Source organism: Chlamydotis macqueenii, chromosome 3 (genome assembly GCF_036417535.1).
Source record: "Chlamydotis macqueenii isolate bChlMac1 chromosome 3, bChlMac1.mat, whole genome shotgun sequence".
Lineage (NCBI taxonomy): Eukaryota > Metazoa > Chordata > Aves > Otidiformes > Otididae > Chlamydotis > Chlamydotis macqueenii.
The window spans coordinates 77,816,548-78,104,905 of record NC_141558.1 but is presented as its reverse complement, the minus strand read 5'-3'; the positions used below and the strand labels follow the sequence as shown (position 1 = coordinate 78,104,905).

The following is a 288,358-nucleotide window of genomic DNA, read 5'->3' as shown; positions in this document are numbered from 1 at the left end:
GGTCAACGGCTTGATGTCCAAGTGGAGACCGGTCATGAGTGGCGTCCCTCAGGGGTCCGTGTTGGGCCCGGCCCTGTTCAACATCTTTGTTGGCAACATGGACAGTGGGATAGAGTGCACCCTCAGCAAGTTCGCCGATGACACGCTGGAAGGGAGGGATGCCATCCAGAGGGACCTTGACAGGCTGGAGAGGTGGGCTTGTGAGAACCTCATGAAGTCCAACCAGGCCAAGTGTAAGGTCCTGCACCTGGGTCATGGCAATTCCAGGCACAAATACAGGCTGGGCAGGGAATGGATCGAGAGCAATCCTGAGGAGAAGGACTTGGGAGTGCTGGTGGATGAGAAGCTCAACACAAGCCAGCAGTGTGCTCTTGTGGCCCAGGAAGCCAACCACATCCTGGGCTACATCAAGAGGAGCGTGGCCAGCAGGTCGAGAGAGGTGATTCCCCCCTCTACTCTGCCCTGGTGAGATCCCACCTGGAGTACTGCGTCCGGTTCTGGAGCTCCCAACATAAGAAGGACATGGACCAGTTGGAGAAGGTCCAGAGGAGGGCCACAAAGATGATGAGAGGGCTGGAGCACTTCTCTTATGAGGACAGGCTGAGAGAGTTGGGGCTGTTCAGCCTGGACAAGAGGAGGCTCCAGGGAGACCTGATAGCAGTCTTCCAGTACCTCAAGGGGGCCTACAAGAAAGATGGGGAGAGGCTGTTCAGTAGGGCCTGTTGTGATAGGACAAGGGGTAATGGTTTTAAAATAGAGGGGGGTAGATTTAGGTTGGATATTAGGAAAACATTTTTTACAATGCGAGTTGTAGAACACTGGCACAGGTTGGCCAGAAAGGTGGTGGATGCCCCCCCTGGAAACGTTCAAGGCCAGGCTGGATGAGGCTCTGAGCAACCTGATCTAGTTGGGGATGTCCCTGCTCCTTGCAGGGGTGTTGGACCTTTGAAGGTCCCTTCCAACTCTAACTAATCTATGATTCTATGATTACTTCGTGTTTGAAAATGTGGTATTGTAAAAATAGCCATGGAAAACTTGTTGAGGTTAAGACCAAAGTGTTGGAAATCAGCTTGGGAAAAATGTTACCATCCAACTGTTCCTCTGTGAGAGCTCAAACAGACACTTAGCGCCACGGGCTGTCCCAGCTCCATAAATACGGCATGTAGGGTGGAGGTGACGGACAGCCTGAGCACTGTGCTGCTGCAGGCAGCGCCAGAGCAGCCTTCACACTGCAAGAGGGACTGGAGGACTCAAGCTCTCTTGGCTGGTTTACAGCCAGCTCTGCTTGACGCACATCCGTGTGTATCCAGATACAGACGTGCAGGACCGTGTCCCCGTACTGGAGCACAGCAACAGGTTTCTGGGGGAAGCTTGGGCTGCTGGGGGTCTCTCTTGCAGCAGCCACAGCTGGACATGGCTCACCCAGAGCTGGTCCCTGGGAGCTGTGGGAAGTCCGTGCGCCGGGCCAGAGACCACTGGGGCTAAGTGCTGAGCTGCACAGCAGGGCGGCTCCAAGCCAAGGCGATGGCCGGGGCTGCCCGGACAGGGTGGGCGGCGTGGTGGGAAACGTGGGCATGGGCGGGTGCCCTGCGGAACGTGGGGGGCACGCACAAACCTTGCCTGTGGCAGGAGCTGTTAGTTTTCTGAATGGGTACATGGAATAAGTAACATTTGCTTCAGTTGCAGGCGAGGTTCAGCAAAGGCTTCGAAAGACCCATCCAGGCTCAGCGCACAGGTGAGGCAGGTGAATTTGGGGCTGGCGCGCCCTCCCTCGCAGGAGGCGCCCGGCCAAGCTGGCAGCACGGTGCGGCAGCCCCGGGCTCGGGGTGGCGGGGGCAGGCTGGCCGGGCCCCTCGGGGACGGGACGCCCTCGCCCGAGGCGCCCACCTAAGCGCGGGGAAGGCCGAGAGCAGAGCTGGGAGCCCTCAGCCCCAAGGAGAAGAGCTGCCGCGGCCCAGGCCGCCCGAGCAGCAGCTGAACGCCCCCCCGCCGCCGCTGGCTCCCCGGGCAGGAAGCGGCCAGCAGTTCCGGGTCGCCAGCCGTACGCGGCGGCGCCCCAGCCTCCCCTTGGTAAGAGCGGGTGGCAGGGATGCGGCTGGAGCTGGGGTGGGTCGGGCAGGGGGTCAGACGAGCCGCCGCGTCGGGCCCGGCCGTGGGGAGGGGGCAGGAACCGGTCTTCCCCCGGGAAGTGGCGGCGCGGCCCGTACGCGCCCGTGTGCTGGCCAGCGGCTGGGCCTGGCCCGGCCCGGCCTGTCCGGCGGGGGAGCCGCTCCTGGTCCTCGGGCTGCCGGCGGGGCGGGGCGGGCGGTGCAGGGGTGAGCGAGTCGGGGTTGCCGGTCCCCGGCCCTTAGGCTGGGGCCACTCCCGGCGGCTGCCGACGGTGCACGGCCCCGAGGGCCGGCTTCCTCCTCGGCCGCGCTGTAGGTAATCCGGGTGGTGCAGGCTGATAGGGGTGGCAGTGGCGCAGCCCCTCATTAGCACTGGCTGGTTTCCTCTGTCTCTGCACTGCTCTTATTTTTGCCCCAAAGTCTTTTGGAAATGATGTTATTGAGTGTATTTTTGACTCCCACTAGATATGGATAACGTGAAGGATGAAAAAAGCAGGCTGCTCAGTGCGACTTCACAAGAAGAGCTGAAAGTTCGAGGTAGGTATTGCTACTCTGTTTCAGTGCTGTGGTATTGTGCATTGTCCTTTATGTCCATTACCACATTTGACCCTGATGTTGAGCATTGTCACCTCCTAACGGTAATAGACCATGGCTCACTGGACAATGGCATAAAATCCCACCAACTCCTCAAAATAGGGTTCATTGTGCTTAAGTTCTGTGAAGAGTCACTTTGGTAGACCATAGTTACCAGCACGCTTATCACTGTTGCCTTGTTTATCCTAAGGGAAAGAAGAAAGGAAACGAAAACGCAGTAGAAGCAGATCATCATCCATTTCATCCACATCGTCTTCTAGCACTACATCCTCTTCTTCCTCCTCATCACGCTCATCATCGAGGTCCTCTTCTTCAAGTAGCAGAGGTAAGCTACCTCCATGCATATACATGATGTTTACCAGTTTTGGCAGCACTCCTGGAAACATTTTAAACCTATTTTTAATCTAGCTAAACCACCACAAAGTGACAGTGTAGAATACCAATCCTGCATGTTCAGAGTGTTTCTCTTGTAACCCTTTCCTATTGCTGTGTTAAGGTACCTCTTTACGCACAGTATGCAATGTTCTTGCATTAATTTAAATAACTTCAGAATAGAAACTGCTGTTCAAAGAAATGTTACTTTGTAACAATGTACTGTATGTATTTTTAAAACTATATTCATTATACTTTCAAAGCACAGATCTTTTTTTTGCTTCACCCATCTATCTAGACCAGAGTTGAGGGTTTTTATTTGGTCTTACGGTTTCAAGCATTTGACTTTGAGGACTCGCATGAAGTTTGTTAATACCGATGACCAAGTTCAATGGGAACACATATGCAAGCATTGCAGGATTAAGACTTTCCATACTGAGCTACTGCTTCCTTAGAGGACTTGGGGTAGATACTGTCTGGAATTTTTTCTATGGGTATACCTTGTGACATTGAGGGGAATGCATTGCTGATTATATTAGGACTGCATTGTTTTCATATTCTGTATCAGAATATTTGGTATCACAATAGGTAAAGTGACCAAAGTGCCATTTTTTAATAACATGTCAGGCTAAACACCAAAGTGTATTTTATCCTTTTTTTTCGCTATGATTGGGAAGAACTCTAGTATGAACTAGCTTTTCTAACTTTTCTAACTTTTGAGTCTGGCTGTGCTCTGGTATATTCCTATAATGTTATCTTTTGCTTGAAATTTATTGTAAAGAAACTGCAGAGCTGATAGCTTGAAGGCAGTCTTTTGGAAGTAAGCTGTTGGACAGTTTCTCTAGGTTTACAGTCCCATAGTCAAAGCTGGTGCTTCAAAATCGACTTCCTGACATACCAGTCACATTGTAATCTTTACAATGTATGATTGGCTTATAGAACTTAGGAGTTTCTGCTTTACAAAATTTACTAAAAATCATGATGCTGGAAGGTGAGTTGAGTAAGTAGGCAAAGTTTTTCGTTTGCTTTGAACAGTGATAATATTTTCAGTGATTTGTCAGCCCCAACTGTACATTTTGTTGCTTTCTTTGTGAGCTAGGATTCCTGGCTATAAAACAGTGTCGTGGTTTTGTTAGTAAGGGGGGGCCTAAGGTGGTAGCTTCTGTAGGAAACTGCTAGAAATCGCTCCCCTTTGTTCAGTGGACTCGGCCGGGTCGTTTTTCCTTATATTTTCTCCCCCTGTTCTCTCGGAAGGTGGGGGGAGTGAGAGAGAGACTGCGTAGTCTGGTCCGATCGGGGCTGAACTACGACAAACAGATATTTGCAATCTGTATTGAGCACAGCCGCAGAAAGAAGAGAGAAATATTGTCTCTATAAATGTAATATATTGGTGTAAGTAATCACTGAGAAAATCGGGTATTTTCAGTTTCCATGTTAGACCAGTAAGTGGCAGTAAGTTAATGTGTTGCTTTTCTCAGGGTTAGTTTCATCCAGCATTAATATATATAGCTGAATTAATGCATTTTCTTCTTGTTTTACATTTCTATATGCCTTATCTGTAAAACCAAGTGCCTTTTTCAGAATGCTAAGCTTACAGGGTTTTGTTTTGGCTTTTTTAGATTCACCTAAGTCTAAATCGAAGAAAAAGAAAAAAGAAAAACACAACAAAAAGGTGAACATTTGTTAAAAGAAATAAGTAGTTAACAAACAGAAAATAGTTCTTCCTATTTCAATAACATTCATTGTCATGTAAGATGTAATGCTTTTGTCTATGGCTATATAAATCTGAATTACGCTGTTAGGGTTACAGCAGGTGAGCTGACAGGTTGACATATACTTGACTGTATAATAAAGGAGAAATAATTTAAAGGTTCCTTTTACCAGTTGTTGCTGGTCCAGCTAGAATTTAAAGCAGTCTCTGAAGAAGAGACAAGTGGGGAATCTTAGTAACTTTAGAAAATTTCTGTTAGAAGAAACTATTGATAGTCAGCGAGAGAGAGTAGTAGATTCTTGCGGTTGTAATTTTTCTTTTTTGTTTTATTAGGACCTTCTGTTCAGTGATTTTTATATATTGGGGTTACATTAAAAGAGAATCGGGGATTGGACCATTTCTGTTTCTCAGGATCTCAAGGGTTGCTAACCCTGCTGCATTACTTTCTGTGTGTTTCAGATAATACCTGTTCAGCAGCAGTAAGGGCTGTAGTGGCTGTCCTGACTAGCCAGGGTGTTAAGAGCTACTTATGAATTTCCTTTATTTGCCCTTGTGAATCTGTAAGCATAAGAGTACATGTCTTATACTTGTAGAAAAGGAAAAAAGAGAACAAGATGAAGAAAAAGAAAGAAAAGAAGAAAAAGAGAGAGAAAACTGGACCTGTCCAACTTTCCAAGGTATGCTTGCGTGAGTCTGAAGTCCCACTATATTTCTCATCTAAACACTTAATCTATCCTGTCATAAAAATGTTCGTAACACCACCAGATTTGTCATCAGCAAATAGAAACCTATCTCTATTGTTTTGGACAGTTAGGAAGTATAAAATAGTATTGTCTGGAATTTTATTTAAGATTTGTAACATTACAAAATAAAGCAGAGCTTATGTCTTTCTAATGTGTGATCTCATTTTAGTTCTTCAAAAACAAAAAGAAGAATGAAAACTACAGTATGATAACTGGAAAGAAAATTAAAATGAAAATAAAGAAGACTAAGAAGGATAAAGAGGTAAGAGTTAAAATAGTCCATAATATCTTTTAAGGGAAAATACTGTATCTTTTAATAGTCTTCTAATAGTAGTCTTTTGTAGAAGAGTAGATCTTACAGTTAGGAGTTGTAAATTGATTGTAGGTTTTATTGTGGCTATGATGCCACCTGAGAAATTTTAATTCATTCTTTTGGCAGGTTTTGTGTAATGAGTGGGCTTGGAATACTCGGGCATGAGTAGATAAACCAAAGGATGCTTGTGCAGGTTCTTGGAATTTCAGTCCTTAATGTTTAGCTGATTCATAGCTTTCTCTGTTGATTTTATTTGCAGTGTTTTAAATTATTGTTGTGGTTTTGTTTAGTGAGGGGGGGCCTAAGGTGGTAGCTTCTGTAGGAAACTGCTAGAAGTCGCTCCCCTTTGTTCAGTGGACTCGGCTGGGCCTAGGGCAGGCCCGCTGCTGGCCAAGGCCAAGCCAATTGGTAGCAGAATGTTCTGTGATAACACCTCTGCGATAACCTATTTAAGAAGGGGAAAACAGGAAAAAAAGAGAGAAGAGAAGATGTGAAGAAGCTGAGCGGGGGCAGAGGCGCAGAGGGGGAGGCGCAGGCCTCATGGGCCTTGCAGGCCTCACCCTCTGGCCTCTCACCAGGCGGCTGGCTGGGCCTGACTCATCCCGGCCTGGCTGCAAGAAGTGGAGAGGAGATGAGCTGGATGATGTGAAGAAATTCTGAGAGGCGTCTGCCAGCCTGTTGTGAAGAACTTTTCTTGTGAGAGGAGCAGCTGCAGACGCCAAGGTCAGTGAAGAAGGAGGGGGAGGAGTAATGCGGCTCCTGGCCAAGATTCCCCTGCAGCCTGTGGTGACGACCATGGTGGAGCAGGTTGTCCCCCTGCAGCCTATGGAGGTCCACGGAGGAGCAGAGATCCACCTGGAGCCCATGAAGGACCCCACACCAGGGGAGGTGGATGCCTGAAGGCGGCTGTGGCCCGTGGAGGGCCTACTGGGGCAGCTGTTCTGGAGAGACTGCACCCCGTGGAAGAGATGACCCACACCGGAGCAGTTTCATGAAGGACTGTGGCCCATGGGAGGGACCCCACGCTGGAGCAGGGGAGGAATGTGAGGAGTTCTTCCCCCAACTGTGAGGCAGCAGCATGAAACAACATGTGATGAACTGACTGCAACCCCCATTCCCTCTTTCCCCCAGTGCCGCTCAGGGAGGGGGGAAGGTAGTAGAGAGAATGTTAAGCTTGGGAAGAGGGAGGGGTGGGGGGAGGTTATCTCATTCTCTGTCTCATTATCCTGCTAATTTTAGTAATAAATTAATAGTTTTCTCCAAGTCGAGTCCGTTTTGCCTGTAACAGTAACTTTAAGGATTTTTCTCCCTGTCCTTATCTCAAACCTCGAGCCGTTTTTCCTTATATCATCTCCCCCTATTCTCTCGGAAGGTGGGGGAAGCGAGAGAGAGACTGTGTAGTCTGGTCCGATCGGGGCTGAACTACAACAATTATCCTCATCTTCTTCCAGTCTCTTGTGATCAATTGTGGTAATTGCCACTTTACTGTGTTTTTCTAACACATGCAAGACTAGCCATTATTTAGAGAGGAATTTAAAAAAGGCAATGGTAGTGTTAGTACCACATGGTCATGCACGTTCTCAAAGCAGTCAAATGTTTTTGCTGAGATACTTGGGGAAATAGGTATCATGAATCGTGTTTTGTGCTGTTGCTATGGGTGTTTGGACTCAGCACTTAAATGATACGTTCACTCTCTTCAGCAGTTTCCACACCTTAGAGTGATCTGCAGAGAGCTTCTGGTACTAGTCAGTACGTGTCAAAAGTGTTACTTTGCTGAGGTATCCAGTTATCCAGGTATTCAGCTGTAACAGTGACTTGAGCATTCAAAGTTAAATTTGATCAAAAATACATTCTCTTCTTTCTGTGGCACTGAAGTTTGTGTTAAAATATGCTGAACACTTGCTAGTCTTATCGCAGTAACCTGCTTGTTACAATATTTGATGTCAAATATTTGTTGTTGGTCCTTTTTTGATTGGTGTCTCTGGTCGTGAACATACTGAATTGAACAACATCCATTCTTCACAACATTTTAAGATTCAATGATTGTTTTATAAATTGTGCTTTTAGAAACACTGGCAACAAGTGCTTTGACTGCTTGGGCCATCTCTTATGTAAATAAAGAACCTAAATGCATGGTTCCCTTTCTATTATGTTGCAAGCTGCTGCTTATGCATAGAAAAAGGATCCTTCCCAAAGCACAAGACTTGCTGTGTGTACAGTGAAAGTTGCCTCAGACACCAGAGAATTGCATCTGTTCTGCTTGCGAGTTCCCTCCTGAGCAGGCTGTGAGCTACATGATGACAACCCAATAGAGCCTCCACAGGGAGCCACTTGGAAAATGTATCATGAAATAGTGACAGTGACACCTTGTCTCCTATAGGGTCTGCCAAGTACCCGTTGCCTTGCACTTGCTCCAGGCACTCACGTCGAACTGGCAGCTAGTCATATCCAGCCGTTGGAATGCGGTAGCGTGTGTTGTGCAGCATGCTGAGATGTGAAAGCCCCAGAGAATGTAGGGTTATGCAGCCTTGGTCCACTGAGTACAGGTCTGTTAAACCTCTGCCTCTGCTTTTCTGCTCTACAGAGAGACCGGAACCGTGCAGAACTCCTTGAATTTCTGAACTCTGCCTTATAATGGAAAGAGCGCTAACCAAGGACTTGTAAATATACCAAGCCAATGATCATCAGGCCTAGCAAAACACTAAAGGGAAACTCAGGGAAAAGGATGCCAAGTTTGACAAGACCAGACTCTTCTGCTGTGGAGACAATCGGGATGTCCTTTCTTTTAACGGCAAAACGAAGAGTAACTGATAATTTGATATTGAAGATCCATGTCCTCCTTTTGAGATCCTAAGGTAATAGCCAGGCTGTGGTGTTCTAGAAGAGCCTAAGAGTGTGTCGTTGACAGTGATGAGAAATGACACACTGAAGTCCAATAATGTAATTTCTATCATAACTGCATGCAGAACTCACTCTTAATTTCAAATGTCTTAAGGTTTCTAGTGGTTTAAACAAAGCAGAGTATTTGTAAATGTCTGTTTGAAAGATGAGATGTTTCTATTTGAATATTTTTTCCAGTAGTGGTTTTACTTGTCCTAAAGAGCAAGTTGACCTTTGTAAATAGAACATGCTTTTACATAAATGATTTTTTGACATTTCATTCATTAATATATTATTTTCTTTCGAAGTTTGAGTTATGATCTTTCTGTGGAAAGTTTATTACTCTCTCTCATTAGAAGGTGTAACAGTAAAATAAATAGTCTAGAGCAATAATGGTAGGTGAATGATTTTTATCCCAAAATAGAAGGAGGAAACATCTCTGGTTTTGTTTGTTTATCTGAATCAGCTGTTGAAAGGCAGCTCACAATAGGTAGTTTACCCCCCACATCTGGAGTTGCCATTCCTAGACCTAAAATCTCTGGAGTTCTGGCTTGCCTTTCTGATCTCTTGAGCTGTGTATCAAATCTTCCTCTGTCTGAAGTGCCACAAGGCACATACCACATATCTTTATCCCTGCCAAAACCAGGACAGAGTGAGTTAATTTTTCTCTCAGTAGCTGGCGTGTTTTGGATTTCATGTGTGAAAAATGTTGATAAACACCCTGATGATACCAGTTGTTGTGAATGAGACCAGGGACACTGTCCTGCTTTCCAAGTCTTGCTTATTTGCAGATGGAGGAAGTTGGGATGAATACAGCCAGAATAATTGACCTGAACTGGCCAAAGAGAATGTTCCATGCCATAAACGTCATGCTCAGTATATAAGTGGGGGTTGCCCATGGCGGATATATGCCTTTCTGGCGTGCATCTTTCTCCCTTGTTTGCTGGCATCATTCCCTCTACCTTGCTGGCTCCCTTTTGCTCCTCTGCTTGCCGCTTGGTTTTGTTTCCGTGATCACTGCTCGGGACGGGCTGTATCGGTCATTGGGACGTCGGGTGGTGAAAAAACATACACTGTTCATTTTGTATATTTTAATATCCTTATATTGTTGTTATTGTAGTTTTCCCTTGTTATTTTAGTAAATTGTCTTTCATCTCAACCCACGAGTTTTCCTTTCTTCCCAATTCTCTCCCCCATCCCGCTGGGGAGGGGCAGAGTGAGCAAGAAGCTATGTGGTAATTCGGGCTAAACCATCACATAGTCTAATGGAAAGAGAAAGAGCCGTAGGAACGATGCCGAGGCAGGCAGTGACAGTGACCCTGCAGATGTATTGACAGTCCACTGTGAGATGAGGCAGGCCTGGATATACAGCTGACCCCAACACAACTTAAGAGGGTGGGTGTGTGTGTGTGTTAGCTGTGGTAATTTGCTCAGTGCTTGCTCACTTCCTTCCAGAGCCTTGACTTTTGATTACTCAGCAGGCTCCTGTGTACATAACCCTGATCTGGGAATTCCACTTGAATCCCTTGCGTGGCAAGTGCTCCTTGGGAACCACAATTTAGGAATACCTGATAAAGGAGCAAGGGTAGTTAACTTTGACAAGAATATCAGGTGTACAGTGGTCAGAGTGTGGGGAGTTCATTAAAGAGCAAACAAACAGAAAACTCTTTGCATCTGTGTCTGTCATGGTGTTTTAAGTAAATTTGAAGATCTGTACCACTGCTCGAGGGATAATTTAAAAACTGTTTTGATGTGTGAAGCCTTCTGAAAATGGTAGAATCCTGTCTTTGTCCTACGTTGTGTTTTTTTGGTGAAACATTCTGCAATTGTTGCAGAGATGTAACTCTTCAGAGACTAAAGCCCCGATCCACATGAGCAAGTCCTTGTATCCTTCTGAACATAAAACATGAAAACACATAGGTAAGAGGAGTTTCCTTGACTTTTAACTTGGTGATGGAAGTTTTTTTTTGGAAGCACTGTTCTGAAATGTCAGTAGGGGGGAAAAAACCAAACAAAATCCTTCTCCTTTTGTTTCATGGGAATCATGCTTTGGTTTATGCTACTTTGGTGTCTTCTACGTAGAGCTGCCAAAGCATCTTGCACAGATAAGCAGATTTTATCTCTGAACTTCTCATGACAAGATTAATCCCAAACACAGTCTTAGAAGACACTAACATCCTTGCCATTTCCTACGTTATATTATATGTAAGGATAGTCTAATTTCCTGAAAATATAGAAGAGGAGAAAAAAGTAGAAATTTGGAAGATAGAAAGCAAACAGGAATGGGAAACCCAGAGATCGTAAAAAACTGTGTTGACTGGAAGGTTCAGGCTCAATTTAAACAATCTGCTTTTTGCTGCCTTATGCAAGATTGGTCAAGATAGTGAAACTCCCTCACTGTTCCATGCTAGTATGGAAAAGGCAAAGGACTTTTAGTAATATAATGTGGTCTGTTTGTCTTTTAGTGTTTTGATAGTTGCCAACTTCTACTGTAAAAAAAAAAAAAAGAGTTAGACCACTTTTTCTTTAAAAAAAAAAACCAACTTTTTTTTTTGCTGTTTCAGAACAGAGGAATTTTTACTGTTCAGTTTAGAGATGCTGGATATGCTTTGGTGGCACTTTAAAGTATTTCTGTGCCAGCATTTACTTCTAGGCCTTCATTTCTTTTAGAAAGCCAAGCTGCTCAAGTTCTGTGGCAGTGATTCAGTTTCATTCTCTCCTGCCCAGTTAGTTATGAGTGCTGTGTGAAACTTCCCTGCAGTTGCTGCTTTTTTAGAAGCTGACTTTTCTTTCCTATCCGTCTCTGTGTAGATTCTTGAGCTTCTGAAAAGGTTTGAGTACACATTGCATCCTTCCCTTCCCCATCTTTCCCCAGAAGCACCAAAATCACGTGCATCTTCTTGGGACTGAATATCTTTGAGGCTGCTGTTTGGAGCTGGCCAACAGATTGCAATCTCCCGAGCGAGCACATGCCTATACAGTCAGAATAATTGTCTGCACCTTGCTGCCTCAGGAAAGAAATTAATTTTGTTAACCTTTTCACCAAAGCATAGCTTCTTAAGAGTGCTTCAGGTCACTATTGTGGCAGCTGAACCAAAGACTGAACCAGATGTGAACGTTATGATAGTAAGGTGAGAGATGTAGAGAAATGTGATGAAATACAGATCGAGAAATCTTCATGAGAGAACTATCGAGCGGCGTGGGATGTTGACCTGATATGCAAATGGCTGATAGAGAGGCTTGCTACCAGGTCTCAAAGTAAGTGTCTATCGTGGGGGAAGATGAAGTTTGGAACAACAGAATAATAGAAAAGTTATGACATAGGGATGGAAGGAGACTGCTGCTGTCAGAAGTCATAGAATGGGGCAGAGGTCAGGTGATAAGGAAGGGGCTGCAGCAGCTTATGTGGCTGGACAAATTGGGATTCTTGCTAAAATGCCTCATGATAGAAGTCTTTCAGATGTGAAACCTACTTGTGTGTGTGTGTGTGTGCGTGTGACAGTCTTCCCTATCACACCCACTTCCTATGTCCCTGCAACATTTTCCATTCTGGGAATCATGCAGAACTGAAGTGAATTTTTTTAACAACAGAAATTGCAGAAACAGGAGTCACTGGGATGGGAAGGAGGGGCAGCATATATTATCTGAGCTGCTGCCGCCATGCCCGTCCTACTTGGCACAATTCTTTCTAAGTATTCTATCCTATTTACGGCAAGTTGTGCCAGAAGCAGCAGAATTGATAAGACTTGGTCCCTTGGCATTTGTGGCTGTTGCTTTTTACGCCCTTGCTACCACACTAGTCCTACCTCTTGCTTGTGTGCTGTAGTTAGGCAGGCATAAATGTAAAATTGCTGTGTGGTTTTCATCAGTCCCATGGTGGAGGGTGTTCATTTGGACCTCCTGAATCTAGTGAGTAATTGTCATGAAGCAGGAAAGGGACCTGATATTTGTAAATATCTCTCCACAACCGATACAACTGGTAGTAATCTCAAAAGTTACCAGAATGGGATGGAGCAGAGTTACATAAGTTTCTTTTCTTATGCGGGGAAAACAGGCAAAAATCCAAACATGAAAGAGTGGTTGATGCAAATAATTAAGTGATTCAGACAGTTCTCATGGGCAACACAACTCTTTGTTACTCGTTTCCTTTATGATTTGCCTGAACTTGACTCCTTTGCCCGTGCAAAAATGTACAAGAGATCAAGATGAGAAAATACTTATAAATACCACTTTGTCTTGGAAGTATTTGCCTCCATTGAACTAGAACTAGCACTACAGTGCTGAGCAGGGCCTGCAATTTTGATACCTGTTCAATATTTAGTGGGGTTAAACTTAGGCAAGTTGTGCTGTTTTATTGTACTTGGATGTGTCATGCTGCAGGAATATATAAGCTTCCCAGTCATCCTCTGCAGCGGGGAAAACCGAGCGAGCTCTATACCCGGGGAAAAGCAGAGGTCAGAGAGGCTCCAGTAACTTGCCCTGGGGTTGCCTGCTGAACATGCCCCTTGTGAGGTGCGGGTGGGGGCCTTGACCACTGGATGGAGCTCTGATATGCTTTCTTGTACCTACTAAAGGTAACTCCTCCTGCTCTTTGCTGCGCTTATTTAGAAACAAGTTTCCAAAGTTCCTGCTCAACTCTCAAGGCTGGGAGCTCCGCTCTCATTTAGGCACTCCATGAAATGGCTGAATTTTAAGTGGTAGCAAGTCCACCTGAAGGATGTGAGGTCCTAGGCACACTTGCAAATCCTCCAGTTTACTACTTGGTTATATCTGAAGCTGTAGGGTGATAAGCTTTTGAGGAGCTGCTGCTTAAAATTATTGGCAAACACCCAGCCTTCTGTTTCCATCTCCGGACAAAATGAATAATCAGAATTACTGTCCAATGCAGAGATCATTATTTCTTTGCCTGTTGACAACAGGTATTTTTTTCCTGCCTGCTCAATTTTGGTCTTAAATTGTGATTTGCAAGGAGTATGAAACATCTAGTGTTTTCTCAGGGAGGAGCAGGACATAGTGCTGGGGCTTTAAGAAAGCATATTTTGAGCCTTTTCAAGCAGTGTGAAGAATATCATTAATATCAGGTCTGATAAGTGTACATCCATCACAGAGGCACGATGTTTGAGATGACAACTGTTCTGATACCAGCATGCTGGCCAGTGGTGCTATCTTCCAATAAGGTGCTAACTACTACAGCTAACATCTGTTGTGTTCGTTTTGCTCTCCATTTGTGAGCTGTATTCTAGGTGACAGTGGTGTGAGAGAAAGGTAGTGTGAGAGTGAGGAATCTGTATTTACCAAGGGAGGCCTGCTTAGAAAGTTGCTGCGTTTCCTTGTTAATCAGCGCTGGGAAATCTGCCAGCAGGTGGCATTGCTGTCCTGCTAGACTGTCCTGGAAAGTTTGTGTGGTGGTTTTTTGGCTGGTTGGTTGGTTTGTTTGGTTGGTTTTTTTACCTTTGGACATTGGCTTTGAGCTTTCTTACTCTGAAACCCTATAATTAGCCTGCGAAGACCTAATTATCTGTTGTTTATGGGGAAGACTTGTTACTGCTGTCCTATGAGCTTAATCCAGTCTTTGTTCATTTCTTGCTCTTGGCTGTGCTGTGGACAGACAACAGTCTCTCCTGCTGGTGCAGCGTGTCGGAGGCAGAAGGAAGCCTTTGACTTCTAAGCAGTTGAATGCAACAGGAGCAAGTTGCTGAGAGCCAGTAGGGACTTGGAAGGACCAGGTGTTCTTGCATTGTCCCTACCTGGGGCTGCTGAGCTCTTCAGAAACTGCATCCTGCTTTTCCTTCATCTTTTAAATAATTTCAGATCTCCAGTGCCAGAATATAGAAAAAAAAAAGCCCCAAAACCTGAGGAGTATTTCACTGTCACTGCTTCATACTACATCTGGTTACTTAAATAGTCTTCAAGTTAAATCAGGTGCAATTTGTTCCTTTAGGCAACCTGATACTGCAAAGAATAAGGTTGGAAAAGGTACTGCACATGGGCTATGACCTGATAGAGGCCTCTGAGAATATGACATTATGATCACTAAACAGATGTAACTAATTACATCCTGAGCAGTAGATACTCTGTGGGAAAGAGCATGTGCGTTTTCTACATCACTTAGAATCATAGCATAGTTAGGGTTGGAAGGGACCTTTAAGGGTCATCTAGTCCAACCCCCCTGCAAGGAGCAGGGACATCTCCAACCAGATCAGGTTGCTCAGAACCCCGTCCAACCTGGCCTTGAATGTTTCCAGGGATGGGGCTTCCACCACCTCTCTGGGCAACCTGTTCCAGGGTTTCACCACCCTCATTGTCAAAAATTTTTCTTTATGTCCAGTCTGAATCTACCTTCCTCTACTTTAAAACCATTACTCCTTGTCCTATCAAAACACGCCATGCTAAAGAGTTTCTCCCCACCTTCCTTATAAGGCCCCTTTAGGTACTGGATTAGGTCAGGTTAGATTATTTGGCAGAGGCAAAATGAGACTAAAATACAGAGGTGGGATGCTATAATCTGGTTATCTAGCCAAGATCCTAAGAATTTATAATTTTATGAAGTGCACAGTATACACAGATGACCATATATTACCACAGAATTCATCGTGCTTCTTGTAGCCCTTTTCCTTGCCTTTCTGTCACGTTTATTAAGATCTCATCCTGCAAAGATTTTCACTTAGTTTGAGAATATCTTTGTGCAGCAACTGCACAGAAAATACGTAGCAGTCATTGGGGGCCTGGGCCTGAGGCCCAACCCTCAGGGCCAGCACAGTGTCTTTCTGATGTAAGCCAGCTTGAAACATGGCTTGTGGCTTGTCTGATCATAGAAAGAGAACAAGAGGTCCCTTGTGCTGACAGCCTACTGCAGGGACAGCAGTACTAGGGAAAGGCAGGCACCAAGATTACGATGTGTCTGCCCGGCACAGGTGGGTGGAACTGAGGGAGGCTTAATAGTTTTTTCTCTATTGCAGGGCACAATCAAAAAGGCTTTGACTCGTGCAGTCCAGTGCTTCTCAGAATGCTTTTGGGGCAAAACTACAGTGCAATATGTCCTTTGTCAGGGAGGTGTAGCAGAACACAGGAATGTCAGAATGGCGGCTATCCAGTCATGGCCCAGACAGCTGTAGTTTTCCTCCTGGGAGAGACCTGTAGGCCTGTTTTGGGAAGTAGCATAAGGACCAACACAGATTTGCTTATCCACAGCTTCTGGCAAGGAGTAGCTTAAGCCCTGTGCTGTAGGCTGTATCCTGGCCACTGTGGTTTACTAATCCTCTGAACTCATGTAGTCCCCTCTTGGAACCACTCATCTGTCTGATCTCTAGAACGTGCTGAGCAATGCAATCCATACTTCATATATACTATATTTTGTGTAGGGAAACAATTACTTCCTTTTATTTAATATATGCATGCTTTGCATGTATGATGCCTAGCAGAGGGAACCCCCTGAGCCATCTGGGGCCATCTGCTTATATTAAGGTGTTCTAGTAACCAGGATCAGGTACAGAATAAATAGGAGTGCCACAAAAATATCTGGAAACAAAACATTCATTGTGTTACTTTCATCTTCTCATTTCATGGTAATACTGGTTAATGTAAGATGTGCTTGGAAGCATGCTGATGAAGACTTCAATTCAAGGTTGTATCTGTAAACTGCTTAGCTTCAGAGAATTTCAGCCCTTTGCAGTTGTTTAATCCTGGTTATTTATTTATGACCTTAAAATGTGGGATCTGTTTGTAGAGGTAGCAAGGCTGTAAGAGCCTGCATTTGTACCCTGCAGAGAGAGGATGGGGTGGGGTTTTTTTGTTTAGATCAAGCGCCTTTATGAGTCTTGCCTTCCTCCTTTGATACATACACAGTGCAATCTCAGTAGGGCAGTGGAACAGCTCTTATGTTTGGCTAGATGTGGACAGATTACGTTTCAGGAGATCTTTAATTAAAGACAACAAGTACAAAAAATTGTTTTATATTTCACAGCTTTGCTTTAATTCTCTGAGGTTTCATGATGAAATGTATAAACAGTGCAATCTCAGCAGACAGGTATTTCCTGCAAAGCTTACCCCAGTTCCCCATGCTGTGATAGCTGTCTGAACTATTTGCTGATATGGGTGAGGAACCTCACCTCCTGCGCACCTTCGCCAGCTACCACAGCCTGTGGGCCAAGCTCATCTGTAGAAGCCATAGAAGCAGGGCTGCATAGTCTCTCTTGGGTGAGTAGTGACTCTGAGGAGTGTTAGCCTCTTGAAGCAGAGAAGTGCAGCTGAGCTGCTATAGAGGTCTTTCCATTACTTATTAGAATATATAGTAACTCTAGGACTGCTTTTTTCCTGGGTGTAACGATGTCCTTTAGACAATATAACGCTATCAGCAGTGGGGCAATAGCAACGCTCTGGGCTGATACAGAAATCTCTGCTCAGTTTTGAGAGAGAATGATGATTGAGGATTTAGAATGATTCTTGTTCAGTTCACTTGCTTGTTAATGATGATGTGCTGCTATTTCACTTGTTATTCTTCTTAAAGAATTAAGACACTGGACTAGCTCTCAGGAGGGGCTAAGAACAGATCAGAGTCTCATCAGGGTGGTGCAGAAATGTGGGGTTTTCTTCTACACTAGCAAGTAGTGCAGCCCAGAAGGAGCAGAGCTGTAGAGTCAGACAGTTGTTGGTGAGGACCTGATGTTCACACTATACAAGTTTCATGAGGGTTTACTTCAGACCAGCGTTACTCTGGCTTCATGGTCTGTGAGACAGCTGCAATGGATCATTTAAGTTAGCTTCATCCAAAAGCAGCCTCGTTTGCCCACTGTGCCTGCCCAGCACCATGGACAGTAGGTGGGGACAATCAGGAGTTGCATGCTCCTGGTTTTACCTAAAATGCTAATTTAGCCACACAAAATGTTGAATTAGGACAAGGCAAACATAGGTGGGTAATTGTTGTTGCATGCTGTGACCAAAGAATCATTTATGGTTCAGTCTACAGCATTCCTAAGAAAAAGGAGCACCACCTCCCCTTCAGTAACTGCTGGTGCACACACAATGCAGGTCACAGTCAGTCTCCAAGCAGCTGGCTACAGGCAAACATAATACTACTGCTATGCCTTTAAGAGTACTAGATATCATGCAGTAAGAATAGAAAGCTCATAGCTTGGTATCTGAATCTCTCTTTATCATCAGATGGCACTGTGAGCCCCGTGTAACTTGCAGAAGAGGTACAGGGAGAATGGTACTGTTCAAAAGTTTAGATTACAATTTATTCTGGAAATAGAAGTGACAGGTACGTTGAGGCACAACAGCTGTTGCAGGCACTGCCACAGCCTGGCCTCCCTAACATGCATGTCTTTGACCAACGGTCAGATTTGTCTGCCTTTGCGGGCTGTTAAATGAGAATGGTATCTACCAGCTGGAGGTTAATGAAGGACACAGTATGATCACAGGCTGCTGTGACAGCCTGAACACCCTTCAGGTGATTTCCTTGGCTTTTTACATTGGGGTGGGGAAGTTAGTTACTCCTGATTCTCCTTAAGAAAGAGCGAGCACATTACAGACACTGTGCTGTAATAGAGAGCTTTATGTCAGTGTGTCAGAATGCCTCGTCTCTTCTAGCAGTCCATCAAATATTGCATCAATACAGTCAATACTGAAGGTGTCAAAATAGAATGTGAGTGCAAATAAAATGACTACGGAGGTGTAGCTTGAAATTCATGACCTCATTTCAGCCTTCAGTACCATACAGTAGCTTGCAAATATATGAAAAAAAAAAAAAAGATGGTTAACTTTTTTACAAATAACAACTTTGCTGCAAATTGTGGTGATCCTTGCTAGAGATTCTACATCTTCTAGACAGCAAATGTTATCCTAAGTATGTCAAGCCTTTGTTTCTACTTCATAAACACAATCACATTACTTCACAAGGACATACAGCTGAAAAACACCAAGCTGATTGTCAGAAGTCTTTGAACTCTCCCTCACTGACCTAGAGTTGAAATAGCCCATCCCAAACTGGATGCTGTAATTAGAAGCCCTTTTTTGATTTAAAATGAGCTTCTGCTTTCTGTCCCTAGGAGGTTTGGTCACAGCAGTATTTACCAAGGGACTAGAAGCTACAGGCTGGTGCTAGTAAGAAAGCCTTGTGTTCAATCATAGATAGCCCAGAGGGGAGAGAGGAAGAGCCAGAATTCCACAGTCTTAGAGAGCTCTTAAGGGTTTTGATCTTGATCTTTGTTTTATGCTGCCCTCCCACATCTCTGGAAGAAACTGCACATTTCTACTCTAGGACAGATTTCATGTGCTGGAATTCTTCCCAGAGTTGGCACAGCTTCAAAGCATTTTTTTTCCTTGGCTGTAGTACCCACATGCTGCTGCAAAGGTCCCCAGGGAAAAGAGTCCGAAACAGGCAAAAGAACAACAACACTACAGCATCCTCCAGGAGGCTCTACCCCACTAGAACGGTTCCCTAAAAGTCAGTCATACAGGGAAATCCCTCTCTTCCTTCCCCATCTCCTGTTGGTCATCACAAAGCATCCTAGCCCTTGGCTTCTCTACAGGACCCATGATTTTCACAGCATGCCATTCTTTTTCCTTTGCTGTTGAGAGCTCTCCCTACAGATGCTACAGTAGCTTTTCCCCAGTGGCCATTTCCTGATTCTTCAAGATCTCAGCAGCAGACCAAGGCCTACAAGATACTCAGTTTGCATTAGAGATTCTTTCAGAGTAGTATCAACTCACTGGCCAGTAGCCTGTGATACTGGAAAGCTCTCTTGTGAGCACTTGTGAGAAATGACTGAGGGAACAAACCATCACCTACCAGAGCCCTTCAGTCACTCAGAGCAGCACTTTGTTAAAATGACCTCAACTACTGCAGCCATACAACGAACCCTGTAGATAATTCTGATTCTCTTCACCCTTCTCTGTACATTGATACTATACTTCAGTACTCTCTCAGGCTTAGCCAGAACTATTAATTTCAGCCCACTGACTTATTACTGGGGTGTGGGGTGGAACATTTACCTCAGCAACACGGGACACTGAGGATCAAGAACAGCATTTGACACAGCACTGATGTGTCTGCCTGTATATTTACACAGCAGATTGTTACATTTCTATCTACTCTGCAGGTGCAAGGTTCAGGGGGTTCTGCCTGCACAGAAGAGAAAATACCCAAGAAACCCAAGCATGCATAAACTAGTTGCTGTGGAATAATATTAGTCTTTCATCTCAAAAAGCTTGGATCTGTTTCTGCTCAGGTTGGATTGCTAATTGTCAGCAAATGGCTGATCAAGAGCAGTGCTGAGGTTACCTGCAAAGTTTCTTGTAGCACTGAGGAAGGTTATTAGTTGGAAAAGGAAGTTCAGTTCCAAATCAGATACTAGCTTTAATTCACAGGCCTGATCCTGCAAGCCTTACTCATGTAAGTAGCTGTCTTGCTTTCAGCAAGATTGGTCCAGCCAGCAGCTCTTACTAGCTTGGGCCAAAAGCTTTTTATAGATAACTACATCCAGGCTGAGCGAGGAAAGGAGAAGACAGACATCACAAAACTAATTCATTTTACACAAGAAAGTAGTAATAAAAATGAGATAGTAAGTGAGGCTTGCCCTTAAGGTTACTGAATAGATACTAAGTTAAAGGAAAGGCTAGCATGTTTGGTAATAAATATCACGGGCATGAGCAGCAGTTACTATGGACACAGCTTCCAAAAGAGAGACAGGCAGGAAGACAGCACTAGAACAAAGAAGAAACAGTAGAGCTAAAAAATGGTTAACTGGGATTTTGAAAGATCACTAAAAACCTTGTTCAGTATAGAGTCAGTAATCCTTGGCATTCCGAAATTCTGGCATGCTCCAAACCCTCCTGGTGGGCTGGGTGCCCCGTTCCACATCCTCAGAGATGGTCTTGATGTCACTGATGAATGGGGAAATCCTGGACCGGGATTTGAACGTTGTTAAGGAGAGGCTGGTTTTGTTCTTTGTGTGCCATTGCCTGGCAAGCTTCTTGGCCTCTTCCTCCTCTTTGATCTTCTCAGCAGCTTCCTGCAGGACAGAGCGGAAAAGCCGGGATACTTCCTGCACTTCTGGTTCATATTCAGCAATGAGTTGCCGGAATCTGGAAGCACAGTGAAGGCATAGCTTTGATTAAAAACATCAAATTAGGGATTGCTGCCAAGTAACTGTGCTAGGCTTGGAACTAGCACTCTCCAGCAAAATAGGACTCCCTGGACTGAAGGGAACAACAACAGGGAGTGGCCATAGAGAACTGATCAAGGTCTCTAAAATCACAAGCAAGCCAGAGAATGTAAGGAAGCAATAAATCACTGTTTCTCAGAAGCACAAGAAATAATAAGGAGCACCAAACAAAGCCAGAAGGTGGCAAGTATGAAACAGAGGAAGTGCTCTTTTCACACACCACCTATTAAATCAGAACTCAGTGCTATCAGTAGCTTAAGAAACAAAATTATTAGACAAGTTTGTGGAAATTGTCCCCATCACTGATGATTGAATGTGATTGTCCAAATGGAAATCCTTACTCAAGTAGTCCTTGAACTGCTGCTTACTAGAAGCTGAGGATAAACCAGGGAAAGTCCCACTAGACTTGCCCTGTTTCCAGTTCTCATTCCCCATAGCATCACCACTATGACAAGTAGACAAACAAAAATCTTGTTAAACTCTTCTTTGTTACATGTTTGAAAGTATCTCAATATTTAAATTTCAGTGAAGTGGTATTTCATTTTCCTGTGGATTTCTGTAACATAATGGACTAGCTCAGCTGATAACACCTTAATTAGCAGCATGATGCTGTATCTAAGTAGACAACTATGAATTACTCCAGTGTCTTCTCAGCAAAGAGCTCAGAATGGGTTTTTGTTTGGTTGGTTTTTTTTTTTTAATATTTATTGAGCTAGCTTAATACCAGGGAAGTGAAGAATTACCACTATTTATTTTGCAGGTGAAGAAGATAAGATGCAGAACAGAATAGAAACATAGAATCATAGAATCATAGAATGGTTAGGGTTGGAAGGGACCTTCAAAGGTCATCTAGTCCAACCCCCCTGCAAGGAGCAGGGACATCCCTGACTAGGTCAGGTTGCTCAGAGCCTCATCCAGCCTGGCCTTGAACGTTTCCAGGGATGGGGCCTCCACCACCTTTCTGGGCAACCTGTTCCAGTGTTCTACAACTCGCATCGTAAAAAATTTTTTCCTAATTTCCAATCTAAATCTACCCCCCTCTATTTTAAAACCATTACCTCTCGTCCTATCGCAACAGGCCCTACTAAACAGCCTTTCCCCATCTTTCTTGTAGGCCCCCTTGAGGTACTGGAAGACCAGTTTTCTTGAAGTCACTGAATGGGTCACTGGCTGGCCAAGAAGAGAACATACCATTCCTGACACCTTGTTGAGTGATTTGGTCCCCAGCCTGGAGAGCGTGGGATCCACTCCCAAGGCTCACACACTGGTCACAGAGATACTCTAGTTGTTTGGTAACAGTATGTGTTTATGCCAGATGTAACACAGCTACTCTCCTAATAAATATGCAGCTCTTAACATAAAACATATATCTACAAGCAGATACAGAGCTAAACTAGTACTTCACTAAAATCCAGGTATTTATACTTAACAGAAGCTAAAGCGTATGAGGTCTGTAAGCGTTTTGATATTTTTCTCCAGTAGAACTGAATGCAGATGCAAAACAGCAGGATTGCATTTAAGCAAGTGTAATACAGCAGAAGCTGATAGAATAAGATCCTGCCTCTTGGTTTTTTTATAAGCCCTAGGAATGTAACAAGGAGTTTAGTGCACTTTGGAGTTGCACTGCTTAATGGTGTACGAAAGGCACCCAAGATAAGAAGTACAGAAAGAAAATTGGAGATAAAACAAAAAAGACTCCTTGTACATTTATGCCTTTTGACTCTTACCGTGGAGGCCTGTTATTGAACATATATCTTAATGTCACACTGTCTATCCCAGATATTTCAGTGTGCTTCTCTCAGCAGGTATTGGCAGCTTCGTGTACAGCTGTGGAGACAGCAGTACTGCATGCTGATAGAATTAGTATCAGCAGAAGCACCAGTCCCTTTCAGGGTCAAGCCAGAGGAGTTTGACACAAAACCTACCAAAGTCACCAAGATGTTCCTTAACCATTTTAGTTGCTTTGGATGAATTCCTAATCTCCCTCCTTCACCCCCTAACCAAGAAACTTCTAAACTTTGAATATTTGGATGCAAAAAGTCTCTGAAGCAGTGTAGTTCACACTGGTACATAAATACTTACACAATGACGCTAAACTGAATTGTGCAGAGCCTTTAAGAGCAGAAGCCTAGGTCTTGCTGAGGGTTAGCACATATCAGCAGTGACAGAGACTGGCTGTACATTGCAAACATCCTTTCTACCTTCTAAGGAGGCACTTCAGTTGCATTATCAAAGAGCCAAAAATACAGTTTTCACAATAAATACACTCTTCCCTTTATCCTAGTCAGAGGCATAGATAGATGAGTCCATCGAAACACCAGGGAAAGCACCTTCAAAGGACTTTTGTTGCAGAGGTGAACTGAATGACTCATTCCGTTATTTCATCTCCATGTGTATTTTAAAGAGAGATGCTGTCATATTATATATATCTATCAGTACATCCTCTTCTTTTGTATTGGCAATTGTGCACCCAAAAGGCCTCATCGCTGCCTCCAGTTTTAGAAGCTGTGTGTCATACTGCTGGATTGTGGCTCCACAGCAGGTAGCAGCATGTGTCAGGCTATTACTGGACCAGTGGCTGGCTCTGGGAACAAGAGAGAAAATGGGTGATACGACAGCAAATTTACCCCCTGAGCACAGAGCTCTAATGCTGATGCCCTGTGTTACTAGTAACACTCCCAACCAATCTAGCTGAAATAGTTTTCTGAAATCAGTGTAACTTTCCACCTTCATAGCTGTCTGCCTGTTTGCACTCCTTCGCTATGGCAGCAAGAATTGTTTTGTGAACTCTGCTTTTCCTGTTAAGATTTAACTCTGACTTTTCAAGACCAACACAAAAACTACTGCATACGGATTTAAGCAGGTCTAAGAAACAAAGAGAAAGTGATCCAACAGACTGCCTGCTAGTCACCCAAAGAAAAGCCACTCTCATTCAGATGGAAAAGGGGAAGCAGGGCCTTTCCTCTTTCCCCGGTAGGATGAACTAACTTTGCCCCTTTATTAATGCACGTAACTTCAGTACCAGCACGTTTGTGTAAGGGACAGTCCATGTATGAAGTCCAAAAGGTGTGCATGCCATAGATACTTCTCAGCAGAAAGGATGGACGTATCACTGAGGTCTAGCTAAACCAGGCTGCGTGTCAGAAAATAGATTATGTTTGCTGCAGCCACCTATGCATAATTGGAGCCATCCTCCCCAGCTATCAGCGAAAGACAGTTGATGTGCTGGATGATCCAGCAGTCTGCTCTCTGCATAGAACATGCAACATATAAAAACAGTAAAACCACTGGAATCAAGGAATATGGGCTTATATCCTGGGCAACAAACTCCATGCAAAGCTTCTCAGTGGAATTAACCACACAAAATTGCATAAGGCTCACCTATCTTCTAGCCCAGGTCACAGCCCTTACACTTTTGCATGGAATAATTTCAAACTAGGCAACTGCACAACTGTATCTAGAAATCGCTCAACAAGGTTTCCTTACTCATCAGAAACTTATACCTATCTTATTTGTGAAACAAGTTACGATACTACTAGTAGCTAACCTGTAATATATTATGCAAACCACGCAGTCTTAGACGTGACTGTCAACAAAACTCACCTTGAGCCAGCACAGAAGCCTGAAGAACATGTATATGCATACATAGGGATGAGCACATTCCCCAGTCCAGGCTGGGGATCACAGTCCAAAGAAATTTCTTCTTTAATTGGTGATCCTTCCGTTTCCTCATACGGCCATTAGATTTTAAGAATCTGGCTGCGCTTGGCTCATACTGGCACTGCTTTTTTTAAAGCACTGTCACCTGCCTATGTTATTCTGTAGGTCCCCAGTTCAGTAGGTTTCCCAAGTACAGCCTGAACTTTAAAGACCTGTTAAATCCAATAAAAGTCCATGGACTTAAACAATATGCTTATAGTTCAGTGTATTCCTGAGTGCCTGTCTGAACTAGGAGCTCTAAGTAGATTTAGTCATTCGAAGAAAACATGAGGTGCTTAGTGCTAATAATTAGCTGCTGACTCCTGAATCTACATTTTGAGCAAGAATTCTGGTTATATTGTAAAGCTATGAACAGCTTTGCTAGAGAAGGCTACTTGACTCCCAAAGGACTATGGCATTCACACTAACTGCAACACTCATGTCATATCACCTCACACTTAAGCTCATAATTGTAACTAAATCCATTTCTGATTTTAGTCATTTGGCTTACATTCAAACATACTAGGAAGTCCACTTCAGCTATACACAATCCTTAGAAAATTACAGTTCTTAGCCTCAGGCATTAATGACATCTCAGATCACCAAAATGCACGGTGACTTTTCCACATTAGGGTTTTTTGTTTGTTTCTCTCTGGGTGGAGGACAAAAACCCACTGTTTCACTTTTGGTGAAACTGAAAGAAATGAAACAGACCATAACTAGCTCTGATTAGAGCTAAAGCACTGAGTAAAGATGGCAAAAGTCTAGCATTCTCTATCGGCAAGCTATGAGTCTACTCATTCAGTTTAACCATGGCAGTTAGGTACTAAGGGCCTCACCAAAATCATTGTCATTTCCTTAATTCAGATGGCTCCAGGATTTAATTTTAGATATAGTCAGTGATCTCCAACCCAGTAAGCTAAAGCTAAGTTACACCTGAATGCAATAGCTTTATTTGTATGAGGTAAATCAAAGTCTCCAGAGATCTCATGGTATATTTGCAGTGTACTTGAATCCTTCCAGAATTTTAAGAGACTCAAAGAAGAGTTTCTATTGACCCAAAATACAAAACAGGCAAACTGGATCAGAAAAAAACCCTCCCATTATGGAAGTGATCCTTTCCAGCCTCCTCCACATCTAAAGAAACAAATTTCTAGAAAGTGTCTCTCAGTAGATGTGGCTGTAGTCACAGAAAAAGACAATTTGGATAATCACTTAGACCTTTGGAGAATAAAGTGACATCTCTGACAACTCATACAAAGATGTTTTGTTCTGGCTTTGACTCTGAGCTTAGAATCTCCCAAAGAAGGAGACCTTGCATGACACAAACAAAAAAAACTCTGCAGTCTTGCAAGATGCATGCTACTTGTGTTATTTAAGTATTACATGCTTGTCGAGTACATCAAAAAGGATTTCAGCTCTTCAGATGTCTAAGATAGAAGGGGAAGGATCAAGCTTAATATTTCAGATAGAACCAAGAGCTTCAGTGAGGTACATGCTCTGCATTTGAATTTCCAAATGCAAGCTAGTACTTTTTTTTTTTTTTTGTGGAAGTTTCTTCTAAAAGTTACTACATATTAGAAAGGCATAGGGTATTCAAGAGGAAACATCACAATTGCAATGATCTTGTGATTAAAGTACTTCACTGGAAATGTGAAGATTTCAATTATTCCTATTATACTCATCTTGTGCAATTTTGGGGAAGTTTCCATGTCATCTTACTTTCTGAGGGGAGAATTTATCCCGTTTTGGCTGTTTTTCAGTTAGATTGCATGCTCCTTATTTCTTCTGTACATTTTCAGCTCCTAGCATGGCAAGCCCCATTCTTCTTCATTGTTTCTACATCAGCAATGGAGATTTCTGAACCACAGGGCTCTTGGTCAGAAGGTAGAAAACAAGAGGGATCAACTGTTCACATTTCCAACACAAGAAGAAGAGATTCTCAAATAAAGCTAGTACACATTAGTTTGAGACAAGCAAAATATAGTTTTCTACAGCAGAGCTATAGTTCAGATGTGGAACTGTGCCACGGGGTACCACAAATGCTAAAAGTTTACATGAGTTCAAAAAAGAAATGCAAAACCCCACAACCTAAACAAATTACTGAAAGAAAAATCCATGTAGGGCAATTATGGACAGAAGGACCACTTCTGACTCCAAAAATCTCCCAGTTACAGGCACAGTAAGTCGAAGGCTATATACAAGATACTGTAGTTGTCCGTACTGTTGTATTTGCTTCCCTTGTTCTTTTCTCTTTTCCTTACACTGATGCTACTGGCCACTATCTCACATACAGATTGCACCGCAGATCAAACAGACCTTTGACCTAATCCAGTTCTGCCATTCTTGTGGCTACGACATTCCCTTCTCAATCATGGAATTGAACCAACAAAGGTTATGCAAGCCTCATTTTTTTAATGTGGCTCTGCTAGCCATGCAAACTGCATAGTATGGAACAAACAAAACCATGTAACCTCTTGAATCATACTGTAATACAATTTATGATAGCCTATAATAGCAATTTATAAGAGGATTTTTAAAACTATGGTTTTATCCTTTTTCAATTATGCCCACACAGAGCCCACCAATACTGCTGAGTATGTTTAGCTACTGTCAACAGTATGCTGACAGTATACTGTCAGCAACAGTGAACCACAACTACGAGCTGCACTGAAATCATGCATCTTGTATTATCTCAGTTTAAAAGAAAAAAAAAAAAAAAAAAGCAGAGCAGCAGCAAGTTGCTCAGCTTAATACTCCTTTCTGAAAGAGATGATGAACCTTGGGACCTCCCAGCTCCAGCAGCTGAAGCCTGCTCTCATGGAAATAACCTGTTTGCCAGACAGGCTGTGCTCAGTGGCCCGGGGGATGGTGAAAATAGCTCTAAACCCCAGGGGGTTTGTAGTGGCTTGTTTACAGCATAACTTGGAGTTATACAAGGCAGGTGCTGTTCCCAGCAAACTTTCACTGGAGAGAACTCAGCCACTGAATGATCCCAAATCTGTGGTTCTGCCACCATGGCAACCTTTGTAAAAGCCAAAGCCCTGTGCCAGCATGCTTCAAAGATCCAGCCCCAAGCAAGATGGGAGCTAGAGAGGTAGCTCTGGCATCCTTTTCTGGCCACTCCCGCTGTAAGACCAAATATTTCCAGCCCTCTTATGGTTGTAGTTGAAGAGCTGTAGATCCATTTGTTCAAGGGAAAAGAGGTGCCAGCATATGCAATGAGGGACTGCAGGGTGCTGAGCACCCCATTGTATTTGGCCTGCCAGGACTGTCTTCTTTCTGATCCCAACTAAAGAACGTTAGAATAGGGAAAGTGGATCGTAAAGGCCCATTTCACAACTTTGCTTTGGCTAAGGTGGACTTCAGAGTGACTACTCCTCACTTGCACTGTGTTAAGCGAGAGGGTTTAACCTCGAAGAGCTCCCCCCCCAAAGTTTGGATGCTACAGCCGGCTTAGATCTATTTCTGAAGGCATTCTCCCAGAAGGTTACGCAGCTGGCAAGCAGCAATCCTATATCTAGCACTTGAAAGGCTCAACAGCAAGTCCAAGAGGCTGTGTCTACATCTACACTGCAGAAGGTTGAAGCAGCACCTAGCTGTTCAAGCCAACTGCATGTCCCACCTGCATCCTACTCCCTGTTAAGGGTGTGGAGGAAGGGCAGGGGAGGGAGAAGCATGCAATTCCTCCTTTCTTTAGGAATACCTGGCTCACAGGCTGAAAAACACAATAGCACCTTTTAGCTAATCTGGACACTGGGAACAAGTGTCTCAATAGACCTACTGGACAGCTTAAATCAAGGAAGGCAGGAGAGTGGATAAACACCAAAGCAGGCTGTTCAGAGTCTGTGCAATCTCCACCCTTGGAGATACTCAACAATGGACAAGACAAGACCCTGAGCAACCTGATCTAACTTTGAAGTTGGCCCTACTCTGAGGAGGAGGTTGAAGGACATACCTCCAGAGATCCCTTTAAACCTCAATTATACTAAAATTCTAAAGTCTGAAGCAAAAGCCATCACAATACAGAAATGGTAACTGTTCATCAGACAAGATAAAACTTCTCTGGCTGCTCAGGACCATAAAGTACTCAAGCCAGTCTCAGAGGAAAATGGCATTTAGTAACTTTTTGGAGGAAATTATACCGTGTTAAACTAACTTAAAACATTTTATTTCCCTTCTTCCAGAAAGACACTGTCCCAATCTGACTTAGGATACAGGACAAGTTTTTGTTCTGTTGGTCCTAACAACTCTCATTCTTTCCTCACATGTCATAGAGAGGGGGAAAGGAAAGGTCTGTACTATCAGATCTTTTACTGTACCTGAGTATGACAGGCCCACAGTAGGAAGGATGTATTTTGGTACACATATCCTCCAGCTGCAGCCGTTCTCCTGGGCTGATATCATAGCTCTGCTTTGGATAGCTGACCAGCCAGCCGTAGTCCACCCCAGTCTTGATCTTGCGATACTCATTCTCCCGCTCTCGCTGCTGCTTCTCTGCCTGCTTGGTCTGCCAGCTCAGCTCCATCATTAGTGTCTCAACCACCATTTCTGTGGGGTTCCTCTGGGAAATGCGGTTTGGGGGCTCATTCCACCTGAACCAGGATGCCAGTGACATAGTGCTCTGTGTGTCTTCATTGGGAGTGGGTTGAGGGTAGGGAGGGAGAGAAAAAGAACAGTGCCATCATCAACACACTTCAGCTGAGAACATTCTGCCCCACACATCCCTCTAGTCTGCTGTTCACCTACAAGTGCTGCTGGATTAGCCACTTAGAACTAACTGGTGCTGAGCACCTTGAGAAATCTCACCCATAGCCGCCAACATGTGCAGAGGGTGAGACAAAGGGTGAGGAGGCACAGTTTCCCTTAAACTTCTAGTCACCATGTAATTAAAGTGACAGTCACAGTTTTTACATCTGAAGTCAAGTTATAAGGATACCTTGCTCCATCCAGGTTAGGCTGCAGAAGGATTCTCCTGTCCATACAGAAGAGCTGGGGCTAGGGCTTGCCTGTCTGAACCCTCATGGGAGGGCACAACCTTGCAGCAACCCTACATGCAAAAACTGAACACATGGAGTCAAACTATTAATGGGAGCCAGGCTGTAGCCAGCAGATCCTCAAGGAGGAGGGCAGGATAGGTGACCTGATGTGGTGAGTTGACCCTGGTTGGATGCCAGGTGCCCACCAAAGCCACTCTATCACTGCTCTCCTCAGCAGGCAGGGGACTAAAAATACAGTTAAAGACTCATGGGTTGAGATAAAGGCAGGGAGAAATCACTCACCAATTACTGTCACAGACAAAACAGACTTGACTTGGGGAAATTAGTTTATTAGTAATCAAAATCAGAGTAGGACAATAAGAAACAAAACCAAATCTTAAAACACCTTCCTCTCACCCCTCCCTTCTTCCTGGGCTCAATTTCACGCCACAACGGCACAGGGGGATAGGGAATGGAGGTCGTGATCAGTTCATCATACGTTGTTTCTGCTGCTCCTTCCTCCTCAGGGAGAAGACTCCTCACACTCTTCTCCTGCTCCAGCGTGGGGTTTCTCCCACAGGAGACAATTCTCCACAAACTGCTCCAACATGGGGCCTTCCCACAGGCTGCAGTTCTTCTTGAACTGCTGCAGCATGGATCACTTCCATGGGGCACAGTCCTTCAAGAACATACTGCTCCAGCATGGGTCCTCCACAGAGTCACAAGCCCTGCCAGCAGACCTGCTCCAGTGTGGGCTTCTCTCTTCATGGGGACACAGGTCCTGCCAGGAGCCTACTCCTGCATGGGCCTCCCACGGGGTCATAGCCTCCTTCAGGCAATCCGCCTCCTCTGGCGTGGGATCCTCCATGGGCTGCAGGGGTACAGCCTGCTTCACCATGGTCTGCAGGGGAATCTCTGCTCTGGCACCTGGAACATCTCCTTCTCCTTCTTCACTGACTCCAGTGTCTGCAGAGTTGTTCCTCTCACATATTCCTCTTTTCTGACTGCTGCTAGTGTTGTGCAGGGTTTTTTTCCCCTTTCTTAACTATATTATCCCAGAGGTGCTATCACTGTCGCCGACTGGCTTGGCCTTGTCCAGCAGCAAGTCCATCTTGGAGCCAGCTGGCATTGGCTCTGTCAGACATAGGGCAGGCTTCTACCAGCTTCTCACAGAAGCCACCCCTGCAGCCCTCCCACCCACTACCAAAACCTTGCCACGCAAACCTAATACACCTGGGTAGGTTTACTGCTGCTGTAACCTAAGTGGTAGAGCTCACCCACACTTAGGTTGTATTGGCAGGAGCAATAGCTGTATTAACTAACATGGCCAGGCAGAGCTTTAACCCTTATTTAGCAAATGTGTTGTTGCATGCAGAAGGAGAGGCTACACCATCTTCTGCAAGCTGAAGCCCAACTATCAGCTATGCTGGAAGAGCACACCTTAGGCACTACCACCAGCGCCAAGGGACTGAGGCTGGGCTGAGAGGGAAGTAGCAGCATATCAAGGTTTAAACTGTTATTGCTTCTAAGTGAGAGGTTGCTGCTGCTGCGGAGTTACCCAGCACTTAGAAGGTAGAATACTCTGCACCAATCAGCTCAGCAAAAGATGGAATTAACTCCTCAGTCAGCCAATCCCTTCATGTAGTCACTTCAAGAGGACAATGCATGGAACAAAGTTATTAAGTATTGTATTTGTATTTAAATACAATAGAGCCCAAAGCAGGCACTAGGGACCTGAACAGGAACAAAACAGCATCTGTTTCTTCACACAGCACACTTACGTGCCTTGTTGCTCCCTTCCATTAGGCCCCAGGGAGAAGGGGTGGCACAAATAATGGTTGCAGCTGGGATTACCAAAAGGCTTCTCCTGGCAGCATCCCAATTAGGACATGGCGTCAAAAGTTAACATGAGGGTAATGGATTAAAGAGCCTGATTTTGCAGGGCCTGAGCAAATCCTCACTGCTGAGACACAGATACAAAGTCAGACATAAAAGGGAGAAAAATATGCTTTTGATTTAAGGTGCCATATTGGGCCCTAGCACTTTTAATGATAATGCAAATCACTAGAAGCTCATAACTACCCCAGTACTCCTAGAGCTCAGAGCCACAAGCTCCCAACCTCTCTAGAAGAGCAATAGTCAATAGGATTCTGCCTTCGGTGCCTGGAAGACAGTCACCTTCTGCACCAGGTGAGAAGGGTACTTCAGTTGCTTTCATGCCTTTATCACTTGCTCTAATGTAGCCTTGTTCTTTCAAAAATGTTCCTATTATGAAATATGTCACACCATTAAAGGAAAATGCTCAAAAAACCTGGATAGTCTGTACCGTGTCCCAGGTTTCAAATTATTTCAGGGTCTAATGCTTAGGCTTCTCTAGAATCAGGAAGTTTGCCAAGCTGCATCAAAGGACTAGTTTCTCTAGTCCTATATCAGCTCTCTCAGCAAGCAATACCAGTTTCTTCAGAAGAAAGACATAAAAGCACTGAAAATTTCCACAGGACACAGATCTCGCTACCTAGGTGTATAAGGCCACAGGTACTCTTCTGAGACTGGATAAACATTAACACCTTTGCTAGTTTACAGTGCTTATACATGAGAGATTGCTGTAGTGACTGTTTTCGCCCTGCAGTATCAGCTATGATGATCCTTATGATGACTTCCAGCAGCCATAGTCAGCAGCTGCTGGAAGTAATCCTGCTCCTGTCTCATTTCTGTGCTCTGTAGGAGGAGGAGCAGCAGGTCTTTTCATTTGCTTTCATCGCCAGAGTGACTCCAGCTAACAACTCTCAAACCACCACACAGCGCTCTGGCTGCCTGCAGCTGACTTACTTGCCCAAGACACGGGAATGAACTCAAGCTGGAATTGTGCTGACAGCTTCAACTCCACAATCTCACTATCCCAACACATACCTGGATCTTGCTACATGGTGGCCTCCACTCACCATTACACATTATTAAAGATGAAGATCCTTAAAACTTAAGGCCTTTTCCTTGGTCTTATCACCCCTTATGTATTGCATAGGTGAGCCCTGCTAGCAAAAGTGAGCAGCAGAACAGACCACAAACTGTTGTAAATTATTTTAAAGTCTCCTGTTTCTTTTCAGCTTATGTGACTATAACAATTTTTCATAAACTTTTACAGGTACCTGACCAATTAAGGTACCATTATTATTTCCATTTGTGCTCTCATCTGATGAAGGTGAGCATGCCCTTCTGTATTTTACCAGCAAAGGGTTAACTTACTTTGTGCTTATTCTGGCTATGATCTGGTCTTTCGTTGGTTTAACTCTGCTGACTTGAGTGACGTTAGGGGTAACTCAGTATAAAGCAGTATAACTATGAAGCTGAGGAATGTCCTTCTAGCTATTCCTAGCTTACCAGCTGTTTCATTATAAGAGGAGTGAGAGGGAAATTTAGTGGTCAGAACTGGGAAAGAGAGCAAGGAGGCCTTGGCTTTAATTTGACCTGTGATGGCTTTCACATGGTCCTGGGGTGTTCTTACTGCCTTTATGGTTTTCTCTCACAGGTCTCCCGCAAAGCAAGTAGTTCTGCATGAGGAGAACTATTTTACCTAGCCCTAGTATTACTGAGGACAATCAGCTAGAAAAATATTTTGGATACCCTGTCTGAGCAAGGCCTGCTAAACCTGAGCCTTGCCCTGTCCAAGAGCTTTCATAAAGCACTAGTAACAGGCAGATTTGCTTTTGATATGGGAACAAGGATACCATAGACTCTGAACGGGGCTTCCACTTGTCTCCATACTTCACTTGAAAAATCTGCTTCCACATCACAAGAGTATAAAGCAAGGAAAGCACCTCACCTGCAGTTGAAATGGCCTTTCTGAAATGAAGGAAAATGCCATGCAAGCATTTCACACACACTGATAGCTTCTGCTGGCTGTTTTTCTACGGGAGTCTTGTTTGTATGAGATTGTTTCCTTCCCCATCTCTCATCCATCATCTCCTTCTTCTGAGAACTGGAAACTAGCCATCTCTATTTAGCAGGCTTGACAAGCCACAACTCTTCCCACTACTGGTCTTTGCAGCCTGCAGAAGATACTGTGGGCTCCATTAATTGCAGCTGCTGTTTTTAATTTAAAGTTCACATGCAGGCTAATCATTAAATGATTCAAAATGGCTTTCCTATGAGGAAAGACTGAAAGGACTGCCAGCAGGATGTGGGCAACTAAAGAAAGGCAAATGTTTCAGCCTGGCCTTCTTATTGGGGAAAAGGACAAATTTACACTTTCCAAGCATTCACATTAAAATTATTAAAAGAAAGAGACACTGCTTATCTGAATACAGATCTCTATGTTGTACAATTAGTCCATTTTCTGACTCCTTGTTAGAGACTGTCCTGGGAGCTGACATAATCCAGCTGATGAACTACTCTAGTGTTATTCTAACGAAATGTTAGAGTGGTTTATATAAGTTCCACTCCAGAAACAGATCTGAGATTCAATACTTTTGCCTCATTGACCCTAAACCTTTGTCTAGAAGACAAACCTTCCCCTCACGCTGTTGATTGCAAGTCTGACCAACCACCTCACAGAGCTGCAAGCATACATTTACCTTGGCTATGTTAAAGTCTGGAATACCTCACTTTGTCACACAGCCTCTGAGAAGTTTCTTCAGTTTTCAGAGATTGTTAGTAAGTCCCTTGGAGACTTTTTCAGGTAAAAAGTTTCCTCTTAGCTTTAGTCCCGAAGAAGCTTTTTGCCTCTCTTCAAGTCTCATTTTTGTTCTCCACATTGTCAGCAATTCCTGCATTTTTCTCCTCACAAACTTTACAGCTTTCTCCATTCTCTTCTCACAGCATGTTTTGCAAAATTTCACTTCATCTTGCACTTTTTTACTTTCTCCCATATTCCCCATGTGATTTCCTCTTGTTGCTCCAGAGAATCATCAGAAATATCACAGTCTACACGCCTTATTTATTTTTTCACCTTCCTAAAACAGGACTTCAGCCTTTCCTAGCTATTTTACTAGGAAAGGGAACATTTTTCCATAGCTTACTCTCTGGCTATTCTTTGGCCAGCTGGATGCTGTTCATATAACACGACAGACATCAGTCTCCTTTACGTTCTTGCAGGCTAGGTCACCACTTGCTAAGACTTGTTACAGTAGGGTTGCTTTCTGGTAAACCATGAGTCAATCAGCAGGACCTGTTTGCCTTGTAGAAGATGAACTTCTGAGCATAAAAAATTCCCTTTCTATTGATTCTTTTCCTGGTTCCCAGCTTCCAACACCCTCCAGGACAGGAAAGAAGTAGGCAGAGGGTGGGAAATGTACATTTGTGGAAAAAAAATGAGAATATAGCTGGGCTCCCTATAAAGGTATGTCCTGAGTTTTACAAGTTTCCTGTGGTTTTCCTTTGCATTCACAGTCTGTCAGTCCAGGAGTACTACTGACAATCCTTAGTGACTCTCAGTAGTCCTAGGGGTACAGTAGCTGTAGAGCAGAAGGGGAAAAGCCTTAAAGGGCTGGATGAATAGGAGCCTAATCCAAAGTCCAGCGATGTCAATGGAAATGCTGTCACTCAGCTGGCTATAGATAGAGTCCCAGGAAATCCACTGTCATCCAGGCAAAGCATACTGACAAACTGGGCTGAGAAGCTGATGAAGCTGGAATGCCTCCCCTCCCTTCTTGTAGGTGGTAGCTCCTTACTACTACAGTCAGAGAGACAGAATTTGTTCATGCAAGATATCCACTCAACCTTTTTCCATACATGCCAGATTAAAGGGTAACAAATAAAAGGAAAATTATTTCTAAAAGAAGTAGGACAAGCTCCATCCCCAAATTGTGCTCATAATTTTACTTTTTAAAAGACATGCAGTCACAGGGAAAATGGATGATGTGTAACTGCAGAGCGTATTTTTTTTTATTTGCTTCTTTAGTAAAGTTTGGATTACATTATGCAGAAAAATCCAGTGTCCTTCAGACAGCAAATAGTATCTCCCTGGACTGCAGCTCATAGGTACATTAAAGCTGGTTTGGCTACAACCATCTCTGAAGTCTGTATGTGCTAACTAATGCAACATTTAACCAGCTTCTCAGGCAGAATTTGTGGTCATGGTTATGCTGCTAGCTATACATGCATGAAGTAGCATTAAGTAGTGGCAACATCACAGATGAACCCCAAATTCTATTTCTCCTATGATAAAAATATTTTAATTTTGTTCCAAACAAAAAAATCTTAGCAAATTCTAATTAAGAAACTGCTGCCAACACCTTCTCAATTTTATTTATATAGTCCAGCATAGCTTTGTAAAATAATCCCTGTTCTCTGTTCTCAACCACTTTTCTGCAGAGAATTCCTCTCCATACAGAGACTTTTACCTTGCCAGGGCCAAAGAACCCTACTTCCTATCTGTCTGGAATCTCCCTTCTTGTTTAGTGACATGGAAGGCTATGGTGTTTACAGCTACTTGCCATGTGATTGTAATCTCAGTGGAAATTACTATAACCTCAGCTTGAGAACCCACATCTATCTCCCAAAGTTGCTATGAGGCAATTAATGCTGAAAAACCAGTAGACAGAGCCTTTCAATTAAGAAACTTATTAGTTGCAATTGCAAAGCAATGCAAATATCATTACATTAATACAGCAGCATTCCTCATTCTGACTTGCAGAATAAAGAGAGAGAACTCTTGGAGACAGTCAGGGATCTGCTTATAGACCACAGCAGAGAACCTGTGCTTTGCTTTATGAGCATACTGATTCTCTTGTTATGATGGACACTAGCTATTTCTGGACAAAAAATATTCAGGGTGGTTAAAATATAAACAGAACATGGCCCAGTTACAAGTAGCAAGGAGTTCTGAATAACAGAAGTAGAGGGGATCAAGCCAACACTTTAAGTGAAACATTATTTATTGTCAAGGCTTCATGGCTGCAGGTGTTTAAGGACAACAAAAAGAGCTTCACATTGGTGTCTAAGAGGGAGCTAACTGTGACAGGGCACTGTGGCACCCAGCAGGCTCTTGCGTGCCAGGTAATGCCTGTCAGCCCCTAGCAGGGCAGTGCTCATGGTCGACCAGCCTGCTGCAGGCTGACAGCTCCTGCTGCTGCCAGAGTCTGTTTCTGAATGACGAACGCTCTCAAAAATGTGTGAGAAGTGTGCTGCCATTTCGCATACAGTCTAATTTCTGTAAGATTTTCTCCAGCAGACTGTGCAGTCTCAGCATTGTAGAAATGGGCTGGCTCTTTGTCTGGTGTAAATGCCACAGAGAGTTACAAGTCACTCAAGCCACTTGTGAATGTGCACGACTGTAAAAATCACCGCTAGGTAGCATAACAGAAGGACAGTCAGAGCATATCACCAGGTACTGCAAGAACAAAGAGAAACAGAAGTGGTACCATTTCTACTGACAAAAAGCTTGAGTGGCCTTCTGAAAACACCATAATGGTTATGATATACAGGGGTATGTCACATTTTCTATAGCTAGTAGCCCTTAAAATTTTTTTTTATGAGTAAACTCTTTAAAATTGAGAACACACAAAAAATACTACTCTTACCTCCCCAGCATTTGTGTAGTTTGCAATACACTCTTAGAGCTTCAATCTTTTAGTAAACAAGTTCATCTGGTGCATTTTATATCTGCACTTCGATTGCAAGAGGGATAAAGAAACAAGAATTCAGCATGAACTGGGGTCCAAGCTCAAGTATGAATGAGAAAGGTATTTTTCAATCACTAGCCAAAACACGAGGAGAAAAGGTAGCTGATCTAGCTGGTACATACAGCTTCATGATTTTAGTAGAGCTGCAATAATATAAAACAGTTTTGCCTTGCTGAAATAAATAAAAGAGCTATGTTGATTAACTCCAGATGAAAATCCAGTCTACACATCTTAAAGAAAAACTGAAGGAAGGTCCCAGTAGCTTAGAGCTCTACTAATGGCTAGGACTCTCTACTGGAGATAATCTTTGTGTTATCTGCAGAAGGAAAAGGGTAGGTGTTCCTCAAATCTGCTTATGAAGCTGAGTAGCATTTTACAATTTGTCTACTTATCAGAGCAAATGAGTTCCATCTGCTGAGAAACAGGACTATTTTCATGCCAAATTCCCACTCATGCTTTAAACAATATCTTCTAACAATAAAAACACTCTATCATATACAACTTATATAGACTGTTACCTAAACCTACTGAAGCCAGAAAGTTAAAACACACTGTTTGCCTGGCTTGTTATTAAAACTCCTATATTTTGCTCAGATCTTGCTGTGGGGGATCAAACACACCTTCAATTCTGTATCTTACTTTGATCTCTGCAGACTACAAAGCCAGGTTTCCAGTCAGGACAGAGAGACCTAAAGTATTCTTCACCATTCATTCAGCCATGTAAATGACAGTTCAGAAGGTAACACAGACCTTAGCTTTCCTGTTATTAAAACTACTCAAACAACAAAAAAATATTGCTGCAATAAAACAGCAATAGCATCTGATGGAAGGCTCCAACATAAAAGGCTTTCAAAATTAAAACTTAGAGAGATCCCCAGCTCAGCTTTATTCTACTGTCATTGTAAATACACAACGTTATTAAAGGGGTAGTAATGTCACAAACTGGAGTTTCTAATACTGTCATTCACTGCAGATACTTAGATCTATAGAATTACATAAAATAAGAGCTTGAAACTCAGACCCAAAAGCCTATTTCACCTGTTGTCAGGTCCACTCAAGTTTGGGGTTTTTATTCACATATTGTGGCATAGACTAGACTAAGTGCTGTGAAAATGGGTGAGTGAGATGTGCATTCTCCATCCAGACTGAGGATTGATTCTGCTGTGAAAGCAGGAGTATCATTGCATCATAAGGTGAGAATGCATTTTAACAGACACCTGTACATTCCTCTTCAGTACTGAACCTTGGTTGCAGTATCTATCAGAAGGAATATTTACTGGAGATCCTCAAAGTCTCCCTCTGTCTCAATTCACTGCAGAACTATTAGCCTAGGAGGGAGTTTTCCCTGTACTGGAGAATACTAGGACAAAGTTAAAGTTTGGTCTGTGTGATAGGACTTACTTAAAAATACACATTGTTTTAAAATTAGCACCCAAAAGAAGAACGCTAAGTTTACAGTTTGAAAACTTACGCCTCTCTTTGTAGAGATCACATACAGCATACGGAGCAAGCAGTGAGCTTTGGGAAAGCTCATGCTTGTCTTCCAGCAATACCTGTATGACCCACCTACGGCCCATGCACAGAAAGCAGCTATATAAGCAGTGAAGAGTGCTGTCTTGAGACAGATTTTAATTAACATGTTAGCATTAAGAGACGTGCAGTGTAGTCTATTCTCTACACTGCCGTAACTCCAAAGCTATCTGACTGACCCACGCTGGGGTTACTACACACTGGCACACTGAAGACACTTATTAGGGCGGGTGTCTAAACTAAGAGATCTTAAACAAGAGTGGTATAAGAGCAGCATAAACCATGCTTTCATCCTCGGCTGCCTGTTCTTTATGTAACCAGTGCCAATCCACTCAGGCAACCCCATGGTGCCGGGTCCGAGCCCAGCCTGGGAGAGCAGTTGGAGCACCCCAGCCCCATTCCTTGCCCACCCATCCCACCTCACCTTTGGCAGTAGCACTCCTGCTGCTTGCGCAGACAGACGGACCCAGAGCAAGCGAAGAGGGTACCAGAGCGAGAATGTGGCTTGAAGTCAAGCCCTCGCAAACTGAAACCCACGCTAGGGTACGGATTAGCTCTGGTGACGAGGGATAACAGCAGTGCTTTTGAGCTATTAGGGCTTGGTCTAAAATATAGAGCCACTTGTCAAAAAGCCGACACTTCTCGACTTCGGCACCTGTTTAAAAGTCCCTCCCAAACCGGAGAACTTTGTGGGATTTTTTTTAAGCTGCAGCTGAGCCGATACTTTGAAGAAATAAATGAACGCAACTCAACGGCATTCGGACTTTCGAAGGTCTCTGTCGAACTGCCTTGCCCCCCCGCCCCCCCCCCCCCCCCTCCCGCCTACTCCTTCCCCTCCCAGCCGTCGCCCACCCCACCTCCGCGCCCCACGGCCCGCGCCCGCAGGCGGCCGTTGGCCCTAACGGCTCTGCCCCGCCATCGGGTGGGCAACGCACGGCTGCCGCTCCCTGCCAGGCGCCTCTCGGGCCCGGCAGCGGTAACCACACCGGCGGCAAACGCAGAAACTGGGAAACCCCAACCGCGGACTCTTCGCGGCGAGGGCCGGGAAACACAGCGGTCCCCTCGCTTGTCACCACCTCCGCCCCGGCGGGCGCCCCACGACCGCGGTACCCCGCCCGCCGCCGGCAGCGTCCCCTCCTCCTTACCGCGGTTACCCGCTCCCGCCCCGTCCCGCTGCCGGCGCTGAGGCGAGCGGCCGGGACAGCACCGCCTCCACACCGCCCCTTCGCCGAAGTTGAGCGAAGCCGCCGCTGCCCGCCCGCTGCCGCCGGCTTCAGGCGGGCGGAGGCGCGCCCGCCGGCCGCTCCCCCGCCGGCAGCCGCTGTTGCCATAGCGACTACGCTAAACCGATTTGTCCCGGAGGCGGCGCGCTCTTGCCCTGGGCCCGGCCCCAGGCCCCGGCAGGGCGGCGACCCCCCGCAGGGACTTGCCTCTGTAGAGTAAACGTGCACCGACAAATAACGGCACTGTAAATGGATCTATTTCATTTATTTAACCTTCAGTTAGCCTTCAGTAATAGCGACAGCTGTCCAAGGGGCTTTAGTCACCAAAGTCACAATGGTTTCACTGGGTTTGGAGGGACGAGGAAGGGCGAGGGGTCTGCACCGGAGCTGGGAGGTCATGGAGGAGGCAAGAGGGAGAAGGAGGGCGAACTGTGCTGCTGGGAAGGTGAAGGACAGGCCGTGTCGGAGGGTAGCGCCTCCTCTGGGAAATAAGCACGTTACAAGCAGGGGTTGAGGCAGTGGGAGCTGCAAGGGGCGTGTGGATTTTGGAAATCGTGAGAGGTATTTAGTAAGAGGTTATTGAGGAGCATAAGGGGTCAGTGAGGTGAAAAGGAGAGGAAACTGGCCTGGAGACCACCTGAGAGACAGGCAATTACGCGGGGCCATGGGGGAATGAGGGAGCAGGCCCCCTGCACCTCACAGAGCACATGGTGTCAGGGGACCAGGCCACGCTCGTGGTCCCAGCCACACGCAGCAGGAGAGACCTCTGTGAGCCCACGGCTCCTCACCCTGCCTCTTCCCACAGTGCAAAAATGCACAGAAACATCCCCGGTGCCATTGGCCAAACCCCGACCAAATTCAAGGGGAGTCGAGCTGCCCCAGAGGGTCACAGACCTGTGGCCTTGCTTACTGAAAGCACGCAGACTGTTGACACCACTCAAGGACGTATGAAACCTAAAAGTGTGTGTGTAAAGGCAATGAAGTCTCTGCTGAAAAGCTTTCATAAATTAGGGCTTAAATTCTGACACCGTGGTATTTATGCAGTAGTTATACAGCCAGACGACTCTGGCCTTTCAGACCAGTCTGTACAGTATAGGAATAAATCAAAAGACAGGGAAAGTGGAACCTAAATTTCAAAACAGATCAGCTAAACACTTACAGGTTAAAAGATGGCCATTGCAGTCTAAATTAAAATTTATAAGGAGGGGTTTCTTTTTTAATGTCTAGTTTATTATTAAATCAAATAACACAAACCAGACTAACAAAGAGATTAGAAGCATTTTCTGCTCTAATTATTTGTGGGAGATTATAAGTCTGTCCCGAGCTTCAGCTCCAGCCCAGCTTACTACGCAGTTTGCAGAGGTTTAGAACATTCTGGATATGCTGTGTTCATTGCTGAGTTTTAATTGAAAGTCATCTTACATGGCTAAAGACCTTTATATTTTCATCCATTAAAATTTATTTTAAAAGTTATCAACTCTAACAAATGCAGAACAAACCCCATCCTGAAAATACTTAGGAATCAGGTAAATGAGTTATTATATTTTCAATGCAGTGAATTCCTAGGAAATTCCTGCCATGAATCAGAGACACTGATGACTGGGGAATATCTTCAGGAGCATTTCTTTGCAGATATACAAGCCTCTCAACGGAAAAATCATTCATCTCTCCTATACCTTATTTAGCATTTGAAACCAAGGGTTCTTGTACTGTTGCACGGATACGACTTACCTGATCAGTCAGCACTCAAATCATCAGATGCTTAGTAGCAGCACTCTGGTAACATAGATGGAGTAAAGCTTTATTCAGCAGTATATTTTCCAGGACACATCATGACAATAAAGTTTCACCATATTGTAGTTTTTAGTGCTGTCCCTTTGGGACTGCTGTTTTTCATGATTTATCACATGCTGCCCTGACTCACCTGAGCTCATGACTAACACCGCAGCTGCAGCCCCTGTGATGTTAGCTGCAGAGCCTTCATAATTCAGTGTCATAGACCTCTGACACTGGCACTAGAGATGGACTTCTGCAATCAATAGCAGTCATGCTTCCGCTATGTTCTGCATGGATCCAACCACAAGCAAATAATCTCAGTCACTGACAAAAATAAAATATAATGCGGTAGGGCTCTAATGGACCTGCTGGTTTTTTTTGGCTAAGTTGGTGAAGTGTGTCAATGGATATAATGGGGCTCAGAGGGAATGCTGCCTTTTTCCTAGGCTTAAAACCTCGCTTAGAAAAGTGCCACTTTCAGAGCTATTTGTCATATTTTTGTAGCACTTGTTTTCCCTCAGCAAACAGGTTTTCATTCACTGGGAAGATCTTCTTCCTGCTGTTTATTTCAAATCCAGCCAGCCCACCCACACAGAAGTGTACTATGAGCAAAAAAGAGCAAGTTCATTCAGTCTTTAGCAGCAGTCCCCAGCCTTTTCGTAGCTGAGGCTCATTTGAGAAAAACTGGCAATGTTACTGTGTCTTTTCTAGTGAATATCTCTTTCTCTCCACTCCTCACTGTGGGGCTGCCCCTTTTTCCTTCCACATGCTATTGCTGGGTCATCAGCATGGTGCTGTGTCCAGCAAGGCTTAAATGCCTTGAGGTTTGATACCTCAGCTGCTGCGGGGTGTGACCTCACCCAAGAGGTATGCCATCAGGGACCACTGATCCAGAAGGTTAAAAAAAAAAAATCAACTCAGAAAATAGTATCCTGGGTCAGTAAAAGGGGTAGATACTTGGATATTGTGTTCCTGGGCACAGCTGGATGAAGAGCATGGTATACAGGTCTTTCTCAGGCAAACCTGTTAGATAGGACTATTGTAGAGAGGGTTGTACTTCATCAAGAGCTTTTTGTCTTGGATAAACATACCATAACCTTCTGGCAAGGATAACTCTTGCTAAAGTGAACAGCCTTTCTCCTGTCACCTTATACAAGCTCCTGAGTGACAGGCCTGTTATTGTATCTGAGTAGGCTCTGATGCTCTCCTTTTTAGCTCTCCTTTCCTCTTTTAGGAGAACATGGCAGTTGCTATGGTTTACTAAAACCTAGAGATCCTGAAGCCATAGAAAACAGAATCATGGGGTGCTACAATGCCAGGAGTGGAAAAAGATTGCTTAAAATTAGTATTAACTAGAGTAAAGGAAGAAATTTAAGGAAAGAAAATTAGGCAGAATTAGTGACTTCAGATAAAAGATTTGTATTGTGGCCAAATATTTATTGTGGATGAGCCCCCAAGCTAAACATTTCGAAGGACTCTGGGAAAGCAATAGAAAATGTTTGCTTCACTGTAGGGAGGTGGAATGAGTTATCTACTAGGAGCACTACACCCCTAACCTCGATGGCACTAGGAGGTAAAAACCTACAAATCTTTCTTCTTTGCTGCATGCATTGCCCACTCAGTGCAGTCAGCTTTAACTGCTGATACACGGCAGTCAGCGGAGAGAGGCTGGATGTACACTGATCCTTGTGTACTTCAGAGCATCCTTAACCCTGATGCAGTGGGTGTAGTTAGCTATGGTCCTCAAAAACTCTTACAATTGTGGAGATTATCCAGAGCACAATAACCAAAAAATCTTCCAGCCATGACATAGCCCGTTCTCTCTGAGACATCCTGTAAGCTGGGGATTCAGGGTGTGCACTGCAGTAGCTGGCAGAAGCACTGATGGTTTTACCTCTGTGCATAAGAGGTAAGCAGCACCAGAAAACCCAATATGCAGTTTTTTTAAGTGTTGTTGCTTCCTTCTTACCTTTCTGTCTGCCATTGTAAAGAGTCATTTAACAGAAGTGTAGAGGTCTCTTTAATTGCTGATTATCTTAACCAAGCAACTTAACCGAGCAAATATTAGTTCCGTATTTTTAGCACTATGAGTGAAAATGATGAAGTGTCATGAAATATTCAGCCAAAAAACAGATGTAGAAAGGCAAGCCGAGCAGCAAAAATTACAACACAGATGGTCATGATAAATTGATTGAAGACACTAGGCTGCAGGGGGGGAGATGCAAAAAAATGACATGGAGCCTAAAAGTAGACAGATGTCAAAAATACCTGCGATTATGTGCTTAATTGCACTTTCTATGATTGCTTGATTCTTAATGTACTTTATTAACAAACAATAATCTCCAAAGGACATTATCAAGGTTGTTGGCTTTTAAAATGACCACATCTCAAAAGTTGCCACAGTCCACAATGCCACCTTTACAGGGGTAATAATTTTTTAAGCATTGATTTTTATTATGTGATGAAAATTCCTTTAGTACTAAAGACATAACTGCTTTCATACCATATTTGCAGGGGGTTTGCCTCTGTCTTACCCAAATATGTGTTATTTTCTCTTACACTGTTTGATGCAAATCTAACTGACAGCTTTGACAGATTTTCATTAGTCCAGGTGGGCTTTGAATTGTTTGTTCTCTTTCATCCAGAAGTGAATTTTGTACTGTCCAAAATTCAGTACAACAGGAATTTTGTTATTAAATTCAACAGGACCAAGACTTTGTCCATACTCTGTTTGAATTTGTTCCAGAGTCTACTGAAATCAATGGAGGGATTTGAGCTGATTTGTAAGGGAATTAAAATTAAAAAGGGGAGGGAGAGAGGAGGAAGATAATAATGCTATAGTTTCTTTTAATACAAATACAGAGCATATAGGGAAACTAAGTGTTGCTCCATACAGTGTATAATCTAACTATAGCACTGAAACTTTATGGGATATATTATGCAAAAATTACTAACTTTATCAGATATATCCCCTTCAGGGGAGATCAGTAGGAAGAAGACAAGGATACCTATGAAACTGCTTTAGGGATTTGAGACTGGAGGACAGAACAGTGGGAGGATCCTCTGGAGGCAAGAACTGAAAACTCAAACAAGTCCCCTTGGGATCACACTGTTTGTGTAGTGCCTCCCAGAGAAAGTTGTGCCAAGTCTTCCCACTCTGAGGCAGACAGAGCTCTGGAGGATGCCCATATCCTCGGTGGGTCTAACAGATGCTTCTTTTAAACACGTAAGAAGAGGTGCTTTTCACTATATCCTAAGACCTAAAAGCCTACATCCCACAGTTAGGGAAGTGGGATCAGCCGTTTTTCATTGCCAGCAACCATTAATGAATACAGGTTTCTAAAACGGTGGTGTTTCAGAGGGGAGTACCCTCTGGGCATTTGAATTAAGCCTCCGTTCCCTGGGATATCACTTATATCCACGGATTCTTTCCCAAGTCACCCACACAGGGCATGGACAGCACTGGTACCTAAGTAGGTTTCAACCCAGCATTTGGGGTGCCCCTTGCACTGCTCCACAAACCTGCCAAGCACTCAAACACTGGCCATAAACACCAAATACCTTTTGGCAGAGCTGAAAACAAAAGCTGACATACTGCAAACCTCACACTGGCTTGGCCCTGAGGAGATCTTTCCCTTCAGGGAGGCTGCTCTCCACTTTCCCCATACTTTCTCCACTTAAGCCTGCAGATGGAGGGGTCTGCTGCTGCAACTGGGCTGAGAAAAGTGGGAGGACAGTCACAGCAATTTACTTATTCCTGCATACCAGATTTTGGACAGGCTACGTGAGTGTGTTGCCTCTACTGCCTCCTGACTGTGTATTTAAAGCCTGGAGAGCCTGAGTGTTGCAGGGGGAAGGGGAGATTTTAGTTGCTGCTTGTGGGACATGAACAAGCCATTAAAGTAGGATTGCCAGAAGAGAGGGAGGAACTATGGAACTCCAGTGCGAATTTAGTTTTTCAGATCATATCAAACATGTTCTCTTTAAAATGTGAATTATTAAGGTAAATCTTAAGATAAATGTCTTGAACATAATTCCTTCAGTTAAACGCCCATTTTCCATATGATATGTAGCATTACCCACCCACAGACCTGTGTTTCTTTCAGTGTGGGAGGTCAACATTTGAAACTCTAATCCCACAAATGCTGAGATTTATTCTAAATCTAGAGCCTGTGGAGTTTTTGTTTGTTTGGTTGGGTTTTTTTTTTTTAAAAAGATTTCATTTAAATTCAACCTAACAATTGCTCTTTCCTTACAGCCAGCCCCAAGTCCCCACATTCATCCATTATCCAGCATTATGCTGAGACTATCAGCAACCAAAGACAGTACATGCCGCAGGGGAGCTTCACTGGGGAAGGTGTTAAATGCAGTGATTTAGCAAGAGCACATGTTTTCAGTCTCTTAAGCAGACGGTGATCTATGGAAGCAGATGTATCTGGTAAACTGTATTCACAACATGGAGAGAGTCAGTTCAACCAGTCCTGAGTCTTTGTGCCCATGAGTGAATTGTAGTGTCTCACTGCGGCATGGTCCTGTACACCGCTGGAAGGCAAAACTCCATACCTGCAGCATGAAGCAGCAAATGCAAGTGAACATGCAGAGGCTGTTGGGCAGTAGCTATCAAAACATATTTGAAATAACTCAGGCTCAGCCTAGATGAGAGCTTCTAATTTGATGCTTATCCACCACCCCACCCTTCTGTATGACAGAAATTGTCCTGAGCCTGCCAGTAAAATGTTCTACATCGTAACCCAAAATATTAATTATTTGACAAGCTAGCACTCATTTTCTTATCATTGCAGCCGTCGGTTTTCTGTTGTGATTCTAAATGGTTAAGCAAGCTGTATACTAGGAGGAGTAATCTGCTGTAATACGCCGTGGTCTGATGCACGCACCCAGATTGGAGTGTTACTTAAGCTTTAATCCCTGAGAAATCAGCGATTACCCACAGGAGACAAATGGAGAGCTGTTTATAGTATAGCTGCTGGATGACAGTGCACCATTTAAAGTCTATTTGTCCAGAGATTAACTGCATTTTAGAGGCTAACAACTTTTCCAACAACCTGTTTATGAAAAACAAAGTTTAAAACATCTAGATTTTCAAAAGAGAAAGGAGTAACACAATTATTACTTGGCATTTGCAGTGACACAGGGAAATGGTGAGTGTGGTGCAGAATGTAGAGGAAGGGGCTCCTAGGGCTTACTCTGCAGAGAAGAAATGAAGTAGCACCATGGTGGGGACTGTGCAGAGCCAGTGCTCTGCACACACAAGGTACGCATTTCCCCAGCATTTATATACTAGTGCCAGGCAGCTGCTTTAAAGCCTTTAATTCAGCAACTCCCTCACAGAGTAGAACCAAAAATAGTGAAAAATGACAAGAAGTATACCATTAAATACATCTCTTTTTCCCCCTTTTCCTCGCCAGTGAGCTGGAACTACCTTTCTTCCTTTTGGCAAAGGGGGGTTATGTAAACAGTGCAGAGCTGGGCTGCATTTATCAAGTTGGATCTATGCTCAAGTATTGCTAATATCCAACTTAAATGGTGCTTCCTTATCTACTGCAATGCTGTCACACTTAATTTGGCCTCTTCACGGAGTTTTTTATTGTCTCTTTGACCACATTGTTTCTTCCTTCTTCCCAATACAGAAAAATGAAGCAAGGAAGGAACATGAGGGACAGGGGAGGGAGTCCTGTGTGTGGCAGGAGCAGAGGGACAAGAAACCAGAGGCTCAGAAAAGCAAGATCTTCCTGATCTGTCCTTCAGATCCTGTTTTCATTTTTTTAAGCAGTAAATGTCTGGATTATATAGTCTTTACAATATATGGCCTCTGTGTTGCTTGGCAACTTTCTCAAATAATCTTGGGTTTTAGCAGGGAGGGGGCTGTTCAAAGTGTACATGAGTGCTTCAAAATCCAATCCTCTTAAATTATTTTCTCAAAGCCTGGTCATGTTCTTTTGCTTCTTCTTAACATATGGCAACAAGACTCTCACTTTCCCTTTTCTTTTTGCAAAGTCCACGTAGGATCTTACATGGTGGCTGAAATGCCCTCTGATGACCTTTTCTTCCACATGGAGAAATTCAGCAAGTCCCACAGAATAAAAATCCCATCCCTCCAGGCCTTGTTCTTGCTGCTCACTGACATTCAGGGACTATTTGTGTGGTGAAAGCATACTCCCCCAAATAAGGATTTAAGGATAAGGTCCACTTTGCTGCCAAATGAAGGCAGGAACATCTCCAAGCCTAGCAGTGAAACAGCAAGGAGGGACAGAAAAACGGTGCTGACTTGCCCATCCCTGTGCCGTGGAAGCCCAGCTGTTGAAGCTGGCCACTGCTGGTGGTGAAGCCTCCTCCCAGCAGCAGTCGCTGGTGTCAGTGGTTTCCCTGAGTCCCACAGCAGCAGCGTGAGCAGCATCACCTCCCCAGTGTGCTCTCTTCACAGCTCCAGATCATCAGCTGGCCGGAGCACTGGGAAGGACTTGGCTGGAGAAGCTGCAAGGCAGATATGACTGATGTATAGAGCTGCAGGGGCCAAAGAGGTCACCTAACCCATCACCAGCACTGCAGCAGCATGAAGCACATGGCAGCCATCCCTAACAGGTCTTCCTCTAATCTATTCTTAAACCCACCACGGCAGGGATCCTGTGGCCTCCCTTGGCTGCTAGCTGTGCTTCACAAGTTTCACAGTAACAACATGTTTCTTCATATCTAACATAAGTTCTCTGTCATACAAATTAACCTGATTTGTCCTCATCTTGTACCAAGTAGATGGGAAAACAACTGCCACAGCAGAATACTTGTGACTTGTATTTATCTCACGACCTGCTGTGACCCCTGGGTCTTATTTTGCAGCACTTCTGCCACTTGTATAGTTCTACATTCCTAAATCTATTATTTCACCTTTGTCATTACTGAATTTCATTCTGGGCCGTTTCTGCTGTTAGTCCAGATCATTTGTAACTCAAGCTCTTACTCCAGGTGATTTCAGTCCTTTCTGGCAAGAAGATAATTGCAAACTGATATAAATATTTTTTTTCCAGTCAGTCCCACTGGACACTAATAAAAATATCCAGTAAAGCCAGGCTTGTAGCACATCCCTGTGAGACCTTATTTGAAATTACCTCCTACACTGAGATAAGGGAACCAGAGAGAGCTCTGAGAGTGGTTTTTCAGCCAGCACTTCTTTGTCATGTTACTTCATCTACACCACAGTGTCTCTAGTGCATCATTAACTTTTAAATTGTCGCACGGAAGTCTGCACAGCTGAGAGCAGGATTTGGCCTGCATATTACTAAGATTTGTTGTGCTGGTCCATGCTGTTTCAGCAGCCATCAAGATGAAGACTATCTATTCTTAGCTTGAGGAACGGCATAATGCACAACGTTGCAAGAAAAGCAGAGAAATATGTCCCCCAGAGCACTGCCTTTTTGTGAGACAAAGGCAGTCAGGGCCAACTGGAACTCCCAGGCCACCCATTTAGACATACATACACAAGGCCTCCGAAGTACATGGCAAACGTCCTCCCAGGCTGAAGCTATAACTTGTTTGCAAATTCAGAGAAAGATTTGATCCTGGATTATCTGCATGAACTTGAAGGGACAAATGGGAACCAACATGGACTTCATTGAAGATTTCCTCCCCGCAGGTGAACCAGGAAAATCACAGCCACCATACCAGAGTATTTTGTTTCTTGTCTATGATTAGTGTCTCGGGAAGAATATTCAAAACGTGCAGGCTCCGGTTTTGCAAGGTACTGAGCTCCCTGTGTCCCTTACCTACCAAGAAATCCCAGAAAACTAGGGATTTTGGTACCTTATGCCCAATGTGGAAAACACCAGTTTAGGAGGTGGGATCATTTGTTGAAATATAGCTCAGCTGAAAAGCTGAGGCCTGGGTGGTCAGGCATCTGTGCGAGCAAGAGCAGAGGCAGTCTGGAGAGAAAATGTAGAAGCAAGAAGTTCTTTTCATATGCAAAAGCTGTCCACCCCCTTACATCAAGAAAAGACAAGCGATTCCCTCGTGGAAGTTAAAAAAAAAGTACTGAAAATCTCTGTTCAACATTGCATTCAATTCTCTGTATAAAGACAGTCTGTCCCACCGTACTCACTTAGCCCTCCAAGGACTTACAGAAGAAAAAGAGGTCTGAAGTGCAGCAGTGGGTACTGTTCCCAGTCCAGCCTCTGAGAGGATCACTCTCCTGACCCCTCATTTCCAGTGTTTGTGGTCTGAAGAGAAAGGCCACACGTGGAGCTGGGCACTGAGGCTGAGCCATGCTGCTGGGCTGGGGCCCGGCCCCTCGGAAGGAACGGAGATCCTTCATGGCAGCGGGCACACAAACCGGCACAGCTTTTCCCACACCTCTGCCTGTTTAGAGGTGGATGCCGCAGCTCTGCTTACCAAGGGCTGACGGTCTGCAAGTGGTGCGGGTGCTAAATTCACACCAGTTACTTTCTCAGCACATGGAAAACCATGACCTGGGAGAGAATGGTTTAAAAATGAAAACCTCCTTTCTTTCCTTGTTACTGGTATTACTGTGAAATGGTAGCCTGCTCAGAGCTTGCCTACCAGGAGGAGACTGTCTCATTTGAGAGCAGCTACTGCAAGGCTACTCTTATTCTGCTGTAAGACTCATTTTTCCCAATTCTCCCAACTAATATATTCTGTAATATTCAATGCTGTCTTATTTTTTTTCATGCAGACAAGCCTCAAGTGCCAGCAAAAGATGAAACAGAAACCTGAATGACCAGGCTACTCCCTTGCAGAGGGAAGGCTAGGCGCTGTGGTCTCCAAGGACCCATTCTAGCAGCAGGTAGCAGAACTGGAGAGATTCCCTTGGAAAATTACTGAGAAAAAGTAAAATGCAAAACAAATATCCTGTTCCACTTTCAGCTGCTTATCACTTAAGTGACATCATCTGTCAGCAAAGAGGACATAAACGCACAGTATGTTGTCCATACCTGGCAGCTCGTATCATCTTCATTTTGCGAGCAGAGTGCAGCAGCGCATCCTGCGGGCAGTGACCAGCTTTCTTTGACAGCTTGCGTGCTTTTAACAGGGAAGTGCATGCGCAGCCATAACACTGAAGGGAAATGTGACTTCCAGAGTGAGATTTTAGTGGCAAACAAGCTACAACATTCAAAGCAGAGGGTCCGACTGCCACCTTAGCTTTCCCTTCTGCTGCTGTTAGGCCTCATCAGAAAGCAAACCATTCTGCTGGTAGTGGTCTGTGAAGGGGCTGCACAAACACGCGGGACGCTGGCTCTGAGGATGTGGCTGCATTTCAGCCGTGGCAGATCGACTCCTTGGGTTATGGTGCCCAGCAGCTAGCAGCCTGCCTCCTTGCAAAGTGGTATGTGTTCTTCACTGCCCCTGAATGTGCACACCACAGCTTGCGGCACTGGCCTCCCTCTGCTGCCCAAGGGTGTGAGCACATCTCCTTGCTCAGGCTCCCAGCCAGTCCTTGCATCTATTGGGACAGCTGAGCCAGAGAAATGAGCATTGGCACTTCCTGCTTTGCCTTGATTTTCTGATGTGCCTGTGAATATCTTGCCATCACAAAGTAACAGTCTTGATATATAGAAATACCAGCCCCAACCTGTTCCATGCCTGTATGGGGAAACTGCTCCTCAGTTGCTCTGCCTTCCTCCATCTTGATCTTTCCTAACCTAAGCCTCCCAGTAACCTGGAGACTGACGATGGCGACCTTGAGATCTGCGCTGAGTTACAATACGGTTCCTTCTCAGAGCTCAGCCCTACATCCTCATATGAAAGGTGGTGTGGAGAGGCTCTGGGGCCGGACCCTGGTGCCCACACTGACCGGCCGCCTCGTAGAAATGATGGGTCCTGCACAGCTGTGAAGCTGCTCCATTTTGCAAAGGGCTGCACTGCTCTGTGCAGAAGGAGCAGGTGGAGAAAAGGTCTTCTTAAGATCTTGTTGCTGATTTAGTGATTATGGAGGAGCAGATAAGCTAAAAGAAACAGCACAGGAGCAGTTAGTACTCTATTGTGAAAGAGAGCATCTGTGCATGTGAGAGAGACCAAGTCCGACTCTAGAAGGTCAAACAGCAGACCTGGTAACTTAATGTGTCAGCTTCTTTTCCTTTTGATGAGGTGCATTTCTGATGGCTGCAGTTCAGTAACTGTTACCCTGAAGGACTTGATATTCAGCTTAAGGTATACCACCACAGTTGTGTTGACTTCACTCTGTTCACACTAGCATGGGATCTAACACACATGTCCATCAGAGCCATCTCTGACTTGGGATGCCTTCATCCCCTCTTTACCTGTTACTTTTTTTCAGCCCTGCTCTGAGTAAGTCATCTGCACCTGTCATACATTCAAGCTTTAGAATGGAGATGAGCTGAAAGCAGAAAGTCAGATTTTAACCCAGCTCAGCCACAGGGAGTTGACGTCTCTTTTTTGCTGCAAATATTTATCCAGCACTTTCTTGATGCTTTGAGAGATGATGATAAAAGATTGGAATGACTATCATGTCTGCAAGGAGTGGCTTGTCATGAATCATAAAACACAGCTCAGCCAGAATGAACCCAGTCCTGTACCAGTAGCTGAAATGCAAAGAAGCTGAAGGGGAGAAACACTGATGTGTTTTCAGTAATAGGTCTACAGGAGGATTAGTTCTGTGATGTCTGAGTCCAGCGGTCCAGAAACTGCCTGGCCTCTGCAGAATAATTCATTAACTCTACTGAAAGGCTTTGCTATGGATTTGAAAAGGGCCACAGAGAGTGGCCAAAAAAAATCACAGTGACTCATGGGGTTGAATCCTTGGCATTGAATTGATCTTCATTGTGTGCTAGCAAGAGAAAGCTGGAAGGTAGAGGTGGGTACCCATGAGCACTATGGCACTTTATAAAGTAGCATGGCCAGCACTCAAGAATGGCTGAGGCAGTAGCACAAGGGAAAAAAGAAAGAAAGATTGAGTTGCGGTAAGCTGAAGTGTTCACTGAGCTTGTACAACAATGCTTCTTTCTTTTTCCCGTCATGCCATACTAGTGCTTAACTAAGACAGATAAATGCATTTTCGAGTTATGATACCAACTGTAATAAAATCGTAACACCAGCGAGGAATGCTGTTTTCAGCAGAAACATGTCGGCCAACTCTCACAGGGGTTTCAGCATCCTGATTCAGATGGCTCTGTGACAGGATTTACCTGCACATTTATTCCTTAAGGTGTTTCCTGGCTATTGGAGCTATTATTTGGCTCAGTGGGTGGTTTATTTATTCTTTATGGAAGCTGTAACTGTCCTGAGAACCGGTCTTCTTTTCAGTGACTGAATACATACCATACGGAGAGCTTCTCATCTGCCATCTGCTCCAACCTGGCTGGGAGGGACCAGCTGCAGAGGCGGCAATCATTCAATTTCCACTGACACTTAGTCCTTAAGGTCTCTGCTGATTGCTCATAACAGTCCAAAAAGTCTTACTTGTGACGTGCACAACTATCCAATAAGAAAAGGATTAAAACCATCTGTCTCGTTAATGGCCCGGGTTCCTAAATGGTGATGATGCCCTGCAAATGCAGGTAGCTCCTTGGAGGTTAGCACGACCCTAACAACTTATGGCAGCCGAGGACCTAGCCACTTCTCTGAGCCTGCACTTAACAGATGCAATGCTACGGTCTTCTGCTTGGCTGAGGGCACTGGCACCTCTTACACAGCCAAATGTGGCGTGACTGCTGGGATAATGTTTTGGCAGAGGTCACTCAGTGCATAGCAAGTGATGTGCGATATGAGGGATGACAGTCTGTGCGCAGCTGGCAGCCAGCATGTTGCTCACCTCATGCCTGAGAAATGTGAAGTCCTGGAATCTGTAATGACTGATTCTTCTGTAATAGGAGGAAAAAGTGTGTGTGCCCTCTTAGCATTGTTTAGGATGGACATGTCTAGGAAATGGCATTCCACACACAACAATTTTGAGAGCTAATGATGTACATTAAGCTGCCCTCTAGGTTAGGCTTTGGGCTGAGGAATAAGACCTCATGTCGCTGGGTACACTGTATTGCAGGAAATACAGGAGTCAGGAGTTGTGCTGCAGGAACTGAATGACAGCAAGGCACAGAGGCAGGGAATTAGTCTTTCAGGTCAGCAAAAAAAGAAAGAAATTGAAATGCCAAGATAGAGTGGAGTCTCATTGCTGCAGATTGCACTGTGTGGCTGTGGAGCACCTTGCTTTAGGGGTCTCTGAAAGGAATAGAAAGAGCAGGAAACCGAGAGCTCCTGCTGTCCTCTATTATCAGCTCTCACTCCCACTTGCCCTGCCATGTGCAGACCTGCAGACACACCTGGGGATTTTTAAACATGCGTTTAGCAACCATCTTGAAGGGGGCAAAATATAAGGGTCACAGACATCTGATTTTAATAAGTGTGCAATTAGGAAGCTTAAAAAGAGGAAGCTACTGACTCCGAAGTAAAAGATGCTCAGCTATAAGATGGTCCAATAAAGTCAAAAAATCAGTGCTCCTGTTGTTTTAATAGCAGATTTTAGATTAGACATCTACTCAGGCATTTCCCCAAGTGAGTGTATAGGTCACTTCAGAAAAATAGTTGTGGAAAGCCAAACCCTCCTTTCACTCTGCACACTGGCTGCAAGGAACCTACATCAGGCACTGGTCCTGAGAGTAGATCTCATCCCTGCTACAGACAGCTGAAACTGCGCTGGAGCCAGCACTGCTGTCCTGCTTCACATTAAGAGCTCAGCTTGGTCTAATGAAACTGTCTGTGTGGAAAGCAGCTCCTGAGCACAGCTGCATCTGCTCCCTGGCAGACAGGACAGCCCAGCACCAAGTCACCAGGGTCTGTGAGGGGACCACTGACATGGTGGGAGTTACCTGCATCCCTCCAACAAGGATGCCTGCTGGACCAAGCTGGCAGGTGAGCCCCAGTCTCTGCTCTGGCACATGAGTTAATGCAAAGTTCGTCTGTATCCCGCTGGCCTTTGGGAGGGAGCTGTCACCTGGAAGTCACAATCATGAGCCCAGGGAAGTGCAAAGGAAATGTCATCCTTCCTCCAGCATCTCAGCCCCCCTGGGTTCTGCAAACACAAATTCCCTCCTCCTAAGTGTTTTTCTGGGGGAGGTGGTCATATATTACCCCAGGTCCTGGTGCTGCAGAGCAACAGGATGCAGCATGGGCTGGTCAGAGAGGGGCTCAGCAATTGCAAGCCACAGGGCTGCAAATTGTGTCAAATCACGATTATAGAAAAAAACCCTCCATTTATTTCTTTATAATATTTTGGACAGCGTGTCAAAATGGTTTCACGTAACTTAGGAAAATGCTGATGCCAGTTACCAATAGCGGGACCATCCTGAGCTTTCTGAGGCACCGGTAATGTTGCCCTGGCTGAGTAAACAAACTGTTATTCTCACTGGAGCGTAACTCTAAAAACACAGGCAGATGTGTGGAGGTGTAAAAAGCAGAATGAGGGGGATGAGTCACTGCTCACTCCAAAGGCTTGAGATGGGCTGGCCGAGAAGTCCCAAGCATGACAGCTCTGAGCACAGATGAACTTCAGCAGTGGATGAGGCACTTTTCATTCATCCATTCCAAACATTGCTGCTTTTGCTTCCTCTGACTCTAGCAGAAGTTTCAAGGCTCTCTGAAGAAGTTAAAAACTGTATTTTCAAGGAAGCAGGGGTATTTTAGACACCAGTGCCTTTCAGCTGCTGCCACCATTGCCTTTGAAAGGAAAATAGCTATCAAACCAAAGAGGAGCTGAGCTCCCTGCACTCCAAGGGAGTTGGGATCAAGTGTGGGCTGATCTCTGCAAGCAGAGGTGAGCTGCCAGGAGTGCTGATTGAGCAACCTTTCCTGATGCAACTCAGGTTAGAGGTGACAATAAGCAAAACAGTCTCAAACCTTGCTGAACTCTGCCTATCAGTAGCATATGTCCTCTACATTGCTTAACGTGATTGACAGTTTCTGCTGATAAAAAAAAAGCCCACCAAATATTACAGGTCAAAAGTGAACCACTGTGTAGAGCTGGAGGAAGGATTTGGCCCTGGTCGGCACTTCCTGGCAGCAGTGCCAAAGGCACACAACAGCGTTTAAATAAACAGGAATAGAGGCTGCACTACTAGAAGCAGGGCAGTCTTACTGCAAGATCACGCGCTCTCTGCAACATGGACAAACTTTCAGCTGTTTTAAAATTTTTGCTGCTCATTCTGAATGTAGCAAGTGCAATCATCAAGACATCCTTTCCTCCCACAGCCTGCTTCCCCTGTTGGGAAAAACCCTGGTTTGCAGTTACTTTGAGCCTGTAACCAGCTATTTAACTTGAACTGCTAGAAACAACTTAAAGTTCACATTTCATCACCTGTGCCTCAGCACATCTGTACCAGGTTATTAACGTAATGTCCTCGAGCACTGCTCTGGAAGGAGTTGATGTGATAGCAAACACGGATCAGCTTTGCCTTAGGTCTGTTCTTCGGACTGATCACTGCTATTAATGCCGGATCATGCCTGCTTCAACCTGGCATGGAAACTTGCATACAAGGACTGCTCGGAGACTGCACCATGGCTAAAACTGGTTTCAACTGACACACATTTTTTGGTCCCAGTGATGTGATGTACAGATATTTCAACCTGGGGAGGAAAAGCAAGGCCAAGCTTTGTCTAGAAACTGCTGGTAAAGTCCTAAAACTATCATTAAACAGAGGGACTGTCTGAAAAATCACAATGGCAGCTTGTGGATTGAAGACATAAAACTGAAAGCCCAAGAATTTCTGTTGCTTCTTCTGGCTTTGGGCAGGGCCTGTGCATCAGCTACGTGCCAGCCAATACACACATGGAGCCCTCCAGTGAAAACTAGAAACAAATTAACTTCTAGACTTTCCTTAAGCTTTAAAAATTTCTCCATTTGATCCTGATGGCTTGAAAGTAAAACCGACTAGCTCAGGACAAGCAAACCACCAAAGGAGCAGAATCTCAAGGGGAGTTTAGCCAGTTTGCCTGGCCGATCGATCAAAGACACTCACTATTCAAACAGATGGGGGCAGTGTGGGCCCCTTCATCAGCCAGTAGAAAAAAAAATTTCCTCCAGCACCAAAATAGCCAAACCAAATGTGAAAGTGTATTACTACCCAAATAGCACTGCCTCTCATCCATTAGAGAAGGCACACTCATAACTTATGCCATGCTGCAAAAACTGACAGGACTCTGCCCGCGGCAGAAATCCCAACACTGTCTCCAGAGGGACTCTCGCTGACATTAGCAGGGTGGTGCTGCCTTAGAGCTGACCTGTGCTGCTTGCTTTCGCCAGAGTAAGCTGGGTCCTTACAGCACGTCCCACAACCATCAGCCCATCTGTCTTTCTCATTCTGGCCCTCTTGTGCCGATGCTTGGGCTCTTGCCAGGGCTGGTCTTTGTGCCATCTGAGCCAAGTCCAGCTTCATCCCAGCACCAGAGACTTGCTGTGAGGCAGAGGACTCTTGCTCAGATCTGGATGACTCCTCCCCGGCTCACTACCGAGGATGACAGCAGGCTCCCACTGACCTCACAAACTCCCAGCAAAACTCCACTAGCAGTCCCTCATTTCCCAACGTCAGCGTACAGCAGTACAGCCACGCAGCCATCTCAGCTCTCCAGGTGATGTGGGGGGCTGTGCTGGGTCAGGCCACCGGCCTCACTTGTCCATGCCAGGGTCACGGAGTAACCCTGAGCCTACCTGGCACAGCAGGGAAGGGGTGGACATCACATGGAGCACAGCTTGGGGCCGCAGGCAGGAAGTGGGGCTGCGCTCCTGGCCAGATTTGCTTCAAAAGGGTCTTTGTGGGGACGAGAAGCAGAGTTTCCCCCCCGAGCGATCAGTGAGCAGGATGGCCCTGGCCAGGCAGGGTGTGCTTGAAGGAGGTGAAGGCTGGACTGATCTGAGGTTGATTGCTGCTGCTGCTGCTGCTGAAATTCCACACACTTTCCACAAGATATTTTAATGCAAATTAAAAGCTTTGCAGAAAGACAGCTTGAATCTCAAGTGCATGTCAGAAAAATGACAGGCTAATTTTATGTTTCATTTTTAGCAGCATTATTCTGAAGTGTAGGATAATGGTTAACTGACTTAACCAGGTTCTTAGTTCAGGTAAGAAAGGCAGAACAAAGAGAACTACTATTTTTTTCTTTCTTTTTACAATTTGTCATTATAATCAAGCAGCAACATTCATATCTTTACCTAGATTTCCATATATAAACTTTTAACTCTCAGTGAATGTGATGGTAAGAATAGCTTTGCTTAAAAACAATTCATAGTACAATAAACATGTGTTTAATTAGGTTTGTGTGGTAACAAATAATTTCACTTTTAAACTCCATCCAGTTTCAGTCATCCTCAGACTGGCTGAACATACTGGTGTGTAGTCTTTTGGGATGTCCAGAAACGTACAGAAGCCAAGCCAAGGCGAGAGCAGCTCTCCCTGGCCAGATGGATGGATTCCCAAATGAGACAGGCTACCCTAGAGGGGATGCACGGTGTCCATCAACCAGGAAGAGTGCAAGAAGGCACCTTGGTAGCTCTGGGGTTTGGTACAGCCTCACAAGGCAAAACTGGTACAGAAATCCACACAGGCAGAGAGAAAAAGTGATCTTACAACAGTGAGTGGCCAGTTTTTTAAATTACTTTTTTTAAAAGCTGAGCCTGCATTTGATCTCCAAAGGTAGGTCTTTTGGGGTAAAGAGGCTGCCAGGGAACACGCCTTTACTGAGCTCCCTTACGGCAACAGCCTAAGAACCCTCTCCCATCGCTGCTCTGTTGTGCAGGGCATGGAGAACAGGAAACAAACCCAGCATTCCTCAATCCTCTGATCTCCTGTAATCCGGCCCACTAGCCTTCTGCAGCAATTTTCTCTGTAGCCCACCATGCACAGCATGCCCTCATTGCCCTGGGCCTGCTGCTTAACCCGGCTCTACCTTAATTTGCACTAGCAGCAGCGTTACATAAATTACTTACTTACTAATAATGCCTCTCTTAAGTAAGCAAATGGGATGACATCACCCACCAGCAAAATACCAGCTGCTCAGGGACGGAGGGAGGGAGGGAGGGAAGGGGCGAGCTCGTGTCTGCATGGACGTGTGCACAGAAACCACTTGAGCCACGGCTGCACGGCAAAGCCCAATCCTTCCAGGAATGGAGGCAGGATCAGGGATAATTCAGGCGGGAAGGGACCTCAGAAAGTCTCAGCTCAACCTCCTGCTCACAGCAGGGTTAGTGATGAGGCCAGACCAAGTTGCTCAGGGCTTTATAGATCTAAACCTTGAAAACTTCTGAGGATGCAGACTGTACAGCCTCTCTGGGCAACCTGCTCCGGTGTTCAACTGTCCTCACAGGAAAAAAAATGTTTCCTCGTATCCAGTCTGACTTTGTTTTCAACTTAAGGCAAATTTGCCAATTATAAACCTGGTTTAAAATACCCCTATACATAAAAATATCACATAGATGCATTCAAATCAATCCACATCTCTGCCCACATCTTTGTTCAAAGCAGCCCAAGCCTTCTCCAGCCTTTAATAAGCTTGTTATACAATATTTGTTGTACACAGCATCATTTAATTTATCTGTGGGAGTGCAGTTCATCTCTTAAATACCTCAAGCAAGCAGGACCATATGCATTAACACAGCTAAAATGACTGTGTAGCTTATGTTTTGTCCAGATGCTGCGTTACTCCCTTCATGCCACAGAAATCTACTCTACATTAATTTCTCACTGCCTCCCTCCGGGCAGGAGGAGCTCTGCCAGGTACTTTTCTCCAGAAAGTTTCTTCCTGCACAGCTCAGCCTTCCCCTTGGGGCTAGACTGTCCCAGGGTCAGGGCAGTGCTGCTTGGGCCCAAGCTGGCTGGTGACAGATACATCACGTTTATCAGAGGCTACCCAAAGTCTCCTGAGTGGTGGGGGTGTGCTCTGGGAGGCAGATCCTCACCCCCCTCAAAGTCACTGCTGCTCCACAGGATTCTACCCACCAGTGCCTAATTTTGCACCTCCCAAAAGGGTGGTAAGTGGGATCTGGTGTGAGCTGCTGCAATGGTCACGAAAGGAAATTGCATCCACCTGCCACATTCAGAAATCATCTAGCAAACCAACAGCTGGTGAAGAGGTGGGAGGGAAGAAAGGCACCGCAAGCAGCAAGACAAGTGGTGCTTGTTAATACCCACCTGTGGGAAGGGAGCTTTGCGTGAGATGGTTTGGTGGCATAATGCACAACCGGGATAGCACCAGTTTGCATCTCTGGGCCCAGATGTCTCTAAAACTAATTCAGATGAGAACAGTCCTGCCAAGTCTCAGCAGCCATCATTTACTCTGTAGTTTTACGCACAGGCCGGTTCTGCATTAGACATGTGGCAGAAGCAAATACTTCCACCTGCACTAAGACAGCTATTTCCAACTCCAAAATCAAGGAGTGAATCAAAATTCATTCATTTCCTACCTCTGCACATAAAATGCACTTTCAAAATTGCCAGCTTTAACATAAAATCAAATGCAGGATATTTTACTTTCTCTTTTGATTTTCAGCCTCTTGGGTGTGCTCCACTTATGTTGTGAAGCTTCTTTCTAGAAAGATCAGTGCTAGAATTGATTTTTTTTTTTTTTTTAACCCAAAAGGAAGACTGTCGCCAAATTCCATAATTCTATGGTGGCTGCTGGGGAGAACAACAAACTGTGAGACCTTGCACAGAAGTGATGTGTGCAACTTGTATTGCTGCAGCTCCTATCAGTCGCACTGAGACGTACCCTTATCTGGGTGGGAGGAGGGGGGATGCCTTTAAACTGAGGAGCACCCCAAAAAGGCAAAAGACCAATGAGTGAAGTAAAACCCTAGGAAGATTAGGGAAGGAAGGAGGTTTGCTACTCATGTTTTTGCTCCCTGCCTTGCCTGGGGGACTGTTGGCCACTCCAGCACCCAAAGCAAACATCAGTTGCAGGTTGATTACTTGCCACCCCTCGCCCCCCCCAAGATTGTGATCTACTGCTTGCAAAGTGCTTTGAATCCATATGCCAAAATACCTGTGCACAGAAACACAAACAATACAGGGGTGCTGGAGAATAAGTATGCCACAGAAAAACTGGGCTTTTCTTTCCAAAGCTACTCTGAGTGAGTGAGTTGTACTACAGACACTGTTGTCCAGCATATGCCCTGCTGTATGAAATTCTTGCCTGTCATCTCGTATTAGATCTGGTAACTTGTTCAAACTGGACAAGAAAATGGATTTCTGCAGGAAATTTCAGGCATCATAAAGAAACATATGAAATTTCAGGCTTTTTAATTGTCAAAGCAAATTCTGAAGCCAGAGGAAGCAGAGAAAGCTATTAAAACCTGCTCAAAGGAGAATGAAGTTAAGAGGGCTTGAAAATGTGGCATGGTTAAATGCTGCCCTTTGAGCATCATGAGAGCAAGGCTACTGGCTCTGAAGTGTCTGCTTGTTAGGAGGAAGGACTCCTCTACAGCAGCCCTGCTGAAAAGGCTTCTGGCAAGAAGGGGAAAGCTGGCCCTCCTCGGTGAACAGGTCAACACCTGAGAGACCTCCTTTCTCCCTGTGGCCGGATTCCCAAACAGAGCTGGCCAAATCTGCAGCCTGCAAAAGACAGGTTTTGAAAGTAAAATGGCGTGGAAAACGTGTTCGGCCTGGGAGCTGCAGAATTCAGCCTCCCCCTGCCCAAAGAGGACCCAGCATACACCAAACACAGCACTAGCTGCCCTGGGCTCTCCTTTCACCAGGAGAAACGTGAGGCCCAGGCTCTCCAGCCTCTGCTGGGAGGGAAAGGTGCAGCAGGCCAGTGAGGCGGCGGCGGGCGGAGGAGCCTCTGTGGCAGCTGGAGGCCAGGCAGCTGGAAGCTGCTCTAAAGCCCTTTCACAGAAGTGAAAATCAACACCGCTGCTAATCATAGAATGGTTAGGGTTGGAAGGGACCTTCAAAGGTCATCTAGTCCAACCCCCCTGCAAGGAGCAGGGACATCCCCTACTAGATCAGGTTGCTCAGAGCCTCATCCAGCCTGGCCTTGAACATTTCCAGGGATGGGGCTTCCACCACCTCTCTGGGCAACCTGTGCCAGTGTTCTACAACTCGCATTGTAAAAATTTTTTTCCTAATATCGAATCTAAATCTACCCCCCTCTATTTTAAAACCATTACTCCTTGTCCTATCGCAACAGCCCCTACTGAACAGCCTCTCCCCATCTTTCTTGTAGGCCCCCTTGAGGTACTGGAAGACCGCTATCAGGTCTCCCCGGAGCCTCCTCTTCTCCAGGCTGAACAGCCCCAACTCTCTCAGCCTGTCCTCATAGAAGAGGTGCTCCAGCCCTTTTATCATCTTCGTGGCCCTCCTCTGGACCTTCTCCAACTGGTCCATGTCCTTCTTGTGTTGGGGGCTCCAGAACTGGACACAGTACTCCAGGTGGGGTCTAGAGCAACCCTGCGCGCTCAGCCCCGCCGTGCCCCACGCTCGGATCCGTCGCTTCTAGCTGGGCTGCCCCCGCGGGGGGATGCGCAGCCACCCCACCCACCTGGGCCGCGCACCCGGCAGCGCCCACCCCGACTCCTCCCCGCAGCCCCCGCCGGGGAGCGGTGGTTATTCCCGCCTCCCGCCCGTCGCTTCCGCTCGCTCCGCCCCAGCGGGCCGGCACGGGGAGGCCGAGGGAGGGAGGGGCGGCCGCTGCGTTGCCGGCTGTTCAAACCCCCGGGGTGCCCGTTCGGGGGAGCTCGCCCGGAGCATGCCCTCCCTGCCCCGCGGGATTTGCAGGGAATACGAGGCGGGGGAGCGAAGGGGCTCCCCCGGGGCTGCAAGCCCGCACCCTCCTCCCCAACCCTCAGCCCCTTCCGCACCCCGGCTCCGCTGCGGCGGCCGCCTGGCCGGCAGTGACACCGCGCGGCGGGCACCGGCACCGGCACCCGGCGGCCGCCTCCTGCCCCGGGTGCGGGGAGAGGGGGGCTGTGCTGCGGGCCCCGCTGAGCGCCGGGGGCACACGACGAGCAGGAGCGCCTGCTCTACCGGGAACGGTGGTCTCGGGTATTTGTGGAGGGCTCAGTGTGCCCTCATCCTCCACCGGCCGGGAGAAAAGGAGCCTTCTCCTTCCTCCCCTTCTGAATGCACACACACATCTATATCTAATCTATATCTATATAGCTCTCTATATACCTGTATCTGTATATGTATCTATATCTGTATCTATATATATCTCTGCAACCCACCGCCCTCCTCCTCCACTCAAAGCCTGTAACCCCATCATGCCTTGCCGCTGCACCCCAGTTACCCATTTCCAGGCGCAGGCTGACGTGGCACAGCAAAGGTGCCAGCAAACTCTCCCGGCTCAGTGGGAGGCTCCGGGAAGCAGGCTTATCTGTAATCAAACTCACCCCGTTTTTTCCCAACCTCCATCCCTTACACCATCCCCATTTGGCTCGCCCTCCTGGGATGTTTTAAATGAGATTCTGATTTCTTCAGGCCAGGGACGGTCTTTTATCATGTCTCGTACAACCCTTACCACACTGGGGCCCAGGCAGCATGGGACCTGCAGGCATAATTACAGACCCAATGTTAAGTACCAGTCATACAGCTTGTGTCCCTGTTCAGGCTGGCACACTGCTCTGTCATCAAACTTACTGATTGTTTTTAAAAGGCAGGTGCGTACTTTGGGCCTGACGTAAAGATGTCCTACATCCTGCTCTGGGTCATATCGGGCTCTTTGCATTCAATACTGAAGAGCAATGGTTCTACTCCAGCCTCATGTGCTGCAGGGTTCTGGCTCCTTGCCGACCTCAAAAGACCCGAGACCCCTGCGCAGCACGGCATGTCAATGCAGCGTGTGGGTATGATGCTCACCCAGAGGATGCACTCATTTATTTGTCTGCTGTGAAGGAAGGGTGAGCTGACACAGTCTTCTCGTTTAACTTTGTGCACCATGGCATTTCCTGAAGGCCATCAGCCTGGCGGTGCCTGGCACAGCTGATATACTGCGTACCTTTCTCCTAATTTTCCCATTAATAAGCATGTGGTCAGTCCCGGTGCTGGACTGCCAGCACCACAGACTCCCATGAGGAGACATGGAAAGGCAAGAAGACTTCTCTCTGCCTTTCAGATTAGCATATGTCAAGTCAAGCTGGTCACTCCAGCTGTGCAGGATAGACACCAGTACAGAACAGACACATCAGCACATCCCAAATTGTCAATTTGCAGCTGCAGCTCCCTCTGTGGCCAGCCTGCACCATGGAGCAATACGTCAGGACTGCCAGTGTCTCCAACGAGCCTAACAGTGCTTGTAGATTCTGCTGGCACATGATGTTGTTGTGGAGCTGCACCGCAGACACAAACTTCTGCAGAGATCGGATCCCAGGTTTTCCCCAAAGTGACTTAGTTAAAGGGCAAGTCTTTAGCTGTGGAGAGAGGACCAGAAGTGTCACTCCCTGCTCATATGCTGTTGACAGATCACTCATGGAAAGCCTGAGGATGCACTGAGTCCCTGGAGGACAGTCCTCCTTCCAGATGCTTCTGCAACCATACCAGAAATCTCCATTAGAGTGCAGAGGCTGTCAGGGCTGCATGTCCCTGCACTTAAGACCCCTTGGTATGCACCACCTCAACTCTGGAGGGGAGTCACTGTCACAGGTCCAGAAAGAAAACTTGGGAATACATACCTTCCTTCTGCTCACTCTGTCCTTTGAATACTAGTTGTTTCTTCTTCTTTAGTCTCTACAAGGTCCTCAGATGCTCATTTTCAAGCCCCCTCAAAAGCACAGCTTGGAAAAAAGAAAACACATCCACACCTGGCATTGAGCAGATGCCCATCTGAATGCTGAAGAGAGCTACAGAGGAGTCTGTTCTCTGAACATCACTGAGATCAGAGAGAGCTGGGCCTCCCATCTGCTGAGCAAACAGCAATTGCATAAATTGAAACTGCCTCAGGCTCACTGGAGTAAACTCGCACGCCCAGTGTGTCCTGGAGTTCAGGCATCCTGGAGAAGAAAAGCTTTGAAATCTCCTTGTCTGCTTCAGCCAGTTCACTGCTCCACCTTTTTCATCTCTGGCAAGTTGTCATCGCTCCTTGCCTGTCACACCGTCCTCCTCTGCCACGCACTCTGGGCAGGTTTCCAGGCTCCAGCTGGAGAATACTGACTTGATTAGATTTGATTCACAAAGGCATTTCTCAAGACTTGTTCATCTAAACAAAATAAAAGTCCTGGATCTAAGGATCATAATTAAGGCCAGGATAGATCCTTTTGAAGCAAACTGCTGGTAAGTCACCAAATTTTAAGTAATAGTTTCCTGCCAAAATCCCCTGCTGAGGAAAAAGTTCATTTAAGTTCAGCTGCTCAGTCCATAAATTCCTGAAATAACAAGTGACATGGGTTTGGCTTTTGGGTCCCTTAAACATACAGGCTTCTGTTCCAATTTTGTCAAATTAACCCCTCTTCAAGTATGCAGGAGGCTTTAGCAATCTCTTCAGGCCTCAGACAAACAGATGCCACCAAGGATGGGAAGGACATTGCTGCTCGTGCTCCTTCACCTCTGGTTCTTTTCATTTGGACTCCCACGTCTAACAGGCACACTAGGACCAAGAGCAAAGCCATCACACATGCAGCAGTGTTTGGTTCCGAATAACCTCTGCTCAGGCTGACCTGGGAGGGAAGACCCCCTGGCCTGTTTCCTTGCTGCGGTGTCTGTCATACTGAAAATTCACTTTTTCTCCTCTAGCTGTTTTCTCAGTAGCTGCAGATAGGTGGGAATCAGCTGGCTGCTTTCTGCAAGCTAGCACTGTTTGATGATTACAGCTGCATTAACAGCGTGGTTTGCCACCCTAGCCTCTGTCTGAAATCACGTTCAGTTCCACACCTCACAGCATGCCGCTCACCCTACCTGTCCACGAGGCCATAGCTGGAACTGCTTAAAAAACAATAAACAAAGCACACAGCACAAGGAGAAAACTAATGGTGACATACTGACACCTTTCTGGGTGCTCAGCGGGGTTGGCAGAGCTGACTGCTTTGGAATGAGGACTGGGAAGCATTGTTTGCGAGCCGCTGTCTCTCCTGGTGAAGAGGTGCCCACGCTCGTGCACAGTCCCTCATGTCCTCTGAGGAAGCACGACCCCTGACTCACCAGGTAGGTCCAGTGCACCACACTGCAACATGAAAGTAGAGGAAATGCTTTCGGCCATATCAAAATGAGGCACTTTGGTAATTCTTTTAACTGGAAATTTAAGCGAAGTCGAGACCATTGTGCAAAATATTTCCATGTCGATGAATCAGCTTCTTCCAAAGGGAAAAGCTGTGCCATTTGAAAAACGTTAGCCCGTTATACATAACAAGCCCTCCCCTAGAGACCTCGCAATTAAGGCCTGAGACAAGCTGAAGCAGGCAGGCAAAATAAACCCCAGGTTCGGAGGTACCAATTAAGCAAGCAGAGTAGAAATCTGAGTTTACCACTGGCCTGACCAATGCCAGAGGGGAAAAGTTTGTTGGCAGATTTCAAAATTAGACTTAAAAGAAGATGAACTGGTTAATATGAAGCAAGCAGCCTCGCTAGGCTGAAAAATGATGAAATAGCCCTTTGCGTGTTCCTGCCTTCCTCTTTTATGCATATGTCATAAATAATTAACCAGGTTTTCGTCTTCAGCCCTTGATGAATTCTGGGGTGTAATAACAAGAGTAGTTGATGGTATCTCCACTGATCTCTCTTCAGACAATACTGGGCTTTAGCATGTAATTGCGTGGTGGCACAGAGCAGGTTCTCCTTATCCTCCCAATCAGGTTTCTATCCTGTCCTCCTATGTATGTATCCTCTGGAGCCACTTAATGGAAGCCGAAGGCACATTGCCACTCAGCAGCGCCATATGGACTGGCAACCCGAGGCTGGGTTGTAATACAATAGATGGCCTTCAGCAATAGTCACCAGTCCTGGACAATAACAGCAAGTGAGTAACCCCCTGTAGGCCAGCTTCCCCATTAGGTTTTTTCATTATCTTTGTGGTCGTGAGTCATATGGCAGTACCTAGCAGGTAACACAACACATACAAATGTTGGGCCTGGAGACCGGCAGAGCAGAAAAAAACATCTTTTCTTTGTGTGTAACCTGAGCCACTCTCAAGAGACAAGGTGAGTTATCACCCCCATGGCAGTCATCCAGGCGGCCAAGCAGGCTGGGAGCTGGGCAGCACGCCTGCCAGCATCACATTTCCTTGGGCTCACAAGGCCCTGTTTGGTAGAGAAAAGTGATTTTCTGTGATTTTGTTGAAAAAAGCTACAGCTCAGGAAGTTGTGGCAGGTCAGTGCCTCCTGACTGGTAAGCAGGTATCTCAGCTGTTCATTGGCATGCATGTCCGTATGGGGCTAGGTGCCAACAGGACTGCAAGAGACCATCAGCTGGTCACCTACTGCAGTCTTGTCCACAAGTGATGCTCTGTGATGTGAGAAGACAAGGTCTTGGCCAGCTGGTGGCCAGGAATTCCAGCCTGTCATCTCTGACGTGGCTTCTAGGGGTTGGACAGAGACAGAAGCCTTCCTGGCTCACACAAGGGACATCACCGTTTTCCTGCCGACTGCCTCATCCCAATGCCCAGACATCCCCATCTCCTGTCCCAAGAGATACTATGTCTGGAAAATTCCTTGAGATGCTCTCTGCATGTCCCACCTGCAGTGGTGTCCCACCATGACAAGGAGTTAGAGAGCTACCAACACAACTGAACTACAAGACAGGAGGTATGTGAATAAATCTGATCTACCACCACTGTGGGCAAGTACACTTGCGGCTGAGAACAAGCAACAGAGAACGGGACACCAAAATAACACAAATCCCATACTTCCCCCATAAACTAGTATTGTTTCAAAAGAGATTGTTTGAGCGTCCATCAAATGCCAGTTCGCTTCTGGAAGACAAAGGCATCTAGTCCTTCTTTCTGATATCCCAATTCACTTTGGATACATATACCACAAACATGCATGTGATTTTGCACCTTGATGCCATGTCTCAAAACGTCAAGCCTATAAGACCCTACCTACCCAAGGCAGGATTGTCATATTCCACTTTCTGGCAAACCATTCACCTGTCCAAAGCTCAGGAAGCTCCACAGGGCACATTGCACACATTCATTGACCTCCTAGAAGCAGCTCAAAAGCCATGGCCATCCTGGAAGTGTGAAAGTATCGGAGGCTGATCTAAATCACACCAATGTCTGTAGCTGCCCATGTTTCATCCGAGGGGGATGAGGTGGGAAAAGGCTGCCTGGAGGAAGCCAGTGGGCACTTCTGCTGTGGATGACCATCGGGGCCTGGCAGAGCGAAATGAACTGTCTGGAGAAGGAGATGGAGCATGGCTGGCACAGAGGGCACAGAGACAGAAGGGCTGGCCCTAGCTGGGGTAAGATGAGTAAGTTTGCATTGAGATCTTGGGGACTGATTAGAAAAGTAAAGAAAAAAGGCAGGCCTGAGGAGCTGCATGAGCAGTCACAAGTGAAGCAGCACAAAACAGGTACCGCCGGTCTGCGCCTCCCTCCCTCTCACCCACACCCCTTGTCCTGTCCCGACTGCTGGCTCCTCAGTGCTTGTGTCTCCATAGGTCCCTTCTGGGAAAAGAGGGCTTTCGCCCTTCCCCTCCACCTAGACCTGGTGTCTCCTCTCCATGTCTCTTTGCTCCACCTTTCCCACCTTTCTTTGTCCTTGAGGACCAGGCGGGGCCTTTCCCACCCTTTCTCTGTCCCTTTTTGCCTTGCATGCTTTCCTTTCCCTCACCACCATTTTGTGCTTTCCTGCCGAGGCATTTCTCTTTCACTTCCCAGGTGAGGGGAGAGCTGAAGGCTGTGGTCTGCCCACTGGCTCCGCTGCCCGTTGCCTCTAGAGCTGGGTAGCCCCAGGCCACCAATCCTTCCATGGAGATCCACCCACACACTCCCGTGGGCCATCCCTGGCTGGCAGCACAAATGGGTAAGGGACACCTGCACCCCTCATGGTCCCTTCTTTGCTTCCGAAAGGACTCCTGCGGACAGCAAGGAAGAAGCTGTGAAACTCCAGTGGTTATTTTTTTTCCCGTCCTTCCACTGTGTATTAGAAGCCTTTTGTGAAAACAAAGAATTAAACAACAAATTAGTAAAATAAAATGAACGGAGACATGACCTCAGCCTGGCTGCTTGGAGCAAGAGGCAGTGTCTAGACCTGACCGACTGTTGCTACACCCACACCACAGCCCGACGGGTGGCATTTTACAGGGTAGTCAGAGAAAAGGCAGAGTCCATGCTGCATGTTGTTAATTTTTTTTTGGTGAAAGAGCAACACTATATATCCCTTATTTTCCAGCTTCCTTATGCGAGATGTAAGGGTTTGACTGGGAGGTGTTCACCTAGCCACTGGAGCTGAGTGACATGCCCGTGTTGCACCTAGTAACTACTCATTTTTTCCTTCAGAACAAAGAAAAACACAATGGGATCAAGATCTGCTCTTTCATTTGGTAGAGGCAATGCCTGACTTGTCCCAGCTGAACTAAGCACATCTTCCCCCAGCTTTGTCCTTCACTTTTCATTCACTGTCCCCAGCAAGCCTGGGACTCCCAGAGCAACATGGAGACAATATGAGGACTTGGGCAAAGCAATTGCCTCTCTGCTTCTTGCAGATACCGGGCCGACAAACAAAGCGCAATCGCAGCTTTGGGAGTGCTCGGCCATGGTGACTGATGCTCACAGCAAGTGCCCAGGCTTCACCCCAAGCTGGAATCCAAAGGACCGACGTTGGGACAAACACTTCCCGCGCAAGGTGACAATGAGCACAAGGCAGGCAATTACTGTGGGCTAGGGAGTGTATCCACCTCAAAATTGCTGTTGACTGCAGATGTATGACGAAACATGTCACCGTTGTAGACAGATGTGTACATAGCAATGTCTGATTCAGATCACTACTAATTACTCTGGCAGAGTATTTGAAGTGCCTTGGAAAGCCAACACCCGCTGAAGAGGCATGATGCTTCCTGGAGTGATGTTTTGCCACTGATTGCACCTTGTGTGTTTCAGCTTGTTGCTTACCTTTCCTCCTGAGAAGGGGATTTACAACTTCCTCTGACCCCAAGCACCCACAAGTAGCGTATCCACTGCTCTATCATCAACTTCTTAATGAAAACCCTGAAAGCAAGTACATTTATAACAGTTTGATACTGAGCTGTATAACTGCTCTTGGAGTGTGAGTTTTCATCCAGCTGTGCTATTATCTGACAGTAAATTCATTCAGGAACTGAAGGAAATGTACTATGTGAGCCGTGCCCTATACAAGGAAGAGGGAATATGCAAGCTCTGCCCCTCTGTCTGTGGAGAGGGGCTCCAAACAAGACAAAGCAAAAGCGAATAAGACAAGAAGTATCAATGGACATGAAAGACAAGAGAGAAATACAGCTAAATATCGGGGGCGGGGGGGGGGGGGGCGGGGGGGAAGCTTACCAAAGACAAGAACAGTTACAGGAAAGGAGAGGCTGCTGAGGGAGAGAAAGAACAGCGGTGATGCACCCTCTACTCTCAGTGCAGGAGCTTTACCAGTGACAGGAATGAAAGGACTAAGACACCAAGGGGCCAGTGCCAAAAATCTCCAGGAAGAGGTGTGTGCATGGGGCACCCCTTCTCTGTGGCCAGGACATCCTTTCCCAACAAGTCACCATGCCACCTCCAGCCCCATCGTGGCCTCTAGCCTGCAGCAGGGACATGAGGGATGTGAGGGCGAGGGCCACCCTGAACCAAGGCTCGCTGTGTGTCCCCAGGGCACAGCTCATCCTGTCCTGCCACCTCTGTATACCAGCCACTGTGAATGGAGAGGTAAACGCCGGTTCCCCTGAACCCTCCCAAAGTGACACTGAAACCCCGTGGCACAGGCACTGGCTCCTGCAGGACAGGTGGCCTTAAATAGGGCCAGTGCCCCAGGGATTAAGTATTTAAGGATATTTGTAGTTTGTTTTTCAAAGGTTGGAGAAGCCTAGGCAAAGAGCTCAGGAAAGTGATGTGAAATGACCTCACTGGTTTTCTAATTGTCATCTTCTTAGCATTGCAGCGTTGTTCCTCAACACAAGTATTAGCAATAGCAAAAGATACAAGCCAAGACATTCAACAAAAACAAGGTCACTAGAATAAAACACTTATTATCACCACCTTGCCTCACCACATAATTGTGCCACAAAAGACACTGACTCAAACCCAGTAAGGGCTGAAATGTTGGAGGTCACAGCGCACATTCCTCAAGAGTTCCCCCATTGATCCCACCACCCTGTTGAACCCTGCCTCTTTGACAATTTCCAGTTTCTCCAGAGAGTCCTTTTATTTCACTCCCTGTGCCAGGGTGAGGCTCCCACATTACCAATTTCATGTGATCGGGTGTTTGCAGCAGTGCTGATTGCTTTTGCTTCTTCTGCACAGTGTTTCTCATACACCTATGGCTCTGCTTGCGTGACAGTCATGCCTTTTCCCCAAATCTGCCTCCTCCTGGGCTCCTACTGCTGTTAGTCCTCTGCCAGCTGCAGGGGAGGGATGTATAAAAAATGGACTCAGCTGTGGAAATAAACAAATATTTTTGGTTAACAGATGATTGGCAGTAGTTCAGACTGATACAGAATTTGGTGTTTCAGCTGCAGAAGCTTATCCTGCACAAAGGCTGTGTTTTTCCATGGCATTGCTCACATATTTGTTTTCATATTTTTTTTTTCTGAAAAGGAAAATGGAATTAATGTTTTTTCTTAGGTTTTCTTTCTGATTTTTTTTTTGTGCGTGTTTTGTTTGTTTGTTTTAAAGCATCTTAGTATTACTTGTGAAAAAAAGGCTTGCATTTTGGACCTTGAAAAGTGTTCCAATGCAATTGGCCTTGGGTGAAAGGATACCCTCATTCAAATATCGTACTAAGGTCATGCAACATAGGAAAGACAATTAGAATATTTTTATAATCGTTATGGCAAAGACTGGAAAAAAACCCCAACATATTGCAAGTATAAATTTCCTGCCACGTGAAGATAAACCTAAGTCCCAGCATTGGCAGAAAAGATCTTTGTTTCTTTGCTCATATGGAACAAGAAATTGGAAGGCACATGGAAAGGGCACTGCTAAGGGAGGGCGAGGTCCGGCTGCTCATCTAGATGTCCTCTGGGAAAATGGCAGGACCATGCTCCGACAGAAACAGCTGACTAGGTGCCTGCAAGTGAACTTCAGAGCTAAAGTTAGGAAATCCACTGGTTGGACTCAGAAAGGAAAAGCCTTTGGCTGCAGCTGAAAAAGTACTTCTTGACCTTTAACAAAATTGTCCCTCAAAGCTCCCCCAAAAATCTGAGCTGGACTCTGGCTGTTTTTCTAAAGAAAATGATGGAACAGGTGTACTGAAAACTGGAAAACAAAGGTTAGGAACAGGATGGTTCATTAATGGCAAACTATGATGACACTCTTCTTTGCACAGAAAGCAGGAAGTTTCTCTTCTCAGGTGTACCAAGGTCTTCAGGAGGAAATGATTGCATACATAGTTACTGAGCCTATTACAGATAATTATATCTATTTTTCCACTGAGGTAATCTCTCTCACTCTTCTGCAGTTCAGCTTGGGTGAACATTTCTGTCACCATCATAAAAAGGTGTGTCCAAAGTCCTGTGGGGACTGGGAGAGGCAAATGTGGGACATTGGCACTGCCTCCTGCCCAGGAGCATTGACAGTGCCTGTCAAGTGACACGCAGCATCCAGCCTGGGCCAGGGCAATATTCAGGCAGGCAAAACCAACCTATTTGAAATAGAAAAGCTAGCATGGAGGAGGAGCTGGGAGGATCAGCAAGACTGCCAATGCGGCATGCAGAGGGAAACACCATCCTGTCCCGTCCCATCTCATCGTCACTGGCATTCCAGGGAACCCAGGACAACTTGTCCCTGATGCAAGTCCAAAGGCAGGGGAGTGACTGGTCCAGGCACTGCAAGGAGCAAGGGATCCCCAACAAGGGAGCGTGGGAGCTCACCCTATGCTGCTGCTCATGCTCCCTGAGCCCTTGCATGTCTCCCTCTGCGTCACACTGGTACAAGTATTTAGATGCCTACCGATGCAAATCAGGTGCAATGTGGTGTTTCCCAAAGCATTTGCACCTTGGACGCCCACATATTCTTAAAACTCTACCCTTCTGCCCATGCGTGCGTTAGTTTCTTCATTTCTAGAGTGGATACAGTAATTAGCTGCCTCTCTGCCAGCAAGAGGAGAAGAGGAGATACCTGGTGTGCTGCCATTAGCTGAACAGCAGCACCAGGTCCCCTTCTCATTCCAGCTCTGCGCCATGTGTCGGGTGATGCCAGCCAGCCCATCAGCATTTGCAATTGCCTCTGATGATTTTGGGAGAGGAGAAAAATGACACCTCTGAGTCTAGCTCTGTTTAAGATGGTTTTCTAGGATGATGCTTCCTGACCATTTTCTCAATATCTGCAGGCTTGTGGCTTAGGAAAACTCCAGGCTCCCCAGGCTGGTGGCACATCTGACTGTCATGTTTCGCACAGGCAGGCATGTGATGGGGACTTGCCAGAAATACCGTCAGCTCATATGCGCACGTTGCAGGGAAATGAAATCTGTGTGGGTGCCTTTTAAGGAAACTATGAGCCTGCCTTTGAGCAGCCCAGCAATCACACAGCTTGGGGGAATCAGCCCAAAAAGCAGTTGTGCATTTGCAGTGTATTTTTCCTGGATTTTCAGCCTTTTTTTTTTTTCCCTTTCATTGCTAAGCCATGTCTTGATCTCTTTGTGGCAGTGCTCATCTCTCACAGTAAGAGAATATCACAAAAACCTAAGAAAAAAAAAATGAGTATATTCTTGCCAATCAACAGAAAGCAGCCCCGCATTAAACTGACCTGCTGGATAATGGTTTACATTCTACTTACTCAAACATAAAATCCTATTTTCCTTCATATAGAAAAGCAGGAAATGTGCGGACAAAGGGGTTTTCACTTCAGGAACAGGGAATACCAAAGAGAGTTCCCCAAAACAGTTTGCAGGCTGAACTCCACAATGAAAATAATAGGACACAAGTAGGAATCGATACACTCAAATAAACACTTTAGCTGATCATCCAGCTACTTCAGGCAGGCAATCCATCAAGTTTGGCCACTATGACACTTTTGGAAACTTGTGCAAATAAAAGCAGTAGGCAGCGTGGCGAGTTAGACCTTGAGGTAGGTGCACAAGCTGTGGGCAGAGCTACATACCTGACCTAAAAGCACCCAGGCCAAAGAGGGAGCTGTGAAGAGTGGAGTCACGGTGTAATACGAACAGTGGGATGAAATCCCTGGCGCTCAGGTGCTTCTCTTCATCTCAGACCTGACATAAGAGGTACCACGAAAACACCAGCATAGCAAGCCAAAAGATGCTGCTCCCTTGGCTGCAGTAGATGCAGCTCATTCCTTACAGCTTCTCAGGGATGTGCTGAGTGTTGGTATGCTAAATTAGCAGGAATTCTGCAGCTCGCTTATTAACGCATCCCATAGGTTGCTGTGCTCACAGGAACTCCACGGGGCATGGTGGAAACAGACTCTACTCGGCTGCGGATCTGTTTGCTCAGCCATTCCAACTTTTATTCCTCATCCATGTCAGGCTCATTTTGAAATACGGTGCAGCGTACGGTGATGGTACAGTGGTCCTGGGTTTTCACTCTTTAGAACAAGTGTAACACAGAACAGCTCTGCAGTTTTCACTCAGCCCATGGTGCTGCCTCCTAGGAGTCTGCTACCAGTGTTTTTTCTCAGCAGAGCGCTCAAAAATTTGTTTGGTTATCGAAACACGCCAAGATACACAAAACCCTGGGAAGATACTAACAGTGAAAAGCTGAGCTTGTGGTGATTAATACAAAGACATCAGATCCTTTGGCCTTTCATTAGGCAATACAGCAGAGACCTGAGTCACCGGCTGCTCACGGGGTTTACTGAGGCAGTGGCACTCAGCAGCACCTTGCAATTGGCTCAGCCACCTCGCCTGCCTGGAAGTTTCTCTGCAGCCCTTGAGAGTTATGCTCCAAATGGTGCCAGAGGACTGAAAAATTGCCCAAACCACCATTTCTTGAAGAGCACACTGGCTTGTGGAAGATCTCAGGGCCTAGCCCATAAGCAGTGTTTCTTTTATTTGCTCAGGGTCAGAAGTATCCCACGTTCATCAGTTCCTAAATCCCTGTATTTTTGTTACCTAGGGACTGTCACACTGGGTCTGATAGGTCTTTCATTCTGTAGCCTGCTTCCAAAAGGACTCAGCAGTGGGTGCTGATGGAAAGAGGGTGAGAAATAAGGCATGCACTGCCCAGCGCCTGTCTCTGTGTGTCCTTCTTCTCAGAAATTCTCCTGTTTCCTGTAAGGTGTGCAAAGCTAGAGGCACGTTTATGCTCATAGATACCTTATCTCCCTGGTTCATCCTCCGCCCCAGGGCCCCAAGCTGCTTGCACTGCACGCTGGCCAGCAGCAAACCCACATGCTCCCTTGGACAAAACCCAAGGGAAAGAAAAATGAACATCAGGCCTCAGGGCTATGGGAGTCTCAGGCCAAAGGACCTCCCAGCAGGCAGCCTGCCCCCTCCCCAGCACGTCCCACTGCAAATATCCTCCGCAGCAAACCCTGCTTTTCTTTAGCAAAGGTTGCCAGCCGCAGGAGCAGAGTTGGGCCAGAGAAGTAAGCAATGAAATTCCTGCTGATTTCTATAAGAAGCAGCATGCCAAGCCGCAATGCTCCAAATAATCCCACCAGATGCCAATGCAGATGTTTTCAGAGCCGGTTCCTGTTGCAGTGGAAGACACGAAGCATTTATCTGGCCTCTTCTGGCATCCAGAGGCTTCTCAGAGAAAAAGGATGAGTAAAGACTTCAGTAATTATTTGTACAGCCTGGTCTTACGCTGCTCACTCCTCTCCCAAGTGATAACTCAACCACAAGCATGGTGGAAGAGGGCTAGGTCAGAGCCAAAGCCCTGTAGTAGGCCTGGCTCAGTGAATGCTACCTAAGATTTACCACAGACAAGGGCTCAGACTTCCTCCGCACTCGCCCCTCCACAGCGTTAGCTTCTGTTTTGCTGACAGTTGCAGCTGTGGAGAGCCTTTTGCTGATACAGAGGCTTTGCAGGGGTTATTATTAGCTTATTGAAATGAAATTGCTGTTGATATGAGAAGCTTTGATACAAAACCAGGACGGGGTGCCCTGAAGCTGGGAGGACTTCATTTTCTTGACGGCAAATGTCAAGGCCCATCATACTGTCATTGCCCGTATGCACGTACAAGCTAATGAGGATTAATGCACAGATAGTGCACTATTGCCACTATTAAAAGGGTGGCACCCTTCCCCCGAAGAAGAAGGGGGAGAGAGAGAAGATCCTCCACAGGGATCCCTTTCCCCCCATCTAGGAGGCCAGGACCTGGTGGTGACAGCTCTTGGGGATGAGCAAGTGAGGCTGCTGGTCACCGACACGAGGTCTCCTCGTGCTCTGGGCTGGCTCTGTTTTGCTATGCAATATCTGCTCCTGGCAAAGATCTCCAGAGTCTTTGCTCTCCCTCTTCTTTGGTTGTATTAATCCTGCAAAGCTCTTGTTGTAGCAGAATTTGGGAAACAGAGTCAAATATTTCCTGAACTGTCCCATAAAGTTTCTTTGCTGCAGGGATATTCAAGCAGCAGGGATGCCGCAGGAGAAACACAGCGGCAGTCGGTACACAATCCCTCTACCACCTCTGCAAAACACCAGGGGAAACCAAAGAGAATAATGTATCCTGTAATTATTTATTTGCAACAAATCTTCCAACTTAGCTTAAGAAGCAAACCAGATTTCTTCCTCAGTGCTTAATTAAGTTGATCTGCTCTCCCTTGGACACATGGCGATGGGACTGGTTGCAGTCACAGCCACAGCAGACTTTTCAGGCTCCAGAAGGGTCCCTACTCAACTCCCTGGGATGGGTATCGAAGGGAAGGATTGCTTTTAGTTGTCCTCCCTCTGGGACGCTCCCTGACCAGCCACTGCACCAACAGGTCAAAGCTGAAGTCCCTGTCAACGTGGCACCCGGAGGGGAGGGTGTTTGGGCCGGTGCCGCTCAGCCCGGCTGTGGTTGGCATGCCAGCCCATTGAACAGGTGTCCAGCTCTGCAGACCCCTGACAAGGGAAACAAGGATGCCGCGGCCCACCGGGCAGGCCGATGCTCAACCACGTGCATCTCCCTGATGGACCTGCTCACACAGCTCACCCAAATTTCTGCTTATCTCAGTGAAAGAAGAGGAATCAGTGATAGAGTTGACAGCTGAAGCCAGACCTGACGGTTTTCCCCCTGTTCAGATCGGCCACCACTGGAGAGCCCAGTTCAGGAATCTCTCTCTGAGTTTCTGTTTAGGCCCACAGAATTAGTTTGGAGTACAAGAGGGCAGCAATCATGCACTTAATTTGTTTCACCCTGAAATACATCATCATTTAAAAGCACAGAATATTTATTGGTGGCAAAGAGATATTGATTGCCTAGCCACAGGCAGAGTAAAAATCATTGAGGGGAAAAAAAAAGCAAACAACAAGCAACGAAACGAACCAGAAATATTACTCCAGTACCTCCTGCCATGTTGCCGTGCGACACACCATTTCAGTCTTCTCTGTCTTCCAGCATCCCTCAGCTCTTGCAAGCTCCCAAGGCTGGAGAAATGGCCTTTCTCTTTGAATTTATTGGCGAATGGTTTTCAGCAGCTCCCGGGCACTTTATCACCTTCCTGCAGAGGAACATAAAACAGGGCCCTTGTCTCAGCCTGTGTGGTAGGAACAAATAAATAAGGGCAGCTCCCTGCAGCTCCGCCACCGGCTCGTCCATGCGCGGGAGCCGGCTGCATTGTACCGCGGAGCTCAAGCTGCGGAGTTCAGAGCTGACTCTGCTCTGAACTTCCCGCCGCCCCTGGATGTTTGGAGTCAGTTATTTCCTTGTAAAGGTTTGCCCAACAGGAAGCCTGTTTCCCGCCCCTGAAACCTGGTTAGAAGCTAATGGCCCGTTGTGGCTCTTGTAAAGTATGAATTTCCCTGCTAATGGCAGCCGCCTGTTTTCTTGCGGTGGCAGAGATTCCAGAGCTGCTCGAACGCTGCATGTCGCTGGAGCAGTTTCATTTTGGCAAATTGCGCTTTATAGCACGAGGGCAATCACTCACATCATTGGGGTTGCATAGCGGCCCTGCGGCAAGCCTCACTGGCGCTCCATTTGCCACAAAACCCCTTGGGCTGGTTTCCGCCGTGGGCTGTGCTCTGGACGAGCAGCGCTGGGGGTGCTGGTGTCTTCTGGGGCGGTTGCGGGGCAGCTCTGGATGGGGGACCCACTAGCAGGAGAAAGTGAGACTGATCCTCCTGGCAATGTGGTCACTGGCACAGGGCAGGGGGCTGGGCGAGTGAGCAATGGTGGAGGGCTCAGTGAATTGCTGCTGTACACAGAGGCCGGCAAGGTGTCACATCACAGCTGGCCAGAGCCTGCTCAAGCCCAAGCGCAGCAGTCCCCAGGCTGCCCCACTGCCCAGGGGAGAGACAGGGTGGTGCCGAGCTGCTTTGCGAGATAAGTGTGGGGCTGCCCCTCTGCGCCAAGCCCCTGTAATCAATCCCCTTACACCTGCCTAGGGCCACCCTAGCACAGGCTGCATGAGGATTGCAGCCGGGCATGAGTACTGCAGCCATGCAAAGTGATTGCAGCCATTCTTGAGAATCGGAGCCGTGCACGAGGCTTGCAGCGGCGCCGGAAGCTTGCAGTAGCACATGGCGACTGCAGCCACGCGTGAGGACAGCAGCCATACAGGCCCTCTGGAGGCAGCTGGCCCCTGCATGCCCAGGCACAGCAGCAAGGCTGCACTCACCCAGGCTGGCGTCAAATGGAGAGCAACCTCCCCATGCAGCCGGCCTCCGATCTTCCCAGCACCCTCTTTGCTAGAGTGAGAAGGATGTAAATTAGCACCTCCATAGGTTTTTGCAGGCAGTCTCTGGAAATCTGGTAGGCATTCCTAAAGGTTTTGATTATCCTAATTTTGCCTAGTTTTAAAGAGAAAAAAGCGTAACGTGCCACCAGTATTTAAAAAAAAAAAAAAGAAATGTGGCTTAACCTCGCAGTTCAATTGGGGAGAACAATTTGTTGCGTTTTCCACAAGCTGTACTTCTATTTGTATTTGGCAAAAGAAAAGTATTGTATTTCACTAGCCTAATCTTACTGATTAACCCTTCCCAGGAGCTGTAGACAACTATTAGGTTCAACATTTATCATTTAAAGAGTAATTCATGTGCTAATATGCATAATCCTACAGCACAGTTTAATTGCAAGATCTTAGTGCTACCATTGAACTGCATTCATTTCTCTAATTCTTTGATGGCTTCTAATTAGCTCCGAGCAAATAATTGATTTTTTTAGCATGTTAGCAACTCTGAAAGTCTTTAGACAAAGCTACTAGGATCCAAATATTTTGGTCTACTGAAAACATTGTGATAATTCGAACTTGTAATTTCACCGACAAAAGTATTTCAAAATTAAAAGCAGTTTGGAGTCAGGTGGTTTTTTTAAAATATTTCAGGAAATTAAACCATTTTACAAAAAAAAAAGTCCCCTCAACCCAAGTCTGTCACTGCAGTGAAACCACCACCAGCTACTGAAATGTTTGTGCTGGTATTCTCAAAATTTGGGGGAGGATGTAGATTCCTGCTCTTGCTTTAATGTTATTGAAAGGAATGGAAGTTGACAGCACACAAGGTAAATCGGCTGCTTATTAATGACCTGAGCAAGGGCTTTGTGCGTCCCAGTGCCCCAGATCATGTCTGTGCTTTCCAGTCATGCCACGCAAGATAGGATCTCTTCTGTACACCTGGCCTTACTCATTTGTAAGAATTTTTTCCCAAACAGAATAGTAGCATTTCCAAAACAATCTCAATCTTGTTTAAAGCAAACAAACATGCTTTAAGGAGCCTTAACATGCCAAACATGCGTTAAGGAGCCTAAATTCTATGAAAAATCACTTGGGACGTAGGCTTCTAAGGTACACAGGGGCTTGGAAACATTTGGGAGTGCAAACTGCTGCCTCTGGACTTTTCAGAAGCATCTAAGCAGCATGTGAGCATGGTGGCTTGTCCTTACATCCTATGAGACATGTGGTCCACCAATACTTCTGTAGACTGACACCCATCCTGGAGGCAGCTGTGAGCTGGACGTGGTGCTTCCTTGCTCTGAGGGAGGACAATGGGAGCACTCTGGGACAAGCTGGCTATAGGTGTATTCTGAAACCACAGCTCTTGCCTGCACCCAGTGTCCTACAGACTTCTGAGCATCAGGACAATCTCTTTCTTTCAGCCCCTCTGCCACTCCCTGCATGAGAAGCTGTGTACGGGGCAAGCGATGTTTGTGGTATCTTTGCAGCACTGGCTGCATACAGTTCATGGAGGGCTCTCATTTCACCACCTGACCCCTAAAAGCGAAAAATAAAGAAGTTAGAAACATTATCACCATGGAACTGTTTTGGATTAACTTTGTCCAAGATTAAAACCAACCAGGAGCATTTTCAGCATGGCAGGCATTTTCCTGAGCTTCCAGAAAAGAAAAATATGAGGCGACAAGCTAAAGAAATCACAGAAACAGGTGGTGAGAGACACTGTATGGAGTTCAGTATTTGTACAGTTGTTCTGGTCCCTACATAGGCGTGTTTTAAACAAACCAAAATACCACTCAGTGTTTGTGGTTGGTATACATTTACTACCTTAAAAGCAATGGACATGTTTTTCTCCAGTGATGTTTATTCATTTATTAAGACAATCTCTTAAATCTCCTCTCTACAACCTTTGAGAGAACCAAAGTATGGCCAAATCAAAATTAAAAACAAACAAACAAAAAACGATCCATGTTATTTGGTGGGTTTTTGTGGGTTTTGTTTTTCCTGGCTCTTCTGGACATCAAAGAGAACAAAATGAGGAAACCCCTTGAGCCTAACTGCTTCTTTGTTCCTCCTAATTGACCTGCAGAGGAGTCTATCTCAATATCACTTTCAGGCGGTTCTGGCTAAATAGCTCCAGGACACAAGAGGTTAAAGCATCCTGCTGTGCAAAAGGCTTCTACTTGAAAGGTCTAACAGCCTTTCCCTTAATCTGCAAAGTGGAGCTGTGATCATACAACAGCTAAAGTCATGAGCTCGTTAATGCTAAAATGACAGATGTTATAACAACAGGATATTTATTAAGTTTCCCATTACCCTGCTGTGTTTTCAGACCACAATTTATTTCCAAGACTGCTCTTTGGTTTTTTAATAACAAAAAGTTAACAGAAGTCTGCTTCCAGCCTTCTAACAAGAAGTCACACAAGTGCAAAAGGAAAAAAATCTAAACAGAAAACATTTATAAACTCTCCTTCTCCATCTCAGCTTGACTCCTATTAAAGCAGGAAGCAGTACTAATTTTGTCTGTCTTTCTGCATCATGGTACGGTATAGGTTTATTTTAGAGTGAGTATAGTTTTAACCTTTTACCTAAACACTATGAAACATTGCATGAAAAGTCAGAGTCCGGGTGATTCCAAAGTCCTGGAGACTTTAGTATCCCTTCTTATACACCTTGTGTGACTTACTTAGTGACGCTCTGCACACTCTCTCATGATGGGTGTTTTTCCCCATTACCAGATTAGGAAGCATCCAGCAGCCCTGCCTGGAGGATATCCACCTGTGTGCTCAATGCTGTGCTGGGAGGGGACAAACCCTGCTCAAGCAGTGCCTAGAAGTCATTGTGGAAAAAGCTGACAACCTAGAAAAGCCACACAAGGAAAGATGACGTAACCAGCTTTAAGCAGCCATTTCTGCGTGAACTGAGTTTTGACACTCATTCATCAGATCTAAACTCAGTAGCGGTGCTAATCCCAGGAAAAACTGGACCAATATCAGAGTTGCTACATCACTAGTGGTGCCATTGCCACCAGCCCATCCCTCCCTTTACACCTATGCCATACACGGCCTTGATTTGGAGGCCTTTCCTATACAGAGAGTGAGAGTTTAAAATGCTGAGGGACAGCACTGTATGTGGATTTGTGATTAGACGAGTGTTTTGTGACAGGAGTTGCTCAGAGCACAGGTCAGCTGGCCCACACAGGTCCCAGCTCAGGCCAGCAATGCCCTTGCTTCTCCTGTGTGTTATGGCCCCAAAACTGGGGTGAGGGTGCAGTAGAGCAGGGATTAACCAGCAGCAGTCTGGGCTTCTCCCAGGAGAACTGCTGATTTCCCATCCCCCAGGCTGGGGCTGCTTGGGGTGCAGTCAAAGGGAAGATGGCTTCTTTCCCTAGCACAGCTGTAGTCCTGCTGGATGCCCATGAGATTTCTACAAGCTGCCTCCTATCCCTGTTTCTTGAGTCATCCTTAAACTGAGCTTTCAGCTTTTGAGGTGAAACTGAAGTCCATATGGAGGCAAATGAGACTGTTCAGAGAACCACATTACTACAAAGTAAGCGATCACATTTTCTAGTCTCAGTGCTTCATATTTCTTTAAACACTATCTAGCGACGTTCGATGGATGAAAAGCATGACAGGGGTCAGAGCCCCATGTGGGCTATCAACAGAGAGTGCTTTTCACCTCTGTCAGAGTTACCAAAACTGTACCAAGGCAGGCTCTTATATTCATAATCTACTTATCACAGATGCTAGGAGATGGAAAATATGCTCTAAGGGGTTCTGTAACAACAATTACCATCCTATCCAATTTACTTAATAAACAGATTAGATGTACCAAAAAGCTCCTCAGTGAAATTGCAGTGAATCTTAAGCTTTTCTTCCTCTGCATATGAGTGACTCTGAATTAATCACATTTACAGAAAAAAAAAAAAAAATCCTTTCTTAACAAAGGCTAAAGGTATTGAGAATTAACCTAGTCTCATCTTCTGAGCATTATTTCACATTTCCAGGTCCAGGTATGCTCCATCCAGTACGTGACTTTGTTCAGTCTTTCATTCTTACTGAGCACAGAAAAATACAGTATCGCTGGCTCAGCCAGCCAGCATGTGGCACCTGAAGGCGATGCTGTGGCAAGGTTCTCTGAAGTCAGTTTGGTTAAGATATTCTCCTTCAAAATTCTTCTGTGAGCAAAGTTGTTCAAAAACCAGGACGATCAGATTTGGATAAAACCCCAAACACACTTTCACATTATTTAAAAGAAAGAATCTATGTACTCCAAGGATTTGCTGGGTGACATACTTGTCCAGAAATGTATCGGTCATGCATACTCTTCCTTGCCATACTTACATTGCCTGGATAAACCATTGCACAGGACAGGACGTAATCTGGTATTTCTAGAATAAAGTCATCATCACATAACCAGTATCTTGAAGGGTTAGTTTTGCAGGACACTATGTATAATACAAGCAAAAATGCAACATAGGAACAGGTACCTTTTCTTGCATATCACTGAAGTAGTTTCTTCTCTGTGAAGCTCAAGCAAAGATTTTTCCACCCTATTTTATTGCTGTGGTCCCTCTTGTCACAATGTGTTCTACAGCCACTCAGAGCTCTGCACAGTGCTTAAAGTACTGTGAGTGACCTGCTACCAAGATTATGCAGTTACCTCGAATTTTATGACTGAAACCTTTCTTTCTAGCTGATATTTTAAAAATACCGTGCCCACAAAAATTGGACACTTTTTAAAAAATGAAGTTTATTTCTATGTTCTGTGAACTACTTGGATTAGAAACAAGGATACAGAATTAGTAAATCATTTTCTTGTTGATTATGAAACGCTTTATCAGGTGAACTAATTATTTAATTTGAAAACATTCTTAGTAATATTAAAAAAATACTTGTATTTGAACTTTAAAAGCATCGGAATATTTCTATTACCTAGAGGAACTTTCAAACCTTCATCATCATTGCAATAAACAAGATCTATTAAAAGGTAGCTGGTTTCAGTAGTTGCAGATGCACTGCACTGCGCTAACCTCAGATTTGTAATTTAAGGTTAAGGTTTAGAGATAAAGGGGAAGGGAAAGATGGCAGCTGTCCACCCCTGTTTATCTTGTTTAAGCAATTTTTGTCCTAGCCCAGACCAATGACTTTTTCTCTCCAAACCGCTGTTTCGAAAGGGGAACTCAATATTGCATAAGGACTCTCTACACTTGACTTTACCTTAAGTCATTTGGAGAAATACTGCTCGATCGGGATTTTAACCATCACCAGCAACAAAGCCTCCATGCAAAGACATTACTTTTGCCAAGCCGCAGCCTCTTAATATAGGCTACCTCTCACATGCTCAGGTGTGAAAGAAAATTTCTGTTCCCTGATTTTCTACACCATTTCTACAGCAGTGTGCTACGCTTGGTACTTTGCACTATCCTTTCCTGACGTAACAGCTGAGGTTACGCTGGCTACCTTCTCAGTCTCGGAAAGATTCAGGTCTCAGTTTCATCTGTGATTGGTTTAAACATTTTTTTCCATGTCCTTCACTAACATTGATTTCCACAGGCATCACATGTGGGTCTCACAGTAATAAGCTGTTGAGCACTGCAGAGCGACAGAGGAAGACCGAAGAACATCATTACCCTCACCAGAACAGCTGCAGGGGGGAAAAAAATGATAACCAGTCCAAAAGTAAAATCCATACACGCTCCATTGCTCACCTTTCTCCATTGATGCTGTAATTTCATTTGCTCTCTGCTAACCAGGGTGACCACTATGGGAGAAGCGATCTGCCTTCCTGGTACTAACAGAGCTGAAAGAAGTGCTGGTAAAAATCTCGCAGATCAAATTTTCCATTCTTAAAAAAAAATCTAAAGAACTCCAGTGCCTGTCTCCTTCTTTTTCCATGTCACATTAATTGCTGTGAAACTCCCAAACATGCAGGACTAGCTCAGATAACTGTCCAGCAATTAAGAGCACCACAGATGCTGGTCTGGGGATCCACCTGTGATCAGCAGTGCTGCAAGCGAGACAGCCAGCCTCTTGTTGACAGAAGGCTACTGCAGAAGCTGTAGACTTTAGTATCCAAACAGCTTTTAGGAGAGAAACATTGTTTTGACATTACCTGGTTTTTGTAGATACTTTTAGAAAGGGCACACAAGGGCAATGGTATTCAAACTCTGGGTTCAATGACACATTTTTTTTTTCAGAGCAGGACACGTTGTGGCAATGGAGATGAATTACACACCATGGTCTAAAGCCTTCCAGCTCATCATGTAAATTGGTAGTGAGATGTTTAAGCTGTGTGGCTAAACTTCTTTGGATATGTTAAGGAAAAAAAACGAAAAAAAAAATCCATGCAAGCTTTCAGCAAATGTTACTGAGGTTTTGAATAACGTATACAGCTTGGGTGATGCTCTGAGCTTTCCACATAACGGCTAGCGATGTCGCGTTGCAACTGTGACGTCAGCGTAGTCCTGACACAGGAGCTCTGCCCACACAGCTTGACTCAATATTTAGTTCTGTAGTTTTCCTACTCCTGCAAAAAAAGGATAACTGGGACATTATGGTGCCAAGTGTCATTCCACTTCCAAGCTGAAGCATATGTACCAAACACCTCCTTTTTAGCAATAGCTTGCTGACTAACCATCAGTGCCTCTCCTGTGACTATCTGCAAGGAGATTTTTCAGACAAACTAGAAACACAGTTACCAAGGCTGGCTAATAATTCTTGTGATAATTAAACACAATTCTTCCTTTCTTTCTTTCTTTTTTTTTTTTTTTAAACAGCAATGTGAGAAAAGCAAATTCCTTCAAAACAGCATGACAAAAAAGTCTAAGACCTCTGCTAATGTGGATATTTAGAAGATGAACTGCTTGAGACTAGATTTTACTTGGTATTTTAACCCAACCCATCCTTACACTCAGCTGGAAGCTCACAGAATCAAACCCATCCATGTGGGTCAGAACCTTCACACATGGTCACAAAAATGCAAGCGAAAATTATCATATAAACTTTGTTAACTCACATAATCCCTTTCTCAAGGGAAATGAGCTCGTCTGCAACCGACTAGGGGAGAGTCCTAGAGAACCCCAGGACAAGAACGATGGGCTGCGTCTCCAGCCAGTGCTGCCCAATGCAAAAATCTTGAGGGTATAGCAATATGTGCAGCATTTATTTGTGGGAGTGTTGTTCGCTCCTAAACGAGGGTATGAGCACCATGATCAGGTAAGTGCCAATGACCTAGCTACCTGCTGAGACTCACTGTGCTGTACTCGCTGCACGCACCTGCTGAGCTGCACCCTCAGCGAGAAGGACGACACGGTAACATCAAACCAACCAGCAAAGCTGAATCCAGGTCTGCAGCCCTCGTCTGCCACTGCAGCAGGCCAGCAGCAACGGCTTACGCTCGGCAGCTGTACTCCGAAGCACCAAAGACTGGCAGCAAGTAAAATTTCACTGAGCTGAGGTTTTGCCTATAGTGCAGAATGCAATTGCCTCTATTGCAGAATGCAGCTGGAACAAGTGTAGGCCAACCCACAGGAAACCTAATCTAACATTAAATCTAACAAATTCACCTCATGAATCCAGCAGCACTAGTAGGGAAGATGGAGGAGGACAGGCTTCAGCCCTGGCCAGCAGCACAAGCACAAACGCAGGAAACCCAGCAGGTTGCACATCCTGTTCCTCAGCATCACCACGACTATTTTTAGCTGCGCTGGCTGGTGTGAAGGAAACGCTGGGATGCCTACCAACGCTGTGACTAGAAATGGAGCTTGTCTGACAGGAGGGGGGATTACAATTTGGCCTGAGCACTCCTTTAAAGTTTGTATTGATTGTCACAAAAAAAAAAAGAAAACACAAAATATGTCTATATAAATACTAACCAAAGTTTCAGTGGCAAGGGTTTCATGCCCGGTTTGGGATACTAGCACAGATTGGACTGAGGTGAAGGTTCCTGCTGAAGGGGATTGCCTGCCTGGAGTCAGACATGACTTCACTCCCATCCTGCCCTTCCCCAGTGGCACCAGCTCCTCCGGTGCAAAAGCAGCAAGGAGTTGTTCTGGGAGAAGGATCTGATCCTTGAGGTGGGCAGGCAACAACCTGGGTAGGAGATTACAGCCTAGGAATGGCATGTATAAAGATATATGCAAGGCAAAAGTAAGCTATAGACCTGAAGTTTCCTTTCCCATCCTATTCATTAGAAATTCCCACACTGGCCTGTGTCATAAAAGATGTTCCTATCAAGTTTAAATCACATCTTTTCATGACGAGGTAGAAGTAGCTTTGGAAAATGGCAAAATTCAAGCTCACGTGCAGTGCTTACAGTACAACCAAACACCTTCTTTCTCATACAACTAATACCCACCCACTTTTCCCCCTGGAAGCTGAAAAGGCAGCTGCTGAACCTGCAGCAGTGAAGGGCTCCAAAACGAAAACACCATTGCAAGCTCATGAACAGCTCAGGGCAGATATCAATAACGACCCTGCCCTTCTCTGGAACAGGTTGCCCAGAAAGGTGGTGGAGGCCCCATCTCTGGAAACGTTCAAGGCCAGGCTGGATGAGGCTCTGAGCAACCTGATCTAGTCAGGGATGTCCCTGCTCCTTGCAGGGGGGTTGGACTAGATGACCTTTGAAGGTCCCTTCCAACCCTAACCATTCTATGATTCTGTGATTCTCTGTATTAGTTCTGGCATCTGTATCTTTTTCTGCAGTCAGTACTTTTATCCCAACAAACTTTACAAGCTGCAGTGTTTCTGAATGGAAACAAATGAAGCTGGAAAACACCAAAGCATCTGCTGCTCTAAAGGAGCTACCTTCCAAAGACTCTGACATCAAGTAAAAGAGTGCAGCTGTTTATTAGGGAGCCTACCTTATTGACTCATATGTTAGATATCTAACCACCGCCAATTAACAGAACAGGAATACTTTTTTATTCTTTTCAAAGGCTGTTTTTCTTAGGAAAAAAAAAATCATTTTGCATAATTAACTCTTCACATGATACTAGAACTGAGCAACTATTCTTTTAATTGCACCCGGAATCCAGACAGTTGGAGGCCATCCCTTTACTGTGCCTTTATTAACCTCCTCCTCTACTTGTGCTCTTTGTACTTGTTCCTGAGGCTCTGGGAGATGGTGAAAGTGCATTTTTACTGGTCAAATTTCTTCCCAGGAATTCACCTGAGAAAGCAATCCCAACTAAAAGTATTTGACATTCAAGAGCTTAATTTATTTGCTCAGGACTTTAATACTTAATACAAAACACACCCCCTCCCCATTATTAAGTATTTTAAAAGAAGTATCATCAATGAACATGAGCTATGCTAATTAAATTTTAACATTGCTCAGAAACAGGATCCAGGACATGAAAAAAAAAAGAAGCCAAATTAATCCTGTGTGCTTTTTGGAGACATACAGATTAAAGCAATTTTTCAGTATTGTGATTTTGCTCTTCAACTACTTAGGTAACACAGTGAATGCAAAAAAAAAAAAAAAAAAAAAAGTAAGCCTGCTAAAACATGTTACTGTACCTCACAGGCAGCTAACCACGCAAAGCAAAGGTCATAAGGAATAATCAGGCCTCCTGTTATCAGCAAAGCTACGTTTGATTTGGAAAATTGTCAACACTGGCTGTAGCTCAGGCAAATGGCACATCCACCCCTTTCCGTCCAGCAGAGAAGGAAAAAAGTTACTACAGAGCTGAACAGCTTAAATGCACATCTAAAAAGGGTGTAACTGATGCTATGCTATGAAACTAAAATAGTCAAGCGTATTTATATGCTTTTAAATATAGTTAGCAGTATTTCCCATTCCCTCCACATGGAACTCAGAACATCTAGCTACAAAAGTCAGCCCCTCTGTTCCCCGTAGTCCCTCCATAGCTGAAGAGATTAGAAAGTGCAGTCAAAGCAGGGGGCAGGGGACAGAGAATGGCAAGAATCTTTATCCCTCCTCCCCAAACTCCACCGGGCAGTGTTTAATAAACTCAGATGGCCCAATTTCAGAAGCAAATGGCAACGTTTAGCTAAACTTGTTAACAAGTCTCAGGACACTCCGTCGGCTTCTTTTCTTTCTTTTTTGACGATGGGGAAAAGGAATAAATCCTGGAATTAAGATTGTAACAAATTGATAGTACTTCTGCAGAAAATTAAGAAACACCGCAGCACTCCTGATTTCAATACATCCATAAAATCCAGGTACTTTCTGTCGTTCTTCAAAAGCCAAGCTGTACTGGCAGAAGCTTTGGACTCACTCCACAAGTAATTCCTTGCATGCAAGTACCTACTCGTCAGGCCGATGAAACTATTCATGAATACAGAAATTTACAGGCCTGAGCCTTTGCCATGACTTTCGGGGAGTCACAAGTTGGGGCTGGTTTTGTCTTTTACATAACTATGTGTACGTCCATACCAAATACCATGATGCAGCAATAGCAGATACTGCCAAAAGCCTGGAGTGGATGTTGAAAGCAATCGAGCTAAAATTACAAGGGGTTCCACCGAAGCAATTTGCTCTGCTAAAAAGTAAAGCCTCATGGTACTGCGGCTAGCCCACTGAGTGTCTGAATTAGGTCTGCACTGCACTCTCAGGTGCAGATATTATCTAAGAAGTCATTCTAAAACAGAATGTTTCTGGACGAGACATGTACTAAGTGCAAAATACTTCACCCAATGATGTTTAGTTTATCTCTGACACATTTAATCAGAAGCATAAACAATCTAGACACTGAAATACAAACTTATTTTTCCTTAAAATCAGTGTTCCATTTTTTTTTTTATTTTAAAAATTCAGGAATGTGATACACAATACAATTAGCTCCCCACCACTGCAGTGTTCACTTACATGAGATTCACTAGTTTCATGCTTTGTGGAAAAAAAAAAAAAGACAACGACTGTGCAGTGTTTTTGACTGCTCCCAGTATTCTGGAACTGTGATCTTCAGAACAAATCAAGCCTGTGTAACCACAGACAGATCAGGTTAAAAAAAATCAAGCTACATTGCAAACTAGCAGGCTACAGTTGGGTCTCATACAGCCAGAACAAAACCAAAAATTGTGTTCCTGTTGCTGTACAGCCACCACCTTGACCTGACTACATGCTTTCAAGGAATTTATCATCAAGGGCTAAAGAGACTAAAGGGCCCCATTAACACCAGCTGGTGCTGCACATGCAACACCGCACATGACAGAGAGGCCACGCAACTCCCCCTTCTGCCCCCATCATCATCATCGTCCCATCTGCATCCTGTCCTGATAATAAAAATAACATGGGGGAGAGCTTTTGTCTTTTAAGCTAGCCATTGCCTGCAATGGACACAGAAATAGAAAAATATGACTTCTGGCACACACACACAAAGATTAAATAGTTACAATGGAATCCGTGACTACAACTCCATCTTTTCAGATGCATTTACTGAGACTGTTAACCAATGGTGGCAACTGTCAAGACTTAATAGTTGCTCTCTTTTTACAAGAGCAACAGGAGAGAAATAAGACAGGCTTCTCAGTGCTACTATGGTTTGTCTTGGTTTTTTTTTTGTTTTTTTTTGTTTTGTTTTGTTTTAAATAAACCAAAGAGCAGTAATTCTATGGCGCATTAGTGATATACAGCAGGACCTCAATAATTCACACTAATGACTGAGACCAATTTTAAACCAGCAAGCAAAATAATTAGTGAAAGTTTACCATAAAAAGCAAGGATACACATTAAAAAAAAATAGTACTTTGTTCATTTAAAAAATTTACTTGGTTAATACTTTGTAGTATACTAGCATTGTAGCAGTGATAGCATATTTTGCAAATGTAGTCTCATACAAGATCTCATTTAACAGTCAACTCTAGATCATATACAGGTAACAGAAGAGTTGAGATAATTCAGACAAAACAAAACCATATATAAATAGTATATTAACATACTTAAGTTAGTTTATGAGACTATACAACAAGGATAAACACAGAAAAAGGTGAGCGATGCTGATGGTTGTGAAGCACCAACATCCCCAAGCTAGCGCAAAGCTGACCGGACACATCCACACACCGCAGCTTCCTGTGGATGCATCTGAGCAGCCAAGAGGCACAATAACTGCACAGTGCTGTGCTGCACTCAAGCTAACAAACCCCGCCAGCGTGGGCTTGTGCGAAACCGGACTGAGCTCCTCTGCTTTTCCAAGGCTTTGGCACACAGCATTCGGCCAATGCTCTGGCACACATTACAGAGTCTGGCTCGGTATTCTGCACAGTTAACACTCAACACTGGTAATCCACCCATGGATAATCGAGAGTTGACTGCAATGCTCTGCTGAGAAATTGGGCAAGACCACTGACATGACCTGGGCCAATCCAGGTCCAATGAGCAGCAGGCTATTTTGAACTACTTAGGAGCAATTATCATATGAGACACATATTAGAAATGCAAACTAGTGAGGTGTTCTGTATCCGGAGGCAAAGCTACATTCCCTTCACTAACAAAACATTCTTTTAAAAAAAACAAAAACAAAACAAAACCTACATTTAAATACTGTTAAAAACCTGAAAACCACAGCATTTAAGAATTTCATAAGGCCAAAACTATCCTCAGTTCCCTCTGTGGTGCCTAGATATTGCCATACTTTTGTAGGAGGAGTCAATACCACCTAATTTAGTATCTTATACTCCATTCAGTGCCTTCCAGTAACAGATCTCAGAGCTCTTCACACAAGAGTTAAGCCTCACAACACCCCTGTGAGGTAGGTATAATCCCCATTTTACGACAGGGAAACAGAGGCAGAGTGTTTATCATGTCCAGAGTCATGGAGCAAACAATGGAAGATCTGAGTTGTTTTCCAGTTTTGAGCACAAGAGCAGTCAATCAAATCACAAGACTATCTCCCATTCATAACTTGAGGTCGGATCAAAAGGGTCAGGGTTTTAGATTAGATTTCTTGTATGTTTTATCTTCAACTCTTACCTAGTCTCTGCCAAATTCACAGAGTCCATAGACCAGTTTCTCCTTTGTTAAGCTGTAAGTGAGCAGCATACTGTAACAGCTTCTTTAGAGCCAGTTATCAATTAACTGAGTTAACATTTTAAACCATAGATTTGGATACTTAACAAGTGGAATAATGTGATACATAAACATCTCAAAGTGTGAAATACAGTGAATGAAATCCTGCTCCCTGCACCACTTCCTCAAAAGTCAGCGGAACGCTCCTGAGGACACAGCGGGGACCAGGGCTGCAGTCGCTGCAAGTGCTTACAGATACACTCAACTACAACCAAAATGCACCACTGAATTACTTGTTACAGAGGCTACTGTCCAAGCTTAAAAGCATGAATTATACTGTTGGTGCCTAGCAGACTTTCTCTGACAGAGCATTTACTGACATAACTAATTCTTTTATCTTAGTAAACTGAGCATCAGTTAGAAATGAAGCTCCAGCTCTTCATTCGTAGCACTGTGAGTCAAAGATTCTTTAACCTTTGAAGACTTTTATGACCAGAGACAACTTAGAAAGAAGTAAAAACACCAGAAAATCCATAAAATATTAAAGTATGCATTACTTCATCAGTCTCATGTCTTGATCATAGAGCAGTACAGCAGCTTTAACTTCCATTCTAACAGAAAAAAACCCTTTCACATCTGATATTTTCACAAACAGTTATTTTAATTACCTTGCTACCTTACCAGAAAAAGCGGGGACAGTTTCCAACAATCACATGGTGTTTTCTTTAAAATACGCTATACGATAAATTCATTAGAAAAGCCTTCACATTTATTATTATATAGGTTTAAGAAAAATACGTGAAACTGCAAAGTGGTTTCCAGTTTTAAGTAGTTATATCTTTAAAAATGTTCTGTGAACTTTGGTTTCCTTAGGGCTTCTAAATAAACAATATATTAAAATATCTACAAATCAAATATTAAAGGAAATAGTAGGTCCAAGAAATCTGTAACACAAATTGAGTTCCTACATGCTTATCCCTCAAATATCTTTTCACTGGAAAAAATATTTTAATTTGAAGCACAGTAAAAAGTGTCTCTGCTGAAGTGTTGAAACTGGTTTTCTGAAGTTGTTACAGCATTGGTGCACTTTCTGTCTCAGTACAAAGTCAGCACAAATACATTGTATCATGACAGTGACATCATGTTCTTTAAAACAAGCATTCTAGATTTAGCAATATGACAAGAACAAGGACTTCGGCAATTACACTACTTGGCAAAATTGCATCTCAAACGTCTGTCTCTTCCTCTTGCAATATAGCTGTTGTCAAAGTCACCAAAACTCAGGTAGCACCATTCAGGGAGTTACAAAGATGATTCAAACTGCTCATTTTGATCGGTGTTTGCCTCTAGCTTAACTGAAGGGATGCTCTCCGACTTAGTCCTCCTGGTTTTCGGGAATTCAATGACAACTTCTGAACAAGAAATACTAAGCGACGAAGATTTTTCTGTCTTCTTTGCAGTACTGTCTTCTCCTGTTCCGCAACATTGCTTCAAAGCACACTGAGTCCTGCAAGGAAACTCGCATTTCCCTCTCCCCGATTCAGAGCCAACGCTGGCAAACTCAGGCTGAATGGTAGTTGCATGAATCCCTTCGTCATGAAAGATCTCTTTTATGCGCTTTGCCACCATCATGTACGTGGAAGGGTCAGGACACTTTATGTGAGCAGTGCCAATGATCCTACTGCCTGCTAGCTGCCAAATGTGTAACTCATGGACTGCTTCAACTCCTTCAAGGGTACGTAATTTTGAGTTCAAAGAATGAACATCTATTTGCTTGGGGACAGTCTGTAAAAGTATAAGGGCTGACTCCCTAAGTAACGGGTAAGTTGTGTAAAGGAGTATACAAACCATTATCAAACAAAGGACAGGATCTAAATATAGCAACCAGCATGGACCAGCCACCATAACGCTCTCTTGCTCAGACTTGTTTGCTCTGTGAAATATTTGGGATAAAGTAGCATTTTCCATGCAATGACTATTGACACATGGATTAAAGCAGGGCCCATCTTTGGGGCATGGATTCCACAACCCATAAAAGAGCAAGGCATTCACTACCACAATGACTGAACCTAAGGCATCTCCAAAGACATGCAGAAAAACTCCACGCATGTTAAGCTGCGCACTAGAGTCTTCTTCAACCTCCTCTACATCCAGAGGATAATGACCAGCGTTCCCATTCACTTGTAGGTCAGTCATGTCGTCTTTCATATCACCTGACAAGAAAACAGTAAAACGATTAGGCATATGCTGTAATACTACACATTACTATAATTCCATGTCAATAACAACCTATGTTAAGCTTGGCACATTAAGTACAAAACTGAAAAGCAAGCAACTCTACCCGCAACACTTAGCAATTTCTCTGACTGAGAAATATTCAGTTGTCCCAATAAGTGATCTAAATTGTCTAGAAGGTAATTGTTTCTATGTGGAGCTTAAAGATGTAGAGTGGCAAAGTACGAAGATGATCGCGTTTTAATTTTTTACTGAAAAACCGTTTTCACATTTTCCAGTTGTTTAACCACCTGACTGCTCACTGTTCATTTCTTAAACAAAAGGCAGAATTACGGAGCTTATATAAAATAAGCTGGTGAAGTAGCTAAGTAACTTACATTTGTTCTCTCTAAAATCTCTCTTAAACCACTGGACTGCATTGCTACTTTATATTAAAATTTATGAGGCCAGAAGCTCAAAAGCTGTAGGGATACTGCTTTATAGTCACTTCTTTTCAGGTTTAGTAGTTCACTTCCAAAAGACTTCTGAATTCAAGGAAAAGGAAGTTTTGCTGAGATAGCACATGGAGCCAACAGAACTGCGAGATACAATGAGATGAGCTTTTAGGTCTGAAACGCAGAATTTATCAGCAGTATTGACTACAGGGCAGTGTAAGTTATCACTGAGGCTCTCGGAGGCTAAGAACTAGTGTTATTTATATTTCCAAACGTATAACCCCCATATTTTCAGTACTTTTTTCCTTTCAAGTGACATACAGCTGTTGAGTGACATATAGCTGTTGAGGCCCAAGGCCATAAACCACGGACTGTGCAATGCGTAAATGAACATTTTAGTGCCCTCCTTTGTCAAAACTGTCTGTGATATTACCATTCGAGCACACCTAACTAGCTACATAGGAATAAATGCACACACCAAAAAAAAAAAAAAAAAGTTTTTTGAAAGAAAAAAATTCCCAATGTTCAAAATTGAAGGTATTTTACATTATTAACTTCCTAGTTTTCTTCAAAAGCTCTTATTTGAACAGAAAACTTCAGCATTCAAGAAATGTAAGAGGCACTTGCCACCGGTCTGACAAACTGAAACAAGGAGCTCTTACTGCTTCCACGGTCATTCAGTTCAGAGCTTTGTAAACATTAACATGTTAGTATGACCTGCAGCTTCTGCCATCCTGCTTTCATGACTGTGATTCTGTAATCATAAAGTGTCTTCAAGTTTCTTCCTCTGGCTCCTACAAAGGCAGCTGAGCGGATGAGTTCCAAGCCCCAGGCTCATTACTTTGTGCATCACACTCCTGTCCCAGAGCTCCAGCTACATTTTCCATACAATCTCTATAAGTTACAGAATATGGGACCTGTAACTTTCCAGAGAAATCAATAAATTAGAGGAAAATATCTCAGGTTACAGAGTTCAGATCTCAGAGTCCATGATGAGAGCAAGGAAAGAGGAACTTTTCTCATGTTCTGCTGTGTACCAAGTACTTGGAACAAAGAAGATTTGGAAAGTCAGCAGACCTACCTATAAGGGTGGGTAACCTGAAACACAGTTTGTGTTCATTCAAAAGCTCCTGAGATTTTTTTAATGGCAAATGAAAAAGACATGTCAATTTGAAATACAATCATTGAGATTTAACTATAAACTGATTACTTTATGTAAAGCCTATGCACAAAGATACTCATGCAGGATTAGTCCCTAAGGCTACCGTTAGCTTCTGACTTCAACCTTAGGAAATCAGGGTCCAGTTCTCTTCATAATTTCCAGTGAAGGCACAGTAGTGCTCTCAGACATTTCCCTAGTCTTCACCTACATATCTTACAGGTTCTTACAAGTCTCTGAGCACCTTTACCTGTAACATTTCCACAGGTAGACCATTAACTCCATCCATTACATAAGCATGACAGGGCATGGAGGGAAATACAAACTCATTTCAAAGTTTCAATGTGACCAAAATTACGCCCTATTACCACCCAAATGCCCACAACAAATTATTTGTTATTGCCAGAAGGACATCCATGAGAAATTTCTGACTTCAAAACTTGGCTAAAAGAACAACTTAAGTTTCACCATGCAAGAACAATTCCCCAAGCCACGATATCTATCAGATCAACGGCAATTTTACAATGTTTGAAACTAATTATTAGGATACCTTTGTTGGAACTAAACCAACATTAAGAGCTTATGCGGTCAAGAAAATGGTGTAATACACTCAGAGGAACTTTCCTACCCTCTTGCAAAACTTGTATTTTCAAAACCTATATGGAGTCAAAACACTGGAGAGAGAGAGAGAGAAGAGAAAGACACTGCTAAGTTTCTCAAATGTGTGCAGGAACTTCTGCCCACAGAAAAAAAATGAAACTGTAGCAAAGTTCACTCTGCTTAATTAAAACTCAGTTTAAGCTGAAAGAGTGGTCTCCTGATGTCACCCTGAAAATAAAGGGGAGACATGGGTTCTGAAGGCTGCAACCCCTTCCTCCTGGTAACAGCAATGCCTTATGATTAAAGTAGAGAAGCAGCAATTATGCATCTTTCACTCTGCTAGCACACAGTACTTGGCTTAGATCAAGTGACTTCAAAACAAATGATGTGGCCTTCTGGTTCTATTAAAAAAAAAAAAACAACCCACCAAGAAATTCCCTTCCACAAAATAGACAGTTTGGTCACAACTGCGAAGCTAAGATTTTAAATTTATCTCTATGTGCAAATGAGTGGGAAGGTGCACGCTTTAGAAAGCTGAAGAGAACTAATTCAAAGAAACCACGCATGTACTCTGACACCAGTGAGCTCCACATTCAGTGCCTATTGCATGACTTCCACAGTTCTGATTGGTAACGTGCAACATTTCTTCCTATTAATCCTGATGTCACAAAGAAGTACACTATTATTGCAATGGAATATACTTCAGTATGTTATGTTCAGATTGAGATCAGCTTCTCGGGTAGCTAATAACTGACCCAACGGAGAGATCTGGCTGTCAGGACCAAGGTGTTGAGCTGCACTCTGTTTGATGTGCAGCCAGTTCAGATGGCATTAGTGCAACGTCTTGTGACAGCTTGTGTCGCTAGGCAAAAAACAATTTTCACGTGCCTTCTCTACCAGCACTAACTTTTTCCAAGGCAAACTGCTCTACCTAAGACTCTTTCACACTCTGACCTGTCTGCAAGACAAGCACACAACTCACGGCACTCCTTTTAGCACCCAAAGGAAAGGTGTGAGGTAGAGGTGCAACGGCCGTGTGCCCGAGAGCACCATTAAGAAAGTTTCTTGCCTCGTCCCCAGCAGGAAGGATGGGTGGTCCACATGAAGCCTGCACCAGGTGGGACCAGGATGCCCACCACCCTACTCAGGGAAGGGACCTCTCCCACCCTCCTTGAACTTCTATGCTAGGACGGGACAGAGGTGCCGCAGGGCTTACCTAGCTTCTCCTGGCTGACTCCGTTGGAGCTGCTGCAGTTCTCCACCAAGGTGCTCGTCTCCTCCCGGTGCAGAGCAGCCTCCCCGTCCCCGGGTGGCTGCTCAGGCTTGGGGCCGCTGCGGGAGTGCTGCCTGCCGCTGTGCGAGTGCCCGTGGCCGTGGGAATGGCCGTGGCCCCCAACACCATGGTGGTTGAAGAGGCAGAGCCCCAGCAGGTTGATGATGAGTCCCGCCACCCCCACGCCGATGACCACCAGCGGCTGCTGGATCTCGTGGGGCTCCGTGAAGCGCTCGATGGCCTCCAGCAGGATGGTGAAGCAGAGGGCGGTGAGGAAGACGGCGTTGACGAGGGCGCCCATCACCTCGGCCCGCACCCAGCCGAAAGTGTTCTTCTTGGTGGCGCGGGTGCGCTGGGCGAAGCGCACGGCCACCAGCGCCACGACCAGGGCCATGACATCGGAGAGCATGTGGAAGGAGTCGGAGAGCATGGCCAGCGACGACGTGACCCGGCTCACCACCACCTCCACCACGAAGAAGAGGAAGGTGAGCGCCAGCATGCACAGCAGCCGCGCCCGCCGGTTCTGCCACCACCGCGGCCCGCTCGGCCCCTTCGCCGCCATCCCCCCGCACATCGCGCCGGTGCAGCGGCTGCCGGCCCGGCCCGGTGCGGTGCGGTGCGGTGCGGTGCGGCGCGGCGGAGGTGCGAGGAGAGCGGCCGGCGGTCGGCGCGGCGAGCGGCCCGCGGGCGCGGCGGAGTCCCGAGGGCGAGCGCTGCCCCTTCCCCGCCGCCGGCGGCCCGGCCACCGCCGCTCCCTCCGCAGGCGCTGGGGGAGCAAACTTTGCACCCGAGCCCCCTCACTCTTTCCACACGGAACCCGAGCCGGCACGGCCACGCCCCCCCGCCCGCTCCCCATTGGTCGCCACCCCCCCCGCCCGGCGGTGCCCGCCCGCCCCCGCCCCCCGCCTCGCTCGCCATTGGCCCGCGCCCCCTCGCGACAGACGGCCCCGCCCCCGCTAGTACCGCCCATTGGCCGCTGCCGTCCCGCCCCGCCGGGCAGTGCCGGCGGAGGGGGCGGAGCCGCTCGTGACGTTCCCGGAGCGGCGGCTGCGATTGGCCGAGCCCCGCCGCTTCCCCCCACCTCCTCTGCCCACCGCCCCGCAAATCCCGCCCCGCGGCGAGCGGGACTCGTGCAAAAGGTGCGCTTCACACGGCCCCGGCCCGGCGCGCGCTTGGGGCGGGGCTCCCCCTGTGGGCCGGGGCGGGCGGGAGAGGGGTCCCCCTCCGCGGCGGGGGGGTGGGGTGGGTGCGCTTTTGTGACGTCACACGGGGGCCGTTAGGGTCAACGCCAGCCGCCTCATGAGGGGGCTGGGGCGGGAGGGCCCGGTCAGCCGCCGGCCGGCGCGGCAGGAGGTGAGCCCCGGGGGTCGGCCAGCACGGCCCGGGGTGGGTGTGGGGGGAAGGCCCGCGCCGGCACCGCCGAACCCGGGTGTCGGGGAGGAGCCCGAGGAGGGGCCGCGGCGGGGGCCTGAGCGCTGGCCCCTCGCCGGCCCCCTCGCCCCCGGGCGCCTTGCCCACGCCCAGCCTGTCCGGCGCTCCCGCCTCTGTCCGTGCTGAAGCCCCGGCTCGGCCTGGAGGGTGTTTTGGGCCTGCGGGTTAAAAGGCGGCAAGGAGCCGCGCCGGCCTCGCGGCTCCCGAGGCACCAGAAACGGCCTTGCCCAGCCCCGGCCACTCTGCTCCCGCCTGCTTGGCGAGGGGGAAGGAACCAGCGACCGGCCCGCAAACGGCACCGACTCGGCACCCGTTCCCGGCCGTCAAATCAACGGACCCGTTTTCCAGCAACCCCACACGCCGTTGTACCTCCCCGCAGCTATTTCTCACCGCCTTTCTGGCTCCTAATTTTGTCTAAGATTTGGCCTTTTTGCAGGGGGATTTCTATTTTTGTGTTTTGAAAAGCTATAATACAACAAAAATATATAAATCCTAAAAAAAAAGTCGCTAGACACAATTAGTTTTACAGAACTTACTGTAGGTAAAAAAAGGAAAGAAAAAGCAAAGTAAGTATTTAGGAATTTTTTTTTTTTTTTAATTACAAACAGGCCTCTTACTTTGCCTGCTGTGTCCCAGGGAGCCAATAAAGACAGCAGCAAGAGGGAACGTGTCCAAGAGTATTCCATGAGTGGAAAATCTAGAGATAGGGAACGAACAGCCATAGCTATTTGTAGCTATAGAGGTGTAGCTGCGTGTAGGAATGTATAGAGGCAGTGAGAAGAGTGGTGCCCTGGAAAGGCAGATCTAGCAGGAATGCAAAAGCCTGTTGCTGTACTTGGGGATTCCAGAGGGATCTGTACAAAGGTTCCTGACAGCTGGAGTTGGACAGCTAGTCTCATTTCATTAGTAAAATGGCAGAAGGTGTTCACATTTCTACAAAAAATGAGTTATCAACAAGCAAAACTGAGACCAGTAGTTTACAACCAGCTTGCCTTAAGTTCAGCAGAGTCCCAGTGAGTCCACATCTGTCTACCACGTTGCTCTAATCTCTGCATGCCATCCACTCTTCTTCACTTCCGCTACAGGGTCATATTCTTCACGTTACAGACACGGCTTGGGCACCACAGGCACTGCTGTACTGGCCTGTGACTCTGAACCTTGTTTTCTGTGAGATGGTTTGTATGTCAAAATCTGGGTCTGTTACATTTTTAGCATAGTGGTAGGAAACCATATGAAATGCTGCTATGACCATCGTAAAGAGTACTGTAAAGGCGTGAGTCATTAGATTCCTATAACATTCTCCTCATCTGCTTGGCTTCCCATATGCCATAATATCATTTAATAAGATGTTGTAAATAATCAGGAAGCTCACCAGCAATTACACTGAAATGGAACATGCCCATGTCCTTTCCTCCTCACCCCCACACAAGGCCATTAGTTAATAAGGAAGAATTACCCAGATTTAGGATATGTGGGTCAAATAAACTGGTACAGCTTAAACCTTTTTTAATTCCTGCAGGTGGGGCAAGTTATCATTTTACAGGGACTGGTGTTAATCCGATGGAATTTAGGTAGGAAGGAAGGCACAACAGGGAGTTTCATGTCTCTCATTGGCTGAACTTCAGAAATTACTAAAATGATGTTAGTTGGTTGCCTACATGATGTGGTCATAGTTTTCTTGATTAAAAGTACTCAGTCCCCTCCTGAGTGAAATAAACAGGATGTCAATATCAGTACCACTCTTATCAATAAAACTTAATTGGCATTGAACGTGAACTGTGTCAAGAGCTTTGACTGACTTACAGGAGGTGGATTATGGCTTTTTTGTCTTCTTTCTTGGCATTTAAACAACATCTAGATCACTTTGTGATCCTTTTAACATTTCTTCACCACGAGACCTCCTAATCTTCTCAAGGGTACCATACAACTGTTCAATTTGCTGCTGTCTTCCCCTTACAGGATGGCACGTTCTTGTGCCTGCTCTTGTCCAGGGATAGCTTTTCTTCCTACTATAGCAGGCTGAATACTGAATTCCTCTTGTGGCCAAGAGCCACAAGACAGGGGCCGTGCACCTCAGGAGAGCGGGAAGGCATGGTTTCTTCCCAGGCAGGAAGTAATAATGTTTCCTCAGGCCTTCTGCTGCTCCCCGATGAATAGGGCTGGGCATATAGTTTTGTCCTACGGGACCCAGCAGCTGCTGTTGTCTTCACCTGCATCAAATTCACGGGCTTTGATGAATAATCCCCTGTGGCAGCCCGGTCCTGCTGTTGAACACATCAGGCATAGATCAGCAGCTGGATCACACAGAAGTCCGCATCACTACCTCTTTCCCCAGATTCTTTCTGATAAACCAGCACGCTCTACACTGCTGTTCTGAGGCTTTTGTGTTGTGTTACCATACATCAGCATCCAAGAGGAACAGGGATAGTTCCTAAATGTAGGGCTGTCCATCTGGCAACATTATACATTTTAAGATTAATGGGAAGGTGACTGAGAAAGGTACCTAATGAAGCCATAAATGGTGTGTTACAGGAGAACATTTTGTTCCTGCTTATGCTTTTGAGGAGAATACTATGTCTTTAAAGTAGGGAGGACTCCAGGGGTTTTTTTTTGTGTTGTTTTTTTTTGGTTTTTTTAGGCTTCCAGGCATTGTTTGTGACTCACCCAGTTCTCTCAGTTAAGCTTCCGGTCCACACATGTGGAAGGACCTGTCTCCAAATCTGTTTATTGGCTGTAAATGCTCCGTGTTCTGAGGGGAGAAGTAACTCTGAATCTCCAGTACGCAGCTTCGTACCACCCCAGAATTGGGTGACAAGACAGAGAAAGGCTAAACAGAAAGCTGCTGCTGGTTGCCTGTTCTGAGGTGAAATGTTTTGCACGGAGTGCTGCTGAGCTCTCTTAAGTCCATTGAGCCCTGTGGGAAGAATAGGATGTTAGTTGGGAGATTCACTATTACTCAGCGTGTTTGCTGAGTAAATAAAGTCACTGCTTTTTCCTTTGAATTTCTGCACAAGTTCACAAGCGGAGAGATCTCCTCCATGGAGGGCTCTTAATCACTCTGTCCCTTTCCACTTGGAAAAGGTGAAACCCTGTGCATAAATCGCTAGTGCAATCCCATATTACAGAGCACACTGCCTCCTTTTAACACCGAGCTTGTTCCCTTTCTGTGCAGTCATCAACCTGTCTGCTTTTAATAAAGGCTTGTGGGACTCTGGCAAACATGACTCCATCTGTCTGTTCCACTTCAAGGCTGCCAGTGTTCATTTTAGGCTGCCTTTCTTGCAGGCAGTGTCTCTCTCTGTTAGCTGTCCTTACAAGGTTTTTTCAAATTAGATCCAGCCAGCAACACCAAAGCGAACAGAAGCATTCAGTGTCCAGTTATCTACATAAACAAGTTTGCTCCTTGTAATGAAAAACAATACAAATGAAAAGTGGGTATTACTGTTCACATAGCTCTACGTCAAATTCACTGTCATATCCTGATTTAGGAAAGCAGCTTTATCAAGGAAAGGACTTAAACATGTGTTTGCAGTTAATTAAAAGGCTGCCTTTGAGGAGAGGTGAGTTAAGCCTGTGCTTACATGCTTTTGCTTGTGACTTGTGAAGAAAGCCTATAGCTGCAATTGGTATTAAGATAGGAAGTGAAGAGCGCCTAGCTCTATAACGAGATTTCTTCTTCTGCCTGGTTACTGTGCCTGTGAAATCTGGGCTCTTTGGAAGTCAGTGGCAGAACTCCAGACAAGTTGAGTAGGTCAGTGTATCATCTGCTATTCTACTTCTGAACCTTGCAAAGCAAATTAAAAACCCCATTTCTTTCCCTTCCAAGGTCTTTTCTCCCTAATAAAGAAAAAATGGTTTTAAAAGTTTGCCTTTCTTACGTCCAGTTTTGATCTTTCCTTTTGAAGTTAGTTATTTTCCTTTCTTGCTACCAGTCCGTTCATTTGATCCAATGGCATTTGGTGGCCTGCAGCTGCTTCATAACTTCTGGCACAATTAACTGCATAGCCAATCTATAACTATTTTTAATGAACTTGCTTTTTTTTTTTTTTTTTTCTCCCCAGTGGACTTAAAAGCATTTCCTGGCTGTTTTGGTTACCTCTTTGTCTGCTTCTGGTACGATGAGTATTTTCTTAAAATTCCCAAGTAGGCAGGCAAAATTGTTGCTCTAACCAGCTGTGAAGTTAATACTGATATGCATTGGCTTATTCAGCCAATGCTCAAGTGGACCTACTAGAAAGATCACCACCATATTAATCATTAAAGGAAAAAAAAGTTTGAAATGTGGTGTTACTCACTTTTGCACACAGTGTGGCTCTCTGCTGGAAAGACAGTAACAATGATTCACCAGGGATGGGAAAACTCTGTAAATATGGAATTCATGGAAGGAAAAAATGTCTTTGCAGCTGATTGGTCAGTAATATTTTTAATTATTACTGAAATAAATTATCCTTCATATGACATTTTAAATAAATCATATTGTTAAGCTTTGCCTTTTATTATCTTTAGAAAGAACATGCAATTGCGAGCTCTAATCTAAGCCAATCCTCTTGGACCTGTGGCTGTGATTATCAGTGAATCAATGGGTATTTGCTGAGGACAGACACGGACAGAGGTGTATGCTAATCGCTGTGGTGCCTGCTCCACCTACCTACAGTATCAGGCCCTGTCGGAAAACATGCAATATTTTCTGGCATCAAAATGAGTTATTTGGGGGCGGGGGTTTCCACTGTCATTGGTGTAGGATTGGACTTCATTAGTGTAGGATTTCTAAAGGTCTCTTGCTGGAAGAAAGTCCCTCAGGTCCTTTGAGTTAAATCCCTGGAAGTCCCTACAAGAGCAGCTGGTACTGTAGAGAAATTATAAATGCACACGTTCTGGCATTTGAAAAGTCAGTTCAAAACTCATTCGACAAGTGCAGCTTTGAATGGTGTGAGGCTGCAGAACACCTCTGTGCAATGCTGCCGAAGAAGAAATGCGCCATGGTGGCACATTTTGCCCTGAGAAATGGGGTCCCGCTGGTACACTTCTGTATCTCCTGGGAGCTCAGTGGCATCACGGGCACACTCTGCAAAGATCTGATTTCAGCCCCAGGGACTGAACTAGGCAATGTGAGAACTTAGAACTTAGTATTGGCTCAGAAGAGGAAGATCTCCAGGCAAACTGGAATGAAAGCCACCGTGCTGGCTGTGTGTGTAGCTTACAGGGTGGTTCCTGGAACAGCCACGAGCACAGGATATGGCACATCCTATCATTTCTGCTCTGCAAACATGGCAAACAGCCTGGTGGCACAGGAGTAGTAGGGCATGTTCAGGCACAGGGGCCCCTGTGCAGCACATGTTCACAGGCTCCCACTCTGACCCAGCACCCGCAGGTCTGATCTGGAGGGCGACCTCAGGCTCAGGCTCATCCTCAGCAGGCAGCCCAGGCACCCCTGGTGTTTCCAGCCAGCTCGCCTACCCCCACATCTCTGCTGCTCTTGCTGCCACAACACACATCAGGCAAGAACTGCATCATCTGTCTTAATTGCACAAAGTCTTTTTTATGTGAAGTCCTTCCAGCGGCTGAGCTCCAGCATGCTCATCATATACTAGATATTAATTGTATTAGCTTAAGATGGATGACTTTCCCTTTATTACACAAATGGGTATATCTGTGGAAAAAAACCCGTTTATTTTGCTGCTTAAAGTGTTTTGTTAGATCCCATTTAGGTCTGTAGTTGCTGTTGGTAGGTGTTCAGCAGCCATTAGCCGAGCTCATGACAAAGACTGCCCTTTCTAAGAAACCATTCTAGCAAATGATGTCATATAATCAATGCCACCTACTAAAAGCAAGTTTGTACCCACTGTGAACATTTTCTGCAGGTAACCATTTTGAGACCTGTTTGAAAAGCATCTTTGGCCAGAGCAGAAGTAACATTTATCCTGGTCATTTAATATTGCCTCTCCCCAGAGCTGATGCTGTGATTTGGAAGATGCTGTGATGCTGACTCTGAGAGCTGCTGCACACTGCTCCTTTCCCCAAGCACCAAACATGGCCTTCACATAAGGATGGAGACATGAAGGTCTGTGCTATGTCTTGTCACCTCTTTTCTTTTCAAGGATCAGTTGTATTTGATGTTTGTCAAATCATATCCCAAGACAGTAAGCATAAACATATTAACTTTATGTTTTGTAACTGAAACTATTCATTTTCATAACTGCCTTTGATGGAGGCCATTTTGTGGTCAAACTTACACTGGTCCAACTAAAAGTTGGTGCCAGAAAGAGTAGTCACATTTACCTTTCAGAAATGACATTCCTGCCCCCCAACCAGGCCTCACATCTAGCAATTAGGGCATGTGATGCCATGAGGGGCATCAGCTCTGCCTGCCAGTGCAACCAAAACCAAATTCTTTTTCTTCAGCATTATTTTTCAGCCAGTTCAGCAAGTTAATCCTATTTAGCTGGGGCTGCAGGATTGCTGGAGCTGGCGCATAGGACCATGTGATTAGGGCATGGAAAAGTGTGTGACCATATACTGGCAACAGCCCGTAGTTGCTGATGCTGATCATGAAACCACATTCTCAAGTGGACAATAAGGGAGGGATTCAAGCCTGGGAATTGGTAGCTGACACGCAAACATCTTCAGATCACGAGTCTCTCTTTAGAGTCAGTGGAGATCTAATCAGCTTTCTCAGTGGAGCCTGCAATGTGATTTATCTCCTCCTACAGTAGTATCTACTTGATTAGATGATTCCCATCCTTAGAGTGCCCGTGTCTGTCCATTTACTATAAAGAAAACCTGGTGTGGATAGCTCAGAGATTAAGTCAATGGCTAATGAGGCAACTCCTGCCCCCAAGTGTTAGTTCTGCCCATTATAAGACAAGGATTTTTCTTATTAATGCATTAAAGCAGGAGTTAAGTGAGTTCTTTAATGTCACAAACTAAATAATATGAGAAGGAGGAGTAGTATCCACTGGCCCTTCCTGCTAATAGTAATGCTTTTACCAGTATCCTGGAAATGCGATGTTCAAAGCTGTGTCTCCAAGCCAAAATTCACAGGCGTAGAGGAGGTATTTTGATTTAATCAGTCCTGGGCAGCCAATAGTTCCCTCAGAAGCAAACAGGAGAGGTGGCAGCTTTTGGAAAGCAGGTCATTTATGTAGGTGATTAAGTATGGAGGATCCTTACTTCAGGCATGGGTTTTTAAAAACCTTCATCTAAATCTCTTACAAGCTAATTCTATACAGTTAATTATGAATGGCTCTTCCCATAGCAAAATAATGACTGTGAACATTGCTTCTTGAAAGCTTTATTTGTGTTGGCCTGCTTTATATCTAGCCAGATGTTTCTGTCTTAATGCTTGGAGAAACAGAAGTTCACATCAGCATTGGTGGATTAAATGATGTGCCACAGTAACTGCAGTCAATGGAGGGAACCCATTTCTACCACTGCTAAGATGACAAAACAAGTATTAAATACAGCAGGTACCGTGGCTGTCTCGGGAAGGACTCGTCCATCAAGTTTCCAAGTAATCTGTTTCTGAAATACGTGCTCCATCTCCCTTATTGACTAACAATGTATATTATCTGGTTAGTTAACAGTGGGGATAAAGGTCTTTTTCCTGCCGTATGTCAAGCTCTTGTGCAAAAAGCTGCAGTTAAACTGTATATAACCTTAGGATCGTAAACAGTGCCGACTAAGTTCTAGGAATATTCTTATTCAGGTTTTTATTAGCCACATGTAATAGACATACTTTGTGCCTTTGCTAATCAGATAAACCAGAGCTTATCTGTTTCTTGAAAATTTCCTTGTGGGAAGATATTCTCCTTGTAAAAAAGGGAATATGTAAATAAGCAAAATGTGTGCTTATTTGATGAGCTGCATCACAGCACACCAGTGTTGTTAATGCACTGGTATGTGCGGTTTATATCACTGTAGTGACAGACCTTCTATGCTTGTTTATAATGATAGCCAGCACCTTTATGTCTAGTCCTAAGTGGGAAAAATGTTTCCCATGATATTTTGGATTCATGGAGGCTTGATTGCAGCCTATAAGGCAGCCAGTACTGTTCATGTGTTCACGCTTCCCTGAAGAGAAGAAACAGACTGGGCTGACATAGTCCTCTGTGGGAGGCAACCAGACCAGAGTCTCCCTCCAGGACACTCCACGTGGGTGAACAAGGAATCGGGTGTGCACGTGTGTGGCTCCTCCCAAAATGTTTGGTGTGGCGGCATGCAGGCAGTGTGTAGGCTGGGAAGTGTTATGGGAGGGGAGGAGGAGGTGCCTGAGCTCTGTCATTATAATTCACCATGGTCACACACAGTGCTTTCCTGGCATTGACTCTGGCCTGATCCAGCAGTCCGGGCAGTCTGGCAGTGCTACATGGCCCAGCACTTCCTACTGGAGCATGTGGCATGACTGAGTCTCTTTGTCGAGGTGATTCATCCTAGCCCCACATACCATAGTGTCCTCCTGACCTCCTTAGTCCTCCTGAACATTGTAGTCGCTCTCTCACCTGCTGTAACTGTGTCACACAGGCCATCTGTGCTGGTCGGGATGACAACACAGGTCCCTGCACGTGGAGATCCCTCTCTGGCATCCAAAACCCAACAATTTGTGTGCCACCTAATCCAGCCACAGGTGAAAAGGTGAGTGTTGATCCCATATCACGTTCAGCCTATGAGAAGCCTCCTCAGGGTAGCCCAAAAGGCAGGGCCATGGGCAATGAAGGGGCTGCAAGTGGAGCTGTGCCATCCTGGGCCGCAGCCAGGTGCTCAGCCTTCAATGCTCTCTGCCCTGGCAGAGCGCAACTGGTTACAGAGGTTGGAGCTCAGTGCCCTGTCCTCCGACTGACATGTCCCAGTGTAACCCCAAACTTGGAGGCAGCTCAGTTTCATGTTTCTGTATTATCCGCTCCACCCAGCAAGGGAACCCTGCGTGGATCCGTCCCTCAGGGCCGGCAGGATAGCACATGTGCTTGGGCACCCTCCAGCAAGCTGACAGGAGAAGCAGCACTGCAACCAGCTCCTCATGCTCGCTCCCCTACAGTTGTTTGTCTGGGAGAGATGGAGCCTTTACGGGGGGAATGGCCACCTCCAGCTCTTCCTTTCAAGATTGCCTGCGCAGCCTTTGGGTGTGCCTGAGTGCCGTGATCTGCAAAGTCTGCACGGAGCCTGCTGAAGCCACCAAGGTGGCAAAGCAGCTAATAATTAAGCCTGCTTTTTTGGTTTTACTGCTGGAGAAATGCTTCTGTAGCAAAGCACTGAGGAGAATACAATGCTCTTTTACTTCAAAAGAATATCCAGATACCCAGGGTAAATACTGGCCTGCATGTAGCATGCTAATTTCTGTGCTGCTATCTGCTTCCCCTGACAGTTTCAGTGAGGTTAGCGAGTTCTTCAGCCCTCTTAATTCTCAGGGTTGTTACTTTTAAAGTGAAAAGGGGAAGTAATTGCATTCCCAAGATGGTCTCAGTTTGGGAAATTTCAAATGACCACAGCTGTAGCATAAAATGTGCACAGGCATCTGTTTGCACACAATCTTGGCAATTACACAATCTTGACATTTACAAATGCGGTCATCTTCCTTCTAACTGAGGGACTGTTAGAGGTGTTAGTTTAGTGCACACACGTGTGCACACACAGAATAGATGCAGTTCAGGAGGAAGGTAAGAGCAAGAGCTTTCCTGATTCCTGGGAAGAAAGTGTTGTCTGCCTGGTGCTGGAAGCTAGCACAGTGGTCAAACAGTGCAATATCCTGGGCTTTATTTGTTCTAGTAAAAAAAAAAAAAACACAGCATGGCTGAAAAAATACAAAGGAAGTGGAGCAGACAGGCAAGATGGAGCAAAGACAGCAAGAGGGAAGAAAACCCAAAACCAAGTAATATGCAGAGTTAGTTATTTGTACTAAATCCAAAGTTCTTGCTTCCTGCTGACAGACTCATTTGATTGTTGGACAGTGGGGGCAGTTTCTACAGGTTTCTCTTTAGCTAAAGTGACTTATTAATAAGATGTATTATTTGTAATGGACATAAGGGTATGCCTTTATAGTAACATATACTTCAGGAAGTAATAAAACACTTGCTCAGTTTAAAGTATGTCCTCAAGTGTTTTTGCTGGATGGGTGTTATACTCCTGTGGCTTTATTCCACTGAATCATCCCCAGGGAGAGTAGAAATGAGGGGTGGTGGGGAAAGAGGTTTGGAAACAAATAAACACTCTAAATCAAAAAGGCAGGACTTTGTATGCAACCCAGGCCACAAGAGCATCAATGGTTCCCACAGGGCCAAGATTCTTCCTGCATCTTCCTTTACAATCAAAGGACAAAGTCTAACAATCTTGCCCTAGCTTTACATACTTCAGCAACTTTCTTCAGTTGCTTGCAAACCTCTCAGTTCATCAGTGTCTGACGTATGGCAGATGTCTCCTGGAGCTGCTGAGCACCCACACTATCATCCTTCTGATGTCACCCAGGCCTGAAACATAAAAGACTTGTCAGCAGAGGAAATGCTCAGCATTTATCTGGGGCTTTTAGTAAGACAGTTCTTATTGGGATATATTGTGCCAAAAAGGACAGGTTTCTTTGGGAATCCTCTGTCTTTCACAGATGCTTTAAAGGGAGTTGGAAGAAAAATTCACTGATCATCTCAAGGACAAGTTCTCAACTTATTGCTCAGATGTTGATCATTAGGAGCTGTAGCATTGGTCTGACTTTAAACCCTGACACAGCGATTTTCAGATCAAACACTCCTGCCTAAATGGTGTAGTGTCTTCTTGAAATCTAGTCAGCAGTGATGGAAAGGTTTCGGGTCGTGGGGAAGCCGTCTCATTCCTCAGTATCTTAGCCCTGCAGTCTGGCTGTCCCCTGGCTGCCAGTGTCTTCTGGCAAGACCAGCCACAACCACTCAGGTCCGGATACTGGGAATGTTTCGGAAGCAGATAAATGAAACATTAATGAGGATCAATACGAGAGAAAATCCAGAAGTAATATGCTGCAGAGATGACCCTAAAACAGCAGCTGGAGAGGTCAATGGACTTTTCATTATGATATTAGGCCTAAATTTTGAAAAAAATAATTTCCCCATAACTCACAGAGGAAGGAGTGATTGTGAAATGGGTCCTAAATGAGAATTCCCCTTTATAACATGTACCTTGCAAAAGCAATTACATGGAATTTCCTTCCAACAGTGCTGAATTAGGGTTGAAGTTTCTACCATCCTAGACACATGACAATGAAACCCCACGTAGCTGTTAATAAATGACTCTTGTTTTAACAGCCACACTTTCGGTGCCGAAGGAGGATTAGCTCAGACAGAGTTAAGAAAGGGGAAAAGAGATAAAATATTATAATTTGATACCTCCTCAGTACCCTATATAATCACCCAAAATTATCCTTCCTCTTTTTTAAAGATGTAACCACTTCCTAAAACAAATAAGCAACAGTGACACTCATCTGAGCAACTTCCATGAGAAAGCAGAGCACCGATTGCACGTAGAGACAGTCTCACCCTGCTAATTCCGAGTGAACTTCCTCGCCTGTGAAGGGAGGAAGTCAAGCTACTGGGCTGTCAGTAAGACGGCTGCTATTAAATTAATTAATAAAATTAGAAGGGTATAGATGTTGCCACGGAGAGATTTCCGGTTTGCCGAGTGCTCTGCATTGGTGTGTTGTGAAGGAGCCAATAGTTGCGCAAAGACAATATATCAGCATGGGTTTGTTTCTACTAGCTACATGCTTAAAACAAACCAAAAACCTCACTGCCAGGTAGTGCAAGTCCCAAACATGAGCTTCTTTAGAGTAACTCCCAGGTTGAGAAATGTCTAGTATTCTTTTTATGCGTTTATTCTTATTTATTATTTACCAAGGGTAGGAAGAGGCCTCACTGGTAATCGGGGTCTGAAATATGTTGCATGCGGTTAGGGACCTGCAGTGTTGAGCCTGGGTGCATGCCCAGTTTCTCAGCATTGTTGCAGCTGAAACAGGACAGAATGATTTACAGCATGATAAGGAGTTCCCCTGGCATTAAAGAAGTGAACAGCTACCATTCTTCCAGTCCAAGTCACCAGGGAGAATGAGCCTGTAAATGGGAGGAGAGGCTAATTGTTTTGTCTCTGGTTACTAAAAAGAAGAGTAGACGACAATTCTCTGTTTGCATATGCTGGAAGCTGTCCTTACCATTGCAAATATTGTATTTTATGCAGTGTTTTTCTTGTTGATGCTTCTGATTTTCTGAAAGAGAACAATTGGTGATTTTACTGTAGGATCACTAAAACATACTCGTTCATGGCCTGGTATTAAGGGATACTGGATTAGGACTAAAGCTGACAGCATATTTGGTATGTATATATGATAATAACAATAATAAATCCATGCAAAACATACACAATTTTTCTTCAACTTTGTACCAATGCCAATTGCTTACATACAGTATAACTTAACATGTCCACTGATAACTCAAAGTGATGAATAGTTAAATAGCATTATTCAGCATGTATAAATTTCAAAGTACTTCACCACAGCATAATAATTTCTTCAATCCTACTTTATAAAGGTGACACCCCCCCCACCCCATCCCCGAGAAAGTTGGCTGTTTTCCCAAGCTGAAGATGTAGAGAAACAGCTTGGCAAGGGGTGCAGGGGCAGGACCTGGAGCAAGCCTTTTGAAACAACTCCCATTTCAGACAGGGAGTTTTGCATGCAACTGAGGCGATGCAGATATGGCAGGCCACTAGCAAACACTGCAAATCATTGCAATAATGCTGAGCTCAGAACTGACCTCTGTAGCAAGTGCTATTTCACTTCCAGAAAGTTGCTTTGAAGATAGAATCTAAAGAGTAAAAAAAAAAATAGGATTAAAAAAGTAAGTAACTGTTAGAACATCTGGTCAAATTGAGCCAGACTCTAGGATTTTATGTAAGACATTGCTGCAGAGCCAGATTTGAAAACAAAACTCATCGTTACTGCCTGGCACAAGCCCAAGGCTGAGTTCCCTGGCTGGGCTTTGCCATTCAGTTGAGCTCATTCCCTGGAGCACAAGCAGAGGACCACGCTTCCAAGCCCATGATTATCTCACTGCTTCTTGCCAACACTTAACTGTCTGGTTTACACCCACAGCCATGCCAGCAGCAAGTGCAAATTAGCAGCACTTACAAGATGAGTCTGCCGTGGATTCTTTTATCCAGAACATGAGATGGCAAAATCAACACAGAAGGAGGTTAAAAACAAGAACAAGTGAAGGCTGTGGTTGCTCATACACAAATTCTTTTCTAAGCCTCTGAAACACAGTTCCTAGGGCTCTGCCCAGAGAAATTCCCTAAACTTAGGCAATGCAGCATCTAGATTTCAGTCCCTTACTGAAGATCAGTAACTAGAAAATATATTTTCATGCCCTTTCTTCTTTTGATAACACATGGAGCTCTACTGAATGTGGCTTTGCACAGAGGTGAGGTCTCCCTGTAGCCTCCGGTTTCATCTGGAGATCTCAAGCACTGAGACAGGAATTTGGCTTTGAAAAAGAGTGGGAAATACAGAGCAGGGAATTTTACTCGTTGCATCTTACACAGAGATTTAGTGACACATTCTTCGTTGCTCACCTTTATTCATCACACTGCTGATCTGTGCTTCAGCATTGCTGAAGTTGACTGAATTAAGATTGGTGAAAAATGATCTAACGCCTGATGAGAGTGAGGCCCCAGCCTGCCTTACAGGCAGATGGATCCCTCTGGCTGCAGGATACAGCAGCAGTTCTCTGATTGCACTTGTCCTTCTAGAAACTGGCACAATGGTGAGATTTTCCTAGCTTTCAGTTCACCTGGGGAGAAATATTTCAAATGTGCCCTAAAGGTAACTCTGTAATAATTCTCATACAAATATGTTATTTTTCCAATCAACTGAATACTTCCTTGATGATATAATTTTCTTTAATGCTAATGCTTCCTGCTGCTTTTAGTTGCAGCCACAAAGTACTGATAATCCAGTACAAGATAATTATGTGGATCATTGCCATAGGAGCTATTTACTTCACCTCCCAGGAAATAATTATCTGTCATGATCTGCCGTTTGCCCTGACGGCTTTGTTTATGTTATCGTTCAGGTCTCAGAAAGTCCATATTATCTTTCCCTAGTGGCATCTAAAGATTGATTAGTAGTAGTCAGAAAAGACTTTACATGGTAATTAGCACTCAAGTCGGTCAGTGACTTTTAACACTTGCATTTGTGAGGAAGGATTTTCTAAACTTCCTGCATGACCTAAATAGCCATCTAGCTCTGGGGTCACTGGAGTATTCCGTGATGGTCTAGGGAGAGCAGAGAGGTCAGGTAGATAATATGGCTTGTGTTTGCAATTGGATGATAAAATGCATTATGGGCAGAAAAAAAAATGCGTTCACTGTTCCCTAATACTACATAGAACTCTGGAGAGGTTTGTGCGATACCCAGGGTTTCCAGAGGGCTATTGATGTGAATTCTTGTCAAGGAAAGTCCGATTTGGTAGAAGCCAAAATCAAGAGCTCTACCTAAATTGACTTGTCTCTTCACTTCTCTTCAGGAAGATGGATTGTTTGTTCCTGCGCTGCCTTTGGCAATGTTCTTCCTCCCCAAATAGCAAACAAGTGTAAGCATTTACAAATGTCTAGTATGTCTAATGCTAATGAAGTTGAAGTCCAGCCAAGGGTTCACTGAATTTGAAGGAAAGCTTGTCATTGGCTTTACTGGGCTTCTGTTGTGTCCTTGGGACTTTGACTGACACAAACATGTGCAAGAATTTGTATTATGCATACACTTGCTTTCGCTGACCTTGCAAGAGCAGGACCTGCTAAAAGAGCTGATTAAACAGTAAAAAAGTATGTAGCAGCTATTTTTGCAAATAAAAACATTTTTCAGATTAATATGAATAATGGAAAAAAAAATACTAGCTCTAGCCAAGTGTTAAAGCATCTGCTATGTACCTGTCATATTCCTCATAAATCTGCATGGTGCATTAATTTTACCAGAAAAAAAACCCTACATATGGAAGGTGATAGTGAAAGCTGCATTATTGGTTATTACTCACTGCATGTCATGTCCAAGTCAGAGTTTCAGTTGCTGAGGAAGTAGACGTAATACATTGAGACCAGCAATACATTCACAGCAGAGAACAGCGCAGTAATAACTGGGTGCACAAATTACCTCTCCTCAAACCAGGGAGTCCAGCAACAGGCGTCATCCATCAGTCAAAAATTAAACCACTTAAAAATGAAAGTTAATTAGCCGCAAGTTTTCATAAGTATGTTACGTTTCCTACCCAGAAAGAGCCTACATTGGAAAACAAGACTATTTGGAGCTAGCTAGTTCTAGGTATCTCTGTAGCCTTTCTTTTCCCTTTGTGTCGTAAAACTCTAGCATGAGTCCATTTTGTAGAATACAAAGGATTTTTTTTTCCCAACAAAGCTTCATACTTTCATGGCAGCTGAGCCTCAGAAGTGCACTTTGCCTCCAAAATAATATGTCAGATAAAGGCACTGCTGCCTCTTGTACAGTAACTTCTCAGCATTGCTGATCTGGCTGAAAGCAAGATTAAATGGAAAAGCAGTATAACAATACGTGGTGGTACGCTATCAGTCTGTGAAGCTTTTTAAAGTTATAAAGATTAATACTTAACTTTCAGCTAACTTTTAAGGTAAATATATAAATAAAACTCATTTCTAATACCCAATGTGGATTATACTGTGTGTAGCCTTGATTAGGCCAAAGTCTTCCCCCGGTGCTGAAATGCCTATGAAGCAGACTCTCAGGGCAAGCTTTGGCTTCTACACCTGATACACCAGCTTTACAGCTGCTAGGATTTCTCTGGCTTCACACAGGTTACACAAGGGAGGAATAAGACAAAGACACGGCTCAAAGATTGTCACTGTACCATTGCTGCATCCAGCTGTATTTTGGACTATCAATGCTAGAAGCGTTGCTTACTGGGAAATGGACTTCATCTCTGTCAGCACAGGACATCCTTCTCTCTAGGATGATGAGCAGCGTTAAGTGAGGAGCAATCTCTCTTTTTTGGATGAAGACAAGAGCAATAGCAGGGAGCTTCTGCTCTGCATTGTTTCTTGTACCTGCAGGAAGCTGCAGGAGATTGAGTCTTGTGGTGAGCACCTGTGAACCAGCTTGGGCCACTGCTAGGACCAGATCACTTCCTCCTAGGTTACTTACCAACAGTAAAGGCAAAAATGTGAAATTCCCTGTGATAAAATATTTTATGATTATTCCAGAGGCATTATCTCTCCACATGGTCAATGTTAGAGTATGGATTTAATGACCTATTGATATTTATGTTTAGGAAGAAGATTGATGGTCCTCTGTGTTTCACTGTGATTTCTTTTAAGCATTTTATCTGCCCTAGCTAGCCAGCACTTTCACACTCTTTAAGCACTGTAGTCACGTGGAGTGGCCTGGACAGCTGGCCACAGAGGGGATAGTTGTCCAGGCTAATCATTAAATAAATTACTTCAGTAACTCACCGCTATTTTCATAGGAAATTCTATTCCCTAGTACCTGCACAGCTGCCGGAGACCAAAGCAATTGCACCACTGCCACGAAAAATCTGGTCAGGATCCCAGTGCTGTCTCTGAGCACCCCCCTGTGATGAGTCTGTTGCAGATGGGAACCTAAGGCCCAGGACAGTCTTGATCAAGGTCACACACAGAGGCTGAAAATCAGGGATCTGGTCCACGTTTTTCAAAGATGATGCAACTTCCCCTCCAGTCTATCCTTGAGCTAAATTGTGTTCTATGCATATAAAACTTGTGTAACTTCGGAGTTGGCTCCTATATTTCATTTGTGTGCCCACAACTATGTGTATTATTAAAATTCCTTATATCTATATTAAATGTTAATGAATTTATCTCACAGCATGCAACAGTGTACATCATTATGATTGTCCGGTAAGGCTTAAGCTGTATCATAAATACGTACCTTCACTTTGAAGAGGTAAGTATACCCATCAGCATGATGGCAATGTTTTGCAAACACTCTATAAGCAGTCACTATTCCCATAAATGTTCTATTTATTTTCCTGAATGTATTTTTTAAGTGCATCCTGAATGCAATTCCAATTGCTACACATATGCTCTGGGAAAAAGAATTGTGCTTTTGTAGGAAAATGTCAATTTCAGTATTCCAAAGCAAAAGTCCTGAGAGAGAATGACGACCATCTCCAGGGTGCCTTCCCCTATGTTTGACACATATTAGTAGGAAGTTCTTATTTCAAAAAAACCTCAAGAAAGACTGCATTTATCATATTAGAGTGATAATACTTCAAGAAGATATTGTGAGTAACGCAGCTTAAATAGCTCAATGCTACAGCTGTAACTTAAGCTGTTCTCATTTATTACTGCCATCGTGATTGATACAGTTTGCACTCTCAGTAGCACTTCTTATTCACAACAGTGTAATTGTTAACTAAGACTTTGATTCAACTACTTTTATAAAATACGCATAAAATATGCAAAATAGCAAATCGGAGATGATTACAATTAATTGCACCAGCAAGTACTAAAGCATCTGTAGCCTAAGAAAACCAGCATCTTGCACTACCACACTTATGATTTTCTGAAACAAAGCAGGTAAAAGTATATTTAAATCAGATCTTAAATTTTGTACGAATGCATCCATAGATGAAAGGAAATTCCCAACAATTACAGGGCAACAGTGCCATCTTGAGGTCACTAGAGAATTAAAAGGAGAGGAAAGCTGCAGGTGTCCCTCTGAAGGTACCTTACCTTTAAATGCAGAAATGATTTGTTCCATGTATATGTTCCAAGGAAAAGGGGGAAAAAAAAAAAAAAGACTGTCAGGCCATTTGCTTTGTTTGGTCTTCTTAAAAGCAAAGTATTTGCAAACACCAGAAAGACAATACTGTCTTTCCTGAATTAATTACTAATTTATTTTCTTGGTTGCGTGGTTTCTTCCTTTCACTAATTGGTACTTGCATTTTGCAGACAACAAAGCATCCTACATTTTTTTTTCCGATTAGACTAACACTACTGCATATTCTTCTGTTTGGTGTTTTATGTGCTATACAATAAAGATCCACATGAAGGCCAGTAGAACCGCGTTGCAGATCTGGTTGAGGCACAGAACAGAAATATCTATATACAAACATAGTGAGAAGCAGGGATTCACCCTCCAAATACGCGTGAGAATCTTAAAACAATATGAAAGAATGCAGAAGGAAAGCTGCACCAATCCATGTGGCCCAGCTACTCTGGCTGTGCATACCTGCCAGACACTTCAACCACACTTAGCGCTGAGTAACGACCACCAGAACAGTGGTAGTTTTAGACTAGCAAACGAAATGGTCATATTCTAGTTCTTTTAAGCAAAGGCTGTGGTGAAAACAGTAACCAGTATGCAAGCAAATGTGATAAGCTCTGCTGGGTGGTTAAAAATCTGCTGGAGCAGAGCTATTGTTTGTTGTTGCAAGTACCTGTCAATGAGCAAATACGCCAAATTAAACTGATGTTTCAAATAAGATTCTTTTTTTTTTTTTCCCAAGTAAAAGCAATCTAGAATACCTCCTTAGATAACATTCATGGCCCAATAAGGAAACAAATGTTTGGAAAATTAGCTGTTTTCTAAGAACGTATGTTTTATGGCGTTTCAATCCAAAGATAAAAAATCTTTATATAAAATATATGCCAGAGATTACAGTATCAAAGGATTTTTTTAAATTCATGAGTCTAAGTTAGTTCATGAAAACTTACACCACCTTAAGTGAGCAACTTGAACTCCAGCAGAGAATTGTGAAGGGAAAGATGGAGATACCTCATAAGCTTCAAGAAAATTAGGATTTGCTATTCAAAGTACAATTGCTCCTCCCCAAAACACAGGTGTCAATACCCTGGATAGTGTCCCTTCAAGGAGAGAAGTCTCAGGGAATCAGTTTATAATACAGTTTCAAGACAAACCAAAGAAGGTATTGTTTCAAATGCTGTGCCCTGAAATGGGCCTTTCAGGAGCTGATGGGCAAGCCATTCAGCTGCCCAGGCAGAGAGGAGTATAAACTCATCAAGTATGCTGAGCTGACCCATATCCCATACATTCATCAGAGACATTAAACTAAAAATAGCCTGCTTTGATAGGTCACCTAGTTAGCAGGAAGAGATAGCATAAAATCTTTTTGCTCTTTTGATATTAAAAAAAAATATTTACAAACAACACAGATAAAAAGCCACGGTTTTTCCATGTATACAAAATAGCAATACTTCTTTTATCAAGTACTGTACATTACATACAGCATCATTCTAGCCTAGACCCTGTGCATTTTTTCATGTGAAAAGTTTTACACACCAGATTTAAAAAAAAACTTTTACAATATTAATTCTTTATATTTTCAGAAGAGAAATGTACGGTAAACAGAAGGAGGACCAAAATATTTTTCTTTAATAATACAATTCATTCAGTTTGTTTGATTTGGTATCAAAACTATCTGTTTTCACAATATAATCTCTTGTGTCTTTATCATGAACTACATGGCACAAACTAAGAGTTTGTATAACAACTGTTAAAATAAATTTTCAGTAGGTTCCAGCTTAAAAGAAGGAGGCACAAGTATCTTCCTATACATTTAATCAACTCTTTGAAGTTAAATACTGTACATCTATGTTACAGTTTCAGCGCATGCCCAAGATTTGTCTGCTCTTTAGTTCATAGTTTTTCTCCAGTTCAGACAGTGCTTGAGCCCGTAGATTTGCAGCATATAGACGTTTTTTGAGATCAGAGCATTTCTCTTTGGAAAGAGGATAGTTTTCCAACTTAACAGGAGGCTTAGCATTCTCTTCACTTCCATCAAAGTGTACTTTCTTCTTGGTTGTAGAAAAGGGGAGCAGGAGTGCATTATCTTAAGAAATAAAAAAAAAAAAACAAGTACTAAATTAGTGCATCTTTCAGCATTTATTGTTTAGCTTATGTCTTTTAATCCTGTTAGCCATTTTGGTAACTACCTATGGCTTTAAGCGATCTAATTAAATGCATTTCAGTTCATAGCAACAAGTCTTTTCCAATTTTGGAGGAAAAACTGAAAAGAAGGCTTTAAAATAATTGTGGTAAAATATATATGCCATTGTAGTTTCTAGGGTGCACCTCCCAACACCTAAGGAAATATTAGTTGATATAAGGAAAAAAGACATGGAGTTTCTTCTGAAGGACAGAAATTAAAACAGTAACATAATCCAGTTCCAAAAGGAAATGGAGAATTGGGCTCCCAGCTACCAAAGAAAACTTTTATTTCCTCTCCTCCATAGCAGGGGCAGATCATACCTGTCCAGTGGTCTTTCTACATTACCCACATTGTTCCAACTCTATCCTTGTATTAAGTTAATGGGGTACAAACTGGGTTTTGTCTTGATGAATAATGAGTTTAGGTGCATGAAAAATTGACAAGTTACTTTCACTGCAGCCTCCGAAACAGGAATTTTCATAGTATAGCTATCCTATCAAACTGCCACAATCAAAAGACAGTTAGTTTACTTTGGTTATAATGATTCAGGGCACAAAAACTACTATTGAAAGCTATTAAAACAGCTGAGTTGGCTCTCCTAAGAGCCAGCTTCACAAAGCTCAACTTAAGGTGTGATTTTTTTTTTTTTTTTTTTAAATCAAAGGTCTAACTATCCTAATCTTAATGCTGCTGAAGCCTTAATTTTCAATATATTAGGCTAGAGCAAGGATGCAAAAAACAAAGAGTGTGAAGGACCAAACACTGTTTGTGGCTGTTGTAGTTTCATGTCAGTAAGCTATATCTGTTTTAACATAAACTCCTTCCCTACAAGTCAGAAAATTCCTGCAAAAATCAGGTAGTGTCTAGGACTCTTAGAAATCAGGATGTTTTGTATTCTGTTTTACTGTAAAGTGAACCACACAACTGACTTCGAGGAAAACTCAGGGTTCTAAGAAATGCATGAGATGCAATTCAGTTGTGAAAAATAGAGTAATATTTGAGCAACTAGAGAAAACAGAAGCAAGTGAACCTGGTAGCATATTGGAGAAGCACTTAATCCATGCATATCAGAACAGGGAAAATTTTAGAAACAGTATTACAAGAGTACCATGGAATGAATTGGAAGAGCAGCAAACATTGCAACAAATGTTTAATTGAGTAATCTACAGATATTGCAAGATTTGCTTAGTCTTTTAATAACTATATGCACTTTTCTCCCTTGTCTGTCTTAAGGTATTATCTACTCAAAATGATTTTGGCCATCTTCAAAAATTAGTACCTCTGTTAAGATCAAAGTATCATGTAAAGAGATGGGAGATGCAGAAGAGAACAGAAATAAATGCTGAAGCCCATTTATCTTCAGTCATCCAGTGCTAGAGGCAGCATGAGAAAGCCCAAGGCACATTTATTTTTAATTCTTTCATGTATCAGACAAGATGTTGAGAAGTGGAATCTTCAAAATTGACACAAATGTTAGAAATAGCTCAAGTACTAACTTCTGGTGGCATTTAACTTATGTTCTTTCCTACTGTGATAGGCATCTTCTTGGGAAAAAAAAAAAAAAAAAAGGACCCTCAGTTTTATTCGTATTAGAGGCAGTGACATGCTTATCTTTCTTTATCTGACCACAACTAAATGAAGAGAGTGTTGCTGCATGTTAAATTTCTTTGTTCTAGAGTACTACTTAGGACCTAGTCATTTAATATTCCACCAATATTTCAAAATGCATTCAGATATTTGAATCATTTTTACTACTAAAGATGAGTGCAATGAACACATACTACTGCCTCTTACGATAGTGAAGTTCAAAGTGAGTGTCAAATACTTATGGGGTAATAACTACTGTAAAACAGATTGGACTACAGGTAGTCAGGAAGTATTACTGCACATTTTCAAAGCTGTGGGTTTTTTTAGGGAGTTAAACCGCAGGGTGATAGTAGCAGCTTGAGTTCTTCAGAGCTTTTATGCTGCACCAATCCAGCTGGGTCACTTGCAATAAGTATTATTTCCCATCTTGAAGTTTTTGGAAGTTGAACTAAAGCTGAAGTGATTCAACACGTGCAATTTTATTAAAATTAAATAAATTTAAAGGTCTATAAAAAGACATCCATAAGTAAAATAAGTGCAGCTCTGAGAAAAGTTTGGGTTACAAATCAGCATTTCCATTAGCTTACCACAATAACCCAATTTCCAAAACAGCAGAAGACTACAGTGCCAACAATGGTAACTCATACTCATGATTAAGCATCATTCATTAAGTCTCTTTGCAAAAAGCAGAAAATCAAGAGTCTCTTCCCAACTACACAGAGGTAGTTGGGGTTTGTATCAATATAATGGGTCTAGGGATAGCATGCTGAGCATCAGGGGTGTTCTTCTAGTCATACCAGCCTGCATTTGTCAGTGCAAGTGGCTTCTTGTATATTTTCATACCTGGACCATCTGCACAAGCCAGTATCGTCTGCTGTTTGGAGTAATTGTAGTTCCTCATCAAGTTTTCAGCTCTGTTTTGAAAAGAGAAGTTTAAGCTTTTTGTTGTAAGATTGTAGAGTTTCTAATCTAGGCAATTATAGGTTAGTAAGATACCTAGCAAGTTTGTCCTCTGCCAGTCTCTCTCGAATGCAGAGCTCACGTTCTCTCTCTGGAAGTAGAGATATGGTAGTATGCAGCGTTAAAATGTAAGTGTTAGCATTAGAGTGATTGTGCATGATGGATTTTCTTGCAGAAAAAGACAGCAGCAATAGCCTGTCAGATTCTGCTTCTATGATTCTAAACAAACAAAAACTATAGCCTGTTCTATTTCTGCTTCTATGATTCTAAACAAAGCACGGTAACTGTGGTGTAGATACACATTTATCAATGCACTGATCAAACACTGGACAAGTGCTCTGAAATGCCAGGCATGATTTTTCTTCTCCCTCCCACTCAGACTGTGCCATATCTGCAGCAATGAAGCTATAGCAGCTTTCTATTCTGCACGTTAACTCATGGCACACATGACACCAGATCTCAATAAATATTTAGATACCAGATACTATAATTTAGCTATGACTAAACATCCTATTTACAGCAGCAGCAGCTGCTGGTATTCAGGCTCTGAAAACAATATATACAGTTAAAATCTGTATTACAGAGCCTACTGCTTATGCAAAGAGGTATTTTATGTGGGCAGGAAACTCCAGCACCTGAAGATCAGCCATCTATACAGCATCACAGGTAAGCTACCTGTAGGGTACAGCTTCTATAAGAGTAGTTGACAGTTTACTCAAGTATATTTTGCTCCAACATCAGGCTCACCTTTGGTTACAAATCAGTAAAGCCAATGTTACCTTACACAGAGTAGGTGAAAAGCAACCTACACTGCACAGTGCAGAACAATATATTCAGACCCTATTTTTATGAATACTTTGCTAGTGGCCACTCACATTTAATAATCTTCCCAAACCAGACTTCTATATCCAAACTGCCAATTATATCTTAGTAACATAAAACAAGAACTAGTATACATGAGTAAGCTCAAGCATTCTTTGTTTACTCTTTAGACAGAATTCTAGTAGTGAATGCAAGCTTATGATATCCTAGTGCACTAAAATGAGGGTTTTAAAAAAACATCTACTGTTCCTTCCTCCACACTTATTCTTTTGAATCAGAATCCCATTGCCACCCCCTTCCCAAAGTAGAATATCATACGCTCCAAACGTTGCTCTCTCTCTTTAATGGCTTGCTCTCGCTCCTGTAACTGTTGTTCCTTCCGTTTCAGCTCATTCACTGCAGCATCTGAATGCTGCAGCCTTTCTGGCTCCCATGATCTCCAGCCCCTTTTATCAGGATTTTGTCTTTGTTCTTCTGTCACCAAGTCTGCTATCAAGGGGTGCTGCAGAATGTCTTCAACAGAAGGTCGGCAGTAATCCTAAAGGAAAGACATTACCAACAGGTTCCATCTGTAACCAAGAAACATTAAGGACAGGGTGTCCAAAGTAAGACCCACCGGAGGTAGAAAATCAGATGAGGTGCTATACAGTGAAGAAGTTGGAGAAAAGTTGAGTTAGGAAGAGGTAGTACAACCAGATTACAAAAGCTGAAGGGGGGAAGGTGTTACCAGCCTTCAGCTCCAGAAGCTGGAAGTCTGGCTTTCCAAGCCCAGGCTCCCACTACTTTCAGAGCCAGAATGGGGTGGTGAGGCTACAGAGGCAACTGTCAGTAGGTTCTGGAACTAACACTCAGCATCTCTACCTGTCACTTGATTCCTGAAGGATCCATATCTATTGGAGACTTGGGTTCCTGTTATAGCTTTGTTTTCCCATGCAGTACTCTTCTCAACACCCCCATGCCAGCCATGGGGGTGGGGCTATACATTAGCCATATAAAGCAAAATCCAAAATTAAAACAAAACAACCCCTTCCGACTTCCAACACTGGAACCATTTTAACTCTCCAGTTATAAGACTTTAAGCATGCTGTTACGAAAGTCCATATAAGCCAATACTGAGACAACCTTTTTGCATCTCGTGAACCTGACATAACACTTGAGCTGCTGCCTTTGTTTTAATGGACTCAAAGCACAATTCGTCCATCCTTCCCCTACAAGTGATATTGCCAGTGACAAGGTGATAGCAAGCACTTCAAGATCAGCTTGTTTAATAATTGAGAAGGAAAACTAGTATTTCCGCACTAGTTCAAATTATAGATGGAAAAATTAGTAATTGATTCTTACCTTTACATTCAGCATCTCTTTGAGAAGTTCATTCAACTGGTCTGAGTAACGATATGGTATTCGTCTGAACTTCCCTTCCCTTATCTTTTCTGCCAACTCCTTTTGGTTGTAAGCTCTAAATGGAGGCCTGAAGGAGAACATTTTACTTGGATTCTTTCACTAGCTTTACAGGACTTATTTTTCTAAATTATCAGACTAAGAAAAAAAAATCTGCAATCAAAGGTTTGTTTTGACTGCCTAATGTCAATACCAATACAGAAATAAAAATCTAGGATTAGTCTCCAAAACCTTTAAGCTTTCATCTGTACAAAATGTAATAATAAACGCATTAACAGCTATGCTTCCACATTAATTACCACAATACTATACTTACAAGAGAGCACATAATTCATACAGGAGACATCCTAGAGACCAGATGTCAGATTTTTCATTGTATGACATGTGATTCATCTGTTCCTAAAGAAAGAGAACAGTCTTAAGTGTATTAACTAAGACATTGTTCTATTATTGCAGGATAATCAGCTAGTGTTCAAGTCTAAATTACTTACTGGGGTTACTTTTAAGATTCCATCTTAATTAATCTCCACAACTACTCTTACTAGCAGGATTTTAACAAGTTATGGCAGTACTACACTGTAGAAGACTGAAGTGTTGCACCAATCTTCAGTCAATACAACTCCATGTTTCAGTCAACATATCCTTCCCACACAAAATGCACCATTCAGGGAAATAACTCATTCTTGCTCATTTCCAGTACAAATTAAAACCCTACCATCAAGAGGTAATTTAATAAGCTCTTTACCGTAACACCGTGAAACACAGAAGTGCTCTAGCTTCCCTGTTCCTTTTCAGAAACAATATACTCCAAGATCTCTAATATTCCAGGAACTTATCAAAACTTATACAATGAAGAGCAATTTCAATTAGAAGATAGCGACAGTGTGGGGAAGAAATGAGATGAAAATAACTGCAAAATAACCTTGTCTCCAGAACATATACACTCTATGAAAAAAGAGTCACCTGTGCTTAAGATTAATTTCATTAAAACCTCCCAAACATTCACAGACTTCAAGACCAACACTGCAGAAAACAGTTCTTGGAGAGACAAAAAGGAAGATAAGGCAGAGAAGGGAGGTCTTACTGGAGACATATAATATGGAGTTCCAACAAATGTTTTGGCAAAGCTGGTGTCATGGTGCAATATTCTAGCCAGTCCAAAATCTCCGAGTTTCACATTCTGCTTGCCATCTAGAAAGACATTCGCTGGTTTTAGGTCGCGATGCACAGTGACTCCACCATCGCTCCGTCTGTGACATTCCTTCAAGGCCAACGTCAATTGAGTCAATACTCGGAGAACAAAGCTTTCTTCCAAGTAATATCTGAAAGATAAACACATTGTTTAACAGTTGTGTTCTCTGAGCATACACCAGTTTAAGTAATTGGTGCCAGTCTTAGTTCTGTAAGTTTTTTAATACTACTATTATAAAACTTCACTGAATCAATCTCAGCATCTTTATAGAAAGGTAACAGCAACAGGCATCTACGTATGCTATTTTAAAAATGGATATTAAAAAAAATCATCCCAAATATGTTGGAAGATATCTAGACTTCTGTTGCAGAATCCCTGTAGTATTGCCTTCCTCCCCCAAAGAGTCTAAATATGTAGCATTTCCATTACTTACAACACAAACATCAATTTGATGCTTTTGTGACAAGATCTGTCCCTTTGATCACTTACAATAACAGTATATTGCCAGCGATTTATGATGGGCAACAGAAAACAACAGAGCCAAGACAAGACTGTTTTTGAATATAACCTTCCTTAAATAAAAACACTGATGTTTGAGGGCAGCTGCAGTACCACCTTAGACTATTAAGACAAAGTAACACATGTGGTGTCATGTACTTGTTTCACATAAGTATGTGAAAACTGATATTATACTTAATAAGTAGGCTGCCAAGTCTAAGATTAGACCAAGCTGAAGTCTTATCAACCTGGCGTCTCCACAAGCTATACAGGCACATAAAGTAGCTTTCAATACAGTGTTCAAAAATCACTTCTCTTTCATGTATTTTAGTGTTCTAACAAAAAAAAAAAAAAAAAAAAAAAATAGGGTGCAAGTGGTTTTACTGATGGTCAGGCCAGAAAAACCCACAAATCAAGCTGCCTATCTGCGAGTACTACGACTTGCTGGTTTATGTTTTTAATTCCATGCATAGCATTGCACACAGAAACCTTTCAACCCTTCTGTCTCATAAGAGCACTCAGGTTTCTTTTTTTTTTTTTTACTATTTGGACATAAATATCCAATCAGTTGGTGCATTCATTAGCAAAATTCCCCACCATTTCTGAAAAGTTGTTGGGTCCAAAGGATTAGACTCAAAGTTGTTCAGAAGTTATTAAGAAGAGCTAGAAACTCCAAAGTCACAAACAGATTTCACCTGCCTTTCTTTCGTGCACTTGGCAATCAAGCTAGCCAGGTCCCCCCCATCACAGTACTCCATCACGATGTACAGGGTTGTGCTGCTTCTGTCGATGATCCGATCGTAATACCGGACGATGTTCGGATGCCTCAGCTCGCGGAGCAAATTCACTTCCGAAACAAGCATTTGTTTCTCTGCCTCCGTCATCGAGCCATAGTCGAGCTCCTTCCATACCAAGATCTAGGGAGGGAAAAAACAAACAAACAAACAAAAAACTTAGAGAGCGACTTATGCACAAGGCAGAGCTCTCTGCAGGGGGTGAAGAGGGGCTTCCAGGGCCACCCGTTTATCTCGCGGAGCCGCCAGCACCCCGCGGAAACCGACGGCGACGCCACGCCTCGGTCCCTCACCTTGCCGTCGGCCTTGCGGCGCACCTTGCGACACTTGCCGTAAGACCCGACGCCGATGGTAAGCAGCACCTCGTAGTCGTCGGGGCGGCTGGGCATGGCGACACAGCCGCCAAAAACTTTCACCCCCGCCTCGGCCACCCCGGACCTGGCTCGGCACCGGCGCCGTTTAAACGCACCGCCCCTCCCTGCCATTGGCCGGGCTTCCCAGCCCCGCCTTCCCATTGGCTACGCCGCGGTAAACAGCGACTGCCAGGTTACGGCCGTTACGGCCGCCGGTTGGGGAGCCATCGCGAGAGGCGGGGTGTCGCGCGGCGCCTCCTGCTGCGGCGCTGCCTGCTCGCTGCCGCAGCCGCCGGCGGGTGGGGCTGCCTCCCCGGCGGGCAGGGCGTGGAACTGCGGCGGAGACCACCCCGGATGCGGGGGACAGCCTGGAGGCGGGCAGCGCCCTTCCCGGGGAAGAGATTTCCCAGAGCGAGGCGGGTAGCGGGTGTCCGTTCTCTCCCGCAGATCGGGTGAGGCACTAAGGCGGCCTCTCGGGGTTCCGCCAGCTCCACGGCTCTTGGGTTTCCTTCCGTTCGGGTGTTCTGAGGAGAACAACCTCTGAAATCACCAGCAAACGGACCCTTGGGGTTCCCCTCTTAACTACAAGGGGGATACTCACCGCCCCGAGCCTCCCAGCAGCAGACCTGGGCCCGCTCTTGCGGTAGGGCTGTCCCTGTCCCTCCCGTCGCCATCCGCCGACCCCCCCGCCCGCCGTCAGCGGCCCCCAGGAAGGGGGCGGTGGGCGCATGGTGGGGCGGGAGGAGCCCCCAGGCCTGTAGGTGTGAATGGGTAACACAGCTACTGCCGAACAGGCATTTTTTTTTTTTCCTGTAAAAATATCAGTGAATCATCCCCTTTCCTGAAGTATTTATGTCTGTTGAGTAGATACCAACGGAAAATTGGAAGAACTTAACGGAGAGTTTTTTAATATTGAGAAGTGTTTAAAAAACTCAAGCTATTTAAATAATAGAAATTTGTACTACAAAACTGTCCTTTAAAACCAATGAGGAGAACTCCTCATGATTCACCAAGAAGTTATTAATTAAAAACTCCGAAAGTCATGGCAGTTTTACTGTTACACCATAGACGGACACCTGTGTACACCATAAACAAACAGCTTTTGAAAAGAAACCAAATAAAGCAATGGCTTAAGGTGTAGATTTGAAAACAGGAATATATGGGTCCATATCCAAAAGTTGAACCAGTAATTATGGTTACATTAAGTGACACTAAATAAGACCACAATACACTACATAACACGACAGAAGTTTTAAGAAGCGTGTAGTGTATTTTCTAGCTTCATTTGGGATAATTCTGGAGGGATAGCAGAGTGCTGTTCTGGGTTCAGTTTAATCTCTCTCTATTTGGACGTGGCTATGACTGAAACAGGAGCGCCTAGTTTTTCAGCAAAGAATTGTAACACGTTTGTATAATGCCTGAATCAGATGCAAAAGGGAGCAGTTGTACTTGTTGACCCAGAAATCCAGCAATAGGACAGAGTAGTTTCTCCCATTGCATATCCACATGGTCTCATTAATCATTTCCCCATTTTGTTTCAAGCTTTAGAAAAGGTTTGAGGGGTATAGGTGTCATGCTATTCCTGAATATTTATGAAACATTCTTATATTCTTCATCTTTAGAAAAATCTAAGCGTTTACTTTGATCATCAGGAAGCACAAAAGCTCCTGTTATCTATCATAAAAATCCTATAGCTTTCTATCTGTAGATAATGTCTATTCATTACAGGAAAAATGAGCACATTAATTATACAATGTAAATACATTTTAGTTTTGTTGTTAATGAGCAACAGCATGTTCTAAGTGGTTCATTTTTATCACTGACTTTAAATAACTTAAAAGAAAATCCTCACATACGCCATTAGCATAGCAAAATAAATTATGGCATTATGCAATATAAATGAGAAAAAGTACAGTACATATTATTCAGGCTGTAAGCTTCATTTCTGGTTTCAAATATCTCCATTTCAAACTTCTGTACTTTCAAATTAGCAAAAGGTCATCATGCATTCCCACTGTTATCAATGGGAGTCTTTCTATTTATATTTCAAAAGAAATAGAGTAGGTTTTCAATACTGTGTTTCGTCTAGGGACTATCTTGAAAATTTCTTTAGAAATTTTGGACTGAATCAGAGAAACGTCAAAATGTCATGCTCCAAAAATCAGTAGCACAATCATTTTGCCTCTGATCATACTTATTTTTTAAAAGCTCAGTAATTTTGAGAAAAAATGCATTTCTAAACCACATCATTAAAATTTGCAGTAGGCACTCCATTTTCTTTCTTTGTGATTTTCATGTTGGGCATTTAAGAGAACCCAGAGTCCAGTGATTCAAAAAATATGTACCAAGTTTGAAATGGGAAGCCCTTTTGTCAGGTATTGTGTTTTCAACTCTGATCTCCAGTTCAGGAGTGTTGCAAATATTAAAAAGTTAAAAACTTAATTTTGAGCTAGCCTTGATCAAAAGTAAATTGTAGTCACGGGAATTGTAGTAAAATAGGTTAACCACGGAGATTTTGATACAGATTAATTGACTTGTAGCATTGTGTTTTAGGAAACTAAGGAAACTGTTATGGACACCAGCTTGCTGCTAGGAAGCCCCCTGCCCTTTCCATCTCGATCTGGGTATCGAGAACTTTAATCAGTAGAATTATAATCAATGATATAACCAATGACTGATAATAGGAAAATACTTAATCAATATGATTCTGGAATATCAATATGGGGTGATTCTTGCTAACTATAGAACTATAGTCACATGGGTTAAATTTTATATGAAACTTCCTTAGAGGGAACGGCGAGTCTTAGAACCGTTACAACACCTCGTTTGTTGGAAGCTAGCCTAACGTGTCGAGGGTAATTAGGAGAGTGGTAGAACGAGGCACCAGCTATGCAGCTTGGGCCTTGAGCCATCACTTTCAAGCCAGAAGATTCAAGGTCTTGTTTTCAAGACCATATATGGAGATTTTAAGGAGGGGTTCGACCAGTGAATTCGAGGAGGGGGCGTTCTGATGACCCCCAAGACCACCAGAAGACCCTCGACTCAAAAGACTGAACATGCGCAAATGGGAGGAGATGCATTATAATGATTTCTCGCAAAATTGATGTTTATGTATAACATTTCTTGTAAATCTAGTGAATATGTATATCAAATGTGTATTTAACTGTGCTGTTGGATCAGACAGGTGCGCACGCTAGGTGGAGCGATTCCCCGTGTGCCTGGTGCTGCAATAAAGAAGTGCCTGCTTCTTAATTTCACATTGCTGTTAAGGAGTTTTATTCTGGATTTCAGTAACAGGAGCAACTCTTAGATTTCTAGTCTTGAAAATACATGTGCTGACTTCAGATGTTGAAAGCTACCAAATAGCTTTCAATAATCTATTCATAATATTGCTTCTTATATTTTATTCTGCTTTTTTATATCAAATTTCACTAATCATTTCCCAAAACTTGGCAGACACAAAAATTATTTTGCTGAATTCTTTGGCAGTTTTTTTGTGTGCTGTAAGGAGTAGCTTTTCCCTTATGCCAAGGCCTAGTTAGCTGGCAAAATATTAAATGCTGAAGATAAATAGTCTTTCCAACGGGCTGCAGTTCTTCACAAACTGCTCCAGCGTGGGTCCCTTCCACAGGGCACAGACCTTCAGGAACAGAGGGCTCCAGCGTGGGTCCCCCAGGGGGTCACAAGCCCTGCCAGCAAACCTGCTCCAGCGTGGGCTTCCCATGGGGCCACGGCCTCCTTTGGGCGTCTGCCTGCCCTGGCGTGGGGTCCTCCACGGGCTGCAGGTGGGTCTCTGCTCCTCCATGGGCCTCCACGGGCTGCAGGGGGACAGCCTGCCTCACCATGGGCTGCACCATGGGGTGCAGGCGAATCTCTGCTCTGGAGTCTGGAGCATCTCATCCCTCTCCTTCTTTACTGACCTTGGTGTCTGCAGAGTTGTTCTTCTTACATATTCTCACTCCTCTCTCGGCTGCAGATTATCCCAGAGGCACTACCACTGTTGCCGATGAGCTTGGCCTTGGCCAGCAGCAGGTCCATCCTGGAGCCAGCTGGCATTGGCTCTGTCAGGCATAGGAAAAGCTTCTAGCAGCTTCTCATGGAAGCCACCCCTGTAGACCCCACTACCAAAACCTTGCCACACAAACCCAATAAGGCATGGAAATAAATAACAATAAATGGCTAACACTTTGCTGTGGGAGCCTAACCCAGTATAATTATACAGATTAATAGCAAAAAAGGTATTGTAAAGTACTGTAGCAAATTTAATTGTGTTTCTGGCAACTTTTTGTTAGCTGATCAGAGTAAATTGCATGGAAGTACACGTTCATAAACAGAAAAGAAGCTCAGTAGGAAAAGTACTGAAAATAAACCCAGAAAGAGAATGAATATAGAAAAATAAATACACTTTTAAAAATAATTAGAAAAATATCTGAGAAAAATCTTGTCTTTTCTCTTCAAATAGGTGAATGACATGTAAAATCATATTCCAGGATCTCAAAAATGTGCCAGAGTCTTCCAGCAAAAATGGAGGAGTCGAGTATCTAATATTAGCAAGGTAAGAGATCTTAAGAATGCTTTTAAATGACAACAAAAGGAACTATCAATATTGGAGTGACTGAGACATGAGTGTTTTATTTTAGTTCATTTTCACCACATAGATAGTTTGAGGGTTTTAATATTCAGTTGCATTTGTCCTTACATGTCTTTATGCACATTGGGGTTTGTTTTTTTTTTTCCTCACCTTCTCTCATTTCTTCCTTGCACAGAAATTTTACGTTTACCTTGGACTATTGTACACAGATGGCACCACTTTTTTTTCTAATTTTCCAGTTGCTGACTTTAATGTCAAAATTGTTACCTAGGATTAAAAAAAAAAACTTATAAAATGCTGGGATATTAGACAGAAGCACTGTCTAAAAAGTACCAGAGGGTACATTTCCTAGTATTTTTCCTCTGTTGGTTTGGGAGGGAAACAAAGAACGTGTTCATTGAAGAAATTCTGCACAACACAGCTCTGGACAGGACAGCAAAGGCACAAAATTTAGAGGCATCAATTATAGTGCTTGAGTCCATGCTACTTTTCATTTTTTTGTAATCTTAGGATTCAAAGCCAAGTCAGACTCCAAAAGGAACGCTTGCAGCAGGCAAGCTTCAGTAAGGGAGTTTGTTGCAGCAGCTGTACCCCCTTATGGTTTTGCATTATAAACCATTCAAACGAGGAAAACATAAATCCACATTAAATCAATTCAGCAGCAGGTTAAGCTTTACATGAAGCACTGAAAAAAAACAAAAAGCTAACAGCATGGGAATTAATGAGGAGGAGACTGAGGAGAGTAGAAAAGACACATTTTTGCATTCAGAAGGGGGAGCATATGAATTCTACTAACTCCAGATTTGCTTTATCTATTCCTTATATTTACAAAGAAAGATTTAAATACCATACATGGCTGAAGATTTTGAAAGGATACTACTTAGCTCTGTTTCTTGAAATGAAACTAACAGCCCTATCTATTATATATGTCTTCATATGTATGCTGATTTTCAAAATAGTATTCATTTACCTTAAGAACGGAAAGTACTTGAACTGATCTTTAAGATCATGATTTTTTCAGGTGAATAGAACTTCAAAAGTGAAATTCCTGGATAACCTTAAATCCTAAATTCATCAAAATCTGAAGAACTGGAATTGTCTCTAAGCAAAACTTCTAGTATGACAACCTGTGATTTCTGTTCTGGGCTTGCTTACTAACTCATTCCTAGGAAAGTGGACAAGTTTAGGATCTGTGCCTCAAGTTCTCCCCTTTTGAAAGGAGGGCAGTATACTTACCTTCCAGATTAAAGTTTATAGGTAGTATCTCGCAAAGTATTTGACAAAAAAAAATGCTTTAAGTGGTACAATAAGTAAATATTTTGCTGACTTGAGCTGCCCAGCTTTTTAAAAAGCAACAGTATTACGGTTTCTTATTGTGGAACAGTCAGCCTCAAATATTTTTCCGTGAATTTATTTGTATTTACAGTCCCTTCAGATATATTGGGAGAAATGTTTTCAAGTATGGTCATCATGAGATCTACATGCACCATTATTGTCACAGATATTTTCATTACCAGGCCAGTCATTATTTCTGTAATTCCCCAAATCTATAGACCCTTGCTGTCCATAAGAATGATAGATTTTCCTCTGCCTTCTTTCTCCTGTAGGATAAAAATGCGCAGAAATCACATTAAACATCGAAGTGAAATCACTGATAATGATTGCAAAATCTCTTCCATGTTCTCTCCCAGGTCATCGCACCTGAAAAATGTCATGCAGTTCAGGCTTACTCTGACTCCAGCACTTTCTGTACTCTCAGAAGGTAGTAAGGCAGTAAGATAGCATGCAGTTGCTGCCAAATACCTCCTGCCTTACAAGCCACCATGCCTGGAAAGAGAGGCAGCAAAGCCTTCAAATGGAAGGCTTCAGTATACTTTGGGGCACTCTTTAATGACTCAACAGCTTCTGCAAAGACTTGATAACTCTTCTTTTAAGCTTGGAGGCCATCCAAGCCCTCCAGCTTTATTCACACCACACTCCTTTGGGTCAAGCATGCACGCACTGACCAGATTTAAAACCAACTGCCAGCAGAGATGCAGTGCCACTCCTGTTCCTATTCTGTTTAGTCCTCATCAGTACTATGTTTTGCTTACTCAGTGACAAATGAAAACATAAAACTTCAGATATCTATTACAAGTAGAATACCTGCTTCAGGTATTTTTTGGTAGCAGATACTGACGGAATCAGTTTGCATACCATACTGGTCTCAACTTACAATGCCTAGTCTTATTTGGGCGCTGCCCATAATACACAGTCAGATTTTGTAATGTTAAAGGTTAAAGCGCGTTAGATAGATGGGTTAGAGATAGTATTTTCCATGAAGCAAGATACATAAACAGTTGTAGCAGTGTTTTAACAGGTGGCACCTGTCACTGTTGGGACTCTTGACCGTATGTGACGTACTGTAGCCCCGTGCAGAAACACGCAGAATAAATGAATAAATTCCTGTGCCAAGAATATCAGTTATATCTGATGTAATTGACTGTGAAGGAAAAAAGGCCATGTGGTTTGAGCAGAGCACAGGGAGACAGAAATTTTTGGCAGAAGACAGATATTCTGGTACCATATGGTACAGAACTCCTTGGTGTCCCTAAGCTCAAATTGCAAGAAACTGACTGCCTGATTTTCAACAGGAAAGATTTGAATTTTGGAGCTGCCGTCCAACTGTAACACCTATTGCCTTAGAGGGGATCCTGGTATCTGGGTTTCCCAATGAGAATACCAAAAAAAAATTTTGAAAACAAGACAGTTCACATGTTACCATCTGGAGTGGCATTTTCCACTGCAAAGGTTTTAAAGCCAGTGTTTAGCTGGCATAGAACTGTTGTTTTGTTTTGTTTTGTTTTGTTTTTGTCTGGTTCCCTATGAAAATTGAACTTAACTGATCGTATCACCTATATATTTCTATCAGTCTCTATATCCCTTCCCTTCCTACAAGTTCCAAGAAAATAACTCAGCAGAGAGGGAAGAAACATCCTAAAGTGCTCAACTATATTATTAGACCAGAGAATCCACATAAATGGTGATGATGAGGAGTGAGTTCACTGCTGGGAAAACCTTTGACTAGTGTGTGCTCTTGAGACACCAGAGAATCTAACTATGAGATACAAATCCACAAGAAAACAAACTTCATTAGCTCCACTGCTTACTGAACTACATGTTTTTTTAATCTGTCATTATTATTCTGAAACTAAACTGAAATCCAGTCCTACTTATATTACAGTAAGGTGATTACAGTGAATAAGTGCTTTCATGTGGAGAAAACGCCGGGTACTTACAAGCTCTTTGGACTACTGGAGAAAGGCATAACATGAAGTCATTTGCGGAAGATGAAGTCAGACAAATTAGAAGAAAAGGCACAGAATTTTAGCTGAGAGAGCAAGTAACCTTAGGAGCAGACAACTAAGGTGAGTGGAGATTCTCTGATTTTTTATGTTTATGAATCAGGACAGTGTTTCTTTTTGGAAGATGAACTTTAACCATATACAGATTATTAAGTTCTATCCACAATAGCAGGGTGAAATCTTCTAGTCAGGAAGTTAGACCAGATGAGAGCATGTTTCTTTCTGGCTTAAACTTTATGACCAAGCAACAGGTGGCAGTGAGGCTTGGTATCAGTGGAAATAACAGAAGAGAAATAACAGAAGAGAAATAACATGTCTGAATATAACTCTTTAAAGAACTCACCACCTCAGCATATCCTTTGGGTAAGGCCCTTCTATTTTAGATGCCTGCAGAACATTTGGCACCTGACAGATACAGTTTAACAAATTTTGCTTTCTTGCTCAAATATTTTTAAATATTTTCAGCTGTCCTCCTTTGAACAGTCAACACATGTAGTGGTTAGACATAAGTCTTTAAAGAGCATGGTGGGCACCTTGGTTTTTTCCTCACTATTTTTAAGCCTTATTGCTGTAGGAGGCTTCCAGGAAGAGACTTAATTACATTAGTATGACGTCTTGCCTAGGGAGCACCAAGTTCTGAGTGGAACTTATTATGGAAAAGACAGACATAATACATTCGGGTCAATTGGAGAAAACAGGAAGCCACCTATTGCAGGGGTGATACAGCCAATATGGTTATGAAATCTTGTCCTGTTCTTGCCAAAGAGTGAGACTTAGCTGCTGGTGGCAGGCGTCAGAAATTCAAGGTTAATCTTCCAAGTGGAAGAGAAGAAACAGGTCATAGTTTTTCAGGTCAATGAAGCTATTCCTGTAATGTTCAGAGGAGAGTTATCTTGGCACTCAGCAAATCCAACAATAGAAAATGTCAAAAGCTACCTGGAAATATCTGGGACCAGAGGGAGAACTTGCTGCATGAAAGATCTCTACCAAGGGCTGATAGCACTTTCTGGGGGATTACTTGTTCAGCAGGATTATTTGCCCTCAGCCCTGTGACCTTTTTCCCCTGTGATCACAGGGGAAAAAAAAATTCACTGCAGCACAGGGTACTTTTATATCCAAGTAAAAATAGCTATTGTCAGGCTTTCCTGGAAAGGCTGGACTACACCATCAGAAATTAGAGGCAACTCAGAGCAGTTAAGTAAAATGTCTAATAGGGACACATTCACTACAGTTGGCAGATGGCTGTGCTTGAATTGCCTGTGCATGGAGTGTACTCTCAAACAGAGCAAGGGCACCAAAATAGTGCCTCAAACAGAGCAGAACTGTCTAAAGAGTCAAAGTGCATCCGGAATGACTGTGTGAATTTTGGAGTAAGGATGAGCTCCTAAGGCAGCATCCTAAACCAACATCAGTCCTTCTCATTCATTGCTTAATGTTTGAGCGCATTATCTCAGAATCATGTCTGATTGTCATATCACATGCTAGACCCACTGCTAAGGATGACTAAGAAACGTGAAAAGTGGCTTGCCAGTGTTTTGCTCCCACTCCTTAATGTTATCTCAAGAGTTGGGAGATTGTTTCTGGGGAGATCTCCTCTCCAGTTAGATGAAAGTTGACGGAATGATTCACCCACCTGAAAGACCTCAAGGCCCATCATGAAAGCCTCCAAGCTGGTGAGACATCTTCCATGTAAAAGAGGCTGACTGCCTGTCTGTCTTCTGGTGGGTGGCAAGCTCAGACTGCTGGAAGGCCTAATTGCCTTAAAAACCTCTGCTGGGTGGCAGGCTTCTGGAGGCAGAGCAACAGCACCCCTGTCATTCTTTAAGGATGCCTTTGTGTTTAGAAGCCTCTTGTCTTTCAATCTGACAGTCACTCTATCAACTTGCTGGGGTTATGGGGAAGGCCATAGTCTTGGATATGTCAAGGTCCAAGAGAATGTCGCTTCAACTGCTGTTAATCAGGTCCTAGGTTCTCATGTTGAAGTTGTTATACAAACTTCGGGTTTTTTTCACATGTATCCAAGACTGAAACCACGCTTGATCTTTTATGACAACTGTCTAATCATACATCCAATAATGTGGGATAGTCTGGCTCTTTAGCATGTGCAGGTGGTACATAGCTTCCCTCCTGCTGCTCTTGACATGCATTGTGTCAGAAAATGGGAGTTCATGGCTGAGATTTTACATGGTTGTGTAACACTCTTCTTGGAGGACTGCAGGTAGCTGCAGGCTCCTGAGCCTTTGCCATGCATGTCACAATGCCTTGGGCACCATTCTCAGCTGCTGGGCACAGCTACATCTTGCAGTCCCAATCTGACTGACTGGACCTCAGCCCGGGAGCACTCCTGGGTGTGAACAGAGTCACTAGCGGATGTATTTGGCCTCATGGTGCCTGTTAAGACTTTTCTTCAAGGACCCTGAAGACCAACCTGCTGTGTCAAACAGCCTCCATTCTAAGCCCCTTCTGCACTTTGCAGTGATATTTGACTGGTACTCTGTCAAAAGTCAACTTGATAGGAACTGTGGTTATTACATGTAACAACTCGAGCTCTTTCCTACAAGATGCTACAAGTGCCACATTACAACAGAAGATAATTCTGTAACTGTTCACAGCAACACACAGCAAATAGCTTGTGCAAGACACTTAAGAGATTTCTATTCCCAAGGTCACTTTTTCTGAAAGCTACTGCACAGCACAGCTTTAAATTGTCTTAAAAAAAAAAAAAAAAAAAAAAAGAAAGAAAAAGAGAGATGTCCCTGTCTTTTGGAGAATTTATTCCCATTTAAGAAATCTCAGTGCTGGATCATTTTTTAAAGCATTTCTTTCATCAGGATTATTTTGTAGCCTGGCAGAGTCCCTTTAAATGTTGGCAGTAATTCTTTGCCCTTGCTGTCAGTCACCTCCAAAATACTCATCAGCAACTGCAGCTACCTATCAGCTGTTACAGAACCATCTGTGCAGCGTTTGATCCTCGTTTTTTGATTCCAGATTGCTATCATCCTTCTGGAAACTGAGAAGGAAACAAAATTTTGCAGCAATGTTACACAGCAGGGTGATATATTCTTAGTTGCTATACTATAAAATAAACAGTTTAGAGTAGTGGCTGCTGACACCCCAGGCAGTCCACAGTCCCCAGGTCTGCAAAATTAAGGTGATTACAACTATTGTGGTATGCAATAGATAACTACTTAAGGCCATTTGGACTCTCCCTCTGAATGTGAAGTCTGATTTCTACAATACTTCGTTCAGTTTTGGAGGGGCTGAAGCTCAGAATGTGAGACTATTTTATTTGTTTCCATTTTGGTAATGTCAGCATCATCTCAAAAAGCATGAAGCCTGGAAATCTGTAATAAAAATCCAAACGGGAATGTACTTTTATGGATCACATTGATCTGTAATTGCCCTCTCGTATTCTACTTGAAAACAGAAAGAAAACTTTACTTGTACCTATGTTGTTGGTTACAACTTATTTCAAAGAGACTGATTACTTCAGTCTATCTTTCTGTTAGAAGCTTATCTCATCATTAAAAGGAAGAGGAGATATAACAGGCTCTGAGGATCAGAGGTTACTGATTATTTAAACCAGAAAAATAGGGGAATTTTGTAGAAAATAGATGCAGAGTTTCAGTGAGAAAAAGAAGCAATCCTGATGTAGGTTTGCAATGTTAGCTAAAAATAACGTAACATTTTTGTGGTCAAATGCATGTTTAGTTAATTAGATCATTTGATTCACAGAATATTAGTTTGAATAAATACAGGGCTTCAGAGCGCTACAGAGCTCATTCTCTTTTGTCCTCAGGGAAGTACCCACATGATGTAATCCCAGAGAAGACAGCAGCTTTGCCTGGGTCCCTGGGGCACGCAGCTCATCCCTTAGCACACATGAGTGCATGGAGTCCCTTACTGGCTGCCATCCTAAGAATCAGCTAATTCAATTTCTCAGCGTCTTCTAACTTGTTCTCTCTGATCTTCTAAGTCCTGAGAGTTCAGGCAGTTAATGTGTTCTCTGCTAGAGGTGATTATTTTATTAATCAGTCATGCTCCAAAGCTTTATATGGAATAGGCTGAAGCACTTAACAGCCAAAAGTTACAATGCCACCTTCTAGAATTATGTCAAAGTGACCCCACAAATAAAATCTTTGCTGGAGTTGCTTGCCACAAAAGTAATGTGATTCTCCCTCTGGCCACAGGGAGCCACACAGCCACCGTTATGAGCCCAGGGAAGAAAGTACAGGAGAGGGCAACATCCCTGGAGTCTCTAAGCTCCCTGCCAGGAGCTACAGAGGTTGCTCTCTCCTGGAGGTCACCCTACCAGTTGCACCTGGACTCCTGTTTGCTGTTTTCTCACCAGCTCCTGCTGAGTGTCTTGCATTATATTTATGCATATAGAAAGCATATGTAGCAAACTACTTGTACCTACTTGCATACAGAGCAATTAGTGCAGACTGTCATCATAATTTCTAAGTTCTTTTTTGACTGCAATTTTAAGGTCACTTTGCAAGATGGAAGATAACCATTAATCTGTGAAGCCTTATGCAACAACAACAGCTGCTTGACCCCAGAGAATAATCCAGGTTTTGTGTAATCACCCCAAGTGTGTGACTCTTAAACATTTAAGTCTCTCAGTACAGTACACCAGTAGCATCATAGACCAGAAGGTCTTATCATTATCTCACACTTCATACATCTAAGATAGTTCTGGTATTAATGTACAGGTCTGGTAGTACTCAACTTCATAGTGCTTTCTAGACAAGACCATCACATTAAATTCATTCAGCACCATTAGCTTATTTCTCAAGACCTCTAACTGGCTCTTAGAGACAGGACTTGGGCTGCACTATCCCATTTTCTCCTTCAATATGTTTCCACCAAATCTCAGTTTCGTAAGCTGGGGGATCCAAGAAGAGCTCACGTAGATCTTCAAGTGAGGGAAGAAAAAAAATGAGCCAGTAACTTGATAGAGAGGCATCCAGGGAAAAACTGATAAGGTCCACCGAGGGATCAGTTTCCTTTGTTTTCTCTTCAGCATATCTGTTGCCCCATCTGCTGTTCTTTGCTGCTCTCAAATCAAAATATAGCTGCTTGAAGGTGCAGATTTGGTCTGTAAAACTTATGTCTCAGTACAAACACACCCTCAACTCCAAACATCCCCAGCTTTGTCTGAAAGCTGATACTTCCTAAATCAAAAGTTTCCTCTGTTTCTGTTTCTCTGTTTTATATATGTAGTGGAGCTAAAGTGTATAGAGCAAGGACTAGTCCTCAGAGGACTTTAAAAACACTCTTTGACCAAATGATATTTGACATTTCCTTTGCCACTCTCAAGGCTCCTCAGAGGGCTGAACTACTCTTATTTCTGCCATGGAAGCAAAGCTGCCATTTCACTTCCCTCAAGCTAAGTGGGCAAGTATGATGGGCAACAATACAGAATTAATTTGACAGTAATGGAGATGACAACTATTACTGTGAGGTATTTCTGCTATGAACATTGTCATCCTGCTCTCAGTTCACACACCCCACCCCCCACCCCCTCCCAAGTTTTGGTGTTACAAGGAATCTCTGAGCAGTAGACAACCCCATACACAATGCATATGTGTATACGCTGCTGTCTAGGCAGAGCAGCAACTTCAGACTTGACAGCCTCTGTGGATACAAGAACCCTAAAGTCCCACAAAACTGCAGCTCTAGCTCGGAGATAGAAAACAATCAGCATGGAGCCACAAAGTGCATAACACACACAGGTTCATGGGAAGTGGCAATTCCTTCTAAACAGGAGATAGGTATAGAATCATAGACTAATTTTGGTTGGAAAGGATTTTTGGAGATCATGTGGTCCAGCACCTTGCTCAAATCATAGGACATCTGAGGCTGTTTCCATCAGGAAAGTTGAAAAAATTTGTTTTCTTTCTGTCTGTTTTTCTACTACCAATGTCCAAAACAAACTGGTGGTGAAAGCATGCATTCTGTGTATACAGCTAGGAAAAACAGAACAGGTTAAATTTAAATATGCACAATGTCTTCCTTTCTAACACTGGTATCAATGCAGAATGAAAAGCATTGAAGCCAGTATAACCATAAAACCAGACACAACTGGCTACACGGTATCAGAGTGGATCCTCTCCCTACCTACAATGATTTGATCTATTAATACACACACAGTAATTTAGGTCTTGCAACCCTGAGAATGAGGGCAAAGTCCTGAAATAGCGAATGGCCTAGGGTGAAGAAAATCAATCTTCGGTCTCTTTATACCACACTCACAACAGCCTCCCTTTGTCTTCTCTTCCCCTTTATCAAAAGAAATGTGATTTCACCCTGCCTTATGTGAGCTTGGCTCCTGCCATGCCAGATACCCCTAACCAGCAGAGGGATGTGTTCCACCCGCTCTTCTACAAATACCCACAGAAAGCAAAAGCGTAGCACAGAGCTGCTCGAGGCTCACTGCCAGTTTCTCAGACGTGGCCTCTCCTTGATCCCAACCTGCTGTACATAATGACTTTGCAACCTCCCTGTGGAGAGCCAAACTGAAGACTGATGCTGGAGCTGGCCACTGAAGAAGCCCAAACATGGCAAAAATGCCAAAGATGTCCTGTGTGAGGACAGGAATTACAAACAAGGAAGAGGAAGGTAAAGGAGTCGGGGAGAACAGGGCTCAGCCCAATCTGCTCGCAACTCATTGCCCTGATAGCCTCCTGTTAGCTCAGAAAACATTTTAGGGTTATTAATATTTTTACAAACAACATGGACAGGTTCCTATCCAGCTGATGAAATAAATTCCCTTAACTTTTAACATCTTAACAGCTGAATTTGTAAAATCAGAACTGAATGCTGTACTAAGGTGTTAACACAAAGTCTCAGCTCCATTCAAGTGAATAGATGCCTCATCTCTGACTTCACTCTGACTAGCTAGTGTAGGCTTATTTTAGTAACTGGCCCTGTGTCACAGTGACTACAATAAAAAGACATCATCTATAAAAATCAGTTTGATACTTTAAAAGCTTCAGGTAACAAGGTGATTTCAGGGGGCTTCTGTAAACATAACTTCTACAAGAATGAGAGACTCGCCTGCTTGGTCTAACAAGCAGCATATCTGCTACTTGCAGGTAGCGATTATTTCAGTAGACTGCAACCAGAATATGGTCATCTAGCTCCAGTTTTGAGTAAGTCCTTCCTTTCCTTTAAACAAGGACAACAGGAACAGCAGTTATCCACATGCTGCTATGAAAAATCGTGAGGTTTGTTTTCACTGAAACCCTCCCTGTTGGTTTTCCTCTGCGGCCACGGGCAAGACAGGCACAATGGCTCTGTGTCACTTCTGTTTCTCTGGAAGGAAATGAGCTCTGCTCCCAACTTCACAGGAGACACATCAAGATTTTGATCTTTGGATGGGTTGCAGCATAGAAGAGCAAGATGCTTTCACTATTAATATTCTCATACATTTATCCTGTAGTAATTTATTACACAAGCCAAGAATTATTCCTCAAAGAAATGTAAAAGATAAATCATCTCAAGCTGTTCTATAAGCAATAGAGCCAATGAATGATGGATTACTACAGACTAGAGTTCTTTGTTTTCCAGACTCTGCTTTCCATCCTGTAGTAGTAGCTCTGCTGCCTGTTCCCCTGAAATGCCCACTGGGCATAGGCAGCACACGCTGTGGTTGCTGTGCAGCCATCCACAGATTGGCCAGCTGACCAGGTTATATAAAATGCCTGCATTCCGCCTACTTTTTCTCATGGGGGTCATTAAGCTGGGGAGTCTGCCCTCCATCTAGCTATCATTTTTTTCAGTAAAAAAATCCCTCTTAGGATCACATTTGAGACTGTTACATGATTTAAATGCAGCTGAGTATGGCCAACGACAGATGGATCAACCACAAAAATAATCTCTCCTTAGGAAACTGGGGATGTTTCTCCCATCCCTAATGTGTGGGATGGAAATGCAACATCAAGACTCCCAGACAGCCTTCTGGTTTATGGCAATAAAATGCAATTCAATACTCTAAAGGCATTTTTGTGTTTTAAATATAATTTCCCTATGCTGTCATGATAGGGCTGAATCTTTTTTCATGTCCTAGATAAGCATTTAATAATCTCATACCTTAATATAAACATTCTAAGTTTTAAAACCTTTTGGGTTTGGAATAAGCCAACATTCCTATTGTTGTTTGTTTTTTTTTAATTGCTAATTGCTAATATGATGGAGTGGATGGAGAATGTAGTTTTTTTCTGTAAGTTTCATAATGGAAAACGTCATATATGGATAAACTACATTTCTAATGCCTTGAAAATGTAAAGTATTGAGCCTAATCTTAGAGCTGTCCTTTGTTAAAACTGAATCTAGCTTTTCAGTCTTAAGATCAGTATTCCATTAAGCCACAGGCTGACAAAAGAAGTATAGGTAAAAGTAAAACAAGCAACCCGTTCTTTGGCCTGGCTATCTGCAGACAGTCCAAATAGGCATTTTAATACATCTTACCTTCCAGGAGAATTACAGTGTAGTCCATTTGTTCTTACAATGTTAGCATTGACAGGAAGGTCAAGGGTGAGTTCAGGTTTTTTTTTTTTTCCAAGTACGCTTTTACCTAAGCTAACAGGGAGACCCAGGAAGGCCTACAGCCGTATGTATGCCAAAAGGGAGTAGTGTTACTATGGAAGTGCCATAGCAGAAAAGATGTTCGTTATCTCCATTAATGTCAGCCGATGTACAAATGTTGTTTATGGAGGTTAAGTGGTAGGTTAGTGTATCCGGTTGGATGTCACCAATTACCCACCTCAGAAACGAAAGAGCAAGGGTACAATTTAAATGGATGCTAGATTTTTATCGTGAACTTTTGGGGGTACAAACCACTATAATTTCTTATTTCTCTTACATTAATGTGTCTGTTAGAAATTGCTTTTCAATCAACTTCCTTGCATGTTCACCTTGGACATACCCTGCAGCACACTTCCTGGAAGCTTCGTGCTTGCTTTGCTGCTACATATTGCGTCAAATAATCTAAAAATGGATTCTTAACTTTCTATAGATTGTTCCAACTACATGGATATGACTCAAGCAAGACTGTAGGAAGAGACAGTATCTTTTATTATTCGGTCTAATAAAATACATTTTTTCTCCCAATAGGCCTTTCCAAATGTCTTTAATGGAAAAACATACCATGTAGTTATTATGTGACTCCTAATTAACGAGAAATGGCTCTGAATTCTTCTGCTGAAGATGTGCTGGCTTGCACTGCTCTAAACCCAACAGCTTTAGTTCAGTAGCTTCAGTAACAGCATGACCATTTGCTCCCTGCTACTCAGTGGTACAGATCACTGAATTCTGCACAGTCCCTGCGAAATCAATCAATCCTGTTGCCTGTTGGCTCACACAACCAGCTTAGTCAGCTCCATGAAAGGTTTCATTTTTTAAATGAAAAATTCAGATCAAATTGCTGCTTTAGCGGTCTGTGATTCAACTACTTAGAGCCATGTCCTCTAATATTCATTGATTGAATAGTACTGGTGTACTGTAGTGATAATCAAAGTAAGATAACTTGTAATTTTGAGTGAAAATAAGGTATCAGTGTCTAGAGGATATAAGGACACAGTTTGTGGTCGCATGGGACATGCAACAAGGAAGGAGGAAGCCTAGAAGATGTGCCACAAGGTGCAGGACCCCACTTTAAACCTTACTCGAAATGGAGTTTTCAGTCCTGTGTTTCTGAGGTGAAAGTCATATTGGTCACATCCAACGGGAAACACTGACCTGTTACCCAGCCTCTGTAGTTTCACTTTAGATGGAATCACAGAATCTGGTGTTTGTCTGATCCTTCTACAAGCTAATTCAGCATATCGAGCTGGCAGAAAGTAGCTGGGTTTGGTTTGGGTGGGGGTAAGGTCTTTGTCAGCGTTACCCAGTGCAGAAAACAAAAGCACAGGGAGGCAAAATCACTTGGTAGGCCAGAGGGGCACGGCTTCAAAGTCTCTTCCAGTGCCAGTCCAGTGGACTGACCACAGGGCTTCATGTGTGGTTTAAAATATAAAAATGGCCTCAAGCATTCCAGTGTCAAAATCAGTAGCATTCTGATGAATTGGGCCCTTCATTTTCTTCTTCCCCCCCTTCCACATTTTTAATCTTTCTCTCTGCTAGTATACTAAATATGTTTTGAGGTTTCAGACAAATTTGGAACATTTTCATTTTTAGTTTTAATTAGTAGACATCAGAGGACCTGACCCCTTTTATAATAACAGGAAGGGCTGAATAATTGAGGTCTGAGTAGTCAAGGTCAAAGCATGTTGCTTAATGTACATCTCACAATTATCTAATACTGACTGTAACACTACAGATGTTAAACTACAAAATCTTCAGAAACTAAAGATCTGGGTTTTTTTCTCTATGAACAAATGAAAAAAAATACGTTTTAAAAATTGAAAATTATTAATGGCATAGTGGCATAACATTGCATGTAGCAGCAGTGCATCTGCTCATGTTTAGGTCTGTTCACATTAGCAATAATGCTTAGGATAAAGCTGCTTCTGTCTTTAATACAGGATCTGTTATGTCATGGGAGGTTCAACGTCTGCAACACAAGCACAATTACATAACAATGCTTCACCCGCAGTATCCATTAGTGTGCATTAGTCAACAAGGATGAGAGGCACACGCTTCTAGGCATCAACGTTCCTGTTAACACATTGCATCAGAGACACGAACAGACCCCATCCCCCCCATGAAGATGGGTCCAAGGAGCAGATGACCTGGTTTTCTTAAGACACTGTTCTCATTCTCCCTAAAAGTAAGAATGAGATCATCTCTGTTTGGTTACGCTAATCTGTTTTCAAAGCTTGATACAATTTGTCAGAGCAGGCTATTTTACCATTATAACAACTCTTGACTCGGGGTGTTATTTCTGCAGTAATAGGTGTAGGAGAGAAAAGGGAGAAACTGATCTACATGCAGAGCTGCAGAGCAGCACCAATTCAAGTAGAGAGGTACTGCTTACAACAAAACAACTAGTGCATTTGGAGACTTAGGAGGAACAGCAGAAGCTATGTCTCAGAGAAAAATAAGTGTGCTTGCACATGCTTGAACCAGTTTAACTAAACCACTGTGAGCTTGTACATAATTATTTCTACAAAGCTGCTTCCTATCTCTTACATTCAAACTAACGGCTTCAATCAAGTAATTACTTTTCTTCAGATTTTTGGAAAGAACAAGTGAGAAGTAAAGTGCATAAGGAAAGAATGAAAGGTAGGAAGGGACACATTGTAATATAAATACTATGGGTCCCCTAGCAAGGAACAGTTCAAAAGAGGGCAGGGTAGAGCATCTAATTTGCTGCTGAATGGGCAGCCAACCCCCATAAAGGTGAACACTGGGTACTAGTTCCATAACCTCATCTTCAGTGGAGAGCTCACCAGACCCTTGTCCTAAAATCTGTTTGTTTTCTTCTTTGAACTTGTCTTCTCCTCCTCTAGCTCTGTGTTTGGTAACTTCTCAGACCAGTGCAGTGAGATCTGACAAGCATTATTAGTCAGGCAGCTGCTGCCTCAGTCCTTAACCTGCTGTGCTAATACAAACTGAAATCAGGGCCCACCCAAGTGCCCCACTCTGAATGGAACATCGTAAGGCACAGTGCCCATCTACAGCTTTTTAATGTAACAGTCACCACTAGCAGAGAAACGGAAAGGTGCAGTAGTAAGCTCTTCACCTGCCACAGATAAATCAGGTAAGGGCCATGAATTAAGCCCTCAGTGCTCCCATCCACTGGGGAACCTGGGAGGAGCCAGCACTGCAGACAGGAGAGGCACTGCATGAACAGGCAGCTTCAGAGGCTGCTTTTCACTGACAGCACACATCTCTAGGAACTGATTGCAGATTGTATTTTAAACATGACCCAGTAACGTAGACTTGACTTGGTTTGAGAGATTGTGTTTGAGCAGTACTCTTCCGCAGGGCATCTCACCCTGCAGTCGGCTGTCCCAGCTTCAGCCGCAGGCATTTACTTTGAAATCCATTCCCTCCCTGGCACATCTTTTGTTGAGCAAAAGCCATTACAGAAGATAAAACAGGAATTAAACCTCAACACATTTGATAGCCCTAACATTTGCTCGTTCCATACAGAGAACATATTTTGCATAAGCATGTAAGTCAGCTCATACTCCTTATGGAAACACATACCCAGGAATCCTGCGTGCACCTTATTGCTTGCTCATTAATTTAGTCATAGGGAACAGTTATCATCACAGTAACAGGTCTGGAGTAACTGACACCCAACTTTGTCTTCGAGGCACGTATTGACAGCAGGGATCTAAGAACACAGGCTCCCATTTCAAAGAAATGTGGAGTGGTTTTCTTTTTTTTTTTTTTTTTTCTCCCTTTCCTTTTTAAAAATTGCAATACCACGGTCTTTCTAGGAAGCAAGTCTATGTACTATCTTGCATCCTGATTCTGGGAGATACGGGTGTTAAAGCATTTTGGATTGACAACATAGTCCCTTCACAAAAGCAAGATGCTTTAAAATCTTTAATAATTAATTTAAAATTATTTTTATAAGAGTCATAATTAAAAACCAATGCAACCCCAAGCATGATAGGACACATTACAAAGAGCCAGAAAAGGATTACCAGTTGTAGCTTGTTCAGTTGTCAGGTTTAGGCACAGAAGCCTTATTGTTTGAGTTTGTTCTGGTTTACTTTCAACCTGTAGCTCATGAAACTGCAATGTGGTGCTGCCTTGGAGCATTCTCTAACCCAGTGCCATATACACTCATGACCAACTTACAGATTGGGCATCTCTTACTCCCTGCAACCATCAACTGTCTTTAAAGAATCTCTGATGAAGTTAAAACATTAAGCCAGATTATAACGTAGAAGAATACTGACCAGCTGAAAAGCTGCAGTTTTCTACAACTCCTTTTTTTGTTGTTGCTTTTTTTTAACAATTTCAGCCTTCTCAACCTTCAATAGCAGCTGATGCAGCACTCAGAAGAAATATGTATAATTAGCTGTTAGCAAAATATATTTTCTTTCCCTCTTGACTTGCAAACACTGAAGTATTTAAAAAAAACCATAACCAAACATAACTTGTCATACTAAATTTACTAGGTGGGTGCCACACTTGTACGGTACTTTGTCACTGTACCATGTGCTTTCGATTACAAGTAAGGGCTACGGCTGTAACCTGGAGGCTTCCATGCAGTGCTGCGAAGCAAGGAACTTTTTGTTCCTGCAGTTTTGCTCATTTAGCCATGGCTCTGGCCTTCCTTACTGTGCAGCTTACTCCTGACTCATCTTCTGAGCTTACAAAATACGAGATAAAAATAGATTATTGTTCTATCTAAACTCCCATAATCCTTGTGCTCATTAAAAATAAAGTCATGTAACTGTTCTTAGTCAGGATTGCACTAATTAGTGCAATTGGCACTTCTGACCTTGTGATATCTACTCTTAATGCACTCAGCTGCTGCCTGCATTACCATGCACAGCGTATATAACTCCTGACACAACAAAGTGCTGGAGAGGTACCTGCAAACCAGAAAATAAAGGTCAGGAGCTTTTTTGCACAGTTAGTATGTAGTTTTTCCACATCCTCACCCTTTGGCTTAACTAAATATTTCGGATTTATTTTCATATAATAAATTATAGGGCCACAAATAAAAATCAGAGGCCAACTTTTCATAGATCCTTTAGGGAAACAGAGCTGCTTCCCAAAGAGCTCTCGACCAGTGGCTCTGGTTCAGAGCAGCAGCATTTTGGTTTCTATAAACAACTGCTTGGGTCTCAAAGATTTCAGGGAGATAGCAGCAGAAGCTTATTAAACATAACCTCATTTGAGTGGTTTTTTTTTGTTTGTTTTTTAAAGACAGACTTGGATGAAAGAAGTAAATTCCTTGTTTGCTCACTTTACCTTATGGAACAGCTTCATCTTTTCAGTCTTCTTCACTATGCAGTAAAATTAAATGGGTTTACTTTTGTACAGGAAATTAGAAACTATTGGCAGTAGATTCTTGCTGTAGCTGCTAACATATTTACTGTTTGATTTATATATGTTTCACTGGAGTTAGGAAATCACTTAACGGTAAATCCATTAAAAAATCCTCTCACCATCAAGCTGTATTTAAATAAGTATTTAAATAAATTATACTGATAGGACAATCAATTCTCTGAATGTTATAATAAAAAGCAGAAGGAACTTAACTATGCAGGTGATGGATCTACCAGAATCACAACAGAAATTTAATAGTTCAGAGAAATCCTCAGTCCTGGTAGACTGACAGAGGTATATAAAACCAGGAAAGGTAGAGACAAAAAAGCTACGTCAGGGATTTTTTTTGTTTAAACCTCTCATAACACAAGAGGGAAGGAACAACCAATGCAAAGACAGAACATTTATAACGCATGAAGGTTTATTCTGAAACAAAGTGGACTTTCAAAAGAGCTTGTAAGTGGCCTGCAGGACTCATTGACCTCCCCAGGCTCAAAAATGCATCAGGACAACAAAACGAAACCAACACTGAGGAGGCAAACTAAAAGGAAAACAAAACAGGAATATAAATTTCAGAGGGCCAGGACATAAGCCAGCTTCTAATGGAAGGGTTAGAAAGAAAATTCCTATATATAGCAAGGTTATTTGATGCTTGTCCACTCCAGGTATCCTTACAATTTTCCCTCAGGCACTTGTCCTGGCTATTCTGGGTGTGAGGATGATGGCTCAGACAGACCTGGGGCCTGATTCTCTATGCTCCTATCATCTGTGTTTACATAATAAAAGAAAGGCATTTTAATAGTTATTTCAAATATAAAAATTATTGACTAGTCTGAAAAATTAGTATTTTATTTGTTGCTGTTTCTTGCAGAATCAGGGTCTCTCTAAGCCTGGAACAGAAAACTGAAACATTGTGTTGAGAAGTTAAAAGCCAAAAAAAAAAAAAAAAAAAAGAAAAGAACTGGCCATCTAGCTACTAATATGTTTCATAGACTTTGGGGCCAAAAAGCACGATGACAATTACCTAGCGTAGTTACTTGCATGACGTAGGTCACAACCTCCCACTGTAATTAGGCTAAACAGTTCCTACTTTTATTTCAGCTCTGTAATAAAATATTGAAGACAATAGTTTTGATTTCAAGACTTGAGGGATGGAGAATCAAACACATCCCCAAGTTGGGGCTTTCCCCCATTCCTCATTCAGCTACATTCTGCATTGAACAGCTGCATCTGCAATCTTTTCCTCCAGACTGGAGTCCATGACTGGCAGCGCCTGCCGAGTACTTGCACGCAATAGACTTGTATTTTACTTTCCCTTGGATAAACTAAGCAGATTAGACTTTATTCTTCCACTAAAGTAAGTTCTTCCAAATGATCTTTGTAGCTTTAATTGGCTCTGTCTGGGGACAGGGTGGTATAACTTCATTTCAGGGGGAAAAAGCTTTATTCAATGACTACTAGATCCTTCGCCCAGCACATCCGAGAGACTTGTGTAAGGAGCGCAGGGTGGCTGGTGCTACAGGCAGCCTTCGGAGCCTGTCCTCCCGTACATCATCATCTGTCTGCTTAGCAAATACTCAGTTGTCTACAAAACATACTCTGTTCTAAATGTTAAGTATCAACTATAGCACAAACATAGAACACATGCCATTCCTTATTAGTGTTACCCTAGGGCAATGCCTGGAGTAACAAAACCCATCAGCTACAACTTTAAGTGGCAAAGGAATCAATATTCAAGATTAGAAAATACAGAAGCAGGAGAAAGTTATTTGCCAGAAATTAATCCTGCACTAATTAATTGACATTGTTTCAGCAAATGTTACTGCAGGCTTCTGGGCAATTAACAGGACTTAAAATAATATTTATACTTACTTTTGTCATCAGTTTTGCTAAGAAACTCTCTGGAAAAATCACCCCACCCTAATTCTAGCATACAAAGTTCAGCTCTGAGGGCTCTTAAAATTGTGCTTGTGAAGCACAGGCCCCAGAAGTCAGTGGCTGTGGTGTAACAGAGCAAAGCACTGCACACAAAATGTTCCACTACTTTTACCAGCTGCAAGGGAGTATTTAGTCAAAGCAGCGGCAAAAACAGCCCCCAAGCTATCCATTGTGTTCTACAGATTTTAAATTTGCCATTTTCAATGCAGGAGAATTACGGTCTCATCCAGTGGAGGGAGTTTTCTTTCTTTTTCAGCAGGATGAGTAACAGTCTCGTGCACTTCAAGACAGAGGTGCAGAGGGACAGCCCCTGTCTACCAGGTCTGGGTTTCTCCCCTTTGACTACTCGCTGATCCAATGAGAAAGATCCCATGTGTCAGACTAAGAGCAGCACAGAAATAAGGGAACACAACAAGAACCACCACCACCACAAAATTCAAAAGTGTGGAGGGAAAAGAAAACCCAGCAGCTTCACCTCAGGGGAAAGCGCTGGCAGGCTGAGAGTTTCACAGTGCTGCTGCACCCATCACCACCACCTCAGGAAAAGAGACGTGTGCAAGAAAAAGGAAACGGGCTCACTGAGTGGATTTGCTGGTGGTGGGTGAGGATGTGACAGACTGAAGTTAATCAGCAGCAGCATTCACATCATGGCATCTGAATCTGAAGTTTCAGCTTCGAAACTCCTGTGTGATGGAGTCTGCTGCTTCTGAAGGGAGAGCCAGTGGATGAAAAGGAACAATTCTTCCCTGAAAACCGACCAAGATTACAGGGCAAGGAAAAAAAAAGAAGGTCCAGGGCGCAGCAAGTAGATGAGTTAGAGAGCCATAGCTCAGAGCTGGGAGCACGCAGTTTCACCAGACAGCTGGAAGGAGCGGTTAGCAGCCAGCCACTCCTCAGAGGTGAATAAAAACCTTACTAAGGGGCACTCTTTTTTCCAACTCAAAGTCAGCCAGTCAGCCATGCTCAGCCTAGAAACAAAGACAGTGTGGGGAGGGAAACACTGCGTTTTAGAAACTTCTCTTGCACCTTGCCTAACCATTTTGAGTCAATATTCAATAAGTGATCTCATGAATGCTGCAGACAGAAATCCCACTGCCCTCTGCTCCTACTTGACCTATTGGCTCAAAGGGTCAGATCTGCCCTTTTATTTTTATGTATTTATTTCCAATGGAAACTCATATTCAGCCATCAGTTGCCAGAATCTCTCAATTCTTTTCAGTGTCACTGTCTTCTGGGACAATATATCTTCCTAATAGACTCTTCATCTGTTCCTCGTGGCTAGATGACCTTCTTTTTGCTTACTGTCAAACACACTCTTTACTAAGTGATTTGGACTACCCAGTGACTTGTCCTTATAAATAAAAATAGGTAGAATATAAACATTGTATTTTATTTCATATAATTTACGAAAATACCATATATCATTGAACAGATCTGCAGGGAATCATACTAGTTAACTACAAATGGAAAATTTTATCTTCAAAAGCAATTTAATATAAATTGACCTTTTATAGTTTTTCTCCTTTAGATTCTCAAGTGAGATTACAAAGTCTCAACTATATTCTGTCACACAATAATCAGCTACATTTGCCATCTCATCAAGTTTAGTATTGTAGTTTTGTTTAGCAACTCCGTTGTTGCTTTTTCCCAAAGCCACGCTGACTGGCCTTACTGAGGTTAGCTTGTTATTGACACACTGCATGGACCTGGAGTTTGATCCTATTTATCACTGTCATAACATCCACTTTCCCAATTTAAAAAAAAAAAATCTGTGCATCACAACCCAGTGAGCTCCTTGCCATCTTTAATAAACACAGATAAACCTAACCATTCTTGTCAGCCTTTAGTACTTGTGCAGCAGTATCACTGACAACAAATTCTACAACTTTTTAAAATAAAAATATAAGCACCTTTATTCAGCTGCACTAGATACTAGCACTGCTCTGAAGTTCCTGATGTATCACTCCTCCAACCTCATGGAGAAGTCTTAAATCAAACCAAGCAGGTAACTCAGTACAAAACCAGACTGACATCAGAAAGGACAACCGACCGAAGAGACCTTCCTTATTCCACAGAGGACCTAATGACATACGGCAAATCTAAGTACTAATGGATTCTATGTATATAAAGATACCAACAAGAAAGCCTTTTTTTGCAGAAGCAGATATTGTGATCTCAAAAGTAAAGGTAACTACAGCATGTAACAGTTCTCACCATCTCAGGCACCTGTTTTTGCCCACATTTTGGACTCCCCAGTCCGTTGCGAGCCCCGTTCTTACAGCTCTGCCCATTATTCTGCAATTTCTTCTAAGAGAAGCTGTCCATTTACAATCAGCTTGAAAGTTATGTACTCTCTCTGCATGCCCCATGGGCTAAGTGCACCATTTTAGGGTATACTCAAAGCTCAGGGCAGCTCTCAGACAGGCAGGGAGGGATAAAGGGAGAGAAACACCTGGAACTGGAACCTAACTGCAGGAATTCCCCTGTGCCCTGAGCAGCAAGCCTTTCAGTACATTTCACGAGGTGCATTTAAAAAAAAAAAAAAAAAAAAAAATCAACAGGAGATGTTTCTTTATAAACCAGAGTGTGCACACATGGCATTCACATACCTTTTTTATTTGCTGCCTCAGCTGAAATTAGTGCTATTTAAAAATGCAAAGCATCCTTTCAGACAACCTGTGACAGATACGAGAAGAATAAAAATACAAGATAGAGTCCTGAGAGATAAAAATTTATTTATATCTGATCAGCATGTCATGATATGGTCACAACTCATACAGCTGATGTTCTCATAGATTGTTTTTATCTTTAAAAATACATTTTTCTTTCTGGCAGGAAGGATTTTTTAAAAACAAACATTTCATACTAGACAGGAATTAAAAACAATGGCTTTTTCAATATGACAACATGGCTGGTAAGCACCAGATCTGCCATCCGTGTCTTATAATCAGATTTCAAGTTTTCCCTCCCACTTTCTCCCTCCCCAATTCCCCCCACCCCTCACAGAAAAACACCACAGAAAAACAAGACAAAACCCAGAAGGGAAACAAAGAGGTAGACCGAACTACAACCATGGCACTGTTTTGGAAGTTTTGCAAGATGCCTTACTCTGCTCCAAGGAGTTCCTTTTTCCTTTGTTACATGTTGCAGCATTACACAGCAGCAGTTAACACAAAAGGTGACACGGAGCTCAGAGCTATCGCTAGCAAGAGATGCCAGGGCCCCAGAATGAACGGCACTGCTCCGCTCGCTACTGCTTTGCCTAGTTGAAGTTTTTTAAAAACAGACCCCTCTGTTAACAAAGATACATGTCTACAAAATTATTACAGCCTTGCTCACAGAAAGGCTGGATCCACATCTTTCTAGGATGGTGGCAATCCAGGATCAGCGGGGGCCCAGGTTCTGCTCTTGGCGTGCCCTTGACTCTCAGGAACTTGAAGACGAGTCACTGCAATGCAGTGACCTGTGGAGAAAGTCTGCAGGCCTGAGCGCCGGCAAAGTTTCCAGCAGGTGCTGGAGTGAGTGGCGGCTGCAGAAGCTGCTTTCCCCACTGCTCCCCTCACCACTTCTGGCACAGAAACATTTCTCTCTGTGTCCTTCCTGATGAGAGCTCTAATGATCAACGTTACCTATCACAAATTAACACTGCAGCTGTAGAGTGAAACAAACTGTTAGTCTACTATTTGTTGTGTAAGCACAATAGAGATTGTGTCTCCATTAGATATAAAGCCCAAAAAATACAACCAAATAAAATAATCTATTAAAGATTAGAAGCACATGAAATAATATTGAAAAAAAATCAACTTTATTTTTGCCACATACAAAAAAATAATGGGAAAAGACACCTAATAATCTCTGTAGAGAAATGCTTCTTCTGGTATCTGTCTACATTTCTGAAAGACATCTTGGCTGCTGGAAAGATTTGATTAAAAAAAATCCAATGAAATGTATTCAGTAAAATAATTCCAAACACGACCAGCCCCTTGCAGAATCACTGAGAGTCTCTACAGGTTTCTGCATCCATTTTATCACACAGAACAAAAATGCAGGTAACACAGGAGGGAAGGAGAAAATTGGAGGTGAAAATAACTAGTATCAAGAAAACAAATTTTTATAATACAAAATGAACACCATTTGTAGAGTAATTGTAAGGAACTAACTCACTTTAATAGGACAGTTGTTCAGTGAATAAGTACTTTATTATCCAATGATAAAATAAAAGGTTTAACTTCAAAATGCATAGAATTCTTTTAAAGACTTCTTTCGTATCACAGCCAGGCAGTCTATGGTTTTTACAGAGAAAAAATAAAGCTGCTCAGAAGTGTTCATAATGTATGCAGACATTTTAAACTAGAGTATGGTTTCAATTTTGCTCTTCCAATTGTTCTGTTTTTTTTTAAAAAAGTGTAAAAATTATCAAATATGCAACTTTGCAAAATAACCCTTTATTTCATATGGCTCCATTATTTCCAAACAGTACAGTACCCTAGGTGTATAATTATTTTGTGTGATTGTATCAGATCACCACAAAATCTCCAGCTGACTGTTAAGAGAATGCACCCAATCCCGATCTCATGATTTGGAAATCTCAGTTTTAAGTACCTTTGGTCCCAAAAATTTTACGTCAAGGCAAAGTGGAGCAGTTGAATCCTGTCACACACAGTGATCGGTATCTGTATTCTCTTGTACAAACAGGTGAAAAGTTAACAGCACTTTATGGCAGTGTCAGACAAAAAAAAAAAAAAAAAAAAAAAAGGGTTACATCATTTGTAAAACAAGTGAATAATGAGGAGTACCACAGTGATCATTGTATTTTTACTGCAACTAGATGCATCTTATTTTTGATGCTGGGGGTGGAGGAGGGAGAAGGAAGCTTTTAATTTTCCAGTGAACAAGGGAAATTGAAATCTTTTTCAAAACCTAGTGAGAGCAACTTAAAAATCCCTCCTGCAAGAGACATAGTTGTTGCAATACTTGACAGAACCATGTGTAGAATACAAGAGAACCTGTAAGGAAGGCGCACTCACCAAAGGGCACTGAAGAAAACACTGCTTGTTGTGAACGGGCAGATACTCTTCATGTAATGGGACTCAAAGAGCAGTAACGCTAAACCCTTAGGATTTACATCATTTCAACTGTAACAACTTGTTTATGAACTGTTAAACATAGAAACATACAGATGTTTTGTGTGCAACCCTGGCAGAGAACCATCTTTCTTCGCAATACACTTAAATTGCTATGTTCTCATGTGTGCAGCAGCTTTCAGTTAGTTTTTTTCTGTGAATTTTTCATTCTTTATCACTTTATATATTGTTCCGTTATATTTCCCCTAATATAAATTCAAAGTTATATTAATTAGCCATTTTGTGATCAACCGTATGGTTCATAAAACATCGTTTTCTACCAAATGCATTTTGAACTCTCCAGAAGAAGCAGCCCCTGGATGGCGCAGCGAAATGCCTGCTACAACTGTAACACCAGCCAACTGCCAGAAGGTAGAACCCAACTACAACCAACAGGAACTTATGTTTTACAAACTAGCCTGCTAAGCTCCAAACAGTCTTGACCAGCACAGTATTTTTAGCATATTTTAGTATATGTTGTATACATTTAATTTTTTTTCCCTTAATAGAAAAAACTTCTTTTATCCAATTTACTCTCTTCCGTGAAGCAGGGTCCAAGTTCATGCTGGAAGGGTACTTCGGAGTTTCTTAACAATGGTTTCATTCCACCGTCATCTACAGCAACTCAGCCGTAAGGAGACACAACATCAGTCTCTCTTCACATTTTTCCAGTGCAGGCAGGAAAGAAGCCTAAGACCTAATACTATTTACTCACCCTACCGAAACAACAATCAGTGCTTGAAAACAAATGTCTCACAATAGTAAGGACTATAGAGGAACAAATTGAAAATGAACACGACCAGATAAATCAAATTATTATCTGAAACATTGCGCATTACTAATTTCTCTAGGCAGCATGTGAACACTTACTATTGACTGCAATCCACTGGAAAAAAAAATACTGCATTTGAAAAACAATATGCTCTGACATAGAGTTCACAGGGTCTATAAAGAACAGCCTCCTGATGTGAGTTACTGCTGTGCAATCTGCTTATATAAACTTCTCTTTTTATATCACTCCAGTCTGCCCTAGCTCAAAATAAAAGCAGCTGTACTACAAGCATCTCAGTGGTTCTGATCAAACCACCTGGTAAAGGACAGAAATTACTGACTTGCCACCTGCATTTTGCAGTTTTGAGAGTCTGTTTAGGCCCATAAGCAGCAGACATAACCATTTACATGGTAATGGCACTGGGCTGCCCCAACACCCTCCTGTAAAATGGCAGATTAAATACATTCATTCCATCAGCTGTACTTTAGCAAAAGCAAAAAAAAAAGAAAAAAAAAAAACACAAAACCCCCAAAAAACCAAAAACCAAAACCAAACAAAAAACCTCCCAAGACTGCGTCTCTTTCATGGTATACTTCTTTTAAAAAGGATTTTACATTACACCAGAATTCAGGTGTGTGACTGGGTATAAAGAGACAGGATTTAGAAACAGTGTCTTACTGAAAACGTGAAGCTCCCAGCTGCAGTGGTTCTTTGAAGTCAATGAGGGGACTCGTAGTTCAGGGGAAATTACTATGCTGCATAATTTTGCAACCATCCCACTGAGCTACCTTAGGATATAACTTCTGAGGGGACAGAGTGGCTTATTTGACTAGGTATTTTTCCATCAACTCAGGAAAACTAGCATTGCCTCATATTTTGGTATGCTCTCAGCTCCCCACAAAGGGAACACTGGCTATGTTCTGTATTCTGCACGCCACCCACTGTGATTCATGTAGCAGGAGAGGGAGAGAGAAGGGAGATCAATATTGCTAACTCGGAGCCAAAACTACTGAGGGCTTTGTTCTCAGTAAAATTACTCTGTAAAAGGCAGTATGCCAACATCTGAAGTTCTGGCTATCTTGCCTGCATTGAGAGAGATTAGTTTTATTTTAGGAACAGCTCTCTCAGATCTGTGTATAATCACATAAACATGATGCCAACTCAACCTGCCAGAAGTATCTTATGTTACACATCTGAAAGTGTCTTCTTTGTCTTTAAATTCAACTCATTCTTCTTCCAGTAAGATTTTAGCACAGTGGCAAGCTAATTAATACTGCCCTCCATGTAGTTATTCAGAGTATTTGCCATACTTTTTTTTCAGTAGTATCTTCCTATAGATTTATGATAGCAGTTATACCTATTTTTCTTTTTAGGAAACTAGTTTTTCTTCTATTATTCCTTAGCAAAACATTAAGATGGTTGGCATTTACTTATTTAAACTCTCCCACAAGTATATTTATTGCTGTTGCAACTAGCGGGGGAGAAAAAGGCCTCTAGAAACCACTCAAAGGTCACCTTGGTTGGACTGCAGCATACAAAATACAAAGGTGGCTAAAACTCACCAGCAGCACCAGCAGACCTTCAGAAACAGCTAGAATTGCTCTGGCTTCCAACGCGCAACAAATAAAGCTTACCTCTGTTCCCTAAGTTTTATGCCTTTCCTTCACTGTATTTTCACCTTTAAAAGTGCATTTTGAAAACTGATAATGACCGTTGAGATGCATTCTGAACACAGAGGGAAAATAAACCAAGTGACTTTATATTTTCCAAGTCTCCTCATAATACGAGATACTGGTAACACACAGAATTTGGAGAGCTGATGGTAAGACCACAGCAGGGATGGGCTGGTTCATCAAACGTGGATAGCTTTTAATCACACTATGATGCTGCAATGCTTTTTTGAGGACTGATTCCTCACAAAACACACCTGACACTGGATCTTATTTGGGTCTTGGTTTGAGATCAATGTGTCTAATACAACAACTGCTGACTGCGTAGCCGCAAAGATACTGCCATCAGCTCTGTCAAGTATCTTTGACTCCAGCACAATGAGTTGCAATAAAGTACAAGTTTGTGCAAATGAGGAATCTCTACCACATCAATGATGTACAGACTACTGAAGAGACAAGTTGCTGAATTTTCTGAGCTCTAACTACAATGCCAAGAAATACTTGTGGTGACAGAGCTTTCTTGTCACAGACATTCTTCTACTGTGGTTGTATGATTGCACCTTTTTTTGTCCAAATGCTGAATTTGCTTAAGTGTGGGTGAGAGTATACATTTTTAAAAATACAGACAGTTCTTAAAAGAATACATCATCAGGTCACTATGTTACTGACCTTCGCTTTAGTGGAGTTTAAAATTTCCCCAAGGAGAAGTAAGAGTCCGTCCAGTATTTTCCTTTACTCTTGAATATTCACATTTGCACATAGAACATGATACTCATTTGCAAGAGTCTGGATTCCCATTGTGTCCTCAGGTTCCATTCAACTTTTAAAATAGGCAATGATAAAAATACTGAAAGATGCAGTACCACATACCGCCTGACAAAAATGCAAGTGATTGTATGCCGACTAGCCACAGGTTACTGAGGGTCATCTCCCGAGAAATAGCTTTTGTTTGACCCTGCAGTGGAGGAAAAGCTCCTAAAAGGGAAAAGAAAACACAACAATTAATTGGTTACTTCTGTATTATGCTGTTAAACTTCAAAAAGATTCTCCGCCATTATCAGTTATCTTCAAGAAAATAAAAATTAAAAAAATGTTCTTTATTATTAGGAACAATTTTCATTCAATTTGGATATAAACTTAAACTTTATGCATAAACTTCAAAGCTTTAGGTATTAGGAAAAAGTTTTTTACAGTGAGGGTGGTAGAACACTGGCACAGGTTGCCCAGAGAGGTGGTGGATGCCCCATCCCTGGAAACATTTGAGCCAAGTTGGATGAGGCTCTGAGCAACCTGATCTGGTTGGGGATGTCCCTGCTCCTTGCAGGGGTGTTGGATTAGATGACCTTAGAAGGTCCCTTCCAACCCTAACCTTTCTATGATTCTATGATTCCTTAAGAACAGCCTTCCTCAACCTTTGCAGGGAGATCTGACTGTCAAATAAGCTTTCTGTGTTATTTTTGAAGTTATGTTGATGTCCATATGATCAAATTGAATGGAGTCCATATTAACCTTTACGGCTGTTTGGTAATGATTTTGCATACTGTGAAGAAGCAATACACAAACACTCTCAACATTCCCCTTGAATATATATATATCTCTCTATTTCTCTCTCTCTCTCTCTCTCTCTCTCTCTCTCTCTCCACACACACACACTTTTTTTTAACAATAGTTTCCATGTTGTTTGAACATTCATTGGCGAGTCAGCCATATAGACCAAGGAAGCATTGTAATTTGATACTCAGTTTTCTAGAAAGACTTTCTTGAAATATCTGTTTAGATGACAACTGGTAGGAGATACAGCTGACATGATTTAAAAAGTCCATTTTCCCTATTTTGACCTTTTCTGACTTACAACAAGAAGTTATGTCTGAATACATCAGAACTTTACAATAATAAGCAAACTCTTGGCACATATTTACATCAGCATATTGAATAATTTGCATTACATTTTACTGAGATGCACAAATGCTCGATGATATGAACCTCCTTGTTGTTGTTAATCCTGAACAGTGGATATAAAACCTCTAAATATACCAGAGAAGATGATGTACTTGCTGCAGCACTATGGAATCACAGCTACTCACAGAAGAACAAGAGATGAATGATTCAAAGAGAAAAGCTATAGCAGTGTGAATTCTGAATTTTAGAAACCACACAATTTGGGCAATTAGAGACCATCCGCAACTTATTTCTATGCTTCACTTTTGCAACCACTGGAGGAATTGAAATCAAGTATTTAAGACAAAGCTTTTCTTCCTGTGTGAATGCTTTAAATTAAACAAAAAAAAACCCCACCCAACCAAAACCCTAAACCCCCTTTGATAAGTCCCATCCTCCTCTCACTGATATGTATCTTCACACATGGGCAGATCAGCACCATTTATTCCCCAGTAATTCTCATTGCTAAGCTTCTATTGGTCCACTGTACACTACATTTGTTCTTATGAGGCCCATTTGTTTTCCTGTACCAACACTGACCTTTGGTTTCAATAACTGTCCTTTTTCCTTGGTACTGATAGCAACTGTCTCTTCCCCCTCCTCCTCTCCCAAGCCAACTTGTATCATACAGGAAAAAAAAAAAAGAAAAAAAAAAAAAAAAAAGATCCTTCACTTTTCTAGATGAGACAAGCCAAACACTTTCTGTTGTCCTTCACAGAAACGATTCCTCCTTCCCCTCAACCATCTTAGCACCCATTATCTATCCATCTTCCTGTTTCAAATCATATTTCTGGAATGGAGATGATGGACCTGTACGCAGAATTTCCAAATGAGGTTTCACTTGGTAAAATGAACAGAGTATTTCTGTAGCACTAGTGAAAACCCTCTCCTGCTGCCCTGTAGGACGACATTGCTTACTTTCTTAGTTACATCACACCAGTTGGGTTATGATCAAAGCAAAGGAGGAGCATGGCGACTGCAGTACAAAATTATTCATTTCCAAATGATAAGCTCCTAGTTTATAGATTTTTTTTTTTTTAAAATTAATCTCCAGTGCTTTTGTCCTGCTAAATGTAATCTCATTTGTGTTACTGCAGTGTTCAAGGTTATCTTGCTGAACACTTCAGAGAAATCAAGAACTTGCCAATACAAGTTTTACACTAGCCGCTAAGATAGGAGTCTCTGCGTTGCTTATACCTACAGATGTAACTGTAAATGGTTTTCATTTTAGAAATGCAATGTGTAAAATGTGCCTGTAAGAAAGGATAGGACAGTTTCATACTCAAATTTTAGGCAGATACTTTTTTTTTAAATTTCATTTTAAGAGGCCTAATATTTCAGGTTTTCCCCAGATCAATTAAAGCTCTTACCGCTTAGGGGTACAGCAAAAAGCAAAAAGGTGTTTTAGGCTTTGTTTCTTCCTCATCTCAAATAAAAATATGACAAAAGCATGTATTCCTACCAATTATATTGTCAATACAAACTTTTTTACAAAGTTTCATGTAGCATTAAACGTTACTCCAGCTTTATGAACTGAGACAAGTTCCTAAGTAGTGTCCAATTTAAAAAAAAAAAAAAAAAAGCTGAAACAGCCTTAAGTCTTAAAAACACACCAACTTGAGACAATGTAACATGTCAATGTCAATATAAAGGTAGCTCTTGAGCAGCTTCAGGGATTCCCCTCTCATTAGGCCTCAAAACTTTCCCAGGGAGTTTTCAAAAACTGTAACAGCACTTTTGCAGTGAGCCAACAAAAGCAATGCAAGCAAGTTCTCAACTGGCACAAACCGCAGTAACTTTAAATTATGCTAATTTATGCCTAATAAGGTCCTATGTCATAGCACTTACATTTAAAACATGACTTATTAGTTCATACTGATTACATTGGCAAATTATAACAAATTATCCTATTTTAGAAGCACATTTCAATGAATAAATCTGATTATAGTCATTATACTCTCTGAAATTCTGATCTTGTTAGATTTTCTGGGTATGAATTATTTTAATGGTATTTGTGAAATATGTCTCAATAACAAGAAATCTTTACATCCTCTTGACTGCACTTGTAGTTTTCATAGAATGGTTAGGGTTGGAAGGGACCTTCAAAGGTCATCTAGTCCAACCCCCCTGCAAAGAGCAGGGACATCTCCAACCAGATCAGGTTGCTCAGAGCCCCATCCAACCTGGCCTTGAACGTTTCCAGGGATGGGGCATCCACCACCTATCTGGGCAACCTGTGCCAGTGTTCCACCACCCTCAGTGTAAAAAATTTTTTTCCTAATATCTAATTTGAATCTACCTCCTTCTACTTTAAAACCATTATCCCTTGTCCTGTCACAACAGGCCCTACTGAAGAGTTTTTCCCCGTCTTTCCTGTAGGCCCCCTTTAGGTACTGAAAGGCCACTATAAGGTCTCCCTGGAGCCTTCTCTCCAGGCTGAACAGCCCCAACTCTCTCAGCCTGTCCTCATAGGAGAGGTGCTCCAGCCCTCTGATCATCTTCGTGGCCCTCCTCTGGACTCTCTCCAACAGGTCCATGTCCTTCTTATGTTGGGAGATCCAGAGTTGGACGCAGTACTCTAGATGAGGTCTCACAACAGCGGAGTAAAGGGGCAGAATCACCTGCTGGCCACGCTCCTTTTGATGGAGCCCAGGATGCAGTTGGCTTTCTCAGCTGCAAGAGCACCCAACTGTTTTAAACAGCTTCACAAAATTATTTGTCTAATCAAGTCCAATATATGCATTAGGATGTGATATATATATAGCAGACTTTTGCCATCAATGATGGCTGAGTGACAGCAGTATTTCATACAGCAATGTACAACTCTGTGTTGTTAAAGGATTCTATTAATCTTTTTAAGCACTACTATTGATAAATTAAGCACTCAAAACCAAATTAAAGCATTCTATTAGATGATTTATTGCAAAGAAGTAGTGTCTTTGTTTAAAATAGTCCCCCTGGAATACTACACTCAGTTGACTCAAGAGACTGAGTATTCCGCTCCCCCCGCCCCTCTCAAGAACTGTGCTACTTGCTAAGAGATTCTTTTTTCTACTACGTCTATGTTTGATAAACTTCCTTTCCTTTATGCCTAAATAATACTCTAGTTTTTCCTCTCTGGATTTTCTTTTCTTTTACTATGATGAATTAATCTGTTTTATATTCTGAAAACACACACACACCCCTCCCTGCTGGAGGGCAGATGACATACTTCAGTATCAACTGGATGGGGAAAAAAGAGCCTTGAGGAAACACTTCTTCAGCTACAGTTTCGAAGCATTTACCTGATATTTTAAATCACGTTTGCCAGTATCTCTTCAGTAATGTCATTAATGCCCCAAGTGTATTTAGATTCCTCTGATCCATTAACATTGAAAGTATATTATGACAGAAGGACAAACTTAACTTACACTCTGAATATTTTTATTATGTATGTAAATGTTCACCTCTTTGAATCTTGCTAAATTGTTCCAACTCAATGAAATCTGTAGACGCAAGTTTCACAGCTGAACTATATGTTATTGTAGAAAAAACTATTTCCTCAGATCCATTTTGAATGTGTCAGCTTCCAAACACTACCCTATTCTAGTGTTACCTCGGTAATTTACTTTTCCTAGATAATTTCTTATAAAACTTTTTTTGCCACGTACGATTAGAAATTCTTTTTATCTATTGCACTTGTGTGAAGAATGTATATGTGTTCTTAAATCATTCTGAGATCCTTATAAGCAAAGACATTAACACAGCACAATTCTCTTTGCTAGATATCATCCTACCTGTTTCATAGAAATGTGTCAAGAGATCCTCCTTTTCTATGAACCGTTGATATAGCCAGTGTGTAAGAGCTTCAGGCTCTGCAGGTACATCTTTAACTGGAAAAATCCTACCAAAAAACCAAACATAATTAAACCTAGAAAATGCATTCTGTATGTGAAGAACAAAACTCTTCCCTTCTGCCCCAGCACACCCTAAAACATAGAGAACAAGAGTTCAGTACAAATATAACTGTATGGTTTATTCTTTCTCCAATTCACAGATCACATAGGTATTAAGGATACAAAACTGGAATAGTCCAGGTTACCAGCCAGATGCACACAGAAGACACAGACATTATTAGCCTCTATCCAATGCTGTAGCACAGCATTTGATAAAAGCTACTAAATTGCTGGGTTGTTTTTTTTTTTAAACAGAATACCACTACACTGTATTACTATCCTTAAAAAAAACCACAAACCAAGAACCTGTGAAGTTCATGCACTGAAAGAGAAAGAAATAAAAGACTAAGAAGGTTCATCCACAATTTTGAAGGAACAGCTCTTCAACAGGCAGAAGCTACGTAGCGACATCACTAAGTATCAATAGGTCTTCTGTATCCCAGAAAACAGCGCTCTGTGCTTTTCAAAGGATGGCAGCATCTTTGTCGGAAATTTCTAAGGCAGGTTTTACACTGGAAACTGACCATGTAAGTGAGTGTACTCAAGTATTGCTGCTCTATTTTTAAAAAACACAATGGAAGAATTGCCAATGTTTTGGCACTTCTACACCAAATACTCGGTCTATTTAGAAAACTAGATATCCAGGGCAGACTCTCACTGAGATACATACATACAGAAATCCCCAAATAACCCACCATACCTCACTGGATTTTTTTTAAAAATAGAATTTCAAGTCTTTCAAGCAATTGTGAAATCTCCGCAGTAGACTCTTAAGTGCCTTCTGATAGAGACAAGAACTTATATATTTGTTGTGTTTCACTAGGAGACCGATGCAGAAGAGATTTGTGTATCAGGCTAACCTGAAGAATTTGTACTCTGAAATGTAAGACCTTTACTCTAGGTGAGCTCCCACTTACCCTGTCATCTACGCCAGGCTTCTATTTTCATTAGTGGATTTTTATTTTTTTTAAACACAGTCTTGACTGATTATACTGAAAAGAATTTGACGTAACACCACAATCATGTGGGAAGCGTCTGGACAGATATGGGAATGTCAGACTACAGAATTAAGACACTGCTGAAGAATGCTTTTGTTGCTGTTACTGTTTTCAACATCTTTGCTTGCTTTGTTGCCAAGTCAGTTGTACCTCCTCCTTTCAGTTTGATGCATGGAAAAATAAGCCATAAGTGGAAGAGAAAAGCAGCAAAGCATTGCTTTAATGAGCAAATTAAAAATAATGGTTCTTTGGTATACAGAGATAACTTCAATATTAGGAGATGAACAATTTTATTTACCAACTATGGCACCAACATGAACCTGGGTATTTCTGTAGCCTTTGTAGCAATTCTACTTATGGCTTTCTTACACTGCAGAGTTAGTTTTCTGTACTTTAGTAAAGCCAGTCTCAGTAAGCAGAAATTAGCAACTGTTATCTCAGGTAAAATATAGTTCGAAGAAATGTCTTTGGCCAAAGACAAATATTATGAAATCGCTGGTGGTCCAGTAAATAGCTCAAGTCCTCAGCATGCATATTAAGAACAATGACAAAGATGGATAACAAAGAACTCATCTTATCTTGAAGTCCAGACATCGTATAGAAAATTAAAATAAAAACTCATAGAGGCAAGTAAAAAAAAAAAACACACCCACAGAAAAAGGACCATTTTTGTTGAGGGTATAACACTAAGAAGGACTTACTCTATCCCCAAACACAACTGAGTAACCAAGCTCTATTTTTACTCTCTTCTGCCTATCTGCTATGAAGAGATAAAAGGATTCAGCAACTGAATATTGTGTTTCACAGTATATTTTTGAAGGACAGATGCTTGCTTATGCAAGTCTGAAGATGGTTCAAAACTAACAGAACGTGTGTGTGGGCTCAAGACAGAAGCCTAGGATTACCTGGCTTCATACGCATTTTCCTTGTAAGCTGCAGATATCCTTTACCTCCACCTTCACTTCTCAGCTACCTAATGGGTAACAACTCTGCAGCTCAATAACCTAGTTAAGCCTGGTATTGTCCCAAGAACGTACTACTAGTGTGAAAACACTATCACAAGGACTTACAAGATACTAATTTATAAACAATTTATGAGCTGGCACTTTAATGGAGTATCAAAGCAACATAAGTGATATCAATATTGTGAGAGACTAATGGAACACAGCATACCACTTTCCTGCTTGAATCCATCCATGCTCTTGTATGAATCAACACAGTATCAGAATATTTGAATCTCTGGATATAAACTGTGCCTCTTAGAAGTTTAAGAAGGAATCACCATTACACTCAGCCTGAATGAATATTAATACAGCATGGAAAACAGCTGGTTTTCCAATAACACTACACTGGCTGCCACAATTTAGCATCAGTAAGTGCTAGTGTATTTAGAAGCATTTTCAAACATATTTTTAGATTATCCAGAGTCATTTTTACAAGCAGAACATTCTTATTAATGACTGAGATAAATTGGAGATAAAGTGTTTTTTAAAAAACTCCTTAAACTCTGGAATAAGCCCTTCCTGTACTAGATAAGGTGAAGCTAAATAACCCCTGTGCTTACACTAAACATACTGCCACTATCATCATTCTCTGCCCATCAGAGGGCTCCTTTTAGCATCTGTGTTTTAAAAGAACACCCTTTTTAAGGAGACTGGGTCCAGGAAAGGTAACTGAGAAAGTCTGATGTTACAAAACTCTCTACACAGACGATCCAAAACAATGGCTGAAACCCATCGCTCTAACTGGAGCAGGGTCACCCCTAACCATTGGCTGTGGGGTCTACCAGGTCTAGTGTTCAAAGATTCAGAAAATAGTTTATCCTTTTCAATGAGATATGTAAGCAGTTGTCAATGTGATCAGAGCATGAGCATCACAGAATCATAGAATGGTTAGGGTTGGAAGGGACCTTCAAAGGTCATCTAGTCCAACCCCCCTGCAAGGAACAGGGACATGCCCGACTAGATCAGGTTGCTCAGAGCCCCATCCAACCTGGCCAACCTGGTATCATCTTGGTTCTACCCCACCTTGGGTATCCAGCATCAAGAATGCCACTAAAAGTTAACATTTTGCTGATCTCCTCAAGGAAAATAAAGTGTTATTACTACATAAAACTGTCCTGACAAGGAGCAAGGTCAACATGTAATATCTGAAGCTTCTAGACTCTCTTTGGCACCTGCATCTTTCTAGCTTTTGGACAAAGCTAACTTCATATTGCATGAAAAATAAGAGCATCTTTGTTCCTGGTGTGGCAAACAAGGGATTTAATAGCACTAGATAAGATAACTTGACCAGAAAATTCAAGTGGAATGGAAATACCTCCTCCTTTCATTTCTCAGCAAGGGAACAGCTGCTTTGCTATCATCATAGAGAGGTGAGGAGGGAGCTAAACTTAAGGGCAGTGCCACCACAGGCTGTACCTTGAGAAGTTAAAAGTCATGGTGGAAGTAAAGATGTACTCCGATAGGAATCTGCAATGCAGTCTCAGTAATGAAGCAGTATCTTCTAGCTAGAGGTTACCTATCTGCAGTTGTGAGGTGACAATGGCCATGGGACACTCCACATAGCTGACTGAGGGACAGCAACTTTCTTAAATCACTAATGTCATCTGTGTCCCAAACCAGAATGTATTAGTATAAATGACAGTCCAGAAAAGAAAAAAGGATTTTTTTTTTTTTTTAAAAAAGGAGATGTTACTGCCAGACATGGTGGCATATGTAAGAAATTGCAGAGACTTACCTACTGATACGCCATTTCTTGAAGGATATCAAATAAGTTTCAGAAATACATCATTTTCAGAAATATTTTTTCTAAGTAGTCTTTATTGCAGAAATAACCTCTGATTCTTTATCAAAATTCTAAAGTTCCACCTTTAAGAACTAATTGCCATTCATCATCTGTCCTACCCTGAATTTAAAGTTCTTTATTACACCCTACTCTTTCTAAATCATACTATTATTTGCTGTTTCAATGACTCTTTAAATAAACTCAGCACGATGGAGGTTGTTGGTAGATCTCAGGCATGACCAAAAATAAGTTACTTGCATAAAAAAGTGTATTAAAATATATTGCTGAACTGGATGTCCTTCACGGACTTTTCTGCAAAATTCATTCAGCAACCACAATGTATTCCATCTTATTTATAGCCAGGAGTCTAGTTATTTCAATAAATCTGTATAAATGTAGACACAAAAAAAGAACTTCCTCAGTAATTGAAAGCTTCTTTCAACAGCAGCACAGTACAAAAACTGGTATGAGAAAGAAAGGTGACATAGTACTCATCCGCATTATGGCACGAAGACAGCTGAGTTAGCTGGAAGGAGTGTGGCACTTTCATGCAGCACAAGTGCAGGTATCCTCTGCGGTGGAGGCAACCACGGCTGGCTCTGCCTTCAGAGCCTCTACACCGCAATCACTATCACACAGTGCAAAAGCAGGGTATGGTCATACAAGGACATGACCCTCCAAAAAAAAAAAAAAAAACAAACCAAAAAAACCCAACAAAAAACAAACCAAAAAAACAAACAAAAAACAAACCACCCCAAAAAACCCCCCACCAAACCTCAAAACAAACAAACAAAACCCCCCAAAATACAAAAAAAACCACCCAGCGCCATGCCATTCTTGACTGAAGGGAACAAACTTCATATCCAGGGTTTTTCTTCGAATTTTAACTCTTGGGTTTTTTCCCCAGTGCTGTGATACATTACTTGCTCAACTCAGGACTATTCTGAAAGGGGAAAAGCATGTTTAAGTCCCTATTCTCCTTTCATGTAGTAGATCTGGTAAAAACTATTGTTTACTTTTTCTAAAGGGGCTTTTTTTTTTTGTTATAACTCAGTTAAAAGAAATGATAGATGACAAACTAGTGCGCTAGGGCACACAGATTCATGCAGAACTTTCTCTCTTCCCAGTTATTTAAAAATTACCCTTAAAATTTATTTCAAATGTAACCTCCCAAGACATCCCAAATTATAAACAATGAGCAAAATTTTCTTGTACTAAATGAAGGAAAACGAGGGAATAACAACAACAACAAACAATGATATACATTTCATGAAAATTTCCAGAGGACATCTATGTCAAATGCAGAAAAACAGAAACAGCTCTGACATTTTCCAGCTTTGGAAGACATTTCTGACATTTCCATCTTTTTAGAGATGAAGCCCACTTTATCTTATGTTCTCCTTCACTGAGTTTGTTTCAAAGAGTTAAAGAAATGCACCCAATTTACAAGGGACATTTCAGGGCTCAGCACAGCACAGCCCTTTTCAAACCTCAGTCACCGATTTAATCCTTGCCTACACTATTAAAAAAAAAAAAAAAAAGAGTAGTTATTACCCAACTGTTATCAAAATTAAGAATCAATGAGGAATCACCTCACATGTGTGACCTGCAGAATAAGTGCCAGCACTCCCAGCTGACAACTCCAGATGCTCTAATGGCTCTGTTACAGCAATGTTTTGGTCTCCACATGGAAGATGAATTTAAAGAAGTAGTTTAAGTTTCCTGGTCAAGCCGTACAGCTACACAGGTCCGGTATATTATCCTCTGCCCTGTGGCTTGACCGCTCTCTGGAAGCCAGAAACCTGGCACAGAAACCTGGCAAAAAGGTAGCTCTGCATTGCCAAACAGAAGTGCCAGGGAGGAGAGGAAGGAGGCTGACACAGTAAGCATCAGCTGGCTGGTCACCAAGTGCAGCTGTTTGTAGCATGCACTCTTTAAGTAGAATAAAGGGTTTTGATGTCTTTCCATAGCTACTCCTGATTAAGGTCTGACACAGCAACAGACCTGAGCCATCACTGTATTTTCGGACAAGCAAGGACACGATCTAGGAGGCACGCAGGCAACGCTCCTGAGAGATTGTCTTCCACTGGCCATGCCGGTAATGTCGAAATGAGCTCTAAGAAATTAGTGTCTAATGAAATTAACTAATCAAAAGAAACTGAAGCCCCACTGGGCTTCAATTACTGAGCTTCCTAATCCTGGAGAAGGTTCAATAAAATGATAGCAGAGCTGTAGGGTTTCTTTAACATCAGAAACCCTCTGGGAGAGAACAGTTGTTCCCTACTCTTCCCTGTCCGCTACCCCCAGTTTCTCAGGCACATACTCCATTTTCACAGGTTCTCAGTGGTACCAACAACTCTGTTCAAATCATCAATACATGATGTAAAGTTGTCAAAGCTCTGAAAGTGCCCATCACATTACAGCATTCTGCTAAAAAATAACCCCTAATGAGCAAAGTCAGGTGATCTGATGGAAAAAAAATAATTTAAAAAAATCAGTTGCTGTAATGCCCTGAAGGGAATCCAACAGGAAAACTTCTGCATAAGCAATAGAAAAGGATGATGCAACATGAATGAATTAATGTACACATGCTGTTCAGTCGCTCTCTGCTAATCCTGCCATGCATAAATACAACTTTTAGCTTAAACAAAAAAATATTTTTAAAGCCATCAAAAATATCTAAAAATAAATTTTATTGTTAAAAAAAAAAGATGGTGAAAATTCACTGTATCCATTTGAAACTACAGCTCTATTTCCAGATACATTGAAAGGTCTTAGCATATCACAGCTAGACGATATGCTAAAACTGGAAAAAAGGACACAAACATGGTAGGATTTCTTTTGGTATAGAACTATTCTGGATAGTCAAAGAGAAGAGTTACAGAAGGACCTGACAATAGTTGCAGAAGAAATTAAATATCAGTAAATGCAAGGCAATGAACACTGGGGAAGGAAAAAAAAAAAAAAAAAAAAAACCACCAGCAGCTATGCGTGCACTGCCAGTCTCTAGATTAGCTCTTGTTACTCTGGTAAGCAATCCTGAAATCACTGTGGGCAATTCAGGATGTCAGTCATCTCACAAACTAGTTATAGCAGAACCAGAAAAGGCGCAGACAGAAGTAACAAGATAATCAGGGAAAGGCTTTTGCATAAGGAGACACCACATAGATGAAGACTCAGCCAGCCAGGAGGGCAGCTAAGGCAGAACATGAGAAAGCTCTGTAAAATCATGGGTCATGGAGAGCATCACTGAGGGATAATACATCCACTACTGGCAGGACACAGGAAAGAAGGTGCACCCACTGAAGGCATCAGGGGGAGAACTTAACACAAGGAGAAAAAAACAAACAAACAAACAAACAAAAACGGAAGTGTTCCCAGCTGTCACCCTCAAGAACACTTACATGTTGCATCATGGGAAATCATATAAGTCTAAGTCTAAGCAGATTAAAAATGGTATTAGACAAGTTCATGAAGACTAACTCCTTCAGCATCTATCAAAAGACCAACCCAGATGTGATGCCTGCTCAGAACATATTACAGCCACTGTGTGTTTATGCACAGAGGGATCACGCAGGGGCTGCCTTCCCGTACCTTTGCTGTTACTGCCCGCTGTCAGAGCCAGGGTACTTTGTTAAATGCGTCTTTAAGAATTGCTACCTTGCACCCAACTAAAGTCGTGACAGTCCAGAGGACACGTGCCTAAACTTGAAGTGCCAATTTAGGAATTACCAGGACTGGAAAGTTAGCCAAAGCTCCAGTTAAAACCAAGACACTCAGTTCTCATTTTAGAGGCATTACATCCACCCTTCAGCCTTCAGAGACATGCCACTGCATTAGTTTCCATTTGTGGCATACTTCAAATGTTTTAACAGGGTCAGCCATAACAACTAGAGGTTACTTAAAAACAAACAAACAAGAATTCAAAAAGAAAGGCTCACGCCTATCTACTACACCAGTGATTTAGACCCTCTGGAAGAAGACAACAAATCCAACACCCAACAATAAACAATTTCTAATATTTTCTCTTAGAATTTTACTACTACAAGAACTGTAACATTAAAGTTCTATGCAAGGAAGGTTACATCATCTTCATGGTTGTGCTCAAAAATAGGTTTTGAATATGCGTATTTAGAAGCAGGAAGTTAATTCAACTTAAGATAACTTTATTTTTTAAAGGAAGTATTTTTGGAAATACTCTTAGGTAAAATTCTAAATACATTCAACTTCCAATTATCCCAGAGATCTGAGAGAGTACTAAGGTGACCTGAATAAAACACAATAGATATTATGACATCTTATATAAATTGGGGTGTAACTATGTTCACCTTCGGAAAAACTTGAAGGCACATTTCTATAAAAAGCAGGGACAGATTTAAACACGGCTGTGGAAAGGAACTCCAGTGAGCAGCCTGTACTCTGCATCACACAACACTAACACAGCAGTGATGCTGGAGAAGGTCATTCCCAGTTAAACTGTGACCCAGGGGATCCACACAAGGATATCTGAAAGCTTACTGTAAAAGTCTAAAGGCTCCTCAAACCAGCAAAAGGGAATTAAGACAAAATAATGCAATTTTGGGATAAAACATGATCAACTTGTTTGGTATAGGAAGAATGTTAAAGTATTTCTGGGGATTTCAGACTTGCAATTAACTGCAAACCAAAAGCAAAATGCAACTTCTCTCTCCATTAGTTTAAGTCTTGAGACAAAGAACTGCTGTGAAGAAAACTTTTAGTAGCATCTCATCCTAGGTGTCAATGAGATTTGCTATATTTTCAGAGTGTTGCTCTGCTGAACTATTAAGAGTATGCTTTGAGTGAAAAAGGTGACCTTTCTTTGTCAGAAAGTTAAAATCAGGAAACCTGTTACTTAATAACACAGTGATTTTTCATTTATTTTCTTTATTAAAAAAAAAATAAAAATAATAAAAAAAATCAAGTTAGGTTTACCAGCATCTTAAGATTAAAGTGGAAAAGATGACCTAGCCATCAAATATATTCCCTATAACTACATTCAGCCACAGAACATCAGTCAAAAACTTAAACGTGCTAAGATATGGAATGGTCACTGAACTTTTCAAAAGAAAACCGTGTCATGTTTAGATAATATGAGTTGCCCACCTGTATGACACACATTAAAAAAAAAAAAAAAAAAAAAAAAAGAAAAAAAAGAAAAAAAGACACTGCTACTGATTTCCCATATCCTGAAACATGATGTTACTAATTTGTGAATATTTGTTTTTTAATATTCTAGTTCAAAGTAAGAGTAGAAGGTTTATTTCCTACCTGTAATGTACATGTGTAACCGTTGGTTGTCGGTAGCCAAGAATCCAAGTTTGGATATCTAAAGGTTCACCTTTGGGATATGCAATGGTTGTATCTATCACCCACTGGAGGCCTTTTGCTTTGCTCTCTAGGAACAAAAAGAAACGTGGTATTAAAAGTAATTAGAAAGTGCATGTCACTTATTTGATAGTTATTCCATTTTCTCTTACTTCAGGTATGAGGGACAAATAAGACAAGACAGCCCAAAATCAAATCCAGATTTCACTACATAGCACAGAAACACTCTTACAGACTTCAGCTAGATCAAGATTTTACTTACGCTGTTATTTCTGTTGCTCTTACATATTATGGTACACAGAATCAAACAAGTTCACTCACTTGTATGAGTGAGTCACATATGGGTATGAGTATAGTCACATAACACGTCGGCCCAGAAGTTGCTTCCCCCCATTCGCCAAAAAGGAAAACTTCAAAAATAAGAGTCCAAATTTCTTGCTCTGCATTTTAAGCAAATTTATAACTGAGCCTTTGTAAGAGCTCACAGTTTCGGCTCACGGATGAAACAACATCAAGGTTCTTAAGAATCTGAGTAACGAGACAAAGAGGAAATACTCTACTTTGTGTATTCAAGACAAGAAAACAATGAATATAAGACAGTCAGTTTTCGCAATGGAGAGGAGACTGCATCCACGAGGTCCCAGAAAGACTGATATGAATACATGTTCATATGCTGTTCAGTGTATTTAGAAACTGAAAAAGGGATCAAAGGAGGCGAAAATAGTTGCTATGAAGATTATTCAGGAGAGTCAAATTTAAATCTCAATATAGGTTATTACCAGCAATATTCAAGGTCAGATATTAACCTAGCCATGAACTCTCTTTGGCATGTCTTCAATTCACAGGTTTGCAAAGAGGGAGAGCAGCAGATCTGGAAAGCAAACCACGAAGGAGGGGCACATTGCCAAGATGCTACTTTGAGTTTAGCTTGCCAATTTTATATCTCTTCTGCGGGAACTGGATCTGCCTTGCTTCTGAGGCCATGTTATGTTTGAGCTAGTATAGTAATATGCTTACTTAACGCTTAACACACTAGCATAGTAATATGCTTACATTATACCCAGCAATATCTTAAAGCATTTAAAAAGTTGACTATTAAAACCAGCCACCTGTTGGCAGAAGTATGTAAGAGGTGTTAGGTCTTAGTACAAAGTACAAGACCTTTCAAGCCTGCCACTGAGACAGCTACGAGAGAAACACGATAGAGGTTGACAAAACCACTGCCGGCATGAAGAAGGTGCACAGGGATAAGCTGTTCACCATCTTTCTCAATACAAGAATAGACATGTTAAAAATGAAGCCAAAAGGAAAAGTTTTCAAAGTAAGCAGAGAAAAATGACTCTTCAGAGGGGAATAAAACTGTAGGGAACCCCTTGCCAAAGGATGTCAAAGATGCCAAGAGCTGGGTTCAAGAGGAAACTGGACAAGTACATGGACAAATCTGTCAGAGGGTTAAACAAACAGGCAGAAACCCCCTTCTGGCTTGGGAAACCTACCACACTGGAAACAGTCAGAAACTAGGAGAGTACGCAGAAGTATGATGCACGTTTGTGGTGTTCACACTCTTCCTCTGATATCCACTTGGAGTCATGGACAAGATGTTGGGCTAGACAGATGTTTGGTCTTGCCCAGAAGCACCACTCAAACTTTACAGAACAGCTATCACACACATGAAGGAATCTGCAACACAGTCTGAGGTGCACTCTAAAAGCCACAGTCACTAACACCAACTTGAATATACATGCAAGGACTGACTTACGAGTTTCTACCTGCATTTAATTTAATTTGCATTTACTTTAATTAAGTGTGAGAAGACAATTACAGCAACGTTATCACATATATCTATCAATTATTTTAACAAGCAGCTAGTGTTTTCATGGTGTCTACTCAACAATGGAGTTGTACTGCTTCGTTGCATATACACATACACTACCTGAATACCTAGAGAGTATTTCTTAATATTTAGGTTATGAGTTATTAGTAGCATGCAACATGCTATTCCAGAATTTGACTAAGTGCAAAGCTACACAGGTCAAGCTGAAACATCCAGTGTCACCTTCTGGAAACACATTATTTTAAAGCCCTGACAAACACGTGAAATGAGAACACGAGGTCCCATTAGGGGCTCCAGGCTTGCCAGTATAATGACAGAGTGCTTGTCAAGTCTCTCAAGAAAAGCACTAACTACGGAGTCTCTCATTTTAAAAGTAGCAATGTATTAGGAAAAAACTCAATATGAAATTAACAGTAAATCCACAGAAGTATTCATTTAGAAATGGATTTCAGAACAAAGCCATTCAATTTATTATTTGCCCAGATGTAAAGCAAGAATGGATAAAGACAAGTAAATTGTCTAAGTGAGTAAGCAACAAAGACCATTAATTGCAATTTTTTAAGTGCCAGAAGAATACAGGCACATTATCTTATTATTTACAGTAAGATAATTTATTAAATATTTAGCTAGCGTTTAAAACTGTTCTTTCAGTGGATAATGGTTCCAACTTCATTATGGGAAGACTCCTGAAATTCTCTTCTGTGCTGATTTCCTACCCTCTGCTTTTGTGGAGCACAGCTGTTGCACGGATTCCTCAGACCAGCCCCAACCTCACCTCCAGCCCCTTCCAGGACAGAACAGGGAAAAAAACCTGCCTCTGACAGCCCACCAGGAATCTCAAGTTAAAAAAAAAAAAATAAAAAAAATTTTGAAGGTAACTTCAGCCTCCATAGATCCTCCTTTAGAGCAAGCAGGACTTTGTGCAGCTACCTCCATGCACAATTACCAAATCAGCCACAGACATACTTTGGCATGCTGTGCTTTAAAATAAGCCTTACATGATGATCCAAGATCTCACACTGCCAAAAAAGCCTCAGTCAATAAGGATTTTAGAAAATTAATTTTGAAATTAATCTCACTGTCCTTTTTTGGAGGGTTATACTGTGCTGTGCCCTGCCCATGAGCGTCTTTATTTTAAAGCCACAAGGCTCTAACAGATCTTGAAACTGCAGAAGAAACAGACAACCACACACAAAACAAATGGATAGGACCTCAGAATGCCCCAGGATGCTGCTTCCAGGCCTAAGCAGACCTTTGAACAAGAATAAACTCTATTATTTTTCAAATGGAGCACACTAACAGGAACTCAGAACAGAAAGACTTCTGCATTAGTTATAATATGGTGTGAAGCTCGGGTCTGACATTTGTAGCTAAAAAAGGGGATTTGAGTATATACCTCTAAGAATTCCTCTTGCCAGGTTTGGCTTGACCAACACAGCCACAGATGTTTCTGACAGCCAACTCCTTCTGAACGTCTACCCACCATTAAAAGATTCTCATCCTTAATTTCTAGTACCTGCTGAAAGACTGAGCAGTCTGGCTGCCAGAGACTTCAGCAGAAGAAACTGCAGAGGCCAAATTTAAGATGATCTCTTCAAGGACTAGTTTTTCTTTTGGGGTGTCAGTCTGCGTGCCACTTTCAACATAGAGAGAGGATTTGGACTTCTCAAATTCTCTCAAAATGTTAGCAGTCTGATTCTTTTAAAATAGTACATGAATGTTCAAAAGAGGCCTGCAGACATCTGTCCTACAGAGCTGCAATCAAACCATGTAGTAATGATGTACCTTAGTATGAATGGTACATACTTCCCTTATGAGGGCTAAGACAAGACTAAATAATCACATATAACAATAGCCTTCTGGCCTAGACCAAAAAAAAACAAAAAAACAAAAAAACAACCAAAAATAACAGTTTCCTAATTTCTCATTTGTTTTTTCTTTTTTTTTAAATCACCAGCAGAGGCAAATCTTTGTAACTATTTTCTTCCTTGTTTTTGTTCCAGCTGAGGATTCAGTGATGGCAAGTTCCTTCACATTTAATTATGAAACAACTTACCACTACTGTCTTCAGTGCTCTATAATCCTCTATAGTCCTCTCACAGTAGATACTCGACTGTCTACAATCACAAATTTATTGTGGTTCAGAGCTTCTCTTCGTCCCCTCTATGTCCTCCCTAGGGTTACTCTCAACCTAATGCTAAAATTCAGATTTGACTACATGCGAGACTCTTCAAACCTGTCAGCAGACTGTCAGAGGAAAAAAGCAAGTTATAAAGACAGGTTTCAGCAGGAAACCTCGCCTCCAGCCAAACTCTGGATAGTGTGATACTGCTGGATTGCATCTGGAGTGGAAAAGAATGTAGCAGCCAGGCGTGAACCTAAGGACCACAGCTTCCACTTGAAAAAGAAATTATTTGCTAGCATTGACTAGTATTCAGGTGTGGTCTCTTGAACATTTACATCACTCTAAATGCAGCCAAAAGAGGCTGTTGCCTCCCCCTGCACAGCAATGTGTTGTTGTCATTTGCCGCTTGTCCCCTGCTTGTCCTCATGTGATCAACTGGATCACCGACCTTAAAATTAACTCTTTTCCCAAAGACTCGCTGTCAGACTGAACATCTTATTATCTCAAGATCTCTCTGCAACCAATTGCCTGGAACAAAACAAAAAGCCACTTTTCCAGGATTTAAAAAAAAAAAAAAAAAAAAAAAAAAGCCTTCCCACATGTTAGTCAAGTCACATTCCTCATAGAACATCGAATCAAAAAGTTTTATTTAAAAAAAATAAATTATGGAGTCCAGTGTCCAGCTCTGCAGAAGGGAAAACTGAATTTATCTGAGGAAAAAAATATCAGAAATAGATGTACTGTGTTGCATTTGAAAACAGTAAGATAATATTTCAGTATGGCTCTAACTGAGCTCATAGTAACCTCTTATCAGACAAGAATTGTTGCATAGTAAAATACAGCAGAATTAAAAAAAAAACCAAAACATACTAGCACAAGGTTGATCAAAAATAAGACCTGGAATGCATATCTTCAGTGAACAATTGCGCCAAACTCATTTGAATTGCCAGCTTTTAGCACTTAGAACATTTTGCTAGTTCTAAAACCTCACAGGAAGATCAATTCTTATTAACTGAAGAAATATTCTATTTGCAACTGTATCAGAGACTAAGCATTCTATTCAGAAATAAACAAACAAAATCAAACCATAAAATACCCCGCCACACACACTGGTCCCTACAGGGTTAAGGTGATGATAACTACGCATCAAGTATTTTATGCTGCCCAGACTTCTATTCTGCACTAAAACTTTCTCCTGGAACACAGTGCTGGCAGCAGCGCTCTGTCTGGAGGGCGCAGCACATCTGCCCAGAGGGATGCTTTCATCACACACCAGAATTAACTTATAACATCTTTTCAGGGAGAGACACCACTTAACTACTTCGGACTTTAAAGCATTCAAGCCATCACATCATAGTACTACACCTTTCCTAGATGTTTTTCCATCCTTCTATTTATTTAGAAATAAAATTTTACCATTTTGTTAAAATTAAGTGTTTCAAAAGGCAGCAAAACCAACTGTTTCAGTCATTTAATTTAGTATTTACCAGCAGTAGGTTAAATTTCACCCTGATGAAGGCTAGTGCTTCAGACATTAAATAGGGAAGTCGGCTTGGAAAATTGTTAGTAGGAGAAAATTAAGAAAATATAGGCTGCTTGCCTTGGAAAAGCAACCAATAAAGAACTGATCAGTGTAAGTACAAGAATAATCAAACAGTATTGATTGTCTAGCTCAGGAATATTTGTTCTTCCTGTCACTTTACAGAGGAAGAATCAGGTAATTGTAAATGTGGAAAATTTGTAACTGGTACAAAAAATAAACTGAAAAGGGACTGGATATTAAGAATACTAATATCATAATTAAGTCTAATGAAATTTTGAGGAGGCTATTGAACCTCATACTTCACAGCATAAACCTACCTCTACCAAAGGGATGGCAGAAATGAGATTAGAGACCTTACAGAAGGATAGATAATGTAGCATTTAGCTGTTACACAATTCTGGAACTACTATTTGAAAGTCACACCTTTAGTAACATTTGATGTACAAAAGCAAGCTAGTGGGTTGAGGAGCAGGGGGGTGACATGATATAACAACTGTATGCAACTCTACCAAATTAGGGTGCAGCGTAAAGGTATATTAAGAATGAACCATCTTTTACTATAGTTGCTTTTCTCATCTTTTCTTCTTTCACCCAGTATTATATACCACTCCAGTTGAGAAAGTAGAGTAGCACAAAATCTACAATGATATAAAAGCTACAAGGATCACTTTAAATGAATTAAGTACTAATAAAATTACAGCACTAAAAAACACAGCAACTGTGTATCATTACTCATAATAACACCAGGAAACTCAACTGGAAAGGGACAATTCTTTATGAGGAAGAGTTACTCTTAATCTGTAAACCAACTTAACTAAAATCGGCTAGGACAGGGAAGTGAACCTCCACCATTATCAGTAAAGCTTGGCAGTAACAAAGAGATTGAGAGAATGATAAATAATGGAGAAGAAAGTTTATTATAGTAAGCTGAGTAACTTGGTAACCCAGGACACCAGGAACATTGTTAAATAAGACAGCACAGAGCACAAGAAGAAGTGGTGCAGAGGAAAAATGTTTTCAGTGAACCATGAAGTTCAAGTCTGATACTACTGAGATGTAAGCCACTTCCCAAGCAAAGAAGCAGAGTAATAATGTACAAGAAGTTTATATGCAAATCTCTGTGTAAGGCACTGGCAAAACCTTTACTGTATATACCACACCTAGTTCTACCACCCACAACTCAGCGATGGTAACCCAAAGAGGATACAGGCAAGTTTGATTTCACTGAGCCAGGTTTTTTCATGTGGTTAAAAAAACTGAAAGATAAAGGAGATAAAAAGTAAAGATGATCAGTAACTTGGTTAAGCTTCTAACTTTATAATATAACTTTCTCAATTTAGATAATTGTATTTCATTCAACTGAACAAACATTCTTCAAAAATCTCCTGAAGTGGCAAGAGTACAGTAAAAACATTTGGAAGGCAGAAGATTAGAGGAAGAGTCTTTTATACAAGATGCAGATCAAGAATTACCTTTCATACATTTCTGAAAGTGAAGTTTTACCATGCTAGAAACATTTTTGTGAGCTTAGGAGGTGACTTAAAACATCTCAGCTTCACATGTATCAAACATTACTCTTTCCTAGCACATACAATTTTCTCTCACCTCTCTTTTTCACCCCTTTTATTATGTTTTCATGTCTGTTACTCTAAAAGAAAGATAGCTAAAACCACACTTTTTTTTCTTATTGTTGCCCACTTATCTTTCCTTCTGTCTTTTGAGTAGGATGGACAGATATGGTTCCATTGTACTTCTGAGATAATTTCTTTATTTTAGTACCCACTTAGGACAACTACTATTATCAAATGCTCATTTCTCCGGAGTCTTGAATCATGCTGCTCAAAAAAAAAAAAAAAAAAAAAAAAAAAAAAAAAGCCAGGTTTGATGTTCAGCTAAGCTGATAGCAATCTAAGAGTATGAAAACAAAGAACTGGTATTCGATAAGTGCTTTTGGTTCCCTTCCAGAACCAGAAGGCCTGTAGTTCACTTGGGAAACTTTGTACTTTCTGTACCTTCTTGCCTTTGAGATGGGAAGAAATAGATCAGAAATAGGCCAAACTTTTCTCCTTAAACAAAAAAAAAAAAAAAAAAAACAAAACCCCACAACTTTTAACAAGGACTAAGGTATTACATTTCTCTCTTTTAAACCTAAAATCTTCTAAGATAACAAGGCCTTTCTTCAGCCTTTCTTTTCTGAATGTAGCCTGACAGGAAATATTCTGATGCATTCCACAGCTTGATTTTTCAGTTCATTTAAAATCTTCCCTCCACTCCTGCAAGAACATAGTCTCCATTCATTTCCTATGTAGACAAGATTAACTTCAAAACTAAAAATCTGGAAGCAATTTCTGTAAGAGGCTTCCTGCTAAACCTAAAATTTGAACTTCAGCACAGAGAAAACCCAAAGTAATCTGCATATGTGGCTTCATTAGTAGGGATCTTTGGTTCAAAACTGCTAAATGATTATAATAATTTGGCTATGGAAATACCAGCACCATGCTTCAATAAGAAACCATCACAAACCACCAATCCATTGTTTCTATAATAAGTAACAGAAATCCACAGCTAGGTTAAGTAAGATCTAATCCCACTCTCTGAATGTGCCAAGAAGTTAATTTTAAAAATTGAGAGACTAAAAGCACCAAATCCCGTAACTACAGGCATTACTTATATCCCAGCTATACTCTCCCCTACACCCCAGGCATCCCAGAACAATAATGCTGCAGGAATATTCTTATTCCCTCATAACTTTTCTAACATAAGACAGCCAAAACAATGCTTCAAATCTAGTAATCAGTTATAGTTAACTCCAGCAACAAAGGCGACAGTAACCATAAAAATCTGTAGAGAATAAAAGAACTTGAACTCAACAGAAAATAGTTCAAGAAGAGGAAGGAAATATACTGGGTGCAAAGAAACTTTTAAAGCCAGGAATAAAAATGTGAACATAGTTTGCATATTTCAAAAATACTATTAACTGTAGTTCCATACTACCACAAACCAGTGCAAACCATCAGTCTTGCTGAAAGGCACAGCCCACCCTCTTGTCCACTCTGGGTGCTCATTCCAGTATCTGCTTTACCCATCATGTGTACCGAGACAAACATCCATGCAGCCACACTGTAAGCTACATTAAATTAAAACCAGAGTTTTCTTTTTTTGTGTGTGTCTCAACATAAACAAACTTAGTGGAACTAAAAGCAAATATGAAAGCATTTATATAAATATGACAGTGTATTATGGATGTATTTGACATTTAAAGAGGCCAATTCAACACAAAATGTTTGCTTAACTCAAGTCTTGGACATTCAGTTTGCTTTTTATCCATTAGAGTGAAGTGGTCTTTACCTTTTATCACAGCGTCTCCACCTGCTGGAGTTCCATTTTCCTGTGGCGCTACAAGTGTTTTCAGAATTACTTGTGTTGCCCCAAGTCTCGGCAGGGTGACATGTTTAAGAAATGGCAAATTGTTTTTCTTGGCAAATGCCTGGCTTGTTTCTCTCCTTTTTCTAAGAAAGCCACCCTCTGGAAATAAAACAATCCATTTCCGATTGCGGCTCCTGTAATATTTTTCTAGATGCTCCTTGAGTAACACAAGCTGCTGGTCACGGTGTGCTCTTCCCTGTAAGGATAAAACTTTACCTAAATAAAATGAATGCTTAAAAGATATAACATAAAGATAGCTAATTATTACATTTCTAAGATTTCTCTCTCTTTTCAGAGATACAAACAAGCCCGTAAGACAACACAGAACAACGTTCCCAGAGTACCCGCTGATTTAATGTCACTTTACAGAAAGGCTGAAAAAGCCCTCAAAATTGAGGGTGATGCTCCCTATTTGATGACTTCCCTGCAAGAGCTACATCCAGACTGTAAATGGGAATTTCACATAACAGGAGGATTTATTTACAGGATTCCCTAGTTGTTACTGGGTCCCAAGCTGAATTTGCTAATCCAAATTCTGCAAAGACAATCTAGGTGTCAAGCTATGATTTTGAGGTCCACATATCATCAGTAGTTTCTGCAAGCAAAACACTACCTTGCTAACTTATCATCTATCTATCTCTCCTTGCATCCTGTATTAGAATAGCAGAGGTACCAGAAGACATAGCCGGACCTCGAGACCAGGCTTGAGTTCAGTTACCACAGCAGAACCACAAATTCCTCCCAAACCTGCGCTGCTTGAATGTTCAGTCTCAACCAAAATCAGCACACTGATGGGAACACTTATTGTTTGAGAGGGGGAAAGAAAAAAAACCAACCAACCAACCACTGGGCTGTGGTATTTGCAGGTTTTCTTCCTTTAGGAGGAACTGTTGAGTAGGAAATGATTTCATTTGTGTGAACTTAAAGAAAGCCTACAACACCTAGCTAACAAGATGTTGTACGACACCAGCTTCTAGTTTGCTAATCAGCTGTATATAGGATATAGCCAGGTGACAACTAAACCTGAAGGACCAAGGGGAGGAGCAAACAAACCAACAAACAACCCCCAACCCTCATTCATTTCTCCTCTGTGATGTATGAGCACAATTTTTTCTACTTAAGACAGTAAGATCTGTCCTTAATTACTGCAGAAATATCTTTGTATCTTCAACATCAATCTCTTCCCACTTCCACACACAGCAAGAGCAAGCTACCTGAGTTTTCACAGGAATTAATTTACATCAATTATTGGTTTTGAGTGCTCCAAAGTTACTTTGCTTAATCACTCAAAAGACACAATAGTCCAAAATTTAAGCTTCCCTCAGCAAAGGTGATTTTAATTCTCTGAAATGTCAACAAAACTGCTGCAAACCTTCCACTCTTTGGTGGTGGGTTGTTTGGTTTTTTTTGCCAGGGAAGAGAGAAAGGGTGAGGTTGAGTGGAAGACAACATGAAACAGTATTTTACTGAAGACAAGATTTGTGAAAGCGTCTCAACTAGAATTTGAAATCTCATGATTGCAATTACTTCCAACTTACCTCATGAAAGGAAAAGGAAAAGCTCTGCCTGCTCACGTTAATGCAATTAAAGAGTAACATAAAAGTTCCTCACTTAAAACAGTCCTTTCCCACCAGACCACAGGACTCCAGGACAGTTCAGCAGTTAAAAAAATAGGAGCGAACAATAAACTTTTCACACATTGGATACTAGAACTCTCTGAAACCTAAACAAACTTAACGAATACGACTGGTGGATAAATTGCCATTTAGCAAATACCGTGAGGTTTAAGATGCTGCTGCAATATAGAAAAATCTACTGGACTAATGGGAAAGAGAGGAGTGTTTAAAAGCAACCAAGACTAATGGGATACTGAAGAGTCCTAAAGATAAAACGCAATTAACATACTGTCTATAAAGAAGTAAATGTAAGACATAAAGAAGCAGAAGCAGCTCCTTAATACAACGGATTCTTGAGGACCATGGCTAACTGATCACCATCACAGGGCACAGGCTCAGCCTTCTTTTTAGAGCAAAGAAAACAGGTAGCAGCAGACTGCTGGCAAATTCTTTAGGATCCCATGCACTTTGCATCACCAATATGGCAGGTTACTGACAGTCTCTGTTTCCAGTAAACTTTTCAATAGGAGGCAAGAAAAACATTAATCAACTTCCAGCAGACCTCAAAAGCATTCCTAAAACTGCCACTGGTGCTACTCACGAAAATGAGGCTAATGTACATTTTTAACAAATAGGATGTATTGTACTCATGATCAAATTATGTTATTTTACAGGAAAAAAAATTGAAGCATTTGCTCATCCAAATATTACTAGGGCCTTTCTACAGTTAGGCAAGGAATCGTTACTCACTCACCTTAAGTGTTTTTGCTACACCCAAAGGCTAACTAACAGCCAAGAAACATTTTGTTTTCAATTACTTTACATTTAGACTCATGATTACATCATTTTATTTGTGACGTTGCATATCTCAGTCACTTCACAAAAATGAGGAAAAGCCTTAGTTTTTGCAGGTCAGTAATGGTTTGTTTAGTAACTGGAACTGCACCACATTCAGAAATTACAATTAACAAGCTGACAGCCATGTGTACCTCAAAATGTTTATCTTGTGAATTTTAACTACTGAAATAGACTTAAAATTTACAAAGTGTCAAACCCTGTTCCTTTCCATACTCTCATAGTACACAGTTGCCTATCTCTAGAGATCTTTATTTTATTATTTAATTTTGCCTGAGGTTTTCTAACCATGCCTCTAGTATTAGTGAGAAACCCCACTTTAGCTGTGTATAGCTGTGATTAAATATTTCTTCATTTCATTTGTAGTAAATCAGCTTCTCCTTCTCTGTAAAGTGAAAATTCACTAATTCTCTCTGGCTGCCCATACTTTTTAAGTCCAGACAAATAAAAATAAGGAGAGGAAAGAAATGTGTATGCTGGATGTCACAGTTCACATAACTGGCAGCAGGTTCACACTTACCATTGTACTTCTAAGTTTCTACTTTTAGAGTGCTGTTTGATCAACGGCTACCAAACAACAACAACAACAACAAATTCTAAGAAATATTCTGAGGTTTTCACTCCTTAACATTTGAGATGCTGGGCTCAGCACACATTCTTTCCCGATGCTTAAATAATAATTAACCTTCAAGAATCAATTAATTACTATTTATGCCATTAGGTCCATCGCCACCTTAAACTGGTCTAGTACCAAGTCACCACCAAAAGGGATGGTCCTGCCTTTCCTTATCTGAAACTCCGACAGTCAGAACATGACCTAACCAGACTCACGGCACAGCTTCAAGGTCACCAACAAGAGAGGGAACAACAAAGGGCAGTCAGAAGCAGAGAGATAAAAAGGAATGCCCACATACTTTGCTTGTACACCTCTCTCATAAAAGGCTTCCATCATAATTGCGTTCTGCAAACATTAGTGTCTAGGCAAATAATAAAAGAAACTTGGAAAAAAAGCAGTTTCAGAACAAAGCTCTACCCAAATACACACATTACAGCACAGTTATTTCATCCTGCAAACTATCCAAGAGGTAATAAGTAAGTCCCATAACACCACAATGTTCCAAATAAAAGCAGAAGCCAAAGTACTACTACGTATTTCTATTTACCTGTCTTATAAAGAAGTCTCCATGGATTAGAGACACAATGCCAAAGTTTGTATACTTAAAAATATGATCCATCAGCCACATCATCTGACGGACAACCTGAAAAGTTAAAAAAAAAAGTTTAGTAAATATCAGAGCGCAGAGAATTATGTATATACTGGTCAAATTCTTGTCACCCTCGCAACAGCAATAAAACTAGCAAATATATGGAATAAAGCCCCAAAGTATAAAGCAGCAGAGGTGCTACACTTCTCCCTCAAAAGCAGGATTAAATAGACTGCCTTTTTGTAATATAATATACAGTTCTACACTATTAGCCAGATGCTAGAGTAATTTCTAGCCAGTCTTTTCACACATGTAAGGTAATGCTTCTTATTGACCTACCACCACAATTTTAAGCCAGTTGAAAACTGAAAATTTTCAGTGTTCATTAAAGTACACAAAACAATACAGATCTGTATTTGAAGTGTCCAATTGTTTTATGTCTACTACAACAACATGTTTCCTTATTTTTTTTTTTTACTTTGTGATTTTGGGGATGAGATCACCTTGTTCTCATGCTTCTGATGTGCACACGATCACTCTATCTTTGAACCGCAGCATTCACTGAGACCTATGTACAGCCCACATGACATTACTGATTTCTCTCATGGCAGAGCAGCCACATGCATCACTGAGAATTTCATTAAGTCATGGTCCTTGTCCTGCCCAAGAAGCACAGGAGAAGGCAAAAATAGAGGTTGACTCATTAGATTCACTTTGACCATCACTTCCTACAGGACAGTGAAGGCAGATACTGTATCTATTCAGTCTTTTGAGATTTAACATCGAAGAATTACTTCAGAAGAGGTATATAACAGAAAGGAAAGGCTGCATCTCTCACAAGGTCTTTCCCCTCTATAGCTCCTACAAGTAGATTTTGAGAGGGGTATAAATTGGCTCTCTAAAATCCAGTGTCTCTTACACGCTCTCAATCATACACGAGGCTAGCAGCCTTTACTCTTCCCTATAAGGCCACGGACCAAGACTGATTCAACTGCATTGAAACTTAAAGTCATATAACATAGTACTCTTCCATTTATCGCTATCAAAAAAGCATATGGAGAATCATGACATTTCTCTGGTAGTCAGAAGATCATTTTTTGAATCTTAAACAGGCACCTTCTGCTTGACATCTTTCAGTTGTTCAAGATACATAATTTGAGACAAAGACAGAAAGTAGTCTAAGAAACAAAGATTTCCTTTAGAAAATACAATGTATTATTCACGTATTAGTTGATTACATCTATTGCTTAAGTGTACTCTGCTTTTCTTTCCAAAAACCAGAAGCTTGCACAGTAACTGAAATACTCGGTATCCAATTCCATGCCTTCAACAATATTCCTAACAAAATAGTTAGATACAGTAAAGATTGAGGCTTTTACTTGTTTTCCTATCTTCAGATATCTATGTGGAATTTGTAGAAAGAAGCAGATCATATTTCATGCAGGAATTCTGTTTTGTAAAAGCAACTTGTATCTAGAATTGCATGTATCAGTAAGTCTTTCTTCCAAAGAAATCTAATTATCTCTTGGAGTGCTATGATTACCTATTCTCCCTTTTGACCACAGAAGCTATAAATGAATCCTGGGTTATATATTTGGAGAAAGATAACTGCCACATACCCTGCTTCTTTTACTTATCCTTAAACAACTGTGGCCGGATGCTCAGCAAAGTGAAGCTTTTATACACTCCCAAGAACATACCTGCCAAAGAATGTTTAAGATACTTTATTGCCTTAGACATATAGCTGATCTCCCAGTGAAATCTGAATGTCGCATTTAGAAGCTAGCTATCCTTACCTAAGAGCACGTTAAAAACACCTACAACTTTTGTGGGTTTTTTTAATACTGGCAAATTTTCTATTTGAAGATCTCAGATAATGCAAGAGTACCCATTTCTAGACTCTCTAGCATCACCAGAAGTGGAAAAGAACATAGCTGAGAGCAAAGGACAGCTCTCAGAGATATGAAAGGTTCTGCTCCTGAAACAAGCATCTGTTTCTTCTCTGTGACATGCTAGTATCCTTTCTTGTCTGCCAGTGGTACTTCTTACTAGATGATACACATCCAAGGGAACAAAGACACGCTATGTATTTGTGTGTTATAACAGAAAAATTAGTTCCTAGACATAACTCCCCACTTGAGACTAACACTGCTGAAATGGTTTCTCATACAGCTATCCCTGGGTCTGTGTTAAATAAGAGAGAGGATCATAAAGCAAAAATTCTCCTCTGCAGATATTTACATTATTTCCATTTCAGTAAATTAGAAAGCCTTAGGGAGGGGGGAAAAAAGAAAAAAAAAAAAAAGAAAGAAAAGGTGTGCCCTAAGGACAACAGTTTAAAAAAAGCATCACAGAGGCATTCTTGCTCTTCAAGGCACTACAATATCCTAAGTTCACGCCCATGCACCAGTCCAAAGATGACAGACTGGTGTATGGAAACATATCATTTGCTAAAAACACCACCAAAATTCCACCGATGATTATTTAGCCTGCAGTAGTACCTACACGACTGTCATCATTCATCTACTGCTTTGGCATTTTGACAATTCTTGTTCTATTTTATCAAGCAAAAGTTAAACCAACATAATCTCTTCTACCGGACAAGATAAGTAAGCATAATAATCTGCTTCCCTGAAAAGGTTTGTGTCTTTTGAGGAGTCAACATTGGTCCCTAGATGTTCTACAGCAGTCCTGGAGGAGAAACTCTTGCCCAGTAATGCTAGTGCTTCCCTGCTCCCACACCACTTTTTATTGTCGTGTACCAGCTGGGCATTTAGATGACTACAGGTGTACCCTGAAAGCTGATCACTGCTCTTCAGAGTCTGAAGTCCATCTCACCATGTTTTAGGTGACACAGGGCTTCTAACTAGCATCCCTGAACTTCCTCAGTCTTTTTGAGAAAGAGTGACTTGATTGTGACACAGATCAGTGTGACATGCAAGTTATAACTAAGACAAAACATACAGGCAGTTTGCTGCAAGTGGGCTACAAAGAGGCCAGCTCCAGAGCTCGGTGGTTACAATTCTGCCTATAAGCTTAGGCAGCGGTAAGAAGTACAAAGAGGAAATACTTTTATGTATATTAAGGAATATATACACACAGTCTAACATACAAAATCAAAACCGAGGAGTTCAAAGAGTAGAACACAGCTATCTTGTTTGCAATCAAAAGGCAAACTAGATTAATGGATATTTATTCTGTTTTGCTACCAAGGGCAGAACAGAGGACGCTGCAAGACACTGGTGGTGGCTCCTCCATTTAGTATCCTCAGGAATGGAACAACACCTGTCAGATGAGTCTCTTATCACTTGCATTTCAAGTAGGTTTAAGCAAAGACATTCAGAAGTGTTCTGAGCACAGACTCACAGTTGTTCAGGGATTGAAAGAGTTTTTGGATGATGTTTCAGGTCCTTTTTGCTTTATTCTTCCTGCTTAAATAAGTTGTGAATGTAGAAAAAGCTTTTACCAATTTAATAATAATAATAAAAAAAAAATCTAGGTACCTCCTACTCACAGGCCCACTTTCATTTCACTCTGCACAGATCTCATAACAAAGCAATCCGAGTAGACTCACTTTTGTCTTTCAAGTACCTCTAACTTAACAATGAAACTTGGGAACACAGGCCTTGAAACTTACACTCAAAACAGCTGCAAGCTCTGCTTTTTTCTCTCCACTGCACCCTTCCTGGCACTGTTTTCTGCTCTAAATCAGAAAAAATAGCCACATTTATCAGTTCTAATCCAGCCAGAAAGCAGTAATACCAGCATTTTAACCTACTTCTCTTTGTTAAACACATAACCTTTAATGTTTATGAGACCTCAACTAAGTAAGTTTGTTTTAACTTTCATAAACTCTGTTTCTTGAACCACAAAAAAAAAGTGTAATTAAGTAACTTCTGATTCAGCTGAAACCCTTGCTGTGTGGCTTGTCTTCTGGTAACATACATTAGTCCAACAACACCAGTCCAATCCTTCCATTAAAATTATAACTTTCAGCTAAGTTCCACTTCCCTAATAAGAAATCATGCTTTCCTTATTCACGTAAGTGAATCTGAAAGACAAGAAAGATCTTAACACATGTATTTTAGCTTACTGTTTAGTGAGATTAAACTTGCTTAAACTGGATAGGTTACACTACCATTTGTACGTAAGAATTTATAAAATACTAGAAAAAAAATACCATGACAGTTCCTGATATGGCCCTTGGGAAACACTGTCAAGTTGCAAGAACATTTCAGTATTCTACCTCACTACACAGAAAAACACAGAACTTTAAATCAAACACTTCTGATGTCTTAAATTAAGATTTTTATTTTATTTTTTTTAAAGCAGCATTAAATGGTAAGTGCTTCCAGATTACATCTGGTTTCAGTCTGTATTGGCTGGCAAAAGTAAGCAAAAGAAATTCTGGATTGCCACAGGAGGAAGGTCTGCCTAGTTCTGCCACCGCACCACTGAGAGGCCATCTCTCGTAAGCCGTTTTACTTCACTGTATGGCCTTCTGTGTGAAATGGAAGTGAGACTATTAGCTCTCACGGTATTTTGTGAAAGTGAAAAGTACTGTCTGAGTGGTAAAGTGTTTAGAAATCAGTGCAGCTTAACTGTCAAAATAAAAACAATTTTTGGAAATTACTATCTTGTTACTAACAGATTAATATCAAGGTTCTGAAGGACTCCTTATTAAGTTTAAACTGTATTTAAAGAAAACTGCCTAATTTAAGTAGTTGCCTGTTGTATAATAACTTCTCCTCAACCGATAGGTTTGGTTTTCTTTTTCCTCCAGTGGTTTCACAGTCACTCCAAGTAAAGGCAATTCTCTTCTGTTCAGAAATACAAAGCATGCTATTTAAAAACACCTGATTCAGCAAATTCTATCAAGGATAAACTATCTTGATCTTTCTCACTATTTTTAGCCACTCGTACTTCTTAGGCTACATTTTAAGCATATGTTGAAGCTCATAATTTTTTAGTTCTTTATTAGCTAAAAACATTAAAGCCATACTAGGCTCTGGACATATATATTCCAAAAGCTTTGATTGCATCTACTGAAGGGAAAAAATACTGATTTTAAGGACGTTTTGCTTTTCTGAAAACCTGCAAACCTAACAGTTTCCATGTTGAAGATTATTTGCTATCTCTCAATGCCTTCTTCCACTTTTAACATCTATATTCACTGAAACTTACTCTGTCTTGACTGAAACGTTTTAGCTATGGAGTCAAACAGGATAAATATGGCTTAGATTTATATATACATGAGTCAACGAAGCTCTGTGATATTTAAAACACCTGGGACATCAATAGTCAAGATAACCAATACATATCCACAGGACTATACCCTCATAGTTGTATCTTTATCACAAAGTTGTTCTATGAGTGCTTATTCTGTCATTCTGCTCACTGGGATATAGTACAGACTACCACAGATACCTAACTTCCTAAATTCCAAAATAAATTAAAGCAATTAAAAGTACTTTTAAAACAGTCTTCTCAAGGCTACAGCAGAAAGAAAGAAACTACTTTCTGCTCAAACTTGAGTGGCATTTTCATACTTTCTTTTTTTAATTTGGTTTGTTTGAGGTTTTTTAATCAGCTCTGCTGTCATAAGTAAGATCTGGGAAAATGTCTAAAACAAACGTTAAATCACTGGTAGAGATATAGTATATACACAACCTATAGTGCCAGTTACAAGTTGTCTAGATGCAATAAAAAGCAGTTGTTGTCTTCCTTGCTTTTTCACTGTACAGTCACAAGAAAGAAGACAATATTAAGACAGACACAGCTGATGCATTTTTTTCAGCTTACCAGATATGGCTCCCACCCTTTATAGCCTAATCATACATACCCCCTTCCTCCTGATTTGCACATAAATTTAATTTCTTGTTTAGATCTCATACTCTAGTTTCCCCGCACTATACTCCCTAGACATTAATTTTCCAAAGAGCAATGTGTGAAACAATTGTTGCAACAATAGTTGCACTTCTCACTAAGAAATGCTTAAGAGTTTGTGAAAAAAGAGCTCAAGCAATTTTGACCTTAGCTAGCTAGCTTAGCTTGGACATGCCCTCACAGGAAAGTCACTTTCAGTTTCTGAACTGATTCAGCTCATATTTGACCTTCTTCAAAGGCAACATTTATGGTCTAAAACCTGCTCTGAAGTACTGGCTGTCACATTAAACCAAATCTAAACAACAAGCTTGGGATTATTTGATGGATTAACACACAAAAGTCAGTCATCAGTACCACACACAAATGCAAGCACACTCAACATAACAGATTGCATACACAGAAGCTATCCCACTCCCCGATTGTAGCCTACCGTGCCTTTATCCTGAAGGCACATCATCAGAGTGCAGACGTCACCTGTTGCTTGATGGTTCACCAGCACCATGGCTTCATCTTCTGATACTGCTTTAACATCATCACCCCACTCCACTACTATTAAAAAAATAAAATAAAAAGGTAAATTTCACAGCGAGCACATGGAAATTTTACTATCAACAAGAAAAAAAAATCCACAACCCAAAGACCCCACATGTAGATAATTTTAATAAAGAAGTCTACATGCTACCTGTCAATTTAAACTGGCATGTAGCATAAGGCAGGAATACTAGCAAGACCATTTTTCCAAGCAGAGGGTATTCCAGCTTAGTTTTAAATTGCATGCACAGAGTAAGAACAAAACAAAAATACTCTACTAGAACATATGCACAGAGATTGATTTTTTTGTGTCATTACACCATTCTAAATTCAGGGTCTCAACATTACATAAGCTTTTGACCTAGCTTTCTAATTCCAACTGTCTCACCTCATTATATTAAAAAAAAAAAAAGTAATAAAAAAATTTTTTATTGGTGTTTTCTTAAACTTAGCAAGTTTGTTTCATTTCTACACTTACTATTATTAAACTACTCTGGTAAAAGCAAAACAAAAAATCTGTAGTTAGATCATTAAGTTTAAAATGTTACATTAAACAAACTAAGTAATTCAAACCTACACAAGTTAGCTATAGTCAAGAAAGTGGGTTCAGAAAATGCTACTCGGATGACAGAAACTATTAGTCACTATTCTGTAGCCCAGAGACCAGATACTCCAGTGGCAAGAAGGATGTCAGGAGGAAGCTAGAGCTGTTGATCATCCAACATTTACACTGATTAGCAAAAACATGCTGAGGTAAGGAAAAGGAGTTAAAATTGCTAGTTCCATCATCACAAAGTAACTAAATAGAGAAAGAGAAGCATGCCTCCCAAAGAACAACACAGGATGGAAAACCAGAAAAAGATTGTCGTAAATTGAAGACTAGAATATGTCTAATGCTGTTACTGGGGCAAAGCAACAAGCAAGTCGATTCTGACCCTCTTCAAAAAACCGGATCATTACTACAATGCAGGACAAAGGGAAAGGATGGCCAGGGAGAGCAGCTCTATGAAGTCCAAAAGGAAAAGTAAGATGCATTGCCCATGCACATAGGATACGATTTTGTGTGTGTGTGTGTGTGTTTTTTCAGTATCTTAAATGATCCTTACTGGCTATTATTTTCATTTCTGACATCAAAGGAAATATTTCACCTCCACTACTGAATCTCTAGTACTGTTATTAACAGGTCTCCAGGGAGTGAACAACTCTCATCACAGGATAATTAATTACTTTACTACTATCTGTCTTTTAAGCAGTGGTTCAATCGATGCCAAAGCAATAGGCTACAAACTGAAGATGCAATAATCCATCCATAGCTTCCTTGTCCTTGCAGAAATCTAATTACTATCACACCTTTGAAAACCGCCACTTCAATTACTTTTTAACAGCTTCCAAATTAGTACTGAATTGAGACCAGAACACAAAGTAAAAAAACAAATAAATAAAATGCTGTATTTGGTCACAAGTATATAGAATCAGAGTAGAGATATGAAAGGTGGGAAAGACTATTAATTCCATAATGGTCAACCTCCTTTCCTTTCCCCATGCAAGCTAAGTACAGATTCTTTATTATTTTTCTCAACATGAACTTGGAAGATCCTCTTTATCCCTCCTCAACCATGTGCAAATTCCCTCCAATGTCTTCACTAACTCCATGGAAGTTAGAAAATGCCTGGACATGGCAGTCACAGTTGACCGTGCACCTTCCTTACCAAGTATTTCACATATCTACCTATGGTAGTACCCCACAAGGCAAGAAATTAAAATGAAATGAGAATTGTTTTAATGGAAAATTAATCAACTCTGCACCGATTTTGAAATTATTACTTCAGTGTCTTTATTAACCAGCCAATATACAATAGTCTTATTGAACTGTGGCTTTGCAAAAGTACTAAATACATCTGCAAAACAAAGTTTCTCACAACTATCTAATTATTTCCAAGTAAATTATTTTATTTCTAGATCAGAGAGAAAATGGATTACTTTACTATAGGTACTTCCCTAGAACATATCAATTTATACTACTAATAATTTCTACTATAGAGTAGTTAAAAAATAAAGTATTTTTCATCTTAAAAAATGTTTCACAGATCTAACTTTCTGAAGGATTAAAATAAAGTTCATGACTGAAATAGAAGCCATGAGAAGCAGCACGCAATTGAAAACAACTAAAGAGGAGAACTTATAAAAATTAATTTGCTAGAAAAAAAGCACATTTTAGCATAGTAGGTGAAGACTAATGTCTGACTTTGAAACTTCCAGATAGGTTCCAGTCGAAGAAAAACAGGAAAAACGCTTCTGCTGTTACCTAGAGTATTTTACCTACTCTTGTTAAATACAATAGAGGGTAAAACCACACAACCAGCTTACAATGTGCTAACAAGTTTCAGCTGAGAATTAGTTAAAAGGTGGGCTCTGTTATCCCACTCCAAATGCAAGACAAAAAAAAAAAGTTTCATTTAATTAATTGATTTACTCCATTCATTTGATCTATCAACTGGCCAGGCTAATAGCTCAACCTCTGTGGCTCAGCTGACAGGTAGTAAGTTCTTAAATCACAGTGAATTCAGTTGGACATCCTCTAGTATCTTTTCCCCCTGTCATTTCTCCTCAGGCAATTAGGCTTATCTCTTGTGCTTAATAACACTTTATGGCCAATTGATTGACCTGATTATCATGGAGAAAAGAATCAGTTTGTGCAAGTCCTTCACAGAGCATTGCTGGATCGGAAACAGAACAGCAAACCACAAAAGTATGCAGAAAAACCACTGCCATTACCACAATTTTTTAAAGACCAAAAAACCCCTCAAATATCTAGAATTGTAAGTTCACAGTGTCCTTTTAAACTCAGTAGGGGGAACAAATGCTTGTCTTCAATTTTCTCACGGCACTGAAATTTTCAAAAGGAGCACCTTTTGCTTTAAGAAATACTTGTACTATTACATTCCTCCACTGCAGTTGGAAACACACAAATCAAAATCTCAGCTGCATGGTAGCAGAGCCAGGAATACCGCATTGCTCCACTGTAACAATACAAAAAACAGTTGAAAGACAAGTATTTGTCACTCAGGGGCCTGAAAACCAGCAAACACCCCTCCACTGCTTCCTTCTATTGCCAGGGCACATTTTATAGGGATAGTTATTTTGTAGTTCTGTGCCTACAACCCCGCAGTAGTTAGATTTATCCAAATGCAGTTTAACATAGTGAAATAACATAAAGGAAGGAAAGAGCAGGAAATAAGTTTAACATGGTAGTTTGAAATCATAGTAAACTCGGTACTAAGAAAATCTGGTAATCCTGATTATTAATGACATCTTTTACCCACAAGATCCAGACAGAAGTGGCTTAGCTGTAAGAGATCCCTCATTTGTGACTCAGTGTTGCAAGTAAAAGGCTTCTCCAAGGATGAAGACAAGTCTACTGGAAATTGCACATGCCGTAAGGCAGAAAGATTTATCCTTGTCTTATAACAAGCAGCTCATCATGTATACAAGTCTCTAAAACATCAAGAAAATATTTCATATAATGAGCTGCAAATTGAGCTTTTTACAACCTAATTCTTGCAGAGTTTAAAGAAGAAAATAAAAGTAATAGGAGGTTTTTTTTTCCCCACATTTTTACTGAACTATTACACACCTAAATGTAGCTACTGAGAGTTCTCAGAACACTTAGCTGCTTTGTAATCATGTCCTTAACATAACTGTGCGTGTGCAAGTGACACTATGAATAAATAGTATTGCAGTATGTCTTTAGGCTGGGCAAATGACTATTCAGCTAACTAACAATCCAGTACATTTTTTGATACTTTTGAATACACTTGGCAAGAATGGCAGTATAGTAGTCTGTGCAATTGCCTAGCAATTCATATGAACTACTTCATTTTGCATATTGCATTTTAAAACTTCAAAAGTGTTCTGAAATTTCTGACCATCTCTTCTTCATTATAGTTAATAGTTTCACTATAGCGTGTGCCGTAAGAATGGGCATAAACTGTACTGGCATCTTAACACCTTAAGTTCTAACGAATATCTCGGGTTATTATTTCAAAATGTATTGAGTTTGAATTTATTTCTTCACTGAATTGGAAAGCAAAAAAACCCAGCCTCCTGACAGTAATCTCAACAGCGATTAGAAAAAGAGCAGTGAAGGAATCAGATACAATTCTCATACTAGCATCATCCAAATCTAAAAGCTACGATATTAATCCCATAACTGAAAAACAGGAAAAGACGGGCAAGGTCAGGGAAACTATTTAACAATTCTAATCACAATTATTAAAAACCCCAAACCCATAAAACACCTAGATAAATCACCTGAAAGTTACGATATACATAAATGTACAATTGATTTGGATACTTACTTTATTTGGCGTTTAGATTTGAGTCTACAAACAATGTTCACATCTTTCTCTAGAAACTGGAGAAGTTAAGAACTTTTACTCCAGAACTTCCCACGCTTTAGTTTATTTTTATTCTGATCACTTGTAATCACTTGCATCCATGAGGCAAGTCTTCAAGAAAACCCGTTCCAAGAAGCTGCAGGTTGGCAACACTTAAAACGGAACAGTAACACCTTTCGTCAATCACTTGGAAGCTTTCAGTAACAAATAAATGGCATTATTAACAGATAGCCTCCTTTGCTTCCTCCAAAGCCCTCCTGCTTTCTAAAAGAGCGAACGTCATTATTAGGTATTCAGTAGTGCCTGTAACGCATGACAACCAGGTTTCTGCGTTTGAAACATTCCTCCTCAGAGTCAAGCATTTGTGTTTGGCAAGTTGCAACCCTGCTCTACTGTTACTCACAAATGGCTCATGAAAGCAGGTTTTAGCTAGAGTAGCTATGTACAGTTGTTAAACTAATTTGTCTCTCCTTTATAGATGGGATTCTTTGATAGCTGTCATTAAGAAATCTCAGAAGTGTTGTCAGAGGTTAAATATTACTTAGCATGCTTAGACCGCATTAAAAAAATAGATAAGACTTGCTAAAGGTGTTTTTTTTCCTGTTAACAAAAAGGTTAAAAGGCATTTGTCTCTGTGAATTGGTTGCCTAGAGTTAAAAAAGTAAAACAAACAATGGACTAAGCAAATGAGCATCCCATTAGATTTTTACATTTATTAAGCACATATTTTAGAGTTAGAAGCTACTTAAAAACACCTATAAAAAAATCAGACATGTACTATTGGAAAGAGAAAAATAGCTCTTCCTATCCCACTCATTCCTTCCGAAATTCATACTGCCAAGGAAACCTTCATATGTCGTCTCTGAGCACACACAAGACACACAGGTGATCAATGAAAGTACAATCCAGAAAAGGATGGACAGAACATACATAAGACATCATATCTCATTAAACACAGCTTCACTTTGCATGTTATCTTTCCTTTCCTACTAAGGAATGTACTGTTACCAACAAAAGTATTGTCTATTTCAACGCTATTATACACATCTTAAGGTTGTAAAAATACAGGTTCAAACAAGATTTTGATATCAAAAAAGCATCTTTTACAGCTAACTTGATTCAGGCTTTCATGATGATAATAAACTGATCTGCACTGACAAATTTATCCTTTCATTTCCATCAGGAAAAATGCTTATCATAGAGAAGTCAAGAGAAGCAGCAGCAGCTGGGGAAGAGAAGCCTGCAAATAAAGGGAGATTGTTCCTACAGTACATGTAAATAAACCAAGGCTGGGTTTAAGATGTCCCAGTCACCATTTTTCTGTGAGAAATCATTTTGCACACCTCTACACTTCACTGTAGGTAACAATGCACACATTTCCTTTTGCTTTCAGTTCCATCCTTCTTAGCTTCCACCCTCTCTTTCTCCAGTTTACAGACAGATCTGCTTTGTGTAGAAAAGGACTTTAGCAGTCACAATATTTATGCCCTAAGTCAACCCACACTCTTAATTCAATTAACTGACAGTAAGAGGCATTAAAAACAGGAGACAATTACAGCAGAGATGCCCTGATTCTTTCACCTTTCTAACCAACTCAAGAACCAAATTTTTCTTAAAGCACAGCAGTTCCTTTTGGAAATAGGCCCTAGCGATGACTGCTTTTGAAGACTGACTTTACTTTCCTGGAGTGCATGTGCAAGACCTCATGGGTACACTTTGCTTGAGTTCTATAATTCACTGGCAAAAGGGATGATGTTTGTGGCTGAAGAGAGCGCTCCTTTTACCTATATGTGGCCGAGAATCAATAAAAGCAAAACTTTACCTCGCCTTCAGTGAAGCGAACTTCTCCTGCTGACTTCAGTCCAGGCAATATCATTTCAATAGCTTCACCTCTTTGTAATTATGCTAGGCAAGCAGTTTATATGAGAAGAAATTTTTTGAAGTTAACAAATTCTGTCAGGATACACAAGCTATGCTCACTACAGATATTTAAGGAACAGTTCAAATATATCTGAAATCTTACAAGAATACATCTTTCATCGGACATACCTTCCCCATTTTGCTGGCAATCTCTACCAGCTGTTTTACGCCACTCCCACAACACTGCTTGAATTGTAGAGGCACCAAAGTCCCGCAGCTCATAGTTCTGATCATCTAAACTGGCACTCCAGGTGTATATGGTGGCTACTTCCAAGGAGCGGTACAAGAGATGCAGTATTTGTAGCCACGCAGGCAAACATGGGCTGTAAAACGTGAAGACTGTGATTGATGTCAGCTTTCATGACTACACTGGTAATAAACCGTAGCAGCCAAGAAGCAACTCCACTGTCTGTTTTGCTGCTTCTATTATTAGAAAAGCAACTGCAAGACTGAAGAATGGGATGGAGTGCTGAAATCCTTTTGAAGTACCTTGAGCTCATGAGTCAGACTTGCAGAAGGAGCAAGCTGTACAGTACATTCCTCCCCAGTGACAGATAAAATACATTAAGTATTAACTACCCAGAGGAACATCGATGCATTCATGAACTAGCATCCTAAAGCTCTAATACCTTATATACTGCAGATGTTATAATGGCCAGAAAAAAAAATAAATCAATTTGTCTGAAGCCTAGAAGACGGAGAAGTACAACAAAGGGGCAGTCTCATAATTTTCTCCTCACCATGAAAGAGTACTTTTTTACAGTTTTAACACACTTAGGAAATGAAACATCAGAACAACAAGTTATTAAGGGATATTGAAAATCAAATAGTCAGGCTTAGAAGTTAAAAGCAATCCTAAGCAGTTTCAAACTATGCACAAAAAATTACTTACTTAGAAGCACATAGTCACCAAGGTCCTAAAAAGACAGAGGGATCTGAAATCAATAGTAAATATACTTCAGATTAACTGCTATCATTTCAGTTCATATTCAGTACCATTTCGGTCATTCCTCGTTACATTGTGGAAACCCACACTGTCAATCTATGTTCAAAAACATGTATTTCCAATATCATCAAATAAAGACAAAGTTTACAGGACTGTCTTTAAAATGACCATATAAGCTAAAGATTAACTTCTCCCTTTGGCTGGTTAAACGCTTCTACACACTCTGTGGATGACTGAAAAGCCGTATTACTGTAAGTGACAGAAGAAAAGAAATATTTCCATGAAACAAGGATCAAAGACTCTGAATAGAAGGATCTTAGCTAAGTTGTTACCCAGAGCAAAAACAAGATTTGCAGCTTACTAAGATTGTGCAACTTTATGTGGCAAGAAACCTCCTTCAACAGCCACAGGGCCACAAGTTCACTTGTATGAAAAAATGTCCTGAGAAATTTTGGTCCATGTATGTTTTATTGCTCCCTAGAAAAATACCACAGATTTGAAAATTTTAAGGAGAACTACCAAGACATAAAAGTTTTTCTACCAGTTTGCAATTTCTGTCATTTAATCTCAGGTCAGCAACAATGATGGTCAATGCAAAAAGGTCCACCAAGACCTGCAGGTCCTACATTTCAGTCTCTTTCTCTAAAAAGATTATTTTCAGAAGTGAGAAAGGATTCTCACCACTAAGGCACATGACTTTATACACTAAACCCACAGAACACTTCTCGATTTTCAAAAAATGCAAGTCAAACTCCTGCGGTTTCACCCGTAACGCTGATGCTTACTCTTAATGAGAAGGCAGTCCAAAATCAAATTTGCATAAGCTGATACCACAGTCTTAAAAGTAATATTCAGTGTACTGTATATTGAAACTGCAGTATTTTAAGTATGGCTACAATGCAAAATATATCTTAAGCTCAAATAAAGTTATATCTGTAAGACAGTTTTAGTGAAAACAGATTGGCTTTTCTAGAATTAAAAAGCAAAAATACTTTGAAAACAGAGGAATTTCAGAATATACCACCATTACAACAATTCAAGCACATTTCTCTTTGTAAAAGGTTAAGTACCACAGAAGAGCAGTGAGAAGAGGAAAGTGTGTTTCTTTCCGCTGACCAAAAAACATACTAGTGCAGCTGGGTATTTAAAAAAATGCTACAAATACAAAGCTTGCTATTATTGTTACCCTTATCACCCCTTTCAAGAAAAGAACAGTTGGCTGCAGCTCTGTATTTTTAATAACTTGAACTCAGCAGGTTACCCATACTCATCTGCTCTATCACTACTGCTGAGCAACTAACCGAGCAGGAACAGAGCTGACAAACACAGTCTGATACATCAAACACTGACAGACTGGAACAACTCAATAAAAGCACCATGGCTTCCCCCTCCCCTCCCTTAAAAAATTACAGGTATTTTCATGAAAATTCCCATATGGAGCTGGAGAAGTGGTTCCTTCCTGGGTTCAAGCCAGAAAGAGTTAGAGGCAGGCCTCCCCTGTATATATATCTGAAAAGCATGAGAAGCAAAATGGAAGGAAAGAGGAAAAGTCATATAGAGGACAAAAAAGGGATAAGGTTGTCTGAAATTCAGTATGACAACACTAGGATTTGAGCTTTAAGAAGAAAAGTTGTAGGAGAGAAAATCATCACCTCCAGCGGCACAAAGTCCAGCTGGAGGCCAGTTACTAGGGCTGTACCCCAGGGTTGACACTGGGACCAGTACTGTTTAACATCCTCATTAGCAGTCTGAATGACAGGACAGAGTGCACTCTTCGCAAGCTTGCAGCAAGTCTGCAGACAATGCAGAACCAGGAGGAGTGGTTGATATGCCAGATGGTTGTGCTGCCATTCACAGGGATGCGAGACAGGCTGGAGAAATAAGCCAACAGCTTATTGTTGCAAAGCCATCAACCTTTATCATGGAAGAAGGAGAATGTTATTCACCTGGGATCACGAGATCCAGTCAAAAATGCGTGACCAGTAACCAACACCACAAACTTGAGGCAAATATGCATTGTAGTCAGAATAAGCCATTGTGCTCACTGCTATAAAGTCTTGAGATCTTCATCCAAAGATAGATAACTTCATCTGTATCTTTAGCTATATTATGAAATATTACGGCAAATTAAACTACTCTATTAAGACTGTTTTGTCGGCATGTCAAACATGAAGCATGCAAGCAGCTACACTCAAACTGAGCTACTTTTAGTTACTCAAACACCAAGACATTAAAATTACTATTTAACACTCAGCTATAGCTACTGATACCTACTTAAACATAAAACTTGGAGTAGTAAGAAGTAAACAACAATAACGAGCACGTAAAGTGGGAACGCCTCAGTTATTTCCCCTACTATCTTATCTAAGACATTTCTTATTTTTACTATTTTGGGCAAATGGCTCTAATACTTAAGAAGCAAAACAGAGCCACTGCAACATCACATGAGCATCTGTAAAAACAAACAAATAAGAACAAACATTTTCTAAAAAGAGGCAAACCAGCACAATTGGAGTTATCAGAATAAGGTGGGATGATGGAGCAGCAAGTACCAGTTTGACCAGAATGAATCCTTATGGAACTGCAGTCTGCTATGCTGGAAGACCTGCCAGGCAAGTCCCCATCGGTCCAATGTGCAGAGCATAACCAGCACGAGTCACCTCAGTTGCCTTCTAAATTGCTATGAATTTCTTTTTAAAACAAACAAACAAGCTTGTTAGACATATTGTAGACTTTAGATCATGGCAACCGCAGAGTTTTGTTCTTTTAAAGCAGGTTAGAACACATCAAAAACATGCAACTTCCCACTCTCCTCCTTTTCCCTGTAAGTTTAAGTAAAAGAGAGAAAGATAAACATCCTTGTTATAAAAGTCTTGTAGCCATGTGCCACAGACACTATAGAACTGCTATTTAGGCAGGGACTGGGTGACAGCTGTTCTGATTTTTAGTGGGTTTTGGATTTGTTTGGGGAAAGCAAATTAAATAAAGTATTTCCTCCCTAAGAGAGCACTCTGAAAGCACACCCTCTGTCACAGTTAAATTACTGCATCGTAACAATAACCTGAGCTGTCTTTGCAGAGTCAACTGTCTAGCAGCAGAATCTACCCAGGAGTAGTATTGCAAACTACAATACTACTGCTACAATTTCCTTTTGAGTCACTGGCAATCGTACACACTACTAATTTGATTCTGTTGCTTACCTTTCCAGATGCAAAATTCTCTGTGATGGCAAAGAGTCACTCATAAGGTACTTCCACTCCCTCAACTGTTAAGGTGGCTCAGAAAGTTCAGCAAACACATCATACAGCCTTAAAAAGCTAACAGATACAGGACAAAAACAGATCTTCCCAGTCAGGTTTCAGGGGAGACAATGCCCAGAGAATACACCCAGGTTCACGGCCCTAAGTAAAGGGATACTTTCCAGATTGTGTAACCAACACCAAAAAGCAGTATATCCAAACCAACTGTGTAAAAAAACCCGTTAGGGTAATGGCCTATGCAAACCAAATGACTTGTGAAATAGCAGTCCTGTTTCCTCCTGGGAGAGGACCACCTCAGAGGAAATGGTTGAAACCTGCATTGCAGCCTCAGCTGTTAAACTTCAGAACAGAAACAGAAATGCAAGATTCAAACTAGTAGGTCTAGAGCAAGTTGGCTAAAACAAATGAATAATCAACATGTCATCATACAATACCACAGCACTCTCAGCTTCCATTCAACTGTTCAGTCATTTACGCAAAGCTGCACACTGCAACACCACAGGACTTTCTACTAGGAATCAAACTTTCTTCTCTGTACAACAGAAATAGAGTCTGCATTGTATAATCCAGAAAAATATGAATACCGGGGAAACTGGACAAAGACTCCACTGGAAAGAAATGCACCCACAAGACAGAAGTAAGCCTTTGAACAAGTAATTGGGGAAAATCTGTAATTCTGTTTCAAGAAGAAAGAGAGACACAAGCAGAGTCTGCTACAAAAAAAAAACCCAAAAAAACCAAAAACCATCTATTATAATAAATAGGTAAATAATGCAGGTGTAACCCACAGTAGATTTTTTACTTTTGCTTTTGAAGTGGACAGATTCGAGTCCTTACTGCTTCTGGACAGCGATAAGACTGGAAGGAGGTTGTTACAAAATGTTTAAGTATACTCTGCGAGTAACTGCCCCAAATGAACTCTTGATAAAGACTGCACAAAATTTTTACTGTTATTTAAGAGTGAGCTAGCTCTATTACAACAAAGCTCCGTAAAAATTGCTCTTAAAAAAGCAACAACAAAAAAAAAAAAAAACAAAACAGTGAGGTATTTGGAAAGCCACAATTGTAGCCATATGGAAGATTCTGCTCGTACTTCACCTAGATTTCCAAGTCAGGCCAGTCGAAAATACAGCTTTAAAGAGCAAGTAATTGGTGGCACAGAGCAATGAACCTACTCAGGAAGAGATGGCTATTTCCTCTCCTTTTAAGATTTCTAGATTGCAAGCTTCTTGTGTCATTTCAAGGAAAGCAGAGCATCTAGATGCTTTTCAGATGTTTTTTCCCAAAAACACAGCTGCAGAAATAGCATGACATATTCAGCAATCTTACAACAAATATCCTAAGGCCACAGAATACCAAGTCTTTCTGGGTACAGCGGAAGAACAACAGAACAACTCCACTGCACAAGGGAGTGGAGAGGCTAGGTAGCAAGGAAAAGACATGAGTTGGAAGTCTCATTTCCATTTTTAACTGCAAGTTTTAAGTTACTGTACATCTTGGGACCATAAACTTTTCCAAGCACTTTACAAAAGGCTCTTTCAGGCAAAAGACATGCAGAATGCAGAAAATGGGACTGCACCAAGAGAGAGAAACTTCTCATAGGAAGCTGATAAAGCACATTATTCTGGTGCACTTGTATCGTAGCTAGAGAGACAACTAATCAAGGGTTTTCTAGTATCCATTAAATTCTCTGAAGTGCCATGAGGTTTATCAAATATAGGAACAAGAAAACTGTAATAGGGCCGGAAGTGATGTATATCTACATCTTTTTCTTTAAACAAGATATAGAACATGCCTAAAACTCCAAGTGAGAGTTTGCATTCATCTCTCCCTATGTACCAGGCTTAACTAAATAGCATGGTGAAAAGGCTTGATCAGCCCCCGAGCGTTTAACTACTTAGCTCCAGAACTGTACCACCAGAACAGACAAGAGTCACAGCCAAAAGGGTACTACACATCAAGAAAAGCTGCCGGAGTGACTATGGGTACGAACTAAGACTGTGCTTTTCACATGTGCTACATTAAAAAACCCCATAATTACACTACTGAGGAAGGAAACCATTTTCCCAATGTTCAAATCCAAGTAGTCTCAGAAAAACATGATTTTGCATACATCCTTTAAATAAGTCTTATTGATTAAAAAAAACCCACCATTGATCAAATTTTCCTCCTAACAGAAGCAAACTGCATGACTTTAATCACTGGCTGAAGGTTCAAGTCAAGAAAACCAATAATACTCTTACTGAATGTGGTAAGACCACCCCGATATACCCCAGCTCTGGTTATTACCTTCTACTTACCTAAATCAAGTTCAGTTACCTCTTCATATCCTTCAGGTCTTGCCGAAGTTACTACGAAGTGCTGTTGATGCTGTCTCATTATACAGCTGGTGTTTTTCAGCCCAGCTCGTGATACAGTACAAATAATCACCACACAGAAGTACTGCCGGATGTATTTGGAAACCCCTCTACTTTTAGATTACCTCTGTTAAATGGATACATGTAAAAGGCAAAGGCCATTCTGTGCATTCATTTACCATCTCCCTACAGCAACCTCAGAACTAAGGAGCTTCTCCCCACTTAAGGACACTGACTATTTAAACCTCTTCAACTCAGTCAACTCTGGACAGAAAAAACAGAGCTACTGAATGCCTGGATGATCCTAAGAACAGAAATACATATTCAAACGGTGTATTTTGATATTGTAGAAGTAGCGTAATCTAAAAATCAATACCCACAAGCAATAAAACTGGCTACTAATTAAACAGCTACAGCATTATTCTCTCCTCCCACCATACACCTCTGCACCATCCTCCAGATCCAGTGGGCTAGTGTTGCCAAACCACAAAACAGAACCAAGCCATTGGACGTTAAGTGTGGAGAGGAAAACTTAATAATGAAAGGCATTCAAAGAGTCAAAAAATAACTGGATACAGATGCAAGGAAGCAGAAGGACAAACCTTTTAAAAGAAGCCTTAAATGTTTGCACCGTTAGGTTTCAAGAACTTTCTTAAACTTCTCATGCACGCTACAAACAACAGTCTTTACAACAAAGAACTTGTAACACAAACAAGAACTGTAAAAATGTTTCCCCTTGAACTTTTTAGATACTATGTTAATTTTTTTCAAATAATGGATTCTATAAAGGCCAGGGGGAAAATTATGTTCAGTTACCACAAATTTAATCAAAATAATGTAATCGGAAAACAATAGGAAGCTAATGATGCAGATTAACACTACAGCAAATTCCTGTATTCAGTTTTATGTTTCTGTTTATGCAAGTCACATTATTAAAACAAGAGGCCACAGTAAGTTTGAAAATCATGCTGGAAAGTGTATGACCATAATTCTAGCCAGGAACTTAAGCTAGTACTGTTGCTGGTATGACACAGCAAATGATTCAAGCCAAGAAAGCATCTTACCATATTAAATTTACCCCAGGTTATCCTATACCAGGTCAGTGACTCTTACGAATTAAGTGTGTGGCCACATTTCAGGTTGCCGGTAAGCAGAAGTCCATTATCATAAAATCAGAAGCAATGCCTTTAATGGCACTCTTGGACTGTCACAAATTAAGTAATCAGCAGGAAAAAAAACATCTCTCATTAGATTATTCTAGCCGATGTACCTCAAAGCAGCAGCAGAAAGTTTACTATTCCTAATTTTAAAAAAAGTTTAGCTCTCTGGCATTTGTTACTATTACAAAACAAATAATCCTCTTACACCCACTGACAGCTGCAAAAAATACCTTGGATTTGTGGCTGACTGTCTTACTGGGAGTTTCAGTATTACTTTTTACTGACATAAAATGGTTGGACTCAATACAAACAAATTTATCCAAACATTCTGAATGGTTGGGCTCCAATACCTACCCGTCATCCTCTCAGCGCATAGACTAATATTCAATGCACCTTTCAATGAACTATCCAGATCCCAATTTTGAAATATGCTGCTGCTATGACAGTAATTAAGGCTTTTCCTCTCTCTCTTCTCCCTCCTCAAATTAAAAAAAAAAACTCCATATCTCGGATCAAAAAGTTTTTCTATACACTTGGAACAAATGGTAAAAATGACAGCAGACAAATGCTGGGGGAACAAAAAAAAAAGAACAGATCTGAGAGCACTTCAATTAAAAATAGTACTTCACTGCAGAGCAGTTTCTCTGGAGAGTATCAGTAAAGGGGCTGAACAGAGTTGTGAAAGAGACTGTGGAAATGGATTCTCCATTTCCAACACAGCAAGCGTACCACAACTGCAAGAAGATACTACAAATCTCAAAATTCCACTTTACAATTAAACAACTGATATGAATACTCCTAAGTTTGTGGGTAGCAATAGGCATTGTAAGCACTTTACGTGCAACTTGTCATGATCTGTGGCCACAAGCGCCTTGGCTTACTCATGAAGCACTTGTCAAAAGTGTTACAAATTACTGTTTCCTCAGACAAAAAGAAAACTAGGCAAAACAAATTTATTCAGATTACAAGAGTCTAGCACTCCCATAGAGTAAGAGCTTTGGCCAATACACTTCAAACATTGAATTCTCTGTACTTTATTCAAAGAAACCTTGCCTGAAAGCAAATCCAGCAGGTGACCAAACACTCATATTTACCATATTGTTTTTGCAAAGTATCAGGAAAGGGTGGTAACTGGAAAAGGAAGGAGTAGGCTACCTGCTATGGTTCTTTTCCACCACAGCAGCCACTCAAATAACCTTTAGCCTTTCTACAGCAACACACAGAGATGCCACTCATGGTGACGCAAACTCAGCTCTGCATTTTAGCTTTTAATGTTTAGTGGGCTGTTAAAACACTCGCCAAGAATCTAAGCAATTAAGGGAGTGCGGGTGGGGAGGAAGGCATGTTTCAGTATCTTCCCCCTCTGAAACAGATGAAGGACAAGTGTTTCTCCAGTCTGTAAAAATCTTGTCAAAATCCAGAAGCCAAACATAGGCATCAAACAATCTTTAAACACATCCAAGACAATAAAATCACCTGGGCAAAGGCCTTGCAGTTGTCACATTCCCTTCCTACTTTACTAGGTTGGAAGACTGTATATTAGGTTTGATGATACAAATAGAAGAGTTTCAAATTCAAAAAACCATTCACCTGTTTGTTTTCATGTAATCTACTACATGCAAAAGGCTTAACAGACATTTACATTAACTGTACCTGCATCTGAAAGCATTTTTAAAAATGTAAACTGAACTTCATATTATATTCGTCTGTAGACAAGGCTACAGTTACATTTATTTCCGAGTGAAGCTGTTGCTAGGAGGAACAACAACTGAATTTTAAGCACAGGAAATGAAAATGGATGTGACAGAAGAATGCATTTAGAAAGGAAACTAGCAGTTACCAGAGTTGGAGTTTTGCCAGGCCATCTATATATATTTATGCATATCAAAAGAGAACAGGTTCAGGTACAAAACTTCAAGAAGCCACATTTCTAATGTAATGCCTTCATGCGTGCTACATGGTGGTACAGAATACTTCTCGACAGACTCTCATGCTGCTTACCACCCACACTGTTGCTCTCAGGTGTCCTTAAATACACCTCAAGCCTCATGTTCCCACATGTCCCTTGGTCAGATTCATAACTGACTTTCTCTTTGGCTCTGCCCTGACTACAGTAATCTGAGCATCACTGTTCTTCCTGGAGAGTCTGAGTCAGGTTGCTGTCCCTCCAGTCCTCTTTTTAGGAGGCTGCACCAACTCCTGTTTTACATGCAGCCTAGAAAGTCTTAAAAACACAATGCTTTGAGTTCTTTCACCACTCTGTCTTTTTTCCTAATACTAAGACTAAACAGTTACCAGCATATGCCTTTTGGATCTATGATAAGCAAGGTGGACTAAACATCTTCTAAAAGAAAAGATGCTGCTTTATACACTGTCACTGCCAGCTTAACATGTTGTTCCAGAAGCAGCAGAAGTAGCAAAGTCTGGTTTCCCAAAGACTTACTGACTAACCTCCTTATCCTCAACAAGCTGGACAAGCTATGCCGGCACTGTGGCAAATCCAAAACCATCAATGCACTGGTTGAACGTCAGTAGATGTCAAACAAGATATACAATGGCCAAATCTGCCTGTGCTACCCTCACCTGAGGCACTAACTTGGGTCTCTCTGCCCTCCACTCAGCTGGCAGTTTTCATAAAACTTATGAGGGCACCATTATGTCCGAAATTTGAACCACTTGATGTTTAATGGCAATCCTGGACACCACTCTCAAACATAACTGATGCTTAAATTAACCAAAAATACACATTCTTAATATTAATGTGGTTGGGGGGGGTGTGGGGGGGGCAGGTCACAGTTCTGGCAAGCAAAGAAATTGCACGTGCTTCTAACTTCAGGATGCTAGAAAGCAAATTAAACTAAATTTTAAAACCTCAGACAAAATCCTCCTTTTTGCCACCAAAAAACCACATCCACAAGCACTCATGCTATTGTCCCAACGATTCAACTTCCCAAACAGCAGCAGCACTGCTCTTAGTATATCTTTTCTATTTTCAGTTCTACATAAGCAAGAAACAGCAGTAAAGCTATTAATCTTTCCTCTCCCCCTTTACTTAAATTACAAAACCGAGGTGAATCTCTAAGCTAAACTATTAGATTCCTTAAACAGAGAAAACTCCTTACCTTTTAGAACTATAACATTTAAACAAGAAATTTTCAGATTGTGTTCTATGACTTAAAGGAAGTAACACCATTAACAGTATCCTATGAAGTAAGTATTCGTGAAAAGACATAACGAAAGCATTCGAGAAAAAAAACAAACAAAACCCCCAGGCACTGCTGTCTTATTAAATCTTCAAGACTTTAATTTTCTACCTTGCAATGACAGTAAAAGTCCTCTTCTTTACACAGAGGCAGGAAGATTGTGTCTCTTCTACTCTATTCTGCCTGGGAAACAGAATCATTGAGTTCAGTTCAGTTCTGATTCAAGTTCAGCTGTGAATTAAATTGTTCTGATTTTATTTCAGCTTGCACTAATGAAGCTGTTCACCGTCTTGGAGCCCCTTCTTAATTCTTCAATAGCTTTAAAACAGCAGAGACAAAACCAGCAAAGTGTGAAGTTGAACCACTGATATTTTTAGTATTATTCTCCTACCTGTTCTTTACATATTTAATAACACAAGGTATAGTTGTGCACCGAGCCAAAGTTTTCCCTAAGCTCTCCACCATTGATACTAATCTCCTTCCTAAACTGCTACTTCACTTAAATATTTATTACTTTGGACTGCTCAACACTGAACAACTTCTGCATTTTGTTGGCTATTCGTACAGCTTAAGTACTTTTGAAGTACTTTACAATTGTCTCTGTAGCTGACAAACTCAAACAGTACACATACAAAACTTCAGAGGAACCCCACTGCTAAGCTTTCACCAAAATGAACACTGGTCTTTTTATTCCTTTATCAACCAGTTCTCACCCTATGCCTAGTTTGCTTTTCTAAAGGAACTTTGCAGAAGGCACTCTTCCAGTCTAAACAACAGTAATCAGCTAACAAAATAGTAAGAAAAGGTGAATAAGTCTACTTCAGCGACATTTTCAAATGACTTTGACATTTTCAGAGCCCTATCCTGCACAGGACTACTCTCTTGAATTGGAGCCATAAGCAGTAGTTCAACAAATACATTTAAGTTGGTACTGTCACCGAAAGACGCAGTTCCTTCCTCTTTCCCTTTGCTATTTGTGTCTACCCTCCTCTTTCTCCACACCCTCAAAATGAATTGGGTTAGGGACTGTGTTTTGTAAGTAAAAAAAGGAGAAAGGAAAAAAAAAAAAAAAAAAAAAAAAAAAGGAGGTGAGCAATTTTAGTGTGGATCAGGGCCATGATCCATATCACCACACCATCATTAAAATAATTGGCCAATGCAACTGAAGCAGTGGTAGAATAAGCCTGAAAGGCTGAGACTGGCTTTCTTAAGTGGCATTCTCTGCTTAAAATGCTTGGAGGTGGGGGAGAGAGGGGAGGAAATACAGCCTCATATGCAGAATCCCTCTCTCCTACAGAACATTTTTAGGAATGCAAACATATTAGCCTTATTTATTTCCGTAACTGCATATACAAATGGCTGGACTATTATCTCAACCGTGGTGACTGCAATAGCAGTGCAATTACATGCCTGTGCAATCCCACATTTGACATCATCTTAAGCACTAGAGTTTATATTTCACCGTAATAAACACAAGTAGATTACATATCTTGAAGCTGTATTTTGGCTCAGTTCACACTGGAAAATTACACCACTAAGCTTATATTCCAATAAAGGATTTACTAACTACACTGTCTAATTAAGGTTGCACAACTCTTCCATTTTTAAGATCCTGTTTTCCGCAGCTTAAAACCTTGCCAAACTAACCTTTGGCAAGACCTCTCTGTCCCTCACACACATCTAACAGAGAAAGGGAAAGTGATACATTCTGAGCATCTGTTTGAGTTTCATTCTAAGAAAAGTAATTTCCCAGAACAAAATGACAGAGAAAGTAGGTTTTATTCACATTAAACATCCTTTTTTTTCTCCAGTTTTCTTGAAAAGCTCTAAAATTCCTACGCTTTAGAACAGTTACATTAAATGAGAAATTGCATCTCTGACATAAAAGCACCATCTCTGACATGTTCCAATACAGATGTGATCACACAATCAGAGTTGGGGTGGGGGGGGAGGTAATCAAGCCTTCTTCATACACTCTGCAAAGAATTTGTGGACAAAGAATTTAACTCCCTAAGATTTCACTACTCCAAATCAGAGCTGGACAAAAAGCTTTCCTATCACTATTTCACATGGTTCCTAAAAGCCTACCATTAAGAAAAAGAAAGCGTACAGAGACACATCTCTCAGTTATTCTTACTTATATCCTTTCAGGTACTCAACCAGCAACAAAAGGAGAAAGAAGATCATAGAATCATAGAATGGTTAGGCTTGGAAGGGACCTTCAAAGGTCATCTAGTCCAACCCCCCTGCAAGGAGCAGGGACATATCCAGCCAGACCAGGTTGCTCAAAGCCCCATCCAAGCTGGCCTTGAACGTTTCCAGGGATGGGGCATCCACCACCTCTCTGGGCAACCTGTTCCAGTGTTCTACCACCCTCACTGTCAAAATTTTTTTCCTAATATCTAATCTAAATCTACATCCCTCTACTTTGAAAACGACTACATGACTAGCATGAATGCATATGCTAAAAACAAAGGCCCAGAAGAACGGTGAAAACACATCCCAAAAAGAGCAAACAGCCATAAGCAGGAATAGAACCGAGAATTCCCAAAACTCTGTCTTCCTTTGGCTGTTCACACATAAACTAATTCAGAAGCATCCCACAGCCATTCTGGGATTTAAAAGCAAATAATCACACCTTTCTATATAGGTATTTCTCAATAATTTCATCTTTACTATCCTTAGGCAGATGTCACAGATTTGGTATACTTGCAATAGTTTTTGTATTATCCAGAGTAGGTGAAAGTAGGAGCAGAAACTAACCCATTCCTAAAAAAAAAAAAAACCAACCATCCAAAAAGAAAAAAAAAAAAAAACAAAACACTAGTAAAAAAAAAAAAAGTGTATGCTTTTACTCTAAGTTGTGTGTCACAAGGCAGTAGCTTTCTAAAAATACAATTCAGAGAGCACTTCAATACCAAATCTTTCATAGTGATCCTTTATAGTTAAATGATACAATAGGAAAACAAAAGATAAGCTTTACTGCTGCTGTCACTAGATCAACTACAAAGAAGTATAGTAAAGCCTGTAACTCACCTTCCAAAAAGGAGAGATAGGAATTTCCTGGTGTGATTCTACATATTATTAAAATAGGACAAGGGTCATTATATAGCACTCTTTACAAACAGACACATCACTTGCACAAAGAAGTTGACAGCAAGTTCACTGTACGGCTTAACCTTCTCTTACGCAAAGGCACATTGAGCCTTTGCTCCGAGGCCACGATAGAAACGGCTCCAATGTCCTCAGCTCATTCAACTCTGACCTTTTATTATCAAGACAGCTCACAAATAACCCACAAACTTCCACTTACAAACAGCAAAACAAATTCAAAGATCCCTGCTTGATCTCAGCATAACCTACACGTAAATCACACGCATCAGAGAAAACTGCATTTAAAACAGGGATTACCTAGAAACTCAACGCATAGCCATAGAATAAACTAAAAGTTTCTTGTAGTAAGTTCCCATCCAAATCTACTGAGTCACTTCAGGTATCTCTGCACATTCGAAGAAACTCTCAAACAAGAACAACTTTGTTTCTCCATTTTACACACCGCCTGGCCTCAAAAACGCAAGTTGTTTCCCCCACGCCACTCCCTGCTCAGTCCTCAAATCAAAATATTGTCAGTTAAAAAAAAAAAAAAAAAAAAAAAAAAAAAATCACACTGTAGAAACAGAGGAGGATAGAAAACAATGGTAGGGTTAGAGGCATAGACAGGTCTCCTGAAATAACGCCTCCTGCCTTATACGGTGCAAGAAAATGTACTTTATCACATCTGCTGTTCTCCAGCTTCTGCTGTACTTCCTGCCTGAGGAGAGGGGCCAACTTGTCACGAGAAGCAGCACAGAAAGCACCTGCTATCTGCACTGAGGAAGTGTTGTCACAGCAACTCCACCTGTATCTTTCACAGTTCTGGAAGATAAAAATATTTGCATTCTTAGAAGACTAGAGGAGCTGAGGCTCTTGACTGATGAAATGGAAACAAAGAAGATTTTGAATTAGAGAAAAAAAAAAAGTATGACTGCTAAAGAAATTACAGAGTGGTCACTACTTAATCATACACACTATCAGGCAATAAACTTTAAATCACTTGAAGGAAGGGGAGGGGAGAGGAGACAACTGAAAATTCAAATCTCAATTTTACTCTACTTGGCTACGTAACAGAGAAAGGGAAATTGTCCTCACTTGACAAAACCAGAATATTCTTACAGACACGATTTAAACGTCACATTCCCAGCTGACAAAGAACTGTAACAGGCAATACTACAGGATTAGTCCACTTTTTATTAAGCACTGCATCATTATACCAGTAAGTGTACTCACATCACTAAGATTTTTGTGCATGTGATAACAGAAGTGTATTACTCTTCCTTTCATCAGCCCACTGTCCATCAGCCTGTCCAACACTATGGCGAGACTGTGTGTGTGGGCAAGACGCTGAAATAGGTTTTGTCAAGTTGCCATCTTCAGTGTGGGGTATGAAATACTCCAAGCACAATTCTCAAGGAAACTCCCTCCCAAGATGCACAAAACCCCACTGACCACATGCAACACTTCTCTCCTCTGGTGCTCTGACAGGCAAAAGAGCACTGATGGCTACTGCAAACAGGGGACATTCATGCTCCACCAGCTCCTCCTCCCCATCCCCACTGAGAGGTACAGATTGGGCACACACCGCTGCTCCCTACGTTGGAACAGAGCTGTAAGGAGTAGAGTGAAGCACAAGATTAGCATCGTGAGTATCAGGCCTGCATTGCTAACTGATTACTCTGAAGTCGAAGAGACTTCTAACTGCAATACTGCAACAACACTATCACAGGCTAATGCTAACTTCTGCATTTAGACAGCAGGAGAAAGGAATAAAACAGTTTGTCTAAGTGCATTTAAGCAAAGCAACGTTTTCTCTAGCAGCCCTATTTTTAGCAATTTGATTAAATATATAGATATTAAACTTCAGTCTGCAATAGCTACTTGCTCAAAGAAGTTCAGATCTAGAAGACGGCTGCTTTAAAATCAGTTTTGTAGGTGAGAAGAAGGTCATCAGAAATTCACCACCATAGATAGGCTTCATCTCCCTCCCATTACATCTACTGCACTATTTAGTGGTTTCTGGTTTACTTGTATATTAAATGACAAATTATAGTATAGGGAAAAAAAGGTACTCGCCAACACAGGATCAAGCACTCTTGAGTTTGCTTTTTTTAGAACGCATCCTCCAACAAATGCAGGAAAACATTTAGAAGTGTTATTCAAAGGTGCCTTTCAAATCACACTAATATGCAGATTCTGAGTGTCCTAACCGAACAGCTCCTACAATGAGAGCAATACAGTTATACAAAAAGCCTTAAAAAAAGAAAAAGGCTTACAAGAATTAAAATAAGGCCTTTCTGAAAGCATTAAAAAAATAGACTATCTGAACACTCTTCATAAAAAGACACTCAGTTTTCCTTTTCCTATAGAGTTCAAGAGAATAACACAGATATTTATCATACTCTGCCCTTTAAAAGTCAAAGGCAACCAATTATACCCAAGTTCTCTCTCATACTTGCATCTTAAGAAGAAAAAGATTAGGGAAAGGAGAGTGACCTTGACTTTTACAATTTCTCTTCCTGTTCCTTCCTTTATTTTGGTAGTTATACACTATCTCTTTACATAACACCAAGTGCATCTGCAAACAGAGAAACACCTACGTTTATCAAAAAGCACAGATTAGAGCTGCTGATAAAGACACAGATCATGTTATTTCTGTGACAAATGCTCCAGGATCCTAGCACAAAACCACAGGTTTTTGCAGGGGTGGGGAGGAGAAGGGCAGACCTAGTTCATGAGTTTTCCTCAGCTCTTCCAGCTTTATTCAATAAAATATAGCAACAATTACGCAACAGCAGCAGAGCCCAGGAGGAAAACCTAGCACTTGCCATACTTTCTTCATTTGGTGTTGAGCTCTCTCCTACACATGACATGCAAACTTACAGGGGGAATAAAAGTCTGCTCTGGATCTACTTTGCAGGCTGAGTTTAAGTCCCTAATTACAAATGGTTTATGCTACTTCTCACCCAACAGATGATGCAAGCTCGGAAGGGGAAAAAGTTAATAAATCTTAAAAAAATTAAATACACCTTCAACACAACTGAAGGAGAATACCACCTTCAATTAAAAGGAAACTTATTTAACTGATTATCCTCTCAATCAAGAAGAAAAACTAAAAGACCCAATTCATGATCTGCTCTGCTACTCCAAAAAAAAAAGAAAAATCCATAATCTTCTCAATGAACCCATACATCCCTACTATCTTGTATTTACTTTTGCAAAGATGGAACCTATCTAGTCAAAGCCTATCTTTGACTTAGCTTTAGGAATTAAAACCAGAAGAATTCTGGAGCAAGTCTCTTTCAGATGCACCACTGCAAATCTTAGACAGGAACTTTAATAAAGTAGTATTTCAGTTCTGAAAGTTCTGTTGTACTCCATAAAAGAGGGACCTTTGTGACAGTCTTTTATAAATGTATCAGTCTGGAAACAGACACATAAATTACTCCATCTACGTACGCTGAAGCCAGAAAGATACACTTTCCAGGTTTGTTCTGCATGTGGTGGAGAGCACTGATGAGGGTAAAGAAAGAATGGACAAAAAAGTAAGCTTTTCTTGCTATTTTATAGCTTTCAGTATAAAACATGTTAACGTCTTCATATCAAATAAAACGTATTTAAACTAAGACTTCATACAAGCATTTGCTTAAAATCCTCCCCAAAACAAGAACTACGCTTTATAGCGAAATGTAAAAAGAGCCTCCTTACCCGTTCCAGAAAACACTTCTGTGTAGCTTTTTGTAAATGATACTTCAAAAAAAATATACTAAGACATTTCAAGACTGTAAAACAAAGGATTTCAAATTGCCAAGATACATCAGCAACACCAATCAACAGATGCTTCAAGAAGACTGTAGGATATGCAGATCATGCTAAAATCACTTCCCAAGCAACAGGCAAAAGAAACCACACAGTTCTGCAGTCAGCAGTAAAACTATCCCAAGGAAACTGCTTTCAAAAATCACCAGTCTTATCATCATGGGACAGTGGCTTGAATTTTAACTAGCATGTTCCACATACACAGTGAATCCCCGGGGTCATATGCTGTATGACTTTAATATTATCATTATGCCCATAAACTTTCCCATTTCCAATTAACAATACACACGACACCCTGAAAGCCTGAAGGCCTCTGGAAGGCCTTTGTGCTTTAAGGTATAAAGCAGACTTTAAAAAAAATACACCTGCCACTGCAAATACTATGTGGACTTCTTTTAATGAGCAAATATAAACATACAAAAAGATTTTTAAACCAGCATATCTGGAAAAGCTTGAGCTGGACGAGGCAATGCAATTTTGAAGCAGTGCAACGTTGCGACAGTTCTAGCCCAACAGACCAGAATCTAGCTTGCTGCTGCCACCATCTCCTTAAGAAGAACTGGAAGCTCACCTAGAGTATCCACAGAAACTTTGTGCACCTCGGAAAGGCACATAACAGGGTACCAAAATGCACATTATCACAGATGCTTCAGCTCTTGCAGTCTAATAAAAAGAGCACTCCATCTGGGTCAACACTGACTTTCTGACTAATCAAGAGTCTGACCAGACTCCAGAGCTGTGTGCTGTCATTCCTTTTTTTTCCTTGTTTACAGGGACAAGACCTGCAGATGCAGCCTGGGCAGAAGAGAGGGAAAGAATTTTAGGAAGGCTGTTCATATTTTGTACTCAGTAGATTAATTTCCTCCCCTTTCCAAGATCTAAGCACATACTAAGAATTGATGGCTGTTTTCTTGCACAAAGTGCAGTAGCCAGGATGAAAATCAGTGCATTCGAGGACAAGACTAGAGCCTTCCTTAATATTTCAGTTCAGTCCATCACCTTGATGAGCCTATGAATACTAACAAGCAAAAATCAGTTCAATAATAACTGCAAAGCAAGCATGCAGATGGGAAAAATCCTACAGAATCTGTAATTAGCTCTGCTAACAGTAAATGAAGAGCCATACAGTCGAGAAACATTGTGTATCGCCATTTGTATGAAAGAGGTTCCCTCTGTTTCTCCTGCTTCAGAATGCAGGGAAGAGACAGTAGCTGTTGCGAGGAACAGAAGACCTGTTCTTCTGACACGAGCTTCATGTCAAATTTTTCAGCCTTGTGTCCTGACAGCTTTAAGTGGAGATGATTTAGAGATGCATAGACTTAATAAAGAAAATTTTGACTCTATCAGCTACGTGCACAGTACAAAACAACTCTCTTTTGAGGAAATGTACCTTTTTAATGTAACACTAAAACAAAGTGATTAAGATACTTCAGAGAAATCATAGTTCTGATTACACTAAGACAAAATACTGAGTGAGAAACTCTTATTTAACACATAATAAATTTGTATCCATTATTTTAAGAAAATGTTTCAATACACTCAGCATCTCAGTCCATAAATACAAGGCATCTGTGTAAGAAACCTGAAAGAAAAACATCCCATATATCCACTATATTTACATATTCCCCTGTATGTCCCCATACTAAGAGATCTGTGTTCTAACACTTACTGACATCTTTACATTTGTACGTTTTAAGTTAACAAGACATTCTTACCTGTATATCCTGCCCACCAGCCCCAGGAAGCCACCATAGCTAAAAGCCACTTAAATAACACTCCTTCGATATACCAAAAGCTTTTACTGTCCAACACTCGGAGAGGCTGCAGCACAATTAAATACAAGACGTAGGACGGAATAGCGACCAGGTTATTGGCGACCATAAAGGCGAACCTGAGGAGTGCTTTCAGGCAGGTATAGCCCACCCGCCGGGCCTGCTCTAGAGTCACGGCCATTCTCTTCACAGCGGAGGGTGCGGGACCGTCCTGCGGGCAGAGGAAGAAGAAGGCACAGGTAGCGCTTTCCGAGCGGGACCAGGCGAGGCGAGGCTGCCCGCCGGCCGGCCCCAGACCCAGCCCGCCCCAGCCGTTACTCACCGGGGAAGAACGTTGCCCTCGCTTCGGGGCGGGGGCAAGAAGGAAGCGGCGCCAGCGGGGGCCGCCTCACCTCCCCTCTGCGGGCTCCCGGAGACCCCAGCCCACAGTTCCCCTCCGGGGGACACACGCGCGGTCCCAGCCGGCCTCCATCTTTCCCCTCCCCTCTTCCCCCCCTAAAAAGAAAGGTCGCAAGGCACTAACGCGGCCGCCTCTCCTCCCGCCACCGGCGCGACTGACAGGAGCCGGGGCCCGCGGGCGGTGCGGAGGGGAGCGGGCGGCGGCGGGCCCGGCCGCGGGACTCACCTCCGGCAGGGCGGCGGAGCGGCGGCGGAAACGGCGGCGGCGGAGCTGGGCCCGGCGGTGCTGGCGGCGGCAGTCCCGGCTGGCGGCGGCGGCGGCTGGCGGCGGCTCATGGACCCGGAGGTTGCTGGCCCGGCCGCGGCAGCGCTACTCGCCCTGCGGATCCCTACGGAGAGAGGAGGGCGGGCGGCGTGAGCGCGGGGGCCGGCGGGCGGGGAGGCGGGAGCGCCGGGCCGGGTCGGGCGGGCAGGCGCAGACCGCGGGTTCACCTCGGTTCTCCCTCGCCGGCGACTCGGCCGGCCCGGGCCTGGTACCCCTTCCCCTCCCTCCCCTCACCCTTCCCCGCCTGCCCGGTGCTCCGCGGGCGGGACCTCACCGCGCCACAGCCGCGCAAGGACAGGCGGGTGCCGCGGGCGGGGGGAGGACCCTGCACCTGTTGGGGGTGGGGGCCCGGCCCGCGCGGGGTCCCCGTACCTCGGCTCCGCCGCCTCCGTCCCCGCGGCGGGCAGCGCGGGCCGCCGGGGTTTCATGCCGGCCGCTGGGGCCGCGCTCCCCGCCCCCGCCGGCTGCGTGTCCGCCGCGGCCGGCCGCCTGCTGCCGAGAAGCGGGTCTGGCGCTGCCGCCAGCGCCGCCCCTCGCCGAAGAGCGCGGGTGGCCGCGCCCCCAGCCCCGCACGCACACGCACCGGCAGTAGCTCGGCAGGGGGGAAGCACAGCGGGCCGCGCCGCCGCCGCGCTCGGGAGTGCCGCCCGAACCGGCCCGCGGAGGGGGCGGAAGCTGCGCCTGCGGCAGCCCCCCCCCGTCGCCCTCCCCGGGGCTTCTGCTCCCGGCCCGGCGCAACGTCCGCTTTTCCCGGCGACCCTCTGCTTTAATCCCCCTTCGCAGCTGTTTTGGTTAAAGTTGGTTTAGTAAACGGGGAAAGTGGAAGAGGGCACACTGACACGGGCCCCCTCGGCACTTCCAGAGACGCTCCTGCCCAGGGCAGCCACAACACGTTCTGTCCCTGCAATCAAGTCCCTATCAACTTTTTCATTTCCTTTCCCTCCCCTGCAGCTGCAAACACTGCCTCCTACTTCCAGAAAACCCAGAAGCAGCTGAGGGGGGGAGGCTTTCGCAGCCCCCTCCAGACAACCCACGCCCCCACCAAACTGCTCCAGGGTGAGGAATTTTTCCCTTCTGTGTAAGTGCATCATCCCTTGTGATAGAGGAGTGCTGTCCCTCACCTGTTCACCATGCCTGTCAGACAAGTCAGCTCCCGGCTGCTCTGTAAGCCCTTGCACAGGCCTTGGAAGAGCACTATCAGACCTCCTTCAGCCCTCTCCAGGCTGCATGGGCCCCATTTCCTTAGCTTAGTTCAACTGTTACAATACTTGGACTGAGCAGAATGGCTCATGCAAGCGATTTTAACTCAGTTTGGGTTCTTAAGGAATAGAAGCAGATAAAAAAAAACCAATTACACTGTAAGAAAGAGACATGTTAGAAGGTCTTTTGTGCTGAAAAAAATTACAAATTGTAATACTTGGACTGAAAAACATAGCGCTTTCACTTAGAAACTATGCCATGCATGAAGCTAGACTCATTGTCTAGGAAACAGTGGTCTTCTGAGATGACTGTACCATCAACAAAATTAAATCTCAACCTCCATTCCAGGAAGAAAACAAAGTTGTTATTGCAGATAAATTTCATTTGAGAATTTAAAAACGCAAGCAGCCAAATAATGCCATCATGTACTATTTGCGCAAAACAAAACTGCAGACCTTCTTGACAAAAAGGACACATCTTGCATAAGTGTTTCCAAGTCTGGGTGTTTTTCTGTCTATGTTATTTTTATTACTAGGTTAAATTTGACAGTTGCACTCAGTAATCATTATGGAGTCAGCTTGAGCTGTTCTGAAGTGTTACCAACTTCAGCAAGACTTGGGTTTGGAGTTATGTTTTGTTTTTTTTTTTTTTTTATATCTCATGTGAATAACTCTGGGCATATAGTTGAACTTATTCTCAGCAAAATTTTGCTCCAAAATCCTCAGGTAGAAAAAGCACAGTTTTTAGGCCATAATTAAAGTTACATTTTAATTTTTACATCCCAACAGCAAAATGAAGCCTTGCTTATCTATTATCCTAAGATGAAAAACATACATTATAATTCATTTCTATAATACTTGGTATCTCCTAATACTTTTATTCACACTGTACAATTTGGAATAATATTCTTAAAGCTGATGCATCAAAATGAGAGTCTGCAGAAATTATCTTAGACAACTAATGAATTCGGCAATTTATATCACAGAAAGGAATTGCACATGGGGAAGCAGGCATACAAAGCATTCTTTGTCAAAGTGACTGCCTTAAAGCTTAGGAAGCTGTGGTTTAGCATTTTGCTGAATGAGCTGGTAGCAAAGACCCACCCCTATGCCTCATTTCCTGGCCTTCACACGGACAACCCAAGTCCTAGGGAGTGTGTACAATGAAATAACTCCTTATGGATCCTGAGAAGCCTGCTGTCTGTCATCCAGTCTGAGCCTCTGAAGAATCCTTTCTAATATAAAATAACACATATACATGCCATTACTGCAAACAAAAAGAAGCAAACAACTAAGCAGTTTAATTTTTTTTTTTCCGTTTAGTCAATAACTTAATGCTGAAGCTCAGCAGTTTCACAACTGGTTTTGGTTTTGATTTTTTTTTTTTTTTTTTTAACATTCTGATTTCTGGAAGCAGTTCTTCATTCTCTGAGCCTCGTGAACTTTATTATATATATTTGTCCTTTTACTATTTTAAAGGCAAAAAAAAAGACAAGATATAATAAAAGCAACTCTCAATTTGTGGCCTTTTAAACCACTTTTCTAAACTTTACATATTTTTGACTGAATACCCCCCCGCCCGTAACTATGCCTTTTCAGCCCTGTGGGAATACTGACAGGGATGTCACTAGTGATCATTGTAATAATACATTTTACTGTGCTTATTAACTGCTAGATACAGATACTAACATTAATATTAGGTGGTTAACTGATGTCAACGATTGCTGGAGCAGATAATTAAATATTGGAGTTGTCTTCCACTCACCTCCAAAAAAACCTACAGACCAAAAATACAAAAAAAAAGAAGGTTAAACTTATTCCTGCCTGTAAGAAGGAAAACATGTTATTACTGAGATGGGGATGTTACACAGTAATAAACACCTTCAGTTACTTTAAAAGTTATCCTAAACAGCATATAGGTTATAACAAGGGAGCTGCACAGTCTGTGAGATTCTTAATTCACACAGGCTGGATTTGATCACTGTTATCCAGCTGCAAGATTCAAGTCAGGTTTTTGTCATAAACTCCTTGAGAGACATTTGAAGAAGATAACATTTTTTGTCTCTGGGTACACTTCAAGAAGCAATTAGCCACTGTCATTCTCATACACTGCAGTTCAATGGCACATATTTGCATTCCAACTTTGCCGTAGCATTACAGCTGCCTGCAAGCGTAGCTGTGAGGAGGGAACGCATTGCACATTCAAGTAGTCCATGAGTCACAGAGGCACGGATAACCATAATGAAATCCAGGTTCAAAGCTGTAAATACCAAACCAGCTAAAAGATGTGTTTCTGGAGTTCAGAAACAGTAAGTTTTGGAATGCTTTTGAACCTCTGTCTGGGTCAAAGATTAGGAAATAAAAAGCTGCTCATCTGTCCTGACCAGATTCAATCAGTTCTCCCTGCTTGCTTTACTTGTAGCAAACTGAAGCCACAGATGCCGTATGGTTGGAGGAAAAAAAAAAAAAAAAAAAAAAAAAAAAAGTTAGGAGGATGCATTTGTGTGCTCTTGACACTAAAACCAATATTGCCTTTAAAAATCATAAAGGCCTATCATACAGAGAGAAAAAAACAAGAAAATAGCCTGAGAAATCTCGGAAATTCTACAGAGTAGAGAACAACTACTGTTTCCAACCTCTCAGAATGAGCAACTCGCTACTTGGGAACTTGTATCAAATTTTATTTAAAAAAATAGCATGTCAAAAAATACAAAAGTAGACAAAACTGCCATGAGAAACTACAAAGATGGGAACATGCGCAGAGCACAGACAGCTGGAAGATGCATAACATAAAGTAGGGTGTATACTCAAGGGAGCATACATTCAGAAACCATCTCAAGTGAATTAAGTAGTTAGCATCGCATCTGGAAAAATAAGTTTAAAGAAATCCCAACAACTAAACAACTGGTTTCCATAGGCTACAGTAAAGAAAGAACGGAAAAGAACTGGTAAGAAAACAAACAAACAAACAAACAAACAGAAGGAAGTTGTAGGCTCTTCAGAGGAAAAAGAGAAAAAAAAACCAAAAACAACTTAACCTCCAATCCTGAGCTGCTTTACAGGGTGTGAAATACCCTGATGTGGAGGATTTTTGCATTGCTGTCTTAAAAACACTAAATATTTCATTAGTTTTCATAATAATAGTTAAACCTTCCAAAATATTCTGTAACAGTAGCTTTCATTACATCCTCTGTATGAGAGGCAAACCCACCCCCATTCTCCAAGTAAATTATTAAATTTGAGGGGCGGCATCAGTCCCTCCATCTCTGCCAGCTGTACCTCAGGAGGAACGGAGGAAACATGCTTGTTAAAGTCCCTTGATCTTCAGTGGCAAGCTGTTCTTATGTCCTTTCTCTCACTCATCCAACAGTAGACTATGTTTATTTTAAAAGCTCTCTCTACTTTCAGTAATCTTGCAGATACACGAGTTCCCTTTGAAGACTCACATCCATTTATCATATGCAAAATACAAAACTAGGCCATTTTCTTTTTCTGACTTTTCTCAAGGAAGCAAATGTTGTCAGACTACTTGACCTTTCAGTCAAAGATGCTTTTATTTGCATCTTAATTGCTTTAAGGACACTTCAAGGTAACATGAAGGAGCTGTTAAAACAGAAGTAAATTGTGGTATTTACTTTAATACCTGTTACATTCCTGTATTTATGTAAAAAGGCTTTAAGTGACCTAACACAGGGCTTAGCCCCCTAACAAGCTCCCTTCCCTTGCCCCCCTCCAGATCCCACATGCAGTATCCCTCACCAAGAGCAGCCAGCTGCCGACAAATCAGCCTTGCCAGTTCCTATGGTTCTAACATAGCTCATTTTCTCTAATATTTTAAGCTCTTGGATGAGAGCCTAAGATTTTTCACATTAAAAAAAAAATCATAGGCCTCAGAGAAAATGTGTCACAAGTGTGACCAAAAATTTCAGGCTTAAGATAAATGCATGCTTCCTCCCCCCTCCCTTTACTATCTTGAGTTGACATCAGACATCAATATTAGTTCTAACAAGACGGCTGGATGTCAAGTTAAAGCCTTGAGGGGTTTTTTTTTGTGCCATTTTTTTTCCTAGGAGAAGATGGCAAAGAAGATTTCTGGTTTTTAAACGAAAAATCTACATAAACACACAACCAAAGAAACCAAAAAGTTATTGTTAGGGTAAGAGAGACTAAACAAACAGAAAGTTCTGGGTAAATAAAAATAGTATTGAAGTAGCAGTGTCACGTTGTTCAACTCCAGATTTGTTTGTTTGCTTGTTTTAATCAGAAATCATTAAATATTATGCAAGTTGGATTGTTACATAGTTCTTTGACTTACTATTTAATTCCAAAAATTTTGTAAGCCTAAATGAGACCAAATAAACATTTTATAACCCAGTATTATTGCATTTGTAATTTTGCTCTAGTGAATTTTATATAGCTAGACATGGACAGAAAAACAAACTTTGGCTCCAGTGAGGAAACGCCCCTTCACATTCTACTCCAGTGCAATGCTTGAAATTGTCCAACATAAAGTAAAAATTAAAATTCAAGACACAGCTTCTAGGGAAAGCAAGCCGAGCCATAGCCAAGGAGGCCATATGACATGGAAGACACAGCTACGCTAAATCAGTACAAGTACAAATTATCAAGTGTGCCACTGGGGAAGAGAGAAGACCACTCACGTCTAAGGCTGGCTCTGGCTATGGTCCCATCACTCTGTCTAGTAAGCGCTGCAGCAAAATGGATCTTTATATAGTGAGAAATCTCAAGAACATGTGTACTGGACTCGCCCTACTCTGCACTTCAGATTGAGCTCATCTGTTGGATTACTGCTGCTCAATTTAATTGGCCAGCATAGTTGGGCTCTTTACTGGAATGTCTTTTTGTCCCATTTGATAGCCAATTTTTATTTATTCTGTGTTTTCCAATGGTTTCCTGAGGCCAATGCAGTGTCAAGAGAGATTTGATGGTTATGGACACATATAAAGTGACAGTTCGTAAACTTTTTCAGGTGGAGAATGTGTTCTAAAATTTAGAAGGACTCTTTATGATTTGTCAAGGGTTTGTTTTTAACTATTTTTGGACACATTTATTTCCTTTGAAGCACAAAAGCAGAGTGATAACTAGTATCTGTAGTACTTTAACGACAAAGAATCTAAAGAGACTGTAAGTATAAGCTACAGAGGGAGACCAAGCCATATGATGCTTCAGTGAAGGCTATCCTGATCTCCCAAAAGGATCTGAGTAGACTCATGTCTGAATGTAGTTACTCTTTCCACAGCATAGCAAGGCCAAACTCACATACTGTTAAGGAATTTTGGAGCTGGATTAGAAGAGCACACTCATCTTTGTTCATGTCCTTCACCATCTGTAAGAAAGGTGAAAAGCCAGAATACATCACATTTGAACAATTTGCCAGTTAATCGAGACTAGCAGAAGGTGAGGCAGATACAACCATCTCTCTCCCTTTCTTCTACCAGCTATATGCAAATTTCATAATTTTCCACTTAGGATGAGCTCATGAGCCTTTACAACAATGCTGCTCTTGGATTTTCCATCTCAATCTATTTTACATAAAATGTATACCTTGTATTTTGTTGTTGTTGTTTTTGGTCTAGCATATCAGGAATATAAGTCCTCTTGTTGCAGCTACATGCTCTGTAACTCATACGCAGATCTGGTAAGATTGCTTGTCATATATTTCACAGTTGTCCGAATCAATATCACCTTCAAAAACAGATGTTCGCTCTCAAAGAAAAAAAAAAAAAGTTAGGTTTTAAACAGCTAAACCCCTGGAAATATCAAAACATGTTGCAATCTCCTTGAAGATGGAGAAGTTAACTTGAGGTTCCCTTTTCTGGCTACAATTTTCGTAAGGGTATAAGATAAGCAAGAACTTAGTGTTAACCATAAAGGGACAACGCCTTGAGTCTCAAATTTGTGACTTTGTTTGTTTCAACAAAATACACATTTGATTGACTCTCAACATTGCAGTAACCTAATATATACATCTCCCAACACACAAAAAAAACCCCTGTGGTTCCTTCTATTACAATGCCATTTCATACGTACTACATTTTCCCATACCAATGTCTGTAACTGTGAGCTGAATAATTCAGATGTTTTGAGGGGTTTAATTTCTCGTTAAAACTAAACCGAAGACTTCAACAGACCACTTATTAAAGATGGATAACAGATATATCACAATGCAACCAGATGGTCAGCGAGCAACACTTTCATTTGTTACTGCGTGTAATATGTTTCTGCCATACTGTGCGTGTCAATCAACAGGCAGCTTAAGTAGAAGACAACAAAGCTGGGTTCTCATCTCAGTTACACAGGTGTTTTTCAACCATTTGCAATTCTGTCACCAAGGTAAATTTGAACTGAAGGTTTGCTTTTGGCTTTGGTTTGTCTGAGGCTTGTTTGGGTGTTTTGAATTTTTGTTTTCATTTTTTTTGAATGAAAGGAGCTCTAGAGTTACTCCACCTACTGATTGAATCTTTAACCTGTTAGCTTGGTTATGAAATATTTTATCCAGCACAAATTGATATAGTTCAAGCACATCTACAGAATCTTATTACTTCAGGCAAGGATGATATGTAGATTATATATAACCTTGCACTTTACAAGATTTTTATAAGCCCATAAAGTTTGCATATGGAAGCATGGTACAAAGATGAAGTTAACCTGTCCTTAGGCAGATGGGACTTCTAACATTTTCTAGCTATCACACTGTTTTGTGATTAGCCATTTTTAAAAATAATATAGTGAAAACCAGGGACTTGACTGCACTAAAGTAATCTCTAATATTTTTGTCCATCTGTACTGGCACTACATGGTCCTGTAAAGGTCACATGCTGTGAAGTCAGTCATCAGATGAAGCTCCTATTTTCTTCAAACTTGTTCAAGTTCATTTCAAGTCAATGTTTACCAGACTGAATGACTTGGGTTTTCCTAAACTCTTATCAACATCCAGTCTGTTTGTAGATCAAACTGCAAATACAAGAGAATGAAATAAACATTTATTGCTGTTGTTAATATGATTCTCACAATTAAATCCCTAGTGAATAGCTTGTTATAAAATTAAAGAGGTATTCAGACTATTTTATCCTTGTCTTTGTTAGATTCTATATCATTACAAGCTAAAATTAATATTGATGTTTAAAAAAAGTGGTGGTTTTTCTAGTTGAAAAACAAAGTAGAGAGCCCAATGTAACAATGACAGCCACCTTTGTCAGGGAGTCTGTTTGTCCATGTGCTGAATTCCAATGACTTCAAACAGCACTGTGCAAAGTGCAAAGATCCATCCCATTTAAGCTGACTGAAGAACTGGGGACAAACTAATCAGGTCTGATCCAAGGTCCACTGTCCATTTCTAGGAAATGGGTATTGCAAAATAAATACCATCACTGAAATTTGTTCAGGACCGAGGTCTATTAAAAAAAACCCTCATCTTCCCTTGAGCAATTTAGCACCATTTAAGACAGCATACAAACCCCTTGTCTTACAATGCCACACGCAGCTTTGCAACTCTTTTGCTTCACTTCCTCAAGACTATGCTTAACTTGGTTACTGAAAGAAGGTAACTATGAATACGTCCATGCTGCAAGCTATTTATGCACAAGCTGAAGCTGACTGAAGAAATATCACAACACAGGGAAATCCAAAAGGAGAAGTCACATCATAATTTGCATTTAAGCTACCCTCACCCACATCCTCTACAGTCTCACGACCTGCTTGTTTCATCGCTGACAAAACACTATTGCTCTCTCTGCTGAATGTAGTAGCATACTGTTGTCCGTTGTTAATAGCAATGAATCATTTCTTTGGGAAAAGTTCGGTTAAAGCTCCTATTGGCATTGGTTATTCAGTAATCATTAATTAAGTTAGATAATGCTATTAGTTAGGCATTAAAAGGTAGCCTGTTTTTTTTTTTTTTCTTTCCTCTCCAGAGGTAAAGATGTAGGAGGAGGTTGAATTCCAGAAAACCCGTATACGTCTTAATTGCAGTTTCACGTTAAGTTTATCATCCTAAACCAGGGACAGTCCCAAGGTGAATCAGAAGGAGAGGAAGGGAGGAGGCTGCATTACAACTGCCATGTCACATAAGTGGCATCAACAAGAAGGCTCCTTCTGGTCCTCCCCACAGCAAATCCAAGCTAGGCCACTTTATCCCGATTTATACTAGCCAGCAGCAAAGACTTAAGCAACAGTCACAATCAGTCAAAGAAGAATTTTAATCTAGCTATGAAAGTAATGCTTTTATATACCTCTTACTACAGACACCCAAGATCAGTTTTCCTTAAGTCTATGCCATAGCACAAACATGTTTTTAAGGACAAATACTCCATATTTTCATGCCACAGAGTCAAGTGCTGCCCTAAAGCTCCGCACGCTGGCATGTGCGGTAAGTGCTGGAAATTGTTCTTCTTAAAATACCACGATTGTTTATCATTAGTGCTATTGATGCATTTCAACTTTATTAATAAAATGTTATAAAAGCCATTACACCATTGTTAACTATGGCTAAGAAAAGCAATCCTAATGGCCTGGATGAATCCAGCCAGACCACAAGGGATTACATAGCTTGCTTTGCTCAGCCTAAGGCTCATAACAAAAAAGCAAAGGGAAACAAACTAAGGTTTCAAAATGATCAAGATATATCTGCAATGCAACTTTTGCTTAGATTTGTCTACTATGTCTTTAGGAAAAAAAAAAAATGATTGACGAACATAAAAAGCCAACAGAAACTCTAAATGAGACTCCCTTTACTACACAGAAGTGATCCAAGGGGAAAAGAAAAAAAACCCCTTCAAGCATCTGCTAAACTGTTACCCCTTTTTCCCCCAAATACAAATACTCTGCCCTCAATACTCTGTAATCCCAGGTTCACTGAGCTCCTTTGGACACACATACACCTTTGTCGATCCCACTTAGCCCATGCTCTGGCCAATCCAAACTACCAGTGTATTATGCCTGCTGCCTCACACTGTCTCAAATTCAACAGTTTCGCTAAGGTCCCAGCTTCCATCTTATCACTTTACAGTGCCAAGGATTCAAATGGAAGCTGGGACCAAAAGAGCCCAGAGCAGAAGGCAGAAGAGCATGACCTGCTCTGAAAGCATATTGGAGTATGGCATAGAACCTGCAGCATACTTACCCCAAGACGCTCACTAGATCTTTCAGATGGAGATGCATCTCCAGCCTCGAGGAGAAAAAAAAGAAAAATAAGATAGTTAAATGGAGTTGTGAGGTTGGTAAATGAGAAGTCTGGTTATTGGTGTAACTTGGGTCTTCCTGCTTGCTTCCACTAATAATTGTCAAGACTGACAGACAGCAGTGAAATCCACTATAATTAGATTTTTGGGTGGAAAAGAGGAAACAGGCTAATGTGTTGAGGTTCTGAAAAATTATCAAACAAGCTGTGCCTTGTGTTAATGCTGAGTGGTAAAGTGATACATCACAGCAAATTCAGTATCATAGAACCATAACTGCTTATCACAGTAAGCTGTGAGAACTTTGTACTGACTTAATTGAGGTCAAGATTTAATTGTATGTCTTTTTAGATAACATTTCTAAATGGCACTATCTGTCTAAAGAAAACAGATTAATTCAAACCTCTTAGGCCAAAAAATTCAGAGAAGCAGAAACTTCCAGTCAGAGCAAGAATATGAAAAAGTAAAAAGATATCTCGTCATAAAATGCGCCTTGATTGGCAAGCTAAGTAAAGATCAAACCAGTAATATGCTGGAGGAATAGCTGGATACAGCGGAGTGTAGGCTTTTGTACTTAACCTACTATTCAACACTCTTTTCTCTGTAGTTGTGAATTCCAGGGGATTCCTGCCTCCTGAAATCAGCCTAGTGTCCTCTTTTCAGTTGTTGATAATCAATGATGACTGGAGTTAGACCCTTAGTAAAACAAAGCTACTGAAGATAAACAGAAAAATAAAATCCAGCAGTTGAAGAACATATTGTATTTGATTTGTTACAGCTTGTTAGTAAGGATTCTCAAGCTTGAGTGGTGAAGAACCAGAACATACTGTGGGGTGGTGCTTTTAATTCCAGACTATCTTGGTGCCCGAGATCACGAGTTGACAACCTAGTAGGGAGCAACCCTAGCTAGAGCAATGTCTTGGTCACGCACATCTGCAGGAGGATCTACCGTGCCCACCTATGAACTTGTTTCTTTTCCTGAAGGTAGGGAGGAGGGGAAGGAGAGGCTTGACACCTTCTAGTCCCACATCAGCTATTACTGTCTCAAGCTGGGGTGGAGGCTGGTAATTTTGAGTATTGCAAATTGTATTGCACGTTCCACTCCCTACCACACACACTCTTACTGTGGTAACTTCTGTCTCCAAGTGGAGGTAGTATAGGAGTTGTTACATACCTTAGATATTGATCATCTCTCCCCTAAGGATGGAGTACACGCTTAAAAAAACCAAACTCAAAACACAAAACAACAGCAGTCATCAGATGAGGCCACAAAAACATTCCCTGGGCTCCACTCTGACGCACAGCAGAGGCAGAAGCTGGGACTGCAATAAAGCATAAGATGTGTGTGTCCCAATCTGTAGCAGAAAGGCTCACATTGCAGATGAGGAAATGCTCTTAGATCTCTGCTATTCATTATGCTGCCAACCACCTTGAACACTTGATCCTGGCCGCTAAATTTTCCCAGTGAAATGTGAGCAAAGAAGAGAGCTGCCCTAAGACAACCTAGTCAGGCATAGGCTGTTGCTCACTGTAAAGCAGCAAGGGTGATCCCTACTGTTACTGCACCGCACACATGCACACATTATTTCCTAGCTCCCTCTGCTCTTCCTTCTCTCTGACACAAATTCTTAAGTATCAATACTTTTGCAAAGATAACTTAAGGGAATGATAGAAAGAAACACTAGGTATATTTGAAAGGACTGGGTGCAAACGCTGTTGTGCAGAATGAAACGTTAGAAACTACAGATTATGTCTTGAGGAGATGGATGAAAAGGTGCAAGTTAGCAGCTGGATGAAGACACAATTGAGTAGAAATCCACTTGTGAATTTGACAAATGAAGGTAATAGATTATAGGGGAAAAAAAGTTAATAAAATGTTTACATAAGATTGCTCAAATATACTACATAATACACTCTGGAGAAGCCTAAACCATTGCAGGAAGTTGGGAAGATTTGCAAATCATAACTCTAACCAACACACTCAGAAGCAGTCATTCTTCATCAATATTTACCAGAGGCCTTAGAAAACACCACTACTTGATTTTATGATCAAAACAAAAAGGTAAAAACATTCACTTGTAATTTGAGTCTTGCAATCCTGTAGTCCAGAGATCAGCAGCTGTCAAAATCTCACACTGCCTCTGGTCATAATCTTTAAAAATAGATGACAAATGAAACATCCTTACCAAACACAATGGATCAATATTCTGTTCTGATAGGAAAGTGTTGACTGACACAGGAAAACCTATATATTTGCTATTTTACTTGAAAACCTGTATTTTTCAAATATTAGAACTGCTTTTCAGTAGAATCTCTACTTAAATTAACTGTTTCTTTCTAGGTCTCTGTGTCCTTGTTCACAGATCTCTTCCTCCATTCTATGAGCTATGTTGCTAACCTAGCAGCTGATCTGGTTCACACTGAATTTCAGTTGAATGGTTATAAAAATCTTGCAGGGTTTCCACAAAGGTCATCACAATGTACACAAACATACATTCATTTATATGCTTTCACTGTGCAAGATAAACAATATGAAGTACTGATCAAAAACAGTTCCTGTGAACTTAGGTATTATATATATGCCAAAGACTATTTCTATATAATCTGATCATGCTAGTCAGTGACTTCATTGTGCAAGGAAACAAGAGCTGGAATACTCAGATTTTTCAGTCCAGTCTACAGTTTCACATAAATAGCAATTTGCATGCATTTAGTTCTGGGCTAAGTCTACTCCTCAGTACATTTGTTGTCTGCAAATACAGTTCAATAAAGCTGCCTACGTAAATGCAAAAAACCCCAAATTTTTAATCTGTGATACAATGCTATTGGACTGGCCATTAAAAAGAAAAAAAAAAAACAAACCACAAGCACAGGAGCGTGTAAATTCCAGCTATTGCTACCAGCTAGATTAAAAAGGAAGCTTTAGCAATTCAGAAGTACTTTAAAAAAAAAAAAAAAGTCAAACTTCTCTTTGTGCCTTCAGTGAAGCTATACTACTGAACGACATTCTGGATCCTCTCTCCAGAGGATGTGCCTCCCTAACACAGCTAATGTTCTTTGTGTATTGCAAACTGATGTTTGCTTTATATTTATTGAACATTATTGTTTCTAACAGTTGAAGCAGGGAGCTTATTCAATAGTCCTGGGTTTTATTCCTCATTCTAAATTCTGTTGCATTAATCATAAAATACACTTAAATTAGTCTTTCATCAGTAGAGTTTCATTACTTAACATATGCTATTTGAGTGTATTTATTAAATGTACTGTTAACATCTCTTCCCCCCCTCAAAAACTCAACTACCTCAAGCTTTTCAAATTATTTTAGAATTAATCTTTAATCTTTGCCATTACAGAAGTATAAATTTGTCCAGTTTCTTTTATCTACCACCCCTCTTCAGAGCAGCAGTTGCTTACACATACACACAAATGCTTTAAAGACTTAAAATTCTTGAGGAAAAGGTACAAAGCTTTCATGCATCTCCAAAATACTTTAGTAAGTGGAATGCCCACTCACCTGTAGCTCCTTCTACTCCTAGGTAGTCAAGATAATTAAAGAAACAATTCAAATAATGACATCATTCATCACAAGTAGCATTCTTTGCAATGACTGGATTCTTCACCATCGCCTGGCTCGTAATTGTAGTTGCCTGGAAGTTTTAATATTTTAGAGTGGCACAAATGAGTCATGGTCTTGACTGTCTCTGCTAAGCATGAATTATGTACCTCATTTTAACAAAAGTCCGAAACAGAACTATAGCAAAGAGCTTGTGTCAAACTGCTACAGCGTTAACAGGATTTGTCCTACATGGAAGGAAACTTTTGTCTATATTCTGTTTAGAAATTTGATTCCTGTGAATCCATCTAGACTGTTGAGTAACCAAATCACTGGTGAACAAGTTACGTCTCAGGCAGCACAGCTGTAGATTGCTGCTCTTTTGCTGGACAAGAGCCTTTCCATCTCTGTCCTTCTGTAATTTCAGCTGCCAATTTTTTATTACCAACACGGCAACTAGTAATAAAAATTGATACAAATGAATGAGTGCTCAAACAGCTAAAGTGCTACGGCTAACCTCGGCTGCCTGCACTTCCTTTTCTACAGGTTTGAGTGGAAGACTCTTGGCTTGTAAAGTTTCTATTAGTTTCATATTCTGCTGTTCCCTTACTCCATGAATGGTCAAATCTGTCAGGCATAGCCCAGCAAAACTGGGCATTTGAAGGCCAAATCAAAGCTAACTGAATCATCTAACAATATTGTCAGAAGGACAAATTTTACTGAACATTTGGTTTTTGGTATTTTTCACTTTTTTTTTTTTTTTTTTTAAGCCACACTTTCTGGAGCCAAGTACTAAAAATAAGAGTGAGGAATGAGATTATGCAAAACGTGACTTACGGCTATCATGATTGTGGAGAAGCAGCTGAAAGTAAAAGCTCCAGAGATTAAAAGTGGCACTTAAAAAAATTTATTCAGATTGCATAGCAGAGTATTTGAGGTGGTCAATGCCAACTTCTCCCTGGGCTGCCTAGGAGCCACTGGAAGCAGTCTAAGATTTACAGCAGGAAGAGGGCGTCAAGCTCCTAGCAGCTTTTTATATCAAAGAACATGCCCTGCCAGCAGAAGATAAGCGATCAGACATAGGTGAGAACTCATGAATCAGAAAAACTAGATTACCTCACAGGTAAACAGTGGCTGACTTGATGGTAGTTTATTAGCTCATAAAAGCTGTTATGAACTATGAGGGCAGTGTCCAGAACACACAAAGCCCAAGAGAAGCAGAAAGGCACATACCAGGTAATCAAGCAGGCACTGCAGAGGGCTCTCCCATCTGTTATGTCACAGCAAGAGCTCACTATGTTTACGCTATAGAATGGGCTTCACTGAAAACAAATTTTAAGTTACTATATAAAACAAATTTTAAGTTACTATATCACTCTTGGTAAACTGTTTTCTGGTGAGGCAGTGTTCACATATATACATAAATATATTCAGTGAATCATCAACATTCCCATCTGCCATTTAGTACACTCATATCAGTAAAGGACAGACCTGGACCTGAGTACCTGGTCTGCACCACAGTTTTTTTGTTGAGAAAAGTTTTCATAATCTAAAAAAAAAAAAAAAAAAAAAAAAAAAAAGAGAGAGAGAGAAAGATTGATACATCAGCATGGTATTTAAAGAGTTTTTCTCAAAAGCATTATTGCCATGCAACTTCTGCACTGGTTTTGTTATCCTGACAAGTTGAACTACTATAGGTATTGCAACACACTCAGTAGTCATGGGCTGGGACCTCCTTTTTCCTATATAAAAATTAAAAAATATCCCTTCACAACAGCAAGATATTTTATACTTCCATAGGACCAATGAATTACTAAAACTATGAGCAGCAAAGCACAATGAATTAGGAGGTTGTTTTTTTTTTTCTTTAAATGGGAAAACCAACATGCAATAACTAGGTGCTTCTTTTAGGGTCAGACCAAAATATCAGGAAGACAACTAAACATACAATCTTCAAGCTATTCTTATGTTGTTTCACTTACATCACTCCGCTTTTCCCAAGAGTAAAAATCAGAGTATATTTTTGTTTTTAAACTAGTGTATACATGATAACAGAAATACAAATCTCACTAGGGGATCCATCGTGTGGGCTGTGCTACCCAGATGCACCAGAATTAATCCTCTCGGAAATTACTACCCAACTCAGAAATACTTTGTCCACACTAACACATAAACCCTTACAACAGGCAAAACAAGGAAGGGTTCTGCATCTCTCTCACAGGAAACAGAGGACAGCCAGACAGTATTTTCCTTTGCAAGGATGAAAAGGCACATCAATTCTTTACTGGTGACAAACAGAGAAACACAAAGGAAATAAACTATCAGAGTTTGTACACTGTAGACAGGATCAATTCAGCCTGCTTAGGAAAAAAAAGTGTGTCAGAACGATGGCTTCACTAAATGAGCTACAACAATTAGCATAATTAATTATAATAACTTTTGTTCCTCCCTCATTAAATGACAGAAAGAGACCTTCCGAAGAGGTCAGAAAACATCTTTTGTGAATTATTACAACTCCTGGAATTTCCTATCTGTCTGAGGCGCTTGACTAGCTCCAAGACATCTCCATCCATGTTGCTTTTCCACTTTACTCAGTGGACAACGATCCAGTTTGAACATTGTCATTTGCACAGACCAATCTCTGCAAATATGCACCCATGAAAACAGTGCCAGTGGGTTTAACACTAAGTGGTAAAAGCTTAGCCTTAGCAAAAATTTCAAAGTGTTCATGTAGGAATAACACCAGTATAACTAAAAAATAAAGTGAACTCAGAACCTTGACATCTGCATGCTTTAGGATTTTGTGAAACAAGGCGAGTCAAACAGCTGTCATTGCTCCCAACTGTTAGCTACTGTCCATATGCATTACTGGCAAGTCAGGACACGTTCAAGCACACCTCACCCACTGCAGAGCAAAGACTGACAACTTCCCTCAGGCTTGGCCTCATGCACTGCTCAAAAAGAGCATTTCTTCCCTTCTGCTGCCTCCCTCATGGGTGGTGACTCACAGCAGATGGGAAGGCCAGACAACTGGCTGGTAACTACTGCAGTGATCTCTGCCCTCTCAAACTGGCCATGCAGAAATGCCACAGTTCAGATATATGTGAGCAGATTGTTCCCTCCAGACTTGTGTTAAATACAGAAATATACCACAAATGCATGGTCAGTCAGTCCAACAGTTGATTATTATTACTTCTGGGACACACCATACGTCTTCCCCAGCACTCTACTTGTATCAGCTCTGTTGATTAAATGGCTGTACAGTCAGCCAATACAAACCTGCTGATTCAGCTGAAAAAACACCCTAGCAAAATGAAACAATTTTAACTGGATAAACTCATGATCTGATGCAAAGAGCAAAGACAGAGGCAGGAATAAGCAGCAGAGAGTGCCTTTCAGCAACACCACACACCTAGACTGTGTTAAGTGAAGCACAAAACTGTATCCTGAAGATTCACCGTGGCAGAGTCCGCCCATCCACATACCATTCATTTGATGTTTATCATGGTCTCTTCTAGTTCAGCTGTTACTCAGTAGTTTTGCCCTGTACTTAGAAGCTATGTGTTAACCATGGACAGCTATTAGTTTCAAATTAACTGCATTCCTAAATGTAGTACTTTAGTAAGCAGGAAAGGGATCTCTAAGACGGGCTGCCAGCAAGTCACATGCTTAAATAGTTGAGCAAAGGTATTTTACATCAGCCAACTCACACAAGTCATCTTTTTATCTTCTTTGAAGCTTTGTAGTCACCACTCATACCTATAAAAAACTCCAAACAATTGCTTTTATTAATCAGAGTTTTAAAAGACTTCTTGAAAACCCCATCAAACTAAAATCTGATGGAATGTGCATGTAAGACTCCCTATCCATTAAAAAAAAAAAAAAATTAAGTCTGTGAAGTGGTCTAAGTTTTAAGACTGTGAAGTGGTCTAAGTTTTATTTCTCCACAACAGAGGAGCTGCAGTATCTCCTTGACTGCTCTACGTCATCACTGGTTCAGAACTGACAAAAAGAAAAATCAGCTCTTTACTACAGTTAGGTGTCCAGTAGACTAAAGAGTTTAAGACATTGCCACAGGCTCTTTCTAGCCTGAGAAAGACTTTTTTTTTCCCTCAAAATTCACTGAAGGCTCTTCTTAGCTTGCCCAAGATGCTTAAAATAGGAGGCTGTGGCTAATTGGAAACTCCATTAACACACAGCCAAGCTGTCCTTAACTTTGATAGTGTTGCTTTGAGGTGAGCATGCAAGAGGTAGATAAAGACTTTATCCTAAAAGCAAATGAGAACACCAAGAAGATACTTCCTATTTCTCAGCACTATGGTGACAATCAACAGAGTAGAGCAACTTTCTGAAGTGGGCAGAACAACTGGGATGATGGCTCACTGAAATAAATGTAATCTGTGACTTAATTAGCAAATTTGAGCAGCTGCTGTTTCTCAGATAGATGTCCCTTGGAGTACAAAGAACACAGGAGCTATCTAGGGTCATCACTAAGATTGACTTGTTTCCCGGTAACAAAACAACCACCACCTGGCTTAAAAATTCACATGGGGAAAAGGTAACTGCAACACTGCATAATATATCCTGTAAGCAAAGCAATGTAACACTTGTTTTTCCCCTTGCTTTTAAGCAGTGCTTTTGTCTCTATCACTCTCTCTGCTTTGGAAGTTAATAGGCCAAGGTTCTGTAAAAGTCTCCTTTTGCTTAGCATCTAAGATTGTGTCCTTGAAAGCATCTATGTGGGTGAAGCAAGAGCAGCTGCAATAGTGCTGGATGCTGGCTTACAGCAGTCAAGCAGAGAGAACTACCAGTTCTTGGGCCCCTACTCAACTCAAAATTGCTTTGTCACCTAGCAGGGTTGCTATCTCCCCCTTCCTCTACCCTCCTTTATTTTTTCCCCTTCTTGCTTTGGACAATGCGGACACATGACTACACCTGCACTGCCACTAAAGGAACAGATTGTTTTGAGAAGATTCTGCTAATAATTAAAAGGGCACGTGTGTAAATATGCTGACGAAGGAGACAGCAAAGCACTATAGGCCAGCAGAAAGATGACAGCCAGAAAAGAAATACAGCTACTTTGAAGGCAAGATGCTTCCATAGTGTGTTGTACGAGATCCCTCTTTCTCTATATACATACACACACAGAGACTATCATTCCAAAGGGATTTTAGGAATGCAATATAAAATCATTCAAATCCTATAAATTCCTTCAATACATTTTTTAAGCTAAAGTTGTGACATCACTAAAGAAAATAATTTTTAAAGTTTATGCATATGTTTAAAGGACCATTGAACTTGCTTCTAGACGTGTCCAATTCCTAGGTAGTTTCACAGGATTTAAGTCAAAGATACACATATATTCACTATGAAATACAGAAAGCTTAGCTAAATTAAAGCATTTCAGTCCTCACATATAATGAGTGCATATCCAAGGAAACAAAAATGGGAAGAAAGGGAAATCTGAGATGCCATGAAAACCCATGATGAGTGCAACTTCAGGGAATCACTTATGAAACATACTTAAATGACCTTAACAGGAAATTACACTCTGAATTCCAAAGGAAGGCAGAATCTGACAGACAAAATTCCTTCTCTACCCCTTGTTGAGTTCCACGTTGCCTTGAGCAAGAGATCAGCCAGGAATCTAGAAATTACACTTTCTGGTATGTCTGAGCACAGGTTCACAAGAATGTGAGTAGTAAGTACTTCCGAGAGTAACTGGCTACATCATCCATGGAGAAGCCAGGTTGAATTCTAGAGCCTAAGCACCAATTACTACTGGCTTAATGCAGAACTGCACATGTTATGAATACCACCAATCATCTTAATTTGATCATCTCCACCCTTCCCCAGCCCAAGAATTTATCAAAGCTAGATGAAAGCATATCCTAATCATTAAGACTAGATAATGATGTAGCTGCCTGCATAAGCCTTTTTGTTGTTTGAATTCCTAGCAGCAGCCTCAAGACGCATGTCTAGCCACTGAGTACTTCTTTTCTTTTGCCAGTAAGTGAAAAAGATCTGAGTTGTCTTCCATTTTCAGTGTGCAGCTATGCATAGCGATCAGGTTACTGCTTCATTTATCGAGAAACACTAAGGAGATTTAACTTTGTCCACATCACAGAAGTACTTTCTAGATTCTTTGTTGCACATCTTTAAGTACGGGCACCAGAAATGGAATGCAGGATTCAAGCAAGATAACCTCCCCGCTTCTATTAACAGTCAAGGATCACATTCACTGCTGATAGCTCCAACAGCAGCTTTCTGTACATTGCTGCATCTGTAACACCCTTCCTCACTTCTCTTTGGGCAGTCTGAGTCATTGATTTCTATGAAAATCTTAGTTCCTGTTTGCAAAGTGTATTTCTAAGTGTATTAGGAATAAAAATACACTATGTTTGAAAACAAAAACACCCAAACAATAACCTCACTACAAACCCCACAAAATATAAAACACTGTGCTTACGTAAAAGGACAATTTAGTAACAGGTCCAGGGTCTTTCCTGATCAGCATGCACATGTAACTAACCTGCAAATGAGCTAGCATGATAAATTCTTCAGAATTTGTAAGAAATTCAGATACTTGCAAAGCAAGCCACCTTCCCACACAAACTAATTTCCAGTAAATACTCCTTGCTATTTTCCAGAAGACATTTACCCTCACCTTGCAATCTCCCATGCCTAACATCCAGATTTTCAGACCTCAGTTATTATTTACTTGGCTTCAAAATTGATACAAGTTCCTGGAGTTACAGAGGCCTCTCAAATCAGATGAACAAACTTGTTTGGGGAAGGAACAATTTTTTCAGCTGCAACAGGGTTAATCTTACTGGCTTGCAAACAATAAAGCCCCATGCCAGGTCAGGGCTTTCCCTGGATAAGTTTTCTTCTACTAGGCTTCTCATAAGTTTAGCTATGCACTGTGAACATCGTATGACTTACGAGAAAAGTTTGTTCCTCAATGTGGAAATTTCCTTTCATTTCTGAGTTGTTTTGGAATGCCGCCATCACAGGTTTCCAGCAACATATTTGTCAATAACAGAGCAAGAAACACACATTCATTATGCAGGATAAAAAAAAAAAAATTAAATTGTTTGACCTCTGAGGTTTGTTTGGGTTTTTTTTTTGCACATTACAATAAGGAGGGTTTTGTGGTTAAGACATCAATCTATGAGTTTAATGAAAAAAACCTAACCAACCGCAAACAGTTCAGATCTTCAGACAGACTGCATGCACAACACTACATGAATCATCTCTTTCTGGACCATGTAACTATGTGTAGCTATGCTGGTGAATTTTTCACCAATTTTGCGAGTCTATTTCCATCTTGCATCCCAATTATCTTTTCTGCTTAGGATTATAGCCTGACCAAGATATTATGAAATCTACCACGATCACTTCTGTTTCTTTTTTTTTTTTGTAGACTCAAGCCAAGAGGAAGAAAGTTGATTTCTTAAGCAACTGTTACAGGAAAACACAGCAAAAACGATTCTTTATCCAGCTATGCCAAAGAAACTTAGGCTTGCAACAATTCATTATCATATTTTCTGCATATAAAGCAAGCACGACCTGCAAGCTTTAGTCAGCTTCTACAGTGAAATCAACTTGAAGAAATAACAGTATCCTAGGAATATACTGAGAAAATAACAATAAAAATCTCTGCTCCAATGAGAGAGATTAAACCATTTACAAACTGAAGTCTGTAATAAGTGCCATGCTTCCTCCTCCCTATGCAAGTGGGTCCTAGTTTCCCTCAGAGTAGTAAGTAGAGATTATTTATGAGAACCAGGTGAAGGACATGTTATGTGATCTGTTGCCTGAGAGTCCAGACATAGGCAGAGTTCAGACTTCTATGTCTGAAAGGAAGCATAAAAACTATGTATGAAGCAGTATATTTCCAAAAATATTCTGAATCAATTTCTAGTATTGGCAAAATTCTCCTTCAAGTTATCCTGTAAAAATAACAATTAAGATTACTACATTGGTCAAAGAGTACACAAGATTACAAAGCTTTGGTATATAAAATTCCTTTTTAAAAAACAAAGCAGTTAAAATAAATGACAATTTGCAAGTTAACTTCCCTCTTAAAAGAGAAAAAAAAAACAACAAAACCAAAGCCTTCAGAAATACAGACACATGGAGATTTAAAAACAACAAAGTAATCTTTTCTATATCATCTGAGAAATAGTTATTGTTCCCACCTGTAAAATTCCTACCTCTTGTAAGACTCCCCAGACAGCAACCCCTCAAGCATTCTCTTCCCTCTACAATGACTAGGTATGAGCCGCCAACTTCTTTCTTTCATACGCATGCATTAAATGGTGCTGATGAATTGTAATAATACACACAGACCAGCCAAATACCGGAAGTTGCTATTAAAATGTCAGAAAAAAATCTCTGGATAGCTCTGCCAATTACTTCACATTAACAAGATACAGACTTGGTATTACGCTCAGTTCTGTATTAATTAGGCAAAGTGTTTACCAATGTCCCGTGAGCCTAACATTAGAACCTATGTGCTTCAAAAAAAAAGAAAGGATGGAAAGTACTAGTCAAAAGAGCTCTTACTGTCCCCTGCTATCAAAGTTTGTGGAGCTTGCTGCAACAGGTTTGTAAAAAGAAGTGAAGAGATCACGTAGAAGTTCTTGTATTAAAAGCACGACTCCAAATTTGAACAGACTTGTCTCTGCTGAATCAAGGTCACGTTTACCCCAGATAATTTTAAAAGCAACAAATTGGCACCTGAGACTTTCTAGGAGATTAAAATTGTAGGTCTTCAAGAAAAAGTGTCCAGGAAAAGCTGTAATACCATTGAGCAAGACAGTGTCACTTCTGGGAATCAAAACCGTGAGTATGCTGTTCTTTGCTGTTGCTGCTGTGATGGCGGCTGTCCTTGCTGTTGCTGAAGACGAACCTGCTGGGAGTATGGATCCTCAAGAGATTTAACAAAAATAGTTGTTTTAGGCCCAGTTTTCCAGACAATACCATTTGAATCTATTACAGAGGACTCTACAGTGATGTTGTGGGTGCCAAGTATCACAAAGTTTAACAGAAACTGAGTGCTGAAGTAGTCGTTGTGTGGTTCCACTCTCTGCTCCATTTCATTGGTCATGTTGTCAATAGGAATCTGAGAACACATGGAAGGTTAAAATGCCATTTTATATAAATCTGTTAAAACAAGTTTTCTGCTCTCCATTTGAAGGAGAGAAAAAAAAAAACAGAAAAACCTTCATCCTCAATTTTCCTAAACCAATGCATGTGTGTGTTTGAGTCAGCTTGACAAGCTTTTTCATCCATTAATGAGATACTTTTATATCTATTTACAGAGGCAAGGTAGTTAACAAGTCCTTTTTTCTCCCAGAGGTTCTAGTTTTCCACAGAGTAATACAAGTCAGACAAACATTACTCACCTCCTAGTCCTGTTTTTCTTTTAGAAGCAGCTGACATTTTTTTTCCTCCCCATTTTCCCCCCTAAAAAACCCCAAACAACGAAACAAACGAAAACACCAATCTCAAAACCTACCAAAACAGGCCTTTCACCACATGTCACATGTTAGCAGAATCTGAACTTCAGACATGCAATCTTTGATAAAACTGTCGACTTGAATTTAGTATGTATCTCCTCAGGTGCTATTTGATTTGGACAGCCTGTCCTCCCACTTTCCATAAACAAACAAAAAAAACCTTAGAATGAGGATAAAGAAGTTCTAGAGACTACATGGTAGAGAATAATCTACTCCTGCATTTATTTCCCTTTGGAGTTTCATATGATATGGACCTAGGCTGAATTTTCCTGATCTCAAGCAGATTCCTAATGACTTGTTCTGAACATTGCAAAGCCTCTTTTGTTTGGAAGAAAAGCTGTTACTAAAAAGGCATCATCATGCAGTAGACTTAAAAATCCCAGATCCCTTCCGTGCACTATGCTTAGCTATGGCCAGTGCTTGAACATAAACTGTAAAGAGTTAGAGGATTACAGAATCACCCGTTCATTTCAACCTGAAAATTCTGCTAATCAGAGCCAAACAAAAGAGCAGGAACATGCAGCAAGAAAGTTTAAGACTTGTTCTGGCTCTGTCCTCTTCATACCTTATAGTCTTGTCCAGATTTGCTCTGCAGCACTGAAGAGACATTTAGACAGACCGATTGGATTTTACGGAAAAGGCCTGGTTTAGATCCGTGCTGAACCACTCCTTCCACCTTTAGGGCCAATTGCTGATTGTTCTGTACCGCGATAGGTTCTGCTGGGTTCCTTGGAGATGGGGATAGAGCAAGCTGAAACACAAGAAAACAAACTAAAATGTAATTCTATACTTCCAGAAAAGCAAACAATTCAAGGATGAAACAGAACATCTAAGAGAAAAACTTCCAAGGAGGGCTTTGGTTGGGAAATCAGCAAATGGAAACACAGATCTTATATCTGAAACTTGTTACTATAATGATTAATAAACCTCATCAGCAATATCAGATGTGGTCTTTATATCAGTTTCATTAATTGCACTTCTTCAAAAGCAGCAGAAAAAGTATTCTACAAAATAGCCACAGGTAAGTATATTAAGCTAAACAAAGTAGTAAAACGCACTAAAACTACATATTAAAAGTCTTAAGGCTTTCATTTTTCCCAGAAAAAAAAAGGAGTACTTGAGTAAAAAAAAAGAAAAAAAAACAACAACAAAAGAAACCACTGAAGGTCTCATATAGCCATTCTTAGTCAGTCAGCCGATAAATTTTCTTTCAAGATAGTAAACATTGCTTTTTAAAGAAAAAGGAAAAACAATACGAATTTATAAAAGTTGCCTTCTCAGGACTAGAACATTATTTAGCTTTGCAGACTCAGAATCAATAAAAATCCAGTTAGATTTTTATCCTTAAGGCTTTGCAATCAAAGAATTGAATCCTACTTGCCTAAGTCACAGCCTAGTGATTCTTAATCATGTACATATTATTCAGGTTATTCCTAGCAGATAAACCCAAACGCTATTTGCAGTTAAGTGTCTTCACTAAAAATGCTGAAGCTTTAGACCTTCAGTAAGACTCACTAAGTAAAGACTCTATAAAGCGAAATTTTAGGCCACATTTGAGCAGTACTTACCTTAATACTTGTAGACTGCAGCTTCTGAAAAAAGTACCTTTGAAATGAAAGGGGTACCTTCAACAAAGCAATGACAGCGTTGCGCAGACAAGCTGTATGCTGTAAGAAACAGAGCCAAAACAACTGAGAAAAAAATAGCATTGATAGCATAGGAAAAAAACTTGCACTTGAGGTACTGAAACTGCAGTAATTTCCACTAGAAGTCCAGAAATATATTGATACAATCATAGGACAACAACCACTGTGATGACAGCAACTATATTCAGCCTCTCTGTTTACATTCTGCCTTTAATGAAGAAGGTATTCTGCTCTGGAAAGCAGATGCCAAGAAAAAGACAAATCCAAATCATTTCAGTTCTAGTGTTAGGAGTCAGCAGAGCAGGATCTGCTTGAAACACTCATACACAAAGCCTTCAGACACAAACTCTCAAATAAACACCAATTCCTCTCCAAGCAAACAAGACTGGCTTCTACTACAACTTAACATGGTGCAGTAATTACATTTTAAGCCTCTTGTCTACTCTTCCTTTCCCCACTGCACTATACAATTCTTCTGGCTCAGATGAACAAAGGCAGCACTACTAGTCATTGAGCTGCACTGAAATGGAGCCAGTGACAACTAAGTTTACAGGGTTTACCTTTGCTATGTTTTCCAAATAGAAGAGAAGAATGAGTTGTGTAATCAGTAAGGACTGAATTTAGAAACAAGGCAAATAGGTGCCAGCCATGACAAATGAACTACCGTGTTCCCATCAACATGCACTTCAGCTTTATGATGGTCACTAACAGTAAAAGACAAAACCACACTAGCCAGGTAAAGAAGAATGTTATCAGCTCACTGTTTGCATTTAGCACACTTTACATTGTGTTCTCTGATGACCTGCGCTGATAAGAGAAACGCTATACTCACGCAGTATTAACTGCCAATAGCTCAGTGACTGAAGCTAGGCTAGTGCTAGACCCTCCAGCACTGTGTATAGCAGGGGAAAAATTCCTTCACGACCAACAGCGTGAAAAAAGAGAATGCACTTCAGTATTTGAATGAGTGTGGCAAGAGATCTGACAGAGATTTGACACTACTTTTAGGTATCTTATGAACATCAGCTATGTTCTTAGTATCAGAATTTTGAAAATATTATTTTTAATCAGACCAGTAAAGTTACAGATGCCTTAGCAAAACCTTTTTTGAAGTATTTTTGAAGTAGTGAGTCTTCATAGAGACCATCTGTGCCAGTAAGAGGTTACGTTAATTGAGTGTGGTCTTCAGTTTCTTGACCACCATAGATATATGGAGTTGTCCAGTTTTTGGAATCTTTTCTACAGAATACACATTTAAAGCCGTTACTTGCCAAGTAAGACACAGGAGCATACTTCCTGTTGAGGGATTCCAGTTCTTCCAGTACATGATTAAATACAGACATCATTCTTCTTTCATATTCACTCTCAACTTGTGCTGTTCCATTCGAGCTATATTCCTGGAAACTAAAAAATTAAACCTTTTCATCGTGTCTAATATACTTTCCTCATCGTAATCTGGGAGGCTCGCTCCCATATAGGCCCAACAAGATCACCCTCTCTTACAACAATCCATTAAGAAATAACTAAGCTCTGCTTCTTTATTATTTTTCCACTGTAAGACTCGCTCTTTAAGTTTAACCCTTTCTTAACTACAGCTTATCCACCACTTTCTGTCCCAACTCTCTCTCATTTGAAGCAGTTCAGACCTAACAGATTCAACATGCTTAATTCCCCTAACTTTTATTTAAGCCTGCAGCGTTTAATTCCCCTGGCTTTTATTTAAGCCTACAGTGTTTATAATGTTTTTAAAAGTCTTACAACTCAAGGAAAAGCAAGAAAGCCAGTCAGAGTTAAGACTAAATCTGGAAGTTTATAATCTCGTGCCCTGAATACAAATCCATCTCCTAGACACCGAACGTTATTAAGTCCACTGCTTCATACTTTTTACAAGTATGATTAATACATTTTCTAAGCAATGCTTACTTCATAATGAGTAGGACAGTCACTTAGGATGTTCAATTTTATTTCCAGTTATAAAACCACACATTTAAAAATATGTTTATCCACATTCACTTTCATTTAATCTCAGCCTGGGTGTTTTAAAAAGTGACCCAGTTCATGGGTACTAATATGTGATCTTCTAGTGGGTATAAGTCCACTGTTAAAAAAAGAGTCAGAGGTGATGGATTTACATTAGAGGTTTAATATTTTCAGGACTCTGAAGGAAACTAATGTGCACTTTTAAGTGCAAACAGCAGGTATGGGAGCTAACACAGAATGACACAAGTTAATGTAGGTGGCTAAAGAGATCCAAATTTGGTTTTTTTATTTTAAGGCAAGTCTCTATTGAAAACAAGTCCAGTACAATGCTCTCAAGAGCAAAATCAATATAAAATGCAGAACCCGAGACATAGTCCCTAGCTGCTAGGTATAGCTCAGCAGCAACAGGTCCTCAAGTCTGCCCAGAGTAGAATTAGAAGAGTCTACTGAGAAACTTTCTGAACATTCTTCGAATTCATACTCTTAAAGGCCCAATGATTTAGAAATAAATAGCAAAGGAGCAGAAAGTTAACTATCAAACCTACCTTGCAGATTCTGGATCCAAAATCAGAGCTTCTATAGCATGCGAAATCAACAGGCAGCTCTGCTGTTGTCTGATATTAATACTAAAGAGTTAAAAGACTTACAAAGTTGGCACCTAAAACAAGAAATGCAGCATATTTACCGGCACTTTTTCTTATTTCTCTTACTGAAGTAATCCTATAGTCATTACTCCTTTAATAAACATAAAGCAAGAACTATGAAAATCCCAAGTTTTATGCTGTTGCAACTTTTGTGTCATAACTTGTTCATAAAGTAATTATAAACAACAGTATGGCAATGATTATGTCCAAATGCGTTTTAAGCACCTGATTTAAGTACCTGATTTTTCTATTACTAACTGCTTCAAAATGACTTTGTGCCAGTCTTCATAAAAAAAAGAGGATTGTTAAGCTTCATGCTGTCCACATGAGAAGAAAATGGACAAATTCTAAGATTTCAAAAGGATACAGTTCTACATTCCTTAGAGTTGCTGAGTCTGCGTCAAAAGATGACTGATACAAATCTCCATACCGTGTAGCTAGGTTTCTGAATTCCTCCATGGAGTGTTTCATCTACAGAGACAATGTTACTAGTCAAGAAAGCAAATCAAAGCAAAACAAACAAAACTCCACACATCCATAAAACCACTACACTGTAACACACAACGCTGAAGGAATAAGACAACATACTCTGGCAAAAGATATAAAGCTCTTCCTTCTTCATACAGATAAAAAATACCAAATGACAGACTATTACCCATACATTAAAAAGATATTTTTTCCTGTAACACAGCACCAACATACCTTCCTTGGGCTAAAAAAACCAGCAAAACAAAAAAAAAAAACTACCAACCACCTCCTCCGTTCCTTAACGGTAAATCAAACTGCTCTGTCTTTCAAAGATGACCCACTGATTCCTTCTTGCAGACCACATGCATTTTAGAAGCAGACTGTCTTGGTGTTCTGTATGGTATCAAGTCAGTTGACAACACTCATCAAAAGGAGTTACAGTACAGCCTTAAATAACATATTCTTTCTTAGTGTAATCACAGTATCTGAGGTGTTTCAAAACAAGGCGTGAAAGGTCTGGCTGCAAGTTTGAGCGTATTAAGTGGCTTACTACATGCATACCCTAGGAAGAGGTGTGCGTGAATGTATGACAAAACTTATGTAGATGCTCAACTCAAAATGTGGCCTGCTACAGGTGAAAAATCAAGGCCCACTATTTAGCAAAACTCTTCACTACCATTTTTCATTTCTTTCATCAGATATGCTTGCTGAGAAGCAAAATCCATACCAGAGTCATAAACTTAACTGCACAAGAGTTGAACAAGAACACATGCCTGGTTAGAGATGCGTCCACACCTTTGGAGATCATTTCCTGATGTCATGGCAATTGTTGTGGCAATAGCTGGTGGTGGACTTGTTTTTAGGCTGTTGCAGGTACAAATAAGTTGAGAAAAAGCTTGCAGAAGGTCAATTCTGAGTTTCACAAATCCACACTGAAAGCTCAGAGGATTAAGTGGCGTACTAGCAGCCTGAAAGACAGTAATAGGAATGCTGGCAATCTAGGTCAAAAGCAAATACAATAAAATAACTTTGCAATGTCATTGAACTGTCTCATTAGACAACTGAACCCTTCAGTTCAATCCAAAAAGATGGTTTTTAAAACCTACTTTCTAACAGATTTGCTCAATTTAAATCATACTGAATGTAAACAACACAGAAGTTAGGTAATTACTAGGCCATATTTCAAGCGTATTACCCTTGTAACAAGTGTGGCTTAAGCTGTTACAGTGATATTAGGGCACCTATTTCCTCTTTTTACAAGGCCAAGCCACTAGGCTTCAAATGACATTAGTCCAGACAGATCTTACTACAGGAGAGAGCACACTGAATCGGGCAACAGAAAAAGCAAACAGAAACACAAACGTCTGAAAAAGTGATTCGCTGCATCAGCCAAAAGAGAAAGAATTGGCTAAAGTTACCTGCAGCAAGAGGAAGGGGTGATAACCTTTAATTTTTTTGGAACTGTGAAATGGACAGGAGCATTACAAAGACACTGAACCATATATTTGATGAAGGCAGCGACAGAGTTCAGTGACAACCAAGAACAGTAAGTAACAGAGCTCCAGGAGGGTAGACATGCTGCTACTATTTAGAGAATATGGCTCTGTGAAATTTCACTCCCTAAGAGCTTATCTGACTCGTAGAAGCATCTGTGAGAGCTTAGGACACTCAGGAAGGGGTAAATTGCAGCACTCAAGATTTGATATTAGTTAGGCCAAAATTACACGACTTATTTTTCTTATACTGTTGGATTTTGAGAAGAATAAAAAAGTCATCTGCAAAACAAAGCACCGGGACCTTCTCTTGCTTAGAGAATGGACATATGTTAAACTCATGCAGGTCTTCCCTAGTGCTTCTTATTCCTCAACAGAAAAGGTCATTCTGGAAGCAAGAAGTTACAACCCACCCCAAAATCTTATGAAGAACCATTTCTTTGCTGGCAGGAAAGCAGCAAACTAATTTCTCACAAAACATCACATCATCTGAGAACTGGCCCACTATTGAGTAAAGTGAGGAAACATCAGACAACTGCAACCACTTTAAACTATTAAGCTAGATTTCAAACAAAGAAATATGACTATTTCATTACTGCAGCCGTTCAGTCCCTCTTATCCCTTCTCCAAGGACATTAAAAAAAATCCCTTTTGAATGAAAATTGTTCAGTTTATTCTGCAAGGCTGGTTTCAGAAAACCCTCTGTGGAAGAGATGTCACTGCACTGTAATTGCTCTACAGAGACTACATGCTTTTATAGAAAGTACCAGTACTTGTATCAGAAAATCCAGACATTTTTAGCAGCACAAATTGGACTCAATTCTCGTAAACGGAAATACAAGCATGTCTCATTAATACTGCAATTTACCTTATCTGCTGCCCTTATAGCCATGGGCAATAAACGAGTTACATTTTTTAAAATTACAGAAAGAGTTCTTTGGCTCAGTCAAGTTCTTCAAACACCACCACTTGTTACAAACATATCTGGAGTTAGTGCTGCTTAATCAATGGTTATATTAGTGCTTTGTTCAAGTGCCGTATCTCCTCTAGATTACCAGCAGTGAAAAATAAGCACAATGCTTCCAATGAGATGCATGTTCTGTGCCAGAAAGAGTAGGTCCTATTCAAGACCTCTGCTAACTATACAAGCAAGTACACAGTGAGATAGATAAGGACAGCGGACAATACGCTCTATAACAAGTCCCTGCTTCCCCCTCACACTTCTCATCCATAAAGAAATGGGACTCTTTCCTCAAGTGGACTAACTCACATGAAAGAACATTTTGCATTCAGCAATGCAAGACAGACAGTTGCATGTATATTAAGAAGGAATTGAGAAATTTTCTGACAAGATCAGACGCTGTCTGAACATTTCATCATTGCTAAATCAGGCTGACTGAACATCTGCAACAGATTTACTAGCACGGTGTCTTCCAGCTACAGAGTGGACAGCTACACAGGGTTCACCATACACACTAATGGTCTGCAGTACCAACAGTGCTGAGTCATGCTCTACTCTGTAACAGCAGCAACAGTAAAGCTGAAGTCAGAAGGAAGAAACAGAAAAAGTTTCCAGCAGTAAGATTATCATGTGCACTTTGCTCCCTTTTGGGATGCTGAGTTCTGTAGGTGCAAGCAGTGAGTGGCTCCTTTAACAGCTGATACACTCAAGCATGGTTAGAAATTTGTCCACAGCTATGCAACAAGGCAGCAACAAAACCCAATTTCCTCTTCTCTAGCCTTACTTACTCCTCTGGACCAGACCAACCCACAAGGAAAGTATTGCACCCAGAAAAACACTGTGCAATACACAGGGAGTGAAGTCAGCAGAGGAGATAAGGACAGGAATCCTTCAACAGAAAAAAAACCAAACTCTAGGGAAAGGCTAATTAAATTACTGAATCACAGAATGACCTATTTAAGCAAGTTATTTTTCTGCCTATATTAAATATTAACAGCTAATTAGATGAGGTCCCTCCCTCAATGTCTTCTAGACATTAGAGAAATCTTGAAATGTTGAATTAAAAGCCTTACTCACTCAGTCAACAAGTTAAAGACAAATACTTCAGGAACAATGGAGCTTTCTCTCGGAGGATAAAGATGTAAAATCTACGTCCTTCCTGTTTATTCTGGGAAAGTTTACTAATAAATAGTCATATCTGAAGCTTATTAAACACCAATATCTGAATTGTCATGACACTGACAGTTACAGTAACAGGGGAAAAAAACCCAACAAACATTCAAAAGACATACAGAAAGCTGTATGTAAACATTTTTTCATGGAAACTAAAATATGAAAGAAAGTATTGTGTGAAGCCAGATTGTCTTGTTAAGCAGCAACTTCACAATAAGAACTGAAGGTCCATACGCATTAATGCTTTTTTGTTTACATTCACAGACATCACACACAGAGCTTCTGGCCATTTTCACCACTTCAGAGAAGCAGAAAGTATTTGCACAAAAGCAGGTACCACCTGAACTCTGCTGATTTGATGTGATTTAATTTTCCTCCCTCCTCTTACTAAATTGGTGTTGCCTTGTTGTTAGGATTCCATAGGATCACACTGTCAAATACAAGGCAACGTTAACTCAGCAGGAGGGAGGAAGACAAGTCCTTCTCCGTATCTCGAGAACACAGCAGCCAATTCAGACAAATTCCCAGGCTTGACTATTACAATAGCATTTATACAACCAATACAAGGAGTGGAAAATTTTAAATACTGTAACTTTAGAAAAGATGTGTCACATATCATAGGATTTGATCTAGGCAGGAAGTGTGAGAGGGGAAGAAGAAAAGAGAAATCTAGCTAATCACACTTAGCTGAGCTACAAGACTTTCTCTCTGAAGAAGCAGTGTGTTACAACTGGCTCTTCCCTGTAGCCCTCTCAAAAAGAGAGTCTGGCAGACGTCAGACATCTTTAAAAACTTTTCAGAGGTTTAAGAACAGAAACCAAACAGACTTGCTGCAGTATATAGAAACATCATCACTAAAGTAATCTGCACTAACCGTCAGCGATGCTATTCCTTTGTGATAGGATTTTAAAGCTTCAGCAATGCAAGAAAGTGCTGAGCTGTAGTTGTCCTCCTGCAAACCTGTCAGACACTGTTCTGCATGGGAGAACTCCTTCAAGCTGTTCAGCCAGAAGTAGAAGTGTTCTGAAGCCACTTGAGTCAGCAGGCTTTGGTACAGTTCTCTGGCCATGTCATGGTTGCCCTGCAATGACAAGAATGTTTTTAAGAGGGGTCACGAAAGAAGGCAATGGGTTTCTAGGAAACAAATGCAAGTAAGAGAACAGTAACATCTCCAGAATTACTCTTACTTTAAAAACAGAAACAGTGAAACATCTTCCAAACATTTGATCACGACAATCCTAATAATAATTAAGAGCACAAATGCTTATTTATGGAAATATCAGCCTGTATGAAGTATAGTACTCATTTACACAAGATAATTCCACCAGATGAGAAACTAATATTGAAATTTACTTCTACCCCAGCATCTCGGACCAGGGTTTCTATGTAAAGCTAACCCCAGCTGTAACTTTACTGAAGGGAAAAGGGAAACAGTATATTTTTCTTCCTTTTTTTACACTGAAGAAAGAGAAGCACACATTAGGATGGCCTATATCACCTTCTAAAGAACAGCTACACAATGCAGATTAGGCATGTGCTCGAGAAAGTATCAGGTCATGACTTACTTCCTTCTCAAATCCTTCAAAAAGTCAAGTGAAAAACACCCTGATGGGATGACTGCCCTCAATGGCATATATCTGAGCCAGCATTACAGAGAATTAACAGGGAAAACATTTTTTTTTTTGCCCCTATTCATTTCCTCCTCCCAGATCCTACTGTTTTCCTTACTTTCTTTTTCCAGTTTGAAGAAATCACTAGCATAATTCCAATCCCACCAAACCATTTTCCTCCAAGTATTTTCACTTACCATTCTGGAAGCCTGCCTGGCTATCCTGTAGGCTGTCCATCCATTGGAGGCATTCTCAAGCTGCTGTTTGATAACAGTTTTGATTTCTGAAGATAAAGCTTTCTGACTGGAAACAAATATCACTGTGGCTAGAGAAACCTAATGAAGAGTGGAGGAAATATCAGAAACAAATATCACTTTGGCTAGAGAAACCTAATGAAGAGTGGAGGAAATATCAGAAACAAATATCACTTTGGCTAGAGAAACCTAATGAAGAGTGGAGGGGTGAGGAAGAAGGTTATATTTCAGGAACTAAACAAAACAAAAGAAAAAAGCCGATTCTGTTTCCTAAACTACCAGAAATGATCTACATAGAAGATTACATATACATTTTAAGTGAAGAACTACAGAGAAGATTACATATACATTTTAACTGAAGGACTTTTCTCAGTTATATCTTTTCAATAACTAAAGCAACTCAACTATTTCTTGTAGATGAAAATCACTTTCATTTAAACAATCTTTACTGTGGCTTTTGACTGAGATATTTTGAATGTTCCAAATGAATTAACAGGAAGCTCGTAACTTCTTTCTTAAAATTCAAATTAATTTCCAAATAGTTGTGATAAAAGCATTTTTCTCTTAGAGTATATTAAGAGTCATGCCCATCAGAGTACCATTCATAAACTCAGCTAACTGCCATTTTGTTTTTCTATAACCATTCTTTTACAGATGCCTCAATAATTTCAATAGCTAGGTTTGTCTAAGTAGTGCCATCTGCTGGAAAATCCAATGGAATACACTGCATAGTTCAGCTCCACCTATAAGACATTTGGACATTGAACACTTACATAGTAAAAAGTTAAAGCAAAACTGAAATAGTGGCTACAGACTGGCACATCAATTGGACATAGCAAATGGCTTAGCTGTCTTTTAAATAAAGTTTATTCACAGGAGTTTATGTAGACTTTATCTATCAAGCACTATTCCCCAGAAAAAGGTCTTACCAAGAGTTCCTGTTTTTTATCTGTGGCAGATCTTCCAATTAATTTATAGAGGTCCATTAGGTCTCCTAGCATCCCATCTGCTAAGACAGGCAGCTGCATGGCAATAGCTGCTAAACAGTGGCACATGAGAATCCTAGCAGCGTCCTGGGCACTGTGCAACTGGGTCAGCAGGGATTCAACTACTGACTGGCTCAGATGAGGACGGCACTTGACCAGCTTCACCATACAGGTTAATGTGATCTGCAATTCACACCATCAACAGGTACAATAAACACAACATCTACTTGAAAGTAAAAAAGCCAGACACACTTATCCGCAAGTATGATTGCGGAAATACAGAAAATCTTCTATTTTCAGAACCATGTACTCTACAAAAGATAAGATTTTTTTTAAGAGCCAAATCCTCTGTCCCTGAGCTCACAGCACAAAAACATATCACAAATTCAAGAAACAATAATCATCCTTCTCATACTACCAGCCTTTATAGGTAAATAACTATATAAAATTACTGGTAGCAGCTTATGAAGTGGGAAGATAAAAATAATAATTTATAGAAGTGTCATAGACATGTACATTGCATCCACATCTCCAAAAAGCAAGTTCTCTCCAAGATTCTCTTTGTCTTCCAGAGACATCTCCATTCTGTGTTCAAGTGCATGGTTTATTACAGCTGTTCCTCTGAGCGGAATGCCTTCTTTTTTTCCCCCTACAACATTCAACTTACTCTAGAGCACTATAGTAGTGCTGAGTTTCTCTACTGCTCTGAACTCTGATTATGGGCAAAACAGAAAAAAAAAAAAAATTTCCTTCCAGTATGTATGCTTCCATTAGAAAGGACCTGGCGCACGCTAGCCTTTCTGTTATAGAAGCTATTACCATAACTCACAGCTGCGCTAGGGGAGGACAACAGTAATGTCACCTTTAAGGTTGCCTGAGCTCCTGGACTGTCATCTTGACTACAAAGAACAAGAAGAGCTTCTAAGCCAAAAACTGCATCTTGCTCCAAAGGCAGAAGATCTAAGAAAAGAAAAACAGTCAGTTAGTTCCCTGTTAAATTTTCTGACCATAATTGGTGTAATGCTTGCTCTGGTGTTGCAGTCATGACAGATAAGTATCTTCCTAACACTTCTGCCTTACCTTATTTTGATTAGAAACAAATCTGCCATTCCATGTCGCAGGTAACTATCCACCAGTCACACCGTGACGTTTGTAGAGCATGCATAAATCTCCGGACCAAGACTTCTAAATGCCCTGTTATTCCTTTGCAACAGACTTCACACAAACAGTTTGCAAAGGCTGACAAGCAATTCACTAGTCTTACAGCAAAGGTAAGGCAAGCATTTATTTAGCACAAGTTCTACTGTGCCCAGTAATTTTCTCTAAATTAGACGAAGATGGAATCTTTCTAACCATCCATAGAATCAGACAGAATATTTTCTACTAGATTACAGCCCCATTCTCCCTAACCAGCATGAGGGATCAGACAGATTTACAGATGGGTTCAAAGACAAGACCAGTTAATACATGTTAAGTGCATAAGCCTGACTGTAAACAGACACGTTTCACTGTCCTTGCTTGTATTTACCTTTTTCCTGACAAGAGGCCGATGTATTAGTCAGAATTCTCACACCATGAGCTGCAATGCCACGGTTATTATGGTAACAGCACTCCTGTGCTAGTTTTACTAAATCAAATGATCTCGCAGTAGTAGCTGCTGTTCCTAAATAAAGACAAGGCAAATAGGACATAAAACAGCAGAGTCTATAATTACACCACAGATCTTTCCAAGTACATTTTTGAAAAAAAAAAAAACCTATATTGATTTAGGATTAATTTCTTTCACATGTTTAAAGGAAAGGATTAAAACATCTTTCTCTCTCTCTCCACACATAAACAGAGGCTCTCCCTCCTTTCCTGAACACTCTACAAGTTAGACATACACAAGAAAGAATATTTGGGTCTAATGGCTGATGTTTCAGGGACTCAGAGAATATTGCCTTTAGAAATACTGTATCTGATTTTTAAAAAGCTGGTGAGCATATTAATTATTAAAACACGCCAGAATGACTGAAGAGGATGTGCTATTTTTCTCCATTTCTGCAGCCCATGTAGTTGGGCTCATAATACACAGTAGGGCAGTCAAGCTTTCAAGAAAACAGAAAACAGTATGATCACCATTTTAATAACAAGATACTCTCAATCACTCTAAAATGTCTACTCTATTTCTCCAGCATATAGTGACAAGGCAGAAAGGTTCACCTGGTACTGAAGCAGGTCATTCCCACAAGGGTGGCATAGTTTCACTGTGGCAGGGTAATATGCCAGCCCACTCCCACACCATTAAGTCTCCACGCTACTCAAAAACCATGCAAATCTATGGTTTCAAAGCACTTGAGGCAGAATGCAGGTTGGTCATTTGAGAGGCATTACATTTCTTCATTTTATGAAGAAAAGTTGAAGACGCAAAGGTAAAAAAACATTTCATATAGGATATTACCCACAAAACCCATAACAAAATCTTAAACCATGTGACTATTCATGGGTATACAGTATCCCATTTTAAGTTTACACGTGATTAATAACGTTTGACTCTCAGCTAGTGTTCTGAAGTTCAAAAATAGTTTAAGAATATGCTACAAAGTGTTTAAATGAAACTGGCTATCAGTACACAGTCAATCCATTAGAAATACCAAATAATAAAATCTCATTTTCTTACCTGGAGCACTGCTGAAGTACTGTTTAATGGCAATGGTCCCCGATAATGTGGAAAGAACAGATAGCATGCCCAGTTTCAAGCTGTCATAAGGAGTGTGAAGTGCAGACTCACAGAGTGCCTAAAGATTAGCAAGAGAAAAGATACAAATGGAAGCAAGTCCCATGAGATATCTGTATAAAACATTTAGTTGCACTTGCCTGTGAAAAGTTTTGAGAGTCAAGATTTTTCCACAGAAAATACTATACTGAAATCAAAAGTTAGAAGTCATGTCCTGAAGCATCTGTTTTAGTAGACTGAGGACATGGCTTGCAGAAAAGTGCCAGTGGGTCTCATATGCTAGGAAACACCAATTATAAGTCATTTATTAATTAAAAATCAGAGGCAAAAATAATATCAGGTCTCATTGATCAAATATTGCAAATGATTTTAAGACAGTTGTCCAGTCTTAAGAAGTATAGTGATCATTTTGCATTATAGAAGTTTGCAGGTTTTTACATAAGTATATATCTCTTAAGTGCAAAGTTTCAAGTGTCATTTCCTTTAACAGTCCTAGTGTTCAACAGAATACAGTTTAAGTTTCTTGATAAACATCTTAGACTATATTTTAAACTCATTTATACTAGAGCTCTTGTCATACTTCTGTGTCTTTTGCCAGACCTCCTCAATCCTTTTCACATTTAGATTGGAATAACTCTTAAAATGCACGTTGTTCTCAGATTCATTATGGCAACACCGTCCACAATTTAGTAACTCACTGGTTTTGGAGACTTTTAGTCAACAGGAGAGAAAGCAATATGAGATGCAAATGGAAAACGTAAGTATATTATGCCTCAGAACGTCAAAGCTGAATGATAACATCCAGTAACTGAATAAAGAAAAACACCACCACAGAATTAGTTATACAGAACAAAAATAAACAAAAACCCTAAATAGAAGAACATACCTGATAAGAACACTATGGTGTAAGGGTTAAATTCTAAATAAATCTGTAATTTGTACCAGTGTAGTATTTTGCTAATCCACTGAATAGTATGACATGAACAGACAGAAGAAAATACAATGATCAGAGTTGAAAGTGAGTCCTGGTATCTCCCAAGACACTGATGTTTTACTCCAGTGCTATTAGATCACCACTCACAGAGCATATTTGAAATAGTAACAATTAAGAATGCCAGGAGCACAGCAGAATTAGCAGGATGGACTGCAGACTGCTTGTTACCGTCACAGTAGGAGAACTGCTCTAAACATCAACAGCAGCAGCTTCTAAAGCTGATGTGTAGAAACCAGTGAAGTCTTCACCATTCAAAGACCAAGCCTCCTATCTGATCTACACAGACAGACCCAAAATGCTGAAGAAGTTAACACTGTTGAAACTCTTGTTGGTAAAAAGGTACAAGAAGCAAGTTTTACCATGAGAAGAAGAGAGTCTGTTCCAGTACTGTTGTATAAACATTGCCAAGTAATTTAAATATATGGAAAAGAGTTGCCCAACTAAAAATGTTGGCTTTTTATTTCAGAAGTCAGGAAAAAAAAACCAAACTCATTTATTCTGCATGCCATTCAGCAAGTGGCAACAAGCTTCAGTCAATTACTTTTGTTCTAATCCAGTCACTGGTTTAGTTCCAACATCAATGGAACTGTTTCTTACACATTTCAACCATCAGGACACCTTCTTTAAGACAACACATAACAATGAAAGCCATGTTATTAAATGTCTCTCACTTGTATGAAGATAACTACCAATAAGGCATAACGATATACAGTAGCATTTTGACTGCAAAGAATCCATAAACCATCAAAGTGATTCCTTAAAACACCTAAAAGGAAATAAATCTCTGGTATTAATCCATTATGAAGAATAAATAAAACAGTAAAACAAAAAGCTCTGCACACTCCAAATCATCTTATCTAAGAATGAGAGACAAAGAAAAACATGCTTTACTTCTCACATGACTAATAACAAAAATCCCCATAGTTTTTCCTCCCAGCTGTCTTATGCTCCAATAGCATATAGCAAAAGTAGCTTCCAAGAGTAGCAAAAACAAAGAAAAAAGACCCAGAAAAGTAGAGCTGTAAGCCTGTGCCATTAAGTTCTTGAAATACTTAATTTCCCATTAATCTAATCTGAAGTTATTTTCTGTAGTTATTTCTACCAGAAAAAGGGAAAGACAAGGAGAAAAAAAAAAAAAATGTTCATATGCAACTGAGACTCAAAGAAAGCAGCAATACTATCTACAAATATAACAACTGTTCCCCCAAATAATGCACTCTAAACACCTTCTAGGGTCTCATTCCTACAACAGGAGTCAGAAGGACACTATTGAAAATAAGACATTAATCCTAATAAACGAAGTCGAAATTACATTTGCCCTTTTAAGTACACCTTTCTGGATGACATGCTTTGACAAATCTCAGAGACACTGTGTTAGATGAGAGCATTAATACATACTCGGTATCGTGAGATTTATGTAAACATTCAGCTCCGATGTCTACTATCTTAGACGAGTTTGTCAGATGGAAAAGTTACTTCCTTACTGTAAAAAGGTCTACTACATAACATATGCCTTTCCAGAGTTACAATACTTCAACGGGTCAACTTATCCAAGTTGAGATATTCTATGATTCTATGAACTGTTCATTAATACCTTGGCAGAGTAATCTAACTTAAGGATCTGCAGATGTATATTCTTCCTTCCTTTACCCTCCAAATTGTTATTCTGGAAAGAATTCTACAACTAATTGCAAATTTTATTATGAAACTTCAGCTTAAAAATGTACAAACCTGAATATTTTCTCTGCTCCATGTATGTGGTGTCTTGTTGGCCAACAACTTTAAATCTTGGATTGCAAGTCTCTTCACAGCCTTCCTGGGGTCATTCTTCAAGTACTGCAACAGAAGCTGGATCTGCAACAACGTAAATGGATTGTTCAAGTGAGCTATGCTACTAGAAGGAAGCCTTTTCAAAAGTACTCATAAAGAAATTTTCGGCATACTCAGCCAAAACTAACTTGCCTTATCTGTCTGATTGCTTGCCACATGGAAAAGCCCCTACTTAGGCTGTGATGCCACGGCAAGCTAAAATAGTCTGACAGCTGACTTCTACTATCCTGCTCTTCTTGGTCATGCATCCTTCTCTACATCATCCTGCACACTTGAGAAGCCTTAAGATCTGTTTTGGCATTCACTGAAATACCAGAAAACATCCTTGAGAAGCTCACTAAACACTTTATATTGTCGTGATTATGCTACTAGCAAGTATTCTGGGCATTTGATGCTAATTTGGGTATCTACATGATATGCAGTTAACAGACAGCAACACAGATGTACCTTGTATATCTCAGTAGTTGCCAAAAACAACGCCCAAACCCCAACCAAACAAAAACAATTCCTACTCACCACCCCCTCTGAAGCATTTATCTCAAATTAAGTAACACTTAATGTCCTTTGCATGTCCTTTGTTGTGTTCATTGCCTGAAAATTTACAGAGATGGAATAGCCAGCACATGGAAAAGCATGAACATGCCAGCCATAGTTTTGGTCTCCATCCCTACCCTGGCTACATTACTTTTAAGTAGCATCAGCTCTTGTGTTGCAGAAATACAGCCTACATCACCATGCTTACCATCATTAAAAAAAAAAAAAAAAAAAAAAAAAGGGCACATCAAGTGTTCTAATGTTGTCTCAGTTGGCTGAGATTCAGTACTATCAAAAGCACCCTCTGAAATACAGAAATCAGCCATACCAAAAAGAAGTTTCAGACAGATCAATACTGTTAGTCTAATAGTAACAGACACCAGCCTTCCATAGCTGTACAGGATTGAAAGAAAGCAAACAGATTTTCATTATTACTTTACAAGCATTAGTTAGATGAATCTCAAATGTTACTGTGTTCAGACCTGTAAGTCATGTCCACAAAGCACATTATCAGAACACAAAACAGTGTATTTTTCCATCACTGCTTTCCCACAACTCAGTTTATAGCCTTAAATTACAGCAGCAGATTCAAGTTCTTCAGAGTTCTTCAATAAATACATTTTTAAATGCACTGTGTGCTATTGAAATATTCATTTGTTTACATGCAAGGAAAGGTACAAAAGGTACATCCATGACCCAAGAGAATACACATCGGTGAAAAACGAGGACTGGGTTCTACAAGTCAGACAAAACATTTTCAGAAAAAGTCAAAGTGTTTGGTTTCCTAAATACTGATTGATCCTAGCTCATCTCAATCCCAGTTGATTTAAAGAAAGACGGGTTATGATCTGTAAACAAGGGCTCCTGTGCTTGATGGGGTTATCTGGAAATGGGACCAGAGAGGGCAAAAAAATATGAAAGCAGCAGCAGTTTTCAGAGTTTTCTTTCTCTATAGCACATAGGAGCAACCATCCTAGCACATCTATCATGATTTATTTTTGGCATCACCTAGAATCTGAGTTTCTTTAAATGGACTTTGGACTTTAAGTGAAACGAATGAATGAGGAACAATTACCTGTTCCGGAATGTCAACCAAAGAAGAAGCAGCAAGCAGAGTAAAGGTGTGCAGAGTAACAATGACCATCTTGGTAGAAGGATACGATGTTACCAGCTGCTGAAGCAGCTGCCGGGAGCTGGAGGCCAGGCTAGCATCATGATGCATGTGCTGCAGAATAGGAATCAACTTCAATTTCAAGTCCACAGGTGTGGCCAAACCTGTAACAAGGAAGAGAGACATACAGAGAGTGTTAGTCCTTTGTACTGGCTTTTGGCAATACTGAGGTACATAATATGTCTGCATTGCTACCACTACTGAGAGTGCACACCTGCACTAGCTTCAAAACTACTAGCTAGCAGTGTAACAGCAGCAGTATCAGGCACTTTCATGGTTCTTTGAGAAGGTTGCTTCTTGCTTCATTGTAGCTATATATTAACTCATTGGAAGGAACCTGTGATAGTCTATGTAAGTTTATCCATCGTACTATAGATGAGCAAAAAATAAACGAAAAAAATATTCTTTACCAAACAGGTGTTTTGAGAACTTAGATTTTAAGCGGACACAAGAACCACACATTAGATTATTGGTTAGCCAATTTAATTTTGAAAGTGGAATCATTTGAGGATAAGGGCAACAGCACTCTGATATTTGTTATTTATATAGAGATAATAAAGAATTCTTAGAGAAATTAAAAGCTTTTCCATTTTGTCATTCTGTATATATATACATACCTTGAATCATCTCACTGATTTTATTACATATTCCAGCAGCAAAATCCCTATAGAGAAAAGACAAAGTATCAGGTGAAATGAAAAGCAAAAGAATAAATGATAAAAAATAAAAATCAACTCAACTACTAAACGTTGTGTTTCAACAACAAAGACTTTCACAAAGAGTTCTTGCCAAAACCCAAGTCATTTTAGAACCCCTGCACATGGGCATGATCAAATGACAAAACAGAAGCTTTCAAAAATGTGTCAAAGTGACAAGCAGCGCTACATTTTGTTTCCTAATATAATTTCCGTAAAATAATCCTTGATTAAAGCTGCTATTCCACTTCACATTCTCATATTTATGAGCTTTCCATTCCTATTTTAGAGAAAAAAAAAAAATCTGTTAAACTTGTATTCAGATTTCTTTACAACACTTACTGCATATAATTAAACGTTTTGCTATAAATGACATGGTTAGCACAACAGCAGGAAATATTAAGGCTTGCGAATGCCAGTGTCAACAGAGTTTCCATTCTCTGTAATACGAAAAATAAAAAAAAGTGATATCTTACTTGGATTGTGCAGAAAAGTTGGCAGCAGCAAATATAGCAGCTTCAACTTCCACATTATCATGGGAATCCAAACTCTGACGAATACTGTGATGTGCATTCTTCCTTTCTGGAATAATAGATGCCATGCTGCCCAACATCCTACAGAAACAATTCACAGCAAAATCAGGAAGAACAATGATCATGAAGAAGTGCAAGATGAAACCAAATAGAAATATAAAAGGACTGGTTAAAGGACTATTTTTATATAAGCTCTTTCATGTCTATTACAGAAACAAACAAATGCTAAAAGTAGGCATATAATTAAAAGGTAACAAATTTTTGTCATGTGGGTTACGTGACAATGAAATTTTAGCTTGAAATGGGCACAGTGAGAAACTTACCAAGAATTCTTGGTAAAATTAAGAGTGCATTATGGTACTGGGAACGAGTACTTTTAAGATGGTTTTATGTTCAAGCTCTGGTATCAACATAACAGACAACACCAAAATGCACTGATGGCTATTTTCAGACACACACGAAATACACATGATGGGATACAAATTCAGAAGTGTGGTAATCTAGGGGGAATTACAAAAACATATAGAGAACTGTTTCCACCCTTTCTATCTCTCTTCTCAATTAAGACTGCAGAAATAAGCGAAAAATATCTCAACAGTCATAAATTTTAACAACATGCTAAGAAAGCAAAATTTCTAGAGCATTACCACGATCAAGTAAACAAATATCTGACTTTCATAACTTGTTTCTAAGATCTTTTGCTGATGTGAAATAAGGTTATTATTGGGAACAGTGAAATACCTTTTGTGTAACTGCTGAAAAAGGAGCAAATTAATCCAGATTTTTGCTAAGAATATCTCACAGATATTTTTCAGACATATTTAGCACAATCCAACTAAAAGAAGAATGAATGCAGGATTTGCACTGATGGTAATTTTAGCAGTTCTATGCAGATATTTACACACAGTTATCTAGCAATAAAATTCCACAGACGCTAAGTTTTGTTTTAGCAGCTCTTTCTTTAAGAGTGCTCTTTCCTACTGACACTACTTATAGAGGACAAAAACAAATCAAAATCCAAATTTTAATCTAAAACTGCTGAACCAACAACTATTTTAACCTTTCACTTGATGCATCTTGTGAACTGATTAGCAATCAATAATCCAATGGCACTTCCTTACAAGTTATAGATCAGAGACCAACAAACAGTAAACTTCTAGGATAATGACAAATGAAAAATAGGTGCAAGCATAACAAGGTGCACATAAATAAGTTTTGGTTGCAACTTAACAAAAAATATTTTGACACATAAGGAAGCACTTTCCTTTTGGTCCTGGCCTAACCAGATGATAGGCAACATAGGATAAATTGCACATAGTGTTACGCACAAAATTTCCATGTTGCAAATTCCGTTTTGCCCAAAGCCATCCACAAAATTTTCACCATCAGAAATGGCTAATAACCTTGTTGTTCTCATCACAGATCCTTACCATTCACCCCTTTAAAGACAGATGTCTTTGCTTTGTCTATGGGTAAGGTATAAGACACCTCTTACATTTCGTTCATGGCAGTTGCAGATTTCATTATCCCAGATTACCAGCCTAATAATTAGCTAGAGATTTGAAGTAAGTTAGGTTCATTTATGTAATACATACCGAAGTGTAATGGCTCGAGCAACTGGATCATTGCTATGAATTACTGAGAAAACTCTTTTGACAAACTCATCCACATTTAGGATCTTCTCTAAGTGCTTCTCACTCTGCTGAGTAACTTTCAGCACACACAGCCTCAGGAAGTTGTTTCTATTAGAAGACACACGCATTTCTTTATCAGGCATTTTTATAACAAAAATTCAAACACTAAAAACATTTTTTTTTAAATTCCAAGAGTAAATTAAAACAAGTAAAGGCCTATGCTTTAGAAACTTATTTAAGTAGAGTGATACAGTCAAAAAGAGACTATTAACAGACCATCGGTTTATTTTCTAGTACAGGTAGTGTCAAATTTAGGTCCAATTCCAGGGAAATGACCTGTTGACACCAGTGAGAACGAGCATAAGGAGATATCTGTTTTATGCACACTTAAGAATCTAATTCTGCTAGAAAACCATGTCCAGAACTAAGACAGAAAAGTCTAATTGCCATTGCCACATGTGAGCAAATTTCTTTTCCTTCCTGGAGCCAACAGCAACAGGTAACTTTGTAAGCTACTACAAAGCAGCTCCAGTTCCATCACATGCAGTGTTTTGACATCAGGCACTTGAAGAAGCTACACTTTGGGCTCTGTTATTAACATTCCTTAGAGATGGAATTTGCACATATGATCATTTATCTATTTATTAATTACGAATTTAAACTTGCCTATGGAGCAGAACTTAAACCAATCAACTTAAACCAGTCAGCAAGTGAATCCTGAAATCAGGACAGATGGAAAGGAACTGTGTCACTGATCACAGGGGAGGGACTTTTGACAAAGGCATGCAGTGACAGGACAAGAGGTACTGGCTTTAAACTGGAAGAGGGTAGGTTTAGATTAGACATAAGGAAAAAATTCTTTACTGCGAGGGTGGTGACGCACTGGAAGAGGTTGCCCAGAGAAGCATCCCTGGAAGTGTTCAAGGCCAGGTTGGATGGGGCTTTGAGCAACTTCATCCAGTGGAAGGTGTCCCTACCCATGGCACGAGTGTTGGAACTAGATGATCTTTAAGGTCCCTTCTAACACAAACCATGCCATGATTCCATCATCACTCACAGCTACTTAAGCCCACCAAAGACAGTGAAAGCAAGCTTCAATCAAGCACAACTTGTCCTCAACAGTGTAGGTACCACTGATGCATTATTAGGCTAGCAGAAAAATGACTGCCCTATGACTGCCCAGGCTCCAATGCAGCAGCACTCCAAGATACAGTGCATTACTATGGACCAGAGGTTTGAATGAACAAAAACTGGCTGATGCTACTTACCCCACTCTGAAAACATCAGCTAGCTTTAGGAAAGCTGAGTTAATGAGAATAGGGAAAGGATATTTCTGGAAGAGCCTGGGAAAACGAACAACAGCTTCACACTGCTCCCCGAGTTTGCCAGACCTGAGGCCTAAACAAGACAACAACAATTACTGCAGATACCGACGCTCCTTCAAAATCAGGTCCTTCCTCCACCCCCCGCTCGGGATAAAAGGCTACGAAACAACGCCGCTGGGGACCGGAGGACGGGAGGAGGCCGCCCCCCACAGCGCGGCGGCGGGCAGAGCGTGGGCCCCAACGGCAGCCTCACGGAGCAGGCAGCCTCAGCCGCGCTTCTCAGGCCGGCTGCAACCTCCCCCGAGAGCTCGCCCGGCCTCACCTTTGTCCAGCTCCATGAGGGCGGAGTTGGCGTCCAGCTCCTGCTCGCCATAGCCCGCATCGGCCAGAAAGGACTTGGCGCTGGCAGCCATGGCGTCCCTCCCACTGCCAGCGCCCGCCCTGGCTCCGCCGCCACATGTGCGCATGCGCATTCACCGTCCCGCCGCCACTACTTCCGCCCAGGGGCGACCACACCGTCGCCGCGCGATTTGTGCGCAGGCGCCAAGCCAAGGCGCGGGCGCTCGCCAGCCGGCACACCGGCCGCGGCCACTGGCGGCGGGGCTGCGTCCCGGTGGGGTGGGTGCGGCCTGGAGGCCCTGCCCCTCTGCGCCACCCAATCAGAGGAAGAGGGCGCGGCGCGGCGGGCTCCCGCTGCCCAATGAGGGGCCGAGGCGCGTTTGGCGGGTCGGTTGGTGGCGGGAGCTGGCGCCAGGAGCTGCCTCTGCGCGTCCCGGTCGTTCTTCAGCCATGCTGTGCCGCGCGCTGCTCCACCGCGCCTCGGCCGCGCCCTCCCGTGAGTATCCAGCCCCGACCCGCTCCCCCAGCCCCGACCCGCTCCCCCAGCCCCGACCCGCTCCCCCAGCCCCGACCCGCCGCCGCCTCTTCCCCGGGCGGCGGCACCGCGGCGGCGTGAGCCCAGGCCGCCCGCTGCCGCGGCCAGTGGTCTCGGCACCCCCGGGTTAGACCCCTCCGCCTCTGCCCCGGCGGAGGGGTGGGCGGCTCGGCCGCCTCCACAGCCGCTGTGGGGGCCTCGGGGCTCCTCGCCGTGGTGCCCGGTGCGGTAACGGTCCGTCTTTTCCGTTGCAGGTCGGTCCTCGCCGCTTCCCCTGCAGCATCTCCTGGATAGCTACCAGTGCCGCCGGGAGGACGACCACCTGTCGTACGGGGAAGCGGTAACGCCGGTCCCTCCTTTCGGCTGCGCTTTTTCTACAGGTAAAGTCACCTTCCAAAAAGGCGCTTTGAGGGGCCAGGGTGTGGGCACTGCTGTCAGAAAGCTTGCCTTTTTTTTTTTTTTAATTAAATATATCTCATTATTTGGTTTCAGAGTTTTCTTGTTTTAAAGTGAGCTGGTAGTGGTGTACTTGCACCTAGATGTGCTATAAACTGGATCATGGTGCTCCTAGATACACTGGTGGAAAGTATTCCCTTTATTTTAGTGTCTCTTTTGTTTCAGCTTTGTCTGTTTCAAGGTATGTCCTCTTGGTGACAGTGCTAGGCTGCACAGTTGAAAAATTGGGCTTTGTTCAAAATACATAAAAGCTATAGCAGGATGGAGAACAGTATGCAGAAATCAAAGAGGTGGATGGATGCCACCAGGCTGTTACATTTAGCTTTCCCACCTTCACTCACTCATGGTGAGTGAAGTAAGTGTGGAAGCTCCTGGCTCTTTAGGGCAAAACTCTTTCATTTGTAGTACTCTAGTTCTGGCGTGAGCTTACACGTTTCTCCAAGGCAGCTTCCTGCTTTTTCAACTCAGATCCACAGAAAGTACTGGAGGTTGTAGGGGACAAGTAGCGTACATACAGAAAGCTATAACTAGAGAACTACTATAGATGGTGAAAGAGACCATTATCTCAAAAGTGGCTCCTGTTTCCTGAATGGAAAATCTAGAAAAAAAATGCTTGCCAGTATTTCTGCATTTTGAACATTTCAATTGCTACGTAAGTACTGCTTATTTCACAGCTATCTCCTTGCTGTGTACCTATTTGAAGTGTCTGTGGCCCTTCACATAGAGCAGGGCCATGATTATGAACCAGCTACATAATACACAAATATGTTTCAATTTCTTTTCAGCCCCGAATTTGGAGCATGTACTGGCAGTTGCAAATGAAGAAGGATTTATTAGACTGTATGATACTGAAGCTCAATCTACCAGCAACCTCATCTTTAAGGGTAAATGTTGTATAGAATGTGATCTTTGTTTGATGTGACAAGTACTTGATGTACTGCAATCAAAGAAAGCTTTTTGCAAGTCGCTTAAACATAAATGTGGGCAGTACTTGAATCCTTTCATGTACTTTGCTGAGTCTTCTTTACAAAGCAGCAGTGTGAGCGTGCTCTTACACCAGTGGTAGTAGGTGAATTTTTCTGTGTTTTTCATGCCTAAGGCAAGCTGTTGACAAGTTTTCTGATTTCAGTGTCTGATGTTTTCTAGTCTTCTGCAAAATATCATGCTGCAATGCACTGAACTAATCTTGGCTTTTGTTTTCTTGTTAGAATGGCAAGCTCACTCAAATGCTGTGTTTGACCTTGCCTGGGTACCAGGGGAGCACAGGATTGTAAGCAGTCTTTTGCCATCTAACTTTATTTTTAATGCTTTGTCAACTGTGTGCAGAAAATGACTAAAGCTTTTTATTTTTTCCTCTGAAGGTCACTGCTTCAGGAGATCAGACAGCCAAGGTGTGGGACGTGAGAGCTGGCGAGCTTGTTGGCATATGCAAAGGTCACCAGTGTAGCCTCAAGTCAGTTGCTTTTTCTAGATTTGAGAAAGGTAAATGTTGATATTCCCTATTGTCTGTTTTTTCCTTCTTCTTTTCTTCTGGCACATCTGTACTTTTGGGGCTAAAAAGGGCTTTGAAAACTGACAGTTACAAATAGCACAGGCTGACTGAGCAGTGACCTAGCCAGTAAAGTAAAACTAACTTGTCGGAACTTCAACGTGACTTGATGTTAACATCTGCATATTTCTGATCTTAGGCAAGTTTAAGATGTGATACTTCCATACATAAGTGTGTAAATATTCTTTTCATAAGCAGTTTTCTCTATAGTAGTAGTAGTTTAAAAAAAAGAATAGGAAGAACAAGGAAACTAGTCAAAAAGCGTGGCACAACAATGGCCTGATTTTTGTATTTATAGGACTGGTATCCCAAGTGTTGGGGCAGAAGAGCCAGAGGCACATAGATGACATTGTACTGCATTCAGTTAATTAAATTAACACTTTTGGAACCTAATAGCACTCTTTTTTCTCTCTCTCAGCTGTCTTCTGTACTGGAGGGAGAGATGGAAACATCATGGTTTGGGATACCAGATGCAACAAGAAAGGTAACTGAACTTTCAGATATGTATTGAAACAAGCTCAGTATCTCATGTAAAAATAGTACTCAGTGTATTTGTTGGACTAATGCTTTCGATTACAATAGAGGGAACATTTCAGTAAAAAGGAGAGGATTGTCAGGTAACAGTGTACTGCTTTAATATAGTAAAAGGATGGAATCAGTATTTCTTCTATGTACAAAACATTTTTCCACTTTGTAACAGTCTCAGATTTGCAGCATGATACACATGCTGGCCTGATAATTCCCTGTGTATTGGTAAGGAAATGAGGTGGTACAGAATACATTCCTGTGTGGGACAGCACAGAGATAGATGGGCTGGGTGAGACTGCTTAGGTCAGAGCCATCCGGAGGGATGAAGCAAAGCTGGGAAGGCTCCTGCCAGAGCAGGAAGGCAGGCAGAAAGTGCAGGAGCAAAGGAGCTTGTGAGTGCAGGGAGCAACTGAGTATATTTTGACAACACCTACTTAATGCAGGGTGAGCTCATCCGGCTCTTCTCTGTTTCCTGGAGCTTTTGCTTCCCCGGTCAGGTCATGCCCTTATGCTTCTCAGTTCCCTGGTCTGTTCCAGCAGTTTCCTGGCCTGTGCTGCCAGAACATGTCTCACTCTTCCATTTGTCCCACGTTCCCTGGCTCTTCAAACTGTCATTGAGGGAAAAGGGAGGCACCACATAATTGAAGTGGAACATATAGGAAAAATAGAAAAGTTGCTTTACTCCAGTAAAGCAGTATTTCATTAAGTGAGAAGTGGCAGACAAGGCTAAATACAAAACTGTAAAATAGAGTGAAAAAGCACTAGGAACCTTCCTGTAAGTGCAGTTCTGCTCGGGATGAGATGGGTTGAATGCTCCAGATCAGGATGCGTGCTGAAGACCAGACCAAAGGGTAATGATTTCCAAGCCTTCCTAGATCAGTTTTAGTTTCAGTGTCCATGCTCTGGACCTCTGTATCTCTTTGCAATATATGCTCCTGTTTTCTACTGTGTTCTTCTCATTGGTTTCGTATGTAACTAAGAATTTTTGTTTTCAGAATATATTAATGATTTCAAAGGTTAGTCTCAGACACTTTTTAGGACTTATTCCAAGCTGATGCCTGTTTTGTTAAAGTGATAGCAAAATTACATAGAAACTATCAATTGAAATGTCTTTGATTTCTTTCAGATGGATTTTATAGGCAGGTGAATCAAATCAGTGGAGCACACAATGTGGTTGACAAGCAGACTCCTTCCAAACTGAAGAAGAAGAAGCAGAATCTAAGAGGACTTGCTCCCTTGGTGGTAGGTATCTGGGGAACAAACAAAATGTAGGCCTCTCTTCTGAGGACAATGTTATTCATACAAATCTTCCTAAATTATTCTGAGAAATATTTGGCTTGAATGTGGTAAATGCCTCCATTTGTCTTTGCAGAAGTAGGTTTTTGTGTCATGGTCACTTGCTATGGCTAATTTTAGACATTGTTTAGTTGTCTAACAACCCATGTGCCGTCAAAGCCATCTTTGTGCAAATGCCAAGTGAAAATACAGCTTTTTTTTTTTCCGTAGAGGAAAGGAGTGGCCAGCATTCCTTTTTTGAAGGGGTAGATAGGGAGGGTTGTAATTTTCTCTTTTTTTTTTTATTCCCCCCCTAATTTACCACACAAATTACTGCCTTACTGGAGTAAGACTTGGTCTTATTTAATCTATTAAACTTTGTGATGAAGGAAGCTCTCTTGTCTCTGAGCTGAAATGTATCATCTCAAACTGCTGCTCAAACACTTACTGCTCAGAGGTGATTTCACTGGTGGGAGTGTTTGAAGGATTGTTGTGTCTTAAATGGCATCTGGTATTTCCAGGTTCTCCTGCCTGGCTAGGAGGAGGTTTTCTGTTGCTTGGCCTTGAACTAAGCAGCAAGATCTTGCTGACCTTGAAAGAAAATAAAGTTCCCTTTTTTTTTTTAATTTTCTTTTTAAGGATTTCCAGCAGAGTGTAACTGTGGTGCTGCTTCAGGACGAGCATACTCTTATCTCTGCAGGAGCTGTCGATGGGTAAGGAGGGAGGATGCCTGCTTCTCTGTCTATTCTATGTGTTCTTAGTGGCACAAAGAGATTGGGAGATTTTTTTTTTCTAAGATCACTCAGTGGCCCACAAGGCTAGAGTTACTGTTAGGCAGAATCAGCAGAGCTATGCTGCCAGCTTGCATTGGCAAAGGTGACTGCCTCTTTTCTTCCTTACTAGAGATTGCAGCACTAGGACAAATTGTACATACGTGGTAAATGCTCATTTTAGTGTTTTAGCTAGGGAGCAGAACAAGAGCAGTTCTTATCTCCTTGTATTCTCGTGGACCTATGGGACCACACATAAACAGACTATTGTTAGACAGTGAACTGTTCTGGGATGCAAGTGGGTGGTTGGTGCCTGGATATGTGTAGGCATGCTTGAGAAAATGTTGCCTTGGGTTACAAAAGATGCATTCTTTTAGGTGCCAGATCTGTTGCAGCATCTTGCAGTTCAAGCAAACTGTCTCATTGATTAGCATGGAGATTACCCTCTCAGGACTCGATTCTTTAGCAGGCTCCATGTGGTCAGAGCCTTTCTGAGGCTGATAAGATTGACTTTCCTGCCTATGGCTTGTGAGAGAGGCTTGCTCCTGGAGAGCAAGAAAATACTTGAAGGACTTCATTTTTAAAACTGCAAGTCAGGAGGGTAAAGGCATCTTTTTATTTCCTTTTACTAGTTGAAGAAAGTTGACTAGCAGGCTGTTGTTGTATCTTATGTTAGTTACAGAAGATAGTGCTGCTTCCTCATCCACACTCAGCAGAGCAATTGTTTTGCTTTCAGTGCATCTCAGCTCTGCATCTGCTCAGTTGTGCTCTTAGCATTGGACACACCTCAGTAATGAGCAAGCTGTCTTCCTGTGCTCTTAGAAGACCCTACCAGCACTGCAAAAGAAATTTTGAAGTTGAAGACACTTGTTATTTTTCTATTTCAGTGTGATCAAAGTATGGGACTTGCGCAAGAACTATGCTGTGTACCGTCAGGACCCAGTGCCTTTCAAGTCTTTTTGCTACCCTGGGACCAGTACTCGCAAACTTGGTAAGTTATTGAAGGATGTATTTGTTAAAGTGCAAAGTGAATTTAAGAAGTACTGACAGTGCCATCTCTTACCTTTTTAGCCAATTATTGATCAGACTGACAAGCTCAGCAGGGTATTTTGATTGCCAATACAAAATTTTCAAGTTGAAGAGTGATAGTGCCCCACTTTTGTATCATTGCACCAATGATAAAAACTTGTATAAACTTCAGCAGTGCATTTTCAAAAATGGAGATGAGGGAATAACAGAGCTCTTGAGGTAGAATTTAGCTAGTTATTTTGATGCATGAGTAGAAATCAGGTTGAACTCTTTTTGCATTGTATCTTGCAAAGACAACAGACCAGACTAGGTTTTTACATTATGATCTTCCGGAATCGAGCAATACTTGAAGTTGTTTGTTATCATAAACAATAGTCCTCTTGTTCGTGTTGCTCTGTGCTTCTTTGTATCTTAACAACTTACAATGCTCTGATGCAACACAGTAATTCCTGATGACTTGACTAATCAACTGTCTTGATGTGGCAATGGTCAGTGTTGGCCCCAAGAACATCAGGGAAATCCTTGAGGAGCTGGTTGTGAAATAATTCTCTGACAGGGAAAGATTTTTCTTGAATCTAAATCACTAGCAAATCAGAGGATGGCTTATTCTACCAAAGCACGAGGGTTTCTATTTATTTTTAATCTCTGTTTCAACAATTGGTTGTTCCTGTTATCCATTTGAACCTATCAAATAAATTGCTTGCCTGCTTTGAAGGTGAGATTCTTCTCTAAATATCACCTTGAATCCTCATGAGAAAATGTAGATGTTATTCTAGAAACTTTCCTTCTCCAGCAAGTGCTCTGTCAAACAAATAAAGTTTCCAATGACAATCTCATACATGATAGAAATCCTTTCCAAATTTCCCTCTCTAGGCATTTCTTTGCCTGTTTTCCAAAATGTGGTTTTTTTTTTTTCCTGTGGAGTTATTTCTTAGGAAAAACTTCTCTCTTTGTCTCTAGGATATTCTAGCCTGGTTTTGGATTCCACTGGTGCTAATCTGTTTGCTAACTGCACTGATGACAGCATCTACATGTTCAATATGACCAGTTTAAGGACCACTCCAGGTAAGCATGATATCTCTGGAAATAGCTGCCAAAAAAAAAAAAAAAAGGTTATAGAAAATAGAAAGGCGAGTTTCTCCCTATGACTCAGAAAGGCAGAGACCGTGCTCTGGAAACCTATTCCATGCTCTTATGTCTAAAGCTGCCTGGGAGAGAAAGCACCTGTTACAAGGGCTGTTCATATTTTGTGTTAAGCCATTACATAAAATTAATAGCACAAAAACTTACATAAGGGCAGATACTGGTTCACCCAGAGACTATTAGTAGTTTGCATGTTTACTCTAGTTATCCTTGAGGAATGGCTAGTGTCAAGCGGCCACTTACCTGAAGCAAGTTTTAATATCCTGCTTGCTAGCAGTCATTGATTTTTTCAAAGTCCTAGATATGAATGCATGATCACTTGGTGTTTTGTTTTCAGATATTTTAAGGTGTGTTTTAAGTTTAGCTTCTACCACAGTTTCTGGGAGAAAGCATCCCCAGCATATTGTGGAGATGCTTCAGCTTTTCGATTCCTTCAGCTCTGCATCTGTGACCCTTATGTTGATGAGATAGCCCACAGCCTTTGGGGCGTGCTAAGCTGCTTTGTCATAGGCCAGTGGCCGCTTCTCAGAAAGTGCAAAACTTGTTAGATGCATTCCAGCATGACACGTGATTTAGCATCCATTGCTTTTTCCCAGCCCCTCAGTTAACTGAAATTAAATGAACAATGTGTCCTTCTGTCTGCTCTTCAGGAAGGCAATCTGGTGGTGGGATTGATTCCAAAGTCGCGAAGTGGTGCAAGTAGGCAAGTAGTAAATATTAACAAGTGAGTTTTTGAGGTTAACCACGGGTGGCACTGCTGGCCTGCGGAAATATGCTCACCGGCCTGTCCCCCCCGCAGGAGTGGACCCTTTAAAGCACAGGGCATCCTGCCCTCAGCCTCCTCAGGGAGCTCTTGCCTCCTTTGTGCAGCCAATAGAGCAATCTCGATTCATCCAGCTGGATGAAACGTGCGGATTCTCAGCATGCCGCTGTTCCCGCAGAGGGCAGCGCCTGCCCATGGGTTGGTGCCTCTCTTCTCGCTCCCTGGCTCCTATCCCGATTGCGGCTGCGCTTATCTGGTATGCAGGCAGCTTTAGGTTGCAGGGGGACGGGAGGAAATCCTCACTGTAACAGGACTTGCCGATAGGTCTGGCTTTGGGAAGAACTCACTGTCCTGTAACCGCTGTGCTGAGAGAGCTGTGGGTAAAAACGTAAAAACCAACGGATATTTTGGGGTCTTGCAACTTTTCAAAGACCGACAAAGGCAGTCACCTGTCCCCTGGTCTGTGGGTTGCCTCCTTCACCAAATCCACTATTAAATAAAACAGGGCTGATGGGGGGGGTCTCAGCCCCACCTGGCACTGCACTGGGAAACTCGTCCTGATGAGACGAGTAGGGGCAGTTGAGTGCTCTAGACCCACACTCAGCTCCTGTGCCAGCTGCCGGCTCCTCTGGCCCTCGCAATTGGGGAAACAGCAGCCATTTGGGGCGACAGTTTCAAAGCTTTAGTGAACGCTACTGAGGCTTTAAATATAGGCTACCAGTGAGTGTGGCTGACACGATGCGAGTTTTGTGCATGAAATAAAGATGCTAGTAGCCAGAGGAAGGAGCAGCAAATGCCTTTGTTGGCACCTGGGTGGAAGAAGGCCTTCACTGTGCTTTCTGCATGACTGCTCCTGTTAATGTGGTGGGGCTAGTGGTGGCAGCTGAGAGAGGAAGAGACAGGGAACCTTAACCAGAGTAGTGGGGCAGCCTCCGTGATGTCTCAGCCTGCTTATGACATGGGCAAAGCTAAAGCTGCCACTGCTTCCCAATGCTGTAGAGAGAGCTGCTCAGGTAAACCTGCTGCATTTGGGAAGCCTGAAGGGCTCCTGTTGAATAATAAAGACTTCCTGCCCCAGAGCAAGTGAGCAGTGCAACCACTTTCTCCAGAGGATATGTGGCTAGGCAGGAAAAGCCTGTAAGATCAGCCCTGCTTGCACAAGCGACTCCAGGGCTGTGCTGTGCAAGTGGGGCTTTTATTTTCTTTTTTTTTCTTTTCTCCTCACAGTGGCGGTTTTCAGCGGGCACCAGAATTCAACCTTTTACATCAAATCCAGCACCAGCCCAGACGACCAGTTTCTGGTTAGTGGCTCGAGTGACTGCAACGCATACATCTGGAAGGTGAGGTGACTGGGAGAGACCCAAGCGTGCAACTTGGAGCTGCTCTGCTCTTTCATTTCATTTGCTTTTCATGTTCAGGTAGGACACTCCCTGCCTCCCACTCCTGCTTACAGCAGCGTGGGGTTAGCTCCTGGCATGCTGTGCCCAGACTGTGTTGCTGTCAAGGCTAGATGTAACTGTTTAATGTAAAACAGAGCTAACCTCCTGCCATCAATATGTCTCTCATCACTGCTGCTTATTGCAAGTTGCTGATCTTAATCTGGTTTTAATGGGCATTAAAATCTTCTTTCAATCCTGGTGATTCAGCCAGCTATGACAAGTAGACAGACAGTTCTCAGTTCATATTTAGCAATGGAGCACATTAACAGAAACCTAACAATTTAATTGTTTTAAAGGACACTCTTTTCTCACACTTCCCCCTTTTCCAGCTCTTCCTTCAGACGTAGCTTTTTCTCATGCTTTATTTACAGTAGTTAAAGCCTTTGTATTAAAGCAAGGGCTCAGCCAGAGCCTTCAGCAAAATTCCAAAGCACCATCTGACAGCCGAGAACTTCGTCACTTGGCATCTTGTGCTGACATGTAGGAAATGCAAATGTCAAGTTAATAGCAGGGACCTCAGAATAAGGAGTGCTTCAAGTTCTACTCTCCACACTTGACAGCCATGTGGGAACAGAGTGGACTTCTTACCTGAGGTAGAACAGACAGAAACCACAGGTGACTGCTTATTTCAGGTTTGGGTTAATTTTTAGGAAATGCTGACTTGTTTACCCCTTTCACAATTAGTTTGAAAATAAAAACCAAACCTTTGAGAGCAGAGGGCCAGCCTGCTGTGATTGTGTTTTGAGCATATATTCCCTTTCATTCGGAGGACACTTGTAAGCAGCTAGGTTGCTTACTCAGAAGTAGCAGGAGCTACTCCCATGCCAAGTGGTGTAATTTTAACCTTCCTCGTGTTCTGCGCAAGTTCAGTAAAAATACCTGCACAAACTTGGGTTGCGTATCCTGTGTTCATGTCTTTTGATACTTTCTTGGAACGCAGGCTGGGACTGGGTCAAGAGCATTCAAGGATGTCATTACACCTCAAAGTTTAAGCGTTGAAGCACGTTTAAAACGCATTCATGTACAGAAGGCTTCTGTTGCTACCACATGTGGGTAACAGATCTTATTGCATATTTATTAAATAAATCATGAGATGATTACTTTTATTTTAATCCCCTAGTCATGTTAGAAGGTGGGACTTCCAGTGAAACTGTCACTATCAAGATCTTCATATCCAGAAGCTTCTTGATTTGTTTTAAATGTTGGCAGATTTTACTGACTCTGAAACATACCTGTCTTTTCCTGGGATGAGGACTTACTGTGCTGTGAAAAAAAAACATGTTTAGATATTGCATGAGCAATTAGCAGCTAATGTTGGAAAGAACTTAATGAAGAGCACTAGCTTTTCATATCTACAGAGGAATGAAAGGCAGAGCAAGACCTTGTCCACCCAGATTATTTCTTTGAGAAAATTTTGCAGCAGTGCTAAGTTGCGTTTGGGTCAGCGATTCCCTAGGAATACTGTGGCTAGAAGTTATTGCTGACAAGGACGCTGTTTCAGTCTGTTTCCATATATAAATCGCTTCCGGGCAATGAATACTCACTTTATTGTGTTGGTGGTTTTTTTTAATTAGTAGTTTGTCAGTTAATGAACTGACTCTTGAACGGGCCTAAGATTATACAAGCCAGAAAGGAGAGAGGATTCTCTCTACGAAGATGGTAGCTAGCTGAGCTACCTTCCTGGTTATAAAAAAAAAAATATCCTTTATAGACCTATGCTTCCATAGTTTCATTGTCCTCTGAATCCTCTGGTACAGACCACTCTGAGGTGACCATATTAAGTTACCCTTTGGTCTGTCCCAGCATTGCAATTTACATGCTTCTGTGTCATATGGTGCATAAAACTATATACACAATTTTATGCTGACTGTTGAAGATGGATACAACAGCTGTTTCAGTGAGTAGAGTAACTAACAAAGTCTCATTTCCTAGGTTTCTCTTTTTAACCTTTCCACAATAGCTCTCACTTCCCCACCAATATCCTGTTAAATCAGGCAAAAAGCAGCATGTGCTGTGGCTAATCCTGACTTAACGTGCAGATTGGCCAACTGTCTTCTGCCGAACGCAGCGGACACAGCTATAGCTGTGTTCACGATAATATAAGTTGGGTGTAATTGGTTTAATTTACACTAGTATAGGATAAAACCAGTGTGACCCAGGAAGAGGGGACACTCTGCTTTCCTTTCAGCAATCTGGTTACTGGACCGCTATTGTGTCTGTTGTGTGTACAGCAAGACCACTATTAAATGTAAACGAAGGTGTTCTCTGCACCAAGATCTACTGTTGTTTATTCCCTAAATAGGGATTTAGTTTCCATGGTATTGTGTGTTTTGGCAGAGAAGGGAATACACTGACCAAGGTATTTAGTGGATATTTAGTCAAGTGATTGCCTCTGCTATGCCAGGGATCAAAACAACTTTAAGATCTGAAGCTGGATATTCAATTGCGGTTTTGCAGGCTGTTGTAGGAGGTGATCCCCAAGAGAAAAACTTGTGTGTAAATCAGAAGCCTTCCCTGATGTCTTGCATCTTCCTTTGAAATCTATACGTAATGTTTACTCCTTTTCCCACACAGTAAAGGACTTGTTCATTTACTTAGTCATTTATGCAAATCCCCTTGATAGATCCCCCTTATAATGTCACATCAATAAAGGTGACTCATAGCTCCAGAAAGGATTGCCTGCTGAAAGCATGCAAAACTTGGATATAATCTCTGTGTGTGTATATGCCTGTGTGTTTTCTTCCTTGGGCCGCTTAACGCTAGCTTCGGCTGTATCTGTCACTTACGTGAGCTGTAATCAAAGATTAACAGTAATACTGTAGGACAGCAGAAAGATTTTTCTGAAGGGTGTAAGAGCCTTTTATGAAGGGAGAAGAGTTTAATGAGCATGAGTGATTTAGGGAGCTTTTTTATGACTCTTAAGAGGGTCTCTGGTCCAGCTGGTTGGTTGAGGGAGCTACAGGCACTTGGCAGCTGCACAAATGCCAGATCTGAAGCCAGAGAAGGTTCCTCTATAAGATTTTGTCAGTAGTGGTTTTATTTTTTTAATAAACCATTGGCGTCTGTTTGGGACATTTGTAAAATGGCAGCACAATATATTTGCCTATTCTGATTGAAAGTATGAGCTTCCCAAACTTTTAAGCATCTTGCCTGGAACAGGTAGAGGTACTTAATATAGTAAAATGCTTGTGTCATGTTTTGGGCTGACAACTCTGGAGGCAGAAATCCTGTGTGTGGCAGGAATTGAACAAGTGTTTCCAGGCAAGTCAGTACATTTCGGTGCTGACCAGCTGCTTCAGCTCTAGAAATGAAACATGACCTGATTCTTAGGGATCCATGAGTTGTTGCCTCACGATGACAGGCTGAGACCATTTGATTTATCCACCTCATATAGCAAAGATGGAAAGTATTCACATGCTTCTCAGGTGGGCTGTGGGGTCTTTTCTTAGTTATGTATATTAGGTTGTGGAGCTTCTGCTGTACACTTACTTTTCCATGGAATTTTTAAGGTTTCCGAGCCCAGCCTTCCTCCACGGATACTGCTTGGTCACTCTCAAGAAGTTACCTCCATTGCTTGGTGTCCTTCAGACTTCACTAAGGTTTGTTTTCTGGAAAATTGTCTTTCCTGTGAAACAATTGATGCGATGTGGCCACATCCGCTTTTTAAAATTGCAGTAGTATTTGTTTATTTGGGAGCAAAATTTTGGTCAATAATTTCTAAAAATACTCATTGGGGGGGGGGCTGTAAACCAAGCTTGTCACATGAGGACAATGTATCAGATTGGTTTTGTTATTTTCAAATAATTTAGGCTATTTGATAATACTTAGAAAATTGCAAATGAACAAAGACCTCTCCCGATGAGAGCTTGTGATGCTACCTGTAAGAGATAAAACTGTGAAGTGATTTAATCAGGGCTTTCATAAGTCAAAAGCTTGTTTTGTGTTTCCATACTTACAACTTCCTTACCTATCTGACCATTGATACATCTGCTAGTTTTGTACAGAGCAGCAAGAAGTTTTGAGTGCCCTTTAAAAAAGATGTAGACTCTTTCCATTGTGACCTTTTTTCAAAATCTGAGCCGTTTTTATGACGTATTTGTGTGTACACCCAAAACCTACAGTGAAATTGTGTCAGTAATTATGTACCAGGTATCACTAAAAGGAAGAGAACTGCAGTAGGAGGTTGGTTCAAATGATTGGCCTAGCTCAAAATGAGAAATAAGCCTGAAAAATCTTAGACAGTGTCCTAATAATAGCCAGAGTTTCTTTCACCACACAGCATCAAGCAAGTTAGCTGCTTTCCCTAGCTTGCACTATAGCACTCGGTCCTCAGAAAACTGTTGCAGTGTAGGAGGGCGGGAGTCTTGCAGGCAAGCAGGAGGAATTGGTCTAGTTGTGCAAGATGCACAAAAATATAAGAATTAGCATATTAGATTAAATCTGTGATCTAGAAGTAGCCCAGCATCCTGATCATGATGTGTTGGCAATGCAGACCGATAGAGCCTTTAAAATAGTTACTGACACAGGTAAGAAATAGTCAGCCATTGTACAGATGCCGAAGCGTGAAGAAAAGTGGAAAATGTGGTGCTACGACAGGTCAGGAAGCTGCTTGAAGTGATTTGAGAGGCAAAGTTGCTTTCTGTAGGTACAATATTGGTGTCACAGAGGTCAGAGTAGAAGCACTTTTCCATCCAGATGACTATGAACTTTGGCCACAGCATTTCCTTTTTCTTGCTGCCGATTCCCATGTGAGTCACCAGCTAATCTGTCTGAAGAGAGCCATAAAACGTGGGCTAGGTGAGTTCTGCTGCCTGAGATTCCACAAGCCCTTTTGGAGCACGTGATGCTGCGGCGGGAAACTAGACTGATCTTTCCAGGAGAGTTGGTTTCTCTGCCAGATACTGCTGACATCTGACTCTGAAGAGATAGCGCTTAGGGCTAGTGCAGCAGCCTTTCAATGTCACCTACTCAGTGTGTTGCAAATGTTCATCCCCAAGTAGAAAAGGTCCTGAGTAAAAGAGACAGACCTAGATGCAGGTGCAAAAAGCAACATGGCTGCTTTTGTCTACCAAGTGATTGAAATCTCAAAATGTGCCCTGGCCCTTCGTAAGGAGACTGCTGTCTGTGACAGAGCTTTGCACAGTAAAGGGTTACTAGGGACTGAGATTCCTCTCAGCAGAAAGACGTGAAGGTGGCAGCCTCGCCTGCTTTAAAGCAAATACTACTGTCTGGTACAGCAATGAAACAGAGGTGGGTTGTTTTATTTGTTTTATGGGCAAATCTTGTACCCCCTCAACCAGGCTTCACCCTCATTCATATTGGCATGGTGTGTCGGGTTTGGCTGTTCTAGTTCACTTGGCTGCTGATCCATAGGATGTGCCCTGGTTACTCTAACAAAACTGACTTATACTGTAGATTGCCACGTGCTCTGATGACAACACTGTGAGGATTTGGCGCTTAAGACGTCATCCTGAGGAGGAGAAATCAGCATTCAGCAAAATGAACTTGGTGGGCTGGGTCACTCAGAAGAAACCAGAAGAACAAAGGAGAACAGGTAAGGCCCCTGAACTGAGATAGCTTGCTCTGCAACGTGGCTTCCAAATTTTGGCTGTTCTCTGTACCAACAAAAGCCTTTGGCTTGTCTTACTAGTCTTCTATTTTTTTCATATTAGGCAATAATTCATATAGCCAGACAAACATTTCTACTTGCAAATACTTCTGCCACCACCAAGGCAAGCTGGCTGAAATAGCTTACAAGTATGCTGAAGTCTGTTTGAGCAGACTGCAAAGCAAATACTCATTAATACAGCTTGTTGGGCAGCCAGATCTTCAGCGGGTATCAGCAGGGTTCAGCAATTGAAGAGCCAAAGAAGATGTCATGTGTGCATGCACTGTAGCAACAAGTCACACTTTTGTTATATAGCAAATAGTAAGTGAGAGCAATAAGATCGTAAGTTTTTTCCAGTTTGCTAGTTTACCCAGTAAAGGGCTGACGGCACATATACAGCCTTGGAACTCTGAACTGTTTCCTCCTGCCCAGTAGTTGAATTCTGCACAGATTTTTTTTTGCTGCTGCTGCCAATATAACATCTCTTTCTTCAGCTTCATTCACTGACTATACAGACAAATGCCATGTAATGAAAGTACTTTAAAAATGCATGTAGACAATCGTGATGTGATCATAATGTTCCAGAAGCATTCATCTATGCTGGAATTGGTTGCCCAGAGAGGTGGTGGATGCTGCAGCCCTGGAAACGTTCAAGGCCAGGTTGGATGAGGCTCTGAGCAACCTGATCTGGTTGCAGGGGGGTTGGACTAGATGGCCTTTAAAGGTCCCTTCCAACCCTAACCATTATATGATTTGATGATCTATTCACATGTTAAGGATAGTTAACAAATGCAGTGCCTTTCTACAAAACCTAGGTGATTAGACAAGCTATGCAGCATGCTCTCACAGCTAGAAAGCAGATCTGGGCTCTATGGAGAAGCTACTCATTAGACAGTACCCTAGACCAGAAGAAAGCAGCTCTGGATCATAGCACTACTTTGACTTGTCTGAAACTTACATTTTGCTACGGTAGAGTAGGTGAAAGGAGAATAACCCCCTGCAAAAGTGAAATAAGATGAGCTTCTGTAGAGTAGCTCTGAAACTAAGAATACAATAGCTTCCCTGCAGCTGGTGGTGTGACTTCCTGTGTTCCACCTATCTTTTCTAGTCACCCTCCAAACGAATTTCACCTTGGCTGACAAAAATAAAGGCTGAAGGTCTCCAAATCCCACTAATGGGATAACATTACCTCTAACCTTTTGCCAGCGAGTAACAGTCTTGCAGGAAGTTTGCAGGACAATAGTAGGGAGAGTGCCAGGTCTGCTCCATAGCTGGTAAATGGTTTGTGTGTGCACACACTCTGCTTCGGAGACTGCTCAAAAATCACTTTGTGTACTAGTTTCAGCAAAAGAGAAGTAAGTATAGGTCTAGTGCAGAAGCCTGAAACCTGAAGTAGCTTGTACACTAAAACTTTACAAGTCAGCTTTGTCAATTATACTAGAAAAATAACTTATTTCTCCTTGCTCTTGCTGCATTAAAGTTACACAGGAGGGAAGAGGAAGTACACAGATACTGCAAACACAACAGCAGGCTTCCTGCTGACCTTGGCTTTTGAACACAAAGCACGTGTTGTTAGAATATAGGAGTTATCTGCAGAGACTGATTCAGAGCTGGCAAGCTTAATACTATTTCAGACCTGCTAGGATGAGATCTAGGTAGTTCCCCACATATTTATGTGGAACAGATTGTTGAGATTGAGGTTGTGTATTGACTGTTGACCTATATCATCAAGTGTAGCAAGCACAGTTTCCTATTCTTTGGAAATTATTTCTTTGATTTTCTTAAGTTGCGCTACTTTCTCTATGGTTTTGTGTAACCAAATTTCTGGAGCAGGCCTGTGCATGGACAATTTATGACTCTTAAATCTGGAGCTTGATAATATCACTCTAGAAGATTTGTAGCAGAGAAGGTAGGAAACATCTTGAAATAACGTGCTTTGGTGCTATGCAGGTTGACTGCAGGTATTTACAATATTGTACTACCTGCGATGGTAGCATAAATAGAAACAGCTTGGAACTGGCTTAGTAGAAGCCTGAATCATGCGTACAGTCTTACAAAAAAGCCTGATCTTCGTGTTCTTTATCTCAAGTTTGGGAATGTTTCTCAAGTTTGGGTTTGCTTCTTGTCGTGACACCCATCCACCTCTCAGGATAGCTTTTTTCCCCTTATCCACTGTCTCCACAGTATAACTTTCAGACTGGTTTGGGATTAAGAGTGCTCATACCCAGCTAGTCATGCAATATTTCTGCTGTATGAAGTTGTAGATGGTCCTTAAGGACAGTTGCTGAGGTTGCTACTTCTCTTCCACCTCTAGGAGCTTAGATTTTTAAGTGCAACTAATTCCACAGCTGAGATACTACTGTCTTTTAAGTTCTCATTAAAGTAAAGATTAGGAAAACCAATCTTGGCAGTTACTTTCTCTTAGTCCATATTGAAGCAAGTTGTTATGAAGTAGCATATTTTATTAGGAAAGGAGCCTTTAACTTTGTTTTGTGTGTTAGAGTGACTTATAGTGGGATCTGTTAATAGAGGATCCTATTTAATTTTGCTCTGATGCACTAGTAGTTGTATTTTGGATACTAGATAATACAGTAAAAGAAAGGATCGAAAGAGACTTGGTATGGTATATAATCAGTCATGTAGGTGCTCACTCGACATATTATTTGTGAGACAGCCCAGTGTTGTAAATAAAATGGCAGGTTATTCACACTAGACTTCTCATTGTTATAATGAAGTCAGTGTAAATGCTGAGAATTAGGAGTTCAGATTAAACTCCTAGTATACAAAAAAAAAAACGTTTAGAGCTCTTGTGCTCAGCAGTGGAAATGCAGAGAGTAACTAAGGTCCTATCCTACTTAATTGTGTCACTGCAAGTTAGATGAATGAAAAAGCAGGCATGTAACAAACTTGCTGATGTGTTCTGTGTTGGAGGATACCAGAAATAAAAAAAAAAATAAAGATAATATTTTTTTAAATCTGCTTTAATATTGCTGCAAACCAAGATCTTTGCTAGATATGATTCCTACTGTTACCAGTGACACCCTTATGCCCCTACCTATGACTACTGTTTTAAGAAGCTGGGTGTTCAGAGTTTCTTTTTTTAAAAGCAGGGGGGTTTACATCTTGGCTAGTGGCTCAAAAGCCATGGAAATATCTGTTTAGGAATCAGCTGTTTTAAAGAAATTACTTACTACAGTGACAGATTTTATTTTCTTTGGAATTTACGTCCTTGTTCAGAAGGTGAAGAATTTCTCACATTTCCCTGGGTGTGGTAAATAACTACCATCTTCATACTAATATAGCATCACAGAAAACCCTCCAGCAAAAAGACAAGAGAATGAAAGTATGTTCTTTCCTGTTTTCACTTTTTTTTTTTTTAATCGTTAAAATATGCAACTATTAACGCCTGACTAGGAGCATTATTCATATATTAGGGGATTATAGCTTAAGGCTTCCTTGGTGTTGTGATTAGCTGTGGGACCTGCTTGCAGTACCTTTGTCCCTCAGCTAAGTTATGCAGCCGTTAAAGATGGTAGTGCAGGTGGGGACCAGCCTTGCTCTCAGGCAGCGTCTCAGTACAGAGTTGTCTGGACCGAGACACTGCAAGGCTTCCAGCAAGGCTAGATAATCATGGAAGATTCAAGATCTGTTTTGTCTGTCTGTCAGTCCCTTGGCTGTAGCTCACGTAAGAGTGCTCGTTGCAGAAGGGATAGACGTCAGATATTACTCAAATGTACTGTATTATACTTATCAGTATGATATAGGATTTTACATAGGACTGGTATCAGTTTAACCAAAATTAGAAGATTTATGCAACCTCTTAATTGAAAAGGGTACGTCTGAGAAGCAGGGTCAGCGCTGAATTAATCTCCTAGTTGGAAGGGGTGTTTATAAAAGGTCTATCTTTAATCTGCCATTCTATGTTCCTCATCAGACTACTTGTTTCTCCCCTACCAGGACCGCCAGCCAGCCCACAGAATACTCCTGCCAAGGTCTTCACAGTGGGCAGCCCATACATTTCCTCACCACGGCCAGCTGCCTGTGCTCCCGTTTATTCTGGAGACCTTCCCTTGTCTACAAACACTCCGACGGGCACTCTCAATACCCAGACATCCGCAGCCTGCACCCCAGCCAAGCAGAGTGGAGCCAGCCCATGCGCTTCTCCCAAGCTGATCCCTTCCTCCAAAATGTCCATTAAACACTGGGTTACAAGGACTCCCTGCTCTTCTCCTCCAGAAGTGGGGAAAAAAGCTCCTTCTCCTAGAAAAGCCCTGGCAGAAGTCACCCAAGGTCTTCTGGAAGTCGCATGCTCTCCTAAAGCCCCACACTCGCAGTTTGAAAAGCGTGCTAAGAGAAGGCTTGACTGCAGCAAGGAGGAGGATGTGGAGCAGAAGTGTCTGCAGGCCTGTAGCTGTGTCACTGAACTGGACCATGCAGCTAAGAAATCTAAGCTGAATTTATGTCACTTGGCTGCAGACCAAAAAGCTTGTGATGAAGGCTCTCTCAGCCTGGCTGACTTGGATAATGACTGCAAAGGCTCCGGCCACACCCCAAAAGAGCCTTCCTTTCCTGGAAGTCGTATTAATCCATCGGGCCTTCAAACTCCCCCGCATCTTTTCAGATCTCCATGCGGGAAAGACACTGACGTAGCAGATAAAGAGAACAGTTCACCTGATAGAAAAAATTGGTTGTCTGCTCTGGGAGAGAAGCTGCGGACTGGCAGAGCTGGCAGCCAGAATGTGTCAAACAGCCCCTCGTCAGCTTGCAGTCCTGGCGCCAAACGACAAGAGGCTGTGGCAGCCACCACTTCGCCGAAAACTGTAAGTAGGATTGTCAGCAACAGTGGTCATGAAATAAGTTATCCCTAGCTGCCGCTCTTCCTATGTTTCCTCTCTCCTGCTCAGGTATTCAAATAATTATCTGATCCCTTTGATTATGGACAAAAGGGATGATTTCTGGCCTAATAAGCCAGATACATGAATGTTGTTATCTACTAATCCCCTCCATGCAGAGGGAATTTTTAGGATGGTGTTGTCCCTCATTTTAAAGGGACTTTGGGCACACAGGAGCTCAGAGATCCTCGCAGTCCCCAGTCAGATGTTTGAAGGATGTAGCTGTCATCTGAAATACAGCTCTACTCTGAGAAGCACACCAATGACAGCACCTTTCCTGGCAGATCTACCGTTTATGCGTTCACCATCACATCTGCCTGCTTATGTTACTGGAAAGCCACTTTAGCATTGGAAGAAAGAGCTAAATTTTATTCTAGCCCAGGTAGCAAAAGAATGTTACCCGTGTTAAAACCATGGGGCTAAATAACGCCTTCAGTTGCTTCAACTGAAAACTAGCACAAAACAAAGGAATTGCAAAAGAGTCAGAGGCAGAACTTGACCTACATAATCCTACTTTTGATGTACAAGAAGCCTGGCACAGAGCTCATCCTAGGATCTGAAAGTTAAGCTTATAAAGCAGCTAAAAACGTTGACATGAAGGCATGAGGGTTTAACATGCAAACGGAGAAACGATAATTACATTTTTAAAAACAAACCAAATTCGACCTGTGTCTGAAACTGGACTCTGAGTCCTACAGTGTCTTTGAGTCTTATTTCAGTAATGTTAGGTAAGTTTTTTCCTAGAATATCTCTTGTCTTACCTGATCTCACCTCTTCCAGCACTTCTATCAGATGTGAAGTGAGCAAGCCACCACTCCTTAAGTTATATCTAGCAGCTGAATTCTTATTGTGGTTGTACCAAGAAATCTTGGTTATAGTAAACCTACAGCTACTTGTGCTTTATGTGGTATGTGTTTAAACATGAGATAGAAAGATTTGCCCTGGAGAGAGATTACTATAGAACAATTATTTTTTCTGCCCAGTATGCTCTAGTTCAGATTTCGGGATGCTGCTGTGTTGTACTGGAAGCCTGAGTAGGTGCCTGGAATACCAGCAGCATTCGTTGATCTGCTACATCTTGGAAATCTGCAGCCCTCTTATCTGCTGTAGGGAAGCTGGAACTGCAGCCAGAGTGCTCTTCCTATGGCAGTAAGATAACCCTAGGATTTAGCCAGTGTTTCCTGTAGGTAGTAAGCCTCTTATCTGTGAGACAAACAGATTATAGTAAAGAACCTTTCGCTTACTATCTTATTTGGGAAGCTATCAAACTGGAGCAGTGATGGAGGGCGACTTTAAGACTCCTGCAGCATATGAACTGTTAACCTAGAAATGTTTATTGTTGGTTTTGTTTTGTTTTGTTTTCCTAGGCTGCAACCACTTCAGTTTCCATGAGGAAGATCTGCACATACTTCCACAGAAAGCCACAGAATGACTGAAGTGGCACGCGGCAGTTGCACCTGATGGATGTTGACACGGTGGTATCAAGACCAGATTTAGCAATGCCGACAACGATGCACCAGGATTACACAGTTTGTTGTCAGACATTCATAAACTTGGGGCTTGGGATTTTATTCTCCTGTTTTTAAAGCCTTTAACACTTGAAGTGAGCTGAGCGTGGAAAATTTACACAATACTTATAGATACTCATGATCTTTTTCTGACTTCAGATGATGGATTTTGTTAATAAAGAAAAAACGGAGTATTTTTTGTATGGCAACCGTTACAGGCCAAAGACAGCAACAGCTCTGCTGTGCATTGTTGCCAGCATACACAGTTTGTCAGTTTATGTTACTAATCTGCTGTTGAAACTTCCTCTGCTTAAGAATAATACGTAAGTCATTACAGCCTCCTGAAAAGCAAGCGTTGGAATGTGTGTAGAGAAGCTTACTGGAGGTAGAGCTGAGCAGAATAGCATTTCTGCAGTTATTCCTCTAGTACCGCAGTGACTACCCGCTTCCAGCAGGGAAGTTATGAATGCATTAAGTAAATATAAAATACTTTTAAACACCCTATGTCCATCTGCTGGTGATTATAGTCTAAGAGGAGACAAAGCATAATTGAATACATAATGTCTGTACTCCTCTTGCCATCCCCTTACTTCTCCCAATCTGAAAACTTCTGCATTTACCAACTTAGCTGGCTCTTGAATCATCAGCACTACAGCTGTTGACGCCAACAGCTTGTCACTTCTCTGAAATAAAATACCGGCAAGGTGCGTTAGAAAAATTAGTTTGATCTGTCCCAAATGGGCATCCCATAACAGCTGGTTGCTTGGTCAACTCCTACAGATTCTGTAAGAGTTATAGCAATTCCGCTGTAGCAAAGGCAGAATTATAACTGCTTACAACATAACTTCATAACACTTTTATAATACAGTATCTATAAAATAATAGATTTTAAATGAGGGGGGCACTTGACATTTTAGAAAGCACTTTACAGAGTTTACATACTCATATTAAATGCTTTTCCATTGTAAGTCGTTACTGATGCAGATAGAACAAGGTCACTGAAATGAGCTCACTGTCCTGCTGGCTGATGACACTAGCTCCTCAGTTGTGCTTTCCCCAGGGGAGCTAGTAGAAGATCTGTATCTTAGGTTGGAGCATTTACTCTGTCTTCTGGTATAATAGTTCCTCTTAACTTTTTTTAATTAAAAAAAAAAAAACAACAAACCAACAGCAACAAACCAAACCTCTGAACCTCTATTATGTTTTTCTACTGCAAAAGAATTGAGGTATTTGTAGGTGATGTGATCCAACTGTCTCATGTTTTCCATCTGAAATTTTTGCACCTACTTTACAGTAGCATTGAATAGTACGGTAGCTGAAAGGGATTAGAGGAAAACATACTGGTTTGTATTTTTGTTGTAGATTGTATTTTGCAAGAAAATAAATGACTTGAGAGCAACTGGCTTTTGTGAAAGGTGCCTTACAGCTACAAAGCAAAAGTAAATGTGTAATCTGCTTTTTTTAAAAAGAAAAGTAGTCATCAAGTTGCATCTTTTAGCAGGAGCACTGATGTACATATAAGGGCCAGAACAACTTTCTCCTGTTTACTGAATTACAGGCCATCATCCCATGAGCTTTGAGGAGATGTCATTAGGAAAGCAAGAAAGGTAATGTAGTGCTTCAGGCATTTTTAATAGTTCTTGTTTAAAAAAATTGATTTTTAAAAAGTTATTTTCTGAATAGATCTAGCGTCTTGGGCCATACAGGAATATAAAAAATATGTTAGTTTCATTTTAACCTACTTCTCGATATTGAGGTAGATGGGAGTAGTAGAAACATAACCTCAAGTAAGTAGGTTTGGGATTGAATTCTGTCTTGATTTTAATTATTAGAGCAACTGTGTAGGGTACAACCTGCCTTGCCTATAGCCAGCTTTTCATGCAGGATTCTTCCATGCAGTTTATAAATAACAGGTTGCAGAATAAGGAGATGTAGAAACTATTGAAGTATGTGAGAGTCACTAGACATTTCAACAATAGGATTTCATGCTCCTCCACTTCTTTCACAATATTTTCCTCCTCCAGAAATGTTCTGCAGCCAAACCATTATCTTCTGTATCTTGTAAATGGCTACCTGAGATGATTTACACTAATGGGTTACCACTTGGATT

At 41.7% G+C, this 288,358-nt stretch overlaps 7 protein-coding genes and 1 long non-coding RNA gene across 12 annotated transcripts; 2 read left to right on the top strand and 6 right to left on the bottom strand.

The window, feature by feature from the left end:
• The first annotated feature begins 1,574 nt into the window (after positions 1–1,574).
• On the top strand, positions 1,575–9,880 carry LOC147601320 (uncharacterized). The gene is made up of 8 exons (XM_086744611.1): positions 1,575–1,651; positions 1,778–2,070; positions 2,574–2,645; positions 2,893–3,027; positions 4,694–4,746; positions 5,379–5,462; positions 5,698–5,790; positions 8,426–9,880. Exons 1-8 carry the CDS (start codon positions 1,575–1,577, stop codon positions 8,474–8,476), a joined length of 858 nt encoding a protein of 285 aa, XP_086600737.1. The 3' UTR covers positions 8,477–9,880.
• A 6,786-nt stretch (positions 9,881–16,666) lies between these two features.
• On the bottom strand, positions 16,667–64,475 carry RD3 (RD3 regulator of GUCY2D). 4 transcript variants are annotated; one of them, XM_086745542.1, is made up of 3 exons: positions 64,342–64,475; positions 28,907–29,216; positions 16,667–20,805 (listed from the first exon to the last, which is right to left on the bottom strand). In XM_086745542.1, exons 2-3 carry the CDS (start codon positions 29,200–29,202, stop codon positions 20,508–20,510), a joined length of 594 nt encoding a protein of 197 aa, XP_086601668.1. In that variant the 5' UTR covers positions 29,203–29,216; positions 64,342–64,475; the 3' UTR covers positions 16,667–20,507. The 4 variants fall into 4 exon arrangements, with proteins under 4 accessions (XP_086601668.1, XP_086601669.1, XP_086601666.1 ...); XM_086745543.1 differs by lacking the exon at positions 64,342–64,475 and adding an exon at positions 39,858–39,998; XM_086745540.1 differs by lacking the exon at positions 64,342–64,475 and adding an exon at positions 39,137–39,459.
• A 5,342-nt stretch (positions 64,476–69,817) lies between these two features.
• On the bottom strand, positions 69,818–77,524 carry LOC147601319 (uncharacterized). The gene is made up of 2 exons (XR_015258202.1): positions 77,228–77,524; positions 69,818–71,213 (listed from the first exon to the last, which is right to left on the bottom strand). It is a non-coding gene; the product is annotated as an uncharacterized LOC147601319 (long non-coding RNA).
• Positions 77,525–89,278: 11,754 nt separating this feature from the next.
• On the bottom strand, positions 89,279–97,823 carry SLC30A1 (solute carrier family 30 member 1). Its single transcript, XM_086745161.1, has 2 exons — positions 97,166–97,823; positions 89,279–93,734 (listed from the first exon to the last, which is right to left on the bottom strand). The coding sequence occupies exons 1-2, from the start codon at positions 97,794–97,796 to the stop codon at positions 92,824–92,826; spliced, it is 1,542 nt and encodes a 513-aa protein (XP_086601287.1). The 5' UTR covers positions 97,797–97,823; the 3' UTR covers positions 89,279–92,823.
• Positions 97,824–117,807: 19,984 nt separating this feature from the next.
• Positions 117,808–126,276, bottom strand: NEK2 (NIMA related kinase 2). The gene is made up of 9 exons (XM_086744825.1): positions 126,153–126,276; positions 125,765–125,982; positions 124,460–124,697; positions 123,692–123,774; positions 123,319–123,445; positions 122,296–122,515; positions 121,192–121,246; positions 121,039–121,109; positions 117,808–118,509 (listed from the first exon to the last, which is right to left on the bottom strand). Exons 1-9 carry the CDS (start codon positions 126,246–126,248, stop codon positions 118,283–118,285), a joined length of 1,335 nt encoding a protein of 444 aa, XP_086600951.1. The 5' UTR covers positions 126,249–126,276; the 3' UTR covers positions 117,808–118,282.
• Positions 126,277–158,328: 32,052 nt separating this feature from the next.
• LPGAT1 (lysophosphatidylglycerol acyltransferase 1) lies at positions 158,329–218,782 on the bottom strand. 2 transcript variants are annotated; one of them, XM_086745803.1, is made up of 9 exons: positions 218,664–218,782; positions 218,193–218,355; positions 217,511–217,778; positions 191,540–191,658; positions 185,182–185,277; positions 181,470–181,743; positions 172,563–172,689; positions 163,330–163,436; positions 158,329–158,590 (listed from the first exon to the last, which is right to left on the bottom strand). In XM_086745803.1, the coding sequence occupies exons 3-9, from the start codon at positions 217,746–217,748 to the stop codon at positions 158,439–158,441; spliced, it is 1,113 nt and encodes a 370-aa protein (XP_086601929.1). In that variant the 5' UTR covers positions 217,749–217,778; positions 218,193–218,355; positions 218,664–218,782; the 3' UTR covers positions 158,329–158,438. The 2 variants fall into 2 exon arrangements, with proteins under 2 accessions (XP_086601929.1, XP_086601930.1); XM_086745804.1 differs by lacking the exon at positions 218,664–218,782 and adding an exon at positions 218,459–218,479.
• A 4,513-nt stretch (positions 218,783–223,295) lies between these two features.
• Positions 223,296–264,841, bottom strand: INTS7 (integrator complex subunit 7). Its single transcript, XM_086744922.1, has 23 exons — positions 264,737–264,841; positions 264,358–264,487; positions 263,051–263,197; positions 261,399–261,536; positions 260,845–260,891; positions 260,132–260,331; positions 258,424–258,546; positions 255,642–255,759; positions 254,511–254,645; positions 253,845–253,942; positions 252,926–253,165; positions 251,940–252,077; positions 251,007–251,213; positions 247,279–247,473; positions 246,405–246,508; positions 245,939–246,007; positions 244,685–244,817; positions 243,336–243,434; positions 242,333–242,518; positions 240,460–241,370; positions 228,633–228,677; positions 226,404–226,465; positions 223,296–224,837 (listed from the first exon to the last, which is right to left on the bottom strand). The coding sequence occupies exons 1-20, from the start codon at positions 264,825–264,827 to the stop codon at positions 241,083–241,085; spliced, it is 2,886 nt and encodes a 961-aa protein (XP_086601048.1). The 5' UTR covers positions 264,828–264,841; the 3' UTR covers positions 223,296–224,837; positions 226,404–226,465; positions 228,633–228,677; positions 240,460–241,082.
• A 362-nt stretch (positions 264,842–265,203) lies between these two features.
• DTL (denticleless E3 ubiquitin protein ligase adapter) lies at positions 265,204–287,647 on the top strand. Its single transcript, XM_086744769.1, has 15 exons — positions 265,204–265,249; positions 265,543–265,668; positions 266,530–266,628; positions 266,953–267,014; positions 267,106–267,226; positions 267,712–267,777; positions 268,948–269,063; positions 269,736–269,809; positions 270,754–270,857; positions 271,856–271,960; positions 274,029–274,141; positions 277,750–277,839; positions 279,656–279,794; positions 283,806–284,668; positions 286,108–287,647. Exons 1-15 carry the CDS (start codon positions 265,204–265,206, stop codon positions 286,174–286,176), a joined length of 2,193 nt encoding a protein of 730 aa, XP_086600895.1. The 3' UTR covers positions 286,177–287,647.
• Positions 287,648–288,358: the final 711 nt, after the last annotated feature.

Bases quoted from the DNA above. Each gene is read 5' to 3' on its own strand.
- LOC147601320 (XM_086744611.1), top strand. From the start codon at position 1,575: ATGGGCGGGTGCCCTGCGGAACGTGGGGGGCACGCACAAACCTTGCCT. The intron at 2,646-2,892 runs GTAGGTATTGCT...GTTTATCCTAAG, and splicing joins AGAAGAGCTGAAAGTTCGAG to GGAAAGAAGAAAGGAAACGA. The intron at 4,747-5,378 runs GTGAACATTTGT...TTATACTTGTAG, and splicing joins AAGAAAAACACAACAAAAAG to AAAAGGAAAAAAGAGAACAA.
- RD3 (XM_086745542.1), bottom strand. From the start codon at position 29,202: ATGTCACTGGCATCCTGGTTCAGGTGGAATGAGCCCCCAAACCGCATT. The intron at 20,806-28,906 runs GTACAGTAAAAG...CTGTGCTTCCAG, and splicing joins TGTGGGCCTGTCATACTCAG to ATTCCGGCAACTCATTGCTG.
- SLC30A1 (XM_086745161.1), bottom strand. From the start codon at position 97,796: ATGTGCGGGGGGATGGCGGCGAAGGGGCCGAGCGGGCCGCGGTGGTGG. The intron at 93,735-97,165 runs GTAAGCCCTGCG...TTTTCTTGTCAG, and splicing joins AGTCAGCCAGGAGAAGCTAG to GTGATATGAAAGACGACATG.
- NEK2 (XM_086744825.1), bottom strand. From the start codon at position 126,248: ATGCCCAGCCGCCCCGACGACTACGAGGTGCTGCTTACCATCGGCGTC. The intron at 125,983-126,152 runs GTGAGGGACCGA...TTCCCTCCCTAG, and splicing joins GCCGCAAGGCCGACGGCAAG to ATCTTGGTATGGAAGGAGCT. The intron at 118,510-121,038 runs GTATGAAAATAT...TTATTTCTTAAG, and splicing joins GGCTTGTGCAGATGGTCCAG to ATAATGCACTCCTGCTCCCC.
- LPGAT1 (XM_086745803.1), bottom strand. From the start codon at position 217,748: ATGGCCGTGACTCTAGAGCAGGCCCGGCGGGTGGGCTATACCTGCCTG. The intron at 191,659-217,510 runs GTAAGAATGTCT...TTTTTTTAATAG, and splicing joins CTGGTGGGCAGGATATACAG to TAGTGGAGTGGGGTGATGAT. The intron at 181,744-185,181 runs GTAAATAGAAAT...TTATCCTTACAG, and splicing joins GAGACTTCTTTATAAGACAG to GGAAGAGCACACCGTGACCA.
- INTS7 (XM_086744922.1), bottom strand. From the start codon at position 264,827: ATGGCTGCCAGCGCCAAGTCCTTTCTGGCCGATGCGGGCTATGGCGAG. The intron at 261,537-263,050 runs GTATGTATTACA...TTGTTTCTGTAG, and splicing joins GCTCGAGCCATTACACTTCG to GATGTTGGGCAGCATGGCAT. The intron at 243,435-244,684 runs GCAAGTAACGGC...TGTTTCTTACAG, and splicing joins ATGCTCCTGTGTCTTACTTG to CATACAGCTTGTCTGCGCAA.
- DTL (XM_086744769.1), top strand. From the start codon at position 265,204: ATGCTGTGCCGCGCGCTGCTCCACCGCGCCTCGGCCGCGCCCTCCC. The intron at 265,250-265,542 runs GTGAGTATCCAG...TTTCCGTTGCAG, and splicing joins CGCCTCGGCCGCGCCCTCCC to GTCGGTCCTCGCCGCTTCCC. The intron at 265,669-266,529 runs GTAAAGTCACCT...ATTTCTTTTCAG, and splicing joins CGGCTGCGCTTTTTCTACAG to CCCCGAATTTGGAGCATGTA.